Source organism: Calypte anna, chromosome 2 (genome assembly GCF_003957555.1).
Source record: "Calypte anna isolate BGI_N300 chromosome 2, bCalAnn1_v1.p, whole genome shotgun sequence".
Lineage (NCBI taxonomy): Eukaryota > Metazoa > Chordata > Aves > Apodiformes > Trochilidae > Calypte > Calypte anna.
Genome location: NC_044245.1, coordinates 39,871,220 through 40,158,056, shown reverse-complemented (window position 1 = coordinate 40,158,056; position 286,837 = coordinate 39,871,220). Strand labels below are relative to the sequence as shown.

At 38.0% G+C, this 286,837-nt stretch overlaps 2 protein-coding genes across 2 annotated transcripts; both read left to right on the top strand.

Moving 5' to 3' along the window:
* Positions 1-81,843: 81,843 nt before the first annotated feature.
* Positions 81,844-143,292, top strand: SLC4A7 (solute carrier family 4 member 7). The gene is made up of 26 exons (XM_030445059.1): positions 81,844-81,923; positions 91,771-91,852; positions 103,639-103,782; positions 105,847-105,982; positions 106,992-107,152; positions 109,248-109,436; positions 112,396-112,764; positions 117,759-117,874; positions 118,983-119,140; positions 121,080-121,167; positions 122,744-122,890; positions 124,085-124,188; positions 125,734-125,908; positions 128,294-128,427; positions 128,953-129,198; positions 130,790-130,895; positions 132,086-132,247; positions 133,216-133,329; positions 133,729-133,890; positions 134,126-134,377; positions 135,569-135,637; positions 136,079-136,252; positions 136,566-136,697; positions 137,301-137,398; positions 139,122-139,229; positions 142,006-143,292. Exons 1-26 carry the CDS (start codon positions 81,888-81,890, stop codon positions 142,085-142,087), a joined length of 3,744 nt encoding a protein of 1,247 aa, XP_030300919.1. The 5' UTR covers positions 81,844-81,887; the 3' UTR covers positions 142,088-143,292.
* Positions 143,293-152,348: 9,056 nt separating this feature from the next.
* Positions 152,349-274,531, top strand: NEK10 (NIMA related kinase 10). The gene is made up of 36 exons (XM_030444638.1): positions 152,349-152,422; positions 152,747-152,807; positions 153,586-153,716; positions 154,236-154,334; positions 157,182-157,266; positions 158,047-158,088; positions 159,743-159,821; positions 160,150-160,217; positions 161,232-161,311; positions 162,962-163,048; positions 164,483-164,707; positions 165,217-165,356; positions 166,871-166,932; positions 167,814-167,891; positions 169,567-169,631; positions 170,974-171,076; positions 171,189-171,317; positions 171,849-171,986; positions 172,388-172,433; positions 173,040-173,161; positions 173,345-173,447; positions 182,799-182,874; positions 193,000-193,129; positions 193,596-193,666; positions 198,504-198,717; positions 207,500-207,683; positions 207,782-207,868; positions 210,324-210,372; positions 212,607-212,640; positions 212,732-212,876; positions 214,954-215,054; positions 217,948-218,058; positions 220,247-220,355; positions 221,675-221,727; positions 221,808-221,863; positions 274,195-274,531. The coding sequence occupies exons 1-36, from the start codon at positions 152,349-152,351 to the stop codon at positions 274,529-274,531; spliced, it is 3,774 nt and encodes a 1,257-aa protein (XP_030300498.1).
* The last annotated feature ends 12,306 nt before the right edge of the window (positions 274,532-286,837 follow it).

Below are 286,837 nucleotides of genomic sequence, written 5' to 3'. Positions count from 1 at the left end.
TCAGAGATCATCAAGTCCAACCCTTGATCCACTACCACTGCAGTTACCAGACCATGGCACTGAGTGCCACATCCAGTCTCTTTTTAAATATCTCCAGGGATGGAGAGTCCACTACTTCCTGGGCAGCTCATTCCAATGTCTGATCATCCTCTCTGTAAAGAAATTCTTTTTAATATCTAACTTAAACTTCCCCTGGCACAACTTAAGACCATGCCCTCTTTGTTTGGTTCTGTGATGCGATGCAATTATAAACTATAAAGCTTCGGGGCTTTTCCAGTTTAAAATGTGCTTTGTACTCTACTAGCATTTTGGCATCAGCTGGAAAACAGATGCTTATTATTTCTGCTGTGATGATGCCCACAGGACTCCTATTATGGGCAGAAGCTCTGCATTGTGATAGGTGCTGCTTTCACACTTTGAGGCAGGGTCCTTGCTGTGCTGTGGAGCTTTAGTTATGTAGGAAAAATAAGTAACCAAGCCCATCTATTCTTTGGCAGGAATGAAGGCAGAAGTTTCCTTCTCCTGCTATTCCAAACTTGTCAGCTGCATTTCATCTGCCTCTGAAAGTAGAGAGATTGAATTAATAAGCCTTGATTGGGAACAAACCAAGAAAACTTCAAGAGAAAAAAGGGCACAGTGATCAGAAATAAGTGAGCAGGACAGACCCAGGAGGGTTTTGACACATTATCTTTTGAAAATGGCAAAGCAAAAATCTGCTGTGACCACAGTGTTTCAGGATTACTGTAAACCAAGAAAAATACCCGCCAATGCAAATAAATTTAACCATGACACAGAAAATTCAAGGAATTTGTCCTACTCATTTGATCAAATGTCTTTTGATTATTCTAAAATTATAGCCACTCTTTTGAGGGTATAATTCATGACAAAACTGTAGGAAGTATAAGTGACAACTAAGCAAGAAAAGTGTCATTGTATTACCAAGACTTAATGTGTGTAAACACATATCATTATATTAAAAATTATGTTATATGTCTTTATATTAAAAAAAGAAAAATCAAAACCTAGGTCCTCAATACAAGCTATCAGACTGTATAAACCTAGAAAAAGAAGGGCTTGACATAGCTGCAGTCCATGGCTAGAAGAAACATGCAGTTTCTCTGCAGTCAATAAAAAAGCAGACTGTTCATTTGGTTTGAGGGATTTTTACCTGCAGTTCTTTTCTCTGATTAGTATCTAGATTCAGAAACCATTTTTTGTCTCATTTTAAACATTCTGAACCTTTGCTCTTGATGTAATAAGCTATGAGAATGCCACTCTACCTTTACTTGATTAACAGTCCACAGAGGAACTGGTGGAGAGAGAGAGAAAAATGAGAGGAGAACTGGTAAAGTCAAATGCAAACTGAATTGAGCTGCACTGAAAGGAGAAGAGAAATGGAGAAGGAGGGGAAGGATGGTATCCTGAGCAGAAAACAGGTGCAGTGTGCCCGAGAACCTGTATGAAAGTAAGTAGGAGCAGAAATAACTACTAAAATGCTGTCATCCTCTGCCTTTCTTTCAGTCCTGGTGGGATGTCCCATCACATTCTCCGGTCTCTTCTTACTGCTTCTTCTTGGTCCTTATTGGGCACTAAGCTTGCATCTGCAAATACCATCACCAGCCCTTAAGCGAGAGCAATGTGTAGTGGTGAAAACACCATGTCTGCTCACTTACTGAAGTAGGCAATTCTCATAAGTTAGGACCCTGTGGCAGAAAGGAAATGCATGTGCCTAAAACTAGTTCATTAGCTGCTTTACTTAGGTTTAAAAAATAGGCTGTGTTTACTACCCAAATATAAGACTTTAACCCAGTTAATAATTACCTTAAATAACAAAATTTCCATTAAGTTGATGCTTTTTCATTCAAGGTTCCTATAAATTAAATGCCAGTGTTGCTCAGCAACATGAAAACATAAAAATGTATGTTATATTCCATACTGACAGAACTGTATTCCCTCCACCTTAAGTACACTGATAATATAAATGCGAGATTCAGGGTAAAGCCTCTGCCTGCTAAGGGTTATCCTCAAGATCAGGCTGACTTATTTGTACAGCAAAAAGGTACAAGGGTTGATTTAACCTCTGATTCTCCTGGGGTAGTTCTTACACTGCAACACCTTCTTACAGAGTACATCACCAGGAGGTTCAGTTCTGTTACAAATGCATATATGTGTATATATATATATATATATATATGCATATATGCAAATATGTGCATATTTCCAGCTGTGGTGCTTTCTCACCCAAATGTGGGGCTGTAAATGTCTTCATAAAGATTTTTCAGAGATTTCACAATTTTTGAGGTATGTGCCACTTGGCAGGTGAAGTTTTGTATGTCTGAGGAGTTTTCAGATTTCAGATACAGGATCATCAGTGCTTACAGGGACACATTGATTCTTGGCTGCTGTTGAAGTCAGGTCATAGTTGAGTGCAGCAGCTGAAAGCCTTTGCTGGTCTGCCAGGATGTCCAGTTTGCTCTGCATGATGGTCACTGGTTCCATATGGAATAGAAAGGAGCACAGCAGGATCCAGGAACTCCTGTCTCATACAGAAGAACCCAGAGAAACTCTTGTCAATGTCTTCACTCTTCTACCTTGCTGCCAGGGATGCCACAGCCGAAGCTGTTGCTCTGAGCACCTTGCAGTGCTGTGAGGGTGCAACTCAAAGAGCAATAAGCTCCAGAGGAGTCGAGCACTTGCAGGGGGTGAGTGAACACCTTTGCCTATGAAGAAGGTTCATAAAGCATGGCTGAATAATGGCACAACTCCAGGTACTGCTCAGAGAGGAGAACTGTCAGTCCCAGAAAGTTGCAGGGTGAATATACGTGGCCTGTGCAACTGTGGTGGTGGCTGAATAAATGTTTGGTCACCCTAGAGCCATTAATATTTCAAGTCCCAAGCTTCCTGTTGGAGCAAATTTTTACAGGAAGGTTGTTTTCCAAACATGGTTGAACACAGTTTTGCAGGTTCTGAGACACGTGCAGTTATTGTGGCTAAAATATTTCAAACAACCCTGTGTTTGTGCAGGAGCATCAGGATACAACTACTTACTGGCATAAAGTCCACAAAAAAATCAGAAACCATAATGTATGTGCACCTGGGGTTCATCTATTGGCACAACTGTTTTTTCAGCCTTGCGTTAATGGCCCAGGTAGGACAAACTGTGATACCCAGGAGTAACCAACCAGAAGATTTAAGAAGGGGCCAGAGGTTAGCTTCTATATTGAGAGTGGGTGGTTGCTGGAAGTAGGGATTTTTTTTTTCCAGTGAATGCATGGTGCCTACAAACCATATATTTACAAAATGCTCAACATCTGCAGCTTTGCTTGATTTCAGTAGGTCAGGGAGCAAAAACTGGTTGCAACCATTTATTTGGACTAGGTGGTCCTTTATTTGCAAGGAGACTGACTTGGAACAAAGTTATTCTATTTAGATGAAAAATGGTTTCATAACAGGCTGAAAGGCCTATTTAATATGAATTGATCTTTGTTTATGCAAACACAGGATGCATGCTGGAGCTGTTCACACAGGTTTTTGCTTTTTTCTAAGGCAAAAAATATTTGAGAATAAGCAGAAGTGGGACAAGACAGCAATGGTAGATGTGACATTCACAGTCTATGGAGGGTGAAAATATAAGAGGAAGATGAATATTCCCAGAGGTGTGATGCATATGTGCAGCTATTAGTGAATTTCATGAGGAAAGGAAGGCACAGATACTTTTACCAGGTCACTGCTTCCCCACACTCTCAAGTGTACTACCATTTGCCTTTTTGCATAGACTTAGGTCCATCCAGGATCAGTGATGTTCTGTTGGTAAATGAGTTATTTGTACATTGTTCTTTAGCACTGAATAAAATAGATTATTCAGATTATTGAAAAATAGTTCACTGTCATGCAAAGGAAGAGAACGGATAACCTAAAGAAGCACTGTTCGTGTTCAAAAAATATCAAAGGTGTCTCATTGTAATTACACAATTTTGTGTTTACCATTTTCATGTTCTTCCAGTAGAGGGCAGGTTGGTGTCACCAAACCAATTCGCTCATTTAGTGAGATTCTGACGTGAAGTTTGTTCGGTTCTAGTTAGGGCAAAAAAACCCCAAACAAAACAAAAAAATGCATCCCTCTTATTTTGTGGTAATTTTCCTTGAAAATTACATCAGAGGGTTTTTGTTTGTTTGGTATGGATTGGTTTGGTTTGTCTTTTAGACCAAAAGAAAAAAACTAGATGCAATCTTATTGACAACTTTGAAGCTTCCCAAAAATCTAGCACATGAATACATTCCTCTTTTTTTCTAAAACTGCCGTGAAATTGCTATTGGTTCATTTCTCCCAGTGCATTTCTTCCCGTTTCTGTCATATTGGCATATCTAAGATATTTTCAGCATCAGCTTCATAAGAATACAACCAAGTGATGCACTTACTCTTGCAGAGACATGAAAAGGTGGTCTGTTAAAGTTAGGTAGCATTAAATGCTGTTTTGCCAGCAACAAACAATATAATTAAGGCCTGGAGGCTAAAAATGGTAAAAAATTTATAATCCTGGCATGCAAAATGCTGAGGAAAAAGTCTGGTGGTTACATCACGGTAACAAGCCCCAGCAGGGTTAACCACATGCCCAAGTTTGTGTAATTCTTCTCAATGCCATTTCGTTTCCAAAGTGACATGTTGTGGCAGTGTCAGAACAAGACGTTCTGAAGCAAAAGAGGCAAATGCTTTTCTAATTCGTGTGTCATCCCCAGGAATCCTTTCTGCTGCAGCTACTTCATCTCCTGTTGCTTATGTGTGAATCAACACGACAGTTTGAACTCATCAGTGGATGCGCCAGCTTTGGCTTCTGCTTCCTTAGTGTCTCTTTACTGCTTATTTTGTTTTCTATGTGGGTCTGAGCATTTAGCTTTTACTGTTTTTTCAGGTGATGTTTTGTGCTCCCCAACACTGTGATGAAAGTACTTTGCAGGCAGCTATACCCATTAGCCAGCATCACAGTTTGCTTTGCTATCTGCTACACGAATGCATACTAATGCTCTTAAAAATTTTGCATTGCTTTTCACACACTTTGTTTTAGTTTTATGTAATTCTAACAAGTGTGGAATAACACGAATACTGTTCCCATCATTATAATATAATATTTTGACAACGACTGGGAAATATTAGAAGTGTAGTCTACTGCCAACAAGCTGCACACTGCTGTGTTAGGAGCTTTTATTTGGCAGCATTTTCCAGGTTAGTGCCTCTTCTCCACCTTCAAACTGGTTTTGTAGTTTCACATTGTCTGCTCATAAAGGGATGGCAGCATTTTCCTTTGCATTTGGAAATCAGCTCTCACTCTCCCCATCATTATTAAGTTTACTGGCTGGATGATTCAGTAGTATCTCAGGAGAGAGTGAACTTCATCAAGGCAAAAAGCACAGCCCTCAGTTAACTGGTGAAATGTTAATGAGGGCTCTTAACAGCCTCCAGCATATCACTGGCGTGGCCAGTTTTGAACCCAGGTCTCCAGAGGTGGAAGACTAGAAAAACTGGCCCTGGGGACAGATACCTTTCCTAACTCCCATCACATTTCAAATAGTTACTAGGGCAGAATAATGTTTCATGACCTTTGGGTTGTCCCATTACTGCAACATAATCTAGCTGTGCAAGCTTTGCAAAGGTCACTGTAAAAATAAAAATATTTCCTGCTGTGATCCATACCCTCAAACACAAAGGAAAATAAGATCTTAATAAATGTATTGACATTTGCACTATAGGGCACAGTGCAAAGATCATGAACCATTATTCTGCACTAGTAATAATGTCACCATTTTATTCTTGCCCAGTGATTACTGTATGACATTTGTGTTCACAGGGAGATTCCTGTGAATATCAGTAACTTAAAATACATTGCCTCAGGGTCCCGTTGTTCTCCCATTGAAGTCAATGGAAGCTTTGCCATTTGCTTACCAGTTATTGGGAATAGGACTGAGCCAGCATTTCTCATGATCAAAACTGAGATGGTTTTAAACTGGGTTTGGTGGAGAGTATTTTCCTGCTAGGAAGTATTTTTCATTGGACCCCTGATGAAACATGTTTCTTAAAAGATTACAAATTATCTTATATATATATATATATCTCCATGAGAATTACCACAACCATAGTTGTAGAAGACAGATTATATGATGAGTCTTTTTTTGAAAAAAGTAAGTCATAACACTCCTCAGTACTTGTACAACAATTTGTCTCTTGGGAGACAGATGTTACCTAATATTTCTTCACTACATTCTTATGTGATAGGTAAATAACCGTTTCTTTTCTTTCTCAAGAACAGAAATAGATTAATTCAGAATTTTCTGGCTGAGATGACTGGAATGATCTGAATAAATGAATCTATGAAATCCTTTAAAATAATAATAATAATAATAAAAACCTAAGATTCACAGGTGTGGAAGTTCCTGATCTTGTCTGAAAGATTCTGGTTCTTATGCTAGTTATTCACAAATACCCTGGAGCAGATTTTTTTGAAGATAAAGTATGTCAGCCTTTATCAATCTCTATGAGATTATGACTGAGCTTCTGGAAGGAGGAGGTGGAGGACTTGTATGCAACTGTAATCCATGTTGGCATTGGCCCTTGTCTAGAAACACACCTTAGCAATCAATACATTTAGTGTGCCTCTGATAATATTTACAAATCTGAGCAGAACTCCACCCCTCCTCATTTGTTAAGGAGAAGCCTGACTGGAGGAAAGGAAGCATTGCAAAGCTTGGCCAAAGGTTGGATCACTTTATTCACTGTTTTGGATAAGAGCATGCCTGCCTCTAGTCTGGCTCCACTGTGGGGGAGATAATTGTTTCTTTCCCCAGCCTCAGTATGAGTCTGTATCAGAGCTAAATATGCCACCAGTTCTGAGGGAAGTGCATCAGATTGTTATTTCATAAGAACTTGTGGTGAGTAAAATTGTCCCCAGCTGCAGGGGATGGTTCATGTTTACAGTTTGAGGAAGAAGGCAGCATTGTATCATCCACTGCATAGCCTCCTCACACGTCCTCCAGTGTGTGCTGCAGCCAGGCTTGTGATGGGGGGGAGGTTCCTGGTGCAGTGGGTTGTGCAGATGAAAGAGAGGCCTGTGTTGATCAGGTACATCAGTACTGGGACTTTGCTGAACATGGGAACTCAGGAGGTGGGATCTGGTGGCGAAAGAGCTGTAGCCTCTCCGGCTCTGTGATTCCCTGTGCTCAGCTCAGCTGTCAAGCCAGCCTCTGGCTCTGTCTCCAACATGAAATTTACTCTGCTTTCAGGCAAATGTGAAGTGTGAATCACTCATGTGAGCCATCACACCCAGTGTATGAGACTGAGCAAATTCAACACTACAGGGCTAGTGTTCAAGGGGTGCTTCAGAGAGCAGGGCAGGAGGCAAAGGCCTCTTCTCAAAGAGCTAGCACTGAACAGCACAGTCTCATCCTGTGCTTATTTTCCTGCAGCTTGTCCCAGCCAGGAGAGCAGACAGGCTTGCATAGCCTGTAAGTAGCTGAGTACAATTTTTCCTGTGGGTGGTAGTATTTAGAAAGTTGTCCCGCCTTGCTTCTTTCAGATTGCTATCACTCTCCCCTGATGGGATTAGGATCCTGACTTCACAGGCTTTGCCTGATCCAGCTGGCTTTCATAGGGATGAGGTGGGTAGTGGTGAGAAAACAGGATGGGTAATGACTTTGTAGCTGTGCTAGTAATCTTTGCTTGGGGGAGAGGAGTGAGGGTGAGACATGGGGATAGAATAAAAAGTTCTAATTCTCATCCAAGGCAGGAATTTCTTTAAACATTTTTAAGGAAATCATTGGGTTTTTAAGGAAATCATCAGGGATCAGACATCAGTTATGCTTTTCTGACTCATTGTTATGTTTTTAGATAGCATATCCCTCTAGTCTCCTGATGCTTGTAGCACTGCTGTCCCAGTTTATTTCTGGAGTAAGTTATCAAAAGATTTTGCCTCTTTAAAAATGTAGTTCAAGAATTAATGCTTTAAAAGATGAAGTTTTGTAATGTACTGAATTCACAGAGAAAATTAACTCTACTTTTAAAAAATAAAAAGCAACATCACTCAAGCTATTTTTAATCTGGAGGTGCTCTCATGGGCCTTCTAGTTCTTTAAGAAGAATTTGCCATTCTTCCCCAGATGATCTCGTCACAGAATGTTTACAGAGGTGGATGAAGTACAGTTTGATCTTATAATGAATTGTTAACTGACTTGCTTTTCTCCCTAGCTTTGGAAGAAGGAAGAATCAAGGAGGAGAAATGTTCTGAACATCAGTGGAATCCACAGGAGCAGGAATAAATGGAAGAGTGGTCTGTGAGGTAACAAGTTGTGTGTTTTCTCTTTCATTTCATTGCTAACTTTGTTACTAGCACACTGTTTGGGAGTACTGAGGGACAGGCAGCTGCCCCTTTCCAAGTTTGTTTTATATAGTAGGGCCTGAAGCTGAAAGGCTGGTGTAATTTTGCAGTATCCTCATGAAAGTTGTTGTGAAGACTGAGTCTGTCACAGATACTTTTGAAAGCTTGACTTAGCATGTCTTCAGCAGCAGCCACAAATACTTCCAGTTCTGGGTCCAGAGTTTTAAGAATCAGCTTAGTCAGCAAGTGAAACACAGACTTCTCACTTGATAGCCTTTAATTAGACATACATACACATATAAGTGCATAGATTATCTACTACCACCTTCTGCAAATGTCTCACTGAAATTAATGAGGTTATTCAAGGAGTAAACTATGAGTAATAATGAATAATATTAATACTCAGCATGACTAATAGTGGTAGGAGGGAGAGCCTTAATGACTTAGACAAGGAGGGTCTGCTGTGAGCCAGCATCTGATTTGCATGAGCTCTCTTCAGAGTGGTGAGGCTGTTTCTCACTCCTCACCAATCATTAAGTTGCAGCCCCCATTTTATCAAAGACTTCCTGATCTCTCTCTTTATGCCTTTTCTCACATGCTTATATGTGTGGCAGAAAATGGCTCATGCCCAGGCAGCTGGTCTTCTGACCCCTTTCTGTTTAGTCTTAGTGCAGTCTACATCTTTGCAGTAATTGTTATTTAGAGATCGTGTTTCAAAAAGCCTGTCACAAAGCTCCTCACAAGAGGCTTTTTTTTTTTTTTTTTCCCCATTTAATGTGGGAGAGGGAGCATGGGATGAGGAACTGGTTAAGCAATATGAAAAAAAGCAGAATGAGATCATATTTCAAAACAGTTAACGGTTCCGAGTCCATCTGAGGCCAAGCTGCACTGTTACATATTGGCACGTGTAAGGGATCTGGAAGAGTGGAAAACCAGATGTAAAGTCAACAGAGAGAGAAGAAACATTCATGAAAGCTTTTAGAAGAACAAAACATGAAATTGTTTTTGCTGATATGGGGTGTTAGATGGCCAGCTCTCCATAGGCATTACTGAATATTTGAAGCCACTTAGCCAAGCTGGTGTTTGTGCATTACTGTAGAGTGATATAAAATAAAATCAAATCCACAGCCATTCTATTCCTCCTGTAATTAAAATTTTTTGGGGAAAAACCTGAGAAAATAAATAAGGTTGGGAGGGGGAATGCAGATATTAACATTCCTTCTCAAATACAAAGCAGTCTGAATACCTCCAGAATGAATACTGAAGAGCTGAATCTTTTTTGTCGGCCCCAAAGCTCAAACCAGTTCTTTCCAGTTTCTATTTCCAGCTCTTGCCACTACTTCCCCATCTGTGTCTATTTCTCTCCTGAGAGATTATTCAGGAGTTTCATGCTGCTGATACAAATATCTGTGAAATGTTAGCAATGTAGAGAGGGCCTTGTTCAGACTGGGTTAAGGAAAATGAGGTCAAGAAGTTTGGGAAAGAGGCAGGGCTATATAGTTCCAGTGTTTGTCTTGATGTATAATTTAGATTCTGATGTGCCACGTAATTATAACAAGCACCATGAATAGAATAATAAGTTAAACCAAAAAGGTTTGTCAGATCATGGACAATGAAACCCAGGTCATTTCAGGCTGTCCTAACTGAAAATGTTGTCTCGGGGATTTATGATGTGGGTCTAGACCAGAGTAGTATTTAATAGTCTAGTCTATAAAGTGTCTCCTGTTGGTTAAGGAAAAATACATGAGTCAAGGTGTGAAAGGATTAATTCCATCAGAGAATGTCTTCCAGATGCCAATAATGTATAATTGAAGCTCAGAAAAGAGAAGTTTCATTGTTCTGGCCACATCAAAGCCTGCAGTCAACCTTCCCTCAGCAGTAATTTTGCAATGTGAATAAATATTCACCAGAGACTTACTTGAAGTCACTCATTCCATTTTAATTCTACTTTTCTATCTTACCTGACTCCAAGTTTTCAGATGCTGTAGGCTAGTGTAAAATAACCTCTCTGTTGCCTATCCTAAAGGAGAATATTACCATAAATGTTCTTGAGAAGCTGGATCATAACCAGTATCTAAGGGATGTAATTTTAAAATAGAATCACAGAATTTCTCAGGCTGGAAAAGACCCTCAAGATCATCGAGTCCAACGTTGTCCTAACCCTGTTACCCTATTTCTGATGACCCACCACTAAATCATGTCTCAAGACACCATATCCAGACATTTTTAAGGCACATTTAGGGATGGAGACTCAACCATAATTCTTGCTTGTACTCTTCTCAGTAGAATATTGGCCTAAAGATGATCAGACCCAGTCTGTTTAGATGCAGTTGTCTGGTGATGGAAATATTGCCCATATTGTGCTAGAAGGTAAGAGTTTCAAGGTGATGTGAACCCTGGGGTTCAGTTAGTTACTGCAGTATGCTTTTTGCATGAATTTGACCAATACAACCACTCCTTTTCTGTCTGATGGGTTAGATTAATAGGCTTCCATGATGTGTTTTTTATAGAAGACTCAGCGGGCTGCTTGTTATGTGAGGCAGTGAAGGTCAGACAAAGGGGCATTACAAAACTGATGAATCATTTAGATTGATGGAACTTTTATTCCTAAGCATGCAAGAATGGAAACCTCTTTTCTAAGAGCTAACAGAAGGCATGCCAGGATAACAAGAATGTTCTTGTTGATTTATCTGCAAATGGTATCGGGTCTCTGGTGTTGATTTTGTGTTACATAAATAAGTGACTTCTCATAAAGCCAGCAGTTCTATCAAGTGTTTGCAAATGCAAGCAAGATCAACAGCTTTCAATAATGTGTCAAAACTGAATCCAGATCTTTGGAATATAAACTTTGTGTAGGTTGTGTGTTTTTATGTATCACAGAGATTAACCAGGAAGACTCTAATCTTACCATTGGTCTGGTGAATAAATACTAAATGCATTGTGACTTTGAAGAGGACTGTAGTTTCTCTGTGGCAAGCTGCAGTTTAGTGTTTCTTCTGGAATCAGTTCTCTGAGTTTTAAATCAAAGCCTCGAAGCGAGCAAAGCCCTTGTGTGTGTTTGTTTATATATCATCTGCGTGTCAGTCAGCAGAAAACTAAGTTATCTTTTAAAAAAATGTTTAAACATTTGAATAAGTTATGGGGGGAGTTGTTTATTTTTTTAAGTTGTTCTGTTTATCTTATTTTATCTTGATAAACTATTGAAATAGATTCAGCAATCTTCATTGCAAAAGAATAATATGCAATTAACTTTTACATTTGACAGCTGTTAAATTGCATCTTTTCCCCTTGCAAAGGAATTCTTCTGTGTGGCTCAGATTTTTTTGATACCTCCTAAGTTAGCTCTTTGTTGTGTACTCTGAATAAAGCAGAAGAGAGCAATACTGCAAACAGAAAAGGATTCTTGATACCTTTGAAATTACTCATCCACTGTGTTGGAAATTGTGAAGAAATCTTTAACAGTGTATCCTTCTTCATCTATTATTTTGAAAGAAACAAGCAGCCATCAGCCAATTGGAAACAGCACTGCTAGGAGTTTGTCTTAGAAAGAAGACAGAGGCAAGAAGAGGAAACAATCCACACAAAGAGGGTAGGAAGAAAAGAGGGTGTATAGAAGGTAGAATTTTTTGTTTTCCTTTTTGCAAGTATATAATTAAAAAAAATGGGCTTTGTTTTTCAGGAGGGAAGTACTGCTTAGTGAAGTCATTATGGGTAAACTGTTTTGTCAAGTTATGTTGTAAGGGCCTGATTGTGTGTTTCAGATCTGCTCTCATTTTATGTTGGTTGCTGCTTCTTATGCCAGTGTTTTGATGATGATTTAATTGTGAACAGACAATGTTCTGTCTCTTAACAGTTTACAAAGCTCTATGTGATAGCTAAGACCTTCTGGTTGCTCTCTAGGAGCCTCTAGTGCCTTTCATAAAAGAATGCTCATCTGATCCTGAGGTTCATATTCAGCTTCATATTTTACTTTGTCAATAGAGTTAAATGAACATTTTGCAGCTTTACTATTCTGTAATTCCAGTAGTCCACACAAGCATGTAGAGTCCAAGAACTGGATAAATACATTTTGGAGAAAGACCATGTTTATTCAGAACTGTTTTCTCATCATTCTAGTACTTGCACAACATTAACTGTTACGCAGCTCTCTTGCACTGACTGTCATCACATTATTCAAACTAGAAAGAAAAACAAATCATTGCAGATAGGTTTGAGTGGCTGATGGCAAAGAGGCTGGAATGTACAAAATAACTCAAGACTATTGTACAGTGTTTGCTGACTAGCAGGTGTTTGCTGACAATGGACAGATTGGTTTAGACAAACACATCTTCCAGGATTAAAGCTAGACAAGACCTAGAAATTAAGACAAATATTACTATTGTTTGCCTGTTGTGTTTTTTCTTTAAATTTTTTTTGTCCACTTTTTTCTTGCCCATTTCTCTCTGTTCTCTTAACAGTTTCTTGCTGGAAACGGAAGTGGCAGTACCAAAATAATCTGGCAAGATGTAATATTTCACACATGAATTATTCACCCCAACCAGTTAACAGCATTTGTCCCCACCTGGGACATGGTTATGCTGAGGTGGCTCTGTGTGCTTGAGAGGGTTGATGTGAGGGTAGTTAGTTAATCACCACTGCAAGTGAGAGAGAAGTCTTCAAAATATGGCTTGATAAACTTAGGTTTATGTATTTCTTGGAAGTAGGGAAGGAGTAAATCTTAGAGTTCAGGGATTAGACGTTTTAAATCTCTGTCTGAAAATGATTTTTAAACAAATTACTTACCAAGTTACTCTACTTTGGGAATGGGGATGGCCTAAGTAGCTCCCGTTTTCAGTCTCTTACTGTGTTGGTCCCTTTTCCACCTTCCCCATTGTGTCCCTACAAGTTGTGCTGCTACAGGTATGTGTGGGGCAGAGTAATGAGTAGGATCAGAAGACTGATCTGTCTGAAAAATAAGCTGGCTGTAAATAGTTCTGTGTAGCTTGGGTCAGGTGATGGTGTGGTTGACTGGTTCAATTGTAGCACTGGTAAGGAGCAGCATCAGGTATGAGCAGCCAAGGGGCTCATGGAAGTAATGTAAATACCTGCTAACACTGTGAAGAAAGAGGCTTGTGTGTGTTTGCTACACAGCTACCTAAATGACGACTGTCTTGTCTCCTCAGCTATGATTTCACTTCACAGGAGGAGGGAGGTCTGGAAGCACCTTAAATTTGCAGCTACTTGGCAGAGGCTAAGGTATTACATGAGAGTTTGCTTTTGTACTGTTCTTATCTCTGAACATTTAGAGCAAGAATGATTGTATTTAGCTTGTAAATAAATGGGCATGTGCTGAGGTAAATACATGCATTACTGATGGTAACTGAACAGCAGATCTCTAGCAGAGACTGTCTGCTCTTAAGATATTTTCTGTGGTCTTTTTAAGGTAAAATCTTTCTGGACATTGTGACTAAGAGAAATGCAAACAATCATTAACTGTGGCTTGAGAGAAATACCCATCTGGGCTCTTCAGAATCCCTTCATCCTTTCCATTTTGATTTTAAGTTGAACTTTAAACTTCCAGAACACTTTCTTCACTATTCTCCATATTCTTTTTCTTTCTCTCTCCGGTAACTCCAGAAAGAGAAAAAACTAATTATTTTTTGTTGTTTTCTTTGGCCTTTCTTTCTTACCTAACTTTTTCCTCTTCCCCTTTTGCACTTCAAGAATGGGGACAGTTTGAATGGCGAATTGTAAGAACCTGGATTTGTTTTTGATATATGGAAATGTTCTTTGTGATGCTAGGAAACTATATATAAAGAGATTACTTGCAATGGCACAGAACTGGATTGATCAATCCACTTGTATATGTAATTTAATTACAACACATTGATCTACATCTGATTTTGTTTAACTTTTTAGTCAATCTAGATATCTTATGCATTAATTCTATAAAAACATTGAAGAACTACTTCATAGTGGTGAAAAATTGACTGAAATTTGACTTTGCAGAATGAAAGACAATGTTTTGGTGATCCTTTATATAATGCTCTTTGCTTACTGTAAAATTGACAAACTATGAAAAAAACCAAACCCATCTAAAAATAAGCAACTTCAACGAGTAATATGAGGAAAGACAAAATCTTAGGTGATGCCTGAGACATACCTTTAGCTTTGAAGCTGTGGCATTGAACTTTCTAGATGGATCACTGTTCTAGAATACTGGCATTCTGGTGACAGTCATCAGACTGCTTGCTTGTTTTGGTTTTTGCTGGTGGAAACATGCTGTCCAGAATCATTAACTGCACTACAAGTATATTGGTAGTAATTATGCCTCTTCAGGCCAGATGAGCAATTACCTTTTTATTGTGGCGTTAAAATGTTTTTGAAATCTCTGTACCAAAGTTATTAGCAAAAGCAAAGGAGGAGATCACAGAGGGGTAATTTTTTTTTTATTATTATTCCATTAAAGAAATAGCTGGATTTGCTATAGCAAGTCAGGAAAGACTGATGTTTCATTTGGATTTACTTGGGTGATTAATGCCCATTATCTCCTTCAGAGTTTGATACTTACTTAACTGATTTTAATACCTTGAAATATGCTGGAATCACCTCAAATTCTTGCAAAATTGGTTCTCATGAATAGGGTGGTGCATACTGCAGGCAGGAACATGCAGTAGGTGATAGAATTAGGGAATGGGCCTGCAGAGAAAACAAAACCAGCTTTGAAATCTATTGTACATTTAAAGCACAGCATGATTTTGGAGCTATCAGCTTCCAGACAGAGTGATGCTTTGTCTTTTCTGCTGTATGCTTTGCATCTCTCTTGGATAGAAACACTGTCTCAGCCAATGATCTTGTCTGTACTTCTGTACAGGCTCATGCAACATGTGCAGTGGGAGGAGGTTCCCCAAACCTATGCAGATAAATAGCTTCTAGTGAAGCTAGTGGAATGAGATGCCTACATAGATCAGAATTTATTGTGTGTACATGGCCTGGTCCTAGCCTGTGTCAAGATTTGTGATACTGTAGACATCTTACAACTCCAAATACATGTTATGTTAAAGGTTGCTTTATTCTAATATTAACATGTTTGGTTGTTATTTTATGCTCCTTCTGTAATATTGTACTCTTCCTTTCCCTGTCCCACCTGCCACATTTCTCAGCCTGTGTTACTTGCCCAGCATCTATTCTCCAAGGAGAACATCCATCTTGCCTCTCATCAATTCCATATGACTTCCAGAAGTCCAGAACAGAGTTGCTGTGTCCTGAGTGAGAGAAAGGGGTTTACATTTTACCAGAGGAATCATTCCCTAAGAGATTTGAGGTGCATCAGCATTAACTTTGCCTTATGACCCTGTACTGGGGACAATTGTCAGCTTTCTACTTCTCTCAAAGGTCTTGAGGATAGTGGTAGAAAAATCCTAAGCTTGAGGCACAGAAAAAAGCCATGCTCTGTCACACTGGGGAATGGATTGTAGAGCTGTGCTGAATCTGAATCTGAGTGCCAGCCTCTGCAAGGGGATCCTTCCTGATCATTCTTCACAGCAGGGAAATTTTCACAGAAGCAACAGGGGCTTTGCTGCAGGTGTCTGCCAGAGTCTTCTTTCATGACTTGGCACGAGCAGCTTAAAAATATTAATTTAGCAGGAAAGTGAGAGTAGGCACTGCTGGGAAAAGTCAAGTGTTGTGGGCAGGGTGTCCAGACAGTGCTGTGCAATCTCTTCTTGCCCTAGGGGCTACAGGCTTGGGTTTCATTCTTTTCCCCATTCCTTTCCAACCCCAGTAGATTTCCAATATATGCTTAGTAACCTGGAGAACTGCAATGAACTTTTTTTTCTCATGGCACAGGAAGGCAAAACTGCAGGGTAGGCTGCCTAGCTCTGGAAATGAAATGAATGATACGATTGTCATGGCAGCTCCTTGTCCAGGAGGGTGAAGATTTTTAACAACTGTCTGTATGAATGTGGTGACCTTGAGTCCTGTGGTCTTTGCAAGGAATCTGAGAGCCAAGTACAGTTCAAGCAACTTGAAGAATATGTCTCTGCAGATTCTGGCATGTCTTGGCCTTTCTTCTTGTGCCAAGCTGAGACTCCAATCATCTACATGATGCTCCCAGCACAAATTCACCCTTTTAACCTCTTAACACACCTTGTATATGTGCGTGCACATCCTCACGCTCTAAGGTGAAAGGGAGCCAGGGATGGCAAGCACTTTTGGAGAGGATAAGTAGGTACAAGTTGGATGAATCTCCAGGGCTGGTAGGTCTGTAGTTCAAGCAGGCAAATTGAGTAACTGGAGAAGGAGGAATGCTTTAATGCTCTATGAGCAACTGATGCAGGAAACTTCCTATAATCTGCAGAAGAGAAGGTAAAATCAGCTAACAAAACTTTGTCTTTGGCGAGTTTCTAAGTCTGTAACCAAGTAGCTGTGTTTATAGGCCTTGGCTTTATTTCTGAGAGAGGGAAAATGGGGAAAAACAAAAACAAAACAAAAAAACTTTGGATAGCTCTGAAAAATCTTAATTTTGATTCTGATGTTAACTTTCTACTGTTGTCAGCAAATTTTTAGCTCTCTTTAGTTGCTTTTTTTTTTTTTTTCTTTTTCTCCTCTCCTTCTCTACTTTTTCTTCCATTGAAAACTGAAGCCTTGCCGAGGCCTCTTGAAAGGTTTATGGTTAGAATAACCCATACTTTCTCATGGATTTTTGTCCAGTGGTCTCTTATTGAGAGTCTGATCCATGTGGGTACAACAAAACATAAAATCTGCTACTGAGTGTTTAAACTTGTGGCACATGAGCATGTTTTGTGAGAGCTCCACACCTTTAACCACCAGGAGAATGAGGCATCTCCTCATTTAATACATAAAGAGAGTTCTTTGAATTTATTTGTTACACATCCACTGCATCAGGGCTAAACGCTAGGGTTTCTTGTCCCTCTTCCCACAGCCTACCCTGGCTCACATTTCTTGTTCTTGCTGTTACTAGGCAGCTATTCACAGCAAGTTTAACACTTAAAAGATTGTTTGGCATAAAGGTGGTGGTTTTTGTCTTTTTATCTGCGTTACTCCGATCACAAAAATACTATTGGCAGTGCACATATACCACAGACACATGCTCTACCTGTCAATATCTGCTCTTTCAGCCATACATTTTAAGTGTCTGTGTTTGTGACAAATAAAATAAAACAAGACATCATCTTGGTTTGAGTGTGTCTGTGTAGGGAGGGCTATTGTAGCAGTGCTTTTATCCCAGCAGCGTGTTCCCAGAGTGCCCTAAGTTCAGCTCGTTTTACAGACTGAAGTCTTCTCTAGCTAAAAGGCAAGTCAAAGGAGTTTCTAACAGAGCACAGAAGAGTATTGCACTGACAGTCATAGCCTTCTGCTGAATGTTAACCAGGTGACTTAGCTACAGCTTAAAGAAGTTGGCTGGGTGTTTGGAATTGGCAAAATCCATGTTGTTTCACTACTAAAAGTAGTGAAGTTCTGTTGCAGAGGTCTGTCAAGTACTGGTTGAGATAATTACTATTCCATAAGTAGCACAGGAAATGTAACAGGGTTGGGCACAAATGATTTTTAAAAAGCCTACTATAGAATTGGATAATTTCCTTAGAAAATGTCACTCTTATCTTTTGGCTTTAGGAGTTCTATAGAATGGGCTGTACAATGAAAAGCTTCCTAAAGACTTCCACAAAGAAGGAATTAGCCAAGTCCTATTCATAGAACCATATGCCTGAGCTGAAAAGGTAGCAAGAGTCCATTCTGCAGTGAGTTCTCCCACAGCAGCCAGGAGCTGCTAAGCCTTTCCAAGGCAACAATGCTTTCAGGCTTTGTGCACCTCCTACCCCCATAAATGACCCTATACTTTGCTTGGGTACTTAGAAGAAAGTGTTTCAAATAGCCCGTTTTCCTGAGCTACCAGACTGATAACAGTTTCCCTGACAACTTGGCTATAGTAATTTCTCCTGCTTTTTTTCTATGCTCATTTCCCAAGAACTGGTAATTTCAGTTAATTCCCTCCTGGGAGTACAGGAGTGAGATATTATGTTTGTTTTCCTGTGATGAATTCTGCATGAATGGTTTTGCCCTGCATGCAGGATGCCGGGAAGGGATATTTAGAAAAAGCTTATCAAAGGAAGAAGGGAATAAAAGGGAAGGAACGGTGAATTAAAAAAAGCTTTTAAAGGATGGAGAACAATGAAAAGGATATAATTTACTTGCTATGAATAACTAAATTTTTCAGTTATTTACCTTATTTACAATTGTATGAGTTATGATAGAAACCACTGTTTGAATTATGCATTGAATTGACAGTCTTGTAGCAGGGAAAATATTGGTGTCTGTAGCTTACAGGCCAAGAAGCTCTGAATCTGTAGTGAAGCCCACATTTCAGAAGGGCTGGTGTGAAGTGGATTCTCCAGTTTCAGAGGAATGGATCATCTTTTCTGTTTATTTGTCCATACAGCCAACCCTGAGGGTAGCTTAGGGAGCATCAGGTTAACTTTAGAATGTCTTTATCTCAGCTTAGTGCCATCTGGTGTTGGGGTGTATGGCAACTGTACTCTCCCAGTTGTAGCCTACAGGCTCTATAAGGAACATTAGGGTGTGAGAGAGAATGTTGTGCAGTGTTGGAAACTGGAGGCACGTGTAGACACTATGTGACATGACATTGTCCTGATAAAGCATCCCAGCTTTGCCTTGCCATAGGCCAGCGTTTCTCATTCTCAAAACATATCAAGGTGTTTTTTCATCCATTCTACTAGCTGCTGGGCATTTAAAAATACTACAGATAGGATCACATTAAAAAATGCTGTCAATGCAGGGTACACGAAAACACTGAATTATGTCTTCAGTGATCTTCAAAGAACTGAGATTTCAGAAAACCTCCATATTTAACCACAGGACCCTGGTTTTGCTGAAAAGACTCATTAGGATCTTAGTTTTCAAAATCACTTAATGAGCAGTGTTGCTCCATCAGATGTTGCTCCAGAGTCCAAGATGAAAAATTCTGCAAAGCAATTGCCCCCTTTAATCCTGCATTCCCAAGAACCCTCCCCATTGCACTTGTTTCATGTCACTTCCCTGCAAAGCTCTGCACCCAAAACTTCAGCACCGAGGAGGAATTTCAGGCAAATTATGCCCATGGCTTGCTCCATCACACAAACCTTGTCTGCTTTAGGGTTACAAAAAGAGAGTACAAAACTGTGTAAGAAGAGGATGGGAGGGGACATGATCTCCGCATTCTTACTCGAGGGAAAACCCCTCCTGTTTGGGAATCGAAGTATTCCCACGGTTTTAGCCAGCAGAGGGAGATGTTACACATAATTAAATCACATACTCTGCATGAAGTAGCTACACCCTCTCAAAAAGGGGTGCACCAAGCCCAGCCCTGCAAACATAAATGGAGGGGTTCCTATATTCCTCCTACATGCCATGATTGTTTTACTATATTTTCCAAAGCTGCTTTCTCCTAAAAGAAGCTGAAAACCTGTGGAAAATGCTATAAAATGCGATAAAAATTAAGTACATCTAAGCATACACTGAAAGAAAGCAGTTTATTCATTTATCTAAGCAGTAATTGCTCAGGCAAAATGGATGTCAGTGTTTACCATTTGCAATGGCACATGAATGTTATCAGGTTCCTGTTATATGCCCTTTACAAGCTGTTCTGGTAACACTGGAATTAGTATGAAGTAATGATCAATATTGGTAGCAGTGAGCTGCAGGGACTTTATGGAACAGCTAATAAGTGCTATAATATTAGTGCCATGTGATAATGTCAGAGTTAGGTTTGTGTTAGTTTGCTTCCCTGCACATAGAAAAGCAAAGGCTTTGCTACAGTTTATTATGTTTTGAAAACTGTAGATAAATGTCATGAACCATTGCAAAAGCGAAATGGGAAGTGAGAGAACAGTGGAAAAACATTGTAGACATAGAAGTTCTTGTTTTTCTTCATAGTAGGATCAAGCTGAGGCAACATGGAAGGGGAATTGACATGGAAGGTGGCTGTTTTCCTCACAGATGTCTGTGTGTATGAGGACACAAGGATGTTACTCACTGTGGAAGAAGGAGCTGCTCTCCATCAGGACACTTCTTGGAAAATCTTGTCTTTTTTCTTGTCTTGAGCAACAGGGTTCCAGGTCAGAGGGATGAGCTGGGTATTTGAACAGGCTACACCTCTCTCTCTCTCTTTATGCTAAACAAGATTTCTTGGGAGGTGGGTGGACAGGGTTGCTTCAGTGCATGTTACCTGTATTAGTTCACTTTTTGCCACAAAATGAATTTCACAGGTTGGGAGTCCATCAAACCACCATGGGAACTGCTGTGTTCACTTTAAACATGGCTGATGCAATGCTTGATGAATTAAAATCCCTTTGCTTTGTTTATAGCAAGAATAGATTGTTTTTATATTAACAGACTGTAGACCCAAATATCTTTTGTCTCTTTTACTGCTACTCATAGAGATTCTTTGGAGTCATACTTTGAAATATAGGCATTATTCCACTACATATGTATTTTTGAGTTTTGTATATCCTATATTCTTGGGCAGCATCTCATAACCATTTTATGCAAAAGAAAAAAAAATTGCAGAAGGTCAGATACTGCCTCAGGGTTTGCTTCAACAATGCCCTCCTATTGATGTGCCTGAATAAGGGTTGCAGGATATGACCTTGGTATCTTCAACTTTAAATGCCTGTATAAAGTGTATGCAGTGCTCTTTGTGTATAATGTCTTTCCTCCTTGCTATTTCAGAGGTTTTGGGTTTGTTCTTTAGATTACTTCGGATGCTGACTTAGTACTGTAACATTCTCGTGTCAGGAAATGTCTGTATATGGAAATCTTGCAGCTAGACTTAGCAATTCCCACACAGACTGTCAGTTCTATGCAATGACTATGTATACTCTGTTCTCATGTTGGCAAGAGAATTCAATTGTGTTCCTACAATGGGATAGGATTTAAAGATTTTAGTTGCTTTTGTTCCTTGTGGAAGCGATGGCTTCTGGCCATTTGAGTGGAGAGTGGCATGGCCTTTTGCACAAGACTTTTACCCATGTTAGGGAACTGATCAAACTTGTTTTTAAACAAAAGTTTCAACCTGATACAAAAGAGGCTCTAGAGTCTGATCTTTCCCCCCCCTTCTCCCTCAGCAGCTCAAACTCTACTGTAGACTTGCAGAAATTAAAGGACTTGGTGAACACTGAGCAGAATGTCAACACAGACAGACAAATTGAATTGTTTTCTGACTATCTGCCTGCCTCCCTGGCAGACAACGACCAAATATCCATGCAAGCCAACTTCTTAATATCATGACAGCACAGTTCCCATGGGGATTATTGCTTTGAATATTTATTATAAAACTCCAGGTCAATAGGAGGTGAAGGTACCTGGGGCAATTGGAGCTTAGACCTCTCCAAGAGGATGCCAGCAATGTTTCAAAAATTTTTCACTGCTTTTATTATATTTGATGGTTAGGTGTATTTGCTTACTAGATCCTTGGAACAGTGACCACATCTGCTCTTAGGACCAATGTAAAACTTGTGATAATCTATAAATAATATATCTGAAAGACATCTGAAAGCAGCAGAGGAGAGATTTTCTTTGTTTAGTGCTTAAGTTCTAAGATAACTGCGCTCAGTATGTGGAAGGACATAATTGTGTTAAATTGCAGAATTACCCAATTTAAAACAAAACAAAACAATCTATAGTGCACTCTGATCACCTTGCCCGGGTTTTCACCTTTAATCTTTCTTTGTTAGGGGTACTGCTTACACAGATCCAGTTTTAGATATATTTGGTGTATTGGTCTTAACAGTGGCATCTAGACACAGGCAAACTATTCTACATAATCTCAGAAGATAAATGCATTGAGGAGATAGTGTTTTCTTCCCCTGAATTGTGTTGTTTGGACTCTTGGCAACTAATGGGGCCTGGATACAAATTAGCGAGAAAATAGCCCAAATATATAGCATAAGTTCACAGACAAAACAACACTCTTAGCCTCAATGCTTTCTGAACTTTATGCAGTTTGCATAGGCCCACCTGTCAAGCCTCTCAAGGTTCATCTGGATGGCATCCTTTCCCTTCAACATGTCGACTGCACCACACAACTTGGTGTGTTGGCAAACTTGCTGTGGGTGTACTCAGTCCCACTGTCCAGGCTGCCAACAAAGATGTTAAACAGTGCTGGTCCCAATCCAGACCCCAGAGGAACACCTCTTGTCACTGATCTCCACTTGTACATCGAGCCTTTGACATCAGCATTTTGAGTGCAACCATCCAGCAAATTCCTTATCCACTGAGTTGTTCATCCATCAGGTCCATGTCTTTCCACTTTACAGACAAGGATGTCATGAAGGACAGTGTCAAATACTTTTTTCAGCTCCAGTTAGATGGCATCAGTAGCTCTTCTCTTATTCATCAGTGCTGTAACCTCATCACAGAAGGCCACCACATTTGTCAGGCATGATTTTCCCTTAGTGAAGCCATGCTGGTTTTCATTAGTCACCTCCTTATTTTCCATGTGCCCTAGCATAGTTTCCAGGAAGATCTGCTCCATGAATGTGCCAGACAGAGAGATGAGACTGATTAGCCTATAGTTACCCTGGTCTTCTTTTTTTTATTTATTTCTCTTTTTAAAAATGGGGGTCATGTTTCCCCTTTTTGAGTCAGTGGGAACTTCAATGGACTGACACAATTTTATGGATACTGGCTTGAATTTTAAGGAGCTTTCTTGTGTTCCTCTTCCCTCCAGGGCTTTATCCTGTGGTACTCTAGCAAGCAGGTCCCTGAAGATGTCAAAGTCTGCTGTTCTGAAGTCCAGGGTAGTGAGCTTGCTGTGCACCCTCCTCATGGCCCTAAGTATCTTGAACTCCACCATTTCACTGTCACTGCAGCCAAGGATGTCCTCAACCTTCACATTTGTTACCAGCCCCTCCTTGTTAGTAAGGGCCAATATAGCACCTCTTTTTGCTGGTTCCTCTATCACTTGGAGAATGAAGTTATTATCAATGTATTCCTGGAACCTCGTTATTGCTTAGGTCTTGCTGTATTGTTTCTCCAACTGCTACTGGGGTGACCAAAGAATCCCATGTGAGCCAGAGCTTGTGAATATGAGGCTACTGATATTGTCTGTTCAGACTTCCTGGTTGGGTGACCTGTAGTGGATTCTGACCATAATGTTCCCTGTCCCTGCTGTCCCTTTAATCCTGACCCATGAGCCTTCAGTCAGCTCTTCATCCAACCTGAGGAGGAGCTCCATGTACTGCAGCTGACCACTGATGTAGAGAGCAACTCTCCCTTCTTTTCTCCCCTGCTCATCCTTCCTAAAGAGCCTGTATCCTTTCATTCCAGCACTCCAGTCAAAGGAGTCATCCCACCGTGTTTCTGTGATGCCAACATAAGATCATAGAGCTGAAGGTACACACGTCTTGAACTCCTTCTTTTTATTCCCCATGCTATGTGCATTTGCATAGAGACTTTTAAGTTTGGCCCCTGATAAAACTGACTTACTGGTCGGAGTGGTTGGAATTCCTTTGAGGTATTTCTCTGGTGCTTCTTTGTTGGTCTTTATTACTTCAGGAGCCCCTGGCTTGAAGTGTGTTGCAGTGTATTCAGTCCATCTCTGAGCAACAGGCTGAGAGGTCTTGCAAGTACCCATCCTTCTAACACCCTTCCTGATGTATCATGTCACAGCTTGTCCCAGAGAAGCTTGATATTATCCCTCTTCTCCTTGAAATCTAGTTTAGATGTCTGCCAACGAGCCCTGCAAGAACCTGAGCAAAGACCCTCTTCCACCTTTGAGAAAGGTGAATCTCATCCAAAGCCAGCAATCCTGGTGCCATGTAGGTCATCCTGTTATAAAAAACCCCAAACCTGTGGTGGTTACATCAGCCACAGAGCCATGTGTTAATAGATGGGGTGCATCTGTTTCTTCCAATGTTTCTGTCCGCAAGTGGAAGGAGAGAGGAAGAACTACCCTGTGCCCCAGCTTCCCGCACCAACCATCCTGAAGCCCTAAAGTCTCTTTTGATTGCTCTTGGACTGTGTGTTGTGGCTTCATCACCGCCTACATGGAAGCTCAGTAATGGGTAATAAGTCTGAGGGCTGTAGCAAGCTAGGAAGTTCCCTACTGATGTCCTTAACCTGGGCCCCAGGGAGGCGGATGATTTCACTAAGAGGACAGGCCATACCCAGCCTACCTAAAGGGTTCCCTCCACCCACCCCTTGGCCCAGGACCCCATTTCAGCCCAGCCTGGGGCTGCTGATCCCTGCCCCAGTGGTGCTCCAGCAGGGCTGGTCGGTCCCCAGCTCCTCACAGCCCTCCCCTGCCCAGCCAGGGGACTTGTGGCACCTTGACAGAAGTCACAGGAGCTGATGGATTTTCAGGTCTGCTTCAGAGTGACAATTCCTATTCTCTGGCAGTGGTCAGTATGGGCTGCTGCAGGTGAAAGCACAGCATGCCTTTAATTAGTATGTGTGAGATAATCTGTTCCTCAAAGTAGCTTCCTCCTTGTTGCAATGCAATCTCTAAACACTAAGCCTAGGAGCCTGTATTTAGCTGTCTTTCCCCTTTGAAAAGGTGATTACTGTAACTCTGCTTTATAAGCCTGTAAACCCTGGTAAAATCTTGTGCATTTTGTTGTTTCACTGACACTGACTGTTGGGTTTGGCTGAAATTCTTATATTCTATATAACAATTTTCTTATCAACTCTGAATTTATTATCTTGCCTTTTACATTAACTTTTTCTAGGTTCTTTAGATATGAGGTAAAGGAAGCTTCCACTTTGACTATTGTTTAATTTTTACTTATTTTTTTAAACAAACTAACATTTTATGTGCTTGTATCATCTTGCCCCATTCACCTTTTCTCTAAAAGGCACTCTCACAAAGAAGCCAAGACCCTGCCTAACTCAGATCTGGGAAATGAGGCAACAAGATGTGAAAGGCAGGTGCCCAGCTCCTCTGTGGCAGCAGAATGACATGCTGAAATATCTCATATGAAGCGGAGCACTGAGCAAGCCCTTTTAAATGCCTTTTAGTTCTTTCAATCAGGCATAATACTCAGTGCTCCTGATCCTGTGTGGCAGCTGGAAGCCTGTGGGCTCCATCAGTCTGTGTGGCACTATCATCTGGGCCTTCTTGATACAGGGTGGCTGCTTCGCTTCAGCTCAGCTGGTTGACAGCTGTTTGTTGAGCTGGAGTAACTATCAGTGTCATGCACCTGTCCAAATTTCAAATTTCATTATGTTGGCTTAGACCTGTGACAGATTTTAGCAGTGTAATGCCCAGTCCTTGTTTTCTTAATTAAGCATGCCCCTAGGGTTAACATTTCTCAGCATTTGTTTTAGTGCATTTAAAAACAGTGAGCTTGACTTTTCTTTCCAAGATGTCCTGGTTTGAACAGTTGCTCTGTCAATGGACCTTACCCGGGAGGGGGAATTGTGACAGGAAATAAACCTGTGGGTTGAAGTGAAAACAGACTTAATGTAATGATAATAATAATAATAAACCAATATTAACCCCAGTGCTAATGTAAGATACAAAGTTATATTCAGCTCCAGGCAGTGGTCATGAGCTGTGTGCTTCTACCAGGGAAGCACAAGCAAGAACATAACAATTGCAGAAAGCAAGGGAGGAGGCCTCAGGCACAGGGTGACTGACAAGATGAACAGGGTCCTCTCCTCTCAGGAAGGCAGCCATGGTAGAAGCCCCCAGAGATCCTTGCAAACTTCCCACTTTATAGTGAGGGTGGCATTTATGGTATGGGATACCCAGGCTGGCCATGGGCTTCACCTCTCCTAGCCCAGTGAGCCTGCATAGTTCAAAACTGCACATGATCTTGGTCACTACAGAAACCTGTACACCAGAGAATCTTACCCCTTTTTCTTCTCCCAGAATTGTACTCTGCAATCTCTCAAAACAACAGTTTCTCTAAGAAGAAAAATGATTTTAGAATTCCATCCCAGCAAAACCAGGACACATGCACATTGTGGAGTCATGAACACACTGTCAAAGGATGTGGGAGATGCCAAAATGCTAGACTCCTAGGTGCTAGCAAAGGGAGCTTGAGGGCACAGATGGAGACAATTCTTCATGTAAGAGCTGGGCCTGGCAAAGTTAAGATTCCTTCCTGGTACTTTCATGTGTGCAGTTACATATAATCAATAATAATGCCTTCTACTGAATTACTCTGGTTCCCATCTATGACTGCATACAAAAGTAAACAAGAATTACACACCCTCCTATTCTTTCAGCTGGAGCTATTCTTCTGATATCTTTGATGTTAACTACTTTTTCTGATCTTTAGATTGATCTTTGTTTTCCAGCTTCTCTTTTCAGTCCTTTGTGCTTGTTGTTTTGTTGGGTTTTTCTTTCATTTTCCCCCCTTTTTTTTACTCTTTTCTCCTTGGGCATTTTAAGAGCTTGAGATAAACATTTGAGGGGATTTCTATCTGGGCAAGGCGAACCTTTTGTGTAACATTTGAATAACATTTCAGCTGCATGAAACTATTGTGGCTGAAACCATAGAACTAGCAGGTGACATTGCAGTGAAGTAACCACACAGATACTCTACACCCATTCTAAATACCAGGAAATGTAAATGACTTACCTTCCTTGCAAGGTTAAATCAGATTCTTGCTTATGTGAGATATCTGCTAGGCACTAGAGAGACTAAAGAGAGACTTTTCAACAGCTCCAAGGCTTTGGGCTGCCTGTCGATATCGTTCTGAGGTTCCTGTATATTACTCCAAGCTACCTTGGCAACGCAGTCCCTGCCATTTTGTACATGGTGTCCAGTTCAAAGTTGTTAGCTCAAGGGTGTTTCACACCTATCAAATCCCTGGAGCTGCCTCTGCTTAGCAAAGCACCTGTTCTCAGGGTAACAAGCCACTGCCACGATAAACTCTGCTGTGCTGGGTAGCCTCTGCCTCCTCCTCCTTCCTGTGCTGTTGTGTTGTGTTGATCTCAGCAGCTGAAACAAGTCCTCTGTCTGAGTTGCACTGAGTTGCCTTGACACTGAATGAAAAGGAATCAAATGTGTGTCAGGCTGGAAAGGGTTCATTTCAGTGAACTTGTGGTCTATGACCACCCCCATTTGTGTTCAGGCAAGTTCTTCAGCCATAGTTTTCAGGTAAATTCAGCTCTGTGCAGCTGTATCAAGAATCCCAGGATGTAACCCCCTTCCTTTCTGCCGGATAGGGTGTGGATGTGGCTGCTTTCACTTGCCTGAGGCCAACTGGAGTGATCTGTGGAGTGGAAACAAGGGAACCACTTTTATATCCTTATCTCTGCTCTTCGGAAAAGACCAGCTTCTGCCTCAGTATTATTCCAGAGCTTCTAGCTGTCTGCTAGCTTAAATAGGCCCCTCAGTATCTTCTCTCTGAAAAGCTCCCACCCATTAAATAGAAGTCTGAATTGCTGAAATATGTTATCTGTTCCTAAGAAGCTTGTGATACAAATAGGTCTGTTGTCATATGACAGTATAATCTTACCAAACACTTCACTGACAGGATATAATAAGGATGTGTACATGTCTGTTCATAAAAGGACTCTTCTTACTATCTTTTTTTATTGAGGAAGAAGCGTAGTAAAAATTAAACCCACTTTTTAATTCAGAATAATCCTGATTATTTATTGATCATTCCTTCTAAAAAAATATCTTTGCTATTATAACAACTTTGAAATAAAATACAAACAGTAAGGACTTCCTAGCATTATTTTCATCAGACTAAAAATCCTGAAACATTTCAAAGGCATCAAGATTTACTCGTGGCAAGATCACTGGTGAAAAATAATACACCAGGTCTGTAGTAGCTAACATCTCTAAATTTCTTTTGGTAGAAAAAACAGAAGGCAATGAGAACCAGCTAACCTAATGATAGCTTGTTCACACACAGGTTCTGTTGCTCTGGAGGAGGTGCTACCCACTTTACTGTGCTGTTAAGGTTGAGAATAATTGCCTACTGTGGCCACAGTCCATGAGAGCAAAGCTGTGTTTCAGCCTGTACAGTTTATCCTAGCCTACCTCAGCAAAGCAACCTCTTCAGACTGACATCTGAACAGAGTATGGCAGTGCCAGGAGGGATTAATTGTAATTATACCACACATTGTCTTAGATTGTTCCCCCTCTGCTGTGCTGCTGCCTTGCAGTTGGTTCTGCATCGGTGCCCTGGTGCTTTCAAAGGAGGAGAAGGTGGCAGAGTCCCAGCTGAAGCACTGCTGCTGGCATCTCAGCCCTGCCCTTTGGGTCCTGCTGGCCTTGCTGTGCAGGGGGGATAGTGAATAATAGTGAATAATAGTGGATAAGAGCATTTTGGCTCATGCTTCATACTCTGCCATGCTGGGCTGCTGGGGCAGAGTTCTAAGAGAGCTGTACATGCCACTTCCCTTTATACTGAGTAGAAGTCTTAGACAAAAAATAGTTGTTGGTGTTATTTTCCCATGCCAAAGTCAAAGGTATTCTGCTATAAGGCACTTTTTTTGGTGGGACTAAAGGTATTCTGCTATAAGGCACTTTTTTTGGTGGGACTATTTCAGTTTCAGTCATTCCATAACTATTACACCTTTAGGCTGGCCCTGCAGAAACTGGTATGGGGACATAGTTTCTGGAAGAAGCAAACTCCAGAGAGGAAAATGTAAGAAATAACATGTGGTGTTTAGAACACTTCCCTGACAGTTGTTTTTATTAATGAATTAAGCCTTAGGAATTGAATTTCAGCCCAAATTTACAGCCTGAACTCTATGATTTCTGAACAGTTTTAAAATTTTTTTTCCCACCTCCTTTTGAAAATTTGTTGTGGAATAGGCAGTGTATGAGGTATTTAAGAGGAAATCTTCTGGGCTACCAGAATGCAGAGTGTAAAGTCTCTAAGTATCAGGCTTGAAGGCTCGGGTTGGACATTGATATTATGAATAACAGATGAAAATTCAGCCAAAGAATTTGAATAATGTGCTCATAATCACAGAGCATATTTGGAACAGTCAGTGATAAAGGCCATGTCTCTTAAGTGTCCATCCTTCTCTATTCCAGTGATTAAATCATAAAACATTACAGCATACAGAATCCAGGCTTATTTTAAATGCTCCGTAGATGATTTCTTATTTAGTGGTGTGGTTTAGGTGCCTTTTAGGGTCCAATGAATTGCATTATTCCCTAAGAAAGCATTTAAAACCATTAAGCAAACCAAATCAGATGTGAATATCTTTTAACAGAGGCAGAGAAGAGAAAAAGCATTGCAGTATGGGGACTGGCCCTTCAAAGACTGTGGACATATGTATTCTCTTGGCTGGGAGTTTGGAAAATACCAGTGTGGTGAGGGTGAGGACAGTCTTTAAAAGCCTGTGTGATTTTATTCTTGGCTTGTATGTTTTCACTGTCAATGAAAACACAGCATGTGATTCTGTTTCTTTGAACTGACTGAAAAGGCCACAGGTGCCAAATTTCAGTATGCTTTTTATTGCCACCTTAGATCCAGAAACACTGTGGATGTTGTGTAGGTGCTAGGGTAGGAACAGCAGTGCCTTGGACACAGGGGAGCTCCACCCCATCTGCTTGCCAGGAAGACTTGACAGTGGATGTCAACAGCAAAGAAAGTTCCAGGAATGGACAAATGGATCTGTGCAGATCTACTGGACTGAAACTTCTCTGTAGCACAGGAAACATCTGGTTTCATGCTCTTTTTTCTTATGTCTTCTTCTAAACCCCAAATCCATGACTGCTTATGCACTTTAGCACTGTAAATAATTCCATTCACCTCAACAAGGTTATCATAGTCAATCTGAGCGTGTATGTTCAGTGTTTGCAGGATCAGACTCTGCAAAGCAGCTGCTGTGCTGTTCAGGGCTGGTAATTCCTTCCCTTAGGCCCCGGTGTCCTTGTATGGAATTATGTCATTTTATACAGACTTTTCTTCATTTTCCATGTGTCAGCCCTCAGTATATGTGCTATGTGTACATAGCAGTCCTAAATACTTTTGCCTCAGGTATAGCATGAAAAGAAAGCAACTTAAAAGTTAATGCAAATTTAAATTCACTTCTTGTCCAGTGTGTTGTCCTTTGGTAAAAAATCCAGAATACTTAAGTGCTGAAAACAACAATCATACTTTTTGACAAAGAATGTTTGGTTTATACTTATATATAAGCCTGCTTGTTTTATATTTGACTTTTCTCTTTTCTTTCCTTCTAACTGATTTGTAAGCTGCTGGAAATCACAGCAAAGGTTTGGAGTGTGCAAACAGTGAAGAGAGGGACACCCCCCACCCCACCCCAAAGAACTTGCTGTCAAGCAGCAAGTTGTGACAGCCTGGGAGGAAGCACACTGTTGTCTGTATTTGCCCAAGAGGAACTGAATGAAAACAAAACATGGATGAGGAAAAGCTTTAGGAAGTGTCATTTTAGGGGATTAAAGATGGTGCTTTGCATAAGGGTTAGATATGAAGAAAACTGCAGTCATAGAAAATAGGTCTGGAGAGGGCTCAGAGCAGTTACTCTTTGCTGTCTCAATTGTTTTCAGTTATAATCTTCCAGCTCACTTGACACTGTTTGCAGATGTACTAAGTCTCTACTATCTTCCAAATCACAAATGTGTTTATTGACTAACAAGGGCCCTAGAACAGTGTTCTGCACACCACAGGTTGATTTACTTTCCAGTTGGACAATTTCTCACTAATAACTCCTCATTCTGAATATCCTTTTTTCCATGCTGTTTTGCATCTATCTTTGGATGGTGGTGTGGCCTGCCTCTGAAACTGTTATGTGATACAGTATCAAAGTCTTAACAAAGCAACAATTGCTCATATCTCCACTGGGGTTTAGGCTTGCTGCTTGCCTTAAAGGAAATTAACTTGGACTGAAAAAACTTGTTACTGGCAAATCCTTGGTGCTGCATCCTTATCTTTGAGGTGCTTACATAAGATTTGTTCTGGTGTCTTTCCAAGAACTGAAGTGTTAGGCTAAGTGCTCTGCCATTTCTCCTTTGTCTCTATTTTTACAGATAAGCACTATATTCACCCTTTGCTGTTTATCAAAAGCCTCATCCTTTCTCCATGAGTTCTCATAGATTATTGCTAATGGCTCTGAAATAGCTTCAGGCAGTTCCTAAAAATATTCTGGTGCAAAATTCACCTTCACCAGTTAAGTCAAACCCCTAGTCAGTTCTCTTTCTTTTCTTGCTTGAATTATGTCTGCTTTGTTGCTTCTGTTGTCTAATCCCAAATGATTAAAAGTGTGTGCTAAACAGATTAGTGGCCTATAATGTCATTGCAAAGGGCTTATGTTGTTGCAGAGTATAGGTAGTAAGTCAATAATATGCTAAACTAATAGAGACACCAAGAAATCGTGGGACAACTTAGAAGCCAGAAAAAGGAGAGAGTACTGAGTGATAGTGGGAGAGTTCAGAGGTGGGAAATGCCATGAAAGAAGTGTACTGCCAAGGTTTTTCTGAAAGTGGAACAGATCTAAAGTCCTGAAGACCACAGAATGGAAGATAACAGTGTCTGTAGTAGTTTAACATTTGTGTGTCTGCAAGAAAGCAATGGTGTCTTAAAGAGTTCATTAGCTTTGGAAAAAAAGTGGAGGTTTAAGTGTAACTTAGGTGGAAGGATCCATGAAGAAGGCTGTGTCACTAATGCCTGTTATGAGGCCATTCATTAGTGACAGACTGGCTCCCACCTGTGCTTTAGATGATGCAAGGGTTAGCTCTGACCAGCTCAGGTATTTTGAAAGCAGTTAATATCTGACTAAGCTGACATTTTAATATATTTTTGTTGAAATGTACTGGCTATCACTCTGAGAGAAAACAGGAGGAGGCAAATATAAAAAGGAATGATATGTGACAGAGTATAATAATGTATTGAACTGTTCTTGTTCTATCCTCCATCCCCTGTTTTTCATGGAGAGAAGCATAAAGGTCTGTGTTATAGTTCTTTATTAATATTCTTACCTGAGCTGGAACCATTGAGAGGCAAGCTTTTGAAGGATCAGGTCTCCAACTCAAGACAACTTATTTTTGAATGTTTGGCTTTGTTACAGATTCTGCTTAGTTACATGATGCCTCATTTATTCCTTTTTTCTCTTTGTCAAGACGAAGTTAAAAAGTAGTGTCTTTCTCTTCTTTGTTCTTTGCATTTCTAAAGAGGTTTCGTTACAGCTTAATTAAAATGCTTGTATCTGACCCACTAACAAGAATATTTAGCCTGTTTTCTATGGTCGGCTCTTGTGAAGAGAGCTTGGAAAGCTAACACCCTGCAACAAAAACATATCCAGGCATCACAACCTGGTTTCAGCTAACTTGGATTATTTACAGTGCTAGCTTTCTAATAGTTAATTACAGTGCATGATCTTGTTACCAAGGATGATGAAACTGATTCATCTGCCTGCTAAACAAAGACCTTTGGTTTTGGTTTTTTTTTTCCACTTGCTTTGTTCCAGCATTGCTTTATACTGTCAGTGTGTAATTTGTTCTGATTTATTGCATTATTAATAGCCCATGCAGACTGCACTGAAGTGGTCATTTTTAACCCTGGGCATCTAAGTATTCCACACTGAACTTTTTATCAAAGTATTCCAATGTACATCACTAATACTAAGCAATTTGCAAAGCAGATACATCTTAATTTTTACTATTGAAAAGTAAGAAGTTACTGGGTTTTTTGATCAGAATGGTGAAGTTAATTAATGACTAGATTAATTTTCTTGTCTGTGCACACTTCCTGAACAGATGTATTTTTCCATTCTGACTGTGGTGGCTTATCAGTTGTTGGTATGGAGAGAGTATATGGGTGAACTATCTAATCAAAACCTAAACACCAGATACTGGAAAAATTGAAAAATGTGTTTGTGAAAAGGGAGGGCAAATAATTCTCTACTTCTTCATTTTGCTACTGGTTGAACTATTTTGACTATGGCTGTTGTGAGCAGGTGAAAGGGTAGTTGATTAGAGGAATGGCATATTTTTCTTATGTATTATAGAAGAAACTTATAGTATCTAGGTGGCTGCTGAGGTCAAGTCTGCTGAGTTGCAGAATTTGTTGAGAAGTTCTGTGCATTTACAAATTATTTATTTTCATAGCACAGTAGAACAGTACATTTCAGTGGTAAATGAAATTAATTTATTTACCAGTGAGGGGACAAAACGTTTGTATGATATGGGGTAATTGTAATGATTTTTGAAATCCATTACAATTAAGTAAATTTTTGAAAGACAGAGTTCTCAATAAAGACACTCAATAAAGCTGTCAGTATGGCAGCCCATCAGTTGCTGTGGCACCCTCTTGATGGTAACTTGAGGAACCATTTAAGATCTACAACACAAGACTGCAAAGATGTCAATCCTCAGTCTAGGAAAGGAAAATCAAAAGAAAGAATCACATCATCACCAAATACAGACAAGATATCTTCAAAATGGAATTAACGAGTCCATATGTTACCTGTGCATGGCACTTGATGTTTAGCAGCAAGTGATGTTTAGGATGGATTAGCAAAGCTTTATTCAACAGCTGAGGTACTTAGCACTCACAGATCAATTCTGCAGTCTTCAGAAAAAAAGGGAAAAGAATGTACAATCACTGTGTCAAGAATCACATAGATACTGCTGATCCTGTCTTGTGGCAGGGGAGAGTTCCTTCCAGATGAGGTGCCTTCTGGACCTGTATTGTGTGATTTTCTCTAAGTGGGGCCCAACAAACCAGAACACCTTTAGAAAATTAAAAAAGCAAGGGCTTGCTGAAGTGCAGCAGCACACTCTGTCTGAGCAAGGCTTATAAGTTCAGGGAATCTCCACTGAAGTGGTTAAGCCTTTTCTGATTTTATTTGGCCTCAGGAATACACACCATGATCCAGGATCATGTCTGTGACTGAGGAAATAGGCATCCTATGAGAATCTTCTTGAAACCTGGGAAAGAAAAGAAAAAACAAAACAAAACCCCCACACCAAACCAACAAAAACCTAACCAACCAACCAACCAACCAACCAAAAAACCACAACAAAATGTGTTTCCTAGATCAATGTAGGACTCTTGTTGAAATTTGTAGGGAAACTGAAGCTACTTTAAGGGAGGAACTAATAGAATTACCTTATATGTGCCAGTGGTGTGAAAAGTGCTGCCCCTATTCTTCAGCACTAACCATTTTGGTACCTGGATTCTGCTCATGTAGAGTCTCCCTCCACTGAGCTTCCTCTAACTTCCTCCCCAACTAACAATTCTCTTTTAGGCAGAAAAAATGCCATTTGGGCTGCATAATGTCCAGACTTATTTCCTGAGGCCTGAACTCACCATTTGAGTGGTTTTGTTTGTGAAATCCCTAAGACAGCCCTGTATGCCCATTCTCTGTGTTTGGCTCCAGCAGACAGAGGTGTGGAACCTGAAGGCAACTAAAGTAAAACCACCCATGTATGTTAGGTGTCTTACCTTTTTATATTTTGGATCTCAATGTTATGAAGAATCCTGACATATACACTATAAAACGGATAAGGATATTTTCTGGTGATCAGTGATGATCTGCTTTATTTAGAGTATTTTCTAAAATCAGTTGGTGTCTTTCTAGAGAAAGATGCTCTATATTCTTCCTATGGTTTATCTTGTATGTAAGACTAATCTGTGAAGCTTTCAAACTGATTTTAATTCCCCCAAAATGAAAGAAGGGTGAAAATTAAATGAAGAGCAGGTGATACACAGAGCTTAATGTGCAAGACACTATTTGACCAGCTATCATGAGAAGTCTAATAATTCTTGTCATCTCTTGTACCCTGTAAATTCATTAGAAGAGGACACAAGATAGAATCAGAGAATCATTTAGGTTATAAAAGAACCTTAAGATCATCAAGCCCAGCTGTAAACCTAACCTTGTCAACTACACCCACTAAACAGTGTCCCTGAGTGCCCCATCTACACATCTTTTAAATAACTCCAGGGGTTGGGACTCAAGGCCACCATTGTAGTGAAATGAGGCAACCAGGTGCCACTAATTGCCAGGGAGTGGGCATGAGCTTGTGTTAAGCCCACCTGTGCCTGATTAAGGTGGGTCCCCACTGCGCATGAGCAGGATCAGGGGGCCAATAAAAGGTGAGGCCTGAGACACAAAGTCAGCTTACACTTGAACTCACAATCTCGTCATGCTTGGCTTTAACTGCTTCTTTCAGCAACCATTTACTGGCCCTTTTGTGCAGTGTTATCTCCTGAAAAGAAACATACCTGGGGACTGGTAGTGGCACAACCCAAGTGAGTAACAGTGGCTTTCTGCTGTATGCTCTAACAGGCAGTGGGAAGTGATACCAGTGCCTCAGCATGTAGCAAGTTCCATTCACTTAGGGGAGCCCCAGATATTTTCTATCAGCTCCCATGCCACCCTGTACGGAGCCTCTTGCATTATGAATTAAAACTTGCAAGTTCTTTAGAATTGTCTTTTTTTTTTTTTTTAAGTGTAAGTAATGTAGCTATTTGCTACAGGAAATTTTAGGATGTAGATTGCAGAGGGCAGAGTGAATAATCCAAATCTGGTCCTGGGACTTCGTAAGGATATGTTCCTGACAGGGTATGCTTTCCAAATATATGTTCAGTGACTCAGGCTGAATCACCTGATATTCAGTGAAGCTTAGGTTTGGATCCTCAAAGATACACAGCTGCCCAAATTCTTCAGATTAGGAATTAGGCACCTTAAAAGATATAGGGATAAAATACTACTGACAAGTACTGACAAGTAATTTTCTGAGCAGCTCTGTGTGGCTGATAGGCAGGCAGATGGAAGTTCACTAGGGGGCTAGAATATGAGTGAATGTGTTTGCTGCCTGTATTTGAACGAGCTGTTCTTAGAGCTGCTCTAAGTGGAGCAAGTTTTTACCTGCTCTTACTTATTTTAAAGTATCACTGGACTCAACTCTTTCATTTTTTTCCTTAGTTCTATTTTCCTGTGGGATCATAAATACGTGAAATGGTGGAAGTATAATAACTGCAGCTTTTGCACTAAACATAGATGGCTGCAGAGGGATTCTGCTTAACCTATACCAACCTGAGGCAGCTCTGCTGTGCCAACAATGACACTCTGTCCCAGGATTTTAATACAGATTTACCTCTTTTTTCTTTCCTCAAGGCAAGAAGGAACTTGAAGCGGGATGTGAAAACACTGTGGCAGTAGCTGTGTGCTCTCTGGAGAGAGGAAGGGTACTTTTAAGGCTTATCAAATCAGATTAAAGGGAAAAGCCAAATAAATCTTTCTGCAAGTAGGACTAACTGTGAGAAAACTTTGCTGAACGTGGCTCCCAGTCCTGATTTTGCTTATTTGTGCTTATATAAATAAGGAATATCTGCACTAAAGTAATTGTAGCTGCGCTGAATTAAGCAATTACAGAATGTATATCAAATGACCCCCAAAGCTGTTTGTGCTGCTGTAAGCAGTTACAATTCATAACAGTAAATGAGCTAATATGTGTATGGGGCTTTTTTTTTTTTTTTTTTTTGATAGTGTGAGATACGGAGACTATCAACCTAATTCTCAGGAATGGAATTTTCTGCAGCAACTGAAAAAAACGCTCATTTCCTCTTAGTGGAACTTAGGAAACTGAGAGATATGGGAAATACACTTGTAGCTATAAAAAATTTTCCTTTGTTGGTATCTGGGTGATACTCTTGTGATCTTTTTACAGTGCTCAGTTACGGCAGAAAGCTGACACTCTTTCAAGTCATTTCCATCAACTAAAATTGGCCTGATGTTAAGAGGCCCTGTTAGTTCAAAACTAGCCTTTTCTCTTTCTGGTCCAAGGAGCAGAAACAATGTTTTATTTGGATTGCCCTATCTCTGGGGAAATAATAACTTGCACATACACCCTTTGAACTAGTTAGGGGTTTGATGCAACACTTCAGTAAACTAACAGTGTTCCACACAAAGCATTAACTTTACTGTATCCAACATTAGAGAGGATGTGGATGTTTCTCTGATGCAAGAAAAATGTATTTGTAACCACTCTCTGGAATCTTGAAATCCCAGAAAGCTCTTGGTTAAAGAGTCATTGCTTTTTCTATGACTATGTAAGGGAGAGGGGACATTGCCCTGGGGGAAATATGCCCTTCATTTGAAGCTAACTGTTCTAGATTTTGTTGCAAAGATAAGAAGGGTTTTCGAAATGATGATTTTCCTGGTGGGCCAGCTCAGCCCTGCCTTCCTTGGCTGCAGGTGACCTCACTTGAGAGCAGAATGAAGAGGGAGCACTTTGCTGAGGTAGGATAGGTTTCTAGGGTTGTTTTTCTGAGCACTGAAGGAGCACAGAAGCACATCTTTAGAAGTGCAGATTTTTAAAAAACGCTTCAAGCAGGCATTCTTTCCTCAGAGAAATGTGCTTAAATTGATGCCATTATGGTGTGAGGAAGGACTGGGAAGGCTCTGGTCTCACAGCCTTCCTTGGCTCACAAACCCATGCCCTGGATAGGAGCAAGGATGGATTTCTTTGCTACCTAAACAGGTACAGGATGTTGAGTTTAGTTGCTTGTACATTATCTTACTATATTTTTCACATGGATGGATTATGTAACGTGGCAGTGGGTGGAAGGGTGAGAATGTCAAAATATTTATCAGTAATTCCTAAACAGCCTTTATAGCTGCAAGAACTCTTTCAGTACTGTAAAACTGGGCGAGGCTTAAAAAAGATAACTTAATCCATGTCAAATAGGATTCTAATATGCTGATGTTTGTGCACTAGCTCAAATATTTCTCTGTGTACGTATGGTGGCAAAATGCTAACTTCAGACTTGTAACGTTTTGCTTTATTTGAGATTGTATCGTGACTCAAAAAGAAAAAAAGAAGTTTAGCAGTAACAAACCGGAAGATATTTCATTAATAATAATAATAACAACTTTAAAAAGCTAGCAATTCTTATGTGTTCATCTGTCCTAAGATATGTATATTAAAAAAAAAAAAAAAGAAAGAAAAGATAATACTTTCCAGATATTGCCTTCCTCTGTTTCAGTCAGTTTGGTTACGATAAGATGGCAAGCTATGAGCATGAAGTTACCCATAGACTTATAGGTTTTGCAAGTGCCTGGAAAATTTCACTTTGCATTCTGCAAGCTGTGTGAATCCTGTCCAGTGAGCACCTTGTCAAAATCTGTTGATTGAGAAACATATTTGGGTGTGAGCCCTTGGAAAGCTCCGGTACCAAGTGCCTGTCAGCTGCACTCTGGGAGCTGGCTGCACATGTGGTCCCTGCTTGCTGCAGCTGTGAGGTGAAAGGTGTTGGTCCAAACTGGTGACCTGAGTGCAGGGGGATGCCTGTAGCTGCCTTCTGCACATGGCCAACAGGCTGTCACACTATGCAGGGTCAGACTCATTTCCTGTGCACTGCTGTCCTCCTCGTGTGCTTCTCCTTTGTGTGTTGTAATTTTTGGTCCTTTCCTTGCCAATCCCTCTGGAATAAGTCAGTCTTAAATAGTTAAATTATTTATTCTCTAGCTACCTGTATACATCTCCTACATGGAAAATGAGAGGGAGTGGAGACTGCAGACATCTGGAGTAAGATGTGAGCCTTAGACTCTTGAACCATGTTCTCTTGCTCCTACTATGTCTCTGTCAAAGTCTAGGTTTAACCTGATTAAGGACAGAGTTATTTCTGTTGTACATGAGGTCTGTTTCCCCTTATCAGTGTATATTTGTCATCAGGGACAGTCCCTCAAATCCATTCTCAGTGGTCACTGCCAGCAGTTCTCCTAGTGGGTCTTACTAAGCATCATTGCCAAATTTGTCAAAGACCTTCCTATTCTGGAAGAGAGTGGCCTGGACTGTGTGTTTTCCTCACTTCTCATTAGGGCTCTTGATGTGCCTTTTTCCTACCATGTTCCTCAGCAGACCCTACTTCTACCTTCCATGCTGAAGCAGCCATACAGATGTGGTCTGCAGTGGGATCTGACAGGCAATACAAACCTACAGGATTTAGGGATGCAAGAATCCTTTCCCAGGGAGCAATAGAATTTTGAGCTGGAGATTTTACACGGCAAGGTGGTCTAGGAAATCAGCTTTGCAGAAAAGAGTGACAGCTCTGATGTCTAGATTCCTGGGCGATGGGCAGTCAGCAAATGACTGAAGTAGATACTACTTCACAAACAAAGATAGTTGCTGTGGGATAGTTTCTGGAAGATTGTTCTTACCAGTCATGTAGAACATGTGCTAGCAATCTACTGTGCAAGCGTGTCCAAAGATTACTTAGTTTCTGCTGCCTCATTTCAGTAAAGTAGTCCAGATTTTGTTACCAGGAATAATGTTTGGGCCTGTTAACAAAGGTATTTTGGGCTGCCAAGGCTTTATAGTATGTAGCTTGCTTGAGGAATATAGGAAGGATAGAAGGAATGGTCTTTGATTTGTCCCTAACTTATCACTTGAAAAAAACATGCTGGTGATGTTGAGTCACTTCCTTTTCATCCAGTGAGTTTGTTGTCCTTAAGGAATCTCTGTTTTTGAAATAGCATGGGAGGCAGTGAGGGATCTTCTGTCAGCAGCACACAGGTGACACTCAAGGCTTTTTCATCAAAGATGGAAAGTGTGGACTTTGCTAAACCAGGCTAAAAGTGGGCTCAGGGCTAGAACGTGTATCTGAAGAAAGAGCAGAAGAGCCACTGTCAGTGATGTTTAAACAGTATGCTAGGAAAACACAACCCTTACTCTCACAGTAAGTCCTGCTGGTTTGGATCACTCTGCTGCTCCTGAAGACAGCTGGAGTGGCTTCTCATCACAGAACCCTATTTCTCTCTGCTGAGCCTCACAGTAATCTGTGTTTCCCTCCTTCAGATTAAACTGTGGAAGAGCAGGCACAGTGAGCATGCATAATGGCTAGTTTATTTAGTAGTGTCAAGCCCAGCAGTAACTCAAGTGTTCCTTACTTCACAACTTTTTTGGGGGGCTATGTATTATTTATAGTAATGGCAATAGCAACTGGTACCACCACTGGAAGTATTGCTGCTGATACACATATCACATTGTCTGGGAATGACTGTTCTGCAGAATCTAGGAAATGGCATTTTTATTGCTTTGTCCCTCCAGCTGAATTTTTTTTTCTGTATTTGTGAAGTATCTAGCACAGACATAGCCAGTACCTCATAGAATACACACACATAAACAATTCTCGCAAGTGGGCAGGGTAAGTGAAAAGGAAGAATATTTTGGTTAAGTAAACAAGAAGAATATTTTTTATCCGTGTTTATAGGAAGGTGTCACTGCAGGTCAGCAATTTCACCCATGTTAAGTGCAGGGGGATTGGAAGAGGAAGAATAAGATAGCTCACTGGATGCTTAAGGAAACTACAGATAACTGAGAGAAGCTACAAGAAAAAAGCTCAAGGCTCCGGTTTGAAAACCTGGTGAAGGGGGCAGAAGAGTCTGATGGGATGGGCAAAGTGGAGATGAGGCCACAAGTGCAGTATTGCAGCAACTGCAGCTGAACTACTGGGGGCTGCCATGGTTCTCTCTCCTCCAAGGGGTAAGTTAAAAAGTTAAAACCTTTTATTTAGGATTGATTTTCAGCTAGCTCACATCCTTGAACAATTGTAGAAGCAGCAGTGCTTGCACAAGAGAGGTAAATGCTAGTGTGTAGAGGGGAGCAAGACTGCAGCAGCCCAGATTCAGATTAAATTATAGAGCTATGGAACAACACGCCAGCCTTCTGACCTGAAAAAAAATAGGTGCAAGGGAAGGAGTCTCACTAGTTATGAGCTGATGTTCTTACTGCCATGAGATCTGCAAACAGCTGATATAAACTCAGTCTCAGGGACTGGATTTGAACAGAGTGTTTCAGTGGTAGAAATAAATTGTGAGACATAATCCCTTGTATGGAACAATGTGCAAAACTTGAAACCTGGGACTAGCAATAAGCACTAGGATTGTAACTTCTGTTAGGCCTAGATTTCTTAGAGGACAGTGATGTACTAAAACACTCAAGGTGCTTTGGGTATAGCTTCTCATAGGGGAAAATCCTTTTCCTCTACAGCCAGCGGGAATGTATGGGAGCCAGAAATGTCTGATTACTGTTGCTCCTGCTCTGAGATGTAATGGAATTGATCATCTCTGTCACAAAGCTGTCTTCTTTTGATGGAACCCTTTCTATCCACTCCAGGTCTTCTCCAAAAATACTACTGCCAAAAGAATTCTATTTTAACCTAGAATTGAGAAGAGGGAAAGCCAGATGTGAGTTTGAAAGCCAATTATTCTGGCTCTAGAAGGAATTGTTTTCTAAACAACGTAAGTCCTTGCAATCTGTTCCTACTGGTGCCTGAGTTCTTCGGGGAGTTATTCTGAACTCCAGTCTTCAGCAAAGTAAGCTTTCCTGCAGCCAAGTATTAGAGTTAACCTCCAAGCTTTATTTTTATCTGCAGTTTTCTTGGCAAATTATGAAGCTTATGTTTGGCATTTTATTTCCCTCTCCAATCTTCTATCTTTGGTTTGTATTACACTTTGCAGAGCTTAGAGTTTATACAGGGTTTTGGGTGGGTGATATAAATTCTAATAAGTTTCCATACAACCTAATTTAGAAGCTTAAACAAAGAAAGCCATATCCTGTATTGGAAGATTTGTGCACAGCTTTGCTGGACTGATGTTAGTGTTGAATTAACAACTATTTTCAGTAACATTTTGATTTGCTTTCAAATGAAACTGTAATGGAGAAGAAGGTAGAGAGTAAATTTCTCACTAAAATGCAATACAACAGTAACACATTTGAGAATAACATTTGAGAATAGGAAACTAAAGGCCAAATCAGAGGCCTTAACAGTGTCATTATGTTTTGCATTTTATTTGAGAAATCAAATCCTAGAAACTTTGTTTCTAGGTATGCTAGATTTTCTAGGTATGCTAGACAATTTTGGTATGCTAGATTTCTGAAATGTATTTCTCTGCAGCTATCATAATAATTTTACATTGCACAGAGCAGAAAGTGAGTGGTATAATGACTGCAAGACTGTATGTTCTTAGTTAGGGAACAAAAAATATTCTACAACCACTGGTTGTACTAAGAACTGAATGTGTAAACCCTATTTCTGTATCTGCTAGTGTAAATGAATGCTTTACTCACAGTTTAAGCAGGACTGACTGAAAATGAAATTGCCAAAAGTGCTCCAAACCACACTACACAGATAAAAAGAGTTGCCTCTGTATGTTTTTACTTTGACAGAACAATATGAATAAAACCTTAAGACAAATGCTGATGGGGAGATAAGGTGTAATGCCAAACAACTGACAGTGCCTGTTACCTTCAAAGCTCAGCAGAGTGGTGGCAATTTTAAAGGGGTAAGTCTCATGTGAGTTTCTTAAACAGACATCTAGTACTGGAGCAGATCCTGAAATTGGGAAGGAATAAAATAGTAGTATTTCTTGGCTAGAAATGGCACCTGCCATAAAAGGCAAAGGAGAGTCCTAAAATGAAAGCAGCTGTCTGAGAGCTGGTCTATTTGGACTATTTCTCACCAGGGTGATTAGCCCCAGCAGACTGGCACATGAGAATGTGCCAGTTTGGTTCAGTTCAGAATGGCCTCATGTCTGGTCAACCTTTTTTTCCATCTCTCCCTATACACTTTTGAGATGATATAATGCTGTTGCTTAGGCTGTACATGGACTGCTTGACAGGGATGCAGTCAAGCCAGGGTAACTCAAATTATTTACACAAGCTGCAAATCTTTAGTAAAAGAGACTCCTGCTCTGAGTATATCATGTCCAGGAAAGAATGAAACAGCAGAGACTGTATATATCTTTTTCTACATCCAGGCCAAGTTGTCCTTCTCCTAGAAATACTTAATATGGGTCTTTATATGCAAATAGTATTGGAGTACTAAAAATATGGGGGGAAAAATAGAAAAATGAAAGTACTTTCTAAGCTCTAATAAAACATAAACAGGCTGCAGGAGAGTTAAGTGCTGTAAATGGGATCTTGAAAGTGGGTGTGTGTCAATCATAAGTGAAAACTTGCTTTTAGATCACAGGTAGAAATCATCAAAGTCAACATTCTAAAACCAGCTAAGCCTAGAATGTTTTTAGGTAATACCACTGTTGTCATATGATATTTTGTACTTGTGGCAACATTATTCCTTTGGTGCTATTGAAAGTTCCATTGTCCTGGAGGTGGTGAAAACATTTGCTTCAAAAATCCTCTTACTTCCATAGATGAAATCCTTAGGCCAGGACAGAGAACACTATTTTGTTAAAAGAAGAAAGTAACTGAAAATTTGTATCAAAACTAGAGGTGAACAGAAATTCCGTGCAATAATTTAGCAGATGCAAGATCTACCAAAGTAAGCAAGAGTTTTTTAACTGGGAGATGACTTAAAATGAGAGTAACCTCATTTTAAGAGAGCAATTTTCTTAAGTTTTTTCCAGGTTTGACTGAAGTTTGAATTGTTACCTGTGCACTAAGTAAAGAATTTTCTTAAATTTTAGAGTAACTGTTAACTGCTGTCACCCAGTTGGCACGTGGCAATCTAGTAATTAAAATAGACATCATTTTAGATTAGATAGCCTGGTTAAAAAGATGGAAGAAATTTTTTGTGTCTTGTAAATCTCTCCCAAATAATCCATTTCCCTATTCTGTTTCCACATCTTTGGTCTTTCATTTTTATTTATTTAAATGTATTTTCTCTAGCTTTGATTCAACTATAAGTCTTTAAAAGAGGAAATGTAACAAACTGATCTACATTTGATGATAGCAAGTGTCCGCAAAAAGTCAGTAAATAGTAATAAATAAAGAGCAATAAATGGCAATTACAATCTATTTCACAAATTATCCTATATTTGATTTTACTAAAGTAACTTTGGATTAATTCCCAAGTGAAGGTTGTGGATGCAACTTTCTGCTACGGTAGAGCTGCATGAGCACAAAGAGAAAAGTTTTGTCTTTTAATAAATCTGACTTTTGTCAAACAGGAATTTGAGGCTGACCAACTGTGGTGCTCCTTTAAAACAGACAATAGTAAGGAAGAAGCATCATGAGAAGTATGAAGAGCATTTTAGTGGCACAATGATAATATAGTCTATGCCATGTACTTGTAAAGTTGTACAGAACAACTTTTTGCAATAAGAAGTAAACAAGAGAAGAAACTCATAGTACAAGGCCTTTGTGGAAGCTGAATGTGTCAGTACAGCCAGGTAGTTTCTGAAGATGGGGAGATGGGATAAAACTTTAAATTTGCAAATTCAGAGGAAGAAATTCCAAGCAGCTCTTTAACTTTTATGTCTGAATTTTCATATGGATAGACGCCAACTTGCCTTCTCACCTCTTCCCAGCTAATAATGAATAAATAAAAAAGAAGAGACACTTTTGAAATAAAATAATTACACTTTACTAATACTGAAAATCTATGTAGTCTGGCTATAGGCATTTTAATCCTTCACTAGACAAATGTCAGTATATTAGCAAATTTTTGCTGAATTTATGTAAATTTTTTTCCCCTGGTTGGCCTGCAACTTGACAGGCAAAACGTTTTGCAGTAGCTATTGAATTAAGGTGAAGTCTGTAATTCAGTTCTTAAACTCTTAAATGCAGCTTCTCCATAATTGGAAATTCAGTGCCTAGATGTCTGTCAGGGACGCAGCTATTTGTATCTTGCCAAAAACAACTTGGTGGTTCACAATCACAAGGGAAAACTTGGCTTCCCAGCTGGCTGATGGGATGTAATCTGACTCCTACTCTGTTGCCAGAGTGCTGCAGGAACATGTGTTCCATTTGTTGACGGAACAATTGTCCTGGTTAGCATTTACTTACAGTTTGGTACTTTCATAAATATTACAAGAACTTTTGTCATATAGCACAGAAAGCACAGGTAGCAGCTTCCATTTTCACTGTGATGGCCTGGGGACATCACTTCTAAGCACACTGCCAGATCACTCGGTAAATCCTCTTAGACTGGAGAATGGGCAATTTAGGAATTGACACAGATCATGCTGTACCTCGCTTTACTTAGCTGGACATTCACATTTCTGGCTGCTTTCTTCTTGCTCTGACCCTCATAGCTTATTTGCCCCAAATTGCCTGATGGGTGGAATTTGTGCCATGGTGATTGCCAGACTGGAAATAGAGGAAGTCGTCAGAATAGGAAGCACATGTGTGGAAGAGTCCTGAATGACAAGAACAAGAGTGCACTTTGACAAGTGGCTCAGGAAAATATTCAACTAATCTGATTTTTTCTAGACTCCTTTGTGGACATCCGAGCTCTTAGAACAATCTGATGAATGCTTCTTCATGGAGAAAAAGACACAAGAATAGATCAGATTACAAGGACCTGGAAAGTATGTTTGTTTTGCATTATCTAGTGGTGATTTGTCTCTGCTAAGAAAAATATCCAGAGGGACAGTAATCTCTGGATTTGTGGTATAATCGCTTTATCTGCTGAACAATGCAGCTAAATTTGCCAATGATTCTTTTTCCTTTCAAGTTGAGAATTTTAACGTGGTGTGTTGTTACGGTATTTATTCTTTAGAAGCCTCAGATAGGAGACTTGAACTATCTAGCAGTTGCATTTACACAAGGAACTTCAACCAGAGTCCCCTCATGAGGAGGTTAGAACGTCAGTAATTCCTAAGCTGATTTGCATTAGGGAATACATACAGCTCATTAGCAGCACTGTCGTCTTAAAGTTAATTACAAGATAACAAAATGTGGGACATGAATTTGACTTGTAAATAAATGTTCCTTATACCTGGGCTCCTCTGTCAGTGCCAGAAAACCAGAGATAGTGGGGATGATGATCTATGCAGTAAGTATTTCTCTTTAAGTGAGGGAGGAAGCAAAGTAGGCCACCCACTTCCTCCCCCAAAATATCACAAAGCTGTGCCTAGTGGGATGTGTAACCTCATTTGCATCAGTCATGTCCTTAATCAACAAAAACATTTTTCACTATCCTTGCCATGCTCTGTTAGAAGAAACATTCAAATCTGCTCTCTTTCAGGAAGCCAGAAGTGAAAGAGTTGCCTCCCTGTCTTATTGGTATGTTCCTGCCAAGTCAAATCTTGCTTAATTCCCCTTTTAAAGTAAAGCTTTCCCAGCTCATGTGGAGAAAGAAATATATAGGATTATGCTTGAACATAAGAGGTGGAAAAGGCAATGTTTGGTAGATTTTATAATATTCAGTAAAACATTTAAGTTACAATCTTTAATTAGATAATATTTTATTATGATTTATTACAATGATTTATTTAAATATTAAAGAGTTATGACTTTGTTTCTATTTTTGTACCTAACTACCCTAAGAACCTTACTTCCCAAGAGCTGAAACTTCTCAAATATAGAAAAGTACCTCAACCTAGTCATGCTTTTTGGCTATGTTGTTGGTCAGAAAGCAAAGACCAAAAGACTGAATTGAAAACTTGGTGTGTAGCAAAAACAACTAATTTGGAGAGGCAGCAATTGCATAAATATAGTGCCTGTTTTTGTTATTAATTTTTTTAAAGCAGTTACATAGCTTCATAAACAAAATTAAGATACTGATAGTGCAATGAGTAAAGAGCAGTTCTCCTGATAAAAAGTTAAAAAAACATCAACCCACTTTTATGTTTATTTAAAGAAACCAATACTACGTTAATGCAGATGATATTTCAGCTGTTTTTAAAGGTCTACTCACCAGATCCTTGGTGAAGAACTTGTGGTATGGCATTGTGAAATAGAAATGCCAACTCTGAAGGCATTTTGTATATAGATAATTGGCATGTAGTTAATTGGGCGTTTTGGAACTGAGTCCAGAGGGTGTCCAAACTCATTTAGAAGTTGGCTTTTCATCACAACAGGTATGATTAAACTCCCTGGGGTGATGGAAGAGAAATTGTGTGGGAAAAATATGATCATCTGAAGAGCCTTATGGGAAAAGAGATTTGGTGTCCCGTGTTGCACAATTTACCTCTTCTACCTAGAACCCAGGATATATGAATATCTTTGGTGTTTATTTGCAGTCTTCCTTCTGTGCGTGTGAAAATTTTTTACAGAAGTTGACTAACCTTCCTTGGCTGAGGAACAGGCTAAAGGTTAAACTTGGGACTTCAGGCTAAGTAGTGCTATTATAAAGGGTGCTGATTATTTAGATGATGTCAAGGCCTGCATGGGTGAGGTTAAACTATATAGATAACAAAGAACATGTGCATCTCTGAAATGTGTGAGACCACAGCCTTGGAAAGAACTTCTTAGAAGCTTCTCTTGGAAGAGTCCTCTCCTACTGGAGGCATTTAAATGCTAATATCCTTAATGGCTACTTCAAGGTTGATCTTAAACTAAGTAGTTTCTTGCTTTCTCAAGGCTGCTCCAAACTTGTCTTAGAAAAATTCCCTAGACCTTCATTCTTTTGCTAACAATAAACTTTTTCCAGCCTAAATAGTGATGGTTTTTTCTTTTAAGTTATACAGCTGTTCCTTTCTTTGTTCTAGGGAAAATGTAAATGTCATGACTACCACAGAGCTAAACAACATTAAGCTGGAATGTCAGGAAGGTCTTGTAGTAAGCCCACCATGGTGATGCTGAGTTGTTGCTGTGATACAGCAAGCACTGGATGAAGTCCGTATGATGAAGAGGAACATATGAGGAAGTCTGAGGATGTATTCCACTGTTTTTTTATACAGGAGGCTGAAATTTCTTACACCTGAGATATTGCACAGAAGCTGGATGGGAAAAGAAATACAAATCTGTGTTTAAAATTGCTGCACGTATTCTCACATGTATGGAAATCTAACTGAAATTTTTATTTGAAGTCTGATGCTGCTGTTGCTCATCAAATTCCTTATTTGAATTACTGCATTCAGACAAGGTAGGTATCATGTATGAGTAAAGCTGGTACTAAAGAGGGATAATTAGCAATAGAGGGACACTCAAATGAGACATTTGGTTGTTACAGACTTTTCATACTATCTGACCATGCCTTCTAAAATGGGCAGGTTCAATACGCTGAAGATAGTGAAACTTCTCCTTTTGTCAGCGTATTGTAATGTACCAGGAAACAGTTAAGCAGCAGATTTTTTTTTTTTTACAAATTGACCCACATTTCTTTAGACTAAAAACTTTCTGGACTATGTAACAGCTCAAACACATGACTGTTTTAAAATGTGTATGTTTCTTTCTGTTTATGTGGGAAAAAAAATACCATAAAAACAATTGATCTTCTAAAAGACAGGAGAAATGAGGAGAGAAAATGAAGTGGAATTGATTTTATTTCCTAAGTAACCTGTCTTGGCTTGCTATATCCCTTTGAAATCTACCTTACTCATCTGAACCTGTATTCATTCAAGCTAGTGACTGTAATGATGGTGACATCACTGTTTTGTTTACATTGAAATATCTTTTGAGGGCAATCACAACAGAGGTGGTTTTAGGAGAGGTATTGATTACGCCTCAACTTTGGAATTTGGTAATTTTGGTATACCTCAAACATGCTGCACTTGTCCTCTAGTATGCTTTTTTTTTCATAGCTCTAGATCATGAACTCATCAGGCCTGTGATTATTTCTTCATGAGCATTTATTAACCACATAGAACAATAAATCTGGAAAGAAAGAAGCAGAACTTTGATCCCTGACCATATTAATTTACAATAAATATTTAGTCACAATTTTGCATATAATATTACACTCACAAACTTTGCAGAGTGTTTAACACTTGTAAGCTTCATATTAGTTTTGATTTGATTCTGTTGTTCATGTGCTTCATGAGATGATCTTAATTTCTTCATTTACACAGTTGCTTCAGGGTTTTTTTTTTTTTAAGAAGACCATTCTTATTGCATTCAGCATAACATATAGCAGCATTTACTAATAATTTATTATATACTGTTCTGGGGGTGAAATTACTATTTTTCTTTTGTGATTTTTACTAGTATTCAGTAGTACATGTCTAGGTGTTTTATAAGCATTGACTTTCATGACAGCTTTCACAAGGGAAAGGGTATTTATCCTTTTGCATATGTTTAGCAAATCAATGTTAATCCAATTTATGTCTAGAATCTAATTTTAGACACCTGTAACTGGTAATTTTGTAAAGTATTAAGTATGATGCTCATCTTCAAAACGCAACATCTGGCTTTCTTTGCAAATGTTTTTGGCTTTTTTGCAGTCTGAAACTTGCAGGCAGTTACCTAAAAGTAAATACACAGTTTAGTTGACCAAGTACAAGAAAGAAAAGGGTGATGTAGAAAGTGCATTGGCAGGGGTCCTAAGACTCTTCAGTTCTTCTGATGTGCTCTGCCTCCTAGCAGAGAAGTCTTCAGCTCTGACCCTTTTCTTTGTTTTTTAGAGCATTAGGCCAGAATGCCTCTTTCTCCTTTTACAACTCTAGTCTGTGCTGAGCACCCCTATTTCCCCCCTCCCTGCTTTTTTAACATCTGATACTAACTCACCTTTCTGTTCCCCAAGAGAACAGCACTTTTCTCCCCAAGTTTATTCCACTTCATTGCTTGGAGTCAGTCTTCTCACCCCACCCAGGTGTTCTGCTTGGCTGTTTCCTTCTGTACCTGTAATTGTTTGCACTACTATTTGTCCTTATTCATTCTGTTAGACTTTTGTCACTCCTATTTAAATCTCTCTGTCCTAGTGCAGCTATAGGAATGGGTTGTATTCATATTACATCCCCATCCTCCTCACACAGTGATTTTTTTGCCTTGAATTTATTTGCCTCTGCCAGCATGAGGTGCCCTTGAGAGAAAGAAAGGACAGTGCCCTTACCCTTTTTCCCCTTAGGCTCCCTTCTCCTTTTCTCTTTCCATTGGTGGCTCCTCAGTCTGAGACTCCATCCCACTCATGGAAACAATTTCTGCTTTCTCTGGGGAGAAAAGATAACATGGACTGCTGAATACTGACTCCTAGTATTTTCTTCCTTCACCATTCTTAGGGCATTTCTTAGGGGCACTACTACTGCCAAAGTACCTGGTACTCCCTACCATTAGAGATGCCAATGCTTTCGTGTCAGTCTGTAAGAACAACCAGTATTAACAGACAAAAACCTAGAGAAAGGTAGAGGTAATGGCTGTTGCAGTTATCCCATCAAACAAGGTCTTTTCATCCTGTTTGTGAGGTCTGTGGCAACATCCTGCCAGAGGTCACACTTGCCAGAACAGCTGATGACTAGAGTGGATCGGATGCTGGTGTCAGGCTGGGTGGAAGGTACTTTTATTAGCCCCTTGCTTCCTTCCTTTGAGCCCTGTGAGTGCCTGATAGTTAGCAAGAAATTAAACAGCAGTAAAGTGTAAAGCTGAAACTGATGTCTCTGAATTAAGGAGACAGGCAATTTCCCAGTTAGAGATCTGGCTTATCCAGCCATTTCTGCCTTTTCCATCCATGTCCAAGAATGAGTAAGGGGGTGAGGGGAGGAAGGGGAGAAAGAGGAATGAAGGAAAAGCACCATCAGGCCACTCTTGGTGGACCAGGTACGTTATCTTATTAAAAATACTGATGATCCACTTCTTTAGTGCCACATGAGCCCTGTCCATCTCCTTTTATATGTCATCTGGTGTGTCAGTGATGGTTGCACTTATGCTTATCATGCTGGCCTGTTTCTTTTCCAATAACGGATTTTGGAGAAGGTACATTTTGAACATTACAAAGTTCTGGTCAACTTGATGTGAACAGAGGCATCCCTTTTGACTCTGGCAGCATAGTCTGGGGAAGCTAGGTTGGCCTTTTCTGCTATAGTTATACATACAGTGACCAGATGGAATGCAGTGAGCAAACAAGTTTTTCAGCTCAGCAAATGACTGGGTGTTCACCTGGGGATATTGTTCTCAGTGTAGTTTGCCAAAGGAAGTATGATAAATGAATGCTGGGCCCTACTGCCCTTCTGCACCTTCATTTCTCTGTTGGTTATCCTGATGCCAGGAAATGAGGGATTGAGCACCTCATCAGAGATCCCTCTCCAGAAATCCTCTTCAGAGGTCAAGAGGATAATGGAAAAGGAACATCCTTTAATGCCAAAACCTAGCTGGCATTTATGTCAGTAGGCTCCTTTTTGATGGAATAAATATTCTTCTCACTCTGAGTTTTTAGAAACAATCTGTCGACTGTCCCATGAGGAACCTCACCAAATACTGTCGTTTACTCCACATTATAAGAAGTCCTTACTTTAGATATTACTGTTATCTGGGCTGAGTCCCAGAGAATGGGTAAGTTCTGTACTCATGAAGATGGGTTGTGTGCATCCCTGTATCAAAGAAAGACCTCTGTGATCTGCCTATTTATCACTAATTATATAGGACCCGAATTTCCAATCCACCCCACTACACACGTGCTATTGAGTGCAAAATAATTTTCGGCAGTGGATCAGAGTTGAAACTCTGCTAGTACTATTCCTGGAAGAGGAAAGGACACAATAGGTCACAGTTATACTGCAGGTGTATCAAGCTACTTTATACCAAGGGTATTATTTTTGCAGTGGTTGTGCACAGTGTTCTATTTCTATTATCTGTTCAAACTCATCTGAGATCTGATCTGGGTCCTAACCTTTGAAGAGTGTGTTAAGATTGCTCCCTGTTCAATCGGTCCCACACAGCTTGCCTTATTTCATCTCTTCAGTACAACTAGACAGATGTAGCTTACATTAATGATCTGTTCCTCAAAGTACAGGTTATAGTGACCTGATGCAGACCCATGCCAAGTCATTCACTTGAAGGCTTCCTCCAAGTTGTATGGGTCAGGAGCTCTGGACTTATGGCCAGGATTACATCCATGTCCAATGGCATCCAGCAGTCTGTGCACCTGCTGTTCCTGCAGGACATCTGCTTCTGTTTGGAGAAACTGGAACTATTTTCACCTGCAGACTGGTATGTCTCTGCCAGTCCCTTTCCTGAAAAGCACAGAGAGGACTACTGGTCACCAGCCAGCTCTTCTTGCCCACTCTCAGGCAAAGGTTCAGAGCCTTTTGCTATGCTGTGGCCAGCATCCAAGGCAAGGAGGCTTCCAAAGCTGTCCTAAGCCTCCTGCTGGTAGATAGTAGGAGAAGCCTGGTTTGCCTCCACAGCCAGGTTTACATTTTTGTCCACAGGCTCTGCAGGGCCTCCTTTTATAGTGTTGTTAGTCCAGCACGGTGTTTGGTGATGCACACATTCCTTTCATTTGCTGCTTCTAAAGCTACTGATAAGACCAGCTTCTCTCTTCTCCATTTGAGAGGGCCTGCTTGTGACCCAGTCTAATCCTGCCTTGGTCTGTCTTCACTGTGTTTCTGTGTTGGTCAGCCTACCTTCCTTTTTATGCTGCATTTCTCTTGATCCCAGCCTGATCCTGAAATCTCTGAGCTTCTCTTCAACTGAGCCATCCAGACGTTTGTCACTTTCAGATGACAAACTGTGACTGGACCTGAACTGGGATCACTCATGTTTCCTTTTTGACACTTCAGAGCCATTCAGAACACACATGCTGCACGTAACAAATAGGCACTAAGCCCCAAGCATCCCAAGAGTGGACCTGGGTGTCGGCTGTGCTGTACTACCCATCTTGTGGAGGTGTGTGGCACCAGCTGGTGCACCTCAGCTCACTGCATGTATGGTATCAGACCTTTCCTGGCAACTCATCCCAGAGGTCCTCAGTAAATGATGGGTGCTTCTGGTTAGTCAGGCTGGGCAGGATTTTAGGCCATATCTCATAACCACCACCCCCCCCCAAAAAAAACCCAAAACTGTTAAGAAACAAAGGAGAGCCCCCAGGGTGACATCAGGGTGTTACCAAAGACGGAACATGAAGGTTTGGGCCACCTGCTGTGTGTGTGCATGGTCAGTCCTATCAGGACAAGGTGTTTTATAGCTCAGTGTGCCCAGGGCGGGTGTGATCTTCACAGAGGCAGAGAAGGAGAAGGTTATCTCTGCCGGGGAACTATAGGCACCCGTTTCTTCCTACAAACTTTTACTGGAGCAAAGCTTTACGGAGGCAGCCAAAAGCACAACCTTGACCGCCACGCAAACACGGCCCCCCGACCCTCCCCTCCAGCCTTCTGAATAAAGGATGGTTGGAATATTTATACAAGGGCAAATAATACTATTTTGGGAACAGACCGAATTATTTTGGTTACTTTTTTTTCCAAAAAAAAAAAAAAAAAAGAAAGAAAGAAAAAAAAAGAGCCGGAGGCAGACACCTGGCATGGAAAATTTCGGGTTGCGTGGTAAAAGCTTGGCAGAAGTTACCAGCAAGTGCGAAGGGAGGGAGGGGGGTGAGGGAAGGCTGTGCGCGCCAATCCTCAAAACCGCAACCACCGGCACGGCTCCCGCTCTCCATACGCCGCCTCCCGCAGCTCGATCCTTGCCCTCCCGCGCTGGGGGCGCTGTGCTACCGGGGCACCGGGACCGGCGCCCCTCGGTCAGACGGGGGTGGCCCTCCCTACCTACCCAAAGGCCACCCCAGCCCGGGAAGGGGGGGCACCCGAGGAGTAACCGCACCGCTCGCCCCCCCTTCCCCCCAGCTCATCCCCTCTCCGCGCCGCCGCTTCGGCCCCCGCGCCGCGCCCCGCGAGCCGCCCCCTCCCCGGGGGGCCGCGGCGGGTGGGGGCGTTGACGCGACAGGCGCTGGGCGCCCTCCCATTGGCTGCCGGCGCTGCCGGTCGCGCGCGGGGCGGGGGGAGCGGTCTCGCCGAGTCGGTTGTGGGCTCAGCCCCCGGCGCGGCGGAGCAGTCGCGGCGGTCGCCCCGTCTTGAGGGCAGCGGAGCCGCCCGCCCGTCTCCGCCTCTAAGGCAGTCAGCTCAGCCGCCGGAGTTCTAAACCCAGCCCTAAGCTCGCCGCCGTCCGGCTCCCGTTCCGCGTTCCTTTGCCGGTTGATCTTCTCCGGGCCGCGATGGAAGAAGAGCGGGCGGGCGAGCAGATGAGACCGTTGCTCACCACGGTAACGCAGGGGTGGGGTGCGGTGCGGGGGCGCACAAAAGGCCGCTGCGGGGCAGCGCAGCCCGCGCCCTCGGCGGGGCCGGGACGTCCCGCTCCTTTTGGTGTCGGGGGAGTGGGACACGGCGGGGGGGGAGGGAAGACGGGACCCTCCTCTGTCTCCTCAGCCCTCGCCGGCGGCGCTGCCGGTACCTGAGCCCCCCGGGGCTCCCTCTCCCCTCGCCTTTCCCCCGGGGCGGGATGGTGCAGGTGTGCCCGCGTGCCGGCCTCGTGCGCGCGGCCGTGCCCGCCCCCCTCCTTTTTCCCCCGGGGCGGCGGGGACGGAGCCTTTGTTCCGCCGGTGGCTCCGGGCGCCGCCGCGGCTTGCGCTGGGCCGCTGCCGCCGCCTCTCTCCCCCTCTTCTCCCCCTCACCCCGATCCCTTCTCTCTGTTCCTTTGTGAGAACCCCGAGGGGCTTGCGCCGCCGCCGGTGGTGGTGGTGGGCGGTGCGCCTGCCCCTGGCCTCGCCTTTCTGCCTGCCCCCGGCCCCGCTCGCTGACGAGTTCCTGGGCGAGGGTGAAGTGCGCACACATGGCAAGCAGCGAGCTGCTCCTTGTCCTCTTGTTGCACCCCCGCGTAGTCGGGTCAGGTGGTGGATGCGATTCCCCGGCGGATTTCTAGGTTTTAAAGGGGGGGGGGGGGGGAAAGAGAAGGGGGACGGGGTGTTGTTAGCGGGAGATGGATGAAACTACGGAGCTCGGGTTCATTTCCTTCCCGAGCCGGCGGCAAAGTGGAGCAGACATGTGTTGCCTTACTTCCTGTGCTACTGCAAAATACATGTGGTTCCACAGTTGTAATTTCCCCTCCCTTCAGATGACTCAAGGTCTGGATTTTGTTAATGAGCCTCTGAGCCCTTACTCTGATATTCTCCTTCCAGGCCTTTTCCAAAAAGGTGCCACACAGAGACTGGTTTTCAGTGCCCGAAGAGGAGAGATGTGTAGTGTGTGACACAAAGAGTGCTGTGTCAGACAAGAGACATAACACCAAAAACGGGTGTTTTCATCATTTTTCCGCTACTCCTCAAGGGGAGACTTGAGTCACCTTTGATAAAATTGGCATTCTAACCAAGTACTAGCTTCCTGTGACATCAGTGTGTCTTTCCATTGTTTTTATAGGAGTGTTGATAACTTGGTGGCTCAGAGGTCCGTGAGTTTTGCAGATTCCTTGGATTCTTACAGTCTTTGTGCATTAGCTTCAGAAATAAATGTATGGCCTCACGTCTCAAGGTTTTATAGATCTGTTCTAGACCTTTTCTCCACTTTCTAGTCTGCCCAAAAGGGCATTTACCCAATTCATGTTAGCTTGTTCCAGATAAATGCTTGCTAAAAGAGCAGAGTGCTTGATAGGTTTAATTTTGTGCTCAAACTACCTTGCCTCTCAGTAGGAGGAACCTATTCTTAGCTGGCCAGAGAATACTCACATCTAGGAAAGAAATGCTACACTGTGTGTAGCAAGTTGCAAAAGCTTTGGGCTTCAAGTTTATGGGGTTAAAGTGGAAGATACTAATGGTTACCCTCAGGTGAATCCAAACGAAGAGAGAATTGCAGACTTGGTGAAAGTCAGTTTGCCCTGAGCACATCTTCTCAGGCCCAGCAGGAGTCATTTAGATTGTGTTGTAACATAAATTAACTATGGGCTTTTGGGACAGGTGCATTAGTTGCTGTACTACTGTACAAAACAAGGTGTTTTGAACAGAGGTGCTCAGGGGAGTGGTCGAGATTGGTTTCCTTGCAACAGCAGCAACTCATCGGGAGCCTGACCTTGGTGCCAAAGTGTGTTCAAGAAGTAACAGCAGCTGAGACAGTTCAAATGGTTAGAACAGTGAGAAGCAGAAAGATTGTTAGGAACTAGAAAAAAAAATTATAGGGAAAACATGAAGTAAACGGTTCAAAGGAAATACGGGACACGCTGATCTTTGGGCAGTTACATAGTCTAGCAGTGCTGGATTTGTTGTGGCTTTTGTATGCAAGAGAATTGTTTTTATTCACAAAAGATACTTAATCCAAAATACAAGTATTTTGGGGAATACAGCTTGACTTACTTTTTTCTGATGCTGTGCTTCTGCTAATACAGGCCACCTTCTTGCTAGCAGTGCTTTCTGAAACTGCTGATGTATGCACAGCTTCTGAAATAAACACCTCTGTCAGATGAGAGGACTTTGTAGAAAGTGTGCATCAAATCTGAGAACCAAAGTGCTGCAGCTTTAACATGCAAAAGCATGATCAAAGAACTCGCTGATGCTTCTTTCTCTTCCTTCCTCAGGTGCTTCTGTGGTTGTCGTAGTGTTAGATGTGTAATAAATAAGCTCCAGTGCTTCGTGTGTGGAAGAGCACCTCTGTCAATGAGCTCTCCCCCCACTGGTTTTATTTCGTCAAAAGTAGAAAGTACCCTTTTAACCTTGCTTGTTTTGTGTTTTAGGTCCAGTCTTAAAGAAGAAAATTCTAAAGTGTTTCAGACATCGGTATTTTGAGGAGACTGCTTGGTGCCAATGTGTACATAAAAGTTGGAAGGGAGAGGTGAAATAAATACCTGATATAGTTATTAAAACTAAAGGCTGATGATCAGAAAGTCTGGGATAGAGAATACAGTATGAAAAAGATATGTAACTGCATAAATTCCTGGTTCTTTTGTACCATATGTTCTGTAAGCGCTTCTGCCTCTCATCTTAGAAAAGAAGCATTGTTATTGGAAAAGGTTCACTCAAGGGCAACAAGATATGAATTAGTTCCTAGATGAGAAATGGTTGAACAGGGTAGAACTTATAACCTACTGGAGATCATGGGACAAGCATACAATGAGGCTCTATAAAACTCTTGTGGAGAAAGTGAAGATGGAAGAAGAGGCACAGAATCAGATTAGAGTTAGGTTATAGGTTCAGAACAGAAAAGGAAATTATTCTTTCTTCAGTGTAGGGAATTCAGAGATATACTTGCTATGTAGTGTATACAGAAGAGTTACTTCTGGAAAGAAGGTTGGACAAGCATGGAAAGACATACATTGAGGTTAGCAAATGGCTGAGCAACAGCCCCAAGAAGTCTGAGTTGAATATAGCTGGAGGTTGTGAGAGTGTTAAGTGGAGTTTTATGCTTGACATGTTTCTCCTCTTCCTCAACAGCTACTTATGGTAATTCCTTTTTGGCTTATTTAAATAGGAGTGGAGGGTGTTAGTATGTTGCTTTCTATACAGTGGAGAGTTTTGACAATTAAAGTAATGGTGTTGAAATGAGTGATACTGAGTACTAGTGATCTTGGTTCTAGGTTCTAACTGTTGTCATGAGGGTGTTCATTACTGGAGTTGGTGTGATTCTTTCCAACAGCTGTAAGTAGCATTTTAAGTAATCTGTACTGCAGTTCTGTCTCTAGGCATTTTGCAGGTCATACTTTGTTTTCTTAAAGGAAAAAAAGTAGAAACGTTTTCTTTAGGATTTGGTACTACTTCATGTGCATCATAAAATGCCTACCACGGTCTTGCAGTATGAGGTATGGCTAAGTAATGGGTTTGTTTCTTTTTCTTTCAATGAAACAAATCTTTTCTTATCACAACCCTACTGTAGATGATGGTAGAACTGAAAGTGACTCTTGTTGGAGAAAGGCTTATTTCCAGGCTTCTCCTGGCTTCTCTGATCCAAGCATTCCAGTGATACAGTCTGCCATATGTCACTGAAAGAGGGCGTTAGTGTTCTTGTGCACTTCCTGAAGTGGCTACATGGTTGGCTTCCACTTATATTTTTTAACAGCTGTACATACATATTTATCAAGTGGGTTTTGACTTCCCTGTCAGTAGTTGTGTTTCAGTGACAGCTTTGGACTTTCAGTTCAGGCTTCATTTGAAGACTCCTTCAGGTACAACTGTCTTGACTAACACACAACATTGCCTCAACTGTCCTTTCCTTTACACTGAAGCATCATTTTAATGAACAAGGCAGTGTGTGGTACTCCAGCTTCTCAAATCCATGACAAAACTTGTGAAGGCCTAGAGGAGTATAGAGTAACAGGCATCAGAGCCACCTGAAATAACAAAAAACACAAAACACAAATTCATGGGAAGTATTCAAACTATCAGAATCTGCCTGTTGTTACAATTTCATCAGCTTATTAATGAAAGAAACAGAGTGCCTTTTCAAGAAAAATCTAACATATAATTTCATTTTAATGAATGAAGCTCAAGGGAGAATGAGGTATTTGGTGGCAGCTAGACTGAAGTAAATGGTTTCTGAGCTAAGCTTTGGTCCAGGTATTGCATTTCAGATAGCTTGGTAACTTTGTCTAGCTATGTTGTACTTCTTAGGTGGTTATTGAAACAGTTCCTTTGAAAATATGTTCTGTGTTTCCCTTTACCTTGATGACACTTTGTATGTAAGATTGTAAGTAGCATCAGTACAGTAAAACAAAGTTTTTCACAAGTGACTACTTATCTTTCTATGTATCTTGGATGACTTGCTATTTTAGAAATTACGTTGTGAAAATTACTCTTTCGTGCAATTATTTGCCTCTTTATTTAACGTGTCAGTAAGGTGGCAAGTCAGATGACAGATCTCTGAAGAACGTTATGCTGGTACATTTTTTTCATATTAACATGGTAAGCTTGAACTGTTGTTTTTCCTTTATGGCAGGACAAGGGTAACTGAGGGTATGTTTGTACTGCATAATTGAGAACTGTGCAGGAAACTCTCCTCCCCCACTAGTGGCATCTGGCTGAACACATGCTCTCCACAAGTTAAAGCAGTACAGTGAAACTGGTGTGGCAGTGCCTGATGAGAGAGAATTTTGCTAGTTTGATAACTGTGCAGACTTGAATCTCAGACTTTTGAGAAATAAGCTGCTTTTCTGTGTCATGCTGTTTGGGTAGGGTGCATACGTCGTACAACTTGCAGCATGCAGTGAACTATGAGCAATGACTGATCACCTCTGAATGGAGTACTGTAAATTGCTATTAGCTATATGTGCTTGCAGTCTTTTTGACTTCTCAAAGGTAACCATAGCTGTCAAAAACTTTGTGTGTTACTTGAGAACTTTAATTAGGGTTCATCTCAGTAGTTTTATTTTCTGGCTTAAATAAGCTGCAAGTTGAGTAGCTGCTGCCTTATAATCAATGTGATTGATCTGCTTCTGTAGGTGACTTTTGACATGTCATCATGATTGCTGTTGTCTTTTGAATATTAATACCCTTTACACAAGGATATCTGCTACACAAGATGCTCAGTGGTCCTGAAGTAGTACTTAGTAAATAGAGCTGTGCTATAACTACTGATCAGTAGAACACAGTGTAACTTGAATATACTAGATCTTAGCCAGAGAAGGTCTCCAAAGAACACTGTCATGCTTTTGGTGTAGCATATTCCGGAACTGTAAGGGTTAGAGACATTTTCAAGTTTTTTTCTATATGTCCAGCTTGTGTTTTGAAATAGTGATTCAAATGAGGTTTTTGTAAATAAGCACATGGAGAAAAGCAGCACAAACTAATTGATCCTGCAAATCAGTAAATGTCTGAGTGCAAAAATGAAATTATTTATTTTTTTATGGATGATCTTATAGTGTTCTTAAATGTGTGTTTCTAAGTTCACATTTGCACAATTAGCAGTAAGTGAAAACGTTCAATGAATTTTTTAAATGAACACAACAGTCGCATTGAGGAAGTTTTTCCCAACATCTTAGAAGCTTCTCTCTGTGTTACTGAGAAAAAGTATAAATTATGCAAGCATCCCAAATCTACCTTGCTAGCATATCTCAGTGGTTATTAAAATGGATTATCTGAGTAAGAGTCTGTGTTAGTTTGTGCTTGGCTCCCTCCGAGTTCCTCGTTTCACTGGGTGTTAAATTTGCTGCAGTGGAGAGCGTGTCAGGACAAAGGAAATGTACATACTTTAACCAGTAGATGGAGCCATTTTAGTTACATGTCAGCATGCCTGCCTGAGCAGTTTCTGAAAACTTTGTTTCTGAAAGTCTTTTCAGTCAGTTTCTTTTTCAAGTATGACTCATAGTTACTTTATCATTTCTTCATCTACAGAGAAGAGTAAATGTTTTATTCTTCCAATGACAGTGCCAGGACTGTGCAGCAGGAAGGCTGTTCCATTTTCATAATTGTGCAAAAAAGATTGAGAGATTTATGGAAGTTAGTGATATCTCTGTAAATTGTTCAGTGTAACGTGAGAAGAGCTCTATAGCCTTTATACACCTTTATGTTGCTTGAAGTAACATTTTGGAATATTGCAGTGTGGTATCTGACAGTCTAGATGCTTTTGTGACATCCACTGGGGAAAGACTGTTTAATGTGAACTAAGATTTTGTTTTTCTTACTCCATTGCCTTAAAGTAATGGACTTAAAGCTATGTCATGGAATGGTTGTCCTATTTGGGTATACTGGCACAAGTTGTCTTATTTCAGCAGTGCTGGTGTGCTTTGTAACCTTGAAACACCCCTGGCTTGTTAATTCTAGCAAGTCCCGTTTTAGCAGAAGTATTCACAATGCTGTACTTGTATCGTCTTGTATCCTCATTCAGCATCAACTTATCTAAATGGTATATTTATTTTTTTTGTGGAGTTTGACTGTAAGAAAAGAGTACAAATACCTCTGTATTTGTACTTAGTAACATACTTGTGTGTCATATTCCTCTCCAGATTCCTTCTGAAAGATATTTTGAGACTTCTGTAACTCAGTTTCTGTTGATTTTTTTTTTCCTATTATTTATTCAATCTCATTGGAAGTTTAAATTTTCTACAAATGATATAGAATGATGACTGATATTTTTCATGAGATGTAGTTGTGCCAGAAGGCATATAGACTTGTCTTGTCGGGAGTGTATCTAAGACAGTATCCTGACATACCAAAATATTTTTAGATTTGTAAACAGACTTGAGGCTTTTTTAGCTGAAAGAGTCTTCAGCGGAAGTTTCCAGTTTGGACACCTGTTGTTAAACTGTTGCCTCAGTTTTTCTGGAGTCAGCCTCCTAACTTAGTGGAGCTTCTTGTGAATGAGGCATGTGGGCAGAGGCTGCAAGAGAAGAGGGGGAATTACTTAAAGAGCAGTGTCCTCTGTCCCCCCATCATCTGATGTATGTTGGAAATCTGGGTGACCACCTACTCTGCACTCCTACTGTTCCTTCTACAGTGCAGATGTACTACTGAGGATCTCTTATTTGAGATCTGCTTTTAGGTGGGGAGAACTAAAGACTGGCAGGTAAACTTGACTTTTTTCTGTCAGTATGTTTTCAACTTCAGGGACATGTGTGCATTAAGAATGTGTGTGTGGATAGCAGGTCTTGAAACCTATTTCTCCCTGAAGTGGAAAGTGAAATGTTTTTTTCCCTCTCACGCTCATTGTTACACCAGGCTGATTCCTTTGCATTTTCCATGACTAATGTCCACTAAATATGTGCTGGCTGTGTCCTGACTGGGATCTGTTTTGGGATGAAGAGAAAGACAGCTAAGTGATTGTAAATACCTAAGTTATGGCAAGGGTAATGATATAAATTCTTCCTTGTAAGAAAAAGCAAAGAATTTGTTTCAACAAAACATGCCCCATCTGAGCACCGTGACTGTTACACTAGCAGAGTATAATCTGAAGACTAGAGAATCTCTAATCACCTGTTGTGTTTGTGTGTCTGTTATCAAGGAACAGGTTATCAAACAGGTTAAAGAAAGTCTGTGCTCCTGGAGGTGTTGCAATAGGATCTCGTTTGGTGTCCATTTCTGGAATGTGATCACCTCTCGGTGCAGAAAATCTCTTGCCATGTCAAGAGATAGAGGCTGCTGTGTTGGGGATCTCAAGCATCAGGCCAAGCATATGCACATGTGATTAATTTCTTTTAGGCAGCATTATGAGTAAGCTTGCACAGCATGTAAATCATGTTTACTGTTAACTGATCTGACTTAAAGTTCACACTTAGAAGCCTTTGTTTTCTCTTACATGTGTAGGAAAAGGGTGCATAGCAGATGCTAATGTGCGTAACCCTTTGTTGTACAGAGATCTGTTTGCTGTTGTATAACTTGGTTTTGGAAGACAAAATTAAAATGTGTTTTCTCCCCTTCATATTTGCCTTCCACATCTGTTGTTAGCTTCAACTCCATGAGAGCTTTGACTTAGCTAACATCACTGCTGCATGATGTGATAATGTCTGTATATTCCTCCCACTCCCTCCTGCTTCCACCCTCCATGTACTGTTTTTCATTTCAGCTCAGTCACAAAGAATTGCTTCACACTGGTTCATGACAGGCCTGCTTGTATTCCTTCATTCAGGAATGGGCCCCTCTTGTGCATTGATGAGGCTCTCCTTGGAGATCAGTTAGCTCTCACAGGCTCTCCACCCTCTGTGTTGGTCTTCCATGAGATCCCTGAAGAAGCTGAAATAAGCTCTCCTGAAGTGCTGTGTTATAGCTTTACATAGTGGTTCTTGCACTGTACTATTTGTCTTTCTCATTTTTCTCAAGACTTAAAATTCCACAGTTTCATGGTTGCTGAGGTCAAGGCTGCTCTTGACTTCCACATCTCTGGTTCTTCCTTGTTTGTGAGCAACAGGTCCAGCAGAGCATCTTCACTAACTGGCTCATTGATCACTTGTGTCAAATAGCATTTTCAATATGCAAGAAATCTCGTGGAGTGCTTGTGCTTGGTCACACCCTTACCAGCAGATACAGATACCATTGGTTTTAGGCCCCAGTGTGTATCAGGGTCTGCAATTGTGAAATGTCCTTCAGCTTTCAAATGAAAGCTGTTTCTACTTCCCCTTCTCTATCATGAGGTCTGTAGCAGGCACCTAGCATGATGTCACCCATGTTGGGACTGCTCTCTGATCCCTACCCATAAGCTCTTGCCTGTCCTAACACTGATTCCAAGCAAAGCAGTGTGTGTCATAGCCAGCCTGTTGCTTAGATTGATAACCATAGAGAGAATCATGGAATGGCTTGGATTGGAAGGGACCTTAAAGATCGTGAAGATCCAACCCTCTGCATGTTCAGGGACCTCTCCCACTAGACCAGGTGTCACAGAGCCTCATCCAACCTGACCTTAAACACTTTCCAGGAAGGGCATCAACAACTTCTCTAGGCAACCTATTCCAGTGTCCTGCCGCTCTCATGATGAAGAATGTTTATTAACTTCCCAGCCTGGATTTTCTCAGGAGCATGTAATCTATCTGTTGCAGCAATCCAGCCATGTGAGCTCTCCCATTGTCACTCTTAATTCCTGAGAGTTCATAGCTCTGCAACCGTGCATGGACAAAGTCCTCCTGTTAACTTACGCTGTGTGAGCTTGTGTGCAAGCACTTGAGATGGATCCCAAGACATTCCTCTTCCACAGGGGAAGTGTTAGAGCCTTCTGTCAGGTCCTCACGTCTCTTAAATATGTGACAACCTTTCTCCACACGCTTAGTTGAAGTCTTATTCACAAGCTTACTGTACTTGGTGGCAAAAATACTCCAGCCACACTTTTTCAGATGGATCATTGTTCCTGTGATCATAGCAGTTGTAACTCTGCAAATAGCCTCATATTGACTCTGGATGAATCTAGTCTGCTGTGAGCCTTTTGCTTCTCATTGGAGAGACTGAGAAACAACTGATCCTCTTCAGCCTTGCCCAGAGTTCACTCTTGATTTGCTCAGTGTTTGCTTTTGGAAGTGGCACTGGCATCTACATGGATAAGCATGGAAGTGCAATAGTTTGAGGACTGGATGAGCCTCAGTCTTTCCAAAGCATTATTTGGCAAGCAGTAGACCTCCCAGGACCTCCTGTTTATAAGTAGTGTGCTTATTCCTCTGCAGCTCTCTCACCTGGCCACTCAGCATCTCTGAGGCAGTGCCTCATCTTCACGTGAAGCCACTGCTATCACCAGCACCAGGGAAGAGCCGTGGCTGCTCCCTGCAGCCCAACACCTGGGTGGTAACATCCTCTGTGCCATTCCTGGAGTTGGGATCTCTGATATGCTAGGGGTGGTGGTGTGCAATCCTGAACAGCTTTTTTCAGGTGCTTTGTCAGGTGGACATCTGCTGGTTGAGCCCTGGAAGATGTGTGGTGCCCTGGTTTATGTTATTGAGCTTTTAAGCATTACCACCTGTTTCTTTCTGCAGGATAGATTTAGAACATGGACATTTATGTGAATGTTTATTTGACTTGTAATTAGGTAGCGATAGACACATCATACCAATTCTTTTTAAAACAACTCCAGTATTGTCAGCTTACTTGTAATGACAGCTGTTTCTGCAAAACTGCAATTGATAACGATCATTAATGTTTTTAGTTGGCTGGTGCTGCTGTGTTGGCTTATGTTGTAGCATAACTTGTTGGCATCTCAGTATGGAGGGACCAAATACAACTGATGTTCATGTTCACAATTTGCCAGGTCATGTGTCTGTAGTAATAGACATCTCTTTCCATTACCTTCAAATACTTAATGAATTAAGTATTAAATGCTGTTACGTAGAGGAGAGACAGTACTTGCATACTGAAGATGCTTTAGTTGAAAATATGAAGTTTTCCTTTTTCTCTGTGATGCCTGTTTGCATAATTTGTTGCAGATGGAAACAGCAGCTTCAGTCTGTCTTGTAGGAATTACTTTTTTCATCCTTTGTAGAGGCATTTTAACTGTATAATGCTACTGGTCCTTACTAGTGCTAGATGAAACTAGAGTATCCACTTTCCTAGTCACTTCCCAGAAAGAAGACTTAAAAGAAGGCTTTTTTTAAAAAACACATTTCTTGCCTATCTTGTAAGTATGGCTTGTTTTACTTAGCACTTGGAGCTCTTTTCCAAGCTCTTTGAACAGTCTGTATGTACAAGCTGTTAGATTATTATGTTATTCCTGTTTCTAGATATCACAAAGTGCAGTAGAATAATATGGGGACAGATTAATTCCAGTCATCAAAACACTTAATTACTTGTTATCTAAGAAATATTTCTAGTTCTAAACTTTCCTGCAGGCTGAAAAATATGATACCTGGGGCATGATGGTTCAGTTCCCTGTATAGGAGTTCAGCACTATCAGTTTATACTCAAACGATCTTTGGAGGTTTATTTTTGTACATTTATTCTTATGGCTGCAATAATACTTGCTCTGAGTTCCCTGTTCACAATCTTTCCTGTTAATCTGGAGAGTTGTGTTCTGCTTGTAACCTTTTGTGTTTTGACTTACCACTGAGTTATCCGATTATGCTTAGTAGAAAGCTTTGGTTAATAAATGGCTTCTACTGTACATGTGTGGGATTAGAACTGGACATTCTTTGGTCATTATCTCAGGCTTCGTTTAATTCTTAAGATGTTATCTGTTAACTAGGTTCATGTTTATGTATAGGTGAAATAAAGCTAACATGCTGTTTTCCAGAAAATCTGAGAGGTGCTGTACGTAGGCAATGATGTCTTGTGGATGTCTTTGGGGCAAGTCACTTTTGTGCCTCGGTTTCCCTTACTAAAAAAGTGAAAGACATTTAAAGACTATAGATTTTACAAACCTTCAAAGCAATCCTATTGTAGTTGTACTTAAGAATGCTGTAGAAAGTACTGTTAAGTTTCAGATCCTTTTTTAAAGTGTTATTTGCTATTACAAAACAGCAGCATTTGCCAGATTTTGCATTCTTGACTTTTTTTTTTTTTTTTTTTTCCCCCAGGCAATTATGACATTTACTGTGTGAAGCTTGGGGTGGTTTGATGGGTCACAGCATTTCAGAGTATTGGATTTCTTCATTGTGAACCTTATTGTAAAACTAAATTTTTGGCAATAGCCTAATCATTCAGGGACATTGATTTTGTGTTTGATGTGTTGTTTTGTTGTTTTCTTTTTTTTTTTGGAAGGACTCTTTATCAGCCTATCTTGCTTCTGTTATAGTTGAAAAGCTACTGTCATTTTTTTTTTATGTAATGTATGTAATGTTGATGTGTATTTTGCCTGCTTATTATATGGTTACATTTAAAATACAGCTTGTAACCCTCACTTTGACATAACTTTATCTTATGAAAGATGCTCCCTTCTCCCTAGTAATCTGTCATACCCTGTTTTGTAGGTGTGTTGATTTCTCTTTAAGCCTTAAATTTTTTCAGAGGGCTGGTATGCATTTGTTTTGAGACTCAAATGTGAGGTTTACTTAGTCTCTAAGTTGCCTGCAAAAAATAAAATTTCATAGGGGAACTTCATTAAAGAAAAGAAAAAGAAGAGGAAGTCTGCAAAAAATAATCTTGAAAAGAGCATCAGGATGAGTTCTTTTAATTTGCTAATGGAAAGAAGATAAATATGTACAGGATGTAAACCAAGTTTGACAGTAATGTTATGATGTAGCTTTCATTAATTCTCTGGAGCAAATCAAGAGTAAGTTATGCTTCTCTGGATTCTCTGACTAACTTGTGAAGTTGAAGGACTGGTTGCAAGCTCTTTAGTCAGCATTCTAAACAGTAAGGTAGGATTATTTAGAATACTGCTAAATTTGTTGCTACTTTGTTTCTATTAAAAAAAGCTATTGGAAATATACTGTACTGCTTGTAACTACTGCTTGCTTTAGGGCTAGTGATCTTTTGCGTTTTTTTTTCCTTTGGCTTGCATGGCACTATTGTCAGGATATACTATTATGTAAGTCCATGCATTTCTTTAGCATGTCAAACATATTTCCAGACAGACTTCGTGTACAAAAAAGGAAATGAGAAGCTTCTTAGTGAATAGCCACAGCTGGTGTTGCTGTTGGTGGTAAATTCTTCATTTTGTTTGTCAAATGACTACACCCTACCAGCCATGCATTTTAAAACTGTTTATATAAAAACAAACAGATAGCATCTGAGAATTGTTATGACTCATTTAAGGAAGTGATAAAACCCAAGAGTAGCAGAGAGTCTTTCCTTTTTCAGCTTGATTTTTATTAACATGGCTGTGCTTGCCTGCCTTGAGAAATACAAAAAAGGAAATTAAGGAGGCAGATACTCTTGTAATTAATACTTGGTTGAATTGTAGGTAGTTCGATTATCATAGATTGAAGAAACACGTTTCAGCTTATAAATTAAGTGCACGGTACCAGTTACTGGGCAGTTTTAATTTCAGAGTGTAAATACAAACAAGTTTACTAAAGTTTTACTAACTGATTCTTGTGGAAGTTCTTGAGTTCTGAAAACTGCTGGTGTGAGGCAATCAAAACCAGAACATCAGCAAGCTTGTTGTTGGCATAGGTGTCACCATCCATTCCCTCCCTTAACTGCTGATGCTATCTAAAGTGCTTGCAATTACTTTTTTTTTTTTAGCTTAATTATTTTTAACAGCTGTTCACCAAATGATTTTGTTTTACATAATTAAAACAAAACATTAAGCTTGACATGATTAAAGGCACTTAGTTCATTTATAGACACAAATTCCTATTGTCATAACTTGTATAGTGCAAATCATCTTGGTAGGTAGCTTGTTGGTTTACAGTAAGGGAGAAGATGGCTGTATTCTGTAGTGAAGACAAATGGTATTAATCTGAGGCTTTTAACTATGAAGTATAAGTTACCTTTGCTGTGAAGAAGACACAAATGAAGGGCAAAATAAAAATAGGGATTTGAAGAAATTTGATATGCTCAAGGCCAAAGAATATGCCTACTACTTTTATTGTGTGCTTTGAATGGACAGAACCTTTTGAAAAGACAGGCAACTTTTTGTTGTTCAGCATGCTTTCCTCATTGGTGATGGGGCCAATTTACTGAAATGTCTTTGGTATACAGGATTTTAGCTAATTGTAATCTGGCAAATAATTTGGAATGTACTGCTTTGTTAAACAAGGTGACTAATTTCTCTGTCTCATTCAGTGGTTGGTTGTATGACTGGATGTTTCCTGTGTTTGCATTTCTGGTAGCCCAGGCTGGGTGTTTGATGATTTTAAACTTCAGGATCCTGGAGGCAATGTAAAAGTGAGAATTTGCATGTTAAAACAGCAGTTCTCAAACCAGGTGTACTTTTCCAGGTCCTATTCCATATATTTCACTGTGTATAAGGGGTGTGCACTTACTTGCTAGTCCTCAGATACCAACTCCAGAACTGCATTTCTTTGGGGACGGGATGGGGGGAGTATGTCTGCACTTAACAGCAGAGTGTGTTGTGGATGAATGCATTTACAAAATTTTAGCTTGTTTACAAGAGGCCTATTTTTTCTTTGGCTGTCCTCTGAAGAAATCTGTAGGGGTTGATGACCACTAGTTAGATAATAAAGTTTTACAAGCAGCTGAGACTGTAGTCTTGTTGCAGTAAGAGGTTGCTACAGAGTAGTTTTTAGCTGAAATTACCACTGTTGACTATTTTGAGTAAGTCACAAGTGTCCATTTCCAATTACTGGGGGTGGTAGGATCTGAAAGGTGAACTTGATGTCAGTTAAGGCACCAGAGAACCAGGAAAATGCATGTCTGTTTTCAGAAATGGCTTCTAGAGAATGGTGGCAGTGTCTCCAAACAGTTTAAGTTTGATTTAGAGGCCCCAGGAGTGACAAGAACTTAGGAGAGACCCAGACAATAGCCATGCAGGGGTCAAAGCTGGGAATGGTGCTGTGGAAGCTGTTTAAGAGCCCAAGGGCATTGCAGCTGAGCAAAATAACAGAAGTACTCGGGGGACTGGCAGAAAGGGTATCTGGATTTGTATGCATGCTTGTTTCTGGGAAATGTAATATAGATATAGACATGCATGAGTTAAGAATACATCCCTCCAAAATGGAATGCGGGCTTTTGTGTTGTGACTCGTATTATTGACACTTCTTGTGAAGTTCATAGGATCTATTGTATGTTTGTGGTGACACAACACAAGACTGTAAATGGTTTTATGTATTGTGGTTGCATTATGGTAGGGAGAACCTATTTCTTGCTTTACTTTTATTGCAGTATCAAACAGGCTTGTGGTGTGAAGACAAGAAAATTTTCCCTTTCTGTCTTGAAGGTTACAAAAAAAAAAAAAACCAAACCAACCCAAAACTCCAAATGACATGAATGGATACAATTTAATGAAATCCTAATGACTCTATTGGTGAATGGATTATTCATGTGTAGCGTGTAGATCTGTCTTTAAGGTGTGCTAAATTTGACTGGTGTGTACTGTTACAGAGGTAAAGAATGGGCACAATTTTAACTTTGAGAACTGGTCTCCTGTCCAGCTGTGTATCAAAGTAATTTTGTCTATATTGTGCAAGTCTAATATTTCACTAACAGATCCTTGGTAAACATACTATAAAAACACTAGTATTCCTGAAGTGAAGTATAGGATGGAAAATAGGAGAATAATCTGTGAGCTGCTTTCAACCTCCTATTACTTCTAATGGGAATCATTAAGATAATGATCATGAAGGAGGAGTGATAGGGGGTGAAGGGGAGGTTGGTGTGCATCTTTGGCCAAGGTAATTCTGCATAATTCAGTGTGAAATTTATGTATAACAGGAAGCAACAGAAGTGAGTTTTAGGTATGCTTCTAGGTATGCTTTTAGCTATGCAACTGTTCTCCCCTTTCCTCTTTCATTTTGGTTTCCAAGTTTGTTGTGAAGTATCCAGTGCTTTTCTTTGTTAGAAGGAGCTTGCCTGACCTCCATCCGTTACCTCATCTGAACACATGGTCTCAAAGGAGTTTGTCATTGAGCATCAGCAGTGAGTCTGTATTCCTGCCATGGAAAAGGATCTCCCTGGGATGTCTCTTATTTAAAAAGCATGCGTTGCAACTCTGAGGAACTGGTGTGCTTCCTCCACATACCTCCAAAGGCTGACAATGAATTGCACTGCATCATTCAAGAGAAGTTTCTCTGTCTGAAGACAAATGCCCCTCTGCTAAAGTGAGAGAGCATTCACAGCTCTACCATATTTCTGTCTTTCACATTCTGCTTGGTATATAACTAAAAGCTGAGTTCCTACAAAGTAGTATAATGTCACCTTTCTTCATGTCATTGTGCTAGGATCTCTCAACTTTGCCATGAAGTGCTATGTTCCAAGTGTATTCCTTGCTCCTTCTGAGTAATGTAACCTGAAAACATGGCTTCTCTTGAATAACTTTCAGCGTCTTTCCAGAGTGTTTATTCTGGACAGATAGTAATGAGAACTGAACTGTTAATTACATCCTGCGTTGACTGTATTTGTTTGAAGTTTCCTTCTCCCTGTCTTGTGCTATTTGTGTTACCGATGTAAGTGCCTCTAACCCCCTTAGGTCCCAAGAAATCATCTTCAATTTCTTGTACTTCTAACAAAGAACTTAGAAAAAAAAAAAATAAATACTGTTTTCCTTTTGATATGCATAGTGATCATGCTTTGACAGTAGAGGTGATTTCCTAATGTTGCACCACCATTGTAGACAAAAGTTTCAAAGTAAGTTATATGCTTTATAAAATTCTATCTGTCAAAATTCTAATTCAAGACATAGAAAATCCAAGCCAAGGATTTCACTTCCAAGATTCTTTCTTGGAAGTGAAACAAAGACAGTCTAAATGACCTCCTGTAGTGTTAAAGGAACAAAGGTCTTGGTGCAATTAGTTGATCATAGAATTCTTTGAAGACAAGAAAGCTCGTCTTTGTTAAGTGTCCTGTGCTGATTATGTGAGTTCATGTGTTAAACTTGTAGCAAGTGGTTAGACAGAAGTTTTATTAATGAGAATAATGGTTAATATTAAAGTTTTTCAGAGACTAGATGTAATGAAACAGAGCCAGAATTACTTGCTTTAAACTGAATAATTGGCTGTGGTCCTGTCACAGTAGTGCAAGAGCCTACTTGAGCAATAAGCAAGTCTTTTTATCACAGTAATTGCCTCCCAGCATACAGCTACAGTACAATAGAGATGATGTCTATGATTGAGTACAAGGCAGTTTGTCTTCCCTTGCAGCTGGGGACTGAGGGATCTGGTTTTAAATGCTTGCTGGTGACTTTTTTTTTTTTTAGTCTCTGTTATTGTAATAAAGAGAGCCTATACTTTGTGGTCAGCTCATGATGTGTTCATAAAGTGATTCCTGGTTAACAAGGGAGGATAGTGTGGGAGAGTTTTGTTCATGGCTTCTTACATCGTGTGTTGTTTTGATCCTGTTATAAACGGTAGTTCCTCCAGTGGCTTCCTTATTTACAATAATAAGGCTTGGGTGAAGTTTCTCATAATTCCAATGAACAACTTACGCAGAGGGATTTTTCATGTTGTCTTTTTTTTTTTCATTTTCCCCATAAAATCATAGTGAAGAGGATAGTGTTTAAATAATTTAATCCGCATTTCAGAAGTAATGTAAAATGTTAAGCATACAACACTTCAGCAATGTGAGCACTTATATGTCTTCATTAGAAAAACAGAATCATAGAATCATTTAGGTTGGAAGAGACCTTTAAGGTCCTTGACTCCAACCCTAAATGTTAGTGCTTTCTATTAATATGCATTATGTAAAACTTTTATAGATAACATTAATATAAAAGGCTTGATTCAAGTTATTTTGCAACACCTGGAAAATACATGAATAGCTATCTGGAAGACTTTTTTTGAGAAAGCTGGGCTGTGGAACATAATACTACTTTTTAGTGTCAGTAAGTACATAGAGCTATTAAAGTAAGAATGTTATTTTTTAAAGAAAAAGGGTTGAGTTTGAAGAAATGATTGAACACCCATGGAGCTGTTGGAGTGAGTCCAGAGGAGGCTCTCAAAGATCATCAGAGGGCTGAAGCACATCTCCTTGAAAGGCTAAGAGGGTTGGGTTGCTCGGCTTGAAGAAGAGAAGACCCTGGGGAGACCTTTTAGCAGCCTTCCAGTACCTCAAGAGGCTACAGAGGAACTGGGGAGAGACTTTCACAAGGGCATGTAGTGATAGGACAAGGGACAGTGGCTTCAGACTGCAGATGGTTAGATTTAGGTTAAATGTTAGGAAGAAATTCTTCACTGTGAGGCTGATGAGGCACTGGAACAGGTTGTCCAGGGAAGTTGTGTCTGTCCTATCCGTGGGAGTGTTCAGGGCCAGCTTGGATGGGGCTTGGAGCAACCTGGTGCAGTGGGATGTGTCCCTGCCCATGACGGGGAGTTTGGAACTAGATGATCTTTAAGGTGCCTTCCAACCCAAACCACTCTATGCTTCCATGATAACTTGTCTTCCACCACCCTCTTTCTGTATCCTTCTTCTGAAGCGTTAGGCTCTGGCTGCTGCTGACATCTTGCATACCTGTGTGCCTATCTTTGTCTCCTAATGCTACTTAGTTCTTTCAGAGAATATAGAAACACGGGGTTATCTTGCAAATTCAAATCAAGACTCAGAGTAAAAGTGAAGCTTGCTGACACAATGGTTCCAAAAGTCTGGTATTGTGGTGCCGTCCCTTTGTTGTGCAATATATTAATGATTATACTGTTTAGGAGAGCATGTACATATTTATTGATATGTATAAGTTGCTAATAACATTGTGTTTCCAAAAATCCAGTTTTGTTACAGAACTAGTCAAAATGGAAACAAACTTTAAATACGTACATCTTTCTTCAGCCTGCTTTGTTTCATTTCTTAAAAAAGTAAGTGTAAATAAGCATTGCAGTCTTTTAAACTGCTTTTTGTTTAGCTTACTTCTTTAAGAGATTGATATTTGAGTATGCAGCTTGATAATTCAATAAAAAAGGCTGGAAAAACCATAAGAATAGAGAATGTGATGGTTGTGCTGTGTACTATTGTGCAACACTTTTCTTCCTGAGGTTTTCAAAATTCCATGTTTTTTCCCCCAATTACATTGTCTGTATGACTAAATTTCAAGTGTTTAAGGATTACGACCTCAGTGGTCTGAAAAAAAGTTGTCTTCTCTCATGTATCTAAATAACTTGTCCATAATTGAAAATCTGGGGTTAATAGAGGCATCAGTGTGATGTTCATGGAACTCAATTCTGCAGTACAAAATCATACAAGTAATTTATTGCACTGGACTGCTTTCAGGTTCCTCCTTGTGTCCTGGTATAAATCCTGTAATTCTAAACTGAGCTACAGTTTTGTCTTCCTTTAATGGCAGAGCTTCCTTTTGCACAGTTGCTCTGTCTCAGTTAGAAAAGGGTGCCTTACCCTTTTTTTGAGCCCCTGTCATAGCACAGAGACCTCAGACAACATAAATAGCCATTAGTAGACAGTTGACTTAGTTATGAATATTTTAAAATATCCATTTGTTAATCTCTAGGCTTGAATGATTTTGTTTTAAATATATGTAAAATATATTTAAGTACTGCTTCTGCTGGTGATGATTTGGATAATCAAAAATGAAAATGGATTCCATTTTTAAAGACATCTTTTGGAAACCTGGACTGTTGAGCAAGTCTATAAAAGGCTGTTAAAATCAGATATGAAGTTACTGCTTTTATTTAAATTAATTAAATCTCAGTCAAAAGCTCTGAAATTAAGATCACCAGAAGTTGGATGTCATACTTCCCCAAATAAAAAAATTTATTCAAATTTCATTAAAAAGGTACTGTTTTCTACCAAAGTTTTGTGTCTTGCCATCATTCAGATCTGATCTTGTTCATTTAAGATTAGTGTCCAGTAGAAGCCAGTTAGATTCTGTTTGTTCTGACCTAGAAGATTTTTACACCATGCAGTTCAGTCATACTTTTCTAGCCTGGCTTAAAGGCAGTTGATTTTTTTTTTCTGTAGAGTCAGTCCTACTATGATATATAAGAATACACAGTAAATAATTTGGGGGATAGGTTAACTTATTTGTGTATGCCCTGACTTATGTGAACTAACACAGGAAAAAAAGGGATGGGTATGTTCATACTATGCAAATAATGTAGGCAAATGAAAAGTCTATCATTGGAAACATGAGGAATTGCCTAGAGGACAGATATATTCAAATGCTTACTATTTGAATATTTCTTTACATGTTGGCTTTGGCTGTAGGTGGCAAAGTTTCAGTATTACTATGTTTAACTTGTTTCTTGTACATCTTGTATTTATCTTCTCAATTTCTCTCCAGTACCAGTTTGAGGTGGAAAGCAGTCTTCTGGAATCAAAGAAGGATGAAGGCTTGGTTTGCTTCTGAAAAATCTTGTAGTGAAGATGTTCTTTCCCCCAGAAAAACCCCCGAACAGTTAAACATTTCAAGTTATATTAATGCATATATGACTAAGACACCTGATTACAAAAATTTGATATAACACATCCCCAGGGCTGGAAGCTGTAGTTGCACCTATTTTATGTCACAATAAAAGCAAGGCTTTGGTGATATGTAGGTGGCTTCTCTACAAGTTCGGTAGTATCAGAAGGACACAGTTATTCTGAAAACCTGGTTTCTAGTTTGTTAAATAAGTCATGCTTTACTGCACTTATCTGATCTTTGTAAAACATTTGGTTGGCTGCCAGATTCATTTGCCATTGTGTGGAACAACTTACGCATTTTTTTTCAGCATTTAAAATTCCCTACTAGCTGTGAAATACTGCATTACAGATGTTATGATAAAGTTCTTGTAGTCATCAGTTGCAGCGTATTTGATTTTTATTTCTGGAAGGTCTTTTGCTTAAGTCTCCATTCTGGATGATATTTTATGGTTTTATCTAATTCTGGTTTACTGGGTATTTGATTCAGTATTTTAGCTTTCTGGTTTTTAGTGAGATCAATTACCTTCATAAGGACGCCTTAAGCAATTGAATCTGTTTTCAAGTTCAGGCAGAGAATGCAAGGAGGAGAGGTTTTTTTATCTTGGGGTATGTCCTGTTATATCAAAGTCAGCTTTAGTGTTCCTAAGGCTGGTGAAAATTGCCATGATTGCTGCTCAACTTACATCAGACTCATGCTCCTTTACTCTGCAAGTTCAGATTTGCTTTACAAGAAAACCGTGGCAGTAGAATTTTTATGGGTAGACTTTATGCAAGGCTAGATAATTGTCTGTTTTCCAGAAGTCCACATGAAAGCCAAAAGCCTATCTAAATTCCTTGTTATGCATGCTCCAATTTCACTTAAAATCAATCCTTCCCTGAGCCTGTATTTGTGCTGTTGGCTGTCAGTGTTCTTTTTAAGCTGCCTGAAACTGGTCTAATGATGACAGGTAACTTCTGTTGCATATTGTAAGATGATTAAAAATGCCTCTATTGTTTGGATAACCTTTTCAGAGAGTGCCCTTTTTTAGTAGTTGTTGCCTAGCTGGAGCTCCCATGCAAACTCAGTGTTCCCTAAAGCAGAGAATTCTAAGTGTTTGTTAAACAAATTAAAAGTATCTAATTTGCCTGCTGTGTGCTGGATGCATTCAGCTTTTTTACTAAACAGCCCCTCAAGTCATAAGTTTCTAGTGAGTCCTACAGTGTTAGTTTTTCCTATTCACAGAGAAATATATGTATCTTTCTTAGAAGTACAGTGTTGTAGATTGTCTTTTGGTTATTTACCAAAGGAAAAAATGTAATAAAGCTCTAAAGCCAAATTTTTCAGTGTTCTTGTGACAAAGGCTCTAATAGCTGCAAAAGAGGTAAGTTTTCTTTTTTTTAGAACTGATTTTTAAATCTCTATTTCCCCTTGCATTTTGTCAGTTAAACTTCCCTGTAAAATTCACACCATGTGCAATGGCATCCATGAATTCCTTGTGTCAGATACACCACCTTTTAAACTGTCTTCTACCAGAACCTCCTAATCATGCTCAGGAAAAACATTGCATTTCTCAGTACATCACAAAATCTGCTGCTCTCTCTCTCTCTCTCTCTCTCAACAGAAACAAAAGGCACTCAGCTGTGTAACTGTAAATGATGATAGATAAGGTGAGTAGGAAACAGAAATAGATCCTCTTTTAAATGCCCCTACTTTCAGTGGTCCTTCTAAAGGATCTTGGGCTGGCTCCTGAAAGTTACACATGCTATCAACTTCTTATCTAGCAAGATCTCGTAAAGATTTTCAAGATATCCTGTTGTACTTTAGAATTGCAGGAGGAAAATAGAAGAAATTTTGGCAGGGAATTATGTGTCTTAATATACAGCTGTGTGTTAACACTGAAGTGGCTGAAGTGGACTAGTGAGCTCCTGGTCTCTGAAGGGAAGGCACCACCCCCCCCCCCGGTCCTGTCTCCTTTCCCTTAAGCTCACTGTGTTTGTGAAGCTGGCAAAAAGCAAACCTCAAAAAATACCCAAGGAACCAAAATAAAATTTGTTAGGGTTAGTTTTCTGGCATGAATGTTAGCTGAGTTAATATATTTACTCTGTGATCAGAGAAGCATCGTATCTAATGTTAGGCAAAGGTGTTATAATGTCTAGTCAAAATACCTTGAGAAGTAGGTCAAGTGAACTGAGGGCTCTCTCTCAATTTCTCCAAGCTGTTCATTTTACCCAAGCTGAGGTGTGAAGCTCCAGCATTGATGTGTGACTCCACAACAGTCCAAGTCAGTCTTGGCTGTAGTTGTCCCATGGTCCTGCCCTTCCTGCGCTGGGCTCATCACTCCCACCTGCTCTGTGCAGCTCTCACATCTCACCAGCAAGGAGTGGTGCTGGAGCTGAAGTGGCAAAGTTCTGTCAGCTGGTTCATATCATTGCCAGCACTAGCATGAAAATGGAACTGTAGCTTTCTGCTCCTCTCTGCTGTATGAATGAAACATGTGGATTGCTAGAGCTTTTATTATTTTTTTTTTTGGTAATTGGAAATTCATCATAGTGGAGGCTTGCTAAAACATTGCTAATTACAGCAGTACTCTCAGGTGTCTTGAAGTTATTCAGCTTAACTTGGGAGATGTGGTTTGTGGAAGGTATTTTGTGTTAAAATAATCTGCAGACAAGAACGTCTGAAACATCTATGTTGTACCACTTGGAAAGTTAAAAGTCTGTGATGAAATTCTGCCTTTGTGAAAGTTGCAGTAATCATGAGCAGACCTGCAGTTTTTCTTCCATCCTGCCTGCCTTACTTGAAGGAGAAATGTTGTGGACCAATGCAGTGCTGACACCTGCTACTGTGTCACTCCTGCTGTTTGTGTTGGAAATGTTGCCTTACCTTGCTGTTGTAATTTGCTGAGCTTTTTTTGTAGACAGTAATTTTTGTTCACTGTAATCATAAATGTGTTTTGAGTGAATTATTATACTTGATTTGACTGGGATGCAATTGCATTAATAGAGGAGAATTTTAGAGACAGTGAAAGCTGAAGAGTTACGCCTTGAATTCATGTGAGCTCATGCGAGTCGTGATCTTACACTTTTCTATGAAAAGAAAGACATGTAGGTGAATAATCTTTCAAAAATTACAGTAGTCATTGAAAGAGTAATTTTTTTGTTGTTGTTGGCTACTGATTCTTGTCAAGGAACTGTTTTGTGTGGGTGTTGCTTGATTTGCTTGTATTTGGAGAGTCTGTCCTAACTAGATAATTTGACTTTTATTTTATCCTCAAACATCTGCCTCACACACTTTTTTAAAACTATTTTTTCTTCTTGAGGACCTGCTGTCAGGGACAGGCTTTCACATGCCTAGACTTCAAATAATGTCAGTACAAAACGTAACGCATAGTATGGGGCAAGTAAAATTATGCCACTTCATGGCTGGTCTTCTCAGCTGTTCACTTCCCTGCCTTGTATTATTTTAGGGATATGAATCTTTAATAGTTAACATGTGATTGTAGAGCATTAAATATATGGCCTTGGCTAGGTAGCCTTAATAAAGTTGAATCAAACCTGGTTTATAGTTATTGTGAACTTGCACAGTGATCTGAGACTTCTTAGAGTATCTCAAAAAAGCTGCCAAAGTGCCTGCATGAATTTATGTAAAAGCAAGTGATGAGGGATATGTTGTAGCTGTAAAGTGTGCAGCTTTGAATTTGGAAAGCATCCTCATTCCTTTGCCAAAAACCCCCCCCAAAAAACCAGTTCCCTGCAACCTCCCCATAGCCTAGCTGAGTGCCATTTGCATAGTGACCATATGCTCCTACAAGTTGAAGTGAATTTTATGATTGTGTTGTGTTTGAACATGGGCAGTGTCTTCCATCTATCTCTACAGATGGATGTTTTTGAGTCCAGAAATAAATACTCTAAAACTTTACATTTTCTGTTTTTCTACTTCATCAAATGGATCCAAATCAGGATGAAGTAGTCTGTACAATAGACTACATCATATTCTCACTGCTGCTGCTGATTTGGGTTACAAATTCCAGTGATATCCTTTTGGGGGAATAAATAAATAGGCAGCTCTCAGAATGAGGTGTAATATTAGGAGAGCTCAAGCTAAGGATCTGTGCTATGCTTGCTCTTAGCATCCAAGTGGCTTGTGTCAGCTGTCCTGCAATGTGCTGAAAAACTTAAGAGCTCACTACTCCTACTGGCAATACACCAGAGAATATCTGCACAGAACACATCTATGGTTCTACCACCTCCCCCCCCCCCCTTTTTTTTTTTTTTGTTTAAACACTCAGTTCCCTGTGTGTGTGCCGATACAGACTGAAGAAAGCTGAAGAATGCTGTCCAGATGTACCTCTGGGGAGCTAGCTGTTTTGTGGAAATTGTATGCTGAAAAATACTTGAAGCCAGACTCTTGGGTTTTATGGGTAATTTTAAATTTTAATTTTAATTCATTAAATCAAGTGGGAACATACAAACTCATATTAAGAACAGCTGCCTATGAGTTGTCCATTACACATTAATTAAATATAAGCTATTCCTCTAATGAGACAGTTACTTTCTCAGCAAGGAAATACAGAAACCACTACTTAGGTTCCCATTTACGATGAAGCTGAACAAAATCATCTTTAGTGGTGTTAGACTTAATAACATCAGTCAGTTTGCATCATGCAGCTCCTGTATATTTTAGTCCCCTAGCACCTTGCCTCCCCTCTTCACTTCTACACCTTTCTCACTGCTCCCCAATCCTACGTAAAGCCTCAGTTATAAGTATTATAAGTAAAAAGGGTAAGTATTTCTTGGGATTTTATTTTTATATACTTTTCTAAAGAAAAGTGCTTCAAATTTGATAGATGCTATATTTTCAGGTGCAAGAAGGAAGGTGGCAGTGAGCTGGGTTTGTTTTGTTTGTTTTGTTTTTTGGCTGCAGTGTTAGAAAAGATTGTCATGGTTATTTTGTATAGTTTGTATAGTTTGTTCATATAAGTAAGGGTTGACTTCAGATTATGGATGAAACTGAACACTCCCCACCCCCACCCCCCCCCAAAACAGGATTTTAAAGTATCAATAGAACCCTCATACTAGATCCATCAATTCACAGATGTGTGGGTATGTCAGTATGGCCTCTCTGCAAGCACACAAGCACTCCTCTTTCCTTGTGCTCTTACCTTGGCTAGGTCTGATAACTCTGGGCTTCAGCTGATGTGGTCAGTCCTGCTGAGAGCACAGTCCAGCCCCCACTGCAGTAACTTGAAATAAAAATGTGCTTGTGTCCTGTTATTTCAGAATGGCAAATTGGGCACAGCTCAGCCTGCTGGCAACTGCAGACCCTGCAAGAAGACACTTTGCTGCTTCATGAGAGGCTGGGGCCATAATTGCTCTCCCATTTTAGAGCAAAATTTGCAAGATAGGAAAGAACAGCTTGTGGCTGTAGTAATATATGCAGCTTGCTGGTGTGTTAACACTGATGTTGCTTTACGATGTGGTACAGGGTATTTTTATAGATGGATCCAGAAGCTAGTTATAACAAGTGACATGAAAATTACTCTTCTTGAAGGTGTATAAAAGTGAAAATTAAAAAGGAAAGATTGATGCGTGAAATTTGTTTTGTGATAGTAACTTCTGTTTCTGTGTTTAAAAAAAAACAAAACAAACCTTGGTATGCTTCATAATCCTTTGCAGCATCAAGCATATGGTTGAAATATTGCTGCAACACAAATAGTTTTGCTCTCAGTTCTCAGAGTGTTGTCACTAAACATGTTCAAGGATGTGATAATTTTGAATATATTTGTCTACAGTTTTAGAACACTTCTGTAGTAAAGCATGTTGAGACATTTGCAATTTGAAATTGCAATGCTGTTTTCCATCTGATGCAAAGCTTTTCCCTGGTGTTCATTCTTAGGTAAGGGCAGACATTTATTCACAAAGCATTTTGGTATAGGACTTAAAACAGAACCTTCCATCTGATTGAAAAAAGCCAACTTTATATTTATATTTTAGAATGTTGTATTTTTCAGATGGCTGTATGTGTTCAAGTTCTTGGTTTTCTGTATTTTTTTGAGAGAGCTTCTGATTATTTTTTTTTATTGTTGCATTGTTCTAAGATTGTGTGACTATTAAGTAGGAATTGGTTGACTACTGACTAGGAAGAGATGTTTGTTGTTTATTTTTTTTTAAAGTTTCCAGGCCACATGTTCTTTACAAAAAAACCCAAAAATAAAAAATCCAAGGTGAGGCTCCCAGTCCTCTCCCTTCTTCTGTCACAGCAGACAGCCTTCTCCCAGTCCAACCTGAACAAAGCAACTTTGTACTTTCAGAAACTGAACTACTTCTGGTATTGATTTCTGTAAGTAAGACTGTGTAAAAGTGTGGGAGAGCCACCAGAACACTGTTCAACAACTTTCAGTATTCATCCGAGTAGCAGAAGAACCGTATGAATTTTTGCTCTGCTTTAGGAAAAGAATAGGTTTAGTTTAGGATGCTTTGTTGAGAAAGCTTGCAGTGATTTACACCTATCAACAGAGCTCTTAAGTAGCTTAGAAATGAAAAGCTCCACGCACTAGTTAAATCTATTTACAGAATGGAAACAAACTACTTTTAAACTCTCTTGTCAGCACTATCTGAGAATACTTCTATTAGTCTATGGTTAGAGAATTTTCTGGACTGAGAGAGGCAGTGAGGGGAACTGAATGTGATCTTCTAATTTCTGAACTTCTAGGTGATAAATACCATCTTCACATTTGCACAGTACATTTCTTTGGCTGGTGGTATTTACCCCGAGTTTATGAACAGTGTGCTGTTTTGTTTTGTCCAAGTTGGGTCACTTGTTGATTGGGGTGGCACTAGTGCAGCTTCATTACCAGGGTTCTCATCATACCAGAAGTAGGAATGAAAGATGGAAAAAACCCCCTCCAAAACAAAACCAAGGAAGATAGTGTCAGGTCATGATGGTTAAGTTATAGATAGTGCCCTAAGGAGCTGCTGTTTCCTGATGGGGCACAGAGATTAAGGTATGTCAGTGATGAAGAGGGAGAGAGTGGAATGAAGCTCCGAATTTAATCTTCCAGAGTGGAGGTTTCATTTTTCTAAGTTTGGCTTATGCAATGATAGAACTTAGCTACTCATATTATATCTGAATATTCTGTCTTATTCTGGAAGGAGGCATGAAATTAATGGCAGCCAATAGCATGGGTTTTCACCTTTTCAAAAGGAAAAAAAAAAGATTTTTTTTTTTGTTTATTTTGCTGAAGAAGAATGTATGGCTTATGTCAAAAAAAAAAGAAAAAAGAAAAGAAAAGAAAAAAAGAAAGAAAAAAGAGCTACTTTGCTGTGAGTAGTCAGTATTTCAGTGAAACACACAGAGCAGATGTTTGACTTCTGGGTCACTGTGTTCTGGGAGCCGAGGTACAAATGAGCTTTCATTCTGTAGCGAAGCCTAGGACCAAAGCAAAAATATAACCTTGGAGCTGTTCTTTACTGCTGTTAATGCAGCAGATGTGAAGTCACTGCCTCTTATTTCAGTTCCTTTTTTGGTATCCCCCGAGCTGGAATGGAAAGCATCCCCGTCTTGTGCGACCCTGCGGTAGCTGCGATCGAGGGGCCTGGGAGATGGGAGACCGAGGCGGCAGTGATTGGCTCTAGGGCATTTCCCGGAGTACATCAGTGTCAGGCAGAGCAGAGCTGTAGCAGTCATGTATGCGCAGTCTCTGCCCTCCCGGGAGGTTCATTACAGGGTCTCCTAGAAGGGCGTTCTCCGTCCCTGCGCATCGGCATGGAAGAAGCTCGGCCGGGGGAGGAAACGCAACCTGTATGTAAACAGCAGCTGGGTAACTTAATAATAGTTTAGATGTGCTGTGATGCAAGTGATCCTTAGGGGTTGTGGCTCAGAGCGGTGTGCTGCCTTAGGCTTACTGGTTGTAGAAGAAATTTTTCAAAGATCTGCTGGCAGAAATAGTAGTGGAAGGAGAGATTTCTGTACTAAGGAAGGTGTCCTCTGTGTAGCTAGAATTGTGTAATCATAGTAACTGGTTTAAGTGGGAAGGAAAATGTGCTATTAGAATCGCGAGGGTATTCGACCAGATTTTCAGAGTGATTGAGTGTGAGGTGTTTTTGTTGTGTGGTTCTTTTTTTTTTCTTTTCTTTCCCATTGCATTTTTTGGAGTCGTCTTTTCTTAATTTGAAGGTTATCAGCTGTGTCTTTGAGTAATTCTGTGCAAGTGTAGTAGGGAGGTTTCTGGTAAATAATCTTGAAATAGTTTATTGATTGTTCCTGAAAAAAACAAAACAAAAAACCCCCAAGCACCCAAAAACCAACAAAAAAACCCCAAAACAAAACAAAACAAAAAAACCAACCAAAACATGGTGAGCTCTGTGACTAAGGTAGAATGTTCATGGAGATGGTGTTTTCTTCAGACTTCAGGGGGACAGCTATCAGACTGCATTTTGGGATTTCTACGATGACAGAGTAAACTTTAGTATTAGTGTTTGAAACTTCTGCTTAGTTCTTTTGTTGGTAGTCTTATCCATTCACTGCAATGCAATGTGTAACAGGGATTACAACTTCAAACAAAAATTTGAGATGGAATTCTGCTGTAGTGTAAGACTTGAAAGAGCCCTGAACTGGTTTGTTTAAATTTTGCAAGATAACCACGAAATTTTCTATTCCTTTTGTAAGCATAAGAAATAAGAGTTCTGTTTAGACATGATAAAATGTGTCTGGTTGCAGTGGTCCTGCTTGTTTGGGTCTCTGTAGTACAGTGATTGACTTTGACTTTCATTGTGGTGCTCTGGTACCTTCAGCTGTGGACACAGGAATCTATCAAGCACACTTGTGCCTTGAAGACTGGGCAAAGATCTGAGGTTACTTGTTATGAAGGTTCTGCTATTTTGCATAGTACAGGCACAAGACTATTCAAATTTTAATAAAGCAGTGCAAATTATAAGCTATATACTTGACTCACTACTGTGTTATGCTATAAAAATTTAGAGAACCTTCTGTTTGGGAAACTGGTTTTATTTTTTTAGATTGTAATTTTAGCAATTGAAGTGAATGGAGCTGTGAAATTTTTTTTGAATGAAATTGGTCCTGTGAGGCAGTGATAAATGCAACTTTGTAAAATGATTACTGTAATGTTAGATATGCAACTTGATACCTTGTGTTGGATTGGTGACATTATTTGCTAACTGTGTGTGGTGGTAAATTTTCTGGCTTGCAGAACACTCAGGCTGAATTCAAAACAGGCTTTTTAATTTAGTCAAATATTTTCTTGCATTGTAGTAATGCCATAATACTGATTAAGTAATCACTTTTTCTTGTGTCCATTCTAACATTTTTTTTGTTTTTTTGGTTTTTTTACAGCTTGCTGCTGCATGCATTAACTGGCAGCCAATCCGTACTCAGATCAGTCTCTTGACAGTGTTTATTCTTCCTTTTCTTTCTTTGTTTTAACTCCTAATTTCATTTTGTGATCTGATTAACACAAGCACGTTGTGTTTGCTGTCTGAAGACCAGTCTCTGATTTGACTGGGAAATGGCTTGTCTTGCATGCTGGGCACGCAAGTAAGAGTAGTGCCTGCTAGAACCACTGAAATAAAATTCTTTATAAACATTAAATGATAACTGTAGAGGAAGCAAAACATTAACATGTTTGCAATATCTTAATATCTTTTTTTCCAAAAGTGTAGTGAGGGTGGGTTTTGTTTTTTTTCTGTGTGTATGTGTTAGTTGGTGTTGGTATTTTTGGTTGTGATTTTTTTTGTTGTGGGTTTTTTTTTTTTTAATTAAGTATCTCATACACATCTTTACTGTCTTTCACATACATTTTTGGAAAAGTAAAACACAACTTCTGGAGAATCTTACTGAATTGTGTTGATGTGTGCTGGACATAATTGTCCAAACTGAAGGGTGGTCTTTTGTAAGTCCTAGAAGCAAGTTGGTCAGATGTATTTAGTAGGGTAAGCTGAGCAGTTAATTAGAGTATTAGAAGGCCAGAAAAGCTTCTCTATGTATTCCTAGTGCCTTTCATTATAGCTATGGTGTTGCTGAAATCTAAGCCTCAGAACTTTCCATGAGGCCCTGAGTATTGCTTTGATTAGGGGAAATTTTCATTTACATTTGAGGCTAGCTGTATAATAATAGTAATTGTATAACCACAGATAAAAATCGAAAAGGGGGAGGGTGGTGTGGCATCACCAAACCCTTCACCTGTATTGGAGTCTTTTCTGTAGTGCTTGAGAAATGTCCACTGCTCTGATAGTAGGGAAAAACAAAACAACCCAAAGCCAAAACCAAAGAAAATCTGTAAAGCAACTGTTTCTGTAGCAAATAAACCCAAGGGGGAACCCATCAATATGGTATGCTTCCTATTTTAAACCTGGCAAGTGTTTGTTTGTCATTTTTTATTAACTCTACTCTCATCTGTATATATTTAGAGGGTAAGGCCAGCTAAAAATTGCATGCCAGCAAAATCAGACAGGGTCCATTTATATTTGGTGCATTTTCCTTTGTCTGTTAGGTTGATGTGCTAGATAGATTTAGAACTGGTAGAGTTTCATCACTTCACAGCCTCTGATACTATATTCCTGCATAGACCAGTACTGAGGCCAAAGAACTTGGTTCAAATGCATTTGTAGAACTGCTTTGCTGTTCAGTTGAAGAGTGTTTAATAACCTGAGAAATATCTTCACTAATTACTATTTAGGAAGAATTTTGATTTTTTTCATAGCCTGACTGTCCTTCAAGGAGGCAGCAACTGTAGATGCCCACCACAGTCTCATCTTACATCTGGTTTAAAAGCAGAATCAATCTGACAGAAATGTTAAATAATATATTTAGAACTTACCAAGTGCTGCTGTTAGTTATCCCTGCAGGTGAACCATGTCAAAAAGCCCTTCCTAATTTACTGACTCTTAGCTAAGGCTTCTTTGGTGCTCTGTATGAGTAGCAGTGGGACAGCTATATCATAGACCTTGTGCTGATGATTGCCACAGGTGGAATGATTGTCATTCAGAACTGCATATAGTAGTCACAGAGAGCTGCTTTTTTTTTTTTTTTTTTTTTTTTTTTTTTTTTTTTTTTGTGGGTTTATTCTTTGTGTGGTTTTTTGGGTTTTTTTTATGCGTGTTTAGAACAGAAAACCAGACTTTTAAAGCAAACCACATAGGCACTGCTGCTGTGAAAATGAATTGTCATTCTTATTATTCTGACCAATATGTTTCAGTAGCTGTATGAAAAAAACACATGAGTTTGCATGTGTATATATCTATAATAAAAAAAGTTCAATTAAAATAAATTTTTTTGTATTTCCATACATAAATCTGGAAAACAGTTGCAAAATTACATTTTGTAGTTCTTTAGTTGAGATGTGTGTTGAAAATGAAGGTTTTAATTTGTTTTTCCAGGCAAACTTCTATTTTTCAATATTGACAATCTGTATTTAATTTTACTATTTTGTTAATGAAGACTTGATGGCTGTCAAATGTCTTCTGAATGCAGATCCAACAAAGTGAGGGCTGATGATACAAACAACCCTGCTGCTTTAACTATTCTTCCTAGGTCTAGGTCAAGCCACCAGTTTTAATTCTATTTGTGTTGATTTCTAGGTTTATTGTGTAGTTGCTGTAGGCCTTTCTTGTTGTATCCTCTGTAAGGCAGCATGCTGTGGTACATGGGTGGTTTGATCCAGCTTAACTTGCTTGTATGTACTCATGATGAAAGAATGAAAAATGTGCAGAAATTGGTAAATAAATGTCCAGTAGCATGGTAGAGAGGTTCACCAGTTGGGTCTGTAAGCAGTGTGTGTGCTCATGTTTTGAGTGGACTGGTTGATGGTGCCACGTGCCAGCCTACGAGCTAAGCCCTGTCTGCCAGCTCTGGTGTCTTTACAAAGGCAGGGGTGTATCTATAGGGTCTTGAGGCAAGAAGGGGAGAAGTGTTTGCTTTCTCTTTGTGACAGAGAGAGGATGGGTTGTAGTTGCAGTCACAGAGCAATGTGTATGCTCACTGTGATGCTGTAGGCAGTTGAAGTAGAACACTTAGCAAAACTAGAAGTTTTAAACTCTTGGCCAGGGATAGACTGGTAAAGGAAAAAGGTAGATATAAACAGCTTGCCCCCCACACCATTGGGTTTTTGTTGTTTGTTTGGGGTTGTGTGGTGGTGTGGTTTTTTTGTGGTTTGTTTGTGGGGGTTTTTTTGTTTGTTCTTTGGGGTTTTTTTTGCATTTGCATCGGCTTGATGCATAAGCTTGGCTTTGCTTAATTAATGCTTTTAAATATTGAGTTCTAATTACTCTCAATGCAACTACTGTATTACTCTTACATTTCAAAGGTTTGCAGCTAACTGTATCAGCCATTTGTCCGATCACTATCACTTGAATTAATTGATTGAACTACATTTCAAGTACCTTTAAAATGTGTTGCTAACAAGTTTTATCTCATAGAAGTGGTTATTCAGTAACAACACATTTTGGCAGCAAGCCCATCTGAAGTCTGTCCTGTGTGTGACTGAGTAAGGTTAGGTGAGTTGCATGGTAAGAGCTTCTGCAAATGATAGTGGAAAGTTTCCTTTAGGTTTAATAGACTGTGCGTCATATTTGTGCTGATCCACTACACCATAACTAGCACATGCTGCAGGAGGTCGACAGCTTAATTCTGGCAAACATGAATGCTTTCCTTAATCACAGAATCAGCCGGGTTGGAAAGGATCTCTGTGATCATCAAGTCCAACCCTTGATCCACTACCACATACCACTGGTTACCACACCATGGCACTGAGTGCCACATCAGTCTCTTTCTAAAAACCTCCAACGACAGAGAATCCAGCACCTCCCTGGGCAGCCCATTCCAATGTCTGATCACCCTCTCTGTAAAGAATTTCTTCCAACTATCTAACCTAAACCTCCCCTGGCAGAGCTTAAGTCCAAGCTGAAGAGACACAGCTCCCTCAGCCTTTCCTCATAAGGGAGATGTTCCACTCCCTTCATCATTTTGGGATGATTATTGGGATGAAATATACTAAGTATACTTTTTCCAAACACCAAATTTGTGAATACTTACACATGTACCAGTAAAACCTTTGCATTTAGCCAGAGCTGCAAACATACACTCCAGCAGGTTTGCTCACCCTCCCAACTTCACCCAGCATGAATATGAGTCCCCTGTTAAACTGCTGCAGAACAGACAAGGCTTTCACATAACACTTTGTTTTAGCAGAATATCAATAGGATTCCTCTTGCCACCTGATTTGAAAATGCCTTTTCTTAGACCAGAAGAAAAAGAGTAATTCATCAAAGAAATAAAAGCATCCAGAAATTGTTTACATTTAACTGATTTACTTTCTCAAACATGTCTTCATCAAGTACCATAACTTCACATCTAAAATACTCGCATTGCATGTTTTTCTTAAAAGGAGTATTTTTAAGATGCCAATCCTAAATTGCATTAATTATTATCATAAATTGAGCCAGCAGTGTGCCCAGGTGGCCAAGAAGGCCAATTGCATCCTGGCCTGGATCAAGAACACCATGGCCAGCAGGTCCAGGGAAGGGATTCTGCCCCTGTACTCAGTGCTGGTGAGGCCACACCTGGAGTCCTTTGTCCAATTCTGGGCCCCTCAGTTCAGGAAGGATATCGAGGTCCTGAAGTGGGTCCAAAGGAGGGCAAGTAGGCTGGTGAAAGGACTTGAGCACAAGTCTTGTGAGGTGAGGTTGAGGGAACTGGGGCTGTTCAGCTTGGAGAAGAGGAGGCTCAGGGGAGACCTCATCACTCTCTACAACTCCCTGAAAGGAGGGTGTAGCCAGGGGGGGGTTGGTCTCTTCTCCCAGGAAGCAATGGTTATAAACTGGAGCACAGGCAGTTCAGTATAAATATTAGGAAGAATTTTTTCACTGTGAGGGTGACAGAGCACTGAACAGGCTGCTCAGGGAGGTTGTGGAGTCTCCTTCCCTGGAGACATTCAGTGCCCACCTGGGTGTATTCCTGTGTGACCTGCTGTAGGTGACCCTGCTCTGGCAGGGAGGTTGGGTTAAGTGATCTTTTGAGGTCCCTTCTAACCCCTAACTTTCTATGAGTCTATGGTAATACAGTGTATGAGGATTTTGCATGGTGTTTTTTCTTATGTCTTTTTGAAGTGCTCTGGATTTTTTTATTTTTATAAATGACCATCTTGTGAACAAGCTAACTAAAGGTGAAGGTTTAATCTCTCTCTGGGGCACTTTGTTTGATACTTTTGTGTTTTGTTTTGGTTTCATTGTTTGTTTGTTTGTTTTATGTTTGGTTGGTTGGTTTTTTTTCTTCTCAGTTTTTCTATCTCTTGACTCAAAAGTTACATGCTTTCCAAGCTAGTCTTAAATTTTATTTTGGCTCATCTTCATCAGCTGTTGGGCTTATTGTATGTGAAGTTTCCCATTAAATGGATGGTAAACTGCAGAGGAATCCTTGTTCTCTAAGACAAGTCATTCTCTGTGCCTAAAAAAAAAAGGAAAGGTGACAAGTTTTAAACTATCCTCTCTCTTTTTAAAATTGATCTGCTACATCCCTGTAATTACCAGGAACCTATGCTCTACAGATGTGATTTTTAGCAAGGAGAAGGTTTTAGCTTGGAACTAATTTAATGGCATGTTTGACTATTTTGGGCTTTTTACCTGACCTAAGTATCTTAGGGTGGAATTGGCTACTGGCATCACAAATGAGTTATATTAAAATGATCTTTGTATTTTTCTAAACAAAAGCTGTAAATGATATGCTGCCTGCATGTATGGTACTTGTGGTTGCTATGTTTTATTCTTGGAAGAGTCTTTGCATATGTTGAGTACTTTGAGATAGTGATAGAATGGTTTGCAAGGGCATGCATGCCTTCCTGTAATCTAATCTCAAAAGATGTTACTTTTCACATGCTGTGGTTTTGAAGGCTGCTTCTGTATGTAGTAAGTTTGGCAAATACATCTGTTACTAAAGCAAAGGATAATATTAATAACATGGCATAAGGAGTACAGCAAGTACAGTTTCAAAATGTCATGATATAAAACTGTCTCTTGCATTTTCCATGGTGTATGTTTTGTTTTCCACTAGTATGCAGCAGCCCATATGATCTGGAGAAAAACTTTGTCTTCCTTCCTTGCTTGAAAACTGTGGCAAGAGTCCAAGTGTCCTAAAAGGACTATTGGGATGAGAGGCAGAAAGTTGGGTACAGGGTGTTTTAGCAGTCTGTGGCTGTAACCATAAAACTAATTGAGAAAGAGGTTTTGATAGCAGTTTGCCTAATAGTGGGGTTTTTTTCTCTCTCATATTGTAGAGATAATTAAGATAATTTAGAAGATTTGTAATGCTTCATCTGTTTCTGGCTCTATTTTCAGTTTTCCAGATTTGTGGGCATGATTTTTGTGTGTATCTGTTTCTGTGAACTGGAGTGTGCTGCGGTCCTATAATTATTTCTGTGCCACTGACATGAATTGTAAAGAAGGTCTGCTTGGCTACTCCTTGGCAGTGTTACAGCCTTACCAATGCAGTTAAAGGTTTTGTTTTACTTACCTGGTGCTTCAGAAGACTGGGAACTGAAGCTTTTTAATGCTGCTGCTTACTGACCTCTTTTTGCTATTGGGTTTCAGCATGTTTAGTTGTTTTGTTTTGGTTTTTTTTTTTTCCTCAAGCTGTGTTGGAAAATACATTTCTTAGGTAAAGACTTGAGATAAGACTCACTTTGCAACTGTTTGCTTGCTTTTTTTTTTTTCCCCTACTTCAAGAATGATCATCAAAGTGCTGAGGCCAGTTGCATTATGAAGGCATCTTCTAGAGGGTTCTTTAATTTTGTTTTGGTGTGTAGGGAACAGGAATGTACAACTCCTTCCCCACCATCCGTATTACCATGATGCTTTCTGAAATTCTGAAATGTCCTTGTAACATTTTGGTGGATTTACCCATCAGACATAACATCAGTTTAATCACCTGAAAATTTAAATGGTAGTCACTCTATAGTATCATAGTGTCAGCAGTGACATTGGGTTTATGTGTTCCTTGAAAACCTTGAAAACAGCTCAGAATCTGTGTACCTTTAGTTTTTTGAGATTTATTCTGCCTTATGCCACTCTTTTTGTTTGGTTGGAGTTTGTTTGGTTGGGTTTTTGTGGGTTTTTCTGTTTGCTTTGTTTTGTTTTTTGGTGGGGGTTGCTACAGTATGCTTTAACTCACAGTTGTTACACAGGTACATTGGTTTTCATCCTTGTCACTTCCCTGCAAGATGACAAACCTGTTCTATATTTAAAGCATTGTGTTATCGACCAATTTTAAGATCAAAGTTCAGGTGAATGTCAACACCATTACACCATTAGCGTTCATGAAACCCTCATCACAGATCCCACATAGATCGATGTAAATGCATGAGTGTGCTGCTGCCAGAAGCTGTGATCAGACTGATCTATTTGCAGTGGATCTAGCTGTTGTTAGGCCACAAGCAGTGTGAGTGTGGTGAGATAATCAATGGAAAACTAATTAAGATGATGAAAAATTCATAAAAAAACCCTCCCTTGCTTCAGCTCTTGCATGCCTGACTTCGTGATACACAGATCTGACTGAAGGAAAACAGCGTGGGCCCAAGGAAGCAGAAGGAGCAGGGACAGTATTCTTCAGCAGTTATCCTGCCATTATAGAGAGTTAGATGCAAAGCATTGCCCTTAGGGTATGCACCAGTTCTTTTGGAGAACGAGTTCTGACAGGAGGCTGCAATTTATGAGTGTTAAAAGTGGACTGTATTCTGAGGAATGCAGACATTTAGCTAAGGGCAGCTTTAGTGTTGCTGTCAAGTCTTAGATGGAATTGAGATTCCTACTACTCACTTATTTTAAGGTTTGTTTTTTTTAAGAGTGAACAAAAGGCAGTGTTTAAGGTCTGCTTTAGTGATGTGCTAATTGGAATTCAAGGTCACGTTCAGAGAGACTTCATATTTGAGTGTATCTATTCAAATACCCTGCTTTTGCTTTGAGTAATATGGTTTCAGTAGTAACAGAATCGGAACAGATGGCCTTGCAACTGTTATTTTCTAACTTCTGTGCATTAGAAATGTGAATTAGATAGGGGTGTGTTTAAGGATCTGGCTGTTGAAACCTGAATGAAACTGTTGTTTTGATCTTTCCAAAACTGTCGGGCCAGAAGGGACCTCCAAATTGTGTAACTTCACTCTTTTCCAACCTTCTATAACCTTTGCTTCACAAAAGCTGCTTACTTGTGCTGGAAAATCTCACACAGGATTTGTCCCCTAAGTGAATGGGTTGAAGATCTCTAACTTACTTTTTTTATAAATTTGCTAGTTATTTTGGAACAGTGGATTCATTGCAGTTGAATGTAGCACTACAAGGATATTGCATTCTTAAAATATATGTCCTGATTCTTGATACAATGAAATCAAGAGCATTGCAAAAGGAAATTGCATGGTATTTAGCATGTCTGTTGATTTACTCAGTTTTTACTTCCATATGGGTTGGTGTTTTCTTGAAGAATAGAATGGGTAGGTTTTCAGTGACCTTTTTTTTCTCAGATTATGAAGTGAAAATGTGTTGTTTTAGCAAACTATAACAAGCAGCTTCAGAAATGTAGGAAATATTTAGGAATTGAGAAAAAATACTTCTGGTAAGTTTTAACTTAAACTTGTGTCTTGTTTCTTCAGGGTCATGATGAAGAAGCTGTTGTGGATATGGGCAAAATTAGCTCTACTATCAATACAAACTTTGAGAAAGAAGAACTAGAGAGTAAGTTTGTGGTGTTTGTCTGTTTTCTTAACATGCATTTTTTGCTGTTTGTGGTGTTTTTCTGTTTGCTTAACATGCGTTTTTTGCCTTGGTTTTCAAAAAATGAATCTTTTTTCCTTTGGTTGCAATCAGTGTTGCTAAAAGGAATCAAAATTTTATGGCCATAGTGAAATTATAGGAGATAAAACAGTGAATGGCCAATGACTTGTGCTGATCTTTGTGCCTGCTAATAAATACTCAGTTATTCAAATCTGTCACAGAAAAGAAAATACTAAGAAAAAACAAATTATGAAGCTTTCCAAGGAAAACTTACTTCTGAGGATGTAGTTCTGAAAAAATTTTTGCTCTTGGTAAGTAATTTCTCAGCAGGAATAATGTCAAGTTCTGCAGAGTCAAAACTCAGGGAACAGGGACCGTGAGGGAGGTGTTTGTTTTGTTTTTTGAAAGTGAATTGTCCTTGTGAGTGTGGTCATGCCCTTGAAATACTGACAATCTGAACAGAATAGTGCTTCTTAGGTCCATGGGTAAACTGTATATTCTGCAATCTGCGGTCAGCTGAAGCATTCAAGAACCCTATTAGTCTTTATTACTTGATTCAGAATCCTCCATGTAGAAATGAAAATGGCATTGAGTTAGATTAAGTATCTAATTTACATAAGATACAGTTTTATACTGATTTGAAAAGGGAGTAGAGTGGATGAAGATTCATGGATGCTCCTTAGTGATGTCAGAGGAAAAATCTGTGGAGATCCAGTGTTAATATCTTTATTTCCTTTTCGCCTAGAATGCTCTGAAGCTTAATTAACATTTGCAGAATTCTAGAAGACTATCAATAGATTCATTCAGTAGCAATATCTCATAGTACTGACTTGCTGCTTCAGAACACTGGAGAGCCATTACAGCAGCAGTTTCCAGCTGAGAAAAGTTGATTTAGGTTGCTGTCAGATTTTCTTATGCTGTGTAGGTCTAATGAGACAGTTTAAAGTTTATTAGAGTTGTTGCTGTTGTAGCCACGTTCTTACTCTGTTCCCTTCGGTCTATTACTGCTTTCTGCCTTGTACTGACGCTTTTGCTTGTCTGATGGTACCCTAAGCCTAGTTAACTATGTTAAGACAGCAGAAATGTAGTGCTCCTGACAAAGGAGAACAGTAAGAAAGCTCTCAGGGTTTGAGCAGCCCAAACCAATTTGCCACACTGATGGATTTGTGCCAGTGCTGAGCAGAGCTGTGAAGATGAGGCTAAGAGATGCTGTGGTAGAGGCTGCAGCAACGCCAACTGAGATGGAGTTGAACTGTGGTGAAACCACAGCTGAGTCTGTTTCTGTAGTTAAATCTTCAGTGCAGATTTAAGCTGTCTCCTCCTTCACTTCCTCCTTCTGCTTATCTCTGGGAGGTGACCCAGAAAAAACATGTGGGTTTTGCAGGGAGGCAGGGTTAAGGGGAAGTAGACATTCAGCTGTAATGTGACATGAGCTGTAATGCCTCGACCAGGAGGTAGGAATGACCTGGGGATGTGGAGCCAGATCACTGCCCCAGCCTGTTTTATGGCACAACTGCAGGAGTGCTTCATCTGGTACAATGCTGAAGTTACAGGAGACCCTGCCTAGGAAGGGCAGGGGGTTCTTAGGCTGCTTAAAGCAGTTTAATGACTTGTGTTGCTGACTGTGAAAAATACCCCAATCTTACTCACGGCCAAAGAATAAATTAAGGTCAAACCTTAGTAGCTGAGTAGCTGAGTCAGTATGACAGCTGTTAAAAGGATGAGATGAAGAGTTGTAAAGGTTCTCACCCAGCTCTTAGCCATGCAGCCTTACCTTCCCTTGGCTGCCTTTCACTCTCCTTGGAGTGACCCAGTCCAAGTGTCTCAATGCGAGAGAGGGCTGGCTATACAGAGGTTAAATGAATAACTGTTAAGAAGTATCTGACAAGATAGATGTATTCCAGTAGGTTTATCAGATATCTGAAGCTTACATAGGCACATATTTCCCATATGTAAGTACAAATTATTTTTTGCAATTACATGTATTTTGTATCTTAAATATTTGTAAGAAAATGGGTGTCATGTCCCATCCGTCCCCCTCCTCCCCACTTTTAAAAAAATTGTTTCAAAAATAGTAGAATTGGGAAAGGGAGGAATTGTATGTGTTTTGACTTTCAGCAGTGGAGATTGTTCCAAAGGGAGAACAAGAAGTATTTCCTTTCCTGGATGAAAGAGAAAGGTGTGCAAATACAGTTGTTTGACTCATATAGTTACCTTCTCTGAGATTCAACAACAGATATTCTTTAGATTCAGGTTGTTCTGGAGGAGAAATCTCATCCATTTATGAGATCACTATTCACAACTTATTGTGATTAAAATAAGTGTGTGAGATTTTTAGGTTTTAATTTTTAATTCTGGTATTCAAAACCCTACTAGGGGAGAAAATTAATCGCTTGTTGCGAGTAGGAGAAAGACTCTGGATAGAAAAATTTTTCATTCTAACTTGTGAACATTTTCTTGCAGGCTTAGGAAAACCTATAGTCAAGAATTAGGGATTGAGTTTTTAATGTTTGAAACCATTTCAGTTCAGTCTTCCAATTTGTTTTTCTTGGTGACTTGAAAAAGAGTTCTCAGAATTTGGAACTGTCCAGAAATCTGTGCTGTCATTTACAAGAAGAGGCAGCAAGCAGTTAATACAGTTCAGCTATGATATGAAGCACCAAGCCTTTAGAAGGTGACATTTAGCTGCTTTAAAGCCTGTGCAAACTAACATTGATTGGTTTCGTGTTGTAGCAGAAATAATTCTGCTGCTACCTAATCCTAAAGCAAAGGTTTCTTGGTCTTGTCAATATTGGATACTTCTAATTTCTGGAGGGCCAGATGTTAAAGGGGAAAACAGATATTGGAGTTAGGGCTTCCCAAATTCTGCATTCTATTTATGGTGGCTGTGAAAGTGTGGTACATATCCAGAGTGACAGTGTGTTTAGGTTAGAAAGGTTAGGCCCAGTCTACTTGTTTTGTTACTCTATTCCTGTAAAAGAGAAATGGGTGGAGATGGTAAATTGCAATTGTGGGCAGACTGTGTGTGTACTAAATAAAGGTACTGCTCTTAGGGACTTACTTTGAAATAACAAACGTCAGTTTACAGAACAGCTAGTAAGGGGAATAACATCTTAAAATAACAGTTTTAAGAGCACCTAATGTTCTTAACTTGATGCCAGACTCTTTGAGCTCCAATGTATTAGAGTAATAACAAAGCAAGGCTGGAGCTGGAAGTCAGGCAAGAATAGTAATGGTAGAGGTATTTCATGCCATCTCCTAAAAATCATTTTCTCTTAAGAACCATGTTTAAGGAATGCTCTCTAAAACCTTAACTTAGTATGCTTTGCTTGATATTTTCAGAACCTATCTTCGAAAATGTGTAGTTTTCCACCTTGATTTGAGGGTATGTTTACTAGATACAGTTTAAGAAAAGAAAGATAGGTTCTGTTATTCTTAGAAGGCCAGTTGCTGGCCCAGCAATGATAAGGAGTTTACACATGGCAAAACTCTTGTTCCAAAAACAGTCTAAGGTTAAGCATGTGTCTCAGCAGACTTGTTTTCTCTGGCATAAGTCCAAGAGCTAAGATGACTTAATAGCTGCTCTACTCTCACACTATCCTGTGGCAGGTGTAAGCAGTGTTTACATTTCCAGTCAGCCTGTTACCTCTGGCACCTGGATGGTTTAGAGCCTTATTTTTCCTTTTAAGAAAACAACAGTGCTTTTCAGTTAATCTTACTTGGTAAGAACAGGTAATTAAATTATCCTGCATTTTTTTTCCTCCTAGAAATGAATATTTTATATCCGAGTGGAAAACGTGCTCTGCAAGTGTTGTGCAGTTTAACGTGTTACTTGTAGTAAGAAATTTGGGTACTGTAAAGGGTTTTGGGAAAATAAGAACTTAAATGGCAACTTTTACTATACTAAGATTGATTTTTTTAAAAGGCTGATTGACTGTTATTCTGCTTTTTAGATGCATCTAAATTGCAACTGTTCAAAAACCCATAAATAATTTCTGTAAAAGCTTTCAATAAAACGATTTGTACAAAGCCTGTAAACATATGTAACACAACAGGACATAGTAGCTGCTGGCACTTCCAAGATTTTGCTTATTACTGTGTTCCATGAAGTAAATGTTAGCTGTGTCCAGGTCTTCTCTGGAAGTCAAAAACTGAGGATGTGTTCCTAGTAGGATTTTTAATCCAATCTTAAGTGAATTTTAGAATTCATCTGCTTTGGTACACCTTCATCACAAGATTATTCAAAATTTAGTTATCTTTTTGCTATGTGAGTCCTGCATTTATACAGTCAACAGGCAAGTAAGTTCCTTACAACTTACTATGCATTATATCATAAATGCTTATTTATGCATTATTCAGACTTCTGTGTAGAGAGCAAAATTGTCCTTAATTTATTGGGTTTTGTAGTGTTCATCACAAAGGAAAATCTTTAACAAACTGTTCTCAGACTGCCTTTTGGGAGAGAAATTTGGCAACCTGATTGTGTAGACATAAAACTCAATAGGGTACCAAAAAGTGACCAGACACAATTTTCAGTGTTGATGTATCATTGCTTTTGGCAGTTATTTCTAGAAGAACATTTTTAGACGTTGCTTCTGATTCTGCCAAATACAGTACTTAAAAAGTCTATAAATTCTGAAATTTTTAATTGCATGTCAGATTGCTTAGAAATTACTGGAAAGACATCCTTTAAGCTCCTGGCAAGTGAAACTTGAAGTAAGTTACTTGAGAAGGGAGATTTTTTTTTTTTCTTTTTTATGTTATGACACTTCCTGATGGCAGTCTAACAAAGAGCTAAGTATAAAAAGAAGCATAGACCAGTGCACCCCAAAGTTCATGTTCTTTAGCTAGATAACAATAGTATAAGCCTAAACATTTTTTTTAGCAGTTTTGTTACCACTGTTGTCTTCCTCTTTATGCGGGAAATTACTTATTATTCTACAAACTGATATTCTTGAGGAGTGTCTTTAAGACATGTTTCTTTCTTATTTGTGGAGTGGTATCCACAGCTAGGGAACCCTTCTGCATAACCCATTTGGTGAGTGGCTGTGAACAGGCTATTTATCTTGCTAAAGAAGATGTTAATCCAATTTTGCCATCTTTCTGGCTGAATTAGGACTGAGTAATTATGTTCATACTGAAACTAAGCCAGCATTTTTGCATATATTGGATGTTTGTTTTAATTTAATTTTTCTGAAGGCATTGTATGGTATATGTATGATGTGTGTGGTATTCTGCTTTAAAGTAAGGAAAACATTCTTAGAGAAGTCAGCCTTCATAATGACTTAGATCCATTTAATATGATCTACAGGTTGTTTTCTGGGAAGTGTAGACTTCAGTAATTTCAGTGACTTCTGCGTGGGAATTGGAATATATGTGTAGGGGATTATAAAATTCATTTTAGCTATGCTTCTTTTCCACTTTAAATTGGTAAGATAAGATCTCTATGTAAATACTATGTATAAAGAGTACTTACACAATAAATATATAAATAAAAAGGAGGTGATGCAACAAAGTATTAAGTTTTTCAATATTCAACTGCTTTTTGTAGAGGCAGAAGGCCCTACTGAGTCAGTAGAACTTTGAGTTGTTACAGTTTCTAACAAGTAAGGTTAGATTATCTGATGGAACAGCCAAAACTGTTCAATCATACTGCTTCCTCTAGTGATGTTTATTTCAAAGTCAGTCTGTGTTTAAACTTGAATGAGTTCATGAGAACATCTGCAGCAGATAATACCTTTACTTGTACTTAATTATTGTTTTCAAACTTGTTTTATTTGCAAGAGCATTACGTAAGGTTTCTGTTCTGTCAGAAATTTTGTAAAAAGGTAGCTAACTGCAGTTTGATAATCTGCAACATATGTAAAATGTTATTCGAGTAGTAGGGCTATGAAACTGAAGTTCTGCCAAACAACACCAATTGAAATGTAAAACTTTCAAGTTGACTTGATAGCCTCAGATTGCTCAAGTTAAATTTTTTTGAGATGAGGCAGAAGAAATAGGAGATGGTAGTTGACTCTGCTGCCCATTGTTCCTTAATGGCTTTCCATAACATTTACCATACTATTTTTAATCCTTTTTAAAATTAGTTGTTCCCAAACTTGGCTAGACCTGTGACTTGATGGGAGTCAGAAGTCTTTCTGGATGGATCACTTCTCTATTTGTAATTCACTGAAAGCTGATGTTCCACAGCAGTTAAAACTTTTTAAAAGTATGATTTTTTAAAAAAGATTCTCAGTGCATCTTTTTTTCTAAAGAAAGTGTGAAAGTTTGAGGCTTTGTCAGGAGGGGTAACCCTTACATGAGGCAAGAATTCCTCTAGTATTTTTAGATCTTAAACTATAAGGAAATACATACACTTGTGGTGTAACTGAGCCATTTAAAGACGTGTGTGGCAGTTGTACAAAGGAGATGTGTGATCAGATTTTTAATGAAAAGCAGGCTTTGAGGAGACCTTAGCCTTCCAGTGCATGAAGGGGGCTAGAGGATAGCTGCTGTGGAGATTTTCACCAGAGAGGGTAATGGTTTTAAACTGAAAGAAGGTAGATAAGGGTCAGATATTAGGAAAAAAATTTTCACCATGAGGGTACTAAGTTACTGGAATAGGTTGCCTGTGGAGGTTGTCGATGCCTCCCTCCTCCCTGGAAGTGCTCAAGGCCATGAGGTTTTGAGCAACCTGGTCTAGTGGGAAGTGTCCCTGCCCATACAGGGGGGTTGGATCTTGATGATCTTGAAGGTCCCTTCCAACTCAAAGCATTCGATGATTCCGGGATTCTCAGTTTTATCTCTCCCATGTGTTTTGGTATGATAAGCATGTTGTCAACAGCACCTAATTACCAGGAGCAACAGGAGATTTCAGAATAGAGCCCAGGAGGTTTAACAGATACTAAAATCTACTGCACTGGGGATAGATAACCTTTGGGTCCCAGCTATGTCTCTTTGGGTCCCAGTAAAGAATTTTCTTTACTCCTTTTTACAGATTTGGATAGAAATTTTTATTTCAGATGTTTCACTCTGAAAGCGAGGGAATTTTTGTCAAGTAGTTATTTTAAACAAGCACAGAAAAAAATGCTTGATAATCATAGGGCTTTTTTATTAATGCATGGAAGACCACAATTATATTAAAATATTCTATAATTGCTTTTACTACATTAATACCTTAGAAAATAATCTGACTGCTTCTTGGGAAGGTCTTGTGTGAGAGATTAATAAAATAAGCTAAAAGACAACTGTTCATATTGAAATGTTTAGTTTAGAGTTATGTGTTTGGGGATGCGAGATAAAAGATAGAACAGCACATAGTGTTTGTTAGTTTTTTCCCACAGCTGCTTTTTTCCTGTTTTCTGGTCTTCAGGAGCATATTAGGTTCTCTAATGCAGATCCTCCAGGTTTTCCATACTGGAATGCTCCACACTGGGACAAGACAGATTGACATTATTTGATTAAATAAAGACTTTAAAATAATTGATCAATCTTCGGGTAGCTCTAAAGATTTCTCCTCTTGTTGGAGGTGTATAATGAAAGGGTGGCAGGAAGCACACACAGGATGCTGTACTGGAAGTGCTGATGGGATACTGGGAAATTTTTTTCATGCAGAATGTTGCTACTCATTGGAATAGGATGCTTGGAGTGGCTCTGGAGTCTCTGTTCTTACGACACTCAAAGCTTGGCTGGTTGTCATTTGTAACAGCCTCATCAAAAAACCAGATTCAGCTTTGAAGTTTGCTTTGTGTTGAACAAGATTGTGCTGAATAGCCCACCTCCAGTTGCCCCTTAAAACTGTAATCAATGTATGATCTTCGCAGTTTAAATCTCTATATAACATGATTTGAGAATTCACATAGATGCTAACTTGAGTCTCTTTGCCTCCTCCCCTTATTAACATGGGGAAGAATATACTTCTTTGTAGAAAACTTAAAAGGCATCTATCTTGGTAGAAAGTTCTTTGTGGAACCGTGCTTGCAGGGTTGCCACATAAGAGCATATTTTGAATGTGTTTTTGATCTCTCTCAGACTTTAGAAGTCTTCTATTACCATTTTCTTAGGCACTTTGAGGAGAAATCAAGGGAAATAATGAGTGTTTTCTATTCTATCAATTTTATAGGACTTGATTTCATCTGACTTTCAGAGCAGCCATGTGATGGAGATATATAGGAAGCTCCTAACATATAAATTTGTTTCATGCTGATAAGGACCTTAAGTAGTAAATACTCTTGGTGGATTTGAACAGCTAAGCTTGGATAAAGTCATGTTAGATTAAAATGAACAATTATCTCCTGAGCTTTGTATTACTAAATATAGTATTGGGCAGTCTACTAATTCTCTTGATGATTGGTTTAAAGTAATTCCATAACAAGCTTTGCTTGAGTGTGGTACTGTGGTACAGACGTTGGTGTGAGTAAAGTTTTGAAGGTCACATAATTGAACCTTTCAAACTTGAAAAAAACCATATACAAGTAAAAGGTTGTGTTCCTTTTAGAAATAACACTGATAATAGTAATACAAATTTCAGCATTTCTAGAGTTAGCTTTTTTCCTTGTCTTTGTGGCTTTGTTTTTTTTTTTTTTTTTTTGTTCGGAGTGAAGGGAACTTTGCTGAATTCATTGGCAATAAAGGGAAAAAAAACCCTCTGGTTTTGTTTTTTTTTCCTTGTAAATTTGTTTTTGTCAGTAAATCTTTCATCTGACTGTCTGCAGACATTAATTACTCCTGTCTGAATAATGATACTTAAGGCAACACAGACCTACTCAGTACATAGCTGCTTTATTTCCAGAGGATTTCTCAGTCCTTTGAGGAGTTAGAATTAAGGTTAAGCCTTGTCCAACTTAAGTGGTGCAGTTTTGCCTTTTGGCATTGAATATCCCTGAAACATGTTTCTGGGTAATTGTGGTGATGATGTATACAGCAGTAGTAGTTATGAATTTTCTAGGTACTAGTGGAGATGTCTTTGATTATGAATGTCTGAGAAAAGAAAAAAAAAAAGGTGGGCAGAGTGTTAGCTTGAAAGAGGTCAGTGCATTTTGGGTAGGAAAGCAGATCGCTATGGTTACAGGTTGTTTAAAAACAACTTCCATTTCTGATTTCAACTCAGTTTTTCCCCAGCTTTTACCTTTCCCTTTGCAAACTGTCACTGTCTGCCCCTCTCCAAACTTTTCCACTGCAAAAAATTTTCAATCAGGTTGCAGTTTTGTAATAGGAGATACAGACTTCTTGTTTTCCTGTTCTACCTCTCCTCCATGCAGCAGCGTGATCTTTGACTATGGCAATGATCACACCATCAAAAGTGCTAATTGTTGCTGTAGCAGGGTAGATTGTTTAAGATGGGAGCTCTTGAAAGAATTATACAGGATTTTTTTTTGTTGTTTAGTACAGAAAGCAGTGTGGAATCTTTGGTCTAATTTACAGGAAGAGCAAGAGAACAAAATGTGGAAGTCCTAATTTTCCAGTAATTAAATTCTTCATTTCAGATTTCTGAAATTTTCTGGACATAAATCATCTGCAAGTTTTTATTGTGCAATTATTAAATACATGCTTAAAATAGTATTAGTATTTGTATTAGTAGGAATAAGCTGATAAGATAAAATGCTCTCTTACTAGAAATATGTTTGAATTTCTCTTAGGAAAAATAGTTCCTATGAAAAAAAAATCAAGCACTTGTACAAAGAATAAAACTTGTCTTATGTAACTATAGTTTAACAATTACTTTTTGAAGGAAAAAACAAAAAAAACACTCAAAATTCCTAACAGGGATGATAACAGCACTTGCAGGGAGTGGCGGGTCAGCTGGTTGCAACAGGCAGCTTTGAGTGGGGAAGTGCAGCTACTTTTGAACCTAGAGAAGTGCTGCTTTTCATACACATAAGACTATTGGATCATGATGGTATCAATACTGTGGGCATTGCTAATGATGCCCTGTAGTCTTTTTGTACATCATGTGCATTGATTTAAGTGTAGTTGTCACATTTGCATTCATTTCCCTGGCAATTGTATTGTGTATATTAGTTGTGGAGGGTGGAGGTCAGGCTGCCTGGCAGGGGTGCTGAGTGTTCTTGTTGGAAGAATCTCACAAAAAAGAAGTCTCTCTCTATAAATAGGCCTGATGAATGCTTCCACAAATTAATCTGTTTTCTACTCTTACATGCAAACAAATAGCTTTTAATATACTTGATTTCAGATTTGGTTGTTGTGCCAATCAGTTGACTCAAAATAAAACTAATGTTGGAAGTCTGTCAAGAATGAGGCCTTGCAATATAAAAAGGAACCCTGGCCAAGTTAATTAAACATGGAGCTTACTCATGCATTATTACTGATATTTGCTTAGTCTTTTTACTCAAGTAGTGGTGCAAATATACTGCTTTACAGAAGTTTTATGTATCTTCCTGAGCTTAGAGATGCTTTTATTGGAAAGCAAGTTTGACATACAACCACTTCTTATTTCTTTAAAGCCCTGTAATTGCTGGAACTTGTCAGTAATCTTAATGCAGTCAGTGTGTGTGTGTGTGCTACAGACACATGTATGTCTCTGTATGCATACAGTAACAACCCTAGGGCTTGCTTGTCTTTTATAAATGTGCATCTCCCTAAGAACTGGAAAACAACTTCCTTTTTCCTTTTGCTAATGTCAGTCTTCTGTAATATCTTCTACACTATGAAACAAAGTATTTAGTGTTAACTTCCAGGCTTATAGTTAATGTGTGTCTTCCTGAGATTGTTTGTTTAAAAAGGAATTGAAAAAGTTATTGTATGTGCTATCTCCATGTCACCCTTAAATCAGGACACATGGTAGTAATATGCTTGTAGCAGTCTGATGATGGATTTCTTTTGCCAAGCTCTTGATGCTACTATTGCCTTAATGTGAAAAGTCAAAGGAAAACCAAGATGTTATAAGTGCATGTTTTAAAAAGCGGTTTGTATTAATTGTACTATGTGCTACCTAATTTTTTTTGGTTTCTAAAAATAGAATAGGAGACCTCAGCCTTCTTAAAGTGTCTGGTTTTTTAGCATACATTTCCAAATACTAGTTACATCTGTGCACTGTAACTGATGGTAAATTCAGCATAGCTGAACATCAGGCTCACCTAGATGTGTCACTGACTTCTTGAAGAAATGTTGGCAGTTAATTCAAACAGAGAAGACTTCTTGCAGACTCTAAACAATAGATACTTTATTAATGAAGTTCATAAATTGAACCAGGATGTGACATGTTAGTGTTATAACAACTATTCCAATACAAATTTGTGTGAACAAGGAATATCATGTAATTTCTCTGACCTCCCGTGATGTTTATCAAGTAGCTTCTTTCAGTGTTACATAAAAACGTGTTTTTGTGTTACTTGGCTTCACAACTGAGTTCTTAAAATTGGTCCATAATCTTACTCGGCTTATCAGGGCAATGAGTACTTCTACTTTTTTGATGCCTGGGAGGACAGAAAAAAAAATGGTAATACTAGTTCACTAAAGGTAGTTTTGCCAAATGCTTTTGGGTTTCTTTTTGTCAAACTCCTTGGTTTTTGTTTTTGTTTGTTGTTTTGGGTTTTTTTTCCGAGGGTTTTTTGGGGCTTTTTTGTGGGGCTTTTTTTTTTGGTTTTTTGTTTGTTTGTTTTTGTTTTGTGTTGTTTTTTTGCTTTTGTGTGTTTTTGTTTGGCTTTTTTTGTTTCTTTTGGGTTTGTTTGTTTTTACTAATACATTAAATTTGGGCAGAAGGTCAGTTTTTGCTTATTTTTTTCCTTTGAAACTCTCTTAAAAAGGCCACAGAGCAGTGTATATTGGAGTTCACGTCCCACTTGGAAAGCAGGGCCGTCGACGGCACAGGCATCGTGGGCACAGGCATCACAGAAGAAAAAAAGAAAAAGAAACTGACAGAGAGGATGGCCGAGAATCTCCATCATATGGTAAGAAATCTGTTGTGTGAGTTCTTTGCCTCTCTTGAAAATAAACTTGTAGTAGTTATGTTGTGCTTAGGCATTGTTTGTTTTGTGCTATTTCTTGTGTTTTTACTGTAATTAATGCCTGGCTTTGTACAACCAGGCAAGGATTTTGTGGTCATGTTTTAGCTAAATCATAAGCTGCTGGACTTCAGGTGCCTGGGTTCAGTAGCCTGCACTGAATAGCCTAGACTGGAGCTTAATAATGTTCTCCTGTAGCATAAAAATCTGTTACTTAAATTAGACAACTTTTTTTTTTTTTCAGATGGTATAGTCTTGTATTACTCTTCCTCTGTCACTTAAGATTTTAAAAACTATTAATATAGGTATGAAACAGCATTTGCCATGGTAATTTGAGCAATGAGCTATTTAAATAACTAACACAGCCTTCTTACTGTCTGTTAGTAAAGGAATGGTATAGCCTTATAAGTTTTAGTTTTGAACTAGACACAGGCCCCTACCCCTAGCCCACCCCTTATCTCAGAGATGACAACTTTGTCGTGGTGGTCTCTGAAATTAAATTATTTGGCAATACTTAGGTTTTTTTTCAAGACCTCAAATCGTCTTCTGTTTCTAGTCTGTAATGAATGTTGGGATGCTACTATGTTCCTCTTCAAGTTTATTTACTGTCACCTTTCTGTGGGTAGAAAGACGTTCTGCATGGCGCCAGTTCCCTAAAGCAAAAGAGTTTTCAAGAGGGAATGCTTTGACAGGTCTCCTTTATACATTCTCCTACAGCTCTTAGTTTCATCCATCTTCAAACCCTCCCCCCCAACACAAATTACCAGTTCATCTTTTCTGTAGAGTCGTGCTGTACAGGTTCTAAAGCAGAAAGTAATATTAAAGAGATAGAAATCCACTTCTAGCCACTTCACTATCCTGCATAACACAGGTTATGGACACAGTCCATTCTTGGACTATATTGGTTTTGGGACAGAAACAATCTGCTGTAGGTCTTTTTTTTCTTTTTTATTTTTTTTATTCAAGGGCTCACTTTAGAGTTATGTTACTGGATTATGATGTATGCCAGAACATCAATGAAAAAGCAAAATTCAGTTCTGAATGAAGTTCACTAGTAACTCAGATCATGAGTTTAAATCTCAAAGGTGATCTGCAGTGGAAGCATATGTTTAGATCTCATAGCTGCTAGTAATGGAAGTAAATGAAAGGAAAAATTTAAAAATTGGGGTTTACAAGGATTATCTGTCTCTGATCATCCTTGCAATAACATCACCACTTCTGCATTATTGAACCCTTGTAATTTGAAACCTCTCCCTTGAGTTCATACAAGGTCTGTGTGGAGGTATTAAAAATACCTCTAAACTCTACATTTTTATTGTTTTTTAAAAAGTTTTTGTCGTAGCAGTGAATCCATAAAGATAGTTAAATTTTGTTACTGAGGCTATTACTGAGGCTGTTCCACTGGGCTTTATGCTATGAGTTAAAATACTTCCTCAATATATTATTTGTGTACTTTCTAGTTTATAGTGGTAATTTATGTACAGTGCTCTAACCATGCAATGAGAAAGTATCTCATCTTGTGTTAAGTAGCAATAGGCCATTGAAAAATCTGCTTTAAAGCAGTCAGTACGAGTGACTGCAGGTGGGGAAAAAACCTGAGCACACAAACAGGCTATTTAGCATCTTGAACTACTGGGGCAACAGTTCCCTAAGCCAGGCTATTTGTTTCTATTAACCTGGTTTGTTGTGATTTGAGTTTGTTTGTTTGTTTCTTCTCACCTCCTTAATTAGTGTCTGTGTCATGACAGTATAATTTATTTTGTTCTCTAAGTTTTCTGGCCCTTTTGTATATTAACTTCTTACTTGTTACCAGGCTTGCTCTTGATATTTATTTCCATATTGTTTTCCTACATGGAAACATATCCATGTTTCTTTTGTTCCCTCTTCCCTCTTGAAGAAGTTATTGTACTGAGTATTTCTAACTGAACAGAAGATTGAACTGTTATGTGGCATTTCTTGCTACTAGAGGAATGAATTAGTTTAATTGTTCAGTTTCTCTTTTTCTTCAAGACACGCCATCCCAAAGAGTGCAGTTTATCTTGGGTACTGAAGATGATGATGAACACATTCCCCATGATCTTTTCACTGAAATGGATGAACTTTGCTTCAGGGATGGAGAAGAATATGAATGGAAAGAAACAGCTAGGTATCCTCACGTTATATCTTCTAGTGATTTTTATCTCAAAGAAACACAAACCAGGCTAGGTTAGAATATTACTGAACTGTAGGATTTGTTCACTTAATTCACATTAAGCAAATAAAAAATTTTGTTCTTCGTATCTAACTCTGGAAGCATTAGTAGGATTTCTCCAGACATCCTCAGTCTTGCTGGTGCAGTGTTGATTATCCTAATACTGATAATACAAAGCATTTTGAAAGATAGAATTGCATTTAGTTATAAATAGAAGGGTTCAGCATGGTGTTTACAACCTTGGAAGTCTCTTTGATCTGTTATTGCTACTATATTAGTGTACTTTTTTTCCCCACTCAAACATCAGGTAAATTGGGTATTTACATATGTTCGTCTTAGTATTTGGATATTTTTTTGCAAATTGCATTTAAGAATATTGTGGGATCCCATGGGATTATTTGCCCCATATTGGTAAAGTTGCTTCCTTGTTCATATGCACTATAATAAATTCTTCCTTCCACATTCAGTACTTCTAATTACCTTATTGCGTGCTAACTTTTGGAGAAGTCATTTTTTGATAATGTGTGGGAGTTAGAATCAGGATCAATTTATAGTTGCACTTATTAGTATTACCTAGCTCTTAAATGTCTGACTTAGCACCCTAGGAGACTTGAACATGGTGTATGGTGTGTTTCAGAGAGCTTTCTAACCCTAAAATAACAGTGGCACTGAGATACGCGGATCTAATAAAGCACAGTCCCACACTATTTAAAAGAGCTTGTGTATTCACAAGTATTGTTCAAACTAAAGAAAAAAAATGAGTGAAAAACAGTTGAGTGTGGTTAAAAGGCCTGATAAAATGTTGTGATTTTAATTCAGTTGGGTTGTCTGGGATGATGAAAGGTTATATGGGCCAGTACAGGGTTTCCTGTTCCATGTCATATGGGAACCACAGGGAAGAATGTGATTGCTTAGCAGACTGACTGTCTTCTAGGAGAAATATAAATCTGTGTATGCATTTCAGGTGGCTCAAGTTTGAAGAGGATGTTGAAGATGGTGGGGATCGATGGAGCAAACCCTATGTAGCAACTCTGTCTCTACACAGTCTCTTTGAACTGCGAAGCTGCATTCTGAATGGGACGGTGATGTTGGACATGAGAGCAAACACACTAGATGAGATAGCAGGTGAAAGAAAACTTTTTAAAAATATATTTTATTCATACTTTTTAATCTATAACAATGTTTTTGACAGTGTCAGTATATTCTTGAAAAACCAGTATTGAAGAAACACATGCTTACTGCAGTTTTCTTCATCTGGCTTTAAAGAGCTGGTCCTACAAACTTCAGTCACAAGGAGGGACACAGGATGAGTAGAACCTCCTTTATTACCTATTTTACAAGGAGGCCCAGAATTCGCCTTTGTATTCCAATCCTCGAACAAAATCTTTGTCTTTGTTTCTACAGCTGAAATGTAAATATCTGCCAGAACATTTTAGGTTTTATTTGTGCACTTTAGTACCATAATTATTAATCATAACTTGGCTGATAGTAACTTGATGCCCATAGTGCATCTGATTTGTTGCACATCTGGTATTTTTTTTCACCTTTATTAGAGGTGAGCAGAAATAAATATTGTATATGTTGTTTGGCCTACTATGTTGAGTGTCCTCACTAATCATGTGGTCATTCTGGATACTAGAAAATCAACTTTGAATACTTTTTCAAATATACCTACATACCTGCATAGCCTGAATGACTTAGTAGTAATTTTACATAATTTTCCTGGTATCTCTTGCTAAAGCTACTACACGGTAGAATCCCTTTTCAGGAATCATGCTAGGCTAGGGACTCGCCAACCTGTATGTGAAGGACAAGGTGTTTTGGCATTAAACTTTGGCAGTGGTTGTAATGATTTCTTGTTTTGAAATCTTCAAAAATCTCTCAGGAAATTTATATTCCCTTCCTGTTTTTTTGACTTATTGAGCACCAGTGTTCAGTACGTGGTTTGTAAAAGTAGTATTTTGGATTCTAATTTCTATTTAATAATTAAGCAGCCATCTTGGTACATAAGGAAAATAATAACTGCTTAATTCTCAATAAACACGAGTCTTTTAATAGCAGATATTTTAGTTGGAACTAGGATGTCTTAAGAGAATGTAAGAATTTGTTTCATGATAATTTTAGGTGCCATTACAAACAGTGTAGGATAACAGTCATTGGCATACAAATGTGTTGTCTTTTTTCCACGAGTCAGGAATACCTAGCAGGTATTTTTGGTTCTCACTCAAAACAGAAGGGAGAGGATGGCAGGTTTCCTTTTGAGAAGCTATCACAAAGGACTGTGTTGCCTGCAATCCCAGAAGGAAGCTTCACTTTTCTGTCAGACTTAGAATTTTGTTGTAAGGTATTCTTAGCCATAAATCTCTTCATCGTGAAAAGTTCTATGCAATTCCAGTTTCCAATTGTTAGGTTCTCAATACTTCTATTAAGACCGGCAAAATATATTTTAAAAGTTGTCACATAGGTTTATGTTGAGTTGTGCAGGGTTGGGTTTTTTAAATTATTATGATTTTTTTTTAAAGGCAGCTAAAAAAATCGCAGAAGATGCTTTCCCAGATATGAAGGCTTTCTTTCCTGATGTAAGCATGCTGATGAGATGCTGTTTCAAAAGTTGATGTTGACAGCTTATCAGCTGGTTCTACATGATGTAACTAGTGTTTGTTTTACCCTTTCTCTTCTAAAGCATGTAAATCGTCAAGTTATTGATACAGTCTAAGGAATTTTGGGCACCTGAAGATGACAGAGGAATTAGGGATTTCATCTCAGTCTGTAATACCATTCTTTTTGTATCATTATGAACCACAGAATGAGGAACACCAGATTAAGACTGTCTTAAGAAGCCTCCTTTCCATTTTGTTTGTCTCTTGTGTCTTCACTTCTAGTGGAGGGTTGTTGAATATGTAAATTTTTTTTTTAAAGGGAGTCACTGTTGAAAATGATAATAAATCATAAAATATCAAGTACCATTTCTAAAATGATGCTACTATTAAATACCATCTTTTGGATCTGCATGTTGTACTTATTTTCACATTTCCTTGCTTAGTAACATCTTCAAATATTTCCTGTGGATTCTTGAAGGTGACTTTGTAAAAGAAAAGATTTTTTTTAAAAACAGATTTATTTTTTTTTCTTATTATTTGGTACATATAATGGTCAAGAGTTGTGAAAAAGACATTTGATAGCTATATATGTAATTTTTGGTGTTGTTGTTACTCTATAGATATGGTTTTGGACAACATGATTGCCTCTGGCCAGCTGGATGAATCCATAAGAGAGAATGTGAGAGAGGCTCTTCTAAAAAGGCACCATCATCAGAATGAGAAGAAATTCAGCAATCGGATTCCCTTGGTTCGATCTTTTGCAGATATAGGCAAGAAACATTCTGACCCTCACTTGCTTGAACGAAATGGTGAGATAAGTTGTAGCATCCAGTTTGTTCTAACCTGTTAAATAATTCTCTCACTGGGAGATGAAGGAAATTCAGCTGATAATAGCAGATAAGTGTTTTCTTCTTGATAAGCAAAGAACTAATGATAACAATGTATGCTATGTGTAGTTGCGGGTGATGTTTTTGTATGTTTTTGAATGTACTTGAACATTCTCCTCCTGCCTGTGTATTTAGCATGCATTGTTCTTTTAAGTCTAGAAATAGACCTACCTTGGTCCTAATGCCTTTTAGGATATGCTTGAATAAAATGTATAATATCTGAGGAATTTCAGCATCATGACATAGCTTTATATGTTTGTTAGATGGATCGTGCTTATTCAGTTTTTATACTAGAGATTTACTTTGTGCTCTTGTCATGAGTTAAATGCTGGTGACAATTACTGTATTTTAATCTAGTGTTGTTATGTTAATATCAAGAGAACAAATTCACAATGCTAGTCGTGTAGAAATTACTTTTAGCTAGAACACTGTTTATTTTTACCTTGTTTTGTAGAGAAGGATCTAACAGGGAGAAAAAAACAACGACCAGGAAAAGTTTTTGCAATATTTTTACAGACTGTACCATGTATTTTATTGACTCAAATCCTGAAAATAATCTGGAATTTCAATACATTTACTCTAGACATCCAGTTCCAAAGTCCAAGTAGCAATACATACCGCAGAGCGTAATTTTGTTTTTGTATTTCTTATGACCTCTGTTTCCATCAGGATTTTTTGTTTTGGTTTGGTTTTTTTTCCTTGCATTAACTAAGGCACAATCAATTTCAACTGAAATTTTTCAGTGAAAACTTAGTACTGATTTCATGAATCTCTCCTTGAAGTGAAGTTACTTTCCTGTCTTGAAAGATGTCTCATTGCTTAGAAGGTTTTCTCCTTAAGTGCTTGTTGGGACTTCTTCGTTTAATACATACTTGGAGTATGTATCATATGACAGCCAGATGTCATCATATGACATCCATAAAATGTCAAAGTTGCTGACACTTTTCATTAGTTAGTGAATATTTCTCTGATAGTTTCAGACTTGTTTTTTCTAGAATGGAAATACAAATAACTTATATAAGAGCATAATTTCTTCTCTAACTTCTGACATTCCTGTTTTGTTTTGCAAACATGAAAATTTCACACGCAAACCTGGTTTTACTCATCCTTGAACAGTTGTATGCACAACTGTAGTTAATAAGGATTTTGTATTCGAGTTTGCCTGCTTGTCAGCTACTTCTCATGTATCACTTCCACTTTCTGGTTTGTTTAATTCTTAATACTATTTCTACATCAGAATATGGGATGTATCATAGAATGATAGAATGGCTAGGGTTGGAAGGGACCTTAAAGATGATCTAGTTCCAACCCCCCTGCATGGGAGGTGGGGGGTAAATAAGAAACTGAGATAACATGAAAAAATGTTTGCCAGCATATACTGACTTACTTTTTCCTTATTATCCTTTGTTTACCCTCTAATAAACAGGTAAAACAAATATGTATATTTTCATAATAGTTATTGGGCTCCTTTTTACACCCCTGTAAGGACATCTCATGTCTGTGATTCATCACAGATATACTGACATAGGTCTAGTTATTAATCTAGTGATTAGTATAAATCATCCAGTTTGCTTTATTGATTCTCTTTACTTCACTGCAGTTTAATAGTTGATTGCTGAGGCTTTCATTATTAATTTAAAGCAAGTTTGTTTCTGCAGTATCCAGTCTCAAATTGATGGGGGGGAAGTATATGTGAGATTTACCTAGGTATGCTTTCTGCATTTCCATCTTGTAAATTATTCTAGGATTTTTCAATATATTGGTCTCGGTACTGCCTAGTAATAAACGTGACACTAAATGTGTCAGATTTGCTGTTTTCTTACTTGATGTTGCATTATATGAAAGCAGCATGTTTTTGTTTTCAGGGATTGTAGAAGTAATCAGAATAACTGTCATCCCAGGAAAAGTATTTGTGGGAAAGAGAAGGAATGGTATTGCTAAATCTTCTAATGGAAGTGCTGATAGGAGGATAGAAAGTCTTTCTTCCTGCTTAAGGAAGAACTGAAATCCATTACAAACTTAAAAATCTGAGAGAACCATGACAAGACTGTGTTCTCTTTATGTGAAAAGAGTGGAACATTGAGACTAAATAGGACAAGAAACATAACGATGAATTCTGGAGAAACTTGTTTGGTTTATAAGCAGATGGGGATACTTGGTAAGTCACAGCAAGAAGAATGAAGAAGGGACTATGGATCCCATCCTCATGCCCTCTTCAAAAGTACATATTGAGACTACAGCTGACTAGGAAACTTCTTATTAAATCAGGACTTACTGACAGTTGCATTTAATCTTACTAGATAATGTGTGATCATGTTAATTCTGAAAATATTTTAGTTTTAAAATTAATAATTCTTTTAATATAACGGATGCAGTTAACTTAAGTCTTGTGGTGTTTTGGCTGCTAATTATTTTTCAATGTATTTTTATGGGTGGTGCTAAAGGCAGCTAGCTGCTGTGCAATTTGAAATAAGAAATTCTTCTAGGAAAGCTTAAGTCAGTTTCAAGAAAAAATTTTTTCTTCTTGTGTGTGTGTGTTACTTTAACAGCTCTTACTGACTTGAAGAGAATATATTCTTCCACATATCTTTGGTGTTCTAATTATTACTCATCAGTAATTTGTGACTTCTAATGTCCAACATCAGATAGGCACTTCTCTCTGACCCTACTTGCATGAGTATGACACTTCTGGTCCTTAAAGCTTGCAATTTACAGTGTTAATAGTTAATGCACCTTTGTGTCTGTGGGGTTTTTTTTCTTTTGTTTTTTTTGTTTGATGTTTTTTTGTTTGTTGTTTGTTTTTATGGGGTTTTAGTTTTGTTTTTTTTTTTAATTGTATCCCTGTTGTAAGCCTCATGGTGTTTCATTTGTTTTATCTCAGGGGAAGGCCTTTCAGCCTCCCGCCACTCTTTGCGAACAGGTCTGTCTGCCTCAAATATTTCCCTGAGAGGAGAAAACCGTTTATCAGTTCTTCTCAATTACCTTCTTCCTTCTTCAAGAGCTGGAACCCCGGCAACCTCAAGGTGTACAACCCCTGTAACTACCCCTCAAAACACACCACCGTCCAGTCCTATCTGCAGCCACCCGCCAACCACAACTTCCCAGCCAAGTCCACTTCAGGGCAAGGAATTGCTGGTGTCACCTGCCAGGGGTGATATTCCTTCTGTGGTAATTCACCCACCTGAGGAGGACTTAGAAATGCAGGAAAGCCAGGAAAAGAAGACAGAGGAAAATATTGGCAAAACACCAGGCAACTATTGAAATTTAAGCTGTCCATGTGTGATGCTCTCTGCATCTGGATCACTTGCGTTGCGATGGTTTTGGCACATAACTTGGGCACAAAGGAGTATGATAACTTACCTCTGCCTGCATGTTTTTCCTCACAGTTGTGACTGTTTTCCTGTTTAGTGTTTTTAACGTGTTAGCTTTTAACTAAAACCATCCAAAAATTCATTGATTAACCTTCATCTGTGTAATTAAAAAGGAATATGGTTTTTAAATCTAATATGTAAGCAAAATGTCAAAAATGGTGGCCTTTTCCTTTCACTCACCTGCAGTTCATGTCAGGCTTTGCTTTTTTGTTTTTGTCAGTGGTTGAAATAATATTTTGAACCAGCACTTGATCTCCTGAGATATATCTACAGCTAAAGAGAGGTAGTGACCAATATGAAAAGAATTAGGAAGGATGCAGTAATCAGTGGTGTTTGTAATTTAGTTACCTTATCAAGTTTTTAGGCAGTTTAATTTTTACTTTTGTGCTTTTGAAGACAGGGCCATTAAAGCCCATGGTATTTTATGATGAAAATGGAAGGTTTAGTTCACCTACAGCTGTTTCCAGATGGCTGTCCATTGGTGCACTGTTTTGGAGTCAGACACGTCTTTACTGTTTTCATGTGCTTGATATGGAAAATAGGAAAAGGTAGTTAAGAGTTCATAATCAGAAGTCAGAGCCTAGCAATTTATTAACTTTTTGTCTTGCAAAGCTATTGTTCTTTACATGCAAAAGGGTATGTAGATGTATAGATAAGTAGTAGATAAGGATGGAAAGTTTTGGCAGTTTCTTTAAAAAAAAAAAATTAGTTCTTTAATTAGTGAGGCTTTTCTTGGTTTCCTTCCTCACTAGTTTAAAAGCACACTGTTACATGTAGCAGTAAAAATATGCAGACAGAGAAAAAAGGCCGTGGTTATCTGTCTTCATATTTTGCAGCCACATCACTGAAAATGAAAGAGCAGACTGTGTAGGCTGTCATCTTGAGTTGGGGTAGGGGTACCTTTCTTATTGAAATCAGAGAAGCAAACAAAAAATTCTTTCTCTGGCTTGCATGAGGGGATTAAAGAGAATTCACATGAAGATCATTCTCTCATGGATGATCTTTCAAGATAAGTAAAAACCAGAAGTAAACTAACAGCTATGATGGGTTTTCCAGTTCTCATTTTTCTGCTCATCTGACAAGAATGACAGCATGCCAAATCCAAGGTCCTTAGAACCCAAGGGAAGGAAAACAAATGAAGATATCTAGTATTTGATGCTATTGCTATCACTAATAAACTTTTCACAAGAATTTCCAAGTCATGTCCAAACTGTGTTTGTATCTCAAGGGGATGCTTCTCGTAATGGAAAAATCTGAAAGGGATGATATCCTAGTTAATCCATAAATAAATCTTTCCAGAGAAAGATGAACACCAGTAATGATGGAAGACATTTTTGTTTTCTGGATTTTTTTTCTTCCTCCCTTTTTAATTCAAGAAGTCATCTGACCACAGAAAAAAACATTTTTCCTTAAGGGTTCCTTTGAAGACATTCTCAGACTATGATGTAAGGTTTACAACTGGACTAATCTCTTTCTTGAGAGACAGACTCAGAAAGTCACCTGAAGAGGAAGTAGTCTTCCTTGTGTAAGAAAAAAAAAATCTTCTCAATCTATTCTATTATAGGCTATGTTCTGTATTACCTCTCTAGTAATTCCGAATATTGCAGCCTGAATACTTTTCCCACGTCAGTATGATTGAGCTGGGTTTGATTCCTGTGAGAATTAGGAAATACTTGAATTTTCTAATAGGTGGTTTTCTTCTATTTAGCAATCATCTCTTCTTCGTTTCTGTGGTTTAGGTCTTGTTTTTTACTTTTATAAATAGCTGGAAGGGTACTGAATTTAATGTGAATTACTGTAAAAGAAGGGAAGAGAGGGGGCACATCTTTGGCGTACCACTTGATTTTTATCAGCCAGTTCATATTAAGTCAACCAGTCAAAAGTTTCTTCTTAATTAGGTTTTTTGGTTTCTTCTGTCATCAGTTGGAAAACAGCTTTTGCTAGTTCATCATTAAACTTTGTTAATGTCTTTGAACAATAGCAAAGCAGTGTGTTTTAAGAGATCTTGTAGTTCACTGATAAATGTACGTTAAAACCTAGTAAAGTACTATTTAGAACAGCTTTGTTCTCAGAGTAATATGAAAATAGTAATTCAGAATGGTTCACCTATTTGCCTTGTAGGATTTGACTTCTAATTTTTTTTCACATTAAGGCTGCATTGCAATTTATTTATAAAAGTTGTGGTCTTCAAATAATGGTGTGACTTTGTACTTAAGTTTTCTTATTTAATTAATTTTGCCTAGGAGCCATGCTTAAACTCATCTTATTTCCCCCCAATTTTTTTTTTGTTTTGTTTTGTTTTTTTTTTTTTAGCTGAAGTGCAGATAAGAGGCAAATGCCTGTGTTCCTCTTGCTTTCTTTTTCCATCAGCAAAAATCCCTTTGGTTTTTGGGATCACAGTATTAAACTAAGTGTAGCTCTCTGTAAAATGCATATGATTTCTAGTGAAGGTGTAGTTATAAGTACTTTAATAGTGATCTTACTCAGTTTTTATCCAGCCTTGAGACTCAGACCTCTGTCTTTTGAAGGTGGCAGGTGGTTTATCTGCATAACATCATCAAGGTTACTGTATGTTTTTAGTGATCCCCTTCATAGCTTGGTAAGACTAGTTGATTAATTTCTTTGTCTCACAGTCTGGAAAACTAGGTTGTCTTTTATCTGTAGCCTCTTGAGTTTGTGTCTACTGAACTGGAGAAGATAAAGAAATGAGGTATTTTATTAGTGTGAGATTTGAGTAAAAGTGCTCAGCTATTAGAGATGGTAAATTTTTATCCAGAGTTCTCTTGCAAATATCAAATAGATGTGCATAATGAAATGCAATATATGGAAGTGATTGCTCAGGTCTGAGAACATCTGAGCAGTATTCTCATGGAAGTGCAGCAGTCCAGCTGCAAGGCCAACAGAAAGGAAAACTATTAACACATGTTTAAGTATCAAACAAATGTTCCTGTATCATTGCCAAAACTTAAGGTCCTTAGCTGTGACTAGTTGGAGGAATTTTGAAAGCAAACCTTTTAGAACAGTTATTCTCACTTCAGTACTGAAGTAATCAGTTTATGTTGATACGTAGAATCTTTTTTCTCTATCTTCCTCCTTGGTTTTCTCTCCACTTTTTGTTCTAGTCTCTGCTTGCTCTTGTTCACACAGCAAAAAATGCAATATGGTGCATCATTGCTCATCTTTTATCAGTCATACACATCTTCAATTACTTTTATCTGTTACTTAGGGGAGAAAATAGTGAAAAAAATGTGTATGTATAAACTTCTAGACTATGGTCTTCAACAACTAATATTTCTGTTCTATTTCTAATCCTACAAACAACATCAGCTCGTATGCAGTTAAATACTTTCAATAGCTCATTTCATGGGTGGTTAATTGCTCTTAGTTATTCTTGTGAATAATGCATACGTCTTGGGGCAGAGTGCAGAATGTAATTTTTCTTAATTTTGGTCTGGGTAACTGGATGTAGTATCAACAATGTTAGCTAATACCTTGTGAATGTTAGGATTCACAAAGGAAATTGAAGGTTATTAAGTTTACTTGGGGTTTGCTTCAGGAAAAACCAGCCATACAACTTACATACCTATGAAATGTAAGAATGAAAATGGTAAAGAAGACTTTGGCCTGCATATTTTCTGTTAATATGATGGCTCTTTGAAAAAGATTTTTTTGAAAATAAATTTGGGGATCTAATAAAGCAAATTCAGATGTAATTTCAAATAAAAAAAATGTCAAATTGCTAAATTTGAAAATATGGAAGGATGCAAGTAGTTATTCTGAATTAGTTGACAATGATAGAACAGTAGCCAAAAGGTAGTCAGAGAGGACTTTAGTTTTATCTTGACTGGAGTGACACTTGGCCTAAATACAAACTTTCTGCATGTAATACAATATTTAGGCTTTAGTCTTCCTCTAGATGCAGTTTTGGAAGCGTGTTAAAGCGTGTTTATCACCACATCAGAAAGGTCTAGTGTAGACAAGCAAGGCAAAATGCACTTCTGCTTCATGTTAAACTGAACAAATAAAAGCTCTGTAAGTCAAAGGACGGGATTTGGGATTGGTTTTGCATGTCTAGACCAGCTTTTAAATGGTTGTTGGGCAGAGGTAACCATGGCCCAACACAGAATTTGCTATGTTACACCTGGGTTACTTGACCTTTGCACCCTGCACTGAACCTAGTTGCTAGTAGAGTAGCAGGCTACATGAGATGGTGTCTCAGTGCAGATGCTTGAGAAAAGCTGTAAATTTGACTTGAATAACTTTATTGTATATACCTTTTCAGCTAACATGTTAGACCATTTCTCAGAGTAATCTGGTCAGATCAATAGATGGAGCTTTGGTCTGTTCTTGGAAAGCATGGTTTGGAAGCTGTCTATCCTTCATGGGGTGCACTCTTTGCCTCTACAGGATAACTACCAAGTTAACTGCTAGAGGCTTGCTGAGGCATTTTAGAGTTGAAATGACTGCTATACAGCAGAGTAGATAGCAGAGGTGTTTACTTTTGGTGTTGGAGGACTTCTAAATATAGTGAAGATGCTATCTATTAGCTACTAGAGTGGTTACGATGAAAATGTCAACACTTATTATTTTCTACAATTAAAGTAGCTCTTGGTTGGGTTTTTTTTCTGGTGACTGTTCTGTAAATGGCCATCATTTGGGCAGTACTGAATTGTAATTCTTAAAAATTAAGCCTTATTTTGACAACACAGTAACTTGTTAATGTTGCATTTATGGTACTAATGGAAGGCACTCTTACTGAATGACTTGCACATTTGCTTAAAGTAAGCTGCCACATTGAGTTTTGGTAGTGTTGCATACACAGTTCACTTCATACACCATTTTGAACTTACTGTTTTTTTGTTTTTTAATTTAGGTCTGTTAGCATCTCCACAGTCAGCACCTGGAAATTTAGACACTGGGAAGAGTGGAGATGTTAAAGGTACTGGCACAGGAGGAAGCAGAGAGAACAGTACGGTTGATTTTAGTAAGGTAAACATTAAATGGCTTAATATTTAACACAGTATTACTCAGTAATAAAAGATATGACCATAACTGCCCTCTTAGTTAAATTTTGTAGCTTGGGTACAGTCATTCTGCTTTCTCATGCAAAGGAAGATATTTTCAGATCTGTTATAAAGATTGTAACATTTTATTCTAGGACTGACCTTCTGGGTTTTTGTGTTTGTTGTTTTTTTTTTTTTTTTTTTTTTTTTTTTTTTGCAAAGGTGGGTTTTAAAGGGGATATATTTTATATGTCTTATGAGTTTGCTGTAGAAAAATTATTGTATATGTTAATCATTGGAGCCATATAATACCACTTTCTGAAGGAAATCTTGTGTTATACTGTGAATCCCTTGTGTTTTTTTCATAATTTAAATCTGGGCAAGTTCCATTACAGCTCTTACTATAAAACTGTAGTTTTATGTTTTTGCTTGGCCTGTCCTTCTATACACCTGCCTTGTCTCCTGTTGGGCAGGAGTCAGCCTCCTGGCACTGTAGTTGTGGCACACTTGGTGTGGGACTCAAGAGGCCATCTGTAAGTTCTCTAGCTAACAGTTTAACTGGTGCTTGTGTGTGTATGTATATATGTGAACAGAGTTCATGTGTTGTACCATTTCCTAATACTCCAATCTACGGAAATAAAAGTCAAGATTTTCAGCCATCATATTTTTTATGCGTGGAAACATAAACATAAAAGTTATTTTTCAAAATTACAACATATTTGAAATATAGAGCTATGGAATAACTAATTGCATTCCAGAAACCATGTGTAATTACATGAACTCTTCTTAGTTTAGTGAACAAGTTATGTGAAGTTTTGTCCTATCATGGAATGTTTGTCATGAAAAGCAATACTAGAAAGGTGATTATGCAGTTTGGATTATTCTAGTAGGTGGTAGTAGTTCTAACTTTTAGAAATAATTATTTGCTGGCTGGTTGATGTTTTCTACATATGTTTGTCCTTTTTTGTACTGTGGGATGCTTCATTTGCTTTTTTTTTCTTTGTAGAATAAATGTCTGATCAACTTAACTGTATTATAGAATTTCTGTTGCAAATGTAAGGTAATAAACACTTGTTTCATCTTCATATGAATAGGTTGATATGAACTTCATGAGGAAAATTCCTTCAGGAGCAGAAGCATCAAACGTGCTAGTGGGAGAAGTAGATTTTTTAGAAAGACCAATTATTGCTTTTGTGAGGCTCTCCCCTGCTGTGCTTCTCTCAGGTCTGACAGAGGTTCCTGTTCCTACACGGTAAATAAATGCCTGGACAAATAATACTTAACACCTCACATAGTGGTGAATTTTTTTACATGCCTCATTAAGCTCAAGAACGTAGACCTTCATTTTACATGGTACCAGTCATTTGATGCAAAATTTCAAGGAAAGAGATCCACCAGAAAATTATCTGAATGCTTAAAATATGTATGAAGAGACTGTCTTTAGTGCAGAAGTTGAAACTGATAGCTGACCTGCAGTAAAAGCAATGAGTCTTTCAAGCCTGTGTTGCCATTTTAAAGATGGGCATGAATATTTTTTTAGTTGCCTTCAGTGCGACACAGCATGAAGATGGTGAAGAATCCACTAAGTCTGAAAGTCTGTGTGATCTGAAGCTCTGTTTTTGCCTGCAGATACTCTGTATATGAATAACTTAGGTGGTGGAAAATCTTAGATGATTTGATTTTTTTTTTTTTTTTTTTTTACTGTATGTACAGATCTATGTGATTGCACTTGGAGTAGCCAGTCAGCATGCAGCTATATGTTGGACTGGTTTTCAGTCTGCAATATACCATGCTGCCTGGTGCATCTTTTTCCCTCCCCCCTTCCCTCCCCTAAATCATGTGTCTTGCTAGTATTCTGTGGGTGGATTTTCCACAGATGATGAAAATGTCAAAATGCAGGTCCCTTGCTCAGGGAGCAGGTCTTTTCAATGGTCATCATGGTGGACACTTCATTTTATTTTCATAATGATGTATTGGGCTGTTCTGTGGTGTTTGGCTTACATTTGTGTTTTGTTTTGTTTTTTTCAAATTTCTATAATTTCAATAATTCAATAACTTCAAAATTTCAATAATTTAAAAATGATTGAAGTACTTGTTTAGCTTGTACATCTTACATACTCTAATGAAAAGCAAAAATAATTTCAGCAGTGTTTGCAGAATGAGAATTTTAAGAAGATAGTTCATGGCAGTGCCCATAATGTTTTTTGGGAAATACCAAAATTTCTGCATACAGGTTCTTCTTTTAGTATAGCTAAAATTATATGTGATACATTTTTCAGAATGATGTAGATTTGCAGACTTGTAATAGCATACTTGATTCTGAAGATGCATTCTTCAGTTCATTAGGCTAATCAACTTGAAAAGCAAAGCCAACATTTAGCTTTTTGTCTGTGAGGTGCATTGAAGGCACTGTTTTCTCAAATGTGTGTACTTAAGAAACTTTCATGGAGTGCAGGAAGAAGGTTAGGAAAAGAATTATTGAAATTCACTCTTTGACTTGTATCCTGTTTAATTTTAAGATAATAATCCTGTTTAAATTTGAAGGAAAAAATTGAGAGCTCTCTACTTGTGTTTGGAAATAGTAACTTCCTTTTAATATATGCTGTTACTTACCCCCAGCTTCCATTCCCTTCCCAAAATGTGACTTTTAGCTTTTTAGGTGTTCAGAATGCAGGTTCCTTTCCTTTCTACTGTCTCAGGGCAGTGATGTGCCTGTATAAGTATGTCCAGCAGGATGTTTCTATGCATCTGCAGTGTGATGTACCCAGTCATTCCAAGTGAGAGTTTAACTCCCCTGAAGGGTTGATCATCAGGGAGGCTAAAACAGGTCATAAAGCTCCTAAGCTTCACTAAGGGGCCTTTGCCAGTGGGAATGTCAGAAAGGCTTGTAACCTGGAGGGAATAGTCATTGATTTTTGTATATTTCTGCTACATTTATGGCATAATAAGTTGAAAAAAATAGGCTTAGTTAAGAAGATTTCAGACTAGAAAAAGGAACTCAAATCCTGAACCATAATCTTTTCAGTAGTGGCTTTGGAGCAAGCCTTTTCTTAGTTTTGCAGCAGTTGTTAAAATCTGAAATGGTAAAGAAGATAATTTTAGTCCACAACTGAATTTCCTATACACGTTTGTTAGAAAGAACTGAGTATATTCAAATAAGTCAGCTGTATTCTTCTTGACTGCTTTGACAGGTTTTTATTTTTGTTACTGGGACCAGCAGGAAAAGCTCCACAGTACCATGAAATTGGAAGATCAATAGCGACTCTTATGACAGATGATGTGAGTGATGTATTTTAAACACTTGCAATTAAAGAAGTCTAGAATAATGTTTATACCAACTGTTTGCAATAAATGTATTCCAGAGTGACAGTTTAAAGAATAAAACAACAGCCTGCCTATATGAAGAACATAAACTTACTTCTTTTGTTAGTGAACTAGATAATGGTAAATTAACTTTTCCCTTGTATTTCTTGAAGAAACCCTAAATATATGTCTGAAAAATGTATTTTAGCTTTGGTGTATGTGTTTCTTTTTTGTATTAAAATAGGTAATAGAACTATTAAATAAAACTGCATCTGATCTAAATCACTGTATGCCAAAAGGGACGCTGCAAACGGCGCAGGTGTCCAGGACAAAGTTTAAGAATGCATGCAGTTTGAGTCATCACAGTTTTGGGTTTTTTTAATCAAAACCAGCTCAGATAATTAAAATTAACATTTAAAGTCAGATGCTTAGAGCCCTGGCAGATAGTTTTAAAGATCACAGGAAAATCTAGGCTTTTTGACTGTGGTCACCTTACTGAGAAAAATCAGTGTTTTAATCCTGGCTTTGCATTGAGCGCCACCTACTGAATTGATGGAAATTATGGTTAATTAGCAGAAATTCTGGTATGTCTTTTCCATGAAGTAAACCAGAAATCAGTCCTTTTATAACTGGGCAACTATTCTGTGAGGACAGTATTTTGTTCAGTGGGAGAACTCAACATTAAAAGCTTTGGTTGCAGCTTCTAATTTTTTAGGTAGGCTGAATTGTAGGAATATTGTTGATGACAAAATAGTTAAAAATTAAGTTCCTCACTTGTCTAAAAAGACCTAACTAGGGTTAAAAGGTTTAATTTAAAATTAGACGGCTTAATGCTCATCTCTGTGAAGACAAACAGTTCAGGTTTCAAATGTACAGAAGCAATTTAAGATTTGCATCATCTTGTGTAAACAGTTTGTGGTATTTTAATTTTGTTTTAATATCAAAAGTAGCATTTTTTAAAATCTGCATGAAATTCAGTTTGGGATTTAGGGAATGTTTTGTTTAAATGCTACTTGTTTGTTCAGAGTTTTTTTGTAGTGGTCTGCAAAACAGCATAGATTTTGGGGTTCCTTTTTATTAGTAGGAGGATTGTTTTCATATGTTTTTTTAGAGAAGTCTTAAAATTAATTAAGTTATAGGTATGTCAGTGAAGCTCTTAATAAAAGCTTGTGTTCTGGTTTGAAGGTTATTTACAGTGTTGTCCTCATTTGACCTCATTTAGCACAGCATAGTGGCACAGTGGCTGTAGGGCAGAATTACAAGTTACTTAGGTACATGAACTTGATTTACTCAATATTAATTGAATGTTGAAGATGAAATGTTAATTTCAACTCAATATTCTTTTTGAGTTTGGAGATAAAATTCCTTTTATATTTCAGTGTTGTGCATACAGTTAGTTATTAATGCAAAATATGCATGTAAAATCAAAACTTTTTGAAGACCTTAAAAAAAATCCCTATGGCTTTTAAGAAACACTGAAGTGTTACTTGTAGCCAGTTTCTCTTTCAAAAAAATCAAATAGAAATCTATACTGGGTTCTTTCTTCTTGTAGGTTTTCCATGATGTTGCCTATAAAGCAAAAGACAGAAATGATTTATTGTCAGGAATTGATGAATTTCTAGACCAAGTGACAGTTCTGCCTCCAGGGGAATGGGATCCATCCATACGAATTGAGCCACCAAAAAGTGTACCTTCCCAGGTAAATGAAAGAAAGAAAAGTCCAGTCAAGAGCTCCAGTGATTTTTTTAAGTTTGAAAATGCCATTTCCTAATGCAGATTGTGTTCTGAGTAAGAACTTCAGCAAAGCATCAGCAAGCCCCCACATCTATTCTGGAGAAAAAGCGGATTGTTCATTTAAGTTTGAAAAGAAGGACTGAATCAGTTTTCTGCTACAATTTTCAGTAAATTGTATTTACTATATTTCATTTTGTAATCCTGAAATGATCTTATGTGAGATCAAGGAGAACTGGTCTAAAATTTTACTTAAGTTTGTATTAGAAATTTTACTGTTAATCTAACACAGTGATCAGCAAGAATACTCTTAATTCTTACAAAAGCTTATATTTGCATACAGTTTTTAAAAAATGTTTAAATGTGTATTGGTTAACATATAATGCTCACAGGCTATTTATGAAATGGATAAAATGGATTATATTGCTCAGTGATGGTAGTCTTAGAATGAGAGCCAGGGGAATCTGGACCTTAGAGTAAATGATTTCTTCCCTTTCTCCCTCTTTAAAACTGAGGGAGAAAGGGGATGCTGCCAGGATCATAAATGAGGGGGAGGGACCAGTACTCTTCATTCAGAATGCTGAGGTCGTTGTTGAATCCAGTGGTGGTTTGAGGGAGTGGGTGGAATGGTTGGGGTGACAGCAGTGCAGTTTATTCATTAATAGCCTGAGGCTACCCACTGGGTAGGTTTGTTTCCAGAAAAATTTATGAGGAGCTGATGAACATCTTGCTCAACAGGGGAATGATTTCTCATTCATACTGGAATGGCATCTTATTTATCCTTCCAAATAAATATGGTGTGTGTCAAGAAGTGAGGTCAGTTTCCATGAGAAGCTAGAGGCTTCTATTCTGGAAAAGTTAGAGAAAAAAAGTCTTTAAAGTTTTCTAGGGCTCATGAACCTCTACTGTGTCTTACAAAGGTAGGTTTTGTTTCATCATGTCTTGGGGCCATATTGCTTATAGTAAGAGGGAAGAGTAATACTGTTGTGCAAGGTACTAGGAAGAGCTTTTGGGGATTGTTTTATAAGTCTTGTCGTCTGTACTCAGCAAAAGACGAATTTGGCAAATGGAGGACTTCTGCTAAGTGGATTCTGCACACTGTCTTGGTGTTTTACTTTTTAGTGTAAAGGCAGTTTCAAAGTATGACTTTCTTTTTCTGTAGGAGAAAAGGAAGGTACCTAAATTTCCAAATGGAACTACTCCTACAGGAGAGCCTCTCAAAGAAGAAGGCCATCATGCTGGACCAGAACTTGAGAGAACTGGAAGGTGTGTTCACTTCCCCAAATTCTAGCTACCATAAAGAAATCAAAGTGATAAATCTTCATTTTTTCTTTTAATGATGACATTTGAACATTAAAAGTGATGGTATAAGTGTCAGAGCACATCCTTTTTCCTTTTCAAGTGTTGGATTCTTGCCTATAAATGCCAATCTGCTTAAAGCATTTTCAAGCCTGTGGCAATGTTTCTCAACACATTTGCGAAGGATTTCATATAAAATGCTGCCTAATTTAACTAACTGACTTTTAAGAGTTGGGTTTTGATTTTTAATTGTCAAGAGCATGCAATTATCATAATTATATCAGGAATATACAGTTTCAAGTATTGGGCTAGGTACTAAAAGTTTCTGTTAATGCAAATCTGTTTTATTTAAACACATATGAAATGGAACAAGGAATATAAAGTATCAAAAAAAATTTGGGTATTGGCTAGGATTTGGTTAGGTTTCTGTTGGATTTAGAATAAAATTGAAGGAATTTCTTTCAGTGGAGTTGCATTGCTGTTCACTGCTGATTATTCTGAAGTATGTGCCAAAGAAGTCCCCAGTAATGGAAATATTATTAGGTTGAATATTAATATCTCATATGAGAGTACAGATTAAATCAACTGAGAAATTCTGGAAAAAATGTACAGTGTTGTTAGCCCCAGAAAGATAAGCTTCCAAACGAAATGTGACTTTCTCATACCTTTGCAAGACGGACTTTACAATATTTGTGTTGATTTTTACCATTTTGGTTCTGTTGTACTTACTTTCTGCCTTTTTGCAAATGGTATGTGGATATGAGAAGTTAATTTCTGCACACATGATTATCTCTACATATGTTACTGTTTTTAGTAGGAATGGAATATTTAAATTTTTTTAGTAATTCTAAATGAAGTTTTTACAGGTGGAAATACAGCTAGTAGTTTGGAGTCAAGACTTTTTTTTTTTTTTTTTTTTCAAAAAAAAGCCAATGTGTTTTAGTTTCTTGCTAATAGCCAGCTGAACACACATGTGTTTGGTTGTTTATTTCCATGTGTAGAATGTCTCTCTAGTCCAGTTGAAATACTTAAAATTGTAGAACTAAATTTACTCATGGACCTAACCATATGTGTGTAGAGTATTTGAATCAAAAAGCTAAATTTACTTTTTGGAGTAGTAATACTGAAATGTGTAATTCCAGTGGTCTTGGTTGAGGCTTAGCATATTTTTTTCTGTTCCTTGTTTTGAATATTGTAAGACAGATTTGACTTAAAGCATTGCTTAAGTAAAGTTGCTTGCAGAGATACTTTTTCAGTATCTAGCCCATATACAAAAATACTTAGCCAGCTTTTAAAAATGTGGATAACCTCCTTGATTGTATTTGGAATATTACTGAATTAGAATAGATAAAAGATTCTCATTTACGTTTTAAACTGTTATACTTTAATCTGGATTATGAAATAGCTAATATTTGCTGGCAATAGGCACTGGCAGTCATATGTAGCCCATAGTTTTGAACTAGCTAGAATCCTTTAGTGTACAGTTTGACGAGTTTCATCTCACCTATTTAGGCTTTTTGGTGGTTTGATACTTGACATCCAAAGGAAAGCACCTTTTTTCTTGAGTGACTTCAAGGATGCATTAAGCCTGCAGTGCCTGGCCTCGATTCTTTTCCTATACTGTGCCTGTATGTCTCCTGTAATCACTTTTGGAGGGCTCCTGGGAGAAGCTACACAAGGCAGAATAGTGAGTACAAAGAATGGTAGTGGCCAGGCTTTTAGACCTTCAGAGGCAAGTCACTGTGTGCATTTGTCTCATTTATTTATACTTGTATTTGAAGAATTTACCCACAGCACTTGATTAGCCTGCCCCAAAGCAGATCTTCCCCCAAAGGTAATTGCTGTGGAAAATGTGGGGAACCCATGTGAACAGGAGAAGATGCACAGTGGAGGTAAAAAATGTTTATCCTGCCTTATTGGATGAATGGCTTCATGAATTGAGAACGGGCTTGCATTGCCTTCTTTTTGGCTCCTTAAAAACAATGAATAGCAGTAAAGGTGCACCATCCCACTAGGCCTACTTTAGGCAAAGTTAGAGGCTCAAGGTGGATAGCCCAGAACATCTACTGGCCTTGAGTAGTAGGCCTACGAGGATGATAATGCCTGTAGTGGATGAGTAGCAGTCAATTCTGTATTTAATAAGCATCGCACAGGACATGCATATGCTTTCACTAATGGTATGTTGTTAACAGTAAAATAAAGTGACTAAGGTTTATGAGCAGAAAATACTCTTCAGAAAATACTCTTCATTGTAAATGACTTGAATATAACCATATTGTACAAAATTCTGGTAGTACCGTGTTGGGCAGTAGGTAACACCAGCACCTTTTTAACCAAAATACCATTGCACTTTGGTTTTTGGAGCAGCGTAGGAAGACTTAGCATCAGCAATGTCAATAACTTAGTATTTGTGTCAATTGGCTTGTGAGTAAATTAGTTTGAAGTGTATTTTCTGTTTCTAAATCTAACAAGAAAAAAACAAGGCTCTGTCCTTTTGGCGGAGGGAAGGATGCATTCAGACATGTCCTTTACAAATTTTTAAGATCCTTGCAGAGATTATGATGCTATAAAATTCTTTTTGATACTTTAATCAAGCTTGTGTTAACTTAAAATTTAACTTTTGTGTCTCTTTTTCAAGTAAAGCTGTTGACTCAGATTTTTGTTTACTGATACAGCACTTCAAGCTGATAATACAGAAATACATTATATCTTTTCTGTGCTCTGTTTTTGCCACTCTAGATGTAGACATGGTTATCAAGATGACAATGTAACTTTGGAGTGTACATCATGTATAATAATGAAAATATGCTCCTTTTAAAGCTTGATTCTTAAACACCTTCTTTCTTTTAGCTATCTGGAATTGTTTGCGGGTTTGTTCCTGCCTTCAGATACTTGGTGTGCATCATTGAATATAAAGTTTAGTTACTGCACACACATGTTCAAGCACAGTAGCTGACATTGTAAGGTATACAGTTTGTGTTTGAAACCTTCCTTCACATTCCCAGAGGTCATCACCTCCACAATACTCCTGTCCATGCCACCCTGATTGAGAGCCCCAAGGTTAATGCATTCAATAACCAAAAGCACTAATTCAAAGGTAATAGAAGAAAAGACTGGGATATATATATTTATATTTCTAATATTATGAACAAAGGACTAAATTTTTTCATTTTTAGTAGCCCCAGTTTAGCAAACCATTTTGCCCAGTTTTAGATGCTTTCCTGAATTGGAGCTTAAGTTTACAAAAGTACTGTTTTCCTAGGCTCGCAAAATTGCAAAATTAGCAAACACTTAAAAATTCCACCAGGACCCCTTTAAACTGTAATCGATGACTTCTCATAGTGGTAAATGGTGTAGTTATTTTCAAGTCACTTTAATATCATTTTAGGATATAAAAAGTCCTGCTCTCTTTGGAGGTGCACTGTAACTCTTTACAGCAGCAAAAGTTGTAGTAAAATGCCTAATTCAATACCTGAAGTAGATCTCTTACCTGAATCAAGAGAAATGCATTACCAGGTGGGGCATTGGTTTACTGCTCATCTGTTTTTAGTGTCATGTATACATAAATCAGTATCGCTCAGTAGTTTCCCCTGCACCTGTGCCTGTCAGTATTTTTCTTTTGTAATGCTTGGTTGACTGATGCAGGTTTGATACGGCACACCGTATCATGTTTTGGTACAGGTATGTTGCAATATATATGTTTTTTTCTTTACAGAGACAGCAAATTCTTTTTGTAAACTACATGTTGTGTAACTTTTTTTTTTTCTTTTAAATTTGTAGTAATTGTTGGTATGTTTTTCTTCCATAGCTAGCAGGGCTAGTAACTTGTTCTCATGGCTTTGGATGGCTTTGTGTTTCTCAGGAGTGAAGTTTTCAAAAACTTTTGTCCATGGTATTGTTAATGCAAAATTGTGTTAAGTTATTCTTGTCTCAAACATCAATATTGATTGCAATGTTTTTACATCTTGTCTTGTTTCTAAGTTAAATCTTAAAACTGCATTTATGCAGAAGTGATGCTAAACATTAACCTTAAAGGCAGCATAGTTACAGCGGTTTCTTTTCCCCCAAACAGAGTGCAATAGAGTCTCTCTTTGGAGCCTCATTAACTGGGATTGCCTATTCTCTCTTTGCTGGGCAACCTCTTACTATTCTGGGGAGCACCGGACCAGTTCTAGTATTCGAAAAAATATTATTTAAATTTTGCAGGTAAGTGATATTTGTAATAGCTTGATGCCCTTTCTAGCCTGTTAGAATAGCTGTAATTGGAAGTGGATGTGCGTGAAAAGTGGATGTTCTTGAAGGGGTAAATGCAGCAGCAAGATACTGAGATATGGATGTGGTTTGGCAAAGCTGTGAGCCACTGGTGAGCCTTAAAGAGAAAACCAGTGATATGTGGCTAGAAGTTGATTGGAAGTTACTTTCTGACACTGTATTTGCTGGCTTTGATTCTGCAGGGTAAACGGGGATTTATTTTCCCTCTATGGAGGAAGCATCTAGGTAGTTCTACAAAGATCATCCCCGTGATGCTTCCCAAGTAGTTGCACCCTCAGTCCTAGAAAGTTGCTTTGCTTTGGTGGAAGATGAAACAGGAAAATTTCTGCTTCTTTCAGAACTACCTTCAAGGATGAGACAAGTGGTGAATAGAGTTTAACCTTGGTTTCTGATTTCTGATGTAAAGTAGTATAGGTGATTTTTTGCTCAGTTAATATTTCTGTTTGTTTCTTCAAACAGGGATTATGATCTTTCCTACCTCTCCCTGCGAACTAGCATTGGTCTGTGGACTGCTTTTTTATGCATTGTGCTTGTAGCCACAGATGCCAGCAGCCTCGTGTGTTACATTACTCGATTTACTGAGGAAGCTTTTGCAGCCCTTATATGCATCATATTTATTTATGAGGCATTAGAAAAGCTTTTTCATTTGGGAGAAGTGTACGCTTTCAATATGCACAATGATTTGGATAAACTGACTTCATACTCGTAAGTATCAAGTTGCTATCTGTTAGTGTGATGCATAGGGGAAATGTTTGCATTTGCTAAACTGCAGTGTTTGCCTCTGTAGAAGGATGGGAAGAATGCTGGGGGTGGCATGGTTATGATAAAAATTCTATTCAGGATGCTGTAGAATTCTTTTTTTGTGTGTGAGCTGTGGGTATTAGAAAAGGGTGAGAGGCTATGACGATGTGTGCCTTAATTGCAGCTTTATTAAAGGTCAGTCTGGAGATGAAATTGCAGAAATTTCTAGAGTTCTGCTTTGCCACTTTTAGAAATCATGGTAGTTTTACCCCACCTGGCTAAGGATTATTTCCAGGTAGCTGAGGTGTGGAGACTTTCTGCTGCTTTCACATTCTATGAAAGTTAACATCTTTAAAAAGAGTAGCTTTCTACTCTATGTAATTATGTGGAATACCTGACTTGTAAAAAAATTCTTTTTGAAAGAGAGAATAATAGAAAATGCAAGATAGCTGTATTTTTTCTTTCCTAAGTGAGTTACCACAGTAAATAGCAGTGAAACTACCAGTGCAAACCCAACATTTAAGGAATGCAGTAAGCAAGCTGTTTAAGTGTATACTTTTTATATTTATTTCTGGGTTTTTTGTGGGGTGGGTTGTTTGTTTGTTTGTGGGGTTATTTGTGTTTTGTTTTTTGTGGTTGTTTGTTTGTTTTTTAATACTGCTGTATACTCTGTCAACCTGTCAGGCAGAGAGGATTCTGGAGTCCATGTTTGCATGTATGAAGTTGCTTTAAATATAAACAATTTATGCATTTATGTCTTCAGTTAGCCCACCACATAGTCAAAAATATTATCTTAATTCTGGGTGACCAAGTTTGGTCATGTATAGATCAGAAGGTATGCCAAATGCAGGATAAATTACCAGAATTTTGGAAAATATTTGAAATTTTGGGAAAGATTTGGCTAGTGCCATGGCTGGTTTGGGAAGGAGTTGCTGGAACTGTCATCTACACCAGCTTTTTCAATTAAATGGTTTCAGTCTCTCTTTCTTACCTTGGTGTACAGTATTAATTGAAGTTTGAATCATTGTGGGATGTTGTGCTATATAGAAATCTAAAGCCCTTCTTTTGTACACAGCCAGTAAAACTGTTTGTGCCATGTTAGTACAGTTGTGTAGAAGACTTTAGAAAAGGGCTGTTGGAAGGTGGTGTCGTTTGGATTTTTATCCTAGTATCTTTATTCACAGTATGCCACATGTTATCTATTTCACTTTATTTTTAGGTGTTATTTTATTCAAAACCTAGCAGATCGGTCATATAATTCAGTCATCTTGCCTGTCTCTGATTCTTTAAAATAAGTTTTTGGAGTTGTTGTGTGGGGTTTTTTTGTCCAATCTGTTAAACCTGTTGAGCAGTTGCTGCTTTGATTCTTGGTTACCCCCCAGCAATCCTACTTCATGTTAGCTAAGGAGGAGTCTTGTACACAGCTGCTTTCATGGAAAGTTGGGCTAAATTCTGGTTTTAAACACCGCAGGATTTTTGAAATTACTGCAAATCACTACATTTTGACATTTATGGCTTAAAACCTTGTAAATTAATTATTTTTATTTCCCTTTAGGTGTGTGTGTTCTGAGCCTGAGAAACCCAGCAATGAAACTTTGGAGGCCTGGAAGAAAATGAATAAATCTGTGGAAGACATAGCATGGAGTAACCTTACAGTTTCTGTGAGTATATGAAAGCTATGTGTATTTCTATGAGTGTGTGCATGTATACATATAAGAAAAAAACCCACCCCAACACTACCTGTCTGAATTAATGTTTTCATCTGATTTCATTCTTGATTTGAGACAGGACTGTTTTCTTTAGAATTGTATTTGTGAATGCTGTTATTCCTCCCATAATGCTTTAAACAATCATTCTAGTGGTTTGGATGAGTGAGTCTCTGGCAGCTAATCTCATAAATGCCTGCTTGAGGTAGCCACTTTAATTCTGGTTGTCAGAACAGTCTTTTTTCTGAAGTGCAGATGAATATGATGAGGTGAATAACCAGGAGTTTGCTTCTGGGAGAAGGTGAACAAGTGTTTTTTTTAACAAGATGTGAAGATGGAATCTGCAGTTAAAATACAGTAGAAAAGCTCCATTAGTTAGTGAGATACTGGTATAAAACTATGACCTAATTATAACACTCCCAAAATACTGGTTGGAAGAAAATAATTACTTGGAAAATTGAAAGTTAAAAGAAAAGGGGAAGAGCTATTTCAAAGAATAGTCTTGACAGCATTACCTTCTGACAAGGTTGTGGTAGTGCTACTTCTAGCTATTTGATTTATTGACCTATTATTCCTTGTACTCCATGTGCCTACTTCAGTTCTTGGCTTTGCATCTCAGTGAACCTTTTGGATAGGAATCAGCTGACTTTTTAAAAAAATTCATTCAAATTCAATGCTTTTTTATTTTACATTTTTTTCTTATAATTGGGTTAATCTAATTCTGTAAGGAGTATTTTTTTCCTTAACTGTATCAGGACAGAACAAAGCCAAAAATAAAGATTTGGGAGAAACTGATGAATATCTTAGCTTCAAAGTTGACGTTGGTTAGGTTGTTCTTAGTTCTCAGTTTTTATGTAGGCATCCTTTCTTATGGTGCTTTGAGAAGCAGAACAGAAATGAGATGAATGTAAAGAAGTTTTTTCTTCTTGGGGCACCTTTCAGCATTTTGTCATCTTGAAATAATGGGTGTGATGGATACTGTGGCTCTTCAGACAGCATGAATTTTTGGCATTTTAGGATGAGGCAGGGAAGAACCCCCTTTTTTTGCTTGTGAAAGCTCTCGGATGTGTTTGATATCAGAAGGCTAACAAGTTAGGTTGAATGTACTTTACATGCAGTAATTTAAGGAATTTTTCTCTCTTCAGGAATGTCTAGAATATCATGGTGTGTTTCATGGATCAGCTTGTGGCCATCATGGGCCATATATTCCAGATGTTCTCTTCTGGTCTGTCATACTGTTCTTTACAACATTTTTCCTCTCCTCTTTCCTTAAGCAGTTCAAGACCAAACGCTATTTCCCAACAAAGGTAATTCTTATTAGAGACTATTATTGTCTTGTGATAAATGTATCAGTATGATTTAACAGGGTTGACTTTTTTATTTTGCTTCACAACGTTTTATTGATAGATTTCTTTTAAGACAGAAATTAAAAGCAGAAAATTATCTGCCCAATTCTGAAAATGAAGATATTAGTGGAAGTAAATTGGCTGCTGAAAACTGAGTGTTTACTGTCTACTTCCCTATAGTTGCAACCAGGTGTTCTAAACATTAGAACACCTAAGCAGACTGTCTCCTCTATTAATAGGTTAGTGCCAGGAATCATTTGAAGAGATAATACTGCTGTCCTTTTCCTCACCTGGCTGTACAGAACAATTGATTGCTTTCCTCAAAGGATTGATGTATGAAGGGTTCTGAGCAGTTCCTTGCAGAATTACTGTTTCTGACAGAGGTTAATATAGTGATTGTCCTTGGAGTGATTTACACAGCTTCTGCAAGCCAAAATAAAAGTGGTTATATCTTCTCTAAACCTCAGCTTATCTGTATAGTGTGTTCTTAATGTTTAATGAGGTCACCTTTGATTACCCAAAGCTGTTACAAATTACCCCCCTCCTGCCTATTAAAGCATCAAAGGTATGATTATTGATTTTGGAACAAATTAGTCATGTTACTGAATTAAGACTAGCTGAGATGACCCAGCCTCGCAGTAGGGTTGAGAGGACAGGAAGATGAGGAAGGAGTTATTTTAAGCAATTTGCTGCTTTCAGTAATCAGTTAAAATGAGATAATTGAATGAACAGTTGTACAGAATACTCATCTTCTGCAATTTCATGCTATGTTGGCAGGCAACTTGAATTTTAAAATTGAGAGAAAATATGTATAATGTTAAGTGATATAATGTAGTATAAATGGACTTCTTGGGGGGAAAAATGTCTTTCTATACGTGCAAATTATAATGATGAAAAATCAAGAGTTAACACAAGTCTTTTCTGTATAGGTGCGTTCTACCATCAGTGACTTTGCAGTGTTTCTGACCATAGTAATCATGGTTTTGATTGACTATCTTGTAGGAGTACCTTCTCCTAAGCTTCATGTTCCAGAGAAGTTTGAAGTAAGAAACAAAACCTTTAAAAAAGATTACATTGTTGAGTGCTTGTGGTTTCGTGAACAGTTTCTGTCTACTTACAGTGTATTGGATGAAGTAATCTCCCTTTTCTGTTTTGGATGTATGTCTCATCTAACAGGAGAGACTATGGTTTGTTATAATGTCATTGAAAAAGAACCATTCTTTTGTGCAAATGTGCAGAAATTAAGAAATGGAGTAGATGTGTTTTGGTTTTTTTCATATAGTCACATTCACATATAGCAGCTAAATTGGACTTTTGGTTAAAGGCACTGAAAAAAAAATACAAGCACATACTCAAGACTGTTGATTACAGATGTTTGTAGCAATAAAATCCTAATCTTATTTTATTAATTTAAATCTTACTGTTGATGCTTGTTTTCTCAGCCCACCCGAAAAGACCGAGGATGGTTCATAGATCCTCTTGGAAGCAATCCTTGGTGGACACTTTTGGTATCTGCTGTTCCTGCTTTACTCTGTACCATTCTCATTTTCATGGATCAACAAATAACAGCTGTTATTATAAACAGGAAGGAGCATAAGCTGAAGGTAAAAGTCACTTTCACAAAACTCTAAATCAAATTAATTCTGCAGGTCTGAAACATGAGCAGTTACTATGTGAATGTGTATATTGACTAAAGAAGAAGAAATACAGTTTTGTGGACACTCTGAAAATACTTAATTTGTGTAGTTTATATTTTAGTTATAATGCACATAAGTATCAGAAATGGAAATTATCATAGGCAGAAAGTTCATTGAATTATTTGTTTGCTTAATTTTACAGAAAGGCTGTGGTTATCATCTTGATCTGCTCATGGTTGGTGTTATGTTGGGGATATGTTCTATCATGGGCTTACCATGGTTTGTTGCTGCAACTGTTCTGTCTATAAGTCATGTTAATAGCTTGAAAGTTGAATCTGAATGCTCAGCACCAGGAGAGCAACCAAAGTTTTTGGGAATCCGGGAGCAGCGAGTGACAGGATTGATGATTTTTGTCCTGATGGGGCTGTCAGTGTTCATGACATCTGTGTTAAAGGTAAAAGACAGTTTTCAAAAAATATTTGTCATTTCTTTGTGCTTTTGATTTTGAGATTATTTGATATATATTTTGATATTATTTGATATAAAATTTCAATATTTTATGTGCTTCTGGGTTCATTCTTAGATTGCCTTCTTAACAACAGCTGTTAGTTGAACAGAAAGAATGAAAGGGGATGTAGAAAATGACATCTGAGCAATCTAGAAATGTAGTGAATTGTGAATAAAGCAGCCTTTGTTCTCATTACCTGCTTTTCATGTCGATTATTTTTAAGTTTCTCAGGCCCATGTTACCTAAAATAGTTATTCCGTTGTTTTATATGTTTACATAAGTAGAGGAAGGAAGTGTAATAAAGATAACAGCTACTTGAGCAGAAATAATAAATACAACAGAAGAAACAGAAATGGTTTAAAAGTGGCTATCAGAAGTGGCATTGTTCACCCCCCATCCCTCTCTTCAGCTTATTAAACTTCCTTTGTTTAAAGTGTCAATGTTTATCTTATGCATCATCATGGTATGACAGTGATTTTGTAGGTGGTATTGTGGCCTCAGTTTATATCTTATTCATTTTTTTAATTGTATTTTGGCAGTCCTTTACTCAGACGTTTCATGCATTTCAGGAGCAAAGAAAGCTTTGATTGCTTTGTGAAGGCTGTAGGGGTTTGATGCAAGTGCCACTGAAATCAGTGCACAACTTTCTTATCTTAATGAGCTTTAAACTGATCTTACTGGAGCAAAATTTATCCCTGAATAATTACCTAACTTTCATGGTTTCCTAGGTATCATGGGTTTTTTGTTTCATCTGCTCCAGAAATGCAAGATTAGTGATTGGAAGTAAAACTTAAGAAAATTTCATGAAGTTGATCACGTCAGTGCAGTCCCTACCAGCAGCATAAAATACCATACTGAGCATTAACAAATTTTGGTGGCAACCTAGAAAACTGAATGGGCAGTCAGGACTTTTTTAATTCTAGTGACAGCTTTGTTAGCTTTATAGGATTTTTTTTTTTGCTGCTCAACGATCAATATATTTTCTCTATAAATGAAGAGCCACAGCTTTTACAGATTTCACTTAAATAAAGTAAAAAGTACAAAGTAACTTCGTCCATATCTTTTTCACTAATACGAGTTACTATGTTATGCCATAGTGATTCCACAAGTAACTGTGTGGGTGTTCTTCCTCTACAGTTTATTCCAATGCCAGTTTTGTATGGTGTCTTCCTTTACATGGGAGTATCTTCATTAAAAGGCATTCAGGTAAAGTCTGATTTTAATGAGCAATTTGCTTTTGTGTAATATTAACTGAAAAGGAGATTGTAACACATCACTTTAAGTGATCAACAATAAAGTTAGCCTATACTTTCTGAATAATATATAGGATAATTTATTGAGTTTGGATACTTGTTCTTACCATGTTGTGCCTTAGTGTCTCAGTTCAGTTGCAATTATTCTTCTCAGTAGGGTGGCTGAGCAATAAATTTTCTTAAATATTTTGAATTTTTATAGTATTATTAAGAGGAAGGAAAAACCCAGCAGAAGAAAACAGCCCCCAGCCCCACTCCCTTGAATGTTCAGCCTCCTTCATTAGTATTTTATTTGAGATTAACTTAGGTTTCTGGAGTCCCCTAAGAGTGTTTTATTTCCATCTAGAGGGGTAGAAAATCATTAGCTGAAGCATTATTTTATTTTTTACTGCAGTTTTTTGACCGTATAAAACTGTTTGGAATGCCTGCCAAGCATCAACCCGACCTGATTTATCTACGTTATGTGCCACTCTGGAAGGTCCATATCTTTACAGTTGTTCAGCTCACTTGCCTAGTTCTGTTGTGGGTGATTAAAGCCTCTGCAGCTGCTGTTGTTTTCCCTATGATGGTAAGTTTTCTGTTTTACAAGTTAATCTTTCACAAGTAGGGGCATTGTCTGTGTTCTCTTCAGAATGTAATTGCTGCCTTAAGAAAGAAGGGAGTGGGAAAGAAACAAAAGAATCTGTGGTACAAATTGTTAATTTTGGAAATGCCAATGCTTTCATTTCCTGAAAGTGTAAATTATTAACTTGATGGTAAGATGGAACCAGTACTGCAAAGAAGGTCTTCAGCTAAAGATTCTTAATGTCCTGAAAGTTTGTGTGTTTTTTTGTTTGACTAAAGAGTTTAATATAAAGGATTCTATTTATGATTCCCTTAAGGTTCTAGCATTAGTGTTCATTCGCAAGCTCATGGATTTATGTTTCACCAAAAGAGAGCTTAGCTGGCTTGATGATCTTATGCCAGAAAGTAAAAAGAAGAAAGAAGATGACAAAAAGAAAAAAGAAAAAGCAGTAAGTGTGAAAACAGTCAAATGAAGCACTTTGTAGTTTACTGGAAAATACTCAGAGATTTAAAAGAATTTTAAGTGTTCTGAGCACATACCAAATACACATTTGGAAATTCTTTACTATGAGGTTTATTGCTAGAGGAGCTATTACTGGCAATTAAGTTGAGGAAAAATCATCATTTCAATGATGCTGTTACGAACTCTTCTTTGTGATGCAGATTAGAAGGAGGAAAAAGGGAGAGAAAAGGAGTAGAGTTGGCATGTTTACCCTGTTAAAATGAATTTTAAACTGTTTATCTTGTCAGGGACATTTTGCCTGGGTATGTTTGTAGTTAAAACTAACCAGCAGTTACAAAAAATACAGTTTGCATAACTTATCCATAGAGGTCTTATCTAACTATACACCAACTAGCTGAATTCCTTACAAAACTGGCAACACCCTCCTTCCCTGCTCTCCTATCTCCCCTACCTGGGTAAAATAGTTGTAAGATAAAAGGTTTTAAGCTATATCTCCCACATTCAGCTCCAGTACCTCATAGGGAAATGCCCCTATGGAAACTGTCAGCTGCATGAATTATTTTGTAAACTTCTTATTTGGAATTTACAGGAAGCAGAGAGAATGCTTCATACGGGGGACAGTGAAAGTGTGCACCTTTCATATGGAGGAGCAAATTTGGATTTTCCTGTAAAAAGTCTAAAATACAGGTATAATAAATTGTTGAATTTAAGAGGTTTTGTATCATACACAATAATTTGCTTTATATAAAGTTGGTTACATATGAGTTGTAAAAATTTTTTTCCCAAACTTCTAACTCGGCCATGATTAGGACGTACAAAGATGGTGCTATAGTTGTATTTTTAGGTTGCATTGTTCCTTGAAACTGCATCTTAATTACAAATTTACATGACCGTCTTGAACAGATCAGATGACTCAGTTTCGACCAGCTGTACTCAAGGTGAAGAAGCTTCTTTGGTCAGTTTTTGTGGAATATTTGTGTGTTACTGTGCATGAAATACTGAGTATTGAGCAACTAATAGCATCAGTTGCGCTATATGTTTACCAGCCTCTGGATTTTTAGGAAAAAATCAAAGTGTGCAGTTCTTTAATGGTTTACTTAAGCCAGGATAAAAGTCTATCGTTTCCATTACAGACATACTTTATATGTATAAAAGTGTATGTAAAACCCTAGCCCATTTTTACTTAAAAAAGTCATTTTACTTTAAAAGCACAGGGCTACCAGCTCTCTTCTAAAAAAAGAGGTGCTGGAATTTCAGTTATGGAAAGTTCCTTTATCACTGGAAGGCATTTTGTCTTGGTATCCATCTCCCTCGATGGCGAAGTACTCAGCATAGTTGTCAGTTGTTGTTCAGCTGTGCAACACACCTAAAAGATGTGACAGATTAATAGCTTGCCAGCTTTTTTTGCCTCTCTCATTCTAAGTATTCCTAGGTTAAAAATTGGCTTTTTTATGGATCAGGTCTACCCTATATGAGTTAGCAACAAGCAGATTTTTTTGGTAGACAGATATACCTGCTGTTTTCTCCTCAAAGACCGGGTTTAATCAGACTTTAGCAATTAATATTAAATTTTAAATAATTTTTTAAAAAAACATCTGAGTTGGTAGTTGCTCTCATGGTAGAAATATACTTTCATCAACTGTATGCATGTGTCTTTACTGTATATTTCACTGCCTTGCATCTTGTGGAGATTCCTGAGGAAAAATGCCCATGAAACTTTTCTGTGCAATTTGAAGAGCTCTAATAGGTACACTGAGGTAGATTCTGAGGCTTGAGTATGGAACAGAACTGAAAACTTATCTACAGACAGCACCCAAGTCTGCTGTACATGTAAATATGTGGAGGGGAAAGAAGTAAATAAGTTTTCAAAGCTTACTGACTGGGAGAGTGAAGTTACCTTTTTGCAGAACTTAGGGGATGGTGGCAAAAAAGCCTTGAAAAATGTCTAGGAAAGCTCTACAGGAAAAAAATAACCTGAGATCTGTCGAGCTATTGGGACGTACAGATTCTTTTAATAGTTCTAAATCTCAACTGAGCCACCAGTTGCAAAATTGTATTAACATCTGCTCTTTTGAAGTTGATTTTTTTCTAGAAACAACTTAAAATAGTTCTGATTTTCATTACTTTGAGCATTCAAAATAAAAATTTCAGTTAATTTAGAGAAACAGGCTTCTCAAATATTCTCAGTGTCTTAGTAGTATCTATGTGAAAAACTGTTTTAAGATTCTAAGGCAGTGCTGCTGAGTTAGATCTTCAGATTCTTATTGAAATGCATTTGTAAGAGATGAACTCCACTTGTGGCTGCGTAAATATTGAAAGGAGGCACAACTGATGTAAAAGATGAGTGACAATAAGTATACTGCTCCTGCAAGGTATGGAATACTAACCAGAAAGTCTGTTTGTTCTTTAGTGTTGATCCCTCAGTTGTAAACATATCAGACGAAATGGCCAAAACTGCACAGTGGAAGGCTCTTGCCATGAGTACTGAGAATGCCAAAGTAACCAGAGCTAACCTGAGGTAGCTATAATTACTCATGCTAACTATGATCTTATCTTTAACAGCTAATAAATGTATTTCTTGAAATCTGTCTCATAAAATGAATGTATGTTTTGTAAATCTGCATTGACTTTTTTACTTTCAAGGAACTTGAATTTGAACTTTCATTTTTCCTCTTTACTCTGAAGTTAATTTCTGTGAGGAATTTAAATAATTAAATGTATTATTGCAATTTTAAACTTACTCTTTATTTGCTTAGTACAATTATGTGCTACTGTGGTGGCTTAGGGTTTCTAAAAGCATTGCTAGAATCTATATGAACATGGAATTTTTTTGATCTGGAACATTACAAATGCCAGTGGGAATAAAAGGTAAGCCCAGCATTTCTATTTATGCTGCCCTAGGGTCTGCCTGCTGGTTTTTTTTTGGCTGGTTGGTTTGGTTTTTTCCATGTCACTTTTTTTAATCTATTAAAAAAATAAACCTGCCTCTAATAGTATCTTCAGTGGATATGAACTCTGCTTGAATGAAGCACTGGACAGATTAGGAGTCTTCAGTACTCTAAACATTTTCTGTAAGCTGAGATGCATCTTCTCTGATGGCCAGGAGCCTCTTTTTCAGCAGGCTCCCCATCAAATGTGTGCACTGAATCGTTCTGCCATTCTACCAGTTTCTTCCCTGTGTGACTGAATCTATAAAGGGAAGCAAAGCCAATCCTGAATATTCATATGGAATATCCCCAAGTCCCCATATTGTCATGTTTCGTGTAAAATGACGTCTCAGTGGAAGAGTTGGTGGTGAGGGAGCATTGATACAGAATCATCCAAGCTATCAAGTACTGTTTAGCTTGCATCATGGAAACATCAGTAGTGTCTGGTCACTTAGTCCATGTATAAAGCCTTTTATTTGGCATGTCCATTGTTCCAAATTAGGCATGAAAATGCACTTTGTTTTGCCCTGACAGTAGGTCAACCAAAAAGGGTGAATAAGGAGCCAAGGAGAGGCCTTGGGGGCATCATAATGGAAAAGCTGAAGAGACTCATTAGAGCAGACACCAAATGTTTAAATAAGTGTTTTAAATAAACATTATAGAAACATTTTTTAAAGCTTAAGTACCATGCAGGCAAGACTGACAGGAAGATAGATAACAGAGGCATTAGAGAGATTACAGAATATGAGTGTCAGTATATTTTCTTTCAATTGCTTTATTTTCATTCCTTCTAGGTTCTCAGAAACCTGAATTTTTGAGTGCTTTATTTATCTTTTCAGAATAATTACAATATCTAGATTTGGTTTTCAGACAGTTAGAAGTTAGTACTACTCCATCTTGTGCCTTCCTGCTTCCTGAGTAGGTTAAGGTAGAACACAGTTTATATTCAGCCCTAGCAAATTAGGCTTCTGAACAGTTTGCTTTGCTTTTTTATCTCCTTAGATCATATTCAATATTCCATCTATTGTAAATATTTATTAACAGATATTTTCCTTTGATTCTGTAGCAAGCCTCTCTTGAGATTAGTGTGGTAAAAATTGAATTTTAGAAGGCAGTTTGGTAAAACTACAAATCGAAAATAAAACACACTGGTGCCAGAAACTAGCTCTTTCAAGAGGCAATCTGATAGTATATAAATCTAGAAAATATTACAAAGCATATAAAAGCATATAAAGCTACAAATCCTGTAGCTTTAACTTGGTTGCTGATTTGAGGTATTTGCTAAGATTTCTTGTGTAGCAGATGCTGGAGAGGTTGAGGGATGTCACCACTGCTCATTTGAAAATAATTCTCAGTAAATTTTTCATCTCAGCTCTGTTACAGTTTCCCAGTGTGACAATCTTCATTTGATAGTATGGACAGATGTTTAGTAATGTGGTAGAAATAGTTCTTCCAGATTTGTAGGTTTCAAATAAGATGCAGTTTGAAGCAGTGTCTTATAGAATTCTAGACCATATGTGTGTTACCATTATCTTTTTTCTTAAACTATCTTTTGGATTTTTTTTTTTCTTTCCTGAGCTGATCCAGATTGCTTTTTCTTTTTGACTCCACCATCACTGGTATTTTATGTACTTTGCAATGTTCAGGTGAATTTCTAATATATGTCTTACTTGAAGGGCAACTCTGTGGCTGTGTTGTCACTTCTAGAATTCATGGCTAGAGATGTTTCCCTCTTGTGCTTTTCTAGGTTTTCTTACACTGGTCTTTAACTACCTCAAAGCATTTTGTTCTGTCCTTGGATAAACCACTGTTCAGTAGCTGTTTCCTTAGGAGCATCAGTTGTTCAGGTGTCAGCCCAGCCAGTTGTCTTTAGGGTCTTCAGCTTGAATGGACATGTAGGCAGATTTTTGACTGTCCTCTGCTGTTCTCACAAATCTGGTTCCCCTTTTTGAAAAGACTGAAATGTTTTACCAGTCCTTTATCACAAACAAAATTTTTTCCCTTCCTAGTAATTAAGCAGTAGTAGTAATATTGCTTGGTGTGTTATTTTTGGTATTTTTAGCTAAGCAGTTTTGATAGGGGTTTTTTTTTTTCCAAAGGTGCTTTGCAAAACTATTTCAAATCAATAGAGTCAATAACAACGAGACTGAAAATGGTATTTATAGATGAGATAATGGTGATTTCTTTCTTGAGGAATGTACGGCTCCTGTGAATAATATTTAGCACTTGCAAGAATGTCAGAGAAATGCATCGTTTTGAAAGTTTTCTTACATAAATACTGTGTTCATTGTTAAATATAAAATGTTTAAAAGTTAACCTTTACTGAAGTGTATCAAACCTTACATTTTCCTCTTTGGTTTCAAACAGCCCTGAAAAACCAGAAAGTGTGAAAATAAATGTGCAAGATACACCTGTTGTGAAATACGTGGATGCTGAAACATCTTTATAGAACTGAACCAATGGGAATTGTGTGTATTTGTGTGTGTATATACATCACTGTAGGATACTATACCATTGAAGTGTGATTTCCAGTTTAAGGAGCAACATGTATTTAATTCTGCCATGGTTTGGGAACTGTAGATATGCTTGCATAATGAGAAGATTTTCCTACAAATAAGATGAGTGGTAATCACACTTCAGCTATTTATTTTATTGGAAATTTTATTTTCATTTTAAAATAGGAAGACTGTAATCAATGCATATTATTTTCAATAATCAGTACGTGCATAAAAGTTAAATCAGCTTTTGCTGATGATTACTGGTCCACATTGCTTAAAATTTTGCCATACCTCTGTTTATAATGTGTGCTACAGAAGTTTGTTTTCCATGCAGGCAATTACTGCTTGTTTTTGCAGGGTATATACTTTTTTTTTTTGTGATTTCATAGAACAAATATTAACATGTTGTTGACAAGAACTACTGTTTTATGTCTCTACCACATGCTAGTGTTTTCCGGATTGTCTGTCCTGTTTCACTGAAGTGGCCTAGAAGCCTAAGTCAGGTGGTTAGTTTATCCCTAAAAATACATATAAATGCCCTGTTCTGCTATTTCTTACTCTTTTTCATTTTCTTTTTCAATTCACCTTGTTTTTTCATTATTGTCCAGTAGCAGTATGAGTGCAGAAATTGTTGTTACAGTCCCAAGTCAGTATTTGCCATTCTGGACATTCCATGTTTACACAACAGAAATTGGATTTACATTTTTTGCAATTTGGTCCATAGGAAACTAGAAATGTTACCAAACTACTACTTTTGAATTCTTTTGTTCCTGCTTTTCCTTATATTTTTCCATTGACTATCAGAGTCTGATTTACTCAGCTCTAAGACTGAAACCTTAGACTATTTCATGTCCCTATCCAGTATCTTTCTGGCTTAATTGATTTTTAAATGTACTGTGTATTTGATTAAATTAGCTGTAGTTTATTTCTGTAATAGATTTATGATCAGTATTATTTTATGGATTACAAATTGCTTGTGGTATTTGTATGTACAGTTCTGATCCTCTCCATTGTAAAGGGCATATATGATAGCACACCAACATATTTTTAAACATTTTATTTATTTTAATTAGTAAAAATTTTTATCATGTAAGATGAATAAAAAAGTAAATATTCATTTATTAAAGTAAATGGGATTTTTTGAGGTTCACTGATAAAGATGCAGTCAGTGCATTTATTGTACTTATATTTTCAAGTTCTAGTGTTTAGCATAATATTTGAAATAATGAGAATTTTATGTATAAATGAAAATTTTGATCAATTACCTGTGTAGTTTCCATTATTAATTTTTTTTCTTTTTTTTTTCCCTTATGCCTTAGTTTTTTTGGCTTTCTGAAATGATCTCTTTATATTCTGAATTGCTACCAGTCCTTTCTGGATATAATGCAATGGCTGTAATTAGCATCTGTGCTCATTTAAAATTAGAAGGTGCCATTTGTTCAGTGCTGCTTTTGACAAAGTTGGGAGTTTTCCCATGGACCACATGGTAAAATTCTTAACAACTGCAAAAGGAGACAATTCTGGAGAGTTTGTCTGAGAAACATTCAGGGGAAATTTTGATGCTCTTCAGCCAAGTGCCACTTGGAGAGAAGATAATTTCATATTACAAAAATAAAGCAATCAGTGGGAATAAAGAGAAACATTTAAAAATAGCCTTTCAGTTACATGGGCAGTTACCATTCCCTTTAAGTGTCATGTAATTCAATAATGGGTTTGGGTTTTATGGGTTTTTATCCCCTTTTTCATTTGGCTGATTTTCTAGATGACAATTTTAAAAAAGCAAATTACAGTGTACAGCAATACAAATAATGCCATTCAAACTGCCATTAAAAAGGCTCAGGTCAGTGGCAAAGCAATTGACCAGTTTGACTAATGCTGTGCTAATGGCCTGAATACATAGTCTTTTTTTTTTTTTTTTTTTTTTTTTTAGATAATAGTGTTGCTTGTGCCTTAGCTTGGGTATATGCTGTTTCAGAAAACAGTTCAGAAAACCTGTGTTTTCCCACCAGTCAAACCGAGTTACAGTGAAACTGTAGCAGATGGTTTCCCAAAACTTTCTGCATCATTAAAAAAAAAAACAACACAAAACCCCTCAAATACATCTGCAGATTAGTTATTAAATAGTAGTTTTTGACTGTTAAGAGGGAAGACACGGGCAGTTTATGTAGCATTGTCCACAGTACACTACTTCTGTACTAGTCCTCCCAGCAGTATTTTCCACTTCATGTTCACAGTCCTGCAACAATCTCCAAAGATCAAAAAAATTACTATAAGCTTCTGAGATATTTAAGTTTTTAATGCCTGGAAGTCAGGCTCTCCTGGTGCTACACATCTTGTACCTATCTGGCTTCTTCTTCAGAAGGGTTAAGTTGTAGTCAATATTACAGGAACTGACTAATTTTTGAAGTCAAGTTGAAAGGAAACAACACCAAAGCCCCACAAGTTAATTTACAAGTCTTTATTTAATTTCAGTTGTGTAGATACTTTAACCAGTGTCAGAAATACCACAACTTGCAGAGCAGTTTGCAGTGCCCTTTAGTTCCAGTGTTCTTGGTCAGTACCATGTTATGCTTGTACTTTTTTCCCATATATACAGAAAATGTGGTATTAAGTGCAGAAGGCCCTATTGATAATCTATGGTCAAGAGATTCACTGCTCGTTTTGCATCTTCTTTCCTTTAAAATCACACATAGGATTAAAGTAAAATGGCTAAGGATGTAGTTTTCTCTATGTAAATACATGTTTTGCCTTAGTGGATGCAAAAGAGCAGTGGTAATTGCTGTCACTGGTACCTTTCACAGGGGTTAAGCCCTGTAAAAACTATGCCAATATATTCCCATTCCAACAGTTAGAGGAAAATCAACATCCCTGCACTTTTTAAAAATGCTTTTGTTTCCCAGAATGGATCTTAGTTCTCCTGTGTATCTGGCTGCAGAGCCACCTCAGGAAGTCCCTCAAGTCCCTCTTTTTTTTTTTCCCCCCTTCCCCTCTTTCATTTCCCTTCTCTTCTAATTTATTTATAAATATGAATGTTTACATAAAGTGTAGGTCTTAATTTTGACCACTCCATTTAAATTATCATTTAAATATTTCACTTAAAGTGCAGTCTTGTAAATTATGTTCTGCAAAACTCATTTGTAGTATTTTAATATATAAAGCAATGACACACTTTTCATTCTGTTTACATAAGCCCAAAATAATTATACTTTCTCCCTCGATTAATTTTCATCCATAACATAAGATCACCCAGTGAAAATGTTCTAAAGTGCCATATTTGTCATGATAAAGCCTGTTAGGGTATAATTTGGTACCCTAGTGGGGGTTTTCCAACCTCATCTTGGCTGTTTTTTCTACGTTTAATGAAAGTTCTCCCATAACCTAACCATTTGCTTCACCTCCATCTCTCTCTTTACATGGAAGATTCCTACTTGGTGCCCTTGGCAAAGGCAGATTTGCCACGGGGCTGCAGGATGTCTCTAACAAAATGGGTGTCACGTTGCAGAGCCTGCAGCAGTTTAAAGGGTTTTCTTGTACATACGTTCTGTAAATTGTAAGACAAATGGTTCGTGATTTTTCAGTTCACAGCTGTTAGATGAGCACTCAATTATTTTCATTTGCTTTTTGCTTTGTATGATTAGTAATGTTTTAATTACTCATCTAGGTCAAATTATCAAGTGCAGTACAAATGTGGGAAAGGCTTTGCTTATGCCAACAGTAATTTATTTTATGGCAAATTTTAAGACTAGAGCCACTCAGCTTTGAGTCAGTGTGAAAGTAGTGCTACAAATAAAGCAAATTGCTTGGTAATTTTAAGCCAGTTTTAATTTGTCACATTTTTAGTGAAAACTTAGATGACTTTGTAGTTGGCATTGAATTTAAGACACTGTCATTTGGAATTTAGAACCTGTTGACATTTATTTGGGGTATTGAATAAGTTTGAAAATCAGTACTTTTCTAAATGGTTTTACTGGCAAGATGCATAATTTATAATATTTTTCTTTCTACTGTTGCTGATAACTCCTGTGCAAAGGTGTCTTCCAGGATTCAGCATCTGCAGCTGAACTGAGGTTTTGATTTTAATACTGCTCATTTGAAATGTCGATTACATACTGTACGGTTTGAATTTTTTACGACTGCTTTTTCTAATCACAGTTTCTCTACTTTATAACAAAATCCCAGACAAATTTCAGAACATTATTCCAGTCATTAGAGGATCCAGTTTATTCAGTCCATGCAGGAAACGCAACTTTCAGACTCGTCTGTTAATGGGGAATGATCAAGCCTTCATTGTTTTAATTTTACTGCTAGAATAAAACTTATCTTTTGTAATGGTTCGGAAAGTTGGTAAAAGCAATAAAAAAAAAAAAAAGCCAAAAAAGCCACCACCTCTTGAACTAGATTAAGGCTCTTTCTGGTTTTATGATCCGAAACGCGTCTCCCGTGCCCATGGCGACAGCCACCGGCGTCGGCCGTCGCTCAGGTTACCAGTCACTTCCCAGTATGCCGGCTTTTGATAGGCCGACCGGGCCGAAGAAGATGGGAGTCGATTGGCTTGAGGGGGATGGGGAGGGTGGATGGGTGTGTAAGGTGTGGGTCGGGTGTGTGTGTGGGCTCCGTTCCGGGCTGAGGGGCGCAGGCAGCGGCGGTCGCCGTTCAGCGGTAACGCGGGGAAGCGGCAGCGGCGTGAGGGGGGGAGGGCGGGGCGCGAGCCAACCCCAACGGAAACCGCTCCCTCAGGGGGGCCCGGAGTGAGGAGGAGGAGGAGGAGGGAGAGGGGAAGGGAGGGAGCTCCATCAGCCTCCGCTGCTGGGTTCGGTGAGCCCGGAGTTAGCCCGCTCTCTGCTAAGGGGCTTCGCTACCCATCCTCCACGCTAGCAGCTCCCCGCCTCTCTTTCTCCCCCCCCCCATACCCCCCGGGGCAGGTGGTCCCGCCGTGCAGCCCACGGGGAAGGTGAGGGAAAGGGGGAAGGGCGGAGGGTGGCGTGGGGAGGGAGGGAGGGAGAAAGGAGCCAACAAAATGAGGTTTTTGTGTCTTCCCAGCTTGTAAAGGTTCGGTCAGGGGTTTCCCGGGTGATCGCAGACTCCAGCCGTGGTATAATCAAGTTATGGAAAGGTAAAGATTTCAAGCTCTAAATTAAAAAAAAAAAGAAAAAAAAAAAAAAAAAAGTCAGAAAGATAATGGTGGCATCTGGGAATTTATGTAAAAGTGCGACTTGGTGTAAAACGCTTAAAAAAATCAAGAGCTGACGCGTCTGCTTAGGCATGAATAAGATGTGAAAACTCTGGGGAACCGGCTCCTAAATGCATCCCAACCTGTGCAGAGTGCTGCCTGCCAACCCAGGAGTGCATCTCAGTCTGAAATCTCACCTAAAGAACCAGGAGTAAATTCTGCCCTCACCCCTCCCCTACTCCTCCTGGAGATGCCTTCTCCAGCCCTGCACCTTTACCAGCTCCCAGCCTTCAGAAGACTTCAAACAATTTTATGGTTCCCAGAGGCTCTGGGTTGTAGCAGGACAGTTCCCTAAAAATGCCTGCGTGCTAGAGGGTGAATTTATGGATAGAGTTACCTATTACCTTTGTGTTGATATAAAGCTGCTTGCTAGACCTCAAAAATCCTCATTTCCTGCACCTGTAAAATGGCAGATTAACAGGAAAACATTTAGGCAGGAAAAATCATAGAATCATAGAATTGGCTGGGTTGGAAGGGACCTCAGAGATCATCAAGTCCAACCCTTGAACCACCGTTGCGGTTGCTAGACCATGGCACTGACGTTAAAGTTATGATCTAGAAAATAGCCCAGAGACTGGCATTGCATGGGTCCAGAAATAAGCTTGGCCATTGATGGTTCCACTGGAACTGGGATGGTGCAGAGGTAATACAAAACAAAACAAACAAACAAACAAAAAAACCCCTCTCCACCAGTGACTTGGATATTTCAATTTGTTGGGAAAATAGTAACCCCATGTTGGATCCTGGTTAATCTTCATGACATCTTCAAAGAAGTCACTAAACCAAATACAATTTGAGGTAAATATATGCATTGGAAGATTTAATGGATAGCAAACATGCAGATTTACATATCGATTCAACCAATAAAATAATGTAAAACAGAAACTTCAACCATTGTCTTATGGGTTACTCAGTGTAGATTTTCCTAGACACAGGTTATCAGCAGTGGTGACCCATCCTTCTGACTGCCGTGCTCTCTGAGAAGAGAGGAAATGGTCTTTATTTTCCTTTGGTTTCATCAGACTAGAGAAGAAGTACCTTTTGAGACTATTCATCACCTTTTATACTTCCTTTGCCGTTTCGGCTTTGACAATAAAAATAAATTTGACGAAACTGATAATTGCTCTTATACTGAATTTTCATCTCACCTCACACTCAGCTTATGGTGTTCCTACCTGGCAACACCATCAAAAGACCTATTAAAGCCAAGATATATAATATATCTACTGCTTTTTAATCCAGCTTAAACCAGGTAACCTCTTGCATATAATTACATAGTGGAACCCAGCCACTGCAGTGATTAAGAAAGGAGTTCAAGGGTAAATTGAACATCTTGTTGGCTTACAGGTTGCACAAATCCAGTAGATATTGCTAATGAAGATTAAAAATGTAACGCCCGTTGTTGTTTAAGAGATTTTCTAACCATTACACTGTACTTGTGGTGGTAGATCAATCTTCCAGCATGTCTTTGTGTGAGTTTTTGTTTATCTGGGGGTTTCCTTTCAGCTTCTGAAGCTTGTGTGCTCCTGTCATCAGAGACAGAATCTAGACTGGGCCACAGATCAAGTCTGGGGTTGTAATTTCTTTGTATCCCAATTCTCATCGTGTGAATTCTTTCATTTCTGACACACCAAGAGTTCTTGGTGTATTTTGTTTCCTGTCCTGCATGCCAGCACTACCAGAATGCATCTCTCTTCCTAAGTAATTGAATTAACATAACTGATTAGATGTAATTATCCCCAATTAATTTTAATTAGTTAATATTGCTTTCATTTCATGGTTTTAAATGGAATAAAATAAGACTATGCTGTGAAGACATTTTCCTTTTTGCATGTTTAAAATTTGCCTGATCTTAATCTTTTTCTGGCATAACCTAAGTGAAATGTGAGTGTTGTTTGGTTTGTTTTTTATGCATTACTCATGTGGCTGGCATAATAGCTGGAGGATACTTATGAGGATAGTTAACAGCCTGGCTCTGTGGAAATTTTCTGCTGGCATAAGTAAAGAAGAAACACGGGGGTGAGAAATTACTCAGTGATTTCAAGAAAGTGAGATAACTGTAAGAATAGGTAAGGAAATATTTCATGCTTTCTCTCAGGTTTATTCCTAATAAAAGAAAAGCAAGGAGTTGTTTCCTTTTGTCTGCCTCTCACTCGTGGTGTGGTGCTAATACACCTACCTGATTTAATGGCTGGCAAATGATGGAAGGGATTTCCACTCTTCCCCCTCCATTTACAGCTGTGCATTCCTGCCTCCTTGTCAGGAGAGTTACTCATCAGACCTCTGTAACAGTGAGCTAAAGTGGTACAAAACTATAAATAGGGAGGCATATCGCTCTCTGCCTGTTTTAAGCTCTCTAAACTTGATCAGTTTTGGGTCAGATCAGCTGAAGAAGTGGAGGGTTGTGGTTGAGGCTAGAAAGGAGAGGAAGGAAAGGGGAAAGGAAGGAAGGGATCTGACTTTTTCACCAGTAGTTAGTTAATTGGTTTATCTCTGTAGTAAAGCTGAAGGGCACAACACTTTAAGCTGCATGGATAAATACTCCCTTCTGCATGTTGTACCTGTCCTTGCACAGCAGAAGTACTTGTGGATAAGCCATAAGATAATCAGAGTTAAAGTAATTTGTAACCTGAACCAGGTTTCCCAATCCATTGAGCTGTGTGTGTGTGCACTTATGGTGGTGCTGTGCCAGCAGACCAAAGAGGTTGTGCAGGGTCAGTTTGTGGCCAGGACTGGCCTCTTACTGCTGAAAAGCAGCTTACTCTCTGACACTCATGCTGGCTTAGTTGCCTCTAGGAAACGGGCAGGTAACCTTAGGATGAGTCCTGGGATCTGGGTGAGGGGCTGTGTCCTTGGGTAAGCTGCATCTCTTTTCATTCTCATGCAGCAGTGAAGGGAATTTGACTTGGTTTTTTTCCAGGTTCAATTTTTTACAGGGACCTTCAGATCTGTAATGGCAAAGTTAAAAATATTAGTCAGCTGCTAATCTGCTTCACCTTTACTGAGGTTTGGCAAATAGCAAGAACATTGGACTGGCAGCCTAAAAGCAAGGTTGGTCCACAGCAATCAGATTTTGTGATTGATCACAAAGACCTAAAAATTTTAGGTGAAATCCTAGCACTGGGTGTCCTGCCATTTATGGTTTTGAGGTTCAACCAGAGGACAACTGTTTCAAATGGGATGCTGAAAATGTTAAGATTTAACTGCATTTGGTCATGGACAAGTTGTGTGTGTAGTTTTGCTTGGTGATACTTGGTTGAAATCTGTTCTTTGTACACACACACACATAAGAAAGTTGATAATTTGTGAATTTCACTGTATTTAGTAGTGTGAGGTGAGGACTGCATCCTATCATGCCTCTAGAGCATGCCAAGTGGACTGGAGTATTGGGGAGAGGATATATAACAAATATCACTAAAACAGTACATGGAATTTCTTACTCATAAGGATACTTAAACATACTTAGGAGTGTATTTGTCTTAACTTATACTGCTTTTAAAGCACTGTTGAGTGGAGATGTGGAGAATAAAGAAGAATTTCCTGTGGATCTAGATCAGTCACTCTCTGTGAGGAAGCTGGTGGGAGAACAAAGCCTTGTTTTAAAGAACAGAAATTGGAAAGCTAGGTTTACAGGCCACTTATACTAGGGTGAGTTACTACAAAGCAGGAGTTCCTGCTGTCAGCAGCTATATTTTGGGTAATTCTGTGTCCGATGCAAGAATCCATAACTGAGAAAATAACACCAATTTTCTGTTTGGAAGCAGCAGCTTCTGGTAGTTTAAAATGCTTTTATTTCCTACCAGGTATTCTTTTTCTTTGCCTTTAGAGAAGGAGAAATTAAACATCAATAGCAGGGGTATTCTGTACTGCACAAAGAGAAAAGGAGGCTATAGTATTTCATATGGAAAATCCTATTAAAGGGACACGAAAGGAAGTTTCCAAATGGTCCACATTTAATGAATAGTCAAATGAGTAGAAAGGATCAGCCAGTGGTATTGTATCCTTGTTTTTTTAAAATTGGAGGTGCAAAATGCTGCAGCTGTCTGTAGCTCCTTGGGGCAGTTCTTTAGCTCCAACCTGCTCCCAACCATCTTTTTTTTTTTCACTCAGAGCAGGATCTGTGTGGCAGCAACAGATTCCTCTTCCCTATCTTCTCTCTATGTCTTTTTGTTTCTTATTAGGGTTTTATAAATTTTTCAGTGAACAGATGTTGTGTACTATGCAAGGAACAAGCTGTGGGACTTCGGGGTAAGTCAGACCTACAGACTGAATATTTGTCTACAGTGTTTTTAATACCTGGTAATGGTCCTGATGAGGCCAGACCACACAGCTCTGCTCGTTTATGGAAGTCAGCTGTGTGTCCCACTGCAAGAAAAGCTGGTTGCTATTGGTATAAAGCATTAGCCTCAAATGCAAAAGCCTCAGATTCCAAAGTACTGGAAACTTCTGTGGTTCCTTGGTAGACTGCTTGTTGCATGCTTCTTATTTGTTTGTCAGATATCTCCTTTTTCTACCCTTCATCTGTCTTTTCATATTTAGACCATAAAACTATTATATTCTCTGCTGTCTGGACTACAGCCTGGACAATCTTGAAATCAGCCTGTAATCACTGCTGTAACGTAAATAGATAATCCATGAGGAGAAGTAATGGTAATAATATGCAAGGAGAGGAAAAATCTCAAAAAAAATTTAATTGTAATAGCAAGGCAGCCAATATTATCTCAGTATTTCCACATGCTGGGAAAATAAGGTTTATGTATGTTAGGTTAATTATTTTCTTGTTAATATCTGGAATTCTAAAGGATGTTATCAGATGATGCCTAAGAGTTCATGTTGACAAAATAGAACTGTTTTTTCTTAAATTTTTATCTGTTGGTTCTGTAAGTAAATATGTGTTGCTTCTGCTGCAATGATATAATTCTGTCTTTCTACTTTATTTTTAAGGAAATGAGTTTTTAGCTATCTGATGATAGTTTTACAAAATGCCTGATCAGGACAAAAAGTTGAACAGCACAGAAAAAGCAGCAGACAAAAAACCTCATGGGAGCTCTATGAGGTAGAGTATCTGACATCTTACTTTGAACTTCAGCAGGACCCATGTGGAATTTGCACTAGCTGCCAAAATAGAGTGCTTTCATTTGAAATGCACTATAAACATGACAACTGTTACTCTGGTCACAAAGTTTATTTACACCTTTGTTGATTTAAGGCATTCTGGAAAAGCTGTGAAGTCTTCGCTATGCAAAATGTGGACACCAGGCAACATTAGAAACCTTTATTTTCTGTCAGTAACATTGTTGCTTGTTGTCATCTCTGCTCTTATGAAAGTACTTTTATGTAACAGTTAATGCTTATATTTATGTTATTGTGTTTATCCTAGGGATTATTCTGGTCTTAAAAGACTTCAGTGTCTCTTAAATGTTAAATCAAGCAACCAACAGGTATTTTCCAATAACTATTATTTTCCAATAACTATTATTTTCCAATAACTATTAAATATGCTGTACATTTGTATATTTGTAAGTTATGCTGATTATGAATACAGAAGAAATAGTGTTCCATTTTGATTAAACATGTTAGCAAAATCTTGTTTAGTGGATGTGGCTTTTCTTAAAAATTGTTGCATGTATAGTCAAGGAACCTTACTATTTTTTTCCCCATGACATTCCACAGTGGGCTTAGAAGTGTATTACTTACATCATGCTAAAGAATGGTAAAGAACAGAAAATTTAAAAAAATTGGCATTTTAGCCATATGCAACTTGTCTTTGGGGAAAAACACATCAGATAAAAATGTTCAGGCTATACATATCAATGCATGAAACTTATAGGACACAGTAACATCTCCTTCCTTTCAAGTTACTTAGTGAAGCTTATGTTTGCCATTCAAAGCAAAAAAAATCAACACTTGATGATGGGTGTGAATCCTTGGAATGCCAGAACAATTTCTTCCTTTATATTCTGTAAAAAGATTTATAAATAAATAAATACTTACTCTTATAAATTTTAAAAGACACTGTTCTTCAGGTTTTATGTAGTCCCATGTATTTGTTTTCCAGCCTTCCTTTACATCAATTTTACTTTTGTGGGGTATATTTTAGAAAAGCAGATAATAGATCTGAAGTTTAGTTCAGAACTTAAGATACTTTTGCTAAATAATGTTTTTATAAACCTTCAAATGCAGTGTTTGACTTATAAGAACTATCCCTTTACTCCTTAGCTTTCTGCTTTACATTTTGAAAGTGGTCAAGCCAGTGTGACAAGAGTTTGGCAAAACATCAAAAGCAATGAACAAAAAGCCCATGGTCACTGGCACAAATCAGCAGAAGCTGTTGAGCTTGAAAACTTCAGGTAAAAAGAAAAAGTAATGTGTTGTATCTCTCAACTTCTTTACCTATCTTGATCTTCTTTACCTATTTAAACCTTCTTGATATGTGGAAGGCCACACAAAATTAGTTTGTATTTTTGTCTGTTACTTGTACTTCCATGTTAACCCACTGTCTCAGGTATGAATTACCTATTTTTGACTTTCTAAACCCAACTGAATGTTCTTGTCTCTGTAAGTTTCAGAGCCGTGTTCCCACTCAGCAGCGTACTGTTGAGAGTTAATGTAGTCAATTTAAATAAATTAATGGTTTCTTTATTTGAGAAACTTATGTCATATCATTATAATAGTCCCAGGTTACGCACAAGACAGATTGATCTCCCATACTGTTAATATCTGGAAATCTGAAGTTGTATTATTATGCTGTAACTGCTGATAAGATATTTCTTCATTTTTCTTAATAGTTTTGAGGTCTGGCAATCTAAAATTATGTTTTGGAATGATAATCAGCAATTCAGTGCTTTTCTTTTTTTGGTCTTTATCAGTGTGACCTACAGGAATGAGAGAAATTTTAGCAAACATCCCAAACATAAGCTGTTTCAAGAGATCTTTACAGCTTTAGTGAAGAAGCGACTTAGCTGCAGGTCAGTATATGGAACACATCCATATCCAAGGGGGTCACTCATTCTTGCCTTCAGTGAAGAACCAAGATTCATGGATAATGTTTCATACTGTTTCAACAACATACACAGCAGATGTGTTGACAGTAGACCTCTGTGTGGAAACTGACAGCTTCTTACATCTGCATAATACCAGTTTTAAACAATCACTTCATATTGGCTTTGAAGACCAAACACTAGCATTAGTGGGAAGGAAAAAGGAAGGCTTAGGGGTATGTCAAAATTTGGATGACCAAAATTCTAACATCTCTGTTTCCCTGATCACTTGTCCATATCTGGGATATGGTTTGTTTTTCTAATTCCATTTTTATTTTATTGATTTTTTAACTTTATTTTTTAAACTATCTATATCTACCCCTATCTATAATAACAGTCAGTGGCTTTCATAAAATTCAGATGAATTTATGCCACTGTCACGGTGGCAAGAAAACCACCTTTATCCTGGCCCAAACCAGGACAGCCACTCTTCATATTTATTTGTATTGGTGTGTAAAACAGGATTAGAAAAGGAAAAATCTCTTTTATGCTGCTCTCATCTGAACAAGGAAGAAGTGAGAGACCTTCAAAAAATCTGGAGGATAGATAAAGATATTTCCTGAAAAAAAGAATGTGGTTTTGAGAATTTCTATTATTGTACACCTACCTCTGCAGTATCTTCCGGTTTTCCATTTTTAAAGCCCAGGTATATTTTTCTGAGGAATCTAAAGTGATGCAGCAGCTTAAAGGAGGAATCCTAGAGCATTTAGAAATATTAATATGCAACTGCTAGAACTTAGAAAAGTACCTAAATAACAGCAAAAAGATTGCAGTTTGCTGAAACCCTTTTTCAGAACTAACAAGGGCCCTAGGGACCTCATCCCAGATTATCTAAATACCAGTGAGTTTAAGACAGATCATTTAAGTGATTTATAAATTTGGTACCTCTATTTTTGCAAGTACTTCATCATCCCAGTACTCACCAGTGAGATGGCAGTGCCTCAGCTTCATTTGCCAAAAATCTAAGAATAATTTATGTTGTGCTTTCCCAAGTTCTATTTATACAGTGTGTCATACCTAGCTCCTATATTTTCCTTTGTGTTTTCTTTGGTGCTTGTTATTGATATAGCAAAACAAGCCTCATTATGAATAAAAGCACCTGGGTGTGAGGTTAATGAAACAAGCATATATTAATAGGTGTGTAAATCCTGTAATGAAGTGCAGTTACAAAGGTGTTTTAGTTCCCCTTCATAAATATTTTACTGTGGCTGTGCTGGTGTCCTCTCTTTGGAACTGATGCTATTGCATTGTGTCAGAGCATAGGAAACTGTCACTGATGTGCATTACATACTTCGGCTGGTGTAAAAATGTTGGGTGGGGTGCAAGACAAGAAATCACACCCACTCACTGGCATCACTGTTCTGATTGGAGGTAGTTTTGTGATCAGCTAAGTTAAAGTAGTTTGAATAAGGAGTGTAACTAAGCAGGCAGAAAAAATCCTGCTAGTGTGTGCTGGATATACAGTAGGCTGTCTAGTAATGTGTATTGTAAAGGTAACTAGACTAGGAAAGCCTCTTAAACATTAAACAGGCTTACAAAGGTACTGTGTCTCCTTAGGCAGATGTGGTGGTCCATAAAAAAACCTAAATTCTGTCAGGAGTCAAGCTTTTTAAGAGAATAATATTGTAGAATCACCACAGTAACAGTCTTCAGGTTGCTTTAAAATCTGACCTACAGATTTTACCTATGCGTATGGTCACTGTTTTCTTTCCATGAAAGATTCATGCTCTTCTGAAGTGGCCAATTATGGAAGCATAATGAAAATTGCTATTAATTTGGGCAGAATATTGGCAGAGGAGTACTGAGATTTTGTTAGTATCTATTTGTAAAACATTTATTTTTAGGAAAATATTTTTGGCCACTGTCTTTAGCCAATTGACGTTGTTCCCAACTGTGAATGATAAAAAGGGAAGAGAATTGCTACACCCCATGCACTTCTTCCATGCCCTGGAAAATTGCCCAGGTACTACTCTCAGATTCTGTACTCTCAGTTAAAACAGTAACAACAACAAAAAACCCCAACCCAACATTGCAAAGATATCTAATTTTAGTTTTATTTTAAATCAGAAAGTGGGGATGTATGCGTTGAACCAACAATGGAAATGGTGATTCCATTTCTGGTATTTTATGTGTGATTATTGCCCCTGGATGCTTTGTGCAAATCTGAGTTTTCTGCCAAGTCTTGTGCTGGGGAATTTTATGGAAAAAAAAAAGGGGAAGCTCTATTTGGAAGTATCATCCTATATCAAGAACATTTAAGCTAAATAGCAAATTATTCCAAGGGCTAATAGTATTACAGTTTTTAAAACACTGGATGGAAAATTATAGCTCAAAAAAATATTTCAAATCTAGCTATTTTTGCTTCTGTAGCACCCATATTTTTACAGAAATCTACTTTGTACACTGAAATTTGCTATGTGTTTTTTCAGTGATTTTGCCATTTTTGGGCCTTGATTCAAGCACTCGAAGTAGGTTTATATCAAAGCATGATCTTAGTTTATATCAAAGCATGTGCTTAGACACAAGCTTATACCTTCCTGTATCAGTTCAGTGGGAATAAGTGATAGCTGTCAATGTTCATATAAAGAAATAAATGTACTTAAAGCTTTTGCTACATTTTAATATAAATGAAATTTGTGTAGTATAGTAGGTTATACAGCTGTTATAGGTCACTAATCTTCCACTCGATTGATTCAGAGTCAAAGTGCTTTATTTAAGTATTTTAACACTTTTTAAAATTGCATTTGGTTTATATGTTGAACATTTATTTTACAGGGAGTGGGTTAATCAAGCTCCATCCATCCATTTTCTTAGAGTGTTAATCTGCCTGAGACTATTAATAAGGGATTCATACTATCAGGTCAGAATGTCAAAATATTTTCTTGCTTGCCTAAGAAAATGCATAAAAGCATCATGCATGTGAGTTGTGATGGTGCATGTGTATAAAGATGTGCATTCTTATGGATGCTTACTTATTATATGTATTATTATATGTAGATACCTATGTTTCTAAATGTGAAAATGTGATTTGCAAACAGATTCCAAGAATGAGTTTGCACTGTGAGTAGCTTACTTCATTTCTGATATTTCTTATGTATCACCTGCTATTGCTAAACCTAAGAAAGGCAAATCTCCGTAACAGATTCCTGGATAATTGCTCTGACCTCTAGATTCCATCCTTAAGTTTTTCTTACAGAAAAGTAAAATCCCCATACTGCAGCAAGAGAAGAAAAAGGAAAGCTGCCTGTTCCTTGTAGCAGCCCAGTGCTCTGAACTATAAACAAGTATCTTCTAATTTTACTCTGGCTATTATAGTTGTTATTTATAGGACTAAACCTCAGACTTAAAGTAATTTAAGCTATTTGTTTTAATGTATTTCTCTTCCAGTGTTCAAAAGCTTATACTGTTTACAGCTTTAGAGCTTTTAAAATTTTGCTCCTATGTTTTTATTTATCCCCTTGTTGTAAGTCATTCTGAACTCTCAGGGTGCTAAGCATCTCTAGAATGCACAGACTTTGACCACTGGAGTTAAGGTTTCTCATTATTCATAACAGAAAATTTATAGTCTAGTGTTCTCTCCTCCTAGTGCTTTCTGTATTTTGACTCTTTTTTTTAAACTTATTTTTTTGTTTTCTTTTAGGAAATGTTTCACAGCCTGGGTGGGACTGAAAATCTAGCTCAGGTAGCATTTCCTCACATTACATTTGCCCATTGTGTTGCATTTCAGTTTATTATGATTAGAATGAAATACACTGTAAAAAGTAGAGTACTTGGTGTATGGAAAAAACAAAGTCTTCCTCTGTTTGCACATAAGCAAACACTTGCATGGGTTTTTTGACTTGTGCACCAAGCATTTCTCTTATCCAGCACCATTTAATCCAGGACTTTTAGTTAGGAGGCTGAGCAAAGCCTCCTGAAGTGGGAGATGGATTAGAAAAGTCAACGTGATTGCTTCAGTCAAAATAAACTATAGAGTTTTGGAGGAAGATGAATAAAGTCACCTTGTACAGTAGCAAATAACTTTTCAAAGTTAAAAGCATATTGATGGAATGTTGAGCAGATTTAAATTTGCGGACTACACTACTTTTGCATTATGAAACATTATTGGTAACTGAATGCTGTATTGCTATTGCTGTTTTTAATACTGCTTTCCTCCTGAATTTTTAATACTTACAAATCAGTGACATTTTAGCAGGGAGATGTGACATATCTTCAATATTTTTGGAATTGTTAGGAATTCCTCTTTCTAGAAAAAAAAAAGATATTTTTATAACAAATGTATCTTTCTAGAATACAGTAATAATTCATTAATATTTTTGGAACCACCTTCATTTCAAAGAAACAATAGTGTGCTATGAGCCCTTTGCAGGTGTAAAAGATTATTTTTTTCTAATATGTATGCTTCCCACATGAACAGTTTGGTGTTTTCCAATATGACATCACATGTTTTGGGGTGTTTTAGTAGAAAACACTAATAAAATTATTATTACTAATTTTACTTTGCTTAGTAGTGTCCTCCTTGTGAGATTTCTTTCTAGATTATGTACTACTATAGCTCTAGTCTGTCTGTACCATCTGCTTGAAACTGGTGTAGTTTCCCTATACAAAGTTCTGGAAATTTCAAAATGTCATCATGTGTAAGACCAATGATATAAGTGATGCCAGAAATCATACAATGATTTTGGTTGCCAGAAACATTAGACCCTTGTGGTTATTTGGTAATTCTTATTTCCTGGAAAAAAATATTTGACAAGGTAGCTAAAAACAACAAAACAAACAAAACCCCAATAAAATTCCCTCTTGCAGCCCTGTGGGTTTTGTAGTCTGAGCCTATCAGTTTATCAGCTGTGGGGACTGAAGATCCATCTGGCCATCCCAAACACTGGCCAATAATAGATACTGTGGGAAAATTCCAAGAGCAGAAACATGAAAGTCTTTCCCAGAAAACTTTTCTGGACCTCTGGAACTTCCAAAGAAGGGAATTTCGGCACCAGAAGTTGGGTTGTTCTGTTTGATAATCTTCAGTGTATTATGCTCTTGTGAAATTTTACAGTTGCTGTTTGAATTCTTATACTTGCAAGATCTCTTCTGTTCCCTGACAGGTTCACAGCAATATAATACAAAGTATTCAGGATGTTGGTCTACTTTCTGGGGTCGGAACTAAATTTTATGGTGCCTTCCAACCAAAACCATTCTCTGATAATGTTGCAGCCTCACCGTTTTTGTGAAACAGATGCACCATCTACAGGCTATTTCTGCACATAGCACTATAGGTTTATGAGTTCTTAACACTTCATTTTTAATGGTGTCCTTTATTTTTCCCACCCTACTTGTAGTACATGGAAACAGTAGCAAATGACTATCTCAATTATGGAGAAGAACAGCATAATGTAGACAAGTTGGTCAACATGACATGTAAGTATTAGAGCTGATAACAAATAATAAGGCCACTTAGAACTTTTTGTGTGAGGCTTAAAATGCTTGAGATGGTCATTAAGTAAGATAGAAATAGATAAATTGTAGGCATCATCACTAGTGAAAAAGCACTTCAGCTTTTTGTACATAATGAATATTTCTTTGAAAATTTAATATCTCTTTATGCACTGAAATAGCATGGTAAAAGAGCTAGCCATGGATTAATGACCTTATCTACTGTATTTATATTTGTTCTGTCACCTGATTAGTAAAATGAAAAACATTACGTGGTAAAACTTTGCTTCATGTGACTCCCTTTGTTCCACAGACATTTTCCAAAAGCTTGCTGCTGTTAAAGATCAAAGAGAGTGGGTTGTATCAAGTGGAGCATATAAAGTAAGTGTTTTATAAAATTTCTAATTATAACTAATTAGCTACTTAGCTGAATGATTTTTGCTTTTCAGATTTTATTGAGGTGGGAGTACACTTCTTACTTTGTTAAGCTTGTAAAATAAGATCATCTTGGTTCTGTGTTTTACAAATGTATTGGCAGTTCATAAAAATTATTTTTTGCATGCTGATTGGGCTGATGCATGCTTAATGGTTGTTTGAGATAAATAAATCTTAAATGCTTGGACACTCATTTTGCATAAAATCAGTACTCACATTTACACCGTCCTGAGCTACACGTTAATATGATATAGTTTTATATGTTTTAATATAGAACATTTTTGAGCTGAATATAAATTTATTTTTTACTTATATTCTGGGTCTAAATGGAACACCATCAACCTAGACATCCCTTGCTACATTATTGTCATTCTAGGGATTTGTATTTAACCATTGCTAATTTGTGGTCAAACTGAATTCAAGATAAGTCTAACTGGTGCTTTGTATTCTATTATGCTGCAGTAAAACACTGGAAATTGTGATTACATAGTATTGGACAACATATTTTTAGAGAATCTATACAAATAATGAAGTTTACTTTGATATAAAATATTAAAATAAAATATGCAGGGCTGTAAATTACATTCTACATCGTTTAAATAGTAGCTGAAAATTAAGTTTTTGTTTCTGGAGGCTTTGATTGAGAATTCTGAACTGTTTTACCCAGGAACAGATTTTTGCAATGGTGTATTTAGTTGGATGGATGCATTAATAGTTGAGACATCCTAATTGCAGTTTGAGAAGAAAAGTCTGTGTTTGTCCTAAGCCTGGGTGTATTCTAAGTGTACGTACTTGAAGTGTACATTTAAGTGTACTTAGTGTACCTAAGGCTGTTATTGTATTTTGTAAGGCTTTGGTTTCTTAATTTTAATTTTTTTTTTCAATAAATAGCTCTGTAGGTGTTTGAGTCTTAAAAGAAAAGAAGGAATTTTTTATCATCTTTTGTATTTCATTTTTCAGACCTTGGTAAACTTGTTATCTGCCAGAGACAGCAATGTGCTTTTGGGTGCCCTCCTTGCCCTGACTAGCCTAGCAGAAAGGTAAATTGAAAATACTGTGTTTTTATTCACAATAACTATTTTAATGTTATCACTTGACACAATACTTAAACTGCTCTTTATTAGGAAGAGTTCTTTTTTCAAAATGAAGCCTGGTTTTGTGGAGGTGTTACAATCTGAGCTATTATTTTATATTTTGATTGTGAGGAAAAATCAGCCACAAAATCATGGACGTCACACGTATTTACAAAAATAACAAGCTTTATGATTTAAGTAAGTTACAAGGATTTATTTCAGGGAAAGGAGACAATAACACCACCTTTAAAAGAAAAAACAAATTTACAAAAGGAAAGATTTTGCATAAATTAGTGACTCTGGGGAGAGAGTTACTGGAATCCTTCGGTCCTTGTTACTTTGCTGAATTTATTATCTTTGTCTTGGCAGTGTACCCGGAGACCTTCTGATTAGGATTCTTATCTTTAGGCACCTTCCAGGCATGATACAAAACAGAAGCTATTTAAATTTGGGGTACAAACCTGTTAATTGAGAATACGTTTGATATAATTGTAAAAGAATCAAAAAAATGTTGCTTCGAGGGACATATTTCTTATTTTCAAAGTGTTTACATCAGGAGGTCTATGAAGTGTGCTTAATTTTATACTGAAGCAGTAGAAACTATGTAGAAACTTTGGTCCTTGCAGCAGACTCCTTGCTCATGTGGAGAACTTCACAAGACTGGAGTCATAGGATCTCTCTTTGCAATTCCTATGCAGGATTCTGCAATTCTGACTGACTTTCAATGTGTAAAAATCTTTTATGCTGAGCTTAACAGAACTATGCTTCAAAATAACCAGAAAGAATATTGTTCAGTATGTAGTAAATAATTAATGAATGCACACAAATCCATTTATCTGTGTCCTCTCTTTGCTACTGACTGTTTTAAAGGAACATAAGTTTTTTTTTTCCTAGTATAGACTGAAGAAAAGGAAAAGGAAGATATAGATATCTTTCATCCTTAATAGCTGTATAGAACAAAATCTGCTGCTTCTACATTGTTGTTGTGCTGACTTCTGGACTTGTATAAAAAATTTTATCTTTTAAATGAAAAATTAAAAGAGAAATTAAAAAATGAAGAGATTAGATACAGTCGGTTGATAGCAGTAAAAATCTAAGGTTCTCTGATTTTTCTCTTTCACCAAACTGCTTTCATTCTACATCTGTTTAATTTTTTTAAAATATCAGTATTAATTGAAATGATCTTGTATACACATTTTCAAGTTATATTGAACTTTTTAAAAATGTGTTTCATTTGAACTGGTCAAGAAAGTGTTTAGGGTACCAATATTAATGGAAATTGTATTTGTTTCTAAAAATGTACCTAATTTGCTTTATTTTTAGTTTGAAATGACTGAAATATATCTGTGTTTTTGTGTGTATTCACATTTTTTTTTTCTTTGTACTGGGGAAATAGGAAATTGTTGCACTTGACCCAGCATATTTTTGTGTCTTTAAATATTTGTGTGCTTAATATTATTACTTAATATCTAATTCAGATATTATTACTTAATATCTATTAAAACGATATTGGAGAAAAATATAATTTGTCAAACGTATAAGGAAGGAGGCTGAAGAGCAATGTGTTTTTTAATATAATTTAATTTGATATAAATGCTAGGAATAATCAATTTGTAGTCCAGAATGTAGGGAGAAGATAAGTGAGCTCACCATTGTTGAGAACTTGCTGGTGATATTACATGAATACGATTTGCTCTCTAAAAGGTGAGACTTTGCTTGTAGAAAACTGTGTTAAAATATATTTTGCCTTTTTCATTTAGGGATGTGTCTATTTAGAGGAATCAGATGATGTACCACTTTAACATACTTAACAGACTAAGGGAAAAGTTCAGACACTTATTTTCAGTCAGCTATTGATACAGCAATTTTTTTCTAGTAGTTTTGTTGCTATCTCTCTCCTCTCTCTCTCTCCACTGATAATGCAGTGCAAATAAATTGCTGTTACAGTAAAGTGATAGCACTCACTTTTCTTGCTGCATCTCCTCTTTGCTCCTGGCAGAGCTGAATGGGCAGATGGAAAGCATCACATTCAACTCTGACAATTCCTGAGATACCCAATATGAACTAGTAAAAAATTGCAAGATGTAGAGCTGCTGAAGTTTATCCCAGAGGCTGGGTCAGACCTCCCCATCCTTTCAAGCAGAATATCATAAATATTCTTTCAGGTCTTTAATGTACTTTCAACTCTGTTAAACCTGCTAGCTGAGCATAGTATATCTGCATTTCAGTAAAAAACCAAAAGACACTCAAATTTGATGATACCCTTATCATTAACTTCTCATATCACATTTCTTATTCTGAAGAGATTTTTAACATTTCATGCTTAGTTATGTCACACATGTCAATTATTTTGCACTAGATAAAGAAATTGAATATAGCAAAAGATTTGATTTATTTTGTGAGTTTGAAATTATTTAGATTATATGTAAACCAAAAGTTCGTTATAAATGTATATAGATAGCAAGTTGTCAAGGTTCAGTGCTAGTTCAGAAAAATTTTAGATTCAGAAATAAATCTGGATTCATATCCTTTATCAGACACACATGCAGCTTTTTTTTTCTTTTTTCAAGTGGAAAAGGAAACACCTCACCTTATTTTCTATTCAAATAGAAAATATTTGAATATTGGAGTGAATTAAAATCTTGTGTACACCTATAAAATGATATATCCAATCCCTTTGGTAAACATAATATTACACCATGTTAGAGAAGAATAATAGTTATTTATGGAGTTATTCTAATTCCAGAGATGGACTTTACAAGTTTGTGCAGTTGTAGTACTAAGGTGGTAACATGATGTCTGCAGTCCGTCTGCCCCCCACTTTACACCCTCAGTCATCCTGGCTGTGTATGCTCAGATGCCTCTGCTGACAGTTAAACTCAATGGAATTATAATCTGATTCCTTGTGAAAATTTGGACCCCCTTCTTTATTTTTAAATTTTAATGACTTTAAGTGACTTTTAACAGTTTTCAGTGATTGAAGACATTTTCTTTAAGTCGTTTTGGTTTGTTTTGTTTAGAAAAAGTCTTTGTGCTTTCTTAAACAATTGCTGTTTTTTTTTCCTCTTTGCTAGCCGACAAAACAAAGTAATGATGGAGTTACTGTGAAAATTTCTTGATTTTTTTTTTTTTTTGTAGGCTTACAGCAGAGCTGCTGCGGCTCCTTTGCGCAGAATCACAAGTCCGAGAGCAAATAAAAATGTATGAAGGAGTTCCAGTCTTGCTCAGTTTACTGCATTCTGATCATATCAAACTTCTGTGGAGCATAGTTTGGATTCTGGTACAGGTTTGTGAAGACCCTGAGACTAGTGCGGAAATCCAGATTTGGGGTGGAATCAAACAGCTCCTTCATATATTACAGGGGTAGGTTTTCAGTCTTCAACCTTGTGGCCTTTATATGAGACTCTTTAATATTTTAAGACATATTTGACCAAGCCCTGTTTTATCAAATAGCATCTTTGTTTTGTTCGCCTGTATGTGATATCTGTGGACATTAAAAGGCTATTTAGAACATAATGAATGAGCAGTATTCTTCTTGGGGTTTTTTTGGGTTTTTTGCAGCTATGCATATTTCATGTTAGTGGTTTCCATATTTTCAGTGTATTAACTAAATAAATAATAGATTATAAATTTGTTGTTACTATCTGTTTAGTTTCCCTATGAATTAGTTACCTATTTAGTGCACTAGAATTGTGTATAGAATTGGTGAATGTGGCAAAGGAATTTTCTTTTTAAAGGTTTATATGCTCTTTCAAAAGATACTAGCTAACTTAGTGAAAAACAAAAATTTTCAGAGCTTCAGAAATAGTTAACAAAGATATGTTAAGTGATTTTCTTTTTTTATATATTGCAATTTGATTTTTTTGTTTCAGGGATAGAAATCTTGTTTCCGATCGCTCCTCAGTTGGAAGTTTATCTAGTGCAAATGCAGCAGGGAGAATCCAACACCTTCAGTTGTCAGACGACTTGAGTCCTGATGAGATGCAAGAAAATACTTTCTCACTTCAAGCAGGTAGCTTTGTAAGACCCGACCCTCTGTTATGTATTTAGTTGCACATTTGCAAAGGGGTTAAAAAGATTTAAAAAGTGAAATTGTCAACATTCGCACCTCATTTAGGGAATGGAAGAACCAAGTCAGATCTAATTATTTCTAAATGTGCATTACCAGCATGTGGTTTCAAGCAGGACACTTTTTTTTTTTTTTTAAGTATATGGGAATCACCTCAATAACTGTAAAAACATCTCAGAATAAATATATATATTACATTTTGTTTTAGCCTAAGATTATTTTCATTTGATCATCCTTCTCCTTCTATTTAAATTTACTGTGATAGCTTGATCATTAATTGAGTAGGATGGAACTCTTTCAAAGTGGTATTTTAAAGGCTACCAGTCAGACAAGGGTTCCTCAGTAGCTGCAGGAAAAGCCCTTTTTAAAGGAGATTTCTCAATACCAAGTTCAATATTCTGAAATTCCTTCTGGGGGATCTGGAGGATCATGTCTTTTTCCAGTGACAATGCAAAATATCCTTGCTAGGAATACATGACCCTTTGCAGTACTGCCCTGAAAGCTGCAACATGATATTTAATTTTTAAATATTTTATCATTAATACTACGTCTGAAGAGCTGGTAATGTGAAATGAATTGCAGTACCAAAAGGATTGCCATTGTGGACCATGTTTCTGGGTTACTTCAGAACATAGAAAAGAGTACATACTGAATCCCAGAGATCATTTTCTGTTCTGTTTATATCCTGTTATATTTTTATATATATTTTGTTTATATTTTTAGCCTTCTGCATTGGGTGTAGGTGGCAAGGTTTTGTTAGCAGGGAGCCTGCAGGGATGACTGCAGTGGGAAGAGGTGAGGGATTATTAGCCCCAGCAGTGCATCTATGGAAACATAGTTAAGCAAGGGAGGAGTGGGGGGTAATGTCATGACAAAACCAAGGTCATAGAAGAAGGAGAGGAAGGAGCTGCTTTAGGCAGCAAAACAGAGACTCACCTGCAGCCCATGGGAAAGAGCTTTGTGGAGCAGATTCACTGCAGTGTGTGAAGAGGTCTGATGCTGGGGCAGGGGAAGTGTGAGCAGGAAGGAAATAGAGGAATGGAAATGCTGCACACTGATGGTAAGCCTCATCCAGCACCACCCAGTGCTTCTGGGAAAGATGGTAGAGGAGTCAGGAGTGAAGATGAGTCTGGGGGGAATAGAAGGACAAGGGAGGGAAGGAGGGAGAAAGAAAGGTTTTAAATTTTTCTCTATCAAAATCTATTTTAGTTGGTAATAAATTAAATTAACTTTCCCCAGGCCTGTTTTTCCTGTGATGTAAATGGGAAGCAGTCTCTCTGTCTTTATCTTGACCTATGAGATTTTCCATCCTATTTTCTCTTTCTGTCCTTTTAAGTAAAGGGGAGTAAATGAGCAGCTAGATTGGCATTTGGCTCTTACCAAAGGTTAACCCACTCACTATGCTGAGTATCTTTATCAATCTCACCATAAATGTTATTTCTGAATTTTTATTCTAGCTTGTTGTGCTGCAATTACTGAACTGGTGCTCAACGAGACTAATGCTTACCAGGTAGTCCAGGTAGGAAGACTTTATTCAGCTAAGTTAAGCATTATAGTTTATAATTTGCCTTAATTATTCTTATTTGTCACCAACATGTAATTAAAAAGCAATGCATTTGAAAGGGATTGGAAAATATGACTTTTAAACTTCAGTTTCTCTGTTTCTTAAATATTTATGTACAAATACATATACACAAACATAGCAACTTATATGAATCTATTTGTCTGGGAGAATAAACAGCTTCATTTACACAGGGTTCATTTTGGTTGGCATCACTTGCCATGCTTATGCCATATTCAAAAGAGAATAGTAAATAAAAGCAATCATGGAAATAACTAGGAAATACCAAGGCTAAATCTATTTATTAGCTTACTAAAAATGTATAGAAGAAGTTTTAAAGTTTATTAAAACATTTTTAACTTATTCAAATTAATGAGTTTGTTAAAAGTTTATTAAGATAAACAAAAATGATATTAAAAGAAACTCGGTGCAACTTAATATTGATGCATTGTTGTTTCACAAACAGTTTCTCTTGTCCTCAAAGTTCAGTATTTTTGTGGTAACTTCCTGGCTGTGTATTTATTATGGCTGGTTTTTTGGCTCATGACAGTTCAAAATGTCCACCTGGTGATGGGAGATCTGTTGCTGTGATTTTCTTCACCTCTAGAGACAGTAGCATTACTCCCTTATCTGATCACCAGCTCTCTTTTTAGTATCACTTGAGATGTAACAATTTGATTCTTACGTGCATGTAAATTATTTGAGCTTATAATTTAGGTGTGCAGAAGGACATGGAGAAATTGTCAACTGGCATTAGCTTCTGAATTATCTGAAGTAACATTGGTTTTTCTTTGTGGTTTCTATGCAAAGGTTAATAATGACTTTACTAATTTTTCCAGGCAAATGGAATATATACAATAGCAAAGCTGATTTTGCCGAATAAAGAAATGAATACTGAAAAAGCTAATTTGTTACAGGTAACTCCCTTTATTATCATTGTACAAAATAAAACCAGGAATAGAAAATGGCTTAGCAACTGAAAGTTAAAATAACTCAATTTCTGGTCTTTTTTCTGGTATTTCATATACTATAAGGGAAAGTGAGTATTTTTCTTGTGATAATCTCTCCACAGGCTCCTCAGCATCAGGTGTTTTTAGTGTCTTCACTGAAACTCACTGTAAATTTGACTAATTTGACTAATACCCATTTCTTTCTGGAGTGTCTGTGGCTATTAAATAAAAACAGGAAAGCATCACATGAAGTAGGACAAATTTAAATGTAGGATCAATAGTTAACAAGTGTAGTATGGGTTTTTATGTGAATACCAGCATAAATATACTGGTTTGAGTCAACTTAGGCTAAAAGTTTTCAGTAGGAACTGATTATCTTGTAGCTCTTCTCCAGCCTCTGGGGGGTGGTCATAGTGTCTCTCTTAAGCTGTAGGACAGTAGTAGTCTGGAGTTCTTCCCCGTCGTCCCCCCTTTTTTCCCCCCCCTTTCCCCCTCCCCTTTTTCTCCCCCTTCCTCCCCCCCCTTTTTCTCCCCCCTTCCTCCCCCCCTTCCTCCCCCCCCTTCCTCCCCCCCCTTCCTCCCCCCCTTCCTCCCCCCCCTTCCTCCCCCCCTTCCTCCCCCCCCTTCCTCCCCCCCCTTTCTCCCCCCCTTTCTCCCCCCCTTTCTCCCCCCTCTTTCTCCCCCCTCTTTCTCCCCCCCCTTCTTCCCCCTCCTTCTTCCCCTCCTTTTCCCCCTCCTTTTTCCCCCCCTTTTCCCCCCCCTTTTCCCCCCCCTTTTCCCCCCCCCTTTTTCCCCTCCTTTTTCCCCCTCCTTTTTCCCCCTCCTTTTTCCCCCTCCTTTTTCCCCCTCCTTTTTCCCCCTCCTTTTTCCCCCTCCTTTTTCCCCCCCTTTTTCCCCCCCCTTTTTCCCCCCCCTTTTTCCCCCTCCTTTTTCCCCCTCCTTTTTCCCCCTCCTTTTCCCCCCTCCTTTTTCCCCCTCCTTTTTCCCCCTCCTTTTTCCCCCCCCTTTTTCCCCCCTCCTTTTCCCCCTCCTTTTTCCCCCTCCTTTTTCCCCCTCCTTTTTCCCCCCCTTTTTCCCCCCTCCTTTTTCCCCCTCCTTTTTCCCCCCCCTTTTTCCCCCCCCTTTTTCCCCCCCTTTTTCCCCCCCTTTTTCCCCCTCCTTTTTCCCCCTCCTTTTTCCCCCTCCTTTTTCCCCCTCCTTTTCCCCCTCCTTTTTCCCCCTCCTTTTTCCCCCTCCTTTTTCCCCCTCCTTTTTCCCCCTCCTTTTTCCCCCTCCTTTTTCCCCCTCCTTTTTCCCCCTCCTTTTTCCCCCTCCTTTTTCCCCCTCCTTTTTCCCCCTCCTTTTTCCCCCTCCTTTTTCCCCCTCCTTTCCTCCCCCCCCCTTTTCCTCTTTTCTCCCCCCCCCCTTTTTCCTCTTTTTCTCTTTCCCCCTTCCTATTTTTTCCTCCCTTAGTGGCCCTGCCTACTGTTCAAATACTAGAGGAACTTTTTACTTCATTCAGTATCATGTTAAACTTTGTGCTTAAATGACCAGACAGATTATTATCAAAGTGTAGTGTAAAAGTCAAGAGGAACCCTTAATGTTTATCTGTGGCTCTTTGTGTATTAATGTGTCATTAATGTAAGTATTTTTCCTGCTGTAGTGCTATGCTTTCAGAGCTCTGAGATTTCTCTTCAGTATGGAAAGAAATCGACAAATCTTTAAAAGGTATTTTAATAAAATGTTATGTGAAACTCCTTTAGGATAGCTTTCAAAAGTCATCATTCTAATCAGAAAGACACATTTTTTTAACAAAGTAATTTCTTTTCAACAAAAAGAAATATTAGCAGGCAACTTCTGTCCTGCCCACAGCTTCAGATGGCCCTTCTTCCATTGCATCAGTGCCAGCCTACAAGATTCAGACTTTCTGTATGGGGACTACTCTGGTGTGCATGCCAGGGAATCTAGCTCCCTAAGGGCTCCTTCCTCCCTTGTGAATAAAACTTGAAAATAAATGGAGGACAAATTTAATACTGTTGGAAACAAACCATACTTTTATCTTGAAAATTAGCAGATGCAAGTTACAGCCCTGGACAACAAGCAATGGGGAACAGTATATATTTTTTTTTCTATCTCTTTCACATGGGAATGATTTCATCAAGCTGTTTTACATTGGAGTGTTGTTGAAAGGTTTAGATCAATAAGGAGAAAATATCTTTTATCAATTACCCATTTTTACTGGCAAAATGACAGTTTCACCAGGCTGGCTACAAAGACTGTGTAAAACAGTTTGATCTGTGGGATTAGGACAGTAATCATACAGCCAGTAGTCATACCTGCCAGTATTGTTTCTGTATTATTTATTTTGTATCATAAATTATTAGAATTATACATGTAACTTTTGTGTTACTTTTACTTTTAAAAGGTGGATTTCATTCTGAGAAAGGACCCTGGTTTATAATGAATGGTCATGATTAGTGTCAAGGTTTGAAAGTGACAAATCTGGACTGATTTGTTGTCTTTCATATCTTTCCAAATGAAATTAACCTTCAGTTAAGCATGTCACTAGTCCAGTGTTGCCTCCTATCTGTTAGCTTTTGCTTTTCTCAGTGTTTTCCATCTTTTAGGACAGAGTTCTTGGACAAAACTGCAAAGATGAGTGTTATGACTCTTTAAATTCAGACAAATGTTAACCCTATGACTTAGTGCATTGTAAGAAGGAGCTCAAAGTGACATGAAGCACAATCAAAAATACTGTAAGAAAGAAATAGGTAAATTACTGGAAACTCGGAAAGTTCATTGACTTTAAGAGTCTTAAACTTGTCTGTAGAACTGACATTTATGTTAATACCAACCCATGGAGGCTGAAGTCTGACTTTTGGAAGGTTCTTTAACTCCTATTTATGTTATGTTAGAGGGTTAACATCTGAATAGATTTGTAAAAAATAAGTGTATAATTTTGAAGGTTCTAAATTAAGTTGTAGTAGTGAAGATTGAAAGATCTCTGCTGTAGGCTAATAGCTGTTGTGTATCCTGTTTCTAAAATATATAAACATTTAAAACTTTGTAGAATTTTCCCTACTGATTTATTTGAAATCTTCATTGACATTGGACATTATGTGCGTGATATCGGTGCTTATGAAGAGTTGGTATCAAAGCTAAATTTATTAAAGGTAAGTAAAAACCTTCATAGCTATAAAAAGCTGTATTCTCTGCATGTTCTTAGCACAAGAAAAGAATGAAATATTTGGTATTTATTTAATTTTTTATTTAATTTATAACCAGGAGGATGAATTGAAGCAAATTTCTGAAAGCATTGAGAGCATGAACCAGAATAAGGCACCTACAAAGCATATAGGCAATTATGCAATTTTAGAGCATCTTGGCAGTGGAGCTTTTGGAAGTGTATATAAGGTAAACTTGGCTTTTGATATCAATTTACAGATTTGAGGGAAGGCTTCAGGAAGAGAGTCTGATACCTATTTTAGGTTCTACTGCCCTTTACATTTCAGTAGGGGAATACAGGTGTGAAAAGGTCTTTATGAATCTGAGCTTTTTCTTAATATTTAGAGTGATTCTGTTAATCCCCTCTTGTATATATACAACTGACCCATGCATCACTTCTTTCTCTTACTTTAATTTTCTCTTACTTCCTTTCCACAAAGAGCATTTCTTTCTGTTTCAAAGGCTAGCAAATCTGTGTAAAATCACATGAATTCCAGAGTGTTTTATCTGGAAAGCAAATCTGGGCACAGACAATATTGCTTCAAATGCTTCAGCAAATGCAGTAGTGTACTGCTAACCTTCATAGTGGGGCTCCAGTTCTTTTAACTAATCACACAATTCACATAAAAAGCTGTGACTGATAACTAATCTTGTAGCCATAATAACATATTTTCTGTTTGTATCCTATATTAATCTTACAAGTGCTTTATCTTTTAATAGGTTAGGAAACATAATGGACAAAATCTCCTGGCAATGAAAGAAGTCAATTTGCACAATCCAGCGTTTGGAAAGGACAAAAAAGACAGAGAAAGCAGTGTAAAGAACATTGTCTCTGAATTAACTATTATCAGAGAGCAGGTATGTCCTGTGGTCTCTAGTTTCATGTACGAGCATTCTGCTGTTAGCATTATTAACTGGGAGTTCTCTTGTAGCAGGGCTTCCAGCTACTGTTACTGTTTTTGTCTGATCACTACAGTGTTGGCCCTTTTTACCTGAATGCTGTCAATATTGAAAATCTTCTTAGTGTAGTGTTAGCAGCAGTGCAAATGTTTGTTACATGAATCATGCTGTGTTTTCTTCCCCCTTGCTTTAGTAATGCACAACACTTCTTTGTGTTTGGGATAACAGCAAAGGTCAACTGCACTGCAGTTCATAAGCAAGTTTGTGGAATCCTTCCTCCAAATGTGTAGTTAAACGTGATAAATGCTGTGCAATGAGTCCAACTGTTCTAAACATCTACATTTCTTCCTCATCCTCAGCTTTATCATCCAAATGTTGTACGGTATTATAGAACCTTCTTGGAAAGTAAGTATAAATGTAGAGAATTACCACATTGTGTATAATGAAGAAATAGATATAAAGAATAGGAGTGTTAAAAGGTGGAAGGAGTGTGTCAAATTTAAGCTATAAATGGTAATATTTTCTTCAAGAACTGCTACAATTTAGACAGGCTTATATTAAAAATAATTTTGAAAAAAATACTGAAATCTGTTGTGAGAAATAATATTTACATTTGTTTATCTCTCAGTAAAATTAGACACAATGTAAACATGTAGGGAGCATAATTCTCATCCCATGGAGTTAAGGATCCCAATTTACAAATGGAGTGCTATGTTAGGAGAAAACTATAGAGATACAGAGTGAATGATATTGATTGCTCAGCCATATTGTCTTAATTTTCTTCTTTATAAAAAGCTAGCTATGTACACCTTCCCACTGAGTGATTATCAAGCAGTGAATTCCTTATAGATGCTGTGGTATAAACTGAGGAAAATAAGGAGTAAAAAAAAGATTAAAAACTATTCCTCTATACAAATGACTTGTTTTAAAGTAAACCCTACTTTTAACAATATATTTTAATGTTTTTAAAATGCCTTCTGTATAGATATAATGTTCTAGTCTTCTATGTAGATGACAGATTGTACATAATCATGGAGCTTATAGAGGGAGTGCCATTGGGAGACCACTTTCACTCTTTGAAGGAAAAGCAACAGCTGTTTACAGAAGAAAGAATATGGCATATATTTATCCAGGTAAGGGCCTCCATTATTTTTTTTTGTTACCAGGACTGTACTGCACCTGATTAGTAGCACCATTTACACTTGTCAGGCTAATCCTTATTATATCAGGCACTAATATCAGATGTGGATTTAATTTAATGTGCCTTCATTTAGGTTGTATGTAGGTTTGTAAGGCTTTTCCTGTTTGTTTTTAAGCTTTGTCTGGCTCTTCGTTATTTGCACAAAGAGAAAAGGATTGTTCATCGGGATCTCACTCCAAACAATGTCATGCTGGGGGATAAAGACAAAGTTACGATTAGTAAGTAGAACTACTTTACTTGAGAATTTCCCATGATGTACCTCAGTAGAATGTCTGTACTGAAGCACTCAGGTGGTTTCAAAATCTGAGGCATTGGTCACTATACCTGGAATCTGGTAAAGTATTTGCTTTATTACAGTGTTGCATGCAATAATTTCTAATGGAGATGTGATCATTGCCACCAGGTGTCATCAGTCATGACTGTATTTTTTTCTGTGCATATCACATTTGATGGAGGACATGACTTGCCCCTAAAAAATCAAACCATAGTTATGCTACAAGGCCTATTTTGATTTGGATGGGCAAGAGAATTGAGGTAACCAAATTAAATAGTAAGTGCAAATGAAGATAAGAAGTACAACCATCTGCTCTATTTCAGTTCTACCATGAAGCTGTTTAGTACCTTTCAGTTGTTCCAAGTGATCAGCTGCAGTGTCTAAGCCTGTAAGAGTGAATGTTCATCTATGCTTTGATAACCTCCCCACAGTGAAGGAGTTTAGACAGGTTTCAGGACAGGCTTTGAAAGCAGTGTATGTATTAGCAGTACTCCAGTATGACAAAGATTTACTCTTTGGGTAAATTAATACTACCTGATACACCAGCAGGCCTTACAGGCAATCCAGATACTGTAGTTAAGTTCTCAAAGAACTCCTGCATGCTTTTTCAGTGCTCATTATACAGAACTAAATAAAAAATTTGAATACTGCAAAATTGTTGTCTTGATGCAAAAATTAATCTCCCTTCTTTAAAAATAGCAGGGAAGTGTAGAAATATGCACACACACAACCACAAAATACTCAGCCATAATAGGCAGATATATTTAACAACTATTGTTTTATAATAAATATTACATGTGATGACATACATACAAAGGTTTAATAATGAATGATTTTAAGTATATACTAAAAACATCTGATTCATCGTAATGATGCAGTTTTTAAAGAAGGTGATATAATGGAGCATTTGTCTCTGAATGGTGAGAATAAATATTCAGAATATGTATTTTTTTTTTTAAAATAAAGTGTCATGTAGTTGTACTTTATATTACCATACTGCCACTGAGAGGCACTCTTGCCTTGATTTAACACTCCCTTACCTCTGATCCAGTCTAGTGAAAAAGAAGTGTAAATGTACTTTCAAATGTGAAATGCATTTATATTTCTGTCAAAGATTTACAGGAGCTGAGGAAAACTGAAAGAACTGAAATTTATTTTGACCATTTCTAAAGTGATTTGTTTGAAACTATTGCAATATTTAAACACAGTATTTGGTGCTTTAATTAGTACCAATGTACATAGAGATTTTGGAGGGAGACAAATACCATCTATTCATTACTTCTGAATTTTACAGGACCTCATTGCTTTACAACTATAATGAATATTAGAATAATTTAATTTCTTTCCAAAGGTAGTAGATATGTACTGTACTGGTGCATGCTGTGGTATTATAGCTAATTTATACAGTCCATATCTTGATTACCATGTCTCTCAGTATTTCTGGATAAGTGTACCATTCATTGGAGACTTTTGAGTGGTTCTAGATGAAAGTTTATTATTATGAAATGGCAGATGAAGGTAGAATCATGCCAAATATTGAGAAATCTTAAATCTGTTCCTGCAGTGACCTTAACCTTCCAGCTTCTATAAAAGGAATGGGTCTGCTCTAGGATCTGCTCAGAAATGTAATTCTATGTTTGCAAGGTGCACAGTCATCCTAAAGAGTCTGTTCAGTTTTCTGGAGTCTTTCAAACCTCTAACTCTCTGATACTTGTCTGGATCTAACTAGAGTAATATTTCTGTAGGCTACTTGTGAAACAATGTTGTGCAACTGTGTAATTGATCCCAAGTACCTTGCTTCACAAAAGAAGCTTGTATACCTTATAATGCTGCTCCTTTTTCTTCTATCAGTCCTTCTTGAAATAGTACCTCTTGATAATATTTTGCTGTGACAATCTGCAGGCTGACAGTGTAACAAAGGCAGCTTATTCTTCTGTAGCAAACATTGTTCAAATACCTTATCTTTAGAAAGTTGCCTTGGTTTCATGGTAGATTTTGATTTAAGAAAGAAAAAGTAACAAAGCCAGCAATGCACTGGTGCAAAGTGCTTCTATAAGATAAGACTTCCATTCTGTAGTGTGCATAGTGTGGCAGCAGCCCCAGCAATGAACTACTTTAAGAAAGTTCTGGGGCCCACAGATAGGTGTTTCTCACCATATATTTGGGAACTGAGCCACTTAGGTTCCAAATGCCATGAAGACCTCTCATGTAGCACCTGAGCTTGCTGTGATTGAAAAGGGAAGGGGTTCCTAATGTGAGAGGTAGAAGAATAAACCTACTAAAGAATTATGCTTGCTTGCCCTGAACTAATAGAGAAATCACTGCATACAGGTGGCCCTTGTAGAACAATTCCTGCAGAATTTGGTAGGCAGGAACCTAAGGCAAAAGGTGGCTGAGAACTAGAATTTATACAGGCAGAGAACTCTGGAATTGGCCTGATACAATGTAAGATTTAGCTATGAGAGAACTTCTCTTGAGATGGTCTTTGAATATTGCATCTATAGCCTTTACTGAAAAAATAGTAATTGAGGTAATGGTAGGAAAAATTTTTATCTGTATATTCATATGCATTTTTTTGTTCTTAATTATTGAGGATGATTTAACATGATCCTTACCCAGGTCTTTTTTTTTTTTTTTTTTTTTTTTTTTTAAACTTACACAAGATACAAATGAAAGTTCTAATCCCAGGAGGTGATTCTAATGTGAAGATTATACACCAGTCCTTGTGCTTCCCATAATATCTTTTGCACACATCAATTAAAGCTGAATTATCCCAATATTTTTCAGGCTCTTTTAAGTCAGCTGTAGTTGCAAATTGAAACAGGCATTTACGATTTAGTCATAGGCAGGTGACTGGTGATGCAAGGGCTCTGTTTGTTTTTTCCTGTAGTGAACTTGAAGCATCCTGTTGCTGTGTAGTCTCTGGAACTGCACACCCTACCTGTTCATTCTGTTTGATCCTTGACATGAATTTGATAGGAAGAGCACCATAAATACTCTTATATGTTGGTACAGCATTAAATCATAATTGTTTGAGCTACAAATGCTACAAAAATGTAAATATTAAACCATGCTAACCTGCAGTTTCATAAAACATCTCGTTCTAAATAGGTAGGAAAGTGTTACTGAAATTCTACATATCTGTTCAGGTTGAATGTCAGATTCATAATTTCTGACACACACAAAAAGGAAGACTTTTCGGCCTGAATGGAAGTTGTTTTGTGTAGGATTTTGGAGATTCATTGAACCAATATTATCTGTAGCTTTCAGTTTAATGTGCCCAGCCTTTTTATATAGGATGTTGAGAAGTTCAATTTTCTGAACTTAAAATGTGTTTCGGCTTTTATTGAAGCTATATTTTACTGCAGCTGCATTTTGTTTCTAGGACAGCATATTTCTGTCTAGAGCTCTGTAGCTACATGTTTGTAGAAGACTCTGTACATCATCACCTTTCCTCAGCGTTACCACGTTGCAGCAAGGTTTAAATCTTGATGGTCGAAGAAGGCTGTGTGGAATCATTTTCCTGACATCCCTTTCAGGATACTTTTCAGGTCTGAATCAAGAATAAATATGGAGGATTCCATATGATCTTTTGGGAGACATGGTCTGTCTAGTGTTTAGTACACATCAGAAATGATCAGAAAGGAACATAGCAGAAAGGATCCATATGGAGCTGAAACCTAGGGATTACATAGCAGCAGAAAACTAATTTTGAGACCACTCACCTGTATGATATACTTGCAATCATAGCAGGCAGTCACAAAGTGTCAGAATGGTGAAGCAAAGAAAGCTTGAAAAGTTCAAATAGTTGCTGGATGCTGGAAGGAAGCTACCTATTAATTTTGTAATTCAGAACACTTGCTTGTTCAGTGCGTTTTTCAAACAACTGTTGGCTTTTGATTCTATGACAAATCCAGAGAAGCAGTGGCCATGAGGTAATGTGGCTATAACTATTGGCTGTTGTATGCTAGTTACTACCTTTTGCAGTCTCCTGGATCAGTGCTAGTTTTTTTGCTTATCATATAGCTCATTAAACCAGTTTTCATTATCAGAATTGCTATTCTTCATAATGATATTCAAGTAGATGCTCCTAGTACTTAATTTTCAAAGCTTCTATAATAGGTTGGGTGGAAATTTTCACTTATCATAGAATCAAAGAATCAGCTGGGTTGGAAGGGACCTCAGAGATCATCAAGTCCAACCCTGGATCCACTACCACTGCAGCTACCAGACCATGGCACTGAGTGCCACATCCAGTCTCTTTTTAAATGTCTCCAGGGATGGAGAATCCACTACTTCCCTGGGCAGCCCATTCCAATGCCTGATCACCCTCTCCGTAAAGAAATTCTTTCTAATATCCAACCTAAGCTTCCCCTGGCATAACTTGAGACCATGCCCTCTTGTCTTGCTGAGATTTGCACGGGAAAAGAGACCAACCCCCACCTGGCTACACCCTCCTTTCAGGGAGTTGTAGAGAGCGATGAGGTCTCCCCTGAGCCGCCTCTTCATTAGGCTGAACAGCCCCAGTTCCCTCACCATTTCCTCATAGGGTCTGTGCTCGAGTCCCTTCACCAGCCTGGTTGCCCTCCTTTGGACCCGCTCCAGGACCTCGATATCCTTCCTGAACTGAGGGGCCCAGAACTGGACACAGTACTCGAGGTGTGGCCTCACCAGGGCTGAGTACAGGGGCAGAATCCCTTCCCTGGACCTGCTGGCCACGCGGTTCCTTATACAGGCCAGGATGCCATTGGCCGTCTTGGCCACCTGGGCACACTGCTGGCTCATGTTCAGCTTCCTGTCAATCCAGACTCCCAGGTCCCTTTCTGCCTGGCTGCTCTCAGCCACTCTGTGCCCAGCCTGGAGCTCCCCATGGGGTTGTTGTGGCCAAAGTGCAGGACCCGGCACTTGGCCGTGTTGAACCTCATCCCATTGGAATCAGCCCAACTCTCCAGTCTGTCCAGGTCCCTCTGCAGAGCCCTCCTGCCTTCCAGCCGATCCACACTCCCCCCCAGGTTAGTGTCATCTGCAAATTTGCTGATGATGGACTCAATCCCCTCATCTAAATCATCAATAAAGATATTAAACAGAACTAGGCCCAACTTGTTTTTATTCACACAGTAAATCAAACATTCTGAACATTGTTGATGGATTAATAGCACAATTGCATCTCTCTCAAAAAATCCCAGTTCTAGATGTGCATCAGTGCTAATGTTCTTAGTGAAGAAGTTACAAACTTCACAAAACTGACAAAGTATGTGGAGTTTACAAAGAATTGATATTAGCACACAGGAAGAAGAATAACAAGATAACTGCAAATATGATTGGGAATGAGAAATTAATTCTGTTCCCATTCTATTGATGGAGCAGTGTAGAATAAGTATATACTACTGTTGATTAAGCTGGAGATTGTCTTGATTTTAGCATAGGCTTTTATGGGAAATAAAATTGAAGTTCTATTTTAATCTTCTAGATCATTATAACTAAGTTGCTGACAAAATTTCCTAATTACAATTGCAGACTTGCAAAGGAGAAGCAAAGAGATTTTGTCTCATCCTAAGCTTTCCAGGGTAGAAGAAGAAACTGTTCAATGGGAACACAGTGAAAGTCTAATCTGAGTAGGTCTGAAATGAATATTTGTGGTGGGTTTGGTACTCCATGTATCCTCCCTTTTTGCTTTGCCTTTGGGCTTTGTGTGTATATTTGATTTTAGGAAAACTGGTGTTTTCAGTGAGGGTTCAAATACGAATCAAGCCAACAAATGTGCAAATATGACATCAGTGTTGCTAAGATGCAGTATCTGGAAAATTTTCCCCTTGGTTTTGCTGTAGAAGATAAATCTACTCGTTGAAAGATATGGGAAATAAAATGGCAAATTAAAAACCAGGTTCTGATAAGATAAGGAGACAAAAAAACTTGTAGGTACCTAAAATGCCCATTTAAAGAGACTGCTGATGTTTAGAAAGTTTCTGTAATTCAACTGTTATGAAAGTTGAAGAGACCGTTCTGTAGGAAGTTAAGATACTAGTCAAGTCAGCCTGCTAATTTTTTTTTATATTTCTCTTCATGCCTTCTTTCCCACTGTATTAATGTGTTCTGAAAAAATCTTAATTCATTATCATTTCCTGTACTACCCTAAACACAATGTAAACAAGTGAAAATAAATGAAGAAGGTTGTTTCAGAATATTAAGTATTATGACTACATCATTTCATGTTAATTTTCTTTGCCTGTTTGAGGACTATCTTGCGTGGTTGTTTGAGTATTTTAAGATTAATTTAAATTTAATTAAAATTTTTAATTTAAAAACATATTAAAATAACAACTACTTTTTTAGATTCATGATATACAGAGGGAAAAAAATCATCAAAGCTCAATGTTTACAGTCACAGTACAAATTCCAGTCAAATATAATAATACCGTGGAGAGATATGATGATGGGTAATGAATTCCTGGGGAAACTGCACTTTCTATCAAAGTTTATAAACATCTGTCTAATAGAGAAAGCTTGTTAGTTTTTTGTCTTTGAACAGAATTGAAAATAATCTTCATCTCTAATGAAGATGGACAAACTTCCAACCATTTGAGATATTAGCACTAAAAAAATACATCAGTTGAGGTTGCACAGTAGGCATAATGCAAAAAAACTATTAAATTGGAAATTTTATGTTAGAAAATGTTTGCTAGATTGGTGTACCTACCACTCCCCTCTGTTTACAAGTTCCCATCTATTAGGGTGGTAAGTTGTAGTGGTGATATGCATGTAATTCATATGAACCTGAAAAAACTGTAGTAGTATTTAAAACCAGAAAAAAAAATTATTTTTACAAGATGATGTGAAAATATACGAAGTATTTGTATTTCTGAAATGGGTGAGATTTGTGATCAGCTGCATCTGCATTCACACAGATATGTTAATAGGTTAGGTTTAGCTTCTGAGGATGGGCCTACTCCTGTACTTAATGTCTGAATGCTTGGTGTACCAATGGATGTATTAACAAATTAAGTAAATCAAGAAGAATAGTTTCTTTAATAAATAGGATTTTGAATTTCAGGGGTGGCCTGCAAGATCATAACATAAGAATCACCAGATCAGATCAGAGGCATGCACAGGTCTCTCTCCATACTGAAAGCTGAGACTTGTGTGAAGTTCACAAGATGTTAAGCGAGTAACTCTCATAATTCCCTTCAAGCTTCTAGAAGACATGCTGCCATGGTGTGATGCTGTTTCAAGAAATTGCTAGGGATGAATTGTTGTACTGGGTCCTCATTAAACAAGCCTCAGTTCACAGCTGAAATAATGGATTCCAGTTATCAGGGGTCATCATATATTTGGTCATGTCTCCATGTAATAGAATGGGAGGCAGGCTTCTCACAGTTCTCTGAAATTATTTCTGTTGTTAGTTATTGTAGCAACTTCTGGCGTCAAACACCATAAAGAATCCTGGAGTATTAAAAGCTGTAGACTAATTTATAAGTTGCATACAGATGCGTAAATAAATTAAAAGAAGCAAGTTTACTAGTTCAACATTTGTCAGAGCCTTTTCATTCAATTCTGTTTTGCAGGCATGAAAAAGCTAAGAAAAAATATTATGTTTAATAAAAAGCTGAATGTCCTGTGCTTTTCATTATTTAGGTTTTGCAGCACCAGTTATATATAGGAGCTCCTTGCTGGTGTCAAGATGGTTTAGCAGAATATGGGAAAAAACTATTGCCAGCAAAATGGTCTTTTCCCTCTGTTTCTGAGGACCTGAACCCAAAAGGATAAGAATATATGTACTCCATTTGCCTGATTTTTTTCCCCCTCTCTTTTTTCTAGATAATTACTAATGTTGTTTTAAAATAGAATGCTTCTTCCAGAACAGAGATGTCCAGCTCTCCTCTTTCCTTTCGTAAACCTTTCAAGCACCAGGAACAAAATCTATTGATTCATGTAATGTCTTGATACTCTTAATAGAATATTATGTGAAGGATTCCAAAGGAGGGAATTTAGAATGATTCACCTTAATTCTGGGAACTATCAACACTGTCAAAACCTCTGGTCCTTTTGGGACTATTATTCTCTGGAGTGAACTGTCTGAGGACTGTCTTAACTCAAGGGCAAAAGGGAGGCCTCTCAGTGATTCTGTTAATTTAACATTCTCTCTACTTAGATTTTCCAAGCACGGCAGAGCTAGACCTTCTTTGAACATTTTGTTCAAAGAAAAAAGTTCTGTGGTCTGAGTAGCTAGATTCAACTTTATTGTCAAAAGCCCTTTCTGAATAAGAGATCTACTCCTTTTCAGATGCTTAAGGCTCACACTGAGCAAGGGCCAACAGAAACTATTTTTTCTTACCCATGTGTCTTCTGATCTGCAGCTTTTTTTGAGGAGCAGAAACATTCTGAACTACAATGTTCATGAACTATCTCACTTTAAAAATTGGAATAGGAATGCTATGAGCTCTGTCCAGGTAGAAAGGGAGACTTAAAATATTTTAAACAGTATTACCTACCATACCAGTCTTTCCAATTCTGAAGAACTACTACAATATGAAATTTATTAATTGACTTTAAAAAGTAGACTGATTTTTCTCTTGTTCTCTTTGTTTTCACGTAATATAGTGCAAATTATCTTAGCTGCATTGTTGCTTTATGGCAAAAGTACTGAATTGAAAAAATAAACTGTTTGCATGGAACTTAAATTAAAAGTATAATCTCTAAAGACAATTTTGTGGAAGACTACCTGATAATAGCACAAAAGACACTTATATTAGCATAATTGCATGATTATCTAAGTCTGCAGCTTTTGTCACAAGGTAAGGGTAAGATTCACCATTTACTAAATGCATTTTTGAAAATGAACAGTTCAAATATTTGACCCCTCCCTGCAATCTTTTGAAGTTAAATTTCTCAGAAAGTCCCACCCTTCCCAGCTATCATAATTTGAAAGAAAGGAAAAGAACTATTCTATTACATTATTTTTTTCCATTAATTTGGACATTAAATTACTGCTTATTAGATACTTACCACTTTTGTGACACTGATTGGAATGTGTTAATAGAAACCTGAAATTGTTCATGTGGTTTGGATTAAAGGCATCATAGGGTGCTTATAATATTTTATAACTGTTTTGCCTAAATAAAACTTAAGTTGTTGATTAATGTGATGACAGGAGAATAGTATGGTCCAGTAAAAGTGGAAAAAATCAAACCTAGACCCCTTGCCACCCTCTCCCAACTTTTCAGCTGTTGTGAACCAGCACGAATTGTCATGCAAAGAGGATGATTATTGTCATGTGAATATTTTTTCTTTATTGTAGCTGACTTCGGGCTTGCAAAGCAAAAGCAAGAAAACTGCAAACTTGCATCAGTAGTGGGAACCATTCTGTACTCGTGGTAAGTACTTCTGCCCTCAACATTCAGTCCAGTGACATCTTCATGGTTACTTTTTTGAAGCAGACAGGCATATGAAAATGGAGCAAGGAACAAGGTGTAAGTTACTCACCCACAGCTACTCTGCAGTAGTTGGTTGCTTGTCTGTTTTGTTGTTGCCAGCTCTTGCACGTATGTTACTGTGGGTTAAGCAAAAATGAAGTTAACTGCAGTAGTGTAGTAACTTACTCACCTACCTACATCCTTAAAGATAAAGAAATGTGTTTTCAAACTGTAAGAAGATATATGTAAACAATATACATTAATTGTAATGACTTTTAGTGAAATTGTAGCTTCAGTGTTCAGTTACATTGTATGTGTGGACAACATAGCTTCTGAAAAATATTTGAAATTGGTGCTAGTCGATTTGTTTTGGGTGAGTAGTCATTTGATTTTAATAATTGAACTGATTAAAAATGTTCCTGAAGTTTGAAATTTTCAAATATGGAAAATCATGACACATTGTTTGCAATTTAAACTTAGTAAATGCATAAATGGCTGCTCTTTTGCCTCTGATAACACAATGTTCAGTTTGCTGAGTGAGCTGCAGTTTCCCTTGGCATTCTGGCAAGCTGAAACAAGGAACGATATTGCATTAAATTGTGGTATCAATATAGCTACCTAAGTTCCTAGATTATTACTGACTGTGTTTTGTTTTCTCCAGAGCATGGAATAGAAAGTATTTCCTATCTGAAAGGTTTCCCTCTATATTTGTTAGCAGTGTATGCAACTCAGAGTATTATAGGCATATCGAACAAATGTAACTGTGGGTAGGACAGAGTATTGAATTTTGTGTTGTGTGGTGTTTAATTAACAAACATGCCAGTCAATTGAGGTTACGGTATTGCAAATGGAAGTGAGCAAATTTAATCTGGATAAAAATCTAAATTGTGGAATGGACAAGCTCATATTCCTCTAATAGCAGTTAATGTGTTCTGGGCCTGCCATTTAAGCTGAGAATTTATGTTGATTGAAATACCACCATCAGAAATCAGTTAAGGAATTGCTCATCTCTGCCTGTTCTTGATCTCACTCTTTGTTTGTACAACTATTGGTTAAGCTTTGCCTACCTAACTACTGATTTGTTATGGAAATATGTTCACTATATGTTAAGCTGAAGCCATCCATTGCATCCCTCCAGTCATCCAACCATGTTTCTCTTATGGCAAAAAAGTTATGGCTATCTTGCTGCAAAATGGCTTCCAGCTCCTCCTGTTGCCCATGCTGCCTACATTGGTGTAGATGCACTTGAACTGGACTATCAATTTCACCCCCAACACTGATGTGCCATGCTTAGGCTCATCTCTAGTAAGGGCCTTCCCCCTTTGAGCCTTGTTTAAAGCCTTCTTGATGAGCTCTGCCACCTCATGAGCTAGAATACTCTTCCCCCTTTGAGACAGCTGAACCCCATCTTGTCTCCAGCAGATGGGTATCATGTAAACCTCCACATGATCAAAAAGACCAAAACTCTGCCAATAACACCAGCCTCTGAGCCATGAGTTAATCAGGTGTGTTTTCCTTTTCCTTTCAGTATTATTTGCTGCCACTGAAGGGTCTGAGGGAAACACTACCTGTGTTCCTCATCCTTCAATCATGCCTGTGCCCTGAAGTCCCTTTTGATCACTTTTGGATTTCTCTCTGCAATGTCATCACTGCATAACCAACAGCAGGTAGCAATCAGAGTGAGGTACTGATGTACCAGACCAGGGACTTTCCTATTAATATTTCTAATGAATACAGAAAAACAGAAACAGAAACAGGAACAGAAGACGTGTGATGGATCTGGTCAGCATATTGGGCCCTCTGTTCCCTTCAGCAGGGAATTGCTTACAACATTTACCCTCCTTTTTTTCTTAACAGACAGGCTCATAATGTATGGAGCTGACTGACTCACTTTAGGCAACCCTCTGGCACTTTAGGCAACCCCCTGGGTTGACCTTAATCTACATCCTCATTTGCTTGTCCCTCAAGTTCCAGAACCCCCTATCTGTTGTTCAAGGGCAAATGGAAAGGTGAGGGAGGCTGGGAAGGGGATTCATCTTCCAGTCTTAACTAGGGACCTTTTTCTATTTCCCCCTTCTTTTAGGTCCCTTCCTTTTGCCTGGTGGCAATATTTCTTTTTCCTACCTCTTTGTTCAGTTATTTAGACATAGACATGAGCATAAAATGTCACTTACATGTTGCAGTCTCTCAGTAAGTGGTCTTTTGGGACATTACTTGTCAGTTCTACTCCAGAGGCAAAATCATGGAAGCAGTGATCCTTGCTTGTCTGCAGTCAGAAAAGAGAACAAGTACACAGTACTGATGTCTTTCTATTTAAAATGTATGTATGAGTAATATTTAAAACGACAGGCTAAAGTGTTAAAATTTTTCCAGTGTCATAATAATTTAAGAATGTAAAAAGGCTTTGCAAACATCTGAATGCAATGGATGCCACCTTCAAGGTACTTGGCTAGTACTGTGTGTGACAGTCTGCCTTTTGATATGGAAATCTGCTCACAAGGAACGAGGTGAACTGACTGGGTGTTTTAACACAAGTCATAAGTAGAAGTTAGAGCCTATAGACTTAATCACTGCTTAGACTAGATATTATTTTGTGTTTGATTTTTTCTTTTTTTTTTTGTATGATTTAAGTAGATATGAAGGGCTACAAAATAACCAAAATATTGGGAATGCAGATCTACAATGAGCAGCGATGTTAGTTCCTGCACAAAAAAACCCAACAACAACAACAAAAAAATCCCCCAAAAACCAAACCCAAAACAAACAAACAAACAAAAAAGGTAGAGAAAGAGCTGTGATGCTGCATTATGCATTGTCATTCTAGAGTGGCAGAAATGACTTTCTTCAAATTGACATGATAATCGTTCTGGGTGGGTTGAGATGCAACCCACCTTTTTTGGGCAGACAATATAGTACAGAAACAAAATAATCATTGTCAAAAGTAGTATCTGATGCTTATTATTTAAATTTGGCTATGTAACATTATGCAGATTGGTTCAGATAAAAACAAATCACTATATACTAAACATTTGGTTTGGGAGTTTACTGAAGCAACTTGCTAATGCAGTTTTAAAAAAGTAAAATAACAGCAGACACTATTTTATGTTTAAAAAGGGGCTTATACAGTTGAGCTTTGTAATTGTGAAGGTTTTAAATTCTACTTCGTACTAGCTTTTCTTCTAATATCATACTAATTAAATTCCTTTTAATTGGTTATGTCCTCGAATTTTAAAAATCCAGCAATGTGCGTGTTTAGAATACCAAACATATTAAATGGATGTGTTTACACTTAATACATTAAAAATTGAGGGAAAAACTGCTTCAGGGAATTGATAATGAATTCTGAAGTCTTTTTCCAGCTCATAAGTCACCAGAAACAATCTGCTCCAAGTTAGTGGTGAGTCTGTATTATCTTGCTGTCTTGAAGGCCTTTCCAAATGAGAGACAAGAATTTGAATATGGTTATAGAGCATAATATTTAATTTCCTGTATAGCTGCCATTTCTTTGTTTCACAAAAAGAATTATAACTTATGAAGGTGACATATTAACAGCAGCTGAGGAAATATAAGTAAAAGTTAGCCGAGTCAGGGTTACAGTATCTGTTTTTGTAATTGTAAATGTATACAGAAATTTTAGGAAAATTCTGGGGAATTAGGTAAATTTTGAGTTAGGGATGGAACAGAGAATCACATCATAATTTATTGAGAACTTGACTGATCTTGAAAAGGTGTTAAGAAACTGAAGAGGAGCGGATTCCTCAAGTGTGATAAAGAAGTAGGTAAGAATGTTCCACTTGGTGAATTCACTTGATCTTTCTGAAACCTAATTGTTTTAAAATATTGGAAAACTGATATGCAGAACAATGTTATGTAAGATTTGGCTTTCTGTACTGAAGTTGGTGTGTTTTCTGTCAGTGGTGTTTTGAGGAAACTCATTTTTATGGTAATTAGAGGTATTTTTTTACTTGTTTTATCTCTGTTGTGAAGGAGTAGGTATTCCTTGATTTAATTTCTGTTTAAGGACTTGGCAGTCTGCATACTGTGTTACATTACCCAGTTTCTTTTTCTAGTACTGATCACTTCTATTTATAGCCATTTATATCCTCATTCCTGCTCTTTAATCTTTGTCCAGTTGCCTATGTAGTCTTACCTTTTCAGCTGATTTTTTTGAGCTATCAATCAATAAATTGTTTAATGTTAAAAATACGTAATTAGTTATGCCTAGATTATGGCCCCATGCTTATGTTTCATCTACCTCGTGTTTCATGAGGGGTTTTGCAGGCATCTGGATCAAATAGCTTTGTTTAGATTCAGGTATTTAAAATTCTGCTAAAAAAAAAAGACAATTAGAAGGCAATTATATTTACGTCCTCTTCAGGTAAAATCTTCAGCTGTCAGCTTTTTTCCTTTTTTGATATTTAATGCATACTGAATGTGATTGCTAGACAGAAAAGCAGTTATTAGTTAATTATCCTGTATATCATGTTCCAGCAAATACAGATTTGCAGTTTGTCTAATTCATACCTTACTGGCAGAAACACATTTGTTAGCTACAAGTTTCTGTGTGTCTGGGGTTCATCTTGCTTATATGTGGCCACTTAAAAACTGGGCATCTTAGTCAAATCAAGCAGATAGATGACTGCTGAAAGCAATGAGAAGAATAGTCACTTCAGTAATGTATTTAGTTCCATCTATCTTAAATAGCTATTTTAGGATGAGACGAATCAACCACTCAATGTGCCTGTCTCTCTCCATTTGCTACAGAGGGAGCTGGAGCACCAGCTTAGCATAAATCTAGCTTATAAAATATTAACATTAGGTAAAATTAACACTTTGTATGAAATCAGTTATTCAAGATTTAGGTTTAGAGTAGTAGAATTGGATTTGCTACTACTTGTTACCTTCTTGAAGATACTTGCTTCTCCATATATCCCTTTCAATTTTAAATATTCATGTGATTTCTTGATGTACTTGGTTAGTTGGACAAAGGTCATTTGGACAAATGGAGATCATTCTGAAAGGCAGATGGCTGAATAAGCAAAATCCTTTACCACTGTTGAAGTGATCAGATTTCTGTTCAATAGCTAAAAAAACCCAAACCAAAACTTTTTATTTTCTAGAGCTGTTTGGATGGTTACAGGCTTAAGAAAGTCCCTCAAAACATTTTATAAGAAATCACAGTTATTCACTGGAAAGCATCTCTGGTTGGAAGGAGTCAATTCATAGGAGTATTTACCAGGTGCTAGCTCTTTACCACAATTTAAAGATACAATTTATTTACAGCGTTTCTGTTAAAACTGACTGCGTGGCAATAACATTGAAGGGAAAGTATATATTGCAAGTTTCAGAATCTGTTTTATGCTTTTTCTAGTTTTAGATTTTGTCTGGTCCTGTGATATGTTTGGAGAACGCATCATGAACTTAAATGCATTTTTCTTTTTTTAATCCTCCCAGAGGCTCTGTACATAATACCAAAATACTAAACTACTAATAAAACTTTGATTTATCCTTACAATTTACTCAGAGATGCATCTTATAATCTTAAAAATTCTAAAGTATAAAACCAGTTGAAACAGCCCTGCACATTTGAAGCTTACTTAGATAATTGTGTTTTCATTACATTGTGAAAGGTGATACTTCATTATATTCTTCAGTAATAATAAGACAATGGAAGGAAGAAGCAGCTTGCTATAAGCATCGCCTGGGCCAGCACAAGCATTTGCATAAATATATAATGATGAACTAGATTAGACAACTGACCTGGCTGAAAAATATTTTAAGTTAATTTTCAGGTGCATCAGGTCTTTGGACTGATGCATGGTGCAGCTGTAGAGGTCCTTGTGCTGGCACAGCAGAAGAGGCAGTGGTGGCAAAGAGCAACTGGGAGCAGCAGGGGAAAAAACAATGTTTTGGCTTGCAGTATTGTTCAAATTTGCAGCCTCAACAACTTACCAGATGTGACCCTGCTTTGGTCTTCATGGTTTCATGTTTGCTCTGAGTTTTGTTGGGAAGAAAAGTAGGTATGAAAAGTAGGTAGGGGTGACTTTGCATTTCAGGATCAGTAAGAGGACCTTGTGCTCTGAACATGCTTCTGCCTTGGATGTTTGATGATTTAGGTATTTATTTGGTTTTATTTAATACAGCAATAGGAGTAAAGAACAATAGAGTGAACTTTTAAAAAATGTAATTTGATTTGTATTAATATGTGACATGCATGGCTTAGAACTGAATTGACATCAGTCTTTCATGTGTTCTAGAGCACAATCTTATTATACTTTTAGAAGCCATAAAACTTAAAAAAAAAGTTAATATATTTGACATCTACAAGCAGTAATGTATAATGTTAGCAAACATGAAAACTTTAAGGTTTGTAAATTCAAAAACAACTAATCAGTTGTTGAATGTTAGCTGGATATCTGTCTTTGTTTTCACAACTGTAAATTAAAAGAACCAGCAGGTGGAGTATAAAACATCTGCCTCTATTTTAGAAAGAGTGACACTCAATATGTGCTGAAAGAGAGCTGTTATGTTAGAGATTTCTCTAAACTTGATCAACATAGTGTAGTGGAGAGCTTCACTGGCTTTATTATCGGGATCTTCTTAATATATGTTTTTCAGATTGGAGCAGACAACACAACTTCACAATTTGCAGTGAGAAGTGTCTTTCCCATCACAATAGGCCTTTTTTGTTTGGTTGGGGTTTTTTTGATGATTTATGTAAAAAAAGAAGGGAAGTATTATCATGTAGTCTACTGTATCCCACAGCTACTGGTGGCCTGTCCCTAACAGGCAATGCTTGTCCAAGTGGCCACCAAGTGACCATGGTTTTGTTTCTGTAGCTACTGATTTAGATGAATATAAAGAAACTCAGCTTCCCCTATCGTCTCCCTCCAAATTGAAGACTTCTTCCTTCATCCACTAATGCAAGCATGAGCTAAGCCAGTGAGGATAGGAGTTTTTCACATAGCTCTGTGATAGTGCTAATGTAGCAGGTTCAGATTGGGACAGTCTATTAGAAGTATTCTTAAATAAAAGTCATGACGAAGTAACATCAGTGACCAAAATTACAACTGAAAGCTTGATTGCAAAATCAAGGTCTTGTTGAGGTGATACATTGAAATGGCACTGTTTCACAAATAGCATAAATACTGACAAGATTTGGGCTTGATTTTTAAATTTTTTATATTTCATTTTAAATACTAACTAAAAATGTGGGGTTGTTTGTAAAACTATTCAGTATTTAAAATAGCTGCTTAACTTTGCAGAAGTAGCTCAGAAGAAAAACAGATAACTTTGGATTAGTCAAATTCAAGGCTCATTTTAAGACTGTTGGCATAAAAGACTTTGTTATTAAATATAAACCCAATGATGATATGTTGAGCAAGAGTGAACTTTGAGAAACAGTTATAAAACCATCTGTTCAAGGATGCCGAGAAGTATTCTGAGGATATGTTTCTGTGTCTTTCACAGAATCACAGAATGTTAGGGGTTGGATGGGACCTTGCCAGGGGAGGATCACCTAAAGTAGGTCACACAGGAAGACTTTTCTTCTAAATTCTTCATGTAGAAGCATATAGTCTTGCTTTTGCTATGGACATGTCTTCAGTGAAGTATTCTCCTATAGTTAACACAGTGCTGCTGAAGTAAGCTTTTTCAGCTTGAATATGTAATTTGGAAATGAGCAGTGATTTGCAGACCTAGAGGAGAACTGTAGTGATTATTTTCAATATGTTAGCTGCAAGAACTAAATAACTAATTATATAAGTATCTGCCATGTGTAAATACTCAAGACTGTGGATATCACGAAGATCATAAATTATAGCATCAGGACTGCTGCATTGTGGTAGCATGCTCAGTCCTTAGAGCAATGGAAATTAAATTCTTTACTAGCTTTTAATGTTTCTCACTCTCTCATTTTATTTTGATGCTGAATGCATTTGATGATGTAGACAACTCTTTGCTAAAAGTTTAATTAGTATCAGTGTTCTGTTTCAGCCAATTAAAATGTCTTAATCTAAGAATTAAAGGAAGAATCGTGCATTAGAACTAAACTTAAAAAAATAAAAAGTCATACCAGTTCTACACCCTTTAAATACTTTTCCATGTTTGTGACTAAGATTGATTTTGCAGGATTTTTATGGAATAAAATTCAGAGTCTGGTTGTACTCATTCTTTCTGGTCTTGACCAGACAGTGACAGTTTATACACAGTTGTCAACTGAATTAGACAAACCATATGTACTCCCACCACCCTCCTGCTTGTGGGTGGCAGTGTACAGGAACAGAACTGGGTACTTTCTCTGCTTGGCATCCCTCAACAGTGCAGATCCAAAAGATGAAACTTGACTGCAGAACTGTTTTACTAGGCAACAAGTACTGTACACCACCCACATTTCTAACCAGCAGATGGTGAGGCAAGCCTGTAGAATACAGTGAGGGTTTTCACTACATCTCTTGAAAGTAAATAAATAAAGTTTGAACATTCTATTATAAAAGATACATTACAGATTTAATTAGCCATGAAACAAAAAAGCCATGAAATGTATTTTATGTACATTCTTTATAAAAGAACAAGAAGTCTTTCAGCATGAAAAAGCAGACCAAACAACATATCAAGCTTGGTTCTTCCCTGCTGTGCATGAATACAAGATTGTGCAGGCCAGGTCTGGTTGCTTCTGTTTCTTTCTTGATTGCATTCATCTTAGGTACATAAGTTTGGCTTGAATAATCTGTTTGTGATTTTAATATTATTTAGTAATTTAAAAGAATTATTTATAATATTGTCTTTTTGTGCATGAAAAGTATCACTAAAATAAAGGTTGTAAAATTCAAGTAATTTTTCTGAATAGGAGCATGCTTAGAACTTTACTAAGACAGTATCTTTGCCTTTCCAAGTTCACTATCTATATGATAAGTTGCAATACTGAGATTTGCTTTAGTAGGTACATTTAAGACATATAATAGAAATTTCCACAAAGTCCTCTAATGAATTAGTGTTGGAGTGAGGAGCAAAAACTGTCTGGTTACAGAACAGTAACACATCCTGTATTCCCCTCTTTGGTTATGGTGTATCAGCAGCGACCATCAAGGAAAACTGCTAATTACATTTTGCCCAGGAATTTGTATCTTTCTTCATCAGTTTTCCCTAAAATGTGTGATCTCTCAGTCTCTCTCACTTCCCCACACCATGACCTCAGTTCTGACTTTCTGTTCTGTTAAGATCATTTAATTTCTTTGAGATAATGGTTTATTTATGGGACTTCATCCTATTTATTTAAAAAGATGTGTTTTCTGCACTTTGTACAAACCAGCAGCACACCTTCTAGCAATGTACTTTACCTTTACTTACTGCTAAGACTTGAAGTCCAGCATCATCATATCCCTAAAAATGCAAATTATCATCATCCAGGTTGATGAAAAACTTTGAGGAAATTAAGAGACAAAAGTGGGAGTCTGCTTTGTACTGAGTAAAAAAAAAAATTACTGCCTTCTTCTGTTTGCTTTAAATGGATTTTTAGAAAGGATTTTTTTTTATTGTCCTTTGGGAGGCAGTTGCATGTCTATGTGGCATCCATCCTCACATGAAATCCATTATAGTAGTTTTAAAAGGATGAAAATTATATAATAACTACATTTTATTTACTCACATTAATAGTGAAGTCATTTCCAGTAGCATTCCAAGTACAGGAATCTTATTCTTTCCAATATTCAAGTTGCAAGATGATGTGGAATATTTTTCTGTTCTCTAGTCCATTTTATTGCAATACCATAACTGCTAACAAGTTCTAAATGCTGACGTTCATTTGTATCCACTAAGTCCAAAGACATTACAACATGAAATGAGCAAAAAAGGACAAGTGAACAAAACAGAAACCACTGAAAAGCTATTAATTGTAATTACACTTGAAGAATTTGGCTGGTAAAGTAAACAAAGGCAACCTTTTGAATATAATTCTATGTGCTTTAAAAATACATTGCAGTGACTTAACTATTGGGAGTTTGTTTGCTTGTTTTTTTTTTTTTTAAATAAGCCTACTACTAGGTGAATTAATTAAATAGTTGTGGTTTGCATTGCATTTTTACTTAGCCCTGAAGTTGTGAAGAGTGAGCCATATGGAGAGAAGGCTGATGTCTGGGCTGCAGGATGCATCCTCTATCAGATGGCAACTCTGAACCCACCATTTTACAGCACCAATATGCTCTCCTTGGCAACTAAGGTATTTGGATTTGCTAGATCAACCTACCAGTTATTTCTCTGTGTGTTCACTACATCCCTGAGAATTTATGTTTAAGGTTATGGAAGCATAAACTGATCTCTGGTCGGATGTGAGAATGAGCACAAGTTTTTATCATTGTATGAACTGTTATCTTGCCATTCTAATTGCAAAAATGTCTTGTGAATGTTAGCATATTGTTACCTCTCAGACTAGCATATATTTGTCATTGCATTTGGTGATAGAAGACATATATATCCATTTTTAAATATTTGATTTTCTATAATTGTGTCTTATATCTTAGGATACTTTATTAGAAGTGACATTCTGCATTCTAAGTTGCTTTGCAAGTTAGAGCTGACAATGTAATGGCCATCTGATTGTTTCAAGGAGCAATACTTATCATATGGGATCTTCAGATAAATGATGTAATATTTTTTGTCAATTAATGGTGTTATTTATTTTGCAGATAGTCGGGGCTGTGTATGAACCTGTTCCAGAAGGACTGTACTCTGAAAAAGTGTCATTTGTCATTAAAAGGTAATTATTTATCCATCTTCATTTCAATATCCAACTGAAAAATGAATGTTTTGATTTGTATGTTTCCAGCAGTGGTAATGTGACAGTTTGCTGACACGAGCAACTGCCAGTGTTTGTCTCTGATTTAAATAAAAATGGAGGTATCTCCTTTCTCTGCTAATAATATATGCAGTATAGTCGCATAGGTGCAACTAGAAAACTCCTGCCAGTATAATCAGGACATTTATCCAGCGACTGTAAATTTTCTACTCAGTACTGAAGTTTAATAATACCAGTGCTCTAGTTAATTCCCTATACATAATTCCCCCCAGTGTTTATTTAGTGTAGTTTATGGTCAAAAAAGTAACACAGTTGCAGTATGTTTTTTATAGATCATATTTGACTGATAGAAATATGTTTCCAATACTTTCTAATGCTGTTAGCAGAATGTCAGAGGTAACAAAGCAAAGATAGCACAATAATAGAGGAAAAGATGAGCCTGTATTTGTTCCACTCACTCATCACACATTTTTCTTAGCAATAGATACTTCTTTCTGGTGATAATGTATGTGTAAGACAATATATAGAGAGTGAATTGGTGCACTTCTATGAGATTCAGCTCTCTTGATTTAGAAAAACTTCACTTAACTTTTTCTTTTTCAGTCAGGTGTTGTTGCATTCCATCTCTAAAAAGCACTTCACTGTAATGTTTTTATCCTATGTTTTATTTTGCAAAAAGTTTTCTGTTCTTTGAAGACCTTGAGGATGAAGGACAACAATGGAGAGGATAGGATCTCACTGAGCTAGTATTTTAGAGGTCCTGAAAATAATTTTAGTATTTTAAATATTTACCAATATTTGTAGTTTAATAACCAGCTTTATTAATTCATTTCTTGCTATTTAAGAGTAATATATTAAACCCAGATGCACCCAGAAAATATTTTCCAGTCACATCATATCAGTGTTGATATGTATTGCATTTCAGACATATCTTTATCAGTGACTTATGTGACCGTCTGGCCCTCTGTTTCTTCCTTTTTTTTGTTCCTGATATTTGAAAGTTTCTGAGGATTTTTCCAAGGCCATCTGTAGTGTAACGAGCCAACCAGGTGCCACTAATTGCCAGGGAGTGAGCATGAGCTTGTGTTAAGCCCACCTGTGCCCAATTAGGGTGGGCCCCCACTACGCATGAGCAGGACCAGGGGGCCAATAAAAGGTGAGGCCTGAGACACAGGCAGGGCTCACTCCTGAGCAAGCCAGCAGAGGGATCAGTTGCTCTCAGAGCAACAGCACCGATCCAGGCTAGTCAACCCTGTGGGCTATAGGCTCAGAGCACTGTTCATGAGTCTCTGCTGGAACACCTGGTTGGACCTTGAAGCGCTGTACCCTAAAAGAGGTCCGTCTTGCTACAGCCATCTATTGAGTTATTTATGATTATAGATAACATGGCTGTATTATACAGGTTCATTGAAAGTCCCATATTGCCATGAAACTGACTGCTATGGAGGCTAACTGGTTTAAATAGATGATTAAATAGCTATTTGCATGAAAATATTAAGTTTTCCTTCTGCTTATTTTAATAGCAGTGGGAAGCATAAGATGTTTTTTTTTAAAAATATTGAATCTCTCACTATGGGTTGATCCTTAAATGAAATTTTATGCTTATGCCTGAGATATTTAGAAAGAGTGAAGAACATTAAAGAGAAGCAATAATAACGAGATTTTACTTATAAAATAGATGAAAAAACATTAATAAAAGGAAGTTATTTCTGAATGACTGAAGCACAGTACATATTCAAGTGTGAAAAGAATGATTTATTGATAATGACTAGAAAACACATTGAAAGCTTTGTGTTGCAATTGTAAATTTGCATTTAGCGTTATAACTATAATTGGTTTCTTATTATGATTAAATTCAGTTTTATTGGATTAAGTTATTCAAGAAAGTTCTGGAATCATAACTGAGAAAGTCTTTCAACATCAATCTATTCAGGATTTAGTCATCAAGAAAACATTTATTTCCAGATGCATGGGAAATGGGTTTAGGACTTACCAGAAATCTTTTATAGCTCATATTCTTGGAATCATTGACCAATTTCAGTGGATTAAAATAAATATTAAAAATAATCAAATATTTATTAAGCATGAAAAACTTGTACCTGTTTAGAGGAAATATAACATTTTAAGTAAAATAGAGTAATGAAGTTATGGACATTCATGAGATGAATCAATGGATTTGAGCTAATTTAAACAAAAAATATAGTCAAGAATTCAACTACTTTTCAAAATTGTGCTTTATGTAGCAGTTACAGTTATTTGTAAAGTACTGGTTTAGAAATAATAAAAAAATTCTGTGACATTTTCTCTAAAGAAAGGTTTTGGATTGGGTTAAGTGTATCTGTATCATAGCTGGTCAAAATTACTCTGCAGGGAAATCAGTGAACTATCCAGAATTCATGAGCCTTTTGAGTACACTCTACATTCAGTCATTTAGGTCATTAATACTGAAATTAAACTGTACTGGCCCCATATCAATCCCTGGAGTATGAAGTCCACCAGCTGGACTTTGTACTGCTGATGATATCTCTGAGCCAGGAAGTTCAGCCAATTATCTACCTACCTCATGGTCTTGTGGATACCATGGGATATTCTGTCAAAGGCCTTGCTAAAATGAAGCTACCTACAGAATTCACTACTGTCCCCTTGTCCATAAAACCATCATAAAAAGCAATCAGGCTAGTCTAGATATAACTGCTGTTAGACCATTCTGGATGTTCTCGTCCTTTGTGTTCCTGGAAATAACTTCCGTGGGAATTTATTTGTTTTACCAATGACTGATGTGAAATCGACTGGCTTGTAGCCTCCTGGACCATTCTCTTGCTCTTCTTGCATTTAAGTATGATATCCAACTTTTTCAAGTCTACAGGAACCTCCCTCTGATACTTTCAGACATGATGGAACTGTAGCATTGACCAGCTGCATCAGCACCCTCAGACTCATCTTACCTGGTCCTGCAGGCTTGTGGATGTCCACTTGGCTTATGTGTTTCTCATTATGTTTTTTACTGTGTGGTAATGCTTCATGCTCACGGGTTCTACAGATAGCCTCAGAGATCTAGAACATTTAAGGCCACTGTTTCCCAGTGTAAATAAATGGAAGCAAAAAATTGATTGAATGCCCCAGGATTTACCATGTCCTTTGTCACTAGGTTGTACAGTGGCTTCACATTTTACTTGCTTTTGAAATTGTACTGCAAAAGGGCTTTCTTCTGTCTTTCTTCCTTCTTGTATATCCAGCTTCTTTTTCCTACACACGGGAGTGGGCTGTTCTTATGCTTTGGAGTGTCCCTGAAGACTAACAATGTCTCCCAAGCTTTTTCTTTCCCTCCCAGGGCAGTCTTCCATGAGATTTAATCAGGATGATCCCTAAACAGGCTGAATTCTGCTCTCCTGAAGTCCTCTGTTGTAACCATTCAGTCTCTTGATTGAAGTCTTTCTTACTTCTCTCAGGATTTTGAACACAGTTTCATGGCTGCTGTAGCCATGCTGCCCTCAGTCTTTACATCCCTGTCTGGTTCTTCCTTGTTTGTGAGCACCAGGTCTGGCAGAGTGCCTTTGCTTGTTAGCTCCTGAATCACCTGCATGAAGAAATTGTCATCAGGAAATTCTAAAAATATCCTGGATTGCTGCACTCAGCCATACTACTTCATCAGGATGTATCAGAGTGGCTAATAGGCCCCAAAGAGTAGTAGTGCCTGCAATCATGAAGATTCCTCCAAAAAGGGCTTTATTGAAATCCTCTTTAGTTTTGGGTGGTTTACAGGGTGCCTCTACCATGATGTCACCTGTGTTGGTCTGTTCCTCTGATCCTTACCCATAAGCTCTTGACCACATGCAGCCAGGTGTTGAATTGCAGATTGCATCCACCCTGACTTGAATCTTTCACTCTCACTGGAGAAACTGGAGAGAACACCACATCATCCCCCTGTCCTTCACCCTTGTCCCCTGTCTGTAATCACTTTCTGGATGGTCAAGGTCGGCTCTGGTGGTGTCATTCATGCCCATATGAATGAGCAGCAAGGTGTAATAACCCAAGGGCCAGATGAGTCTTGGTAGCATCTCCACTAAGTGCTGAATCCAGGTGTGTCTAAAGCAACGTGCTTCACAATCATCAAATTAGCTCAAGTAGGTGAATGCCTCTGTTCCCTCAATCTCAAATGACTGTCAGCTGCTGATTCTTATTTATGATGTGAACAGTGTATTCAGACTCACTTGGGTCTGGTGTGTCCTCTGAAAGATTTTTTTCTTCCCCACCTGTTCCCAGGTCACTATACCTGTTCTGTGATAGTATATCTGGAGTCAGAGTCATAAGTCTCCTGCCTACCTCCTCTTGGAAGCCTCTATCCACTGCTCTTTTGAAGATAATCTCTAGATTTTTCCTTCTTCATTTCACTATTTGGGGGTCTCATCTCTGCAAAATCTCTAAAGATCTTGTCATTCTGACACCATACTCACTTCTTTGACAGCTGCTTTGTCCAGCAGTGCAGCACCTTGACCAGAGCACAGCGTCCCCAGAAGAGGCTCCAGCCCCAGGAAGATGCCCCAGGCACTCCCTAACATGTCTGGGAGTGCACAGCAGCAGCCGCCCAGAGCAGTTCTGTCTGGGTCAGTGTCAAGGATAATTGTTCTGTGCTCTCCAGTGTGTCAGCACCAAGGCTGCACAGTGTCAAGCTGTCCCATGCAGGCTGGAGCAGGGTGCTGGGCAGCATGACTGGATCAATACCATTGGAATGCTCTGGTACTAAAGAGTTTTTTAGAAATAAATTGTTACCTTTCCTTATCTAATGTTTCTTCTGTAGATGCTTGACTCCTGATGCAGAGGCACGTCCAGACATAGTGGAGGTCAGCTCACTTTTATCTAACATGATGATGAAATACTTGGATGTTTTATCCACCTCTCATCTCATGTTGGAGAAGAAATTGGATCGGGAGCGAAGACGAACCCAGAGGTACTTCATGGAGGCCAATAGAAATGCTGTAACCTATCACCATCCCCTGCCAACTTTATCACAAGTAAGTGCATGTATCAGGCTTTATTTTTTCTTATATTTTTTGCCATCTCTGAGAAAAGAAGGTACAACAAAGCAGAAAATAAATCAAAAGTAAAAGATCCATCCACTGAGAACATTTTTAGATACAGTCTCTTTAATTTAACAAGACATTAATTCAGTTTTGTGGATGTGCTTATGTAGAAAAAATTACAGTATCTTAAAACCCTATATCATTCTGTGTTGGAAAATGGAATTATTATGGAGATACTTTCTATTTTGATAGAATTTGGTAACATTTAATTATTACTTCACACTTGTAAATGGTTTGTGTGTAGGAGAATATATACTTGGCTAGGGTGGAACATCTGGATAATCTTGTGTATGATTCACAAACAATGACACCTGGAAAATGGAATCTACACAAGTATAATTTTTACAGATAGCTAAATAAAGAACAATGATGCTGATGGGGTATTTACTAATGCTTTCTTACTGTGTGATACAGTTCTGCAAGAACAATTCTAAAAATTCTTCCATTTGCTTCACACTGTGTTTAAAGCATCTTCATGACATCAGTGTTTTACTTAATGAACCAAGCTTGTATATGATGCCAGAGAATTTATTTAATAATACAAAGACATTGTTTTTGTGCATTAAAATCTCACAGTGAAAGTTACTGTTGTGGTAATCATGAAGCAAAGTTATAATTTACAGAGCTATTCTTGTATCTTAGATTCCCTTTATCAGGGCCCAGTAGTTTGCACTGAAGAAACTCTGTGTAGGAAAAAGATTTTCAGGAACACCTGGTCCCAAACTGATGGATTTTAATTTATTTATTTATTTCTAAATTTTCTTTGTCTTCACCTTCCTGGCTAAACACAAAACTTGGAGAAATTGTTAATAGTTTTTCCAGTAGTTTTTTCACCTATCAGTCCAAAATAATTTCTTTTATTATACCATTTTTTTTCACCTTCCAGAAAAACAACAACAAACAACTGTCACTTGAAATGTGAGAGGCACTGAGATGAAAGAAAGATACAGATTAGGATTTATAACTTAAAACAGTATGAGCAATTGTTTTCCATAATTTTTTTGAGTTTCCTTATCTACACATTTAGAAGCTTGCTGAATGTAATAATTTTTTTCATGTCTTGGTGTACTTTTTCTCTTGCATATAACTGTGATGAAATTATCAAAAAAAAAAAAAAAAAAAGGATAAAAAGGCTGTAAAGCTGTTTAATTTAGGATTTCAATGCAATTCTCCATCTTTGAGAAGAGTGCCCTATCCAGATGCTTCTAAGATATCTTAGAACTAATACAGTCACATTGAAGTTAGAGTACTTCTGTTTTGTATAAGTATTTGAGCAATACACCTATCTACATTACAAGAAGGAAAAAGGAATATTGTAATTCTAGTTCCACTCCAATGGATATTTTATTGGGTATATTAAAAGAAACAGGTAAAACAGGAGACCTAACAAAGATTCAGACCACTACAGAAGCTGGATGGAGTATGGCTCAGTAATGAGAAGTTGGAGACCACATTGCTGTAAATAAGAGAAAGTAATTGAATAAATGAGGCTAGGATCTTTCAGGTTTCAAAGGAGTATTACAGGGTTTAGAAACAGGTAAGAAGCAGCATGTAATTCATGCTCTGAAATGAAAAAACTAGAGAGGAAAAAAGTGGTTTATGTAAAGTCATAAAACAGTCCAGTGGCAAAGTTGACTTTTGTGTTCCAAACCAAATCTGAGTCTCAAAACAGTAATTGATTTTACTAATAATGGAAGTATCTTTCTAATATTTCCCTTTGAAGACATGAGAGGGTAGCCAAATAATAATTTGATTGCTTTTTTTTTTGAAGTAGCTGGATATGAATAATTTAGGCATAATTTTGGCTGTCTGCAAAAAGCTAAAAATAAGTCACTTTTATTACTTTGGAAATATGTATTCGATGATATGGGCAGCATCCATTATTGTTTCATTTACTCTATATATCCTAGGGTGTTTTTAACTGAGCAATAATGCTTAGAAGCCCTTGATAAGCCATTGTGTTCTCATATGATTTGACAGACAAATAGAATAACTTTCTTCTCATTGCAGATTTTTTAATGTAAAATATCAATATACCTAAATCAATGTAGAATGATAAATATTGAGATCCGTCCTGTATTTTGAATGCAGGAGAGAAAAATGTTAGCTTTATACTTGGAGCCTGCCAGGTAAAAATTATAGCAAAATTATAGCAAAATTATGTAGCAAAAATTATAGCAAAATATAGCAAAAATAGCAAAATATGAGCCATTTGTTCCTCCTGCTATTCTCAGAGAATATATTAAAAATGAGCATACATGGTAGAATATCTGGCTGATCAGGGTAATTTCCTTTTCCTTGTTTCTGAAGTTCTGATCTGTGCATGTGGCAGATATGTTCTGCTACATTCTTTCTTCTTTCCAGGTGTTTTTAATTCTGTGCTCTTTGGGAATTTAAATTTATTTTAATTTTTGCATTAATCATATCAGTAGAATATACATTTATTTTTTAAATCCATATATGGAAACCCATGGATTGAAATGGTGTTCTCAGTTATGCAGAGTAATAGGAGATGAAGGTGCTTAGATAACAGAAAAGTGGGTACGACTTTTGTTTCTGAGTGTAGTGTGTGATCCCTGGAGTGGTCCCACATCAAATGCTTGTCCAAGCTAATAGGGTGTTAGAAGTCATGAACAGTGCTTGTTCTGAGTGGGTCCATTTAGGTCATCATTAGCTGAGTGCTTTGTCCTAATGCTCAAATGCACAAACATGGCTATTAGCAAGGTTACTTTCTGCATTTTTCTAATTTCACACTTGAACTTGTAAGACTTCCCTTTCTTCAGCGTGCTGACTGGCACAGCTCAGAGATCCAAGGTGGAGTCATCTTCCACCTAGATGGGATTTTTAGCTGAGAGTCCACACCAGCCCTCCCAGTCCTAGAGCTGAAGGTATCAAGGTGGTGAACTTCTGATGGACTCAGATCATGCTGCCTGCAGCCTCCTTTATTACAGTCTTTGCTAAGAAGCCTGCCTGGATCTCTCTCTTGCAGTTTAACCATTAATTGCCTGGAAATATTAAAAGAAGCAACATAGCAGTTTTCATACAGGACTGCAGCTAAACTAAAGACCCTGACCAGATCTGAAATATCTGCTTCTGTTTCCTATTTTCCATTTGTGGCATGAACCTTTGTAATCCACCTGTAGATCATGCTATTCATATTGCAGCAATATACTCCAATCTTTATGTTAGAATATTCAATTCCTATTTTTACTAAAAATTGAGTTTTAAAAAGGTATGTGTGTGTGTATGTAGTGAAATGAGGCAACCAGGTGTCACTAATTGCCAGGGAATGAGCATGAGCTGGTGTCAAGCCCACCTGTGCCTGATTAGGGTGGGCCCCAACTGCACATGAGCAGGACCAGGGGGCCAATAAAAGGTAAGACCTAAGACACAGGCTCAGCTCACACTGGAACTCACAATCTCGGCATGCTTGGCTTTAAGTGCTGCTTTCAGCACTGCACTACCTTCATTGCTTCACTAGAGCTCATCGCCGTCAGGGTGAGGCTTTGAGGAGTCTCGATCCCGCAGCCCCAGAGCATTGCTCGGGTGTGTCGTTACGTGCTTAGCCGGCTGCGCCACTCAAGCCTCATTTTTGTGAGATTGTGAGTTCCAGTGTCCAGTGAGCCTGTGTCTTAGGTCTTACCTTTTATTGTCCCCCTAATCCTGCTCATGCGCAGTGGGGGCCCACCCTAATTAGGCACAGGTGGGCTTGACACAAGCTCATACTCATTCCCTGGCAATTAGTGACACCTGGTTGCCTCATTTCACTACATGTGTATATATACGTATACACACACACACATAAATATATATATATATGTAAAGGATGATAGTGCCTATCTGTGCACTGCTGCACAAAATTCTCATTGGAAATGAGAAGTCAGGAATGTCATGAAAACAGCATTCCACACATTGTTTTTCTCCTTCCACCTTTCACTCTATTGATTTTGTTCTGACCCCATTCTGTTTTGGTGGTTATGTTGCCAGTACTGGCAGTAAAGTTTAAATGTTAGAAATGACAGTTGGTGTGATAAGAAGAAAGTAACTTTTTTAGATTTATACTATTTACATTTGGAGAATAAAATAATTACACACAAAATCTGCTTTACAGGTGAAATTTTTTTAAGTTTACTGAATGTAGCAAATAATAATCACAGCCAAGTAACTACCTTTGTAACTGTATGATCAATTTATTAAGGATGATCCCATGATATGTTGAATTCAACTTCTGTTTGTTAGTGCATCGAGTTACTTCAATAGAATGACATAAGGCAGAAAGAGCTGTCAGAGATGACCTTGTCCATCTCCAAGCCTTAGTACTACCTGTCATTTCTGATGGGTATTTGACCAGTCAGTCATAAAAATGTCAAGAGATAAAAAGTCTCTCCCAAGGCAACCTGTGCCAGATTGGGGAACAGTATGGAACCCGCAGAAATGAAAAAATGTCTTCACATCAGCATTCACTTGTCTGAATGAGTAAATATTTTCCATCTGAAGATAACATCTGGAATACCATGAGGCTGCTTTAAGCACTGACAGGAGATAATTGGAAAGCCTGGGCATAGCTATAGCACATACACACTGTGCTGTATCCTGTATCTGCAGTTAGTCTGATGCTTTCAGAAAGTGCTGTGTTGCTTCGTATGCTTAACAGAGTGAATGTGTTTGGTATGTTTGGTTTCCAGGGTATGTTAGATGGACGTATGCATATATGACGCTTGACATTTTCAGACCCATTCTGAAGTGTCATGGAACCGCTCTGTGAGCTTTAAGTCCAGAATGTCCCCAGAAAACTCCATTTTCTGAAACATTCACATGTGTTACATAGTGTATAAATGCTCATTTCTCTCCTCAGGATTCAAGATAGATGCAGTAGTTGAATGCATAATTACTGCTAGAGGGTATTAAGGTCTAACTTAAATTTTAGTTCTTGCAACTTAAGCTGTTTACTTTTTGTTCTCTTCACTGTGGGAATATGTATAAGTTTTTTGATTTCTCTTATATGTTATGTGTTCCCTTTATAAATTGTTCTTCTGACTGAATTATCAAATTCCATCACTCTTACTTGGTAATTCATGGTTTGTAGACCTCTGATTATTCCAATTTCTCTCCTTTGCTGTCTTTTCCACACTTTTGTGTGTTGAAAACTAACTCAGTTACTTCAACTGAGAACCTTCATGGCACCAAATAGAAAGACTACACAGTTCTTGGGGATGCTTCTCTTTATGCATCCCAGTTTACTTTTCCGTGGTATCACTGACTCATGGTGATTTTGATCCACCAAAATCCCCTTGCCTTTTCTATCGTAGGTGCTGTCTGACCAGTCCTTCCCTTGTGTATTTGCACAGTTGTTTCTCCCTGCTCATTGAACCTTGCATTCTCCCTATTTAAACATCATCAGTTCTTTTTGTTTCTCCATTTTGTCAAAACTTTTTTGAAACCTATTGTCACTTGTTTTGACACAAATCTGTTTATGATGTATGTGTTGTAGCATATGATGTGCATGTAGCACAGTTAATGCACATTTAATAGGCAGTCTGTCTATCCCATTATACAGATGATCATTTTAATTCAGTCAAAACTTTGAATTGTTTTTCATCAAGGTCAAAGAGAGCCTGAAAAATTGTGTTCACATCCATTTGCAGTTTAACAAACATTCAAAATAGGTACCGAGTATATTTTTTATGGCCTACTATACTGCCAACTGGTGGTGATTTTGGTCATGCTTCACTAGCTTTCTTGTAATATGTCATAAAAAACTGACAGAAGTCTTACTAAAACCATGATAAATAACATCTGCTTCTTGTTCTCAGTGCACAAGAACTGTTTCCCTGTTAAAGAAAGAAATATGTTGCTTTAGTATGTATTTTTTTTCTTTCTCTGACAGTTTCATGCTCTTACTCATTTTATTGCTGTTTTCTACTTTTTTACAAAGTTTAATAGTGGAAGTAGTTCTGGTTTTTTCTTTAAATAGAAAATCAGTTGATTAATACTGTAATAAGTTGTCTCTAAGATGAATTGAACACTATTTTCAAATGCCTCTAGAGAGCTTTATGTTGCTTGAAGACAGAAAAGTTAATTCTTCTGGACAGCAATATGGCAAAGCAGAACTAAACAGAAGATCAATATCTGTATTTTAACAAAAGATTGGTGGTTTGGTTTTTGAGTTTGTTTTCTTGGGTTTGTTGTTTTGGGTTTTTTGAGAGTGTTAATTTCAATTCATAGAAGACTAGATTCCTATCAGAAGTTGAATGATCAGTTCAGGTTTCATTTCCTTAAAAAATTAATTATTTCTGATTTTACAGTGGTAATGGTTACAAGTGAAGAGAGAGACAGTGTAATTATAGAAGATACGGCTGATGAGTCTCAGCTTGTAGACAGAGGTTTTTCTTCATGGCAAGGACACAAATTTCAAGTGCTTCCAGAGATGCTTTTGCTCAATCAAAGATGAATTCTAGAAAAAAAATTAATTGTTTTTTAATTTGAACATTTTTGCACAGGGACTCTTTTCCCGTTAGATTTCCTTTTGACGTCTATTTATCCCAGAAGGCAGAGTTTCTTTTAACAGGGGCGCCAAACATTTGAACCTCCGGGGAAACCAAAGTATAAGTTTATGATGAAAATGTGAGATAAAACTGGATCAACTGATGTAGCCTCCAGAAAGATTTATAATATAGTAGATTCTAGGATAAAGACAAGAACAGAATTCAAGTGAATATATATCAGTCATACTGCAATGCTTGTGATATGTTGAATATCTCACTGTTTAACAGTTTTCTTCAAAAGATGAGTATTTATCTTCCTACCTGTCTGAAAGAAGTCTCTCTGAGGATATCAAAGTGGTTGGAGATATCTCGAGGCACTGGAGAATACTTTGTCCATGCTCTTCCCACAAAGTTATATTCTTTGTATCCTTCTGTTCTTATGTAGGCAGAAAATATTTTTATTATGTATAGACAGGTTAGAGCTTGATGATTTCTGCAATGGCTTTAAGGCTTTAGGGTACATTTCACTGATCTCTGAGTGGTTTCTGTAGCAAGTCTGATGATTAGTTTCATCATAAGGTCAATAGTATTCAGTTCATGCATTTCAAACAGGTTTCCTTTCTTGATGTGGCAGTCGGATGTGACACCAATTGTTACCAGCAGTCACCTTGATCCTTTTTTTTTCCCTCTTGGTTTACAAGTTAATATTAGCAATTACTCATTTGAGTGTAAGGTTGTACTGGCAATGCTGAAAGCAGTTTTAAGTATATTTTTAAGTATATATTTTAAATATGTTTTTCCTTTCATGTAGAACAGGTGAATTCATTCTTTTCAGTAATTATGCACTGCCTGTTCAGGGCACAATAAGTGTGCTCATATGTCATGACCAGACTACTCTCTTTCACTTTGGAAAGTCACCCTTCATGGCTGCCATGCTGTGCTACGCTGCAGTCACTACTATTGTGGTATCTTGGACAAAAGCTGACTCCAGTGCTCTATGTGCAAAAATTACTTTTTTCCACCTAAATTCAAAGAGAAGAGCTTGACAAGCCATCTCTTACAAGTTATAGTTTCGAGCATAGAACAAAAGATAGGGAATTAATTGAAGCAGACCATTAGGCAGCCAGCAGTATAATCAGTGCTCAGGGGAGCAGTCAGGTTTCTGAAGGAAGAGGCTTTCTAATGCATTCAGTCTGCTAAATCCCAATAAGGCCAAAATACTTCATGGGAAAAAACTTTGGAAGTACATTGTGTTAGATACAGGTCAAATTGTATTTGGTACTGTTGGTAAGAATGTAACTATTCAGGAATTTATTATCTCCTGAAATTACTGTAATACCAAAGATACTAATTTGTTTAACCTATTTATTTATGTCATTTATCTTCTTTTCTCCTTTATTGCATCTTTCTTGCTTTGACAAGATAGAGTAAAAAGAAGCATGAATTTTTTTACACACAGCAGAAATAACATAGGAAGTTTTGAAACAATATATAAAGAGATCATAAAAACAGTCTCCCCTCAAAATATGTTACATTAAAAGAGCAGCAGTAGCAGGGATTAGGGATCTCTGCTCTTTCCAGAACATGTTGGCATCAGCAGAGAGCAGAATTTTATACTCACTAAATAACCCGCTGCTACAGACAAGATTCAGCACTTAAATGTTATAGGCAAATAATTTATATTCTGTGTTTTGATTTTTGTAGCTCAGCTTTGGTAATGCCAGGCAGCATTTGGTCAGTTCAGCCTTCCAGAGTCTCTCTGGTATTTTATCATATCAAGTCCACCTTATATTCTAGTACCATCTTAACTTTTGATGGTCCAGATCTAATCTGCTCTCTATTATCTAAACTCAAAGAGATTAAACCTCCTATTGTAAATCCTCCCACTTGGGAGCCTTCTGTCCTTGCCATGTTGTTCAGTATTTCTTTCTGGTATGGCATCCGTTTTTGGTTTTTTTCTTGCTTTCAGTGCTTGTTTTGAAAAGATCTTTCTCAAGAATGAAGATACCTTTTAAAGGATAGAAATAATTTTTTTACATTGAGAGTTTGAAAGTTTTACTCTAAATTTAGAATCAGTGAATGATACAGGAACCACATAGTCCTGGACTAACAGTGAGTGGTAACAAAAAGTTCATTTTTATGTGTGTGCATATCTATGAGTGACACTTTCATTTTCAGGTGCTAGATAAATTGCTATGCAACATTTCCTTTTTATTCTTTGTTGTCAGAAACATTATGAGAAGTTGAGTCTTCAGAGCCATAGCACTGGAACATCCATCTGCAAAAGTGCGTTTTCAGAAAATTCAGATCTCCCAGCTGAAACCTGTCAATCTGTGTATGGAAATGATGAGGAAAGAACATGTGAAGAAAAGCTGGTAGAGGATCTCAGCACATTAGAGAACTCTGAGAAAGGTAGTCATTAGCAAAAGAAGCATCAGGAGTTCTATTATGCTGGAAGGTGGTTAAAAGAAATGCATTAAAATCTTCTTTGCTTTCATTTTCATGTTCAGATATGTTTTCTGAATTAGAAGATGAGCTGGATGTATTGGACAACTCAAGCAGCTCCAGTTCAAGTCTTGTGAAGGAGTCTCCTTTTGGTAAGAGTGAAATGTACACTACTTTCTAACAGCATGTTAATTGTTTTATCTAAAATATTAGGGTATTTCATGATTTTTGGCAAGTTTGCTATCTGTTGTGAGTCCTTTAACTAAACTACAATAACTGTGACGGCCCTTTCCAGTATAATGCATTTTTTGTCCCAATTTCTTTCTGTAGCTTATCCCTATATTTTGAAGTAATGCCTATGAGAACTAGAATGTTATTGGGAAACTTGACAAAGATTTGAAGCATGAGATAACTGGTGTTGATAGGAAACAGATGGAGGACAGTGTGAAAACTTCCGTCTCAGTAACAATAATGCTATGCAAATGAATAGAGTGCTCTATTTAGAGAGTGAAAAAAAGGAAGTTGAAAGAGGCAATCTTTACCTGTCTAGATGAAGTGAATAAATGGGAGAGAAGCAATGCTTAATGATTAGATTTGAATTAGGAAGGGATTATGTGGCAAAACACAGCATTAATTCTGCCTGTAGTTATTTAAGGTAATCAGATAGGACAGTACCAGCTGAGTTGTGTGTTATCTTCAATAATAGTTTTTTGGACTAAATAGTTTTCTTAAGTGGTTTTAATTCTTAAAAATTGAAACATCTTTTACCACCATGAGCTACCTATTAAATCCTAAGCTACCATGATCTACCTATTAAATGGGGTGGGATTCTTATTAAAGGAAGATCAAAGAACATTTTATACTGGAAGAAAAAGATTGATATTAGAGCTGAGCAAACTTGAGATTTTGATTCATCCCTTGAAGTTCTAGAGGAAAATCTGTCGATTATTTAAACCATCCTTTTAAAAGGTGAAGGGAATGTGTTTATTTAAAGAGTAACAAATGTTGTTTCAGAGTGCCAGCCTTTAAAAAATATAGAATAACTTTACTGTGTCTGTTTGAAATACTATTTGATAGCTGGATTTTTTCTTTTTCTAAATGAAGAAGGACTTGTGTCTAGTCAACCCTGAGTTTATCATCAAAGTTTTCTTAAATAATTATAAAAAAAAAAAAACAAAGTAGAAAGAAAAAAGTTTTTTACTTTGCTGCTTTCTTTGTGCTAAAAGACTGACAGGAGAATGTTGCAGAATACAGGGAAGCCTTGTCTGACTGTGGGAGAGGGCTGCATAGAAGAAACATCTTGAGGAAAAGTAGCCTGCAGAGTCAGTGTTCTATTTTGGTATTTAGTCTGAAGAATAACATATTGTTCATCTGCCAGAAATTGAATTCTTTGTGGAATAGTTCAGTATTGTACACAAACATTTGGAATATTTGTGTAGTTTGTAACTTGCCATGCACAAAGTTTTATTGGTAATTTATTTCCTTGCTAAATTTTCTTTTTTAAGATTAAGACAATAACAAAATATGAACTTTAAAAATATTTAGATATTTTTGTGCCAGATTTCCATTGATTTAATGAAATATTTTAACTCAAGAGATCCAGTTAGTTCCTATTAATGACAGTAACTTTAATCTTCATTTCTAGAAGTTATTGCTCATTTTCCACCCAGCACAGAGTTTAATGGGTACATAGATACTTTGGGATTGCTTTTCCAGAAAAAGAATTCTGTATCTATACATTCTTAGATCAAGTGTTTTCTGATTAATGTTGAAGTTAGCTTTATAAATCAGTTGTAATTAATGCTGACAAATTTTTCTTCCTTTCAAGGAAGAAGAAATATGGTTTTTAAAAAAAGTATTAGTTATTCAAGATACTTTTATATGCTGAAATATGCTTTAAGAAAAGCATTCTTGGTCTGGACAATGTAATTCTACAAAATGAGTTCCTTTAATACCTCCTAAGATTGCCAAATACATTCTTTTTTTTTTTTTTTAATTCAGACTACTTGAACTTGGTGGATTTGGTGGTTTGAGAAAGTGTTTCTTCTTTACATATGACATTTAGGTAGTTTGGTAAGTCTTAGGAGTAAAATCTCACATCTGTTACACATGGTTCTTAGGCTGTGAAGTGAAAGCATAGGAAATTTGTTGAGAATTAGTATTGCATCAAGAAACCCATAACTTGCATATGTGCTCTCTATGAAGAATTTTGGAGATCTTAGTGTTTTTAGGCTTATTTTGCCCGATTTGAGTTAGTCTAAGATTCAGGTTTCTCTTGGGGCCTCAGTGCAGTGGGACTTTTTTGAAGACATCAGCTAGAACATGATCTGCCAAGACCTGTTTTTCCTATATGATCCTTGAGTTAAGCTTCGAGTATGTTTATAGTGAACACAGTTGGTGCACATGTAGTAACTGCTGGTGAGCAAAAAACTTAATTCTGTTTGCTCTGCAAAGCAGTTTGGTTAGCATAGTTTGGATTGTCCACTCCAGTGTACACTGCTTTTTTAAAGTTATTTTGACACCATGTCTGGGAAATAGAAAATATTAACATGTGTACGTAGATATATCTTTTGTCATTCAAAGGTAATAATTATGCATCTGTTTCAGGTATAATTAAAGAAACTTTTAGTGCTTCTGAAAGACAGCCTCAGATTAGGTAGGTACAATTTATGATTTTAATATGGATTATGTAATTGGTAATTTCTGTGGTCCATTTCTGAACAGTTGCAATTTTGCTTTCAATAAACATTTCCCTACTCATAGCTACATTTTCGGTTTTATTCAGCCTATGGCACTCAGTCTGCATGAGGATGGTTTGAGGGTGTTTGCACACAGAAGCTTTACATGAGTAATTTAAGGACTGTCATTAAACTGGTGAATAGTTTTAAGAGTGGATCTTGCTTCATCAGCTTAAGCTGTCATTAGTTGATTAGCCAAATTCCAGTTTTGCATTTCAAGTTGGTTTTTTCCATATTAAAATATGGTTTTGCATTTGATAGTACTGAGTAATATCTTGTCTCTTAGAACTCCTCTAGATCTTCTATATAAATGTAGATAGAGTATTTTTGGAGTCCTTCTCATTCTTTTCAAAAAAGAAACCAAAAGAGAATATGGCATGGCCATTCCCATTCTCCTTCTAAACTTCTCTCTTCTTTTCTCTCATTTTCTTGTGTTATTTATTCAGAAATGCATCAAGCACTTCTTTTACAAACCGTTTTTTTTTTTTCTGCTCTAATTGCAACAACTTGTACTCCTAGACTGTTCTTTGTTTCTTCCTTTCCACTTTCCTTCCACATCTGGAAAAATCCCAGAATCAGTCTTGGCTCCATCTACCTCCTGGACAATTTTTTCCTCTTATCTGTAACTTACCCTGTTAAGCTTTAATAATAAGGGCACTGAGTCCTCTCCCATGTTTCTCCACAGACTCTTCTTGATCCAGCTTTTATCTAAAGAATATTACTGTAGCAAGTCTTACTAACCTGTATTATGACCTCTTCCAGGTTTCATACAGTTGAGTTCTACATAGCTAAAAGGATTGTCATAATTGCCTGTACCTCAAGTCCTACCCATTAGCTTGGGTTTGGATCATTCTCAAAAATAACATCCACCAATACTTCGATGCTTGAGCATTTGCTTTACCTTAGACATCTCCCAGAGTTTATGCAGTCAGAATATGCCTTATTCTTCTGTCTGGCACCTCTAAAATACAGCCTTTTGTATCAATACACACTGCTAAATCTCTTGGTTGGGTTCATAAGGCTGTCATGCAAGCAGCCTCCTCCTTGGTTTTGATACGTATGTTCTAGTGACTCAAATCCCCACTTAGAGCATTGCTGCAAGGAACATTTCTACAGCCCAACTTTGGATCCTGGCTCCAACTTTGCAATCTTCTATGTGTACCCTTTTACTAGTTCTGCTTTCCCTATAACTTTTTCTGTAACTTCAAATACAATGCTTAGTTTTTGTTTTCAGAATTGTTCTTAACATGTGGGCATCCAGTCTCACTTACCACTTATCAGCTTTCCAGCTTCAGTCCTGCAGTGGTCAGTAATGGAAGCCTCCTCATTCTTCAATGTTGAAGCAAACACACTTGATTTTTCTCCATCTCTTCCCCTCATGTAAATATTAGCAAAACCATCTCCTCCTCTTTTTTTATAACTACTCCTTTCAACTCAAATTTTCCCTACTCCTTAAAAAATATATATATATATATATATATATATGCAAATTCTCTCCAATTGAGGGTTGTTGAAGCTATCATCCACCATTCATCAGGACATCATATTTGTTCTTCTTGTTCCCTATCTATCACTTTGCATTTGTTGTTTCTTACCTCAGCTAGTGAAATTTGCAGGCTGGGGCAGTGTTTATGTTGACTATGAAGCAGAAGCTAGCATTTCTGACACTGAGGTATTGCTGTGCTGGTGATTTAAAATTCAATTTTCCCTCCCAATTTACTAGTATTGTGTGTGTTATAACTCTTGGTTTTATCCACTAGCAATATTTACTTTGTTCTTTACACTTTACATGCAAAAAATGGGCAAACTGAAGTGTACTTTAACAGATGAAACATAATGCATAATGTAGTGGATTACTGAGTTTTAAAAGCTAAAATCCTGTCTGCTTTTTTGGTACTTTCCAGGCTAGAAATTGAGCAGGGAAAGGAGTGAGGTTTAACTTTTATTATGTAGAAGTCATGCAATTTTGGACTTGTAGAATAAGCCAACCTTTATAGGACATAAATGCAGAGCTAAAAATGAGTAAATTTGGACAGTACTCTTTTAGAGCAAACATGAGGATGAGTTGGGGAACACTGGTATTTCCACTGCAGTCATTGGTGCCAAACACAATTAAAAAGTTACATTTTGGTTTTGTTTTTTATAATAATAGAGATTATATTGAAGGCCTTGGAACAAGACTGCAAACAGGTAATTCTGTGCTAACAATTCTAACAGTTTCAAGGTTTTTAAACCTTATTCTCCTATTGCATATAGATTGACTCCTCTTTTATTTCTTCGGTTCTTCTGCCTACTTATCTGCTCTTGGGAGTGCTTCTGCTCATGTGCAGTGCCCACAGTAAGAAAAGAGAGGATTCCTTAGTGAGAAGGAGGAAGTCTTGTAGTCTTCCAGTTGTAGTTCTTGGCAATGTGAAAAATCATGGTATTATCTAATAATTATGTTAGAAATGCATATGATTTAAATTTCAGATGCAAATATGTTATCTGTTATACTCTTAAGGAATTTTAAAAACAATATAAATTCCTATAGTAAATCAGGAAGACCTAATTTGGATAGTCATTATCCTTGCTAAAGATTTGATGAATGCCATGGGAATATTTCCTATTAAAGGAATGTTTCATAGAGCTCTTGTAAATTATGATGTATATATCCATCATCATTGATGAAACAAGTTTTCCTCTGAGATAGTTTTCTTTCTTCCTGAGAAGCTTCATATGCTGTAAGCTGCTAAACTGAATTCTGAATGCATCTTGTCTGAATTAAATAATAATTGAAAGAAAATTATGTTGAGCAATTGGAATACTGATCTTTAAAAAGTCATTTTTGTCTCTTACTAGATTGTTATCATGATCTGCAGACAAACACTTTACACTTTGTTAATATTCCTCTTGGTAAATTGAATAAATCTGACATTTTTGATCGGTGATGTTTTCCCTTTGGGATATAACTCCTAAAAGTTTTAAGTGTGTGGGCATTGGATCTCTAATTTTTTTCAAGACAGATAGACATTATAAGTAGACATTATATCTGGTCCTCCTCGACTGGTAAGTTGTATTGTTGCTGTCATACTAGAAAACAGAGAAAGCTCTATATACTGAATAATAGATAAATCCATATTATGTCTTACTCAGTTCTTTCTGTTTGCTGATACCATTCTAAGCATATTTTTCTTCAAAACATAAAGAAATCTGGGAAGACCCACAAAAGAAAGGGCACTCACTTACTTGCTTTTGTTTTTTAATACAAGGCATTGACAGCAGAGAAGTCAAATACCACAGGACAGGGCCCAGTGAAAAAGGTAAAATGTCAAGGAAGTGAAGTTTTTTTCAGTGCCTTAACAAAGACTGAAATATCCTAGGTTGTAATGGCAAGACCACGCTATTTATTTGGGATTGAATAGGGCAGTGTTCAAGCAGTTTGTAGAGAGTTGAAAATGAGGAAAAAAAAAGAGCTAAAGCAAAATAGAATTATTCTGATATATGTATCCCATATATTTGTATATACCATAAATTCTTGAGGCATACGACAGGTTGTTATGACATGTATTCCTCTGTCACCTTGAACAGAAAGGCAAACCAAAAATCTTCCTTAAGAGATTTCTTTTCCTCTTATTGATTAAGAGGAGACTCAAGGTAAAAAAAGTTTCACTTCATTTCACTTGCCTCTCTCAACCCATGCCAAAAGGCATTACCACAAAAAAATCAGACAATAGCTATGATGTTGTTACCTTCCATATCCTGCTAGAAATGTCTCTGTGTAATAAAGAATGAAATTATATATATCTGTTTACTGTGAGAAATCTGGTTGGTCCCTACTTCAGTTTGTTAACATCTCTGTTTATTAACTTCTTGTTAAATAGGCAGCCCAGAAATCCAGCAGGAAAGCATCCTAATAGTTCAGTTATGGGCTAATTAATTTTGTTATTTGGCTTTCTTCTCCCTCTCAGTTAAATTTTCACTCGATACTAGATTATTTAACAAAAAGGAATGTGGATCTAAATTAGCTTCAGAAATCTAGTTTAGAGATGTAATCATGAGGAATGTAGAAATGTAATTATGAGCTATACAGAACCTGCTGAGTGAAGTTCAATACTTAGGACTAAGGTCTTTGCTTCCAGGTCTAATGTTCAGCTTTGAAAGATAAGTTAACTAATGTTCTTTAGTGATACAATAAGTGTTTTATAGTGGCAACCTGCTGAGAAGCTTTTATTTAATCTCTGGGTCTAATGGTGTGTATGACATAAATAAACAAGATTAAAACCATAAATAGTAATTGATTTGCCACATAAAAATTAAAGAATATGATTTAGTTTTGGTACTATCCTGTTTCTGAGCACGATAAAGGAGAACCAGGTAAATAAAAATAAAACTTTAATATGTATTAATTTTTATATTAAATTCTGAATATTTACATCTATAGGTTTTAAACAGTGCTCGCTATTCATATATTAAAGCAACAAAATGAGCTTTCCTCCTGATTTTACTGTTGTCATCTACAGCATTGGCAGGAATTGCTGTATCACAAAGGAAGGTGCGTCAGATCAGTGACCCTGTTCAGCAAATTCTTATTCAGCTGCACAAAATTATCTTCATCACTCAAGTATGCATTACTCTTACTTCTGACATTCTATACTTTTAAGTTATTTGCTGTTGTCAAGATGATGGTAATGCAAAGTGCTGCCAGTTTAGTCACCGTTCTTTAAAAACAAAAGAACTTGACATTTTTCCAGATGGCAGGATGTTTTAAAAATATATCATTTAAATAAAGACTAACCTTGAATATTAGTATGTGGAGGTTGTCAGTAATTGAGTCATTTGAAAAAAAATTCATTGCCTTACCTCAAAAATTGATTGTACAGTAAGTTATTTTTACAACATTCTGTCATGCCAACAGTATGAATATTTTAAGTGACTTAATACCACATACTGACATGGAGAGTGCATGAAATGCTTTCCTCTATAGTAGTAATTTTAAAATAATTTCTAAGCAATCATTTTTACTGTCAATAAGTAGTAATATTTTCTTGGGATTTCTAGTCCAATATTTCAAATCTTGAATGTGTTAAATATTTTGAAGTGTCAGAACAGATCTTTTTCAAACTTAAAGTTAAGTTCAAAAGTTTCATGACCAAAGATTGCTGAAGTTATTTCATGATGATTGCGAAGGAAGCAGGGAGCTGATGTAACCTGCATTGAATTCTCAGTTAAAAATATGGCTGAATTTTTTTTTCTGCAGTTACTTTTAAAAGTTGCTATTATTAAATAAGCATCTTTTTATTTTCCAAAATGATTGGTTTCTATTTAGAAAGTGATGCTTATCTCCTCAGGTAATTTTAGATTAATGAATTACTTGGGTGTGTTTTACATTTCTTTTTTTTGTCTCTCAATCTTACTGAAACAGGTAATACAGGAAATAAATTATCGAGGACAAAGAAAACAATGATTATTTCAAAAAATTGAACTGACTGAGTTTATTGCAAGAACACCATCTCCACCTGCTAACAAAATGGGGCAGCTTAGTCTTCATGTGTTACATTAGGAGTGTGTCCAGGGTGCTTATTAGTGAATCTACACTCTCTGTTGTAGAAGGTTTTCTCAAGTGCCCTAAAAATCAATGGAGGTTATAATAGCAGGGATGCCCAACAGCTGAACAGAGAAAACAACTCAAAGACTTGCTGAGAAGTGACCATTGAAGCAATTACTTTGTTGGCTTTGAAACAGAAAGGCAGGGAAACCAGGATCCACGCCTGTATTTTTTCACTGTATACTATATGCTTCACTTGTACTTATTTATATTTTTACAAATCTAAGGTAGAATATTTTTTATAATAATTAGCTGTTTTCTAAGCCTCTATTACATATTTCAGCTGACAGTTCTAAGCTAAAGTTTACAAGTGAGAGCTCTTGCCTCTTAGTTGTTGGCTACTACAAGCAGCCTTCCCAATCCGGTTTCCATGGGAACAAGAGTCTTTGGAAAACAATGTAAGGGAGAGCTTTTTAAAAAGCATTATGTAAATCCCTGGCTTTTTTTTTTTTTTTTTTTTTTTTGGTTCATTTTGGGTTTTTTGTTTGTTTTTTTTTTGTTTGTTTTTGTTTTTCACTGATCTGACATCTGATTTCATTTAAGCAAAAGCTACAATTGAACACTGTTGCCTGAGGCAACTCCAAGTTTCTCATGCATTGCATTTGTCTTTAACCACCTTTGCTTCTCACCATTCTGATACGCCCATGGTACATGGCTGCATGCAGGTCATAACTGTTCATTACAGTCTAAGGAACATTCAACATCTGACTTAAAGCAATATATAAGACTTTATCTGCATGAAAAATTACTGGGATCTACCTGTATCAAAAAACTGCAGGCAACTAGCTGTCTGATAGACTTAAGATTAGGATGTAATCTTGATCTGTGGCTTACCACAGGACTCCTGTGTAGTCTCTACAGATTTATAGCTGTCTCAAGGCAGTAATTTGTCTTAAAAGGAAAAAAAAAGCTCTTTATTATTTGCATGGTGACAGTGTTAGAATGTGAATCGCTAAAAGTCACTTTCCTTGAATAGTCAGAAAGCTTCCTGAATTCAGTGAATTTAGTTTGTGAATTTACATCTGTGATGTGATTATAAACTTTATCATAGATGGTAGAAAACTATAGCTTTATAAACATGACAGGTATAAGCAACTGTACAGAAACAGCACAGGAGATCCCTCTAAAAGTGTAGTACGTACCATAAAATTGTTATCAGTCTGAGTTGGTGTCATTGCTGTGACCAACAGCTGAAGCTTTATGTTTACTGTTGAAGCATAAAAGTGACTTTAAAATGTCAAAGAGCAAAGGAAGACACTTCCAATGAATTATCTATTGCAACTGTAAACCATACTGAAAGATATGTACTTTTTCAACCAGAAAATACAGGGAAAAAAGTATATAAAATCAGTTTTCTGTTAGACAGGTGAAGTATTTATTACCTCCCTCAGGAAGTTTCTAGTAAAGAGACATTATGAAATGTGTGAAGATTTACACCTTAAAAGAGCCTGTTAAAGCTGTGAGGAAGATTCACATTCATTTCTAGACACATTGAACAAAGGTCTGAGCTTCTTAAACGTCCATTGATTTCATCTGTTGTATCTCATTATAGCCAACATCAAATTTAGTCCAATGTTCTGTTAACTTGACCTGTAGGAAAATGTTCCAAATACCAGCACTTTGAGCAGGGAGGCAAATCTAACATTACATGGATTAGGATTATGGTAATGATCTTCAAGGCTAGAGGGATGGAGTTATATGATACTCCAAGCCTAACATAAGGGGCAAACTAAGGAGCATTATCATAATATGCCATTAAATCTGGTCTTGTACTGTTGTATATTACCATACTGTTAAATGCCAGTGTTCCTTTTTGCAGTGTAGCTACTTTTTTCAAAAATGCTACTGCTGCTGAGGTCATCTTTATGGGAGCTGTAATTGAAAATCCCTGTTTTGTTGTTTCATGTAGCTTCCTCCAGCTTTGCCATGCAACCTGAAAAGGAGAATCATTGAGAGATTCAAGAAGTCGCTCTTCAGTCAGCAGAGCAATCCTTGTAATCTGAAATTAGAAATGAAAAAGGTGAAGTACACCAATAATTACCTGAGGTCAACTTTGTCTCTCCTATTTGAATTCAGATAGTTAATATCTCAAAAATCTAAGTGTAAGATTCCATTTTTAGAAGGAAATATGTAGAATGCTCACTAATGACCCTTTATTTGGAAAATACGGTTTTAAGTTAACAGTTTCTGCAGATTGGTTTCAAGTTTGTGTCTGATCATCAGAGCATTTTAGTAAATGGATAAAACCTGCCAGCTACCAGTATGCAAAACCATACTTAATCTCATCAGATCTCAGAAAGAGAGGAGGAGGAGGAAAAAATGTAACTTTTTGTGGGAAAGCCTGATAAAATTTATGTAAGGTCTTAATTTATGTAAACGTTTCTTAATTTGGTATTGGTTTCCCAGAATTATTGATGGTTTGGAATGTATTCCTACTGAAACTGTGAGTTTTAAGAAAGCACTGCCCTAGAGTGCTTTGAATTTATAATACCTTGCCCCTGTGGCACAATATGTCAGAAAACAGTTCAGCGTCATAAATGTAAAGATGTGGCAGATTTTCAAGGATGGCATGGCTAAAGAACTGTGCCTGCATGTTTCCTGATGACATGCTGGGTGCTCTCCAGCAGAGAAGGAGCTAAGAACTAGTATCAGAATTTCTAAATATTCCTTCAAAATCTCCTGAGAAGACTATATGCAGCAGAGGATCTGAAAATTACATCCTCAGCATCTGTGTACTGTGGGAGCCTGTGAAGCTAAGATGTTTAATTTTTCAGTTGATGACAAAGCAATTATTAGGTATGCTCCTGTATCTAAAACTTGGTGATAAAGATAATTCTTTATCACTCACATAATTACATCCCTGTGTAATCTAATTTGATTGTCAACCACTTGTAATGAATTGTAGAATCTTCTAATCTTCTAAGTCAGAGTGGACTGACCCCAAATGATGAATCTTTCCTGTAGTGTTGTAATAAGTAATCCCAGATGCTTAAGTGCAAGGTAAGGTGGCTCCTTAGTATTTACATTGATAGTAAATTTGAAAGATAGTTGGAGATACCTCTCTGAGCCATTGGTTTTGTGCTAATTTGTCGTCCTGTAAATCAAGCTGTGATTTACATAAAACAATTCCTTTATTTCAGCTGAAATATTAAATCTAAGGAAATGTTTACTAACTGTGTATTAACTTCATGTTTTCAGGAAAGGATGCCCAAAAATACATAAGAAAAAGGAATAGTTTATTATAAAATTAATGTGATTTTCAGACATCCAGAAGTAAAGTAACCTATTTAAGTGTTATTTGCTCTAAAATTGTTTTAGCTTCAAAACAATTTGATTTAAACCTGCAGAAAAGGGAAGAAATACTTTATTTTAAAAGTAACTGGTACTAAATCAAATGTTTGATATACTGAATGCAATTCTGTGCATTTCTACCTTGAAGGAAATAGTTATAGAAAATATTACTAAAAAGCAACACCAAGAAGTACAGTTGGAAGGATGGAGAATTAATGAGCATCACAGAATAAATTGTACATATTTTACTTAAACCACTATCACAAATACATTGGGTAACATGGATATCATTTGGAGTAAAGAAGAAGAACCTAAATAGAGAAAAGAATTAGCTTGAACTCCTCCAGAAAAAGTTGAGGTTGTGCAATTTATGCAAATTAAATTAAAAAACCATGGGCTTTTAACTATGCTGAATTAGAAAGCCTAATTCAAGTAACAGACAAAAAGATTCCTCCAGTGATCACTGGTGCCATTATTTCTCCCAGCAGCAGCTGTCCTGTTTCTGTAACTGGAATCAACTGGTAACATGCTGCAGAAATACATAACTGGATTTTCCCTCCTGCCCACAAAAACATTTCCCTGTTAGAATTATTACAAATGGACATTTTCAAAACTAGATGTTCTTAAGTTTATTCTCAGTGCCCTTGTCCACAGACTCAAGTAGCTAAACTGACTTTCAGATTTCAGAACTGTTGGCATCCCTCTAATGGTTATTAGAGTTCTTGAAAATGGGCTAACAATTTAACTTGAAGGCCAAGTTCTGAAAACTGAGCCATTGTCTGTTTCTCTCCTAGGTTTGGGGGAATAAACTTCCCTGCTGATCTTACAGAAATGTATAGTTTATGAGATTTTACTCAGATAGTGAACAGGAAGAGTGGAGATTTCAGTAGTCCATTTTTTGCCTTTTTTTCCCCCAGCTTCTGCAAGGTTCTCCTGAACTGATTGAGCCCAGCTTACTCACAGCAGATTGGCATGTGGTACTCCTCTCTTCAGGTGGAAATATGTCTCTTCCAGATGAGCGAAAAGGTAAAGAAAGCAAAAAAAAAAAAAAAAACAAAAAAACAACAACAACAAAAAAACGCTCTTCAGTAGTATATATATTTCTAGTAAAGTGTATGGTATCAAAGCAGAAGGAATTACTGCTCTAAGATCTGTCTTTAAAGCCAGTAAACTTATATTGACTATACTGATTTTCATTGTCAGGGTTTGTTTGGGGTTTTCTTTGTGTTATTACTGGTAGAGTGTGGAGTTTACTACTACTGGAAGATTCTACTGAATTGAGAAATTATACTTTGCATTTACAAAGAAATATCAAAGCTGCTAATAACACAAGGTTCATAGATGAAAATCAATACAATGTTTGTTACGGAAAATATCCTACTTAGGATTTACATGTTGTTGCATGGGGTATTTAAAAAAACTATTTAAACCCTGTGTTGTTACTCTGTCATGTTTGAAACAGTTATACTGGAATGATTTAATTACCTTGCTAGATCAAGCCCTACAAACTTGAGAAGGGAAATGCTACATGTTGTAACATATCTATATGGTGTAAAGTGTATACATATACTTTAGAAAGTGAATAGTGTCAAATGTACTTTGGACTAGTGAAATCAAGAGATCCATCTTTAATCAAACCTCCCATCACTGACATCATTTGGGGTGGGGAACAGTTCAGAGACTTCTTTCATCATATGTCTCTGTGCAATGGACATAAGGGAAATGTAGAGCCTGTATTTTGGTCTTCATGCCACATCCATTCTTCTAGATACAGAAGAAGCTCTGTCATAATCCATGTTAGCATTTGTGTTGAAACTGGCATATCAGTTCCACAAATTACTGCAAAAAGTAAATGTAATTGTAGGTGTCAAATGTTACATTTGAGTATGAAATGAGTCCCTACAATCACTTGAAATATGAGCTTTATTATTCTTCCCAGAGACCACAATGTGATTTGATCAGATACTTAGTATCTACAATTTTTAAATTTCTTAACCTGCAAAGAATACTGTGTCCTCACAAACTGCAGTGGGCTGTGGGTCCTTTCCACTATAAATTTTAAGTGGGGAAGAGTAAGAAAGTGGCATTGCTGGGTTCAGTTACATTAAGTATTCAATATATTTGTCATCAGTTAGAAGTCTTCCATAATGTGATAACATTGCATGCCTCAAATATTCACATCATGCCATAAGATGCCTCCCACCTTTGCAGGGGGTCATTGTGGTAATTGGAATAAGCTGCTGATAATCAAGCATCTCAGGTTTGTATTGGAATTGCTAAGAAACTGATAAGGGAGCATAAACCCTGAATTCAGTATTGTAACATTACTTGCCTTTCACTTGAAGGTATTGTTGGTGCTTCTGATATAGCAGAAGGGATGACATATGAACAGTTGCAGGTAAGATATATTTATATCTGTATAAATGTATTGCTTTTAATAAAGATAATTTACTGAAAGTAATTTATTTTATCTTGCAGACTCTAATTGAGGAGGTTCTAGAGGAAAGTGGTTATTACAATTCCTCTTCTAACAGGTGAGTCTGTTCAATTTAAAAATAAAAGTTAGTTATGATGTGCTAAAACCAAATGTATCATATGGTTGTTTACATGACCCTGATACATGGTGTGTCATGATACATGGACAGGAATCTATGTGGGACATATTAGCTAATCTAAGCAGGGTTTTTTTGGCCACATCTGTTTTCCTCACTCAGATGATAGAGTAATACAAGATTGGTAGCATTTTCCTCACATTTTTCCCATATAAAATGATGGTTGAATAAAGTCTTAATTTAAATAAAGTATATTTTATTATAATACTCTACCATAACAAGGTTGAAAAGATGAAGCTGAAATATTTCGTAAGATCTTTGAGTACAGCACAACAAGCAGAAAAAGTGGTTGTGAGCACAAAAGTTCAAAAGATAAAAAAAAAATTTAATGGTGTTTGAAACTAGACAAATGCCTTGTCCTAGAAATGGTCTGTCTTTCTTGCAGTGAGTTTTGGGAGAACACAAGAAAGAAAATGCATGAAGAATAATATCCTTACAGTCCACAATATAAGCTTAGCATTTCTCATTCTTTTTATCAGTGTGTCCCAGAATATCATCTGGGATATTCTTTATTGCAAAATATTCATTACTTCCACCAAGTATATTTGTTCCTTGTCTTTGCAGTAATCAGCCTTTTAAAGCCTGGGATATTGCAGTTAGGTTTTCTAAAACAGATAAGCAAAGATATGCTTCCTCCCTAACCAGTATCATTAGAGATTAGAGAGGTTTTAAGAATTTATAGTTCCTGGTGGTTCAGTGATATTTTTCAATTCCATATTATCTCTCCAATCTTTTTTGTATGGATAGACTCCAGCTTGTAAAGTTTCAAATATTGGTCTGAATATTTTTATAGGCTTCTCTTTAAACTGGAATTCCAGCCAACGAGTGTCTTGCAGCTGGCAGCTGTAAATATTGAAAAATCATGGTTCAGCAGTCCCAATATAAAATAATAATTCACTCTTTAAAATTTCAGGATATATTTTAATCATGTGCACAAATCACGCTTGCAGCCGTGAGGACTAATAAACTTTTTATAAATATTATCAGGTGTTTTAAATTTTTGGCCTAATTACAATCTCCCAAGATCTGGAGTAGTAGAAAAAATCTTGCACAACTTGTAGAAACAAACAAACAAAAACCACTACCTCCCCCCCAAAAAAAACCCCAAACCCAACAACAACAAAACAAATGAAAAAAACCCCCACAAAACCCAAAAAAAGGCTCTCATTTTTAACATCAAAATCTAGCAATTCTTATTATAAATGTATACATGTGCTGTAGCTGTAAAGGCATTTACCTCACAAATAGACTGGCAAAAAGCATCTGACAAAATTAACTGTAATGATGCAGCTGTGTGCTGAATATAGACTTGAGTATTTTACACAAACTCCTATAAAAATAAGATATCTATTAATGGAGACCATAGAATATCTCAAGTTGAAAGAACCCATAAAGATCATTGAGTCAACTCCCTATTTCTTGCAGAACTATTTAAAACTAAGCCATATGACTCAGAGCATTATCCAGACACCTTCAACTTGCTTGTTGCTTTACCACTTCCCTGGGAAGCCTCTTCAAGTGACAGACCACACTCTGAGACAACTTTTTCCTAATGACCAGTTTGAATTTTCCCTGACTCAGCTTCATTTCATTGCTTTGTGTCCTAGTGCTTTAATCACTGAATGTAAAGGATGCCTAAAGTTTGCAGACTGGGATGTTAGTGTTTGCAATATGTAACAGGAATCCCACAAGGATGTACATGAGAGTAACTGCTGTAAAATATTTATCACTCTGTTTTTCCTGATTTATTCAGGACTACTTATTTTTCTGCTGTGCTGGAATTTGCTAGAGAGTAGATGTTCTGTAGAATCTCAATTTTCTACATTTAAAAAAATCTTTAACTTAGAGGAGACATGAGTATATTCTTCATAGCTGCACAGGATGACAACACAGCACAAGGCATTATTCTCTATGCTGTTTGTCCTGCAGAAGGAAAAAAAAAAGAGTAAAGGTAAAGAAGTACGTTTCCACACATGCATAAATGCTGGAGATGGCCAGTGAATACTCAGTATCGTTCTTCACATTGGGGGGTGTGTGGTGTTTATTTGATTTTCCTGGGAGCACAGGAAAATGGGAAGACACATCTTGTTTCCCTTGAGTCATGCAACTTCAGCAGTGCTGATAATATGTTGACCACAGCAAAGTGCTGATTTTTGCTTTGGTCAGGGGACTTGTAGCAAAGACAAAGTTCATTTTGGAGCAGATGAAAGGAATGACATGAGATCTTGTAGGTACGAATCTCCTTAGAAGTTTTGAAGTATAATGTCTAGATTTGGTATTTTTTTTTCTTCTTGCTTTGAATTGTTAATGTGCAGGTATAACAGCTATTGTAGACTTTGACCAACTGCACTGCGTTTGTGTCACCCTAGCATGTCCTGAATTTAGCTGACAAGTGCAAAATAGACATTCTGCAGCCCAGATGATGATCTGTTGCCAGCAACAATATGGACCTTTGATTTTTCACTATGCTTTAAATCCAATTACTGCTGTGATTCTTAGTTATGTTTGGCTCCCCTGTCACTATTTCATTACTTCTTTTCCAGATAGGTTCTATTCTCAAATAATTTACTATTTATTTCTCTTCCAGCAAATTGACAGACCATACTTTACCCTTGGCTGTCAAAACCCTGTCACTATTTTCAGAGGACTTAGAATCATAGAATTGGCTGGGTTGGAAGGGACCTCAGAGATCATCAAGTCCAACCCTTGATCCACTACCGCTGCAGTTCCCAGCCCATGGCACTGAGTGCCACATCCAGTCTCTTTTTAAATATCCCCAGGGATGGAGAATCCACTACTTCCCTGGGCAGCCCATTCCAATGTCTGATCACCCTCTCCGTAAAGAAAATCTTTCTAATATCCAACCTAAACTTCCCCTGGCACAACTTAAGACCATGCCCTCTTGTCTTGCTGAGAGTTGCCTGGGAAAAGAGACCAACCCCCACCTGGCTACACCCTCCTTTCAGGGAGTTGTAGAGAGTGATGAGGTCTCCCCTGAGCCTCCTCTTCTCCAGGCTGAACACCCTCAGTTCCCTCAGCCTCTCCTCATAGGATCTGTGCTTGAGTCCTTTCACCAGCCTGGTTGCCCTCCTTTGGACCCGCTCCAGGACCTCAATCTCCTTCTTGAACTGAGGGGCCCAGAACTGGACACAGTACTCGAGGTGTGGCCTCACCAGCACTGAGTACAGGGGCAGAATCACTTCCTTGGACCTACTGGCCACGCTGTTCCGGATACAGGCCAGGATGCCATTGGCCTTCTTGGCCACCTGGGCACATTATTGGCTCATGTTCAGCTTAAAAGACTTGCCATATTTTCTAAAGTATGCCTTGCTCAATGCCATTCAGACTTTCAAGCTTAAGCAAGTTTGTTTTCTTTTGGTTTTTTTTTTTTTTTTTAATTCTCACACTCTCTCCGAATAGCCAAACAGTCCAGTTTTATTAGCTGTCCAGCACTGAAGGATTAATTTGGCTAGAAGACCTGCATCATTAGGTTTTGCCTCAAACTCTTCAAACAGCTTAAGCAAGCCAGAAAGACAAATCACTTCTCAAGCTTCCCTGCAAGTCACTTCTCAGTGTTCACCATAATGTAGTTTTATTCCACCAAGCAAAGTGATTTGTAGCCCTCAGAGGGACATACTGTCAGCTATTCTTTTAGCTAAAACTGTTTTGAGCCTTCCTCTCTTTTATACACAGTGAACCATTTCAGAAGGAACTGCTCATTTTCCAGTTCCACATACCCTGTAGCTTTCCTGGGATCCCTTTCTTAGAAAACTATTTGGAGAAAAGCTTTAGAAAAAGTGCTAGAAGTAATTAATATCTTCATCTTGTTTGTTTTAGGGGATTGCACCTATTTTTAAATGGAGATGGGGAAAAAAATGAACTCCTAATGCTCAAAAGTCCTCAGAACACATAAACTTGATTTGTGAAGCTGTAAGTTTTAAAAGGTGTTTCTTCATTTTATGGCCAGATTTTTTTCATGATTTCTGACCAAGTTAACTTGACAGTATCTCTTCCGTTTGTTCTAAGGCGAAAAGGTAAATTCTGTTTTGGAACAAAGAATTCCACAGTTGCTATGCAATGACACAAGACATGCACTATTGCTAAAAGAGCTATTAAATGCAGAATAGATAGCAATAAGGCAATCTCCTACCACATAATGGAGCACACTTTATAGAGAAAACATTCTGATTTTTTTTTCCCCATATTTTCTACTGTTTTTGGATTTGTGTGCATTGTCCTTCTTTCCCATCGCTGTTGCCACTTGCTGTGCTCCCAAATTCCAGGAATTTAGGTGACTTTAGGTGAGGTGAGGTGATATGAAAATTGCAGTAGGATGAACACACTGTCTAAAGGGTTAAAAATTATGTAGACAACTTGACTGGGAGATGGAAGAAACATGAATACTTTAGAAACTGTGACAGCTTCATGAGAAAAATGTCATGCTTCCCCCTCCCCATTTCATTATAATAGTAATTACTAGCTCAATACCAGTCATTTCATGGGGATTAATGACCAGCTGAGCATAATGACCCTCAGCTTTATCTTGAATAATCAACTTGTGCCCGTTTATCACAAATCTCCTGAAATTACTCCGCAATCCAATTGTATTACTTATTTATACAGAAATTTGGTAAACATGCCTTATAAAAACCAGCCTGCAATGTTCCAAAATTACTCTATTCATATCCATTGTGCCACACTCTCTTTTTTCTATTCAGTTTAATATTATACTGCACAAGAGGCGAGCTCCTTGTTCTTTGTGAGCCTATGTATGAACAGGACAATGAATACTAGCTTCCAACTTTTATCATGCTTTTTTAATATTGAAGTAGACGTGTAATACTCAAAATTGGCTCAGAAAACTATTTTTGATAAATTGTGTTAACAGATGTAATCCAAGCAGAAACTCAGCTATATAAGAGAAGATTTGTTATAAACAAAAATAGCAATGATCAGAGACAGGAGCTACGCTCAGCTGAGTTCCATACCTCTGTTGTGGTTTAGCCCCAGTAGTCAGCCCTACACAGCCACTCACTCACTGCAGTGGGAGAGGGGGAAAATCAGAAGGATTAAAGTGAAAAAGCTCCTGGCTTGTGATAAAGACAGTTTAATAGTTAAAGCAAAAGCTGCACATGCACATACAAGCAAAGCAAAATTAGGAATCTGCCTGCTTTTCCCATCAGGAGGCAGATACTTAGCCATTTTCATCATGCCAACAGTTACTTGAGAAGAACACGAGTTCCATAACTCCAAACATCATTCCACTTCCTTCTTCTTCCCCCAGCCTTTTATGTTGACCATGACATTGTGGAGTATCTCTCTGGTCAGCTGGGGTCAGCTCTGTCACCTCCCAGCTTCCTTGTGCACCCCCATCTTATTTGCTGGTGAGGTGGAATGAGGAGCAGAAAAGGCCTTAACTCTGCATACGAACCTTTCAGCAGAAATGAAAATATCCCTTTATTATCAACACTGTTTTTCCCCAAATCCAAACATATCCCCATGCCAGCTACTATGAAGAAAATTAACTCCATCCCAGCCAAAACCTATACAAGCTCGTATGACCAGAGGTCTGGTTATGAGAGAAATGTTGTTTCAGCATTAGTTTTGGAGGGAAAAATATGGTTGCAATGCAAGTAAGAATAGAAGGAAAAAGTCTTCAAAATCAAGTGCATATATTGAATTGTTGTCACTTGTAATTTTCATAGCTTTGTTCAATTCAGTCTCTTCGATTGCTACTGGATTTCTGGAATTAGGGAAGCAAAAATTCCTGTAGTTTTCTATTTTATGAAGAGGAAAACTGTAAAGTCTGGCTCTAATAATAGCTGCACATTTTAAAGTACTTAATTAATAGCTCAAGTTATTATTCACAGAGGGATAATATAGCTCAAGAATCTGAATTTTGCCTCTTAGAGGCAGCCCTCATTTGTATTGAGTCCATGTTGCATGAGTACATTGTTTGAAAATACAAATGCATTAATGGAGCTTCTTGTAGCTGCATATTTATACCATATTTGTTCTTTTACATTAATGCACCTCTTTAATTGTATTGCATGACTAATGGATTAAAATTTGTCTTTAGCTTAGTTATTTTATTTTTTTAAAATGTTTTGTAACAGTGCTCCTGGAATCTGAAGCGGTTATTTTGACTTAGTGATATCTAGGTGATTTAAGACACTGTGCTACTTTCTATTCCATTCTGTCACCACTTCCTGCTAATGTTGCCCAACGTTTTCTGATAATCATTTTCTTCTTCCAAAACGTTGCCCATGTTGATTCTTACTTCTTGCATCTCAAACGCACAAAAGAACATTGTTTTGGCCAAAAATGTTAAGTCGTACCAGCAATCTGTTGATCTATACTTCTTCCCAAGTAAGTAAAAAAGTTTGACATAGCTCAGCAGGTTTGTTTTTTTCCCTTAAATATCCATTGCTGCAAGAGTCTTTGATCTCCTCATCTGCAGTTCTGAGGCTCTCAGCTGAGGGTGTGTGTGGCCCTGTAATCATGCAGCCCTATTCCCACAGACTAATATTCATTACATTTTTTGGGTTAGCTGTGTTTCCACTAAGAGGCAATATTGGGCTACCTTTGCTGAATCACAGATTCTACAGAAATTAGAAGAGGAGCAACATGAAAATTCAGGGTAGCAATTGATCCTGACTTCAATTTCATCCAGCTCCTAGGGTAAGGGAGTGACTGATCCTTGTCACATTGATGAATGTAGTGTTCCAATGACAATGAAATGAGTGGCCAAATGATGGGTCAAAAGACAGCTGCTGGATGGAGTTCACCACTGCACATGGTAGTAGCCACACTGCAACTTTTCATGCTTACTAGAGACATATTTTTTACTATAGACACTATAGATAGACTCACCACCATTTGCTGTACTCCAAAGATACATGTGCAATGATTCCCTAATAATGGGAAAGCTAGGGCTCTGGAGAAATTATGATTTATAATCTAGAGAAAATATATGCCTTAGATCCCAGGGTATTAGTAGCTTTTCATGCCAAGGTCAGATGGCCAAGTCTGGAAAACTCACTGCTAACTGGATTGTTTGAGAATTGATGGAATGTTTGGATTACTTCAGGAATGGCCAGTAATCTAATGACACACAAGGAGGATTTGCATTGTCTGATATTACAATACAATGAAGAAGCCCCCACTTTGGGTAGTAAATCAGTCTTGGTTTAGGCTTCTTTTTTTTCTGTGAATCAGAACAGTAGGAACTGCAGCAGAAAAACTGTTTATTGAGCTAGCAGGCAGCATCAGGACTACTAGATTTGATTAGTATCAGGGCTAATGGGTATAAAAGACTTAGATGTAGAACCTGTCTGTAATTCATGAAACTGCATTGTGTAGAAGTGGTCCAGGGATCCATCTAGTGCAAGTACCAAAATAATCTGATCATGTGATGGAACTATGTTTGACAAAAAAACTTCGCACTTCACTCAATTTAAGATTCTCTTCAGCAATAACAAATAAGGAAAAGTGCATTTCAGCTCTTGTTGGAAAGCATCAAGGAGCACCTGGCCTCAGTTTTGGTGGATTGGTAGGTACCAAACATTACTAAAGTTCAGCAGTGAGTAAGCAGACACAAGTGGAAATTCCTGAAGTCCACACTGTCTGTAGCAAAAGTGCATGTTTATGAAGCTGTCTGTCAGCATGTGGACTGTGAGAATGAGTGTTTTCAACACTAGGCAGATGGCTCTGATCCCTTGCAGAGATCACATGTCCTCAGCTCTCAGACTTTTTTTTATGAGCTTCCCATCTTTGAGTAGAAGCATCTGTCACCACAGACTTGTTTGGCTGAGATAAGGTGGGTTTGCTCTTGCAGTTCTGAAGCAAGTCTTCCAGTTTAGGGAAAAGATTTACTTTGAGACTGACTTCTGTGTGTCTGAGATGTCTGCTTGGCCAGAGTTCTTGTATAAAGCATGGATAAAGTCTGTCAAGTAATGTTAAATGCTTAAACTGCGAAGATTGATCCCATACCTTGTAACTGTGAGTAGTGGGGAATTCTTACTTCCAGTATATACTAACTACTGATTTTTTTTCCCTGACAGGTATCTCTACTACCCAAGGGGAACAAGGAACTGTTCAGCAAAAGAAGAGAACTTGTAATTCTAAACAAAATGTTCAGAACTGTTAGTGAGTCAACATGCCCTTACTTCAGCTTAGGCTGTCAGATTACCAAAGGGGCAAGCCTTGCTCATGAAATACCATCCAGATGGAATTCCTGTGTGGGACAGTTTGAAGACACCTCGTGTTATTTCAGGATGATACTGTTAACTTTATCTTTGTTTACAGCATGAGCACTTTACAAGAAAAAGTGTTTCCATGAAAGATGCTTCCAGACTTTTACATTAGGAGTAAAACTCAGATCCCAACAGTACATATCTTCTATTTTTGTAATTTTAAAAAATTATTTGCTGCATAGTCATGTTTTTTTGAATAATAGTTGTAATATGACAAAGCAGAAAATGTATATAGGTTCACAGGCCCAGGATTAGAAACAGTTTAAATACTATCAGTATGATTTTTATAGTTACATGGAACTTCTTCACTTACATTAGGATGGTAGAAAATTCCCATGCTGGTTTGACGTGTCTATCGGCATTATTTGCAACTGGTTTAGCTCCTGAAAGTACTGCTATTTTAAAAACAGATGGGTTTACTGCTATTTCAAAATTTCTGTGTATTATAGGTCTATCTTTAGTAACACATTGTACAGATCTGTATATATAAATGTGGTACACATATACATTTTATCTACACAGTCATTTACTGTTTATCAGATTAAGTCAATAAATGCTTTGCTGCTAATCAAAACTCTAGAACTTAAAAACACTTTCTGAATTTCAGTATTTTTTCACTGTGTATTATGTGGAGATAAAAATGTCTCACTGCAGTAGCAGAAAAGCTATTTTTTGTCTATGGTTTAGTAAGGACTACTTGTTAAGTACAAAGGCTTTTCTCTGCATTTGATTCAGTGACAATGATAACTGCTGAAAATAACCAGATTGCACTTGGAGCATAGAGCTCTACTAACTGTTGAAAATTAGTAACATTATGGTAATCACATGTTTACTCATAGGCAATTTGATGCAGATATATTTTGTATAAAGTTCATAGTGTGACAAATATTTGCTTGGGGTTTTTTTAGCCAGAGCTTTGTTTGCAACTATCAATATCTAAGTGGCATTTATTTCAAATTCAATTCAATTCAATTTCAAACAATTCAAGTCTATTATTTCCCTTAACTTTTCACTTCACCATCCTGATTTGTGAAGAAGTGAAAAGGGACCCAATGGGCAATGTAAATAACACCAACAATAATAAAAATTAACAATATATCATCTTTTGTTATAGATCTAATACAGAAAGTTATCAGGAGCTATCTGGCCTTCTATACAGAGGTAGAGTAGTGATGTCAAAGATCTGTTAATGGTCAAGATATAATAGGAAAGGCACCACTAGCAGGTAGCTGCAGATTCCACCACGAATCGCAATAGATTATGCATTTCCTGCAAGGTTTTCAATGAAAAACCATTCAGAGTGTTAGATTTGCTCTGCTAGAATGAAGAAATGGAACACAGTGTGGTTAAATCTGATGGATTATAAAGTAAATCCACACTGCATATGGTGGCCAATGGAACCGATTACACTGATATTTTATAAAAAAAGACTTAATTTAAATAAAAGATATTCTGGTCCTACTCAAATTGCATATGAATTTTCAATAATTTTCCATTAAAATCGTGTAAAGCGAATCTACTTAAATTAAGCTATTTTAATATATTTTTAAGGAAATGTCTTATAACTTTAAATTGTCAAAGTACTAGTACCTTAGGAATAATTTGGACCTTATTTCAACCATGTTTTGAAGTGTTTTTATCTATATTTTGTCTGGATTTGTGTGATAATATAGTGGTTTTGTTGGAAAATAGAGTGTAATTAATTACTCGTATTGTGTTTCTCTTAATACATTTTTCATTCTGTTACCTTTGAAGCAAATTTCATGCTTGCACATTGATGGCATGTACAGCTACAAAGTCAGTGGGCTTTTCTGTTTCTTTCCTATGTTCACTGGGATTTATTTCTTTTGCCCCTTCCTGGCAACTGAACTGACATGCTGGCTGTTGTAGGAAAGAGCTGATGCATTTTACATGCTGGGCAAATAACTACCACAGGATTTATAATCTAAGATGTTAAGTGTTTTATGGCATTAGTACATAGGTGCACTCCACTGAAATCAGAGTCCATCGTGTTCCCCACTGTATGAAAAGTAACCAAAGCCATTTCTGCCATGAATAATTCCTGTATGGTTAAATTCTGTATAGATACTATAGATAAAGTGTATTTAAGGAAACACAGAAACCAAAAAAAATAAGTTGCCCAATATAAAACAGCAAATCATCAGCAAGTTAGAGAACGGGACCTACACCTCCAGAGTTCCAGTCTAGTGCATAACTGATATCCTTCATGGTATCCTCTTTTCTCATATGCTTGTACTCTTTAATATAAGCTGTGCAAATATAAGAAAAAAAAATATAGCTGTAATTATTATTTAGCTAACTTAAAAAGATTGCACAAAGTTTGTTGCTAAAACTGTACTGAACTACAGCTGAGTTTTGATTATTTGTGTCAGTCTAAACTGTGACTTATGTTGGCCTCTTTGCTTGGCTGCAGTGAAGTACCTGTAGTATGTAGTTTTCTGTCTTCTATTACTCATACTTGCACCTACTTTTTATGGTCATTTAATTACAAGTACTTCCTCAGGAGAATGCACTGTATTTTCTGTAGCCTGATTTATATAAGCTTTGCTCTATCTGAATAGTTTCCCAGACTCCTGCCATATCCCCGAATAATCAAATCTTGACATTGGGTCAAATCATTAGTTTTATTCCATTAGGGAATCTACAGTCACAGAATATTGTATTTAAATACTGCATTTCTTAGAGTTTCTGTAACTTAGAGAATTTTATTGCCTGATTATTGGTATTTCAAATAAAAAAAATTGACAGGTAGTTGATGAATTTATGGAATTATGTTAATTAAAGAAGAAAGGCCAAAAATATTCCTTGCTTAAAGCAAGAAAGCTTCTAGCATTTACTTCTGTTAACTGAATAATATATACAGCTTTAGCATCCATGAATTCTGTCTTGCTTTTGTGAAGAAGTGGTAATTCTGAATAACTGCATTACAGGAGATGTGAAATAGGAAACCACTTGACAATAGTTGGTTTTGACTGCATGAGTTTGCCATGCATTTGAATTTAAAAACTTCTCAACTGAAGGTTTCATCATTCAATTTGTCTGGGTAACCAACAGCAACTGGAAAAAAAGGTCCTCTAATTAGATACTCTCTGTTCAACTGTTCTCAACAGGAAATGGTGAGAATTGTAATGACAAAACAACTAATTTTAAAATACTTGACTTTTACGTCCTCAGATTTCCTACCAAACCAAACCCTTGCATCTAATGTGTTTTTGCTTCTATATTGTCCAGTGTCATATTTTGACATATCCTCTTTCTTTCCCAGCACTTCTGTGTTTGTAATTTCACCACCAGGACATGGTCCTTGACTTAAGATGAAACTAAATCAGTTTTGTTCAAATTTAGAGGTACTGTATCTTCAGTACTGTCTTTTGTTTGCCTCCATCTCCATTGGTGCAGTGTAAACAAATATATTGTCAGGAGTTAGCCTCAGCAGTAGCCAGGAATCAGTAATCCACTGCAAACAAAAGCTTGCTTGCAAAGAGAAGATTTTTGTATATGTGTGTTTGTATATATTTATATAATGTATTTCCATTATTTTTAAGGTAATATATATAAATCTTACCAGTCTAATTCAAGAATAATTATTAGTTTATATCTGTTGCAGAAAATGAAAAAATAATAATTCAGTCAAAATTGTTTTACCAACACTTCTTAGCTTTTCCTCATCTGGGAGGTTGTGCTCACCCTTTCAGTGTTCCAAGATCAGTGGTTTTGTTCTTGTGGAGGTGCTACCATGAGTTGTCAGCATTGAGTGTCCTGTGCTGTAAGGATTAGGATGTTCATATCCATGTCTCCTTCTTCCTCACTCCAGGATCCACTGCTTGGGATGATTTTTATGCATGTAATAACACACTTTTACATCTTTGCTATTTCTTCTTTGCAGCTCCATGATGCATCTGGATTTTTAATATAGGGTGCATTTTACATGTAGTGGATACTGCTTTTTTTTTTTTTCCCTCTAAGGTAGTTCTAAACACAGTTTTGTCCAGGTCTGCATTTCATTATTCATCATGGTTGAATTGTTCAGAGTCACCAGTAACAAGTCTGTGCCTCATTTCTTATCATCCCATACTTGTACTGCTCTATGCTGCAGCCTATATCTCCACTTCTCAAGGCCTCTTCTGTTGGACTAGGCCTGTATCTCTTCAACCACGATGTCTGAGTCATATGAATGTCTTATTCTGCATAGAGTAACTTTTTTACTGCTATTTATACAAAACTATGGTGGTACTATACAAAGCCAAACAAAGGTAAAACAAATGCAAGGTACACAGCTGGTCAGTTATAGGAACTGCAGACACAGCTACAAGCAAGTGAAACAAAGCTGCAGGCACATCAAGATGTTCAGACAGAGCAAAGCTGACAAGCCTCAGTCCTGAAACCTTGCAAAGATTACTACCTGAAAGGAGGTTATAGGGAGATGGATGCTGGCCTCTTCTCCCAAGTAAACTGGAGGAAATGGCCTGAACTTACACTAGGGGTGGTTTAAACCAGATTTGAGGAAAAATTTCTTTACTGAGAAAGTAGATAGGCATTAGAATAGGCTGCCCAGGGAGATGGTGGAGTCACCATCCCTGGAAGTATTTAAAAACTGTGTAGATGAGATGCTTCAGGACATGCTTTAGTCGGTGGTAGAGATAATGATATATATAAAAATATTTATATTGTTTGTTTTTTTTATGCGGGGTGGTGTTAACAGTTGGTCACAGTGACCTTAAAGGTTTTTTCCAACCGTGACAATTCTGTGATTCTGTGAAATTCAGTGCAAAGCTTATGGCTTGTTAGCACTGGTTCTGCTGCATCTCAGAGCTACATGATTACATCTTTCAGAACTTCTCAGATTGTGCTGACTTTTGCTCCTATAGCCTGTGGGCTGCTCTCCATGCACTCAAAAGGTGTAACACAGTGGCAATATTCCTATGTGTCTGAGAAGGAGGCCTTGTTGCTAAATTGTGATCACTACTTGTCTAGCTGACCAGCAATCTTAATTTAAGAGCAATAAGGTTACAGAGCTTGCCAAAATGATGAGTGGTAGTGCTGATTGTGTGGTCAGGACTTGTTCATGGCTGATACAAGTGGTCAGATAGCTGTCTTTCAGAGCAGCAAACAGTGCCACAGCAGGGTAAAAAAGAAAAGATAAAACCAGCAGATCCACCATACAAGGCAGCAAACTATCCTGTTTGCCAATGATGTGGTCTGAATACTGAGGACTCACTGCCTATGCATCTGGTGCAGCCTACGCTGCAGTGCTGAGGAGTGAGAAGGAGCACTGGCTTTGTGAACAGCACAGCATATGCCTGGAAACTGTGGAGTTCCAGCAGCCTGTGGGTGTCTTGGATCCTTGCTAGTAATGCTGCGTGAGGAATAGTTTGGCTGTTGCTACTTCAAGCTACAGAAAAGATTGTGTTGACTGTGAGGACATATTATTGGAAGCTGGTCAGATAATTTGCTCTGTTAGCCTAATTTTGATTTTGTCATCTTTGTCATCATGGCAACTGACATGTTGTCAGTCCTCAGGCAACACAGGGTTGGACTTGTCCCATTGACTACTTTTCTTCTGCGGTATAATATGTATATGTTCTACCAATATATAAATACAATAATTGAAACAATGATGTAATCAATGAAACAATGTTTATTGATTTCATTTACAAGGAACAGATTGCCCAAGAAAATTGGTGGAGACCCCCTCCCTGAAAGTGTTCAAGGCCAGGTAGGTTGAGACTTTGAGCAACCTGGTCTAGTGGCAAGTGTCCCTGCCCATGCAGGGAGGGTGAAACTAGATGATTGTTCACATTCCATCCAACCTAAACCATTCTGTGATTTTTAAAAATCTGTTTTCTTTAACAGATTGAGGAATAGAAGGTTTACATTTCTTTAGCTTGATCATGAGGATTAACTCTTTGCCTTTCCCCAGACAGGCCATGATGATGCGCTTTGGCAGAACATGTCAGTTTGATGCAGTGGGTCTGATGCACTGTCCCCCAGCTGATGGCACAGCCTGTGCCTGAAGGGTATTGTATCTGTTGTGATTAATTTACAGTCCAAACACAGCTCGTGAAAGCAACCTGGGGGCAGTACTATACCAAGCAGAAGCAGGACTGACCCATTTGTCACCTGTTAGCAGCATTGATATGAATGGTTTTCTTCTGAAGACCTGTAGGAGCCAGCAGCAGTGCAGTAAACCCTGAAGGTTTTTGTAAAGCTCTGCTAGTCTTAAATTATGTTGTGCTGAATGGATCATTTCTGCAATTAGGTTTATACTTCAGAGACAAGGGGGAATAAATAAATGAGAGAGGTGTAGCACTCTGTAACTGCAGACAGCTATTTTTTAAGGTATCTTCAGTGAGCCTTCAATTAACATTGACCTATCCATCATCTTCCCTTCTTTGAGACACACAGTTCCTGGGCTCTTTTACATGCAGTCTGAATACCCTCTCTGAATAAGGAAGCCTGCAGTTAATTAAAGCTTTGCCTTGAGTGACCTGCCCACTGCCTTTCAGAGAGTTTTTCCTGAGTTCATTATTAAATTATGATGTACTGATAGTGTTGTTTTTTTAATTGAAAAAGAATTATACAGTGGGTGGAAAGAGATTTTGTGACACGAAACAGTGGTGGACAATGAGAAATACTATGTTCCTGAACAGGTGAATCAACAATGAACTTACTGCTCATAGCCCTTCCCAGAAAGAAGTGATTGCTGAGAGCCCTGCTGATGGAAATCAGTGGGTACAAACCATTTTTTACCAATAGGAAATTCACTTGGTATTAGTATTTCACCAGGTGAAACAGTCTTGTTGACAGAGCAGATTTAGAGAACAACTATCAAAAAAATCTGGAAAACGCAAAGCCCAATAGTAATAATTCAGCACTGGTCTGCTGAAATCATTATACACTGTAGAGCATTTTGAGTATCTGACCAGGCTACTTCTCTATAGTTTCATTTGCTGGGACACAAGACTTCCCATAAATAATTTTTAAATGTAGGACAACATTAGTCTTTCCAAGAATGAGATTCTATTAGTCTACTCCCTGCATTTTCTGAAACCTGTGTATTTGCTTTGGTGAATCTAGTGCTGAGGTCACACACAGAAGATCAGGGCACGTTGCTCTAGAACCTGGAGATCAAGGAGTTCTTGCAGAGGAAGAACACTTGCAGCTTTTTTTTAACCAATGTAACATAAAACCCCATGCAATATGGCTGCAATATAGAGCTAAGGCAGTGGGTAAATGCCCATCATGCAGACCATCCTGGTGAGATTACAACTTGTTTTGTTTTGTTTAAGCTCCCACTATAAAAGAATTTTGGAAGTTGGCAGTGCCCTTTTGGAAGATGCATAGCTTTTATCAAATTGATTTTTCTAAAAAGAGGTATTAGTAATGGGAAAAGATAATCTCCCTATCGACCCAAACTTTGCCAAATCATTGTAGTATCCAAGTTTTAATTCTGATTTTAAGTTAATTCTTAACCTATTCTTCTATCACCTTTTTTCCAATTGCTTCATGTATTCAAGAAGCAATTCATTCTTTTTGTCAGCCTATGAAGATAAGATAGCATACTTATATGTGGGAGAGAAATGGATTTCCTCAGGCTATTTTCCATGATTTGTTTTTTGATTCTGTGTGTTTCTCTGTAGCTCCACTGTTCTTTCATATACCTCAGCAAGATCTAAAAGATATCCTTAGTTCTTCAGCCAATCATCCTTGGCAACAGGATGAATCTTTTGTTTTCTGAAGAGATGTTACCCATCTTTTTTGACTGTGCATTTGTTTGCCCTGTCTGGACTCATTCCTACTTATCAGGCTGCATATTGCAAGTATTCACTGTTTGGTGTTTCTAAAGGTAAAGCCCAATGCATTGCATTCAAATAAACATCAAAAATATTGAAGGGCATCCTAAAACATGTTTCACCATAATCTATACAAAAAAGCCACTGAATTTTGGGCTGAATTTCCATAACCATCAGTTTAGCACTATTTATTTTTTTTTTAAAGTTTTTCCTCCTGAGGCAAATGATATATTTGCTTTGCACTAAAATGTGTTAATTGCTTGACAGTAATTATTCTACATATTTGCTTCATTAGCAAGTAAAATATTAAGGTTTAAATATCCTTAATGGTAGGGACTAACATCCTCTGGCTTTGACTCATTCGCATGTTTACACAAAGCCTTTAGATTTCTTGAATGTTTTAATACTAATCTTTCATATTTGGGCTAGGTTTTTGCATTTTTTCCCATTCAGTTTTAGAGGGAGATGAAGATTATTACTGTGTATCTCTGTAATGACATGGGATGGGATGAAGCCGATGGAGGAGGAGGAGAAGACTAGGAATGGTGGTAAATGTTTTGGAAAGTTATTATTACATTTGGAAGCCTAACAATGCCAGCTCTATTTAGGTGAGACAAGACACCTGTGTGTTTGTGACATAGGGGAGAAGTTAATTTTCATTTGCGTTCCTGTACAACTTTCCGTCTAAGGCTCTGAAATCCTTTATAAACATTAATGAACTAAGTAGCACCCAAATAAGGTGACGTTCCTTATCATACAGATGCAAAAGCAATACAAAGAGACCCAGAGAGGTTAGCAATTAGCTTTTACCTGCAGACCAGAACTTCAGTGGAAGTTTTTGTTGAGTGAAATGTTTCATATCATGGATGAGAATAGCGAGTCCTTGAGAACTGGTTGCGGATCTATTTCATTCCAAGCTGTAGGATCAAAACCACTTGATTCTTTGACTTGCATTTTAACAATTACATAACTTTTCTTCTCTCAAAATCGACATCTCACATCGAAGAACAGATGCATCTATCTTATAACTATTTACTTGTTTGAAAAAAGCTTTTCTATGTCTTACTAAAGAGGAGACAAAATCTAATTTCTATGAGCCTGATTCCCTTTTCAGTCCTGTTACTTGTGCCACAAGGAATTTATCTAAAAAATACAATCCAGAAGCAGGAACATGATGATATAAAGCTGTGTTTTGCTGTCATTTCTAGCTGTTGTTTATGCAGCTGATTACAGGAATGTCCTGCTACTCGCACTGCTACTAGCAAACTAAAAAAAAAAAAGGAATGGACAAAAATTGGAATGATGGATGAGGGTGTGCAGCTGCAGCTTTGCAGAAAAGGACCTGGTGGTCCCAAAGGACACCAAATTGAACATAATCCAGCCTGTGCCTTTGTCACAAAGAAATTGACTGGTACACTGGGCTGCATTATGAGATTTGCCTGAAAACTGAGGGAAGTAATCCTTCTCCTCTGCTCTGCACTGGTGAGGCCACAATTGGAGTACTGTACCAGTACCAGTACATTAGAGAGGTGGCTGTTTCAGAGGCAGTCCAACAAAAGGCAACAAAGATGGTAAATGGACTGGAGCATCTCTACTTTCTGGAAAGGCTGAGCGGGCTGGGACTGTTGAGCCTAGAATAGAGAAGGCTGAGGGGGTGTCTCATCAATCTGTATAAATAACTGAAGGGAGGGTGCAAAGAAAGATCCAGGCTGTTTTCAGTGGTGTGCAGTGGCAGGGCAAGAGACAACAGGCACAGGCAGAAACACAGGAGGTTCTTTTACTGTGAGGGTGATGGAGCCCTGACACAGGTTGTCTCAAGAGGTTGAGAAGTCTTCAGTCTTGGAGATGTTCAGAAGCTGTCTGGACATGGTTCTGGCCATTGAGCAGTGGGGTTTGACCAGGTGACTCCAGAGCCTCAAGATTATCTTCCCACCTCAACCATTCTGTGATTCTGTGAATTTTTGTTATGTGCTTATAGCTTATTTGCAAAATCTAGAAGTATAGAGCAAGTCTGCAAAACTTGTTTTTTAGTCACTGCTGTGGATGTCACTATCCCCAGTTATAGTCACAAAGTTTCTATATACAATAATCACAAAGGAATATGAGCCAGCCCTGCAGGCTGACATTATGACAGCCTTTTGATTGTGAAAATTCTAATTGCTCCTGTATGATAATCTTTCTAGATGGTACTGTCTAGATACAGAATGACTTTCTTTTTTAGCTATTCAGTGTTAAAGGGGAAATGACATAATGCACTGTTGAAGCAAAAAAATGTAAAAATTACATGAATCATAAAATGTGCTACTTAAGTGGGACTTACTTGCAATAGTAATTAAATCTGTCTTTTTTTTTTTTTTTCCTTAGCTTGTTATGTCCTCAAAGACTTTCTTCAAAGGATATTAGGATTGTAAGAAAAAAAAACCAGCAAAAGGTAAAATCAAGAATTCTGCCACTATTTTGGCTTTTTATTGCTGATGCTCTATTTTTATGAACCTGAAAATATCCCACAAAAAGCCATGGAACTGGTCGTATTTCAGAGGGCTGAGAGAGAAAAATTACCCATAACTTGCTAAAGCAATGACCACAATTTGAATGCTTTTCTCTTACTCAACTTTATTTATTAGATAGGGTAAGTGTGCCAAAGCAAGCTGTATCGAAGACAATATTTTCAATGCATTAATAACAGCTTTTGTATTTATACTGCTTCATTACTTCATTGTTATTTTTTTCTTTGTCTTGTGTATTTCTTAGAATCAGAGGTGGCATTAAGGGCATTTGGAAACATTCAGCTCTAGTGATCCTGTAGAGATGTGCTGTCTGTAAGGGGAGTGGTGGGATGCAGAGAGTGCAGGCTTGCTGATTTCCAGATGTGCTGCTTGGAAAGTGTGACACACCATTAGTACACACCACTCTTTTTCTTGATGAACTGTGTGTTAATTGATCAGTCTACTGTCAGTATTCTGTATCAGTATATTTGGGATCAGAAGTCAGAAAGTTCATGTCAGGTGTTCTTTTGCTCTCATCATTCAGTGGAACAATGTATTTTACATGATGTATGAAATAAGCAAGTGAAATCTCATCTCTGCTTAGCTTCAATCTCATTGAAATTCACAGCTACTGTAGTATAGGGCCTTCCTCACAGAATCACAGAAAGTTAGGGGACCTTGAAAAATTATCAAGTCCAACCCCCATGCCAGGGCAGGGTCACCTACAGGAGGTCACATAGGAGCAAGTCCAGGTGGGTTTTGAATGTCTGCAGAGAAAATTCCAAAACCTCCCAAAAGTTTTCCTCATGTTCATATGGAACCTCCTATGCTCAAGTTTATATCCATTGCCTCTTGTCCTATCATTGGACATAATTGAGAAGAGCCTGGCACCATCCTTCTGGCTCTCTCCCTTTACATATTTATAAACATTGATGAGGTCACCCCTCATTCTCCTCTTCTTCAAGCTGAAGAGACCCAGATCCCTCAGCTTTTCCTCATAAGGGAGATGTTCCATTCCCTTTCATCATCTTGGTTGCTCTGTGCTGGACTCTTTCAAGCAGTTCCCAGTCCTTCTGGAACTGAGGGGCCCAGAACTAGACACAATATTCCAGATGTGGCTTCACCAGGTTAAGGTAGAAGGCGAGGAGAACCCACTCATACCTTTCCCTCCCCGTCTGCCTGTACTCTGCCCACTCAAGCTCATTATAGCACCATTAATTCCAGATCTCTGTAGTAAAAAATTTTCTGTGTAATTTTGCTTTAAGTGTTTGAGATGTCATTTATTTTTTCACTTCTTAGAGTAGGTATGTCATTGATTCAAAAAATAATTGTTTTGTTGTCCATTAGCTGGAAAGATGACATGTTCCAAAGCTCTATTACATAGACCTCAAGCCCCACAGAAAATATCACATAATGTCAGGAAATAATGAAGTTTCCTTAGCACTCAACCACTCAACTTCTATAAACATAAGTTAGGTATAAAAACACTAATCCTCCAATCATTTTGGCTTTTATTTTACTTGCTAATGCTTACAGCAATGTTTTTTTAAGTGTTGTTTTTTCACAAATTCCTGTTATCTTGGTAGCCTTTACCTCAGATGCAAATGTAATAAGGTTTTAAACACATTCAGATTTTTGGTTTTATTTTTGATCTCAGAGAGGGCCACTTGCTTTTTGACTGTTAGACTTTTTATTTAACATGCATTAGCCTGAAACATTCCATGAAAAATGTGTTGAACGTAAATTTTAATATATTACAGAGACTTAATAGGTATTAATAGAGCAATAATACCTACAGTAGCAGGCACAACCTGGATTTGTAGCTTTACAGCTTGTAAATTACAGCCAATGTACTGAGGGCAAACACCATTAAGAGAACATAATTTGAACATTAAAGAGATTGTGTTTGCAATCAGGACATCTGCCAAAACCATATCCAAAGACGTAGAGGTCCTCTAGCAGACTTCTTTTCCAGCCTGCATTCATACAGCCCCTGATGTCTTCATCTGTCTAATTGAATTAAGTATTTTCAAGTACAGCCAGAAGGATAATTACTACAGGAATACCAGATACAAATACAACTTAAGTGAAGGTAATGTGTATATAATGTGGTCTGCTGGCAACCTTGTATATAGAGCTCTCTGTGAGAGGATGGAGCTGTTCCTGTATTGTGTGGGGCCTCACAAAATCAAGAGAATTGGCTATTTGCTATGCTACTCTTTTTGTAGTCTCTCTGAAATCAGCTTAAGTCAATTGCCCAGAGAACAGGTTTAAATTCAAGTGTTGCTTCAAGAAGAAAATCATCTTCCTTGCTGGAGCTTGAGTGTGGCTGGAAATCAGAAGGGAAAATCACTTGCAGTTTATTTCCCAGTGTTGCTGACAGTTTGTTTTGAGATTTCTTTTGAGTTAAGGAATCTAATCTTTTCCAAACCCTGTATGACATGCTATTGTCTTCCCAACCCTGGTAACATCCTGAAATACTTAAGAAAAAACCCAAACTCAGGACCTAATTCCATGTTGATAAAGATTTTTGAAACATTATTCTTGTAGGAGGCTTGACACTCAAAAACCAAGCTTATCTGTCTGCACTGGAAAATATGACTAAAATCTGATCAAGAACAGGACATGATCAAGGGACATGTAATCTTTTGCACAAGCAGAAGTTTATCTACCTTTCGTCCAGAAGAGGAGGAACCTGTCAGAATCAGAGGCTGGAACACCAGACCTGGATGAGAGGCATTTTTTCTGAGGCCTTTTCTGTTTTCAGTCACAGTCAGACTCCACTCCTGGCCTTCAGTAAACCTTCCTTTTATGCTGGAAGGAACAGTATCCCTAGAGAAAAAAAAGTGCCTTGAATCACTTTAAGGCTTTGTAGGCCTTTCAGATTCGCCAGTGTTAATCTTTGTATGTGAAGGTAACTCATAAGGTAAATGAGGTGACTTGATTAAAGTAGAGTGGTCTGAGAGAATGAAAAAATCAGACACTTAGGAAACTTTGTTAAAGGAGGCATTTTAAATGGCTCAAAATTTTCAAACTGCTGCTGAGCATAACTGGAAAACTAATTTGGAGTTTCAGTTGTTTCCAGTCTCAGAAATTATACAGGTTTGGCAGTCACGCTCTAATGTTAATGGTTTCATGGACATAGACCTTGCTTTATTAATGGAATTTAATTCAGCCTTAAGGCCCATAAGCAGTTACTGAAATAAATATTTGCATGACTATACACTTGTAATCTCCATATACCTCGTAAAAATGATTTGAGGGGGGGGGTCTACAGGAAGACTCAATAAGGTTACAGGAAACTCAAGAGGAATTCCTAATGGGGAACTTCATGACAATATTTATCTAAGAACTCTGATCATGAAGTGGAGGAGGAGATGTTAGTAATATTGGTCTTGCATTAAGAAGGCACCAGGTCAGGGAATGCAGGAGAATGGAATTTTTTTGAAGCAATCAGACTGTTGAAGTCCAGTAAAGAGGTATCTAAAATTAAGGCCATTTTCTGAAAGCAGTGCTAGCAATTAACCACAACTCTTATCAAGGCAAGGTCTTGAATATAGTAGTAAAAAAAGAGAGCTCTTGGAAACCTGGAGTGGAGTAAAGGTGTTCAAATCTGAAATTTTGATCCATTCTTGATCTCAGCAGTTGGTGCTCTCCCAAAGGCAGAAGAGGTTAGCCAGTTCAAGTGTTATCCTAGTTCTGGTAATCTTGCTTGTATGTGCAAAGAATAGAAGAAAACTTAAGAAGACTCCTATTGATAATTACTTTTTTTTTTTTTTTTTTTAAACTTAACATGTCAATTTTGTTCTCACTGCCACCTAGCAGGTTCCACAGCATTTTTCCTGTCTCTCAGTGTAGATCTGCTCTTTACTTTTCATTCTTGTTTATTCCCATTGGAATTGTTAGACATCTTCTTCATAACAAAAGTTCTGGATTGGTATAAAACTATCTCTCTACATGGCCCTGAATTGATTTTCTTTAGTTACTGGGTGTCTGAATTGTAGCTTGATGTTTTCATGTTTGATTAGTGAATAATTGGCTCTTCAAAATAAAGAAAAAGATGTAGAGAAAAGCTTCAGCAGGAATGGTAAAATAGAAGCATCTTTAGTCTGTTGTCTGCTCTTAATTCCACAAAGTCGTTTCTCAAGCCATTTCATGTGATGTTTGATCACTGTTTAAGTTATTTTCAGACATTTGTACTGCTCATTTAAAGCAAGGACTTCTATGTAAGCAGAGCTATTTTTTTAGAAGAACTCTGCTGGATTGCTTATATGTGTGGACACTCCTTAATTTGGAATCAGAGCCCCTGATCTCTCTAGTTTAAAGTCTCTGCAAAGGAATTGCTTTCCTGTACATGGATATTGCTAAAGCTATGAAATATAATTATTTCCTTCAGTGCATTTGGTAGCTTAACTGGTGCAAGAGACATTTTTTTTTCCTCTAGGCCAATAGGATCATTAAAAATAAGTCTGGAAAGGAATGTGGGATTGATTCTTTTCCCTCAAAGTAGGATCAGTTAAATCTGCTTAAATTCTCAGGTTTTTATTGTGTATGGTTTGGATGGTTGTGTATAACCACTTATCTTTTTATTTATTTTTTGCAAGTTTCAAAGGTGAGCCTTTCACCAGTCTCTGACTGAGCAAAAGTTCAGTTGTTCTGGAATGGGGAACTGATAACTAGCTAGACCTATAATAATTTGTATTCTCTCTTGCTCAAACTGAACTGATGGTAATTCAGTGACTAATGCAGAAGCCTGACAGACAGCATTTATGCTCCCTTGTCACCCAGAAATTAGGGAGACTCAGCCTGCTGCTACCTGTGGTTCTTGACCCTCTGCTGACCACGGCTGAATAATATTTGCAATTATTCTGAACTCTGTCAAATCTCCTGAAGAGGTCATCTGACTGAGAAATGGTCATATTTTAGAACTTGAAAATCTCTCCAGGTATCCTAGTCCACTATTTCACAACTGTTAATATCAAGATGTTTTTCTTGTTGTCTGACAAGTTTAAATTCCTTATTTATTATCCTTTTCTTGATGAACATTGTTATTTTTCACTTTGCAAAAACTTCTTATATTCTTGAAACATATTTCTGTGTTCTTCATGGTGATCTTTAGGCTGAGAATTTTGACTCAAATTTTTATTAGAAGTCAATGTTGGAAAATATTAATGCACTTAGATTCTGCCTTTCAGTGGGAGTGTTGTCACTGGTTTTTATTAAAAACAGTACAGAACTACATTGCCAAATTGCAATATTTCGGATATTAATTACTAGATTTTAACACAAAACAGTTGTTTTTTAAAAAAAGGCCTCTCTTCTTCAATGTTCATATAAAGATTGTAATGCATAAGGTAGAGACCTAAGTGTATTTAAAAATCAAGCAAAAAATCATGCCCAACATCTTCAAATTCTGAAATAATCTTAGCTTATCTGTTTCCCTCCCCTTACAGGCTGAATTTTCTTTACAGAGATGCAATCTGCTGCAATGACATGGTGAGTCAACCATACACACTGTGTTGTACCTACCTGGGGACCTTGCATCTCATCCTTTGCAGACCATCTCTTTCTAGATAGTCTGACATGTGCACATTGTTCAGCTTCACAAGCATCATTTCAGCATCTAAATTATAGGTTCATGACTTCAGATAATGCTGCTGTGTTGTAATCACAAGAGCTACAGCAGCATGGTAATGGGTCTTACACTTCTTGTTCTGGCGTGGGTGAAGTGCTCACAAACTGTAAGAATGATGCTAGAAACTTATAAACAAGGGTAGAGCTTTCATTAAGGTAAAAACATTTTTTATATGAATTCTAACACAGCATAGTGTTTAATATCAAAAAATGTATTGAGTGCTGTTTTCTTTTTGTAGTAAATTGTCTCATAGGTCTCAGGCAGCTCATTAAAGTATAGAAGCTATTTAATTGATGGATTGTTTGGTACGAATCATCTTTAAATTGATTATATCATAATAATTGCAGAAAAAGCGAGCTTGAAGATCACTGCTCTCCAAAACAAAAGGAATTTGGATGAAGGTCAAAGCTCAGGAAACTAAAGGCATGTGAAAAGCAGGATCATAGAATCATAGAATGCCAGGTTGAAATGCATCTCGAGGATCATCTTGTCCAACCTTTCCAGATAGGAACACAGTTTAGATGAGACAGCCCAGCACCCTGTTCAGCTCAGTCTTAAAAGTGTCCAGCGTTGGGGAATCCACCACTTCCCTGGGGAGATTATTCCGATGTCTGACTGCTCTCATACTGAAAATCTTTCTTCTGATGCCCAATCAGGATCTCCCCAGGAGTAGCCTGCACCCATTACACCTTTTCTGTGTCAGTCCTTGTAAAACAGGGAGTGTCCTTCTCCTTGCTGGCCACCCTTTAATGCTGGTACATAGCAGTGAGGTCTCCCCTAAGCCTTCTTTTCTCAAGTCTGAACAAACCCAACTCTCTCAACCTTTCCTCATACAACAGGCTTCCCAGTCCTTACGTCACCTTCTCTGGATGCTCTTCATCCTGCCCACATCTTTTTGTACAGTGGGTACCAGAACTGAACACAATGTTCCAGGTGTGGTGAGACAAGTGTTTAACAGAGTGGGATGAGGCCATCTCTATCTTTGCTGGTGATGTCCCTTGTTGATGCAGGTCAGCATCCCTCTGCCTTTCTTTGCTGCTGCAGCACACTGATCACTCATATTGAGCTCATTGTCCACCAGGACCCCCAGGTCCCTTTCTACAGCCACGTGGATCCCAGTCTGATGAAGTGCAACATGTCATATTTTGGAAGTCTTATGCTAAATGATTATTGATTGAATAACAATAAGATCAGATATAGAATTCATCTGCTAAAACCAGTTTGGAGCAGTCATGGGAAAATATCTTGCTGTCACAAGATTGAACTAGAGCTATGGTTAATGTAGAGAGAGTTCTACAAGTTTAAACACTGATGAGACAAGAAGTTTATTAAAGGTATGACAAAAATGCATGAAGATCTTTGTATTAGTTGAGCAAACACAATGAAAACAAGCTGAGCAACAAGAATGGGAAAATCATTAGATAATACAGGGAATGGCACAGGCCAGAGAAAAGGTTGTCAGCACAGTAGCTTGAGATAAATGGTAGGTGAGAAATGGGAAAATCAATCAGGGTAAGAAGAAGCAGAGTAAATAGGAACGGAGCAAAAAGTGATGGAATGAAACATGGGATGGGACTGTAAAGGGTAGAAGCTGATTGTTTATGACCCATGTAAGTGCCTTGGCATTCCATAATCAATTGAAGTACATAGATTACCAGTTGTTTTTACTGTTTAATGTACTTCATCAATCAAGACTTTAAGAAGGAGGGTGGTTTTTTAGTTGGTTTGTTTTGTTGGTTTGGGTGATATAGACCACACTGTTTAAGAAAAATTTTAAAATTTTATTTTGGATCTGAAAATCTTTCCCATAAATTAGAATATGCTATGTATACTCTAGAATGTGAGGCACTGGCGGTTCTGCCTCTGTAGATCTTCAATGATGTTAAAGCCCGAGCCTCAGAGAATTCTGCTTCTGTAATAGTTTTTGCTCATTCCCTGGAAGGAGATTAGATGTATTAGTCTTACTCCTGGATATCTTTCAAGAAATTGTCCTCAGATTTCCTGTCCTCCATTCTTCAGATGATACATGTGATTTCAGTGAGGGTTTACATGGCCCATTTAATAGCTCAGCAACTCTGTACTGAAATTCCATTGGAACTCTACTCTACGTTCAACACATTGGAACTCTACAGGCTTGTGTTCTATCTGACTCTCAACTTTCTTTAACATGTAAATACTTCTTCACAGGTGACACTGCTGTGTCATTCCTATATAATTAGCTCATCTTCACCACAGATTATACTTTTCACTGAATTTTTAGGATATCTTTATTATCATATACATCCAAGCTTTTGAGTCTACCACCTTATTTTTAGGTTCTTGCAAAGTATTTGAAAGGGTGATCTCTAGCTGATCACACATTATTATAGACTTATGTTACCAGCAGTTCTATTTGTTGACTCTCTAACTATTTCTTGTTAGAATTTTATCAACTTCTTTGTAAAACTTTATTTGAAAATATAATCTCTTGTCTAATGACTTAATCCCTTAAATGTCTATTACATCATGGTGTTCTTCACCTCTGTTGGCTTTTTTTTTTAAGTTTTAACATTAAAAACTGTTCTGTCTTGCTTTTAATTGCAAATATGAATAGATGATTTCTCTTACAGAGAAATGTCTCATACAGAGACATTTCCTTCTTTTTCAAGCTTTCTTAAGTCATATTAAATTAAACCCGTTATTCTTTTCTGAACTATGCCTTCAGGTAACTCAATAGGACCTCTTCTCTTTGTCTGGTCCTAATCAGGGTACAAGAAGCATTTCAGAAAAATGCAAACACAGAAATCTAAGTCCTGAGTTGCCTCTTAGTACCTCTGGTTTTGTCTTGAATAACTCTTTCTGGTTGCCTTCCTCTTCCTGCACTATGGTTCCTTCCCACAGGCCATGGCGTTACAGTTTTATTGTCCCCTCCCCTGACCTGAGTTCCTTTTGCATCCAAGTTTCCCCCATTGGCATGTTTACTTTTAGCCTGTACCTGTATATCCTTAGCATAATATATATAGGCAGCAAAGCTTGTAGTAAAACTATGCCCCTGCTAATAAATTACCAGGGATGGGTTTTTTTTTTCCCCATCCCAACTTGGAATGGGAGCCAACAATGGAGATAAAATTAATTGTATTTGTTGCTCACATATTAATTTCTTGGTTCTATGTTTGTTCTCTTCTAGGTCAGCTGCCAGCTAGGTGTGTGTAGTTTACCAGGAGGAAACATACAGAAAGATCAAGAAATATTTGGGTGAGTGTGAGAAAACACTAGAAGATGGTATCTGAGGTCTGACACCCAAGAGTCAGCTGGCAGTCCAGAGTCAAGCCAGACAAGCAAGCAAGGGTTCAGGGTGCATCTTAACACTAATGAAATAATATTTTATAGCTGCTTGAGTGAAACTTCCATTAAAGCATCACCAGTGTCCCAAAGTAAATCTGTGTTGAAGAGATCTAAATAAAATCGGTACAAATAATACTTATGTAACAACTGAGTCAGTGCTTGAGGAAGGACTGAATGTTTTTGCCTTCTGTGTACAAGAAAGAAGGCCTCTTGCACACCCAGGACAAACATTTGAGATGTCAGTGCCTTGTTGCTTGTATTAAATTTTACTTGCAGTGCTGCTGCAGGAAGCCTCTGTATAGTAAAAAAAAAAACAACCTCATAATCAGTTTAGGATTGCTTCCCTGAAAGCATAACCTCTGAACCTGCAAGTTTTGTTTGCCAGGAGGCAATCAATGCCCTGTCAGTGGAAATCTCTCTGGCACATGGTTTGAGATTTTTCCAGTGTGCTTTAGATAAGCATTTTGTTGTACTGTGAGGTCTATGCAATGGAGATAAGCCCAGCCTCACACTTAAACTGGCCTGAAAAGGATTTTTTTCAGTAGGAAAAAATGGATGATTCTAAATCAAAATCCAGATCTGCATCTCAATCTCGAAACTTGAACCTGTCTCTATTTTGTATACACAGACCCCCACAATAACTGGAAAGACTGATTTTTCTTCAGGACATCACGATTTTTCACTTGGAAGCCCCTGACCATACCAGACTTTTGTAGTTTGCCCACAACAAAACTTCACTTGCATGTGTGACCTTGTTGACCTCTGTCAGAACATCACTGCCATTTATCAATGCCTCCAACCCCTTACTTCCCAATGTTCTGTTGTGAACTGATTATTGAGCATCTCCTGCTGCTACCAGGAGTTCTGTGCTCATGAAATTAGTGACAGGGACAGGTGTCTGTCACCTGTGCACTGGGGAAATGTCAAGCCTAGCAGGACACAAATGATCAGAGTGCTTAAATGAGCTGTGACAACCATGTAGTGTGATGTCTGTGGCTCTGTGCTCTGGCCTGTCAGGGCTGAGGAGCTCAGCAGCATGTATGAGGTTTGGGGTTTTTTTCCCTCACAAGCAAAACCTTGAAAGTGAGAAGTACTCTTTGTGCTGCTTTGGGAGCCAGGATACTTGAGTTTTGTCTCTTTCTCTGTTTTTCCACTAGTACTATAAAAACAAAGTAATATCATTAATATGATTAACATTTCATGTGTGCACATGGCAGCTACTTGCCAAGAACCACAAAAAACATTTATAGCACCTGCTAATTGTTTTCCATTTAAAAAAAGTCATAAGAACCACTAAAAAAATTACTGGTATAGCCATTTAAATTTGATGTAATTCTGTGTTAACTAGATTTAATAACCACAAGGATGGATTGAGATATTGTTAAGGGGATACAGAATCCTTAAGTCCCCATCTGAAAATCAGTGTTGCTTACAGATTACTGAGGTGGTTTCTGTGAATCTGAATCTGGCAATATCATTGTGGTGTCCCTGGCAATATCTGGAGTGGATACATTTTGCAGTGCAATTGACTAAGTCTTCATTATTTATACTCAGAACCTGGCATGAAAACCTTGCATGGAAATCGGGATACAAGGTGGGATGTGGCACCCAGCTGTGTGCTGGACCAAACTTGAGTTTGGAAGCACTTGGAGGATCTGTAGTGGTTGTAGACATGTCACCTCCACATTAGCTGTCCAGAGGAGAGTCTTGAGAGGACTAGAATGGTTGCAAAGACGTGTAATCTTCACTGCTGATTTGTTTGTAGAGCCTTGAGGAGATGGGAACTTAAATTTACACAATTATTCTGTGGGTGAAAGGAGTTTCCCTCAGGTATCACCTTAACAACTTCTGTAGGCATTTCATCAGTTTGAGAAATACCCAAGAATAGTATGTACAAAGAGAGCAGGGAGTGAAAAATAAGGTTCTTGTCAGTGAATGCATGTGTTTTCCTATTTTGAATTCTACAGGTGTTGTTACTTCAGCTGTCACCACAGTATCTAAATAACTTCCAGCAATATGTTAACATGTGTGAATAGTCTCAGTCAGGAGAGGTTTTTTGCTTCTTTAATACACTTTTCATCCTCAGAACTGAGTATATATTTCTGGAAGGAAAAAATGGATATTTATTTGTAAAAAAGTGTAGCTAATTTTGTTGTTTTATTTTAATATTTTTCTACACATATATAGATATAGAATACTATCTGTTTATAATATATATTTTTTCTATATATTTATATCATGCCTGGATATTTGTTGAAGGATAGCAGGAAAAATTATAAAGGATTTGGACTTGAAGAATATGGAAGGAATACAACTTTGCATTAATCATGGAATCATAGAATATTTTGGGTTAGAAGGGACCTTAAAGATCATGTATTTCCACCCACCCTGCATGGGCAGGGACACCTCCCACTAGACCAGGTTGCTCCAAGCCCCATCTGACCTGGCCTTGAACACTTCCAGGGAGGGGACAGCCACAACTTCCCTGAGCAACCTGTGCCAGTGCCTCACCACCCTCACAGTCAAGCATTTTTAATCTTGTACCTAAGACAGTGAGAAAGAGGTGCTTTCTAAGTATGGTAGTGTAGATTGTTAGTTCTTTAGCAGGTTCCAAAAGAGGAAAATACTCGCTGGTATCCATAATTCAGCATTTCTTAGAGCTTATTGTCTTAGCAAGTTGATGATGGAGCTGAGTACAGCAACAACTTCTCCCTTTTTGTCTTCCAGTAGCCAAGCAGAGACACATCAGCAGCTATACTGCTCCCACATGTTCCAGCCACTGTTGGACAAAAAAAGGTAAAAAATCAGTTGAGAACAGTTGTCTGAGAGAATACCTTTCCTGCAAAGTGGAACTGAAGGGGATAGGACTTGCTAGCCTAGAAAAGTGATGGTGCAAAGGGGAATGTAAAGGTTAATATAATAATTTCTCCTGTGGAGATGGTGGACTGAAAGCAATTATGGCTTCTCTAAGCATCCACTCCAGTCTGTAGTTTGAAGGAGGATACTGCGCTGGACAATCCTTTTGGTTTGCACTCATTAGGCTGTCCTCATGTCCTCAGGCAGGGTGGCATAGCAGACCTCAGGACCTGTCCTCTTATGAGCTGTATTTCCCAGAAAATAGCTAAATTCCTGTTCTTAATGATGCATTTTGGCAGTATAAGCACCATTTCCGTTAAATCCAGCACAGATCTGCACTTGCCCATGAGGGGATACTATAAAGTCTCCTAATGCAATTAGAATTGTATTAAGCTTGTAAAACCCAATGCCAGGACACAGGAACTAACAAAAGTGCCAGCAGCAGGAACAGGATGTGATACATGTGACACCTTTTCTTCCCTCTGTCCTCCTTGTGTATCAAAGTACCAATATCTCAGTTATTAGTGTCACATGTCAAATACTGATGTGTTATATTGTAATTACTGTAAGAAACCACAAAGATAAAGTGTGGAATCTTCTATATAACAAAACCAATCTAGCATGCTATCTATATTTTTGTCTGCAGCATTATTTGCCTCAAACAGGGTCTTCTGTCTTCCCTTGTGGTCATGATGTCATCGTATCATTAGGCATTGAGACCCACTAATTAGGAGAAATACTGTGGAAAGCCTCCTAGATAGATGCCAGTCTCCATTTCACTATAAATAATGAGTAGCTAGGAAACTGGAATATGTTTGTTGGGGTTTTTTTCTGCATGTTTCCATTTCATTGGTTTCTGATTAATGTTTCTAAGTTGGGCGCCATGAGTAAATCAAAAAGAAAGATCATAACTGAAGGGATATGAATCTGTCTGAAATTTGTCTAGTCTGTGACCAGATGTCTTTATGGATCATGACTAGTAGTGGCATTCTTAGTGATCTTTTCTGCTTCAGCAGGCAACTTAATGAATTCACATGTGATATTCTGAATCCAAATAAGTGGTGGCTATCTCAGCTGAAAAATGTGCTTCCAATTTCTGAGGCATTGGCTTATGGCAGAGCACGATAGAGCCATGATCTGGGACAACGTCACAGTTAGAGATGCATCAAGCTGCTCACAGTTACTCTGCTCTTCAGGGGGTCTCACCTAAACTTTAGGGTACACAGATCAATGGGGTTAAGAGTCTCTATCTGCTTTGATTCAGCAGAGAAAAGATTTGGCTTCCCTACAGACCTCTAAAGGTCTCTTGATCATATTTCCACCCTTTAAAACCCCCACTATTCCTCAAAGTCTTTCATAATATGTATTATGTATATAAATGAAATCAGGACTATGTATTAGTCCTTCATAATATGTATTATATTAATAGGTAATATTAATATATTAATAGTCCTGACTTCATTTACATATTCCAGCTGAAGGCCTTTGTGCTCTTCTTTCTAACCCCTCTCTTTAACCAACTGTCATTAAGTTAAAGTTGCATACGCTCCATCATTTATAGCTCCTTAACTTGCAGCACGTATTCAGCAGCAGATGGAAGCAGGAAGAAAAATTGCCTGTGCTGCTGAGTTTCATTTCCCAAGGCAGACAGAGGCTATAGATCAGGACAGAAGAAGAAGGAAACTCAGTGGGAAGATGCACACAAACTTTGTTGTGCTGCAGAGGATGTTTGAACAGCTGTAAATAAGCAAAGAGCAGGAGGGTTATTGCATGATCAGAGAGGACAGAAGGCTTGTGTGAGACAAGTAAAAAGCCCTCAGGTTATGTCAGACAGAGGTGAAAAGGAATTTCTGAACATGGTGCTTTTGTGAAGCTCACACAGTCTCAGATTTGTCTCTAAATAATTTGGCCTGAGTTTTTGATATTTTTCAGTGAGCTGGCTGCAGATATTTTCCTCATTGGAAATTAAATAAAGTGCCTCTATTTCTTTTGTGTGAAGAAAGCTACATTAGATTTTTTTTGTTTAAGCTGAAGGAAAAAGCATTCTATGTAACTCAAAACTTTTCATTCCTGCTCTAACTATATAGACCCTTCCTGCCCTTTGTCATTCCTTTGGTATGGGGCAGAAACTCAGAGCTTTTCTGACTGAGTGCCTTCTGGATTCCTGTTGGTGGGTTGGTGCCACGGGTGCTTTGTGGTTGAAGCAGCTCTCCCCGAGACAGCCCAGTGCTCACTGTCTGATGTGATGACAACTCAGTTGGTGGCTGGGCTACTTAAAGAGTCCTGCTCCCTGACATCCACTGACAGTCCTGTGTCCTGCTGTTCCTCTTGCCATGTCAGCACAACTGATTGCATAGCTGACTGAAAAGCAGTTTTAGGCAGCTGGATCATTTTCCTAACCTATTTCTTTGATGGGCCTGGCCAACAGTGGTGTCAGCAGTGAGGTGACAGGGCAGCCACAGTGGGGAAGGGCTGCTCAGCCAATGGTGCTGCTGACAATGTAGGTTGGCCTGGCCCTTAATAAATAGTCATAGTGGAAAAGAAAGCAGTTGTTCAGTACACAGAACACTATGAGAGACAAAAGGTCTTTGAGCAGAAGGAAAATGACACTGGGAGTCTGAGCTGTGCATGAGAGTGTCCATACAGGTGGTAAGAAACAGGGTGTTTGGAACTGTGGAATGTGGAAGACCTACACTGTCAATTGATTTGGTGGTTCCATTCAAAGCCACATATGGGATCAGTTAGTCCACATTTATTGTTTCTCCAAACTGTCTGACTACTTCAGTGCCTGGCCTGAGGAAGGGCTATGTGGATGTTTGTGGTAACTGTGTTTATTATCTTCCAAAACGTGACAGTGTTCAGTGAGTGAAGATGTGTCACACTAAAATGTAGGCATAAAGTGAGATGAGACTGTGGGACAGGGAAGCATGTTACAGTCAAGTGAGTGCATTCAAGTGTATAGTCAAGTGAGTGTATTCAGTCAAGCAGAGCAGATAGTGACTGGTTCCTTAAAATAACAGTTTCTTTTCCTTCCTTAGTTTTAATCCTCCTCTTGTTATCTTCTGAGTAAGAGAGAAGTAAATAAATTTGATGGGCACCTAGAAGGAAGGTAGAGTTTTGAGGGAGCTGGAGAACCTCAAAAGAGAGACTGGCAGAAAAAAGCTGTTCAGGTTACTGTGCTTCAACAGGAAGCACAATGGGTCAGGGGTGCAAACAATCAGCTGAATAGGGGAAGACAGATCTTTCAGATGTGATCTGAATACCCAAGGTCTGTGCAGGTTTGTCTTTAATTTCTGCACCTTTGTCTTTAAGCATTTGAAACTAGTTTTGGGGTGGGGTTTTTTTTTTGGGTTTTTTTTGGGTTTTTTTTTGGGTTTTTTTGTTTGTTTGTTTTGGTTTGGTTTTGGTTTGGTTTTTTTTGTTTTTGTTTTTTAAATTAAGAATAAATATTTTTCTGTGAATTTCACTTTAAATAACTGATTGACACGAGACATTTCTCACCCACAGATGTGGTGAATCTTAAAGGCAAGGTTCTGAGATGCCTGAAGAAAACACCCAGCTCCCTTACACATCGCCCCAGGGTCAGGTCCCTGCTAGCAGTTAGGGGAGGGCATCACAGAACTAGGTGAGGCTATTGAAGAGTTGGCATGGGAAATATCAGGGCTGGGATAAGTGTCACCCAGGAAGGGCTTACAGCTAAAACAAGTTCCGAGAATGCAGCAAGTTGGTAGAGTGCACATCTGAGTCCTTGAGACTTGGGTCTCTGAGAAATGCTAAACTGTTTTATCAGCACATCATAGACACCACCCTGATGCTACAGCAGTGGTGTGAGAAATGCCTTGAGATTTCTTCTCTCTAGTGAATGTGGGTGAAAATGGAGACTGTGCTGTGTAACAGAGCAGAGCTAGAAGCTGAGCTGAATCACAGCAGCCAATTTTGGCCTCCTAGGACAGGCAAGAGTGCTCAGTTCTGCCTTCCTTAATGCCTTTCCTTGCTGCTTTAATGACTTCAGCATCTGATAAAATATGGAGAGAATTAGATTATTTCTCACTTTTGCACACTGGGCCACTTTAAGAGGAAGCCATTATTGATGGCACATAATAACATTTTGCAGTTTTTCCTCTTACCCGTGTCTTGAAGGCAGGGATAGATGTCTTTATCATCTACCAGTAACATCTCCACTAAGCAAGGAAGAAGACTGAGGGCTTGCTGAGAGAAAACTGAGAAGAAACCAAAAGTATCTCAAAGTGCTAGAAGAGAGTTTTACAAAGTGTTAAAAACAGCATCCCAGGAAATGGGTTATGGAGGAGTCAGTAGTCTCTGCCACTGCAGTAGCTGGGAGAGTCCTTCTGTAGCTGAAGTTCTAGAAAGTTGCCTCAGGACTTGATCTAATAATAGGAAATGCTCTCAGATGATGGTCATGGCAGAAACTTGATTTCCAGCTGCTCTGTCATATCTATAAATTAGGCCATTATCTTGCTACTCACAATTTCATCCTGCCATTTGTAAGTAGCACAGAATGATAGAGTAATATGTAATATGATATGGAAAGTTTTGAAGTAGATTTAAATTTAAAATGGAAAATGAAATGATGGTACTGTGTGTAAGGGCTGATGTAATAGAAAAAAGTATCCCTCTTGCCTAATGAATTTACTAGGAAATATATTGCCAGTTATGCTGTTAAAAGTCACCAAATAACAGCTGTAGTTATTTAAAGAGCTGCCAGTGAAGGGAAGATGGGCAGAAAGAAGTGGAAATGCAAAAGCATCCTTGAGACTGGAAGATGTCTTAAAATGTGGAAATAAAGAGGAGTGTCTGTTACTGACAAAGATGGACAGACTGCTAGAGAAACCACGTTTCAAATGTCATCATTACATTGGTAACTCTCCAGAGGTTTCTGGCAGGTTTCTTCACACCCCAAGTTAGCATTACACTGACACTGACAAGGCAAAAGATCTTTAAGACTCTAGTATTCTGTTGTCCACATCAAAACCTTAGAAAAACTGGGTTGGATTTTGCTTTGTTGCTTTTCAAGCAGTGCATGTCTGCTGATACAGTCTCTGCAAGACCAGACAAACCAGACTTTTTCCCCCAAAATAATTTCAGCAGTCCTTCAACAGCACTGAAGTTTTCCTGGGAACTAATCTACATATTATCATGGAAAGGAGAATTATCTCCAGGAGCTGGTGGTCTGCAACAAAATGAACTGAGCTTATATGAAGTATATGAACAGGGGGATAAAAAGGAGTGCACATTCTGCTCTTTATTGCCCCTCCATTGCTCTATCTCTCCAATAGAACTGTGTCATTGACCTCATGAGAGTTCTACTGATAAAAGATGGGTTTCTGAACAAAGCCAATGCATATCTGGGCCCCAAACCATAGCCCATGTTCATCCCTTTTTTATTATATTACTTGGCTTTTTGGTGTAAGCACTACATTTCATGGGTTAGGCAGGTATGATTATTCTTAGCCAAGGCACTAATCACAATATAAAAGCCTGGCCATGAAAATTAATTTGAAGGAGAGAAGTGGGCATAGTTGATCTAATTTTAATTGCTGAATGGCATTTCCAGGTAAACAAAATGCAGAAAAACAAAAAGTCTCTATGGATAAAAGGTCCCGTTATGAAGTTACAGTAGCTTGAAAATGAAAGAACCATTAATTTACTAAGTGGACACTATGGGATTCAATAAAATAAAGAATCTTTTTCCTTTAACCTTACAGCTGAGATCAGCACTCTTGATTTACTGTATACAGCTTTTGTATAAAAGCAGTGAAAGTGTTTGATTCAACTTTCTGAAAGTTTCTTATTTCTTATTTCTATAGTGAAGACTGTGATTTTTAATGACTGTTACTTCCCTAGAAATGGCCTGAGATTTTTCAAAAATTCTTCTCCTGTATGATTTTCCTAGACATATTCTCTTCATTTAACAGCTTATTCATCTGAATCCACTTCAGTCCTTTGGACCCAAATGTATGGGTGCAGACCCATTGTAGGAAGCAGGCCTTTACCTTAATGGGTTTGGAATACTTTTGTGTAATACTTGGGAAATAAAAAGTTTGTTCTCTTACATTGTGCTGATATGCAGAAAAAAAGCATTCACCTGCTTCATTTTTGTCGCAGGTCTTAGGTTGAATAATCTACCTCAAAAGTAGCCCTCAGATTCGTTTTCAAAGGCTCGATTTTCAAACATTTCATGACTATGTGAGGCATATATTTCTGCCTCATATATATGTGAGGCATATTGATTTCTGCTTTATTCATTCCAGCTCTGAGTGGCAGCCTCATCTGGATGAAACACACTAGCATTTGACCATAGCTGGGAGTCTGGTTTCTAACTCATGAATAACTTGGCAGCATTACCAATTTAGCTTTTTTCTTCTGCTTCTACATTTGTCTGTAGAGAACTGCTTTGCAAGGGAAGTGTCTGACAAAGCAAACTCATGCAAACAGTTGTGTAAGATCCTGCAAGACCCTAGAAATGCCACATTCTCACAGAAGAGCACTGTGCAGAAAATCCAAGTCAGGTGTTGGAAACCTAATGTAGTCAGTATGTCATGTCAGGGTGTCACAGCAGTTGGGCCACCACATCTCTGAGCAGGTCTCTATAGCATAAGAGCTTTGGTCTTCTGCCTCTTTCCTCATTGTGGAGGTGGAGCTCTCTCCAGGACCTCCACACAGAGTTCTGTTTGAATGGGTGGAACCGTCCCATGTGTCACAACACTGGAGGTAGGGCTGCTGCTGCTGCTGCTGCTGCTGCTGCTGCTGCTGCTGCTGCTGCTGCTGCTGCTGCTGCTGCTGCTTCTCCGGAGGTGTGGGCTAGGTAGGAACCTGCATGCAGATATGTCTGTCATGGTGTTATTGGTTTATATCTCCTAGATGCTTCTGCGTCCAGCTGTTAAGAAGGAAAAATATGAGCAGATTGGCTTGCAACAAATTGTTCCCATTAACCTCAGTGGAAATAACCCTGAAAAGAAGCTGGTGTTGATGGGTGCCTTCTAGCAATCCCTGTATGTTCCTTACTGCAGAGAGATGCCAGGTTTCATTAATTATGCTAGAAGAGTACAGAGCAGGATTCAGTAAAAGGAGCATGTGTATACATGTCAAATTGCTAATGACAACCCTGCCTACACTTCATATTGAAATGGTTCCAAGGCATGTCAAAAAGAGGAGGTATAGAGTAACTGACAGTGAAGAAAGCAATGTGAAATTTAAGCAGTCATCATTAGAGCTTGCATCTAAAAATCAAAATGAGATTACTGTGAGACTAGCTAATATCTTGCTTCCCCTCAGTCTGGAGATGAAAGAAGGGCAGTAGCTTACATTTCAGTGTGGTGATACATACAGATGAGACATTGGTTAGAGACTTTTCATTTAAAAAAAAAAAAAAGGCAAGAAGATAGACCCAATACATGCAACTTCTCCTTAGCATTACTCCTATGAGGTAGAAGTATTGCAAGATTTCTAGATGATTCAGTCTCTAAAATATCATGTTTTCGTGTTCTCATTCTCTGGATCTCAGAGCTTTGAGTTTTCATATCTGATTTCAACTTGGAATTTTTGGGGGGGAATTACTTAGTCAATTGTTCCAGCTGAGGAAACACTAATGCAGAATACTGGTCTCTTTCTATGAACTGAGCTTTCTCTAAAGATTTACAACAGCAAGAAAAATTATGCTTCAACATTCTACTGAAGTGGCCATTCCAATATGGGCAAGATACCACCTCCAGCAGCCCAGTGATTCAAAGCCCCTGCTTTGCTTTTGAAAGACTGAAAAATCCCCAGCTCCCAGGGAACAGGTGATAGGAGATGGTAAGGGGCTGAAGTGTCTTATATATGCACATTACAGTCTCTGTGGGGAAGCATTTGTTGTCCTTTGGAGGCAATCTGATCACCTCCATATGGACTGCTGAAAATGTCACAGCCTGCAATTTAGCTCACTGAGAAATACAAGATGTTTTCTTCCTTCTCTCCTGCAGATCTTTCTATCACCTGCCATCTTCCTCAGCCTCTTCTAGAAACTGCAAAATTAGGAATGACAAAACATGCAAAAATGAATCATAGGTAGAAGTGACAGCTCAGAAATATCAAAATGCACCGTAGGTGGGATTTGATTTAAAAAGAAACATGAAAAAGAGCAGGAATTCTTTGGAAAAAATAAATGATATGCAGAAAGTGAAGGCTCCAAAAATCCTGGTGAGAAAAGAACTGGCAAAGAATCAACACAGCCAAGCAAACATGGCAGAAACCTGTGTAATTAAACCAGATGTGTTAAATTTGCTGATCCAGCTTACTCAGAAATTATTTTCTGTTTCAGTCAGACCTGTCCAGGTCTCTGGTTATTTCCACCTCTCTAAGTCTAGGATCATTTACTTTGATTCACATATGCTTCCACTTTACAGGTTTATGTGCTTTTGATGACCTAGCATTTGCAATAAAAGACAGGAAGGTGTTTTATTTGTATTGTTGTAACAGCTAGAGCTGAGTCAGCTGCTTTAAATATAATTTTACACAGTTAACTTCTCATTCTTTATGACTAAAATGTTTTTTTTCCCTTAACCATGTCTGCAAAATGCAATCACTTGCAGTGAAGTCTGTGAGTCAAAGAGATCTGATAAACTGAAAATTGAATCTATTATGAGTATTGAATTTCCTATAATAGCAAGCCCTACTGCATTTCTAACTGCATCTTTAAATGTAAACATGGAATTATAGGAACTACCTGTGTATGTCCCCAGTGCAGTTGGCATTCAAAGTATCTTTCTGGGACATGCAGTACAATTGCATTTATTTCTTTATTTTTGGGACACACTCTCAGACCTCCTTTTGCTGAAATGACAATTTGAATTCTCTCCCGTAAGGCTTCATTTGTATCTTACAGGTGGACAGACTTCAGCATTTTGCAGGGATGTGACCTGAATCTAAACCAAAACCAACCTTTTTCTTGCTTACTTCATAAAAGAGATGCTTTATATGCACGATGGCTCCCGCCCCAAAGAGCTTGCAGTTTGCATGTAGGCCCAGAGATTGCTGAAGGTAAGGAGGATGGACAAAGTGATCTAGCTGTGGGTTCTGGGGTAATGAAAACACAAAATTCCTTGGAGACAAAGATGCTTCTACAGTGTACTACACACAGCTTTTTAAATTATCCTGGGGCAATGATAAGCTGTGGCACACTGTACCTCTCATCTTTAGTTCTGTTATACCAGACAATTCACCCAAAGGACCTGTGATACCCAAGATCTCTGTGACTTAAATAAATGTTCTGCTTTTCACCCTGGTGGTGTTCAGCCAAAGTGTTGTGGAACAATGGGGAAGAAGGTTTTTAAGTCTGGAGAAATTGGGGAAAAATATTTGTCTTTATTTCCAAGAGCTTCATGTTAGGGCAAGAGAGCTGAAGATAGTTCTGTTCTGCAGAGGTCAGACCCAGGGAGGCAAAGGTAAGCAAACATCCTGGAGGATTATCCTATCTTTATGGCTTTAGAAATCAACTTTTTCCTCTACTTTTGATCTGAGAGACTGAGCACTTAGAAGGAAAGGGGAAATATCTAAAATATCGTAACTCACATTTTCTGCAAACTCTTTGCAGAGATAAAAGAGTTACTCTGTTTGAATGTGAAAGTTTTTGTCATGGGAAACTTCTCCTTCCTTCCAGATTCCTTGCAGTACTTTCCTGTCTAAGGCTTGAGAGGGATTTTATGCTCAGACCCTCTACTGTAGTTGTGTTCAGGTGATTGGCATTTCTCCCCAGTTCCCCATGGAGAGCTTGTGTGTGTACCTTCTTCAGAAGCACTTACTGAGTGTGGGAAGGGAGGGCAGAGCCCCCTCTTATCCCAGCACAACCTGAGCACAAAGTGCCTGGGTAAAAAATGGGATTGTAATAGAAGCAATCAGGGATCTCTGGGTAGGTTTTAAAGATTTTCTGATTAATTAATTGGCTGAGTTTTTTGGCTGCCCTTCCATCCACCCAGGCTGTCCTTTTTCACTGTATTTTGGCTACTAAGAAAATTGTGATAGTTTATTAAAGAAGCTCAGCCCTTCTTCCTTTTCAGAAGCTGGCATAGCATATCTCCTTTCTGAGAAGTGCTGCCTTCTGCAGGTTGCACAAGTGTGTGTGCTTTCAGGTCTTTATCTAAACAAATCAGCTGTGTTGCTGTAGCATATTTTTGCAAGCAATGTCTCAAATACCCACATCTCCAAAAGCAGGAGAGGTAACAACTGTTGGTGTTTTCAGTCCTGTCTGTCTTTTCAAAAATGGTCTCTGAAGAATTTTTTTTTTTTTTTTTTTTTTTTTTTTTTTTTTTTTTGAAAGTACACGGTTGTAATTAGGAGAGAAAAATGAGCTGTTAATCAGAAACACATTATTTGCTCTAACATCTCAGGTACACCTGGGGCAGAGATTACCATGTGTGATACATCCATATTAAACAGCATATGGTTTCCTTTTCATGGTTGCCTTTATCATTAAAAATTAGTATTGTTCTTGCACAGATGGCTTAAGCTCAGGCAACGTCTGGATGCCTCTGTTGTCCACTGTATCCTCAGTTTTATTATGTTCTAGAGAGGAAAGGTACTTAAGTTTACTCTGAAAACAGGATATGCTGAGCACTTTTCATGCCCTTTCACTGGACCTGCTAATAAAAAAAAAGAAATGCCAGTGATTAAACAGCTACTTAGTATATTAAAGGATACTAGACACTGAAGTTCAATGGTTAATAGGAAGAATGGCATCAGATCCAATGGGGATGCATAGAGCTAATACAGTTTATGAAGTTGCTATTTAACTCCTTCCTTCCCTTTCTGGATACTTGGGTGTCCCAGATTCATAGAGCAAATCCAAGAAAATGGGTCTACATAAAATCTCTTCAAGGTAGGGCTACTGCTTGCAATTACAGTTGTAACTCTAGACAGTCACATATCCTGAGGTTTGCTTGATGTGGTAGACCAGGCCTTTCAGGCATGTAAGTCAGTGCAATGCTATTGCCTTCAGGGCCTTATCAGGTCACACAGCAACCTGTTTCCACAGCAACCTGTGCTTTATCTCACATAATGTTTAGGTCTCATCATGGATTAGCACCATCTGAGGACTTAGAAAAGCAAATGTTAAAAGGCAAACACAAGTAGCATCACGGAAGCCTCAAAAAAACTTCAGCAAACACTGAGAAATATTGTTTCCTTGGGCATTTTATGCACTCATGCCCTTAACCTCACCTTCAGAAGCTACAGCTAACTCATCATAATGTGACACTGCTATGTAGAAGGATTCCTATGGCAGACTTCAAGATAGTGTAGTCTTGTGGACAGGAAGTATAGCGTTTAAAGTTCAGATTTCTTCCAGCACAGAACAGATGTAAATTAGCCAAAGTGATTAGCAGAGAATTATTTCAGTGCAAATGAAACTAATAGTTGAAGAAAATATGAATGAAAGGAGAAGAAAGGGAGATAGTAGGTAAAGTTCCTCCAGTAGTATGATAGGTGGCCTGAAAAGCATAGGGTTTTAGGCTTTATTTGTTCCCATCCCTCTTTTCCAAGTAGCTAGTGTTGAGATGATTTGATGAATACCCAGATCAGATACAGATCATGCTCAGATCCTGCTGTAGGTTGGCACCTCTTTCTCTTCAAGGCTTACATTAAATGCTGTGTTGAAAACTTGAATGCTGCACTGTAAACCCATTGGAAATATATGAGACCATGGACTGAAGAATAGATTTTGTTATAAACTGTGTTGCCCAGTCTCTGCTGAAAGATAGCTGACTTGTCTGTGCTTGTAAATTATACCTAAAAGTTGCCAATGTCTGCGTCTCAAGCTGTAGTTTAAGTAGAGATCAGTTTAGAAAATTATTTGTAAACATATAATTGAAATCTGGGTTTAACTTAAGTGTCTTTGTCACATTTCAACACTGTCCATTTAAAGCAGCTTTATTATTGGCTCATGTTTTATATTAAGTGCACTTCAAACTGTTAAGAATTCCTTTATTTCAGCTCAGTGCCCACTCTTTACTAAAGAATATTGATCTGAATTTCTGAAATAACTCAGATGGAAAATAGTTTTGAGAAAAGGGGCTATTTAGTACCTGAAAAGGCTCACTCAGCAGACAAGAGAATAGTCCTAACCACTCAGACTAGAGAGATATATGCCTACAGTCACATAAGATTGCTTAGCTAGTATTACACATGCTATTGCATAAAAATCCTATTTGTTTTTTATATGTACTCATCTTTTTTACAAAGTCAATCCATAAAGCCATACAGTTTTTTGTATATATTGGCAAAAGAAGCCTGCACTTCTGCTTGAAAATCAAGAGGGTAATTTTGAAGTTTTAATGTAGTAGTCTATTAGATGCCCTGATATTTACCTTGATCATTTTTGTCATGAAAAGTAGAGTTTAAAAGTACATGTATTAATTTCTCATGAGCATTCTGTGGTTTAAACGTAGCCATATTATAAAATTAATTAAGCAGTTTGGAAAGAATGTCCTTTCTTCCACTAGTTTACAGCTTTATCACTACTTTCAATCTCTATATTACAGCCCAAGTCTTTCTTAGTGGTGTTAAAATTTGGTGATTTCTTCCAGGCTTGGAACTTGAGGTGTATAAGGAGTAGCAATTAGCAAGCACATGGACATTCCCTTGAAAGGAGAGTTGGGTCATTGAGCCTGAGAACTTCCAGGGCAGTGCTCCTGTGGTTTCTGGACACTTTCCACTCCCTGGAGGTCAGTGAGAGCCCAGAGCTCAGTGTGACTGTGATGGAACTGGGGGACCTCTCCTTGCCCTGGCAGCATGTGCAAGATGGGACATTGTTGATGAGGAGGTAATGGCTACCTTATTCCCCTTCCCATGTAACTTTTAAAGGAGGTTGTTTCTCCTCATGAGATCAGGTCTAAAAAGCAGTATTTGGTTGTGTCTTTTGTGTATATAAAGTGGTCCACAAAAATAGATTAAACAGCACATACTAGCCTGGAAGGCTAGGTTTTCTGGAAAGCAGTGCTTTTTCTCTGATAAAAAATTCCTTTGTTTTTCTTCACTTGTTGCCTTCCATTATGTAGGTATAAATTATAAAAAGACCTTTGAGGTTCTATGCATATTTTTAAGACCATAACAGTAATTTTCCTCTTTTTGTCTCTTAGGAAGAAGACTCTAAGTAGACCATCATCAGATGCTTTCATATAAGAATTAGTGATTAATGCTCCTTACCGTAACAGATAGAAACAGCTAGATGTCTGCTTATGCACCTCCTCCAGGTTTGCATTTAGGAGGTAATGATCTGACAGTAAGAGAAAATTAAATGAGATTAATGGGAATATATTGTCATTGTGTCTTATATCTGCTTTGCTTCTGTTATTTACTAGGTAATGAAGAACTGACTTCTAGCATTTATAATAACACGGCTTTATAGTTACGATAGAGAAAACACTCATGCTAAAACCTCTCATGCTAAACAGCTGCATAAAGCCTTCCAGCAAAATTACCCTTTGGGCTGAAATTACTTATGCTTGTTTTCCCTCCCAGAAGTAATTTGTTTTTCCAAAGCATTGCAATGATCTTTGGTGGTGGTGGTAAGATCATATTTTTAAAAAGGAAAAGGAATTACTTTGTTACAAAATATGATTCTTTGGTCACTAAGAAATGACTGAAAACTACAACTTTGGACTTGCTGGGTTTCAAACCTCAGGATCACAGGTGACTTCCATGTTTGCAAAGTTTAATGGGTTAGAAATATCAGTACAATTGCCAGTTTAATTTATGTTTTTAAATCAACAGTGAGTCACTCTGCATAACTATGTTCAGGGTATATGTCAGTGATTGTGTTTGTGCAGGCAATGGTACTTTTCATGTCCACAGAGGACTGTGTGTCTAACAAGCTATTTTGCATATGCAAATTTATGTCTACTGTCATGTATATGTAAACACTAGCACATGCTTCTTGGGCCTTCATTGGGAAAACTGACCCTTTGTAATTATTCTCTTGCTTCCCTGTCCCTTCCAATAGGTTGTAAAAAGAAGTAACCCAAATTCAGCAGTGACTAAGAACAATTTACAGCTGATTGTGATGGATATTTCTTTCCCTGTCCAATATGAATTGTCTTACCTGTATAGAACTTTGAAAAAGAAAGCAACAAGTCAATAAATTTTCAGATGCACAGTTAAAGATGTAAGTAAAACAGTGGAATTGAATAGACAAATCATTTATGAAATGAAGCTTTTTTTTTTCATTAACTAATGTTTTTACATTGCAGAAAATGTTCAAATGTAGCATTTGAGGAGGAGTAGCTTATGTACAGCAATATATGCCTCTTGTTGGAGGCATGAAGAAATTAACTGGTTGTTCCATCCCTTGCCTTTGCAAAGTCACAGGTGTCAATTGAGTTGTGCTGAGGAACATCAGTAGCATCAGTGAGATGATTTCTAGTATGACAAGAAGAGGCACCTAATCTAATAGTGAACAAGTGAGAGAAGAGTACTTGGGATACCTTTGTTGAATGCCTTTCTGACTGAGAGATTGTATATCAAACCATACAGTATGTTTCTTGTTTTTAAAGAGAGGCTTTGGGAAATTTTTAGTCTTTCAGTAAAGCCTGCCAGGCATTTGTGTCTGTGCATGTTTCTCCATTCTACTGCAGTTGTCAATAGTGCAGCATAATAGCAATCCCTCCAAAACCTGACACTCTGCTCTTGTAACTTTATACCAAGTCTCTGTGGTCAAATAATTATGTGACTTCTCCTCTATTCAATGCACACAGGGAACTCCAGTCTACAGGCTGCGTCATACCTGGAGTAAAGGAAAACTGTGTTATCTTCAGCCCTATTCTATCACTTTGAGGTGAAACTTAACCTAGAAACTGTAAAAAGAGAGGATCCAAATATATGTGGCTCATCTCTTCAAAATCTGATGTAATATCTGATGTAACTATCAGAGGTATGTTTGGTTCTATAAGTGAAAAGTGGGGAGGTCAGTTGTGGTTCCCCAGAATTTCCCTTCAGGGCAAGACTGACATGTTTTCAGCTATGGTCATGATACAGTCTACAAAGAGAAGGAACTGTTCTAATAATCATACTGGAGGCCAGGTAGATAAGGAAATGAATAGTAACTGGGAAAACTGATTTTAAAGAAGTTCTACTGCTTTTATGGGGGAAGAGAAATTACAGGATTCCATCAGAACAAACTAACCCTTACCAGTGAGGTAAGGGCACCCATGGAAAGATAATAAAGATATAGGAAAGAAAAACGGGTGTAGGTATAAGAGAGAGCATAGAATCAGGACTAGCAGCAGAATTCAAGGCACACACAGGAAAACCCACCTAAGGTGCAGCAAAACCTGAAGAAACAAATCTGTGAATTTTCCTTTGGCCAGTTTTCCCCAGTGGTGAGTGGTATTCATGCCCAACCTTTTTGGTCTTAATTTCATTATGCATCAGATATTTTGGCATGGCCTCTGCCACAGCTTGACAGAGCCCTGGAAGGCACAGTGGTGAATAAGGGGCAGTCACGTGAATTTAGTAAGGTATTTCATTGCAACACTGATCCTTAGTGCTCTAAAAGATCTGGTTTTATATCTCCTGCATACCTTGATGTTTCTGATTTACCAACAGAACTGTAAATTAGAGTCAAATGTGAATGCCCAGTTCCTAGGATTATAGGACTATTTTTCCTGCAAAGTCTGATCTTTTCAGTCTGTGCCTCAGTACTTGGAGGACATGGCTGTAATTCATCAAACCTTGACTTATCTCTGAGCTGTCTCCAGTCACCAGAAATAACCTCTGGTATCTTGAAAGAAGAGCGCAGAAGCATCGGTGTGGGGGATAAAAATCTCTAATGCTTCTTTTCAGACTGAAATTCTTAAGAAAAATAACAGTTTGTAATTTTAATGGGCAATTTTTGAAATGTAGAGAGGTATCCACAAACATACCTTGGCTCCCCGCATTCCATTCCCAGTGCAAAGCAGGTCCTGATTAACAGCAGTATAGACAGCTATGAGATGCAGGGAAAATTAACAAAAGCTAAAAAATCCAGTTTTAAAAGCTATCAGTCTGGCCAGAGCTTGCACCTTTGTGCCTTGCTTTAATGAGAGCTTTGCTCAACAATGGCTCATCTTAAAGGAGACCAATGAAAATTTGTATTTCAATTTTGGCTCTTACTCTGTTCTGAACTCCTTATGGACTGTGTTTTGCTCCTTCTCTCTTGCTCCAACAGTGTAAAACATACTGTCAGCCCTTTCTTTTTCTAGCTCTGAAATACCTAGGCTCACTAAGAAGAACTGATTTCCAGTGAGCAGTGAAACATTGACAGGAGCTAACCAGTTTCAGCCAGTGCATCATTGAAGGCAGCAGGAGCAGCCCACTCTGAAGAAGCAGTAATGGGTACCAAATTAGATGTGACAGATTGGCAAGGATTTGTTTTTCCGAGCTTCTCCCCACAAACCCAGCTTTTTATGTTTCTCTGTCTTATGGGGTAAAGTAAAAAACACCCTGAAGTGTCTTCAGTATTCTCTCAAATGCTCTTTGAACCTGAAGTATTATAGATAATAACACCAACAAGCTGAGTCTAGATGATTTTTCTTTCCAGGCCTGACCTCTACTTTGTGGCACTTGAGAGCTGAAATAAGGTTTAATAGGAGTGGAAAAGAGTTCTCCTCACAACTGGGAGTCTGTCAAGGAGAACTGAATAGTTCAGCCAGCTTTGGGAATACTTTTCTTGAGCAGGGACAGGGAGGACTGGGCTGCACTGAGCAGTTCAGCCAGCTTTGGGAATACTTTTCTTGAGCAGGGACAGGGAGGACTGGGCTGCACTGAGCAGCAGTGTGACCTGCTGACAGATTTGCCAGAGTGACTCAGAATAGCAAAAAGGTCACTTCCAGAGGTGAAAGATTTTTAGTTTGTTCAAACCAGCATCTGAAATTTACAGATATATTTATATATTTAAGAATTATCCAGCTAATGCAGGCACACAGTGTCCTCTAAAAATGTGCTTCTGTCAGTACTTTTTGAACCAGGTGTGTGATACTTTCCAAATCTGAAAAAGAGACAAGGGTCTGGAATACAGAAAGGGAGGAAAAACCAGGAACCTTATTTCAAGTACCTTGGTGGTGCAGTGGGAACCCCCCAGAGCAGAACCTCCTGGCCTGACACCTGTCCCAGCTCCAGGCACAATTTCAGCCACAACGTGGCTTTGCTTTCTGTAAAGCAATTATCAATCAGCCTCAAGTCAACACCCTGTAGAAGTCAGGTTTCTTCAGTGAACTGCATCTTTTCTGCAGATATTCAAGCACAGAGTAACTCAAAGGAGGTAAAGGTGTTCCTCTTCTCTTTCCCCCTTTGCACTAGCACCCTCCAGCAAGGTGTTATCTTTCCTGTCCTGTCCTGAGGGTTTGGGAGGGAGGGAGGGTGTGCATGCTGTAGGCCATCACAATGACTGCTTAGGATTTACCCTTTGCAGCTCTGATTCTGATGTGAGAGGCCTATGTGGGTACTGGTCACTTGAAGAGCAGAGACTCACTGTGAGTTCTTCCTCTAGACCCCCAGCTCTCTGTGGGTCTGATGCCTGTAAGTAATTCACAACAAGATCATTCCAGCACCAGTTAGATGGAAACTCAGGAATACAAGGGGTTACTTTTCCCCTCCTATTCTCTTCCAGGTGAAATTCTGCTTGACACAATTCAGGCTACACTGCAGGCATGTAATTTGCAATAGGTTATTTTTGCCTTGGCAGTGCACTCCAGACATAGCAACAGTATTTGCAGATAAAAGGCATTAAGCTGTAAAATGCACCAGAATTGAGTATTTGACCAAGATACTAATAAAGTTGGCAGTGTTGGTGGGAACACACACCAGTGAGCTCACATAGCAAATGTGTGCAGATGCCTTTTTTCATACTGAAATTACCTTTTTTTTTCTTTTTCTTTTTTTTTTTTTTCTTTCCATGATGAAGGGAGATGCCCTTTTCAAACTACTAACATTTGCCTAATGCACATGCCACCCATACTTTTAGTGTGTGGAGGACCACTATCCTTGCCACTGCTAAAATTAACTGGCATCTCAGGCCACGTAAGGTGCTTATTCCCAAATGCCAAGTCACTAGGGGCACTTGCAGCCATGAGAACACTAATGGGATGTTTCTGAGAATAGGCATTAAATATGGAAAACCCCAGGGCAAAGAAATGCATGCTGAAAGCTGTCTAAGGACCTTAGGTATCAGCCAGAGCATTCTGCAATGAGAAGCTGGTGAGATAGACAATTATGCAGAGAAGATTGTGAAATTCAGTAATTTCTTTGTCCTCCACACTTAGTATTAACTTTCATTCCCAGAACAAGGAACACTCACTCCTTAGTGGATTCTACAAAAATGTTCTTGACCCAGCTGTCTCATCAACTTATCTCTACATTAACACAGCCTTACAACCATGGCAATCTCATTCAGATCCCAGAAAGAAAATGGCTTTCTCCTACTCCATGTACTTCAAAGAATAATATAATACGGGAAATATTGTATGATAAGAACTGGTTTGTGTTCCAGAAATGAAGCCCAGGACTAAGCAGCCATGAACTTGATTTTCTGAGATCAGAATCAGGTCAGAAAGAAGGGAAATGCAAACTGTGTTTATCATTGGTATTTTATATGGTTTTACATAACAGAATTACTATAAAAGCAAATCACTCAGGACACACATCTGTCTGTGAAAGGAGGTCATTTACCTATGAATCCTTGCTCCTGTCCACCAATGTTTTAAAAGGTAAACTGAAGGGGGTTCTGGAAATATGGAATGTCCACAAGCAAACCACTGAAGGAGATCTGCATGACAGCTTCTCTACTTTGGAAAAGCTATATTAGATTTCAGATCTGGCACCTCCTTGTTTCCTCTGAACTCCAAAAGACACCTGAGTAGTTCACCTCTCTCCATTCTCACAATACTTACCCTGTACTAAAAAGAAAAAAAAAAAAAAAAAAAAAAAAAAAAAAGAGAGGAATCTAACACAAAAAGCCCTGAAACTTCACTCTCTTTGACACTGGTCAAAGAGGTCATAAATCAGTTTTTTGTCCAGCCCCCTTGCCTAACTTCCCTGGTTATCTTAATCAAAGTTAACTAATTTAAAATAATATCTATGTTGATACAGGAATCACTTGATGTTTCTGAAGAGCACATGCACTAGGAGGTAACCTTTAGTGCAAAAACTCAGATGGGATCTGCAGAAATGAACATGGATGTACTAATGAGGCAGTTGCCTTGGGGAAACCGTGAAGATCTCTGGAACTGGGGTAGCCAGACAGAAACAGCAGCTGGCCAAGTGCTATTCCAATTATTGGAATCACTTTCACTGCAAACCGCTGAGGACATGACCAGCTTTTCATTAGCCAGTGATTTGGGGTACGTAAGTAAGTACTGGATACTCAGCATTGCACACTGGGCCTTTGACATGTTAGGGCTTAAACTTAAATATATTATTAGTGCAACTGAGTTTTTTTCTCACAGGAATATAAAAATGTGCATTCATTCATTTGGAGGGGTGGATAAGGAAGAGTATGGTCTTACTGAATCTTCTGCCAAATCCCATGCAAAGCTGGCCTTTTTGAAGCCACATTTTTATAGCTGAGATGGACTGTGATTCTGCCCATTCATTTACAAAGGCATTAAGGGACTGTTCAGCACCTCTGATTTTATGATTTTTCTGCCTAAACATTGAACGCTGTTGTGCTGGTAAAACAGAGGCAGGAGCTTTAGACATGGCCCCAGAAATAAACAAAGCATGAAAAACCTTCAAGTCTCTCTCATAAAAGCCCTCTCTTGCTGCATCCCCCAGGATTCTTGGCAGAGTTTGGCACCTTTAGTTTCTGCCACATGAGAGATCTCTGAAATATTTGATCTATTGACTCAATTAAACAGCATGGGCTAAAAACCAGAAATGCAACAAAAAATTAAGAAACTGTCATTGATAAACCAGTAAGTCCATGAGTTTTTGTGGCCCATGATATCCAAAACCTGGACCCAGGAAACTAGTTTGTGAAGTGTGTTTGTGGTTGTGTTCACAGAAGTAGCCCAACATTTGCTGTTTGCAGGAGGCAGTGATTTTCTGCTGGGTTCTAACATAGCTTTCTGTGTTACATTCATTTAGCTTTTAGAGACACTAATTCATTTTTCTCTTATGCCTCTTCCTCCTGGTGTATATTTGCTGCCTAGATATCTTACCTAAGGCCCAACCTCTTCATTACTGAGTTTAGCATTATGGATGACATTATGACAGTTTTATCCATGCACGTTTTCCCATGGTTTCCTTCCCTGTCTTGTCAGCAATTAAAATCATGGGAAATTGTTACCATGCTGGTACAATTTTACACTGACAGGAAATCTAAAGGGAATAAGGGGGAGAAAAGAGCACAAAATTCTGAATACCAGTGCAGAAGAGAAGTGGGAAAAGGATAAATTAGTGGAAGAATATAAATAATAGGAAAAAGTAGTTCTCAGGTTCATAATTTCAGTGTGTGTGCTCTCTGGCAGAGAGAGCACACAGTGTCGCAGTGAGAGTTTGATGCAAACAGATGCGAGACGGAGACTTGTTTGATGCAAACAAATGTCTAACTTTTATTGAATCAGAAGGCCATATTTATACACTATTCTAAGAGCTAATGCCACGTATACCTATTGCTGATTGGTAGTACCTATATTTTGTTACAAAAGTTTAAACTTGATTGGCTACAAATCTTAAACAATAATTAATGAGCTAATGAATTTCTAGTACATTCGAGATTTTTCATGGATGTTGCAATCGTTGCCAAGCTCTCTAATCTAACTGTCTTGTTTACTTTTTAACCTTGGAGAAGCCCCAGCGCTTGTTTACTTTTTAACCTTGAAGAAGCCCCAGCGTTTTGTCTACTGCGGCTACAAGATATACTTTACGCAGAGCTGTCCTTGGGCTTAGCCCAGGGCTTATGGTCGAATTGTTCCATCAACAATTGTTCGGTACTAACAGTTCGAGATTGTACTGCCTCAATTCCCCCTTCTGACTGAACAAGGTAAATTCTTTTCATGGCACGATTGAGCATCCGCTGAAAACATTGGAAGATACAAGGTAGCAATGTTAGCAAAAGCAAAAAAGCAAATAAAGCATAACAAACAGTCTTAACTAAGCTTCTTAACCATCCTGTTAAACCCCATCCTGAAAAAAGTTTATCAAACCAATCCCAATTATCTTGTGATTGCAAATGCGTGATACCTTCTTTAAGTGATTGTATTGCAGCATGTATAGATTGCGAGTGCTCAGAAAGATTCATACAACACATTCCATTAAAATCTTCACACCCATGACCATGAGCTAAAAGCAAAAAATCTATAGCAGCGCGATTTTGCAATGTAGCATGTCTAACACTATCTACATCCATTAACAAATCAGCTAAAGCTATGCTAGTAGCATTGTTCTGCTTTGCCAGCCAGCACCCTAATTTTCTAAGTGTTGTTAATGCTTGAGCACTGGCCGCCCCAGGTGCTAAAATAGAAGAAAAAATAACCTGAGGTATATTCCAAAATGTAACATCATCTCGGCAATCATTAGTAAAAGCATGTATCTGTCTTTTGTGCCGATATTTCTTTTTCCATTGTATGATTGTACTGTCATTAGGGGCCAGCACCGTTAACCTGCCTATTGAGCAGGGTCCTCCTTGGATGTGTGAAGGAATCGCCGGCCATGCTCTGTCCCCGCAAATGAGAAATAAACCCGGGGGAAGTAAGAGAGGTTGGTTAGTAGATTTAGACACATTTTTAGAGGTATAATTACACCAAAGAGATGCATTAGTAAAAATGGGGTGTATCGGGGAAACATCCCAGGCTTTGGTCTTATTTTTCCCTGTATAATTGAATTTAAGGCAATAATCCATTTTTATGGATCCTAACAGTTCTATTTCCTGCGGCTCCAGAGGAGCAGGATTTAGATATGGTACCCATCCATCCCAGGAATCAACGCAGTGCGTTCCGTTCATTGCTGGTTTCAGATCTGCAGGGATCGGCCAGGTGTCCACGGGAACTCCCACCAGGCACGTAGAAAAGGGGTTCTGCGGCGTAGCTGTCGCTATGCATAGTGATTGCAGACCTGTGGTGTTTGCTAAAGTGAGCCACACATTTTCTTTGGGCAAAGTAAAGGTTACTACAGGTGAAACAGTAATAACAAGAAATATTAATCCTTTGTGGCTTGCAGCCTGTAAGGTCGAACGTTTTTCGCTGGAAGCCATCTAGGTCCTTGATCTGTGGAAACACAAGCATAACCCCTTCCCCATGTTATGAGTGGATATGGACCTTTAATTTGTCCTGTTTCCAAATCTTTAATGAGAACTGGAGGTCTTTCCTGGGATTGAAAAAGATTATTACTAGCAAAGTGTTTAGCAATAGGAGGCAAATCTGAAGTATAGCAATTTAAAAAGTTAAAAGTATATATAGCCTTGAGCAGCCTTTCTTCAGGTATTGATGATGCTCCAAGCCCTCCTTTCTGTTTCTGTAATATATTTTTCAAAGTGTGGTAGAGGATCTTCCGATAATAAGTCCTACAGTCTTTGATGGCAAGGGTCCTTTCATTGTTGTTGCTATAAGGTGAACAGTGGTATCAGTTAATGTAACAGCGTGTTCTGTGAAGAGGTCCAAGCCTGCGCTGCCGCTGGTGGCCCGAATGATGTTTGGGTCGGAATTGACACGGGCGCTTGCGGTTGCGGGAGGTTGCGCGTCTGCTGGTTCGGCATGTAATTTGGTGTCGGGGCGCGGCGCCGACCCGCGCTCTGCCTCCAGTTTCCCTGAAAAGCATTCTGCCGCTGATATATCGGGTTTCCATAAACATCAAATCTAGAACGGCATTGGTTATTATAGTGCCGACCTTTTCGACATCGGGTACAGACGGGAATGGATGTTTTAATTCGACACTGCTTCTGCAAATGTCCCAGTTTCCCGCAACCGTAACAAATAGGGGTGAACCCGGGGGGTGTAGGTTGTGTTGGAGTGAGCTGGATATTTTTAAATGCAGTAGCCATAACTTCATATTTATGTTCGGAGGATCCAAACCTATTACAGGCTTCCATCATTTCAACTAAAGTTGGATTGGGATTAGGTAAAGTTTTCAGGAGTTTTTTGCAATCAGAATTAGCATTTTCAATAGCCAATTTAAGAAGGAGAATGTTTCGGGCTTCGGTATTATCAATTTGTTTTCCTAGGGCATCCTGCAATTTTGCAATAAAATCCATATAAGGTTCCTTTGGGCCTTGAGTAATTGCCGTAAAGGCTTTCTCAGGCTTATCTGCGTCAGGGATTTGTAACAAGGCTCTTTTTGCTATCTGCATATTGTCTGTTAGTGCCCTTCTCGGAATATCACGAGCCTGTCTCGCGGGGTCGCCAAACTCACCCGTACCCATGAGATGGTCAATTGTAAGGGCTTGCAGTTGTTGGTTATCTCCGGCGGCATACTCTCGTAGCAGTTTTTCAGCCGCCGTTCTCCAGCGTGATTCCCATAATGATTGTTGCGCGGGATTTAGGAGAAGAGCAGCAATAGATTTTAAATCATAAGGAGTGAGTACATGCCCCTCGCAAACGTTTGCAAACAAGCCTTGAAAATAGTGGGAGCTTAAGCCGTTATCTGCTGCAGTGCGGCGAAGTTCTTTTATAATAGAGAAATTCAGCGCAGACCATTGAGGTTGCCCCTTCTTGGCATACAATACAGGCGCAACTATCATGGATCCTCTGTTTATCCTACGTTGTTTCGGCTCTGGGGGGATTTCAATTAAGCAAGCAATGTCCATATTCCCTGATTTTTGTGCCTCAACTTTAATCGCCGCCCATACACTTCGCGGGTCATTATAGTCATCAGGATACAAGTCAGGCTCTGATTCAAGATCGATAGGCTCTGGGTCAGAGGAATCGGAGTTCGAGTCTGCATTCACCGCGGCGGTGGTTAGCAGCGGGGGGGGGGCAGATGGAGTAGCAGACTCTTTTCCTTTTAAACCTTCAAAAAGTATTCGCCAAGGTGCTAAAAGTTTGGCAGTTTCATTATTGCCCCGCGTGGTGGCATCCCACAATTTAACTCCGACTTTGTCCCAAAATGTAGGGTCGTAAATAGACACCGAATTGATGTCGGGAAAATGCTCACGGGCCCATTTTAAAATTAGTTTTAGATCATGGCCCGATATAACTTTTTTATCCTTATTAAGTAAAGTCTTTAAAGTATCATAAACGTCTCGTTCTTCTTTTGAAATATTTGAACCCATAACAAAAAGTTTCTCCAAGCTCACCTGCCAATCGCGAGGAGGTGATGAAGGTGCGCACCACAATTACCGGCTTCCTTTCAGCCTTTTTCTTCACTCCCGAGTTCTTGGAGACCTGCGACCGGATAATCTTCAATCTTCAATCTTCTTTTTTCTTTAATATTTCTTTGGCAATTTTTAAGTTTTTATTTACAGTCTCTAGCCCGTTCTACGTCGGGGTCCACCATTTGTCGCAGTGAGAGTTTGATGCAAACAGATGCGAGACGGAGACTTGTTTGATGCAAACAAATGTCTAACTTTTATTGAATCAGAAGGCCATATTTATACACTATTCTAAGAGCTAATGCCACGTATACCTATTGCTGATTGGTAGTACCTATATTTTGTTACAAAAGTTTAAACTTGATTGGCTACAAATCTTAAACAATAATTAATGAGCTAATGAATTTCTAGTACATTCGAGATTTTTCATGGATGTTGCAATCGTTGCCAAGCTCTCTAATCTAACTGTCTTGTTTACTTTTTAACCTTGGAGAAGCCCCAGCGCTTGTTTACTTTTTAACCTTGAAGAAGCCCCAGCGTTTTGTCTACTGCGGCTACAAGATATACTTTACGCAGAGCTGTCCTTGGGCTTAGCCCAGGGCTTATGGTCGAATTGTTCCATCAACAATTGTTCGGTACTAACAGTTCGAGATTGTACTGCCTCAGCCCAACATTTGCTGTTTGCAGGAGGCAGTGATTTTCTGCTGGGTTCTAACATAGCTTTCTGTGTTACATTCATTTAGCTTTTAGAGACACTAATTCATTTTTCTCTTATGCCTCTTCCTCCTGGTGTATATTTGCTGCCTAGATATCTTACCTAAGGCCCAACCTCTTCATTACTGAGTTTAGCATTATGGATGACATTATGACAGTTTTATCCATGCACGTTTTCCCATGGTTTCCTTCCCTGTCTTGTCAGCAATTAAAATCATGGGAAATTGTTACCATGCTGGTACAATTTTACACTGACAGGAAATCTAAAGGGAATAAGGGGGAGAAAAGAGCACAAAATTCTGAATACCAGTGCAGAAGAGAAGTGGGAAAAGGATAAATTAGTGGAAGAATATAAATAATAGGAAAAAGTAGTTCTCAGGTTCATAATTTCAGTGTGTGTGCTCTCTGGCAGAGAGAGCTATTGCCAGTTTTCTAGTCACAGTTTAAGCAGCCATATGAGTTGGTGCCAATCATTAATGTGACCCAAAATACATTTGACTTTCTGGGCTGTGAACACACATTGCCAGCTCATGTCCAGCTTTTCATCCAAACAGTACTCATAAGTTCTTCTCCATAGGGCTGCTCTCAATCCCTTCATCTTCCAGCCTCTATTGATACCAGGGTTTGCTCCAAACAAGGTGCAGGACCTTGCTTGTCATGACAGGTTCACAGGGACCCACTTCTTAGGCTTGTCCAGGTCCCTCTGCATGAGACCCCACCCCCCAGATGTGTCAATCATGCCACTCAGCTTGGTGCTGTCTGTAAACTTGCTGAGGGTGTACTCCATCCTCTAACATCTATGTCATTGCTGAAGATATTAAACAGTTCTGGTCCTAATTCTGAACCCTGAGGAACACCACTTGTCATCTATCTCCATGTAGACATCGAGGCATTGACCATTACCTTCTGGGTGGGAACATCCAACCAATTCCTTTTCCACCACACAAGTCCGTATCTCACCAGTTTAGAGAGCAGGATATTGGGGAGGACCATGTCAAAGGCCTTATAGAATTCCAGATATATGACACCCACACCTCTTCCCTTGGCCACTGATGTGGTCGTTCCATCATAGAAGGCCACTAGGTTGGTCAGGCATGCCTTGACTTTGGTAAAGCCATGCTGGTAGTTTCAACTTATATTCCTGTCCTCCACATTCCTTAGCATGGCTTCTAGGTGGGTCTGTGCCATCATCAAAGAAGTCTGTGAGGAAAGCAGGCTTTCCATCCTGAAACAGGTTGCAGAGACCTATTTCTCTCCATGGCATGCATAGTCAACATATTTGATCGGTTTAACCTAACATGATTTTTAGGCAACCACTTTGCTGTAGGTAAGATCAGTGCTACCCACCAAAGACATGAAATAGAACATGAGTCACTGGGCAAGCACCAGGAAGGAGGACTTGCCAGACCCACTGGCAGGTTCAGGATGCTGCTAGTGTGTCCAAGCTCCTTCGTTACCAATCAGTCCTGCTTGCTGGCATATCAGAGAGAGATTTGGTTTATGTGTGACAGAGGGGCTGCTGAGAACCTTGTCCAGCAAAAAATGAATGGAGCTGAAATGGCTGATGGATATCATCAAAGCAATAGTATCTGTTGATTTATGGCAACAGCTCTAATTGTTTTTACTGAGGGAGAAATCTTCCTGATCAGTAGGCCTGTAAATTGGCTGCTTGATTCTGGTTGTTATCAGAATTGATTTTTTTGCTATAGTAAGGAAACACTGCATCCACATGTGAAAGACAGGTAAAAAAGGTCTCCACTTAAGAAAGCTAAAGATAATACAGTCAGGACCAATAAGGCATGTCCCCATTGTCATATAGCTATGCATTCTGAAGCCTCTTTTTCTGCAAATGAGTTGGTTATTCTTTGCTATGGAAGGCTCGTTCATTGAGACCATTCCCGAGCCAGCATTGGGTTCTCATAGGATTTTATGGAGAACAGAAACAAACACATAGGTCTGTGTTTATGGCAGAATATATGATGTAATGAAAATATCTGGTGCAAAGTAAACCTAGATTCTAACAGGGTGGTAGGCTTTCTTTTCCTTGTACTGCACAGCCCATTTCCCTTTCATCTGCTGGAGAAGATATCAATCATCATTAAAAAAAGAAATAAGATTCCTGTAATTCAAAGGAATGCATGTATTGATCTTAAAACGTTATACTCTAGGGTTGAATCTTGGTACAATTTTGCTTCTGCTGGGGAATACACATTGATCATCCTAACATCTGAGGGTAACAAGTAGGCATTCATCACTAGCTCTTCAGAGCTCTGTGTAAAGAGGGAGGTTAGCTTTGTGGAGTTTTAAAAGCAAATTTTGAAAGATAATACACTGATGTGTCTTGGGAATACTTAAGCCAATTATAAGCACATGCATGTCAAAGCAAATTCTTAAGCCATCCCCCACCCTTCCCCAGGGACTGCTCTGTAAAAGCAATTCATCTTGATATTTGTCTCCTATCTCTACAAGTGAAGGTTGAAAAAGCTACAGGAGTAGTGGAAAAAATTGGTAATGCAGTTAACCAAAACTGTGCAAGGATATCCTGTAAAAGGAGTTAAAGGAGGTTTGCCTGAGCTCAAGATATATAAGTAGATTTCTACCACAGGTAAGTCATAAATACCATTGGTAAGTTAGTGTGAAATGGAGTCATGGAATGTTACTTACCTCTGCCATTCTTGGGTAAAGAATATGAGGAAATCAAGATAGGAAAATGAGAAAGGAGCCACAGAATTTTTTTAATTTTTTTTTTTGATGTCACATGCAGGTTGAATCAGCCTACCATGCCATTTTGTATCAGAAGGAAACTCTAGAAGCTAACAGCCCACTCATAACTGATCAAACAAGTGCTACATAATAGCAAAAAGGTTGTAAGAAATTTTAATAACATGAGGTTATTGAACCAGTAGAACACAAGAACAGGACAGACCTCTCCTTGCAGGATGCTCAGTTACTATTACATTATTGCTGACCCAAGGGAGGAGGTTTATCTTTAACAAAAGCACAGAGCCAGATCCCAACAGATATTGAGCATCTATGGCATGTCACCAGGCCAACCACTTCTTTTCATCTTTAATTTGTATGGGTCTTCCTAGATCTGTTCCTCAGGTGTTTGGTTTGGGTTTTTTTTTATTTCTAGAGGTCTCTTAGTAGTGGCCTCTTAGCTTCTGCTATGGTTTGGCAGTTTTCCATCACAAATTGGAAGAAATAATAACTGGCCCAGGAGACCAGAACAGAGACACTACCTGACCAGATGAAGATGGATCTCAAGTCTGAGAGTGTCAATGTTTAGCACGGACCTGGGTGCTTCCTTTGATAGCAATGAAAAGAGGTGGAATAAGTTCCTGTGTCTGCCACTGCCTTCCAGAACAAGTAGATGAAGATATTCAGGTGGCTTGTCCAGGCTGTTGCTAAGTGGGTTACAGTAACTGTGTCTAAAAAGCTAGTGATTATAAACTGAAGTCTGAAGTAATTATGTACCATGAAATAGAGGAGATCTGTCTAGACTTTGATTGTGGTATGTGAAAAAGTAATCCATCTTGCAACTTGTCCAGCTGCTTGGCTATTTCTTAATCAAATGAGTCTGGATTGTGTAAATGAACATTTTCGTCATTCATATGCTTTGAACATAATATGGTTATTTTTTAATTTTCCATGTTAGGATTAAATGTGTGACTAATTTTGAAACTTTTGGCCTCCTCTGGCAGTTATATTGATTTTTATTTATTAGTTCAATGTGTTTTAGTGTCCAAGGGATAATCAAATGGAAAATCTTTTCTGCACCTCTAAATGAATGAACAGATATCATTATATCAATGAGAAAACCAATTTCAGTTTCGGCTGAACCATAAGCTTTCAAAGAAGTTAAATGATTGGAGAGGGAAAGTTTATTATCACTGGAATCCCAGTGATTTGCAACTGAAGTCTAACAGAACCAAGATTTTGACTAGAAGATATGAAAAAATATATTACTAGTAAAATTTTCCAAAGCTGGGCAAGTGTGCTGGTGACCTACAGCTGAATATTGGTTTATAGGAAGATTTTGGACCGAGGAGGTCATGGTTTCTACTTGAGCAGTGCCCTGTTTTATGACTTTGTGTGTTTTTACCAACACACATTGAGTCTGTTATGTAAATCCCCACCCTTCAGCTGTTCTTCTTTCCATCTGTCTTTCTGTGTGGCCTCTCTTATCTCTATTTCTGTCATAGTCAAGCCAGTCCTGCAAACAGAGGAAGAAAAATATAAATGTCCCTTAATGGTGAGGTAAACACTAAAAAAAATGTCAGACCAGATGCTGCTCAACTCCATCCTCAGTTCTGCCCCTCCAGCTTCAGCTTGCTTTTCACAGTAAAAAGAAAAAGTGAAGCTGTCTGTGTTTGAAGGATAGACACCTCAAGTAAGTTCATCTGGGGAGAAGCAATTTGCAATTAGGAGCCAGCTGAGAGTACGTGACATATTCTATGTTATTTAATATGTCATATTCTATAGGAAAGTCAATGTTTTTTAATGTAAAGGGAGGCACACATCTGTGCAAAATATGACAAACACCAGCCACAGGAAAAACTCTGCATCTTTTAACACATGCTTTTAAACAATGATAACTTCAGAATTGAAAATAGGATTGATATCAAAAGCCAAGTCTCACGAAGCCTGTATTTTAAACCCTCTCACAATGTCAGTAGGTTAATTAAGTTTGTCTTTAAATTCTTTCAGACAAATAAATAAATAAATAAATAATAACTGATGGAACTGAACTGGCATGCCAGTGACTTAGAAGTATTCTCTTCCCAGTCAAGAGCAAGGCTCTTATTGTTAAATTAAGTACAAAATAGTGTGTTTTACATTCTTTCAAAGCCCGAGAAAGATAGCAAAATATCCAGGGTTTTGGAAACTCTGTTCTATTAATTTATTTGACCATCTTCTCATATGGCCTCAAAGCACATCAAAATTTGTTCAGTGAGTTTGTATCACTTGCATGACCTGACTCAGAATTCCTATATAAAGCATGCCATTTTCCCCAAAATAAAAACTGAATTCTCAAAGGAATGTAAAATCTACTCCTCATAAAACACCAGGTTAAATAGTGCCTCCAGTGAAGACAGGAGGATGATGCCTGATCGCTCTAGTGCAACCAACTTTTCATCCATGTGTGTTGGTATCAAGAGAGCCTTCCAGGGTATAGTGAAAATTAATGATATTTATTTGTGTGACAGAGAACTCTGTTCTTATACAAATTAATACTGTGTCTATGTCCAGCTTTAGTGCTTGATCAAAAACACAGACTGTGATCTCGTGTAGGATCAACAGGCCTTGACCTGACATCTCTGCAAAAGACTGAAAAACAGTGTGACATTTAGCATTTTTACAGTGTGCTAAACCCCAAACTGAATGTATTTGGACAATTTGTAGCTGTAGAGGTAATGGATTATCTGAAACAGAAACATTGCTGGGACCCTGCTCTTTTTATCTTCCTAATTTCTGTTCATTAAGAACAAAATATAGGACTGAAAGCAACTTACTGTGGCAAACAAACATTTCTAGATGTGGTAAATATTGACTTCTGAAGATAAATTTCTCTCTGTCTCTTCATGGGTACTTAATATGGGTGCCATGTCTCTAGAACTCAGAACTAATGAGATTCCACTATTTTCCTCACCTAAGTATGCCTTAAAATCTTAATTGATCACTGAAGACAAGATTCAAACCTTTACAGTGCTGAAAGGGGAATGAATACAGGCGTATCTGAATAACATGCTGGAAGATGGAGGGCTTAAAGAGGTTATAAGATACAGTGATGATCAGAAATTGGTGGGTCTTTACATGCACAGGATGCAGAATACCAAATGTGCATTGCACAGGTGAGAGTGAATAGATTCTATTGCTCCGAGGCTGTCAGACCAGTCCGTGGGTGCTCCCTGTTTTGGCAAAACTCTACAATGAGAGATGCCTTCAATTCTCTATCAGTCCAATTGTATTACAGAGCTATCTGTCACCAGCTGCTTCTTCCTCTGCCATTTAAATCTCTAGAGGTTGCCTGATCATGCATTGATTTATGCTTCTGTTCCTTTTTATTTCAAATGAAAATTTTCTTTTGTGGCTTCTCTGTTTTACATATATATGTGTGAGCTTCTATTTTTAACATGAGCAGACCAGATTCTTGTTGTTGATAATTAGTAAACTTGTTGCATTTTCTGCCTGTTCTAGACATTAAATATTCCATGCTGCTTCCACAGCTAGCAGAACATATGTTCAGTCACTGCAGTTTTATTGTATTTCCTTAGATAATTTTATGGGAGAAGATTCTCTTAGATTTGGCCTTTTAGTTTAATTTGGTAAAAGCTGGACTAGGTATTGCCATTTTGATTTTACTCCTCTCTTTCTAAGTTAATTAACAGTATTCTGTTTGCTACAACCAGTGAAACCAATAAGTATGCCAGCACCCCAGTGCAACTGAGAATATAAAGGAGCCTCTTGGTGTCTAATTATAGCAAGTAAGAAAGAGGCCTGAGGCCAGAGCTGATTTATGGACTAGTGCATCATGTACTCCACCTACTCAAAGTCACTGAATTTCTAAGTGATAGCCTATGGAGGTTGGAATCTACAGTATTTTTCCATATTTCTTTTTCCTTCCAACAAAACACTTCACCAGGAGGTAGAAAGTTATTTTGCATTAATATGCCTTTTCTCATTTTAGAGAAAAAGAGAACCTTCTGAGAGCAGTATAAGGATAATTCTCATTAAGACATTATTAACAAGGCGTATTATTAGAACTGTTAAAGCCATTGTGCTTGATTATGAATTAGTAAATTGGTTAATAAGAGCAAAAGTTAACTGGGTGTATTATTGCCAAACAGGGAAATAATATGAAAGTTAAATACATCACAGTGGTTCTTCTACACAATTAAAGATCTAGGAGGAAAGAAATTAAGGAGGAGAGGTATGAGAAAGGAGCAGTCATAAAGTAGAAGTACACTTTTTAAAGTGTATTACAAGAGTCTATTAAGTAGAACTGAATTAAAGTCAATGGTGCATGTTTAGTCCCTTGAAACTCATATGAAGTTACTTTCTGCAAAACCATAGGCAGAAAATCCCACACTCCAGCATGGTGCTGAAGTGTTGTATAATTATAGAGCTATCTGGTAGGAATAAAATGTGCTCCCCCGCATTTGTATTAAGGTCCAGGCCTCATATCTGTCCTGCAAGCTTCTCCTTGCACATGTTGGTGAGTTTTATCCACTGTAATAACTCTGGTTGTTTTGAGCCACTCTTTGCTATAAATATTAGATTTTGCCTGGCTTTTGCAGGCTTAATTGTACTTCTTTTCTGAGTTAGCTCTGCTGGAAATTACATGTCTTTCTGCTAAGAACTTCTTGTGAGGGAAAACAATGCTTGGATCTAAATCTGGTCCCAGGTTGTATAACTCCCAGAGACACTACTGACTTGGTCTCAGGTTTAAAATGGCATTTAAGACCTTATTGAAAAACACTTTGTTTAGTTTAGGAAGCTTTTTACAAATTGAAGCCAAATCCAAGTGTGAAGTATACACTTATTTATGCTTCTGCAATTCCTTTCAAGGACAATCCTCAAAGCTCATGCCCATGCTGTGCCCCTGAATGGGGCTCTTCATAGTCTATGCTGCCTCTTATTTCCAAATTTGACATCCCAAATAATGGACATTGTAGGTATTGGATCCCCACTGCATCCCATATATTGGAGCTGCATGTGCTTAAGGATGTCAAAGGTGAAAATAAGTGCATCTATAAATATATGTGGCAAAACGAAGATGAAGGAAAATGTGGCTCTGCTGCTGAATGAATCTGGAGCCCTTGCAACAGAGAGCTGTGAAAAAAGAAGGTGTACTGAATACTTTCTTCACTTATTCTTTATTAGTAAGAGCAAGCTCAAGAAATCTAAGGATTTGAAAGTCTGGAGCAAGGAATAATTTTACCTGTGGTGGAAGAGGATCAGGTTAGAGAATATTTAAGCAAACTGGAAATACTTAAGTTCTCTCTTGAGAAATATAATCAATATTCCTTTGGGGTTTGCTTCATCAGGTAAATAATGTGGACAAGATTGGAATGTGCCTAGAGTCCACTCTCTGTGGCTGGGTAGATATTGTCCAGCAAATAATACAAGATAGCAAAAGCACAGAATTGGTGTTAACATCTGCAGTCGTGCTGTGTATTTCTAAGTTTGATCCACAAAGAAATCAGTCTAGCCTGGGGTCATTCAGAGCAGCACAACAGAATTTTTAACTTTGGAGTTCCTTGCAACTCTTTAGGTGCAATGAGGTTATGTGCCCAGTGCCTTTTGATGGGATGCAGGCCATGCCCTGGGTCAGTTTGTCAGTCAGTTGCCTCCAGCTTGTGTGTTGACCCTGGAGGTTAAGGGATAAGAGGATACAGCACTGGCATCACACTTCTTGGCTTGTATTAGCCTTCATTTAAAGCAAGAAAAATGCACAATTGGAGGCCTTCCTGAACTACATTTGCAAATGTGTTGTTAGTAGTGTGTGGAATATTTAAGGCTATGAGGTGTATGGCTGAAGTTTAGTAGAAGTGTTAGGTGTGACTCAGAGTAAGCCAGTCGAGAGCACTGGCACACTTCACTGTAAATAATAATTTTCTATTGAGTGAACAGCACAGGCTGTCATTTACAGTGGCATGTGCAATGGACTGCTTAGTTTCCAGATGAAATTGTAGCAAAACCACAGACAGAGTGATGGCATCCCACCACCCCCTAATTCTTCTGAAATTCTTAATGAGTATTTTCTCTTCCAGTTTTACCCTTTATCAAGGAGCATGGCTGGGGAGAGGAGATGGGGCTGCATCTCCTCTAAAGCTAACCTGAAGTGGTTTGCTTTTGTTGTGCATTGGCAAACTTTATACTGAACCCTTAAAGGACTGAGGTGTTCTTTACTTGGAGAGCTCCTTTGGAAACCTGAAGGCATGGCAGGAGTGGGTGTAGAGTGAAGGGCAGGAGGTCTGTACAGAACAGTGTTTTCCATTCAGTTGCAGAAAGCAAATCCACAACATGCTGCCAATTTCCTGTCATTTGTTTGATGGTGGTGGCATACTGTGGAGCACCAAGCTGAGCATCCCGTACATCTCTTGCATAAAAAATGTGTGGGAAGATGGTGATACATATCTTGTAACAAAACAACACTTAAGGGATGTGCAGCACTGAAGTCTTTCGCTTCATTTTTCAGTACTACCATGAAGAAGAGTTTGAGTTTGTCATCCTAAAGTTACAAACTAATTTGGTTCTTATGCAAGATTTTAAAAACAATCCTGCTAAAATCACAGTGTGGTGGAAAAGGTGAATATTAGATCATAATGCTGTGAAAAGGGTAATGTGTATTATTCACAGACACTCATATTCTATGAATACCCTATAGGTGGGCCACCTCTTTTCTTTGGTCTTATCTACTGGAGATTGTCCTGGTGAGATGTGTTTCATTTCACATCTCACTTTAAAAAAGCTTTAAATCAATATTTGTTGTTCTCTTTTTCCAGCTGCTCTGCCTTAATGTGATGTTCTTGCTGAA

Excerpts from the sequence above, each read along its gene's own strand:
- NEK10 (XM_030444638.1), top strand. The coding sequence starts at position 152,349 with ATGCCTGATCAGGACAAAAAGTTGAACAGCACAGAAAAAGCAGCAGAC. Across the intron at positions 171,318-171,848 it reads CTTTTGGAAGTGTATATAAG|GTTAGGAAACATAATGGACA; the intron begins GTAAACTTGGCT and ends ATCTTTTAATAG. Across the intron at positions 171,987-172,387 it reads TAACTATTATCAGAGAGCAG|CTTTATCATCCAAATGTTGT; the intron begins GTATGTCCTGTG and ends CCTCATCCTCAG.
- SLC4A7 (XM_030445059.1), top strand. The coding sequence starts at position 81,888 with ATGGAAGAAGCTCGGCCGGGGGAGGAAACGCAACCT. Across the intron at positions 125,909-128,293 it reads AAGCTACACAAGGCAGAATA|AGTGCAATAGAGTCTCTCTT; the intron begins GTGAGTACAAAG and ends TCCCCCAAACAG. Across the intron at positions 139,230-142,005 it reads GTAACCAGAGCTAACCTGAG|CCCTGAAAAACCAGAAAGTG; the intron begins GTAGCTATAATT and ends GGTTTCAAACAG.